Here is a 288358-nt window from a genome sequence, read left to right as displayed (position 1 = left end):
GTATTAACATTTTCCCTTTCTCAGCTGGGGGAGGGCCTCTAATCCTGGAATTAACTAGGTACATTAAAAAAATATTCAGATGGAGCTTCATGTGATATCTTCTGAAAGAAATTAATTCAAGGAATGTCAAAGTTTATGTAGAAAAGAAAGAACTGGAATATTCTCTTTCCACAAGAAATCATAGTGGCTTTCAGGGATCAAACAGTAGGCAAATCATTATCCTAGTGCTCCTGAAATGAAGCGTGCACTTTGAATCCATAAAGTGGGACTGACAATGTTTCTTTCACGGCATCAAGTACTGCCATGTGAATTTCACTATATATAATTTCACCCACATATGTCATATCAAACCACATTAGCAGACATTTAGAAGCACCAACACTGTACCAACCTCTGAGATTCAATAAGCTAGTGTAGTTGTATGGCACTGTTATATATAACAAATAAATATATGTGTTAAATATTTACTCACCTATCTCCCACCGTAGACTGAAAGCCCCCTAAAAGTAGGGGCTGTCTTTCATTTTCATATCCCTGGGCCACTGTTTAATCAAAACACAAAGAATGAATTTACCTGGCATACAAATATCTCACATCCCCCTAACTCTAGGAGAGAAAGCTCCCTCGGGGAAGATAACATCCAAATTGCGGTTTTAAGGAAGAATAAAAGGACATTCCAAGCAGAGAAAATGAAATGAGCAAAGGCATGGAAGGAGGAAATCATGATGTGATGATTAGAAGAATGTAAATTTGATGTTAAGACCAAAAATTTAGCTGGAGACATAGAGTGGCCCTATGCAAGTGATCCCAGACTGTCTTCCAGGCTTCAGTATCAGTTGGGGTTCCATCTAGAAACAGAAAACACCCCAGGTGTTTTAGTCGGGGAGGGATTTAACATAGGAAATTGGGAGTTTATAGGATTTTTGGAGCTGCTGGACTGTACCTCCAGGAACATCTGCTGATCTATATAGAACTAGCCACCAGGAAAGCTTGTATATCTGAGGCCCCTGAAGCTATGCCAGAATCAGGAAGCTGGAACTGCCTCTCACGCTCAACTGTGATTTCCTCCAAATGCCCAGGAAGCTGATGGTGGTCAGTGGAAAGCTTCTGCAGAAACACCCACCTATCCAGGCCCTTGTCCAAGAAGGGCAGGAAGATAGCACCTTCCACATATTGCACAAAATCACTCATTGGTAGCACCTAATTCAAACCCAGAGCTCTATCCATAAAGAATTCTCAGAAATGTAGTTTTCAGCTTTTTAACCTCTTCAACTAGAAGGAAGCTGGTGGTTTGAGTGATGGAAACCACAGTATTCAGAAAATCTATTACAGGATTAAAGCGCTGATGATAAAAATGATGGTTTGAGAAATTTTTCCAGGATGAATTAAACAGAGTCTGAAAACAGAGAAACCAACATAAACAAATGAAAAGACTTATTTTACAATGTGAACTAAATATTAATCAGAGATTTTATTGATGACAAAAATCTTTTTTAAAAGAATATCTTTCCTGCTTTGGAGTGTGCGTGTGTGTGTGTGTGTGTGTGTGTGTGTGTGTGTGTGTGTTTTAAGGAAATTGTTTTATGACTGATAAGGGCATTTATCAGTAGGGAACAATGAAATGCTGATAAGGAAAAAGCGTCCCTCAGCTCAGAAGGACTGCCTACTGTTGTCATCTTACGCTGTAGCTCACTGGATCCTGGAACCATCCACGGGATTTCTTGAATACATCTGGCACTTCAAATATCAGCTGCAGTTTTAGGTCAAGCGTTGGCTTAAATTTCTATGGGGTTTGTTCAGTGTGGTGTCTCGGGTTTGGGTATTGGCGAACTGTCATTGTAATTGTGCATCTAATTGGATGTGACTTCAGTATGTACCTTTCACTAAAATCTCCTGAGCAGCTTTTAGAATCCCTGATTAGTTTAGGAAAAGAAAAAAGTTTCTCCATTAAAAGAAAGAAATAAAAATGGCCACATGAGTCACGAGGCTTTCAAGATCTGTAGTTGTAAAAGAACGAAGTTTCCATCACTTCACAGCTACTTTCCAAGTAAGCTCCTCTCCAATGCACCATCGGGCAGTAGGGACACATGTATTCAGCCTGGACTGAATCCCAAAGCTGCTCTGTACCAGCTATTTAACTACTCCAAACCTCAGTTTCATCTTCTGTAAAATGAACATGACACTTATTTTATAAGATGGTTGAGGGGATTAATATGATATATAATTTCTGGCATATAGTACATAGTTTATACTATATACAGTTATAGTTTCAATAAATGTTAATGCACGCCTTCTCTCTCTCTCTCCTTTTCTACTTAACTATATGCTTAAAGAGCGTACCGTGTGTCCCCTTGTTCCTAGTACCTACATATATACCTGGCATATAGTAGGTTCTTGATAACTGGTTTTTGGATTAGTTAATGTTAGGATGGACAGGTGGGCTGTTCACAGCAGCCGCTTATACCATGAGCCACTGTTGGTTGATTGTCTGGGCTGTACCTATGTCTCTGTAATGTTGGGTAGTGAGCTTATAATGCAGGTTCCAGCCCATGCTAAGCACAGAAGTAACAGTCAAATTTACTCCTGACTAGAACTGAACAGGACCCTCCCCTTACTGCCTCGGGAGGCCTGACTTGCATTTGAGGCCCCAGGAGTAATTGTCCTTTCCAACGGGCTTATTTCACAGTCGATTATGCTGTGGCAGCCCCAGACATCCCATTTTAAACATGTATAACATGTCCTTGAAAAACCCAATTGCTTCAACAAGAAGCAGTCACTCAAAATATTAAATATCACTCCATCTTCAAAGCAACTTATATCATCCAGCCTCTCCTCTGGCAAGATCTCCTACTATCAAAAAATAAAAGAAAAAGAAAAAATACTAGGCTTTGAGATGCAATCAGACAATTGCCGAGCCATGGTAGCCATAGTGCTGGACATCATCAAAGAAACGTCACCTGGTGAAAGGCTCAGATGTAGCCATTTGGCCACGAATATCCAAACTAGTACTTTGTGCCAAATAAACACAGGGCTCCGATTCGCCACAACATGAAAGAACTTACATGTGCAGCTCCCATGGTCCTGGTGGGAGTCCCATGACTTATTCTCACCTCCCGGAGCCTCCAAGGGGTTATTTACCTTGGCTGCCTAAGCCACTGCTTGTATCATTAGTGACTGCAGAAAGTAGTGCCAAGTCCACTCCGCTGCTTCCAAGTCACTGTGAACCACAGAGACAGGGTGCTTTGGATAACTCCTGAGGAGCAGGCTGCTAGATGAGGTTTTATCTCCTCCCTGAGAAGTGAAATTATGCGAGCCTTTGATCTTACTTTATTTTCCTTCTCTGAAGTGAACTTTTTTGCTTGTGTAAAGTGCCAGACTAACAGGCCAGGAAAATGAAGGAGTATACTTGCCAATGAGAAAGGTCAAAGAGGAGGAACAACCTTGCTGTCAATGGTCAATTCTGCCTGCTCCCCACCCACCCTTGTCTAGGGAGTTTAGGAGAAAACAGTCCAAAAATCAGATGGTGTCTTGTCCCTGTTTCAGTCTAATCTGAAAGCTTGGCCAAACTTCCTTGCTCCCCCTCAATTTTCCTGTCTGTTGAGTGGGCAGAGTCACTCAGATTTTTATTCCTCTGAGAGATACTTGAAAACAAAGGTGCTTTCAGGCTTGAAGTACTTCTGAGTTTACCGGAGCGCAAGCAGGATGGTAACTCAGTCAGTGAGAACCGCATTTGCTTCTGGGCTAGGAGGAGTGTACACAAGGGAAACCATTCATCCACTGTGTTCATCAAGTTCCCACTCTGTTCCCCAGACTGTGGTTAGCTCTACATGGAGTAGACAGAGACATAGGAATGGAATCCTGTCCTCAATCAAGGATTGTCTCTGCAGTTTCTTGATTTTTCTGAAAGTGGAAATATAGATCTAACCAAAAAAATAAAACGTAGCCAATGATTTATTGAGAAGGAAAAAAGTTAAACCAGAACTGACTTAGCATAACTTAAAAACTGTGAAGTATTGTGGAGGTAGCAGTTGCACCAAGTAACTACCACCCATAGGGATGGGAAAACTAAGGGAACAGATTAGCATCATTAAAACAGAACAAAGACCCAATAAGGCTGAAACTCGACTCAGACTTTCGAAGAGGGAGTGCTGCGCGGCTAGAGCTGGTGTCTCTGAGGGTACGTGATGGGATTGGTCCTACAAGGGTCTGAAAAATTTCAACATGCTTTCAGCTGCTGGGGTGAAGAAGCATCCCCTGAGTGATACGGACAGGAACCGGAAGGTGAATAAAGCAAGCAGGAAAAAACAGGAAGTAGCAGGTCCCTTCACCCCTCCAGCCTTGCTCACAGTCTCCCTCTAGGGTCTCCTTTTGGCAAAACAACAGAGAGGAGAGAGCAAAGCAGAAATGTGGTTGCAGAGCCCCAGTGCCAGCATGACAAAGAGGAAAAGAGAAGGGTCAGTTTGGAGTGGGGAGACAATTCCTTAATAACTGGCCCTCGGAAATAACCAAGGAGAGAAAGAGATATGTACCATTTGGGGGGCGGTGCTATAAAGACAGAGGGTAGAGAATAAGACTCAGGAGAAGCAAAAAAGTGGAACAAGAGGTAATTGGTAAAAAATGTAAGCCTTTGGATTTCACAAGCAAAATCTGAAGAGAGAGTAAACAACACAGAATGTAGGATTAGGGCGAGGCCATTGGGGCGGGGACAGGTGGCAGTGAGACAGATAGATCTTAACATCAGAGGCATGAACTTTGATTTAAATACAAGTTCCATCAATTATTCAATGTAGGACACTGGGCAACTTGCTCAAACTCTTTGAGTTTCTTTGTCTACACCTGCAAAGTGGGGATGATAACACTATCTATGTCATAAGGTTATTGTGAAGGGCGAATGAGATAATTTTGCAAAAGAGCTTAATGGAGTGAATGGCATAAACCAAGGTCTCATTGTTTTGTTTTGTTAACATATTTCGAATCTATTTACATTTATTATCCTCTTTAGTGATGCTATGGAAGAAACTGTTATTTGTGTCCCAATATCTACTTTTCTTTCAGTATGATAATTTTTAGCTGGGCACATGGCTATGCAGAGTATTGAGTCCATCTCTCATGTGTCTTATATCTGTACCCAGTAGACTAAGTTCTGACCAACAGGATAATAAGTCAAGTGACAGAGCAATTTCCAGCTAGTGCCTTTAAAAGAACAGGGCACCCTCTCCTCTTCCCTTTCTCCCTTCTCCTGGCTGGAATGTAGACATCACGGGGAGCCATCTTCAACTTTATGGATGAAGGCAGCACCTTCGGGATGGCAGAGCAACAACATAAAAGGAACCCACATGACAACATAACACAGCCGTCACAGCAGGTGAGACTTTGTGTAAGAGAGAAATAAACTTCCACTGGGTTAAAATCACTGTAATTTGGAGTGAACTAGACCTGGTCCCTGTCTTCACGGGGCTTGCATTCTAAAAGGAAAGTGTAGCTGTTATAAAGTTATATCAGAGAAGATACTTTTAGTTTCAGCAAACAAAATAACCAGAAACTAAAATGTTGTGAAATAAAGGTTTGTTTCTCTCACATAAAAAAGAATTCGAGTGGTTCTGGAGTTCATTCAGTAGCTCAGCAATAACAGGACTCTGTGTCATCTTCTCTGTGATGCTCTTGCACCTGTCCTCATGGTGTAAAGATAGCGGCCACACCACCAACATCATATCCTCACACACAAAAATATGTAAAGCAAGAAAAATGGGGAAAGATGTACCCCTGTTTGTCTTTCTCTTCCATCAGGAGGGAAAGTCTTCGACAAGTGTCCTTATCAGGTTTGGTCTCAGGTCCCGTTGGTCAGGATTGGGACACATGCCAATGCCCCAGCAGCAAGGGAGGCCAGGCAAGCAAGGAACTGATACTTTAGGCTTTATAAGCTTTGGAAGGTGGGCTCCGCAGGAAAGGAAGAAGTAGGGTAGCAGTACTGTTAGGCATCAATCTTTATAGGAATGCTTCTTTGCTTTCTGTAATTTTCACGTGGGCAGGTTACTGCTGAAATTCTTCTCCAAATGTGCTTATTTATACCCTACCTTCTTGCTGAGCTGTCCCCTTGTATTGTAGAGGAAATAGAATAGGGTTAATTACTTAAAAAAAAAATTCTGTAACTATTTTTTCATTCAATTCTACCAAGCATCAGGCTCTGCATTGAATGCTTGATACACATTATATCATTTAATAAAGCATGCTTTCTGAAAATTGCTGGTCATCTGCGTGTTACCTTCCAAAGCACTGCATTTGAGTATGAATAAAAATAAAGCTGGATGATAGAAGGCACTGTGAATCAATTTTCAATATGCTCAAGAATCAACATTGCAGAAAACAGACATCTTATTACCTTGGCCAGACTACATAAAGTGTTGGCTTAGCTTTTAGCTATGGCTTCAAATCAATTCTGATAATGGTGACAGAAAACACAGTGAAAAACTAAAACATATCCGGAATTTTCCTGTCAAACATACCAACCACTCCTTGGGAAATGAGACATTGGTCAAGAATTTAGATTGACTTACCAGGGCCATTCTGGGACTTATCAAAGAGTCTCAAAGTTCTTCTAATTTGCTTAAATATTTGCTGCAGTTTTGCACTCTGCCAGTTACTTGCAATGCATAAATTGCTACACATTCTCCTGCAGATTGTGAGCTTGCCTTTAAATCTGCTGAGTTTAAGGAATTAATGCTTGGAGACTTTATTAAAACTGTCACTCTTACATCCCATCACCCTCAAACAAATGGTCAGATTGCAGATATGGTAGAAGCTACTGTACATGCGATGAAGAAGCTTGTAGAAAGAATTGTCCAATGAGACTAGACGGATTCCTCATCACGGAGCATGGCTCGAGGGTGGAGCCAGGTGTGTGGTTTAGCCAGCTGTGCAGAATCTCATGCCTTGGCTACATCTAGACTTCTATATGTATAGGCTCAACACAAACATAGCCTAGAATCATTGGTTCTCAAACCCGTGTAGTCATAATAATCACATTAAGGGGCATATTAAAAATATATATTCTTGTATCTTATCCCAAACTGTGTATTGTGTAGATCTGGGCTAAAGTCAATGAATCTGCATATTTGACATGAGTCCCAGGTGGTTCCTATGCAGGTAGACTAGACCACAGACCATAATTTGAGAAACATGATCTAGATGCTCCTTGGTTGGCATCTACTATTCCAAAGTTGAGTTATACAATTTTAGTCTTTGTAAATAATTATGAAGTTGGCCTAAAGTGGATTCCTTTAAAACTGAAATCACGTAGGCCAATGATTAGACATCAGAAAAATCAACATGGCATTACCATGCGGACCAGCATGAGGTTTGTATATGTGTGTACACACACACACACACACACACACCAGCCCAGTGACTGGCAGAATCAGAGCTATTAAAGCATCCGATCTCCATCACTTAGCAAATAAACTATCAAATCTATAAGAAATAGAATGTAAAGAACATGATAATTATTTTAAGACTACCACAAACTGCTATAATCAAGTCATCTGATAGTTTTATATCTATTGGTACAACAAAGATCAACTTGAGGTGTCCTCTTCCAGGATAACACTTATATTAATGTTAGGGAATAAGAGTAAAGATTTGATAGCCAAGAACTTAAGACACCTCAAATCTTACACTAACAAATATCCTTATCTCCCCATAAGGTTCCCAAGAGAGATCTATGCAAAATATAGAAGCAGGACATCTAGAATAAAAGAACCACTAAATTAATAGCAGCGCAAGAGCCTCCTACCATTTTACTCTGTTAGTGGCAGAATTGGAGCAAGTTTGTTTTTGTCTAGAAGGGCCTAAGATTCCCTCCCTCTTCCTGCAAATCTAACTTCTGAGGCAATTATACAAAGTCAAATCCGTGTGGAGGGGAATGGAAGACAGGCGCCAGGATACAGAGAAGAGAGAAAGAGTCAGTGAATGAGGAGTAAATACAGAGGGCGGGCCCTGGCCTGAGTCACCTACCACATCCTACGCTGAGAGAGACTGAAAAATAATTAACCATGGCTCTCTAGAACGGCAGGCTCTGCCTAGATCTGCTTATTATATGAAGAGATATCGCAAGGGAGAAGGAACTAAGCCATTCCCACCTGTAAGAACTGGAAGCCTGCCTGTAACAATGGTATGGCCCTAAGGAGCGCTTTCACCTGACCGATCATATTAACAACTGCTTCCTCGCAGCCAGAACAGAGGGATAGGGCAGGGGCAGCGGAAGGGGAGACCAAGTTCCTTCCAGCTGTGATTCACTCCATAATTGGTTCTGATGTCAAAATGGAATTGTCAATCTGTTTCTTCACTCCTGCCCACATTTCTAAATCTTAACCAACTTTTAGGATTCAGTTCAAACACGTTCTTCTGCCTGACACCTAGGCAGGCAATTCTTCCCCTGCAATCACATGGCTCACAGCCATACCATCCGATATTTGCCCGGTCACCTACTGACAGATCGTGAATGACTACACTTATGAGAAAGTAAGCTAACCCTTGTATGAATTCATAGAATAATCAGGAGAGATCTCAGAAATGCAGTCGTGCCTCATCTCAACTGGATTCTCTATTCCTCAAACACAGAACTTCTGTTTCAAATATTTTTGTAATCTTTGTATCACCTGTAATGTATAATCCAGAAATCCCCTCATTTACGAACAATTTACAAATTTTCATAGTAGCAAAGATTTTCGCTCAGGCAAAAGTGAAGCAATCTGCTGGCCATCAATAGATGGTTGGACACGGTCCCCTGAGATGTGGGGATCAAGTTTTTCATTAATTAATGGCATGTCTGAAGCAGTTATCATGTTCTCAACTTATTTTTGATAAAAAATGAAAATGCAAGCATATTTGGAGAAAATGTTTAAGAGGGTTTTAAAAATCAGAGCTGTCAAATAATCACAGTTCTTCTACAAAACTTGACAGAAATATGCTGAGAGATTGCTTGTCAGGTATCCTGGGAGTTCTGAACAAATAAGCTAATGAACAGCCTTTTGAATTTTGACTTGATCATAAGTTAAAGATGATTTTGGACTGGCATGTAGTAAGTGCTCAGTAAATTTATATCTGATTTTAATTTCTTTGACTTCAGAACTAAATTTTAACCTTCTCAAAGGCAAGAGCCTTATCAGCTGCTTCTTTTGGATTCCCCACAAAAGACGAAGCACAGCGCTAAACAGCATTGCCCACCATAGAAAGAGAACAAATTTTTAAAAATCATCATCCAGATAAGTCCATAGTACATACTTGTGTGTGAGATTCTACATGCTAACCCATATACTTTCACTCCAAGAAAGTATCCCAGGAAAAGAAGGGAAGGGAAAGAATATGGAGATTTTCAGACACTGTGTGCAGCAGAGTAGGTAAGTTCAGGTCAAACAGCTTGGTTTCTTCAGATGGAGGCACTCATTAAGTATTCAGCCTTGGGTAAGTTGCCTAGTCATTCTGTGCCTCAGTTTACTCTTCTGTAAAATGGAGGTGACAATAATAGCAGGACCTATCTCATACAGACACTCTGAAGCTTAAAAGAATTAGGGGTTGTCAAACTACCACCCACAGCTGAAATCTGGCTCATTACCTGTTTTTTTATAAATAAAGTTTTATTGGAACACACACACAAAAGAGTTAATGCATGTGAATGCTTAGAGCCTTCCTGCCCTCTAGCCAACACTCAGTGAATGCTAGCCATTGTTTTTGTGGTGTCAGGAGACCTAGATGGTAGTCCTAGCTCTGCTGCTACTGAGCCTTTTGATTCTGTTTCCTTGTCTAAGAAATGGAAATATTTAAACCAGATGACCTCTAGCACTAATTCTAACCCGAGTTTTTCATATTCATATTATTTATTCAGTAAAGAAAATGCATATGGTATTTGAAAGAAAAATATAGACAAAGAAAAAAGAAAGCAAGCAGAGTAAATTATTTGAAAGAAAGCATCCTGCCTCCCCCTCTCACACCCAAAGTAAAAAGCAGCTAAGAGAAGGAACAGGATACAAGAAGAGATAGTGACACTATAAAAAGAAAGGAGAGGCAATATTTCACTCAGGGCTCTATTGCTTTTATTAACTGGGAGACAAATTCACTAAGAACTTTTAATTCTTCAAATAACAGGCATCATAAACACCATTATCTGTTTGCTTGTGCCTGTAACATTTACTGTAATTCCTCAGATGAAAACCTCAGCTTCTAATATTACAGGACAAGGACGGAGTGAGGAAGGCTTAATGTAATTCAAGATATTCAAAGGTAAAAAGCTTCAAATGAAAATTATCACAATGAGCAAGAATAAAATTATTATAAAACTGTCACATTTCTAATATTTCCTATCACTTCTGACCATAAGCTCTGCAGCTATAAAAGCAATATCTTTTACTCCCCAGTGTGCAGTCGTGATGGTTCGCATTCTTCAAGGCTTATGATGTTAAAAATGCCTTTAATTATGTTCCAGATAGCTATTCGTAAGGCATTCTTAAACCTCTCCAAGGTCAGCATCTTCCTTCTCACTGATTCTCAGATCATCACTCTCTGATTCTAGCTTCACTGACACAATATTCATTTTATCCTGGGGAAAGACACAATTGCTGAATTGGTCACACTGGCATCCGGGACGGGAGCAAGACTGTCCCAGAAGGTGCCTTTGCTGGGCACTTGACGTCTGCATCGGTCTCCTCTGCCATTCTTTAGAGGTCAGCCAAAGAGAAAATTCAGACGGGTAGTTAATGCAATTCAAAAGTCTGAGCGCTGCAAACAGCCACCACCTTTTGAGGCCATTTGGAGACCCTGAGTATCAAGCAGATGGTAAGCGGCACAGCCCCTTATAGATTTGTGTTTCTGGCAACACCTTGTAATGGGGAGCAGGAATGCAATTTTGAGTTGCCCATTGCAGTGCTAAGTGGGCACCTTGAAAATTGAAAACCTAAGTCTACCCATAGTTTATCCTGAATTTAAACAATCGCTGGCTATCCTGCATACAGTAATAGACTTTGCTCCCAAACCATTCATTTAAATGCTCAGACGCTAAAACCCAAAAAAAGAATCAACTTCATGGATGGCTGGCCGTGTTAACAAGTAGCGACTGGGGTATATTTCAGGAGCACTGCCTCACCAAGATCTTGTTAAGGGTATGGTAATTTTGGAAATGTCCTTGTTTTCAGGGATTTTCTTTTCATTTACACACATACTCACCCTCACAGACCCATACATCTGTTTCCCCTATGTGAAAGTTCAGAAAGCCTGCGAAAAATAAGTAGAAAGGGAAGCCAAAGCCCAAAGCCATGCAGAAGAGAGACCAAGTACAGACTGGGATACGGAGTCCCTTCCAGGTGCCAGCCAGGTAATGGGGAGTGACTTCATTCTCTTTTAATAATTTTTAATAATAACTTTACTGTGGTTTTTCTGCTTATCGAGAGAAATCTATGCCTGTTATAGAACATTTGGAAAATACAGAGATGTCACGGAATAAGTTCTACTACTCAGGGACCATCACTGATAAGATTTTGATGTAAATTTTTACTGAGTTCTTTTTATAGGCATAATTGCATTGTCTATTTGTTTTATACCTCTTCATTTCTAACCTCTACCTAATCACAACCTTTAATGACTTTGCTTATTTATTTGTTTATTGTCTGGCACCACACCCCTGTCCCCAAATGCTCCTTCTGCCCTGGAAAGTACGCTTCCGAAAGGGAAAGTTGTGTCCTAGTCTTTCCTTTCACAGAACCTGGGACCTCTTGGGTACCCAATAGATTAGCGAATGCACCAATTCACTGAGATCCTATTGAGCATGTAACTTTAGGTCTCATATTTCTCTCCCAACACTGCAACAGTGTAATAAGCACATATCGTACGTCACTACACAATCCCTCCAATCTCTCCACTTATCCATTCCCGCAAGCCCTGATGCAGCTAGAGAATGCCTCCCACAGACCTTTGCTTCCAGCCTGAAGGCATTTCTCATTCCCCAGACAGGGAGACTCATGGGAACCCTATGCATAACCTGGAGGTGTGCCCATAAGCCATGCTTGACCAATGACAGCCAGGAGCCAGTGGATAAATCCTCTTTTCATCCCTGAGGAAGATGGTTCTGAGATATATGTCGTAAACCTCTCTGAAGATCCTGATGGGTTTGAGTTCATCAGCCATGGACAACATGAAAACACATCCTCATTTTGTTTCTCCCTGTTTCCCTCTCCTGTGTTCTGTAAGCCTGTTCCATGGAATCCCATCCTAAAGATCCTACTGGCACAAAGCCTTCATCTCAGATTCTGCTTCATAGGAAATCAGCCTAATAAAAATAGAATTTTTATACATTATTATAAATTATTGAAGACAAATTTAATGGCTGTATAGTATTCTACTAATATAAATGACTATAGCTAGGTAATACTTTTAATATTTCTGAATGTTTAGGTGGTTCGTTGCTTTTAATCTTACAAATAAAGCTACGTAGAACATCTTCACATATAAAGCTTTTTCCTCATTTAAGAAATGGAATTAGTGAGTCAAAGCTAAGAATCTTTTTTTTTTTTCAGTTTTAGATCATATTGGCCAATTTCTTTCTGGAAAAGACTGTACCATTTTATAGTCCCACTAACAATATATGAACTTGTTCTTTCATTGCAACATTGCCAACACTGGATACTATCTTTACTTGTATTTTTGATAATTTGGGAGTTGACTAGATTTTGTACTCTAATTTGCATTTCTTTTATTTATAGTATTTCCTCTTTTGGAAACTGTCTCTTATGGAAGAGCAATACTTTTCAGAATTTTGTGAAGCTCTGGGTTAGACATACCCTACAGCATAAGCCAAATCCCCCTACAAGATGGCCATTTGGGTAATGGCGTTGGAAAGCAATTCAGAGAGAAGATTTGAGTTGGAACAAGAGGGAACTCTCAAATTGAATAAATATGGTGCCTACTACATGCTGGGTGCATTAGAAAATATTGAAGATCCGAAGATGAAAAAGATAGAAAATGTCATCTTGGAGGTAATAGTCTAGTGATCATGCTGAGGAGGAAACTAAATGTCTGAAATAAAGTCATCCTAGAGGATGGTTTGACTGGAAACGGCAAAAACTAGTTCAAAATCCTCTCATTTTAGATTAAGACAAATAGATTGTTTGGACTGCATTTAGTTTGGCTATGAAAGAAAGTAAACAATGCTCATGGTTTAGAGCTAGACATTCTGGATTAAGCTCAAGTGATATCAAAGGGGGTAGATGGTAATGTGATACTATAATAAGAAAACCTGAGCATGAGAATCAGGCAACCCTGGTTTTAAAACTGAATTCTACCACTTCTAGTTTATGGCCTTGGGCAAGTTAGCTTCTCTGGATCTCTATTTCTTATCTGTGCAATGAAAATTATAATACCTTCCTGACAGAGTTGTTATGTGACTTCAAATAAGATCATGTATGGAATAGCCTAACAAATTCAATGGCACAAAGTTGAAAACCAATAAAAATCATAAAGAAGAAAAGTTAATGCTTTTTTAAAGTCAAAGGCAAAATTCCTCTGAGAATGAGAATTGTATTTTGTTACATAAAATAGATCAGTGTCACATTTCACTGTGAAAAGAGAGGCCTGAGACCAGAGTCTGAAAATGAAGGAAAGACTCTAGAAGATAGGAACTATGAAGAAGGTAAAAAGTAGTAACCAAAAAAAAGTCCTGATTAAAGAGAAACTGTTCCAACAACTTTTTTAAGAATGAAGGATATGAAACATGCACTTAAAAGTTGTTTGTTGCATGGTGACCAAAGTTAATGATACCTGAGGGCTTCCCTGGTGGCACAGTGGTTGAGAATCTGCCTGCCAATGCAGGGGACGCGGGTTCGAGCCCTGGTCTGGGAGGATCCCACATGCCACAGAGCAGCTGGGCCCGTGAGCCACAACTACTGAGTCTGCATGTCTGGAGCCTGTGCTCCGCAACGAGAGGCCGTGATAGTGAGAGGCCTGCGCACCGCGATGAAGAGTGGCCCCCACTCGCCGCAACTGGAGAAAGCCCTCGCACAGAAATGAAGACCCAACACAGCCAAATATAAATAAATAAAATTTTTTTTAAAAAATGATACCTGAAATTTGCTAAGAGTGTAATGAAATTTGCTGAGAGTCTTTTGTGTTCTCAACACTCAAACATGTAAAAGGTAACTATGTGAGGTGATGGACATGTTAATTAAAATGATTGTGGCATCATCGCACAATGTATATGTATATCAAATAATTACATCATTCACCTTAAATATATGAGTATTATCAATTATACCTCAACAGAGCTGGAAAAAAAAGTGACTTTTCTGCTCACCAAAATTGGGTGTTATCATCTTCAATTTTGACAATAAGATTTGTGAATTATTTTTATTTAATAATTGTTTTAAGCTGCATATTTTATTATTAGTGGGGTTGAAGACTTCCCCCACATTGAAATAGTAAAAATATTCTCTTGAAAAAAAAGTTATTTGCTGGGCAATGCTGAGATGTAACCCATCCTTCTATTTCTAGAACTACAAGAAAACAAATACCTCTGTGATGAATGTGTTAATTAATTTGATTGAGGTAATCTTTTCACAAGATACACATATATCAAGAATCACATTGTATACTTTAAGTATATTACAATTTTATTTGTCAATTATACCTCAATAAAGTTAGAGAACAAAAACAAAAACCTCCAAAAATCTTTGCTGTACACATAGTCTATTATCAAGTGTGTTAACTAATACACATATATGGGTTTAAGATTACTAGCAGCTCTTTTCCTTCCACAGTCAGGACCGGTTTGTTGAAAAAACGTGTTAGATATAGGAATTACAAAAAATGATGCATACCTACCTAAAATATTTTTATCTGCTAATTTTTGCATGTGAATCTAATAACTTCTACTCAAGTAAAATTCTCTCAGTTGGCTTCCCAGCCATCTTTCTTGCATAAACCATACCTATAATACAGCATTAATTTCCATTTTGGTTTTGCTAAAGTGGAACAAGAACTTAAAGACACTTGCAAAATAATCTGAGTACAGAATCCTTCTAGAGTCTTCTAAATTTTTCCAAATCTATTACTGTTATTTTTCCCAGTTTTAATTTAATGCTGTTTTTAAACAACTCATCTTTATGGAGACTTGCTATTATTATTCCATAATAGACAAAAGTTTTCTTACTCAATTATTTAATCAGTTAGGATAATATTTCTATAAATTAATTACTTATACTAAAACACATATGTAGTAAGGCAGTTTGGTAACAGACATCTCTAATTTTGCTAAGCATACAACCTGACTGGTAGAGGTGCATGTGCATGAGTGTAGTTCTAGAGGGTGGCCTATAATGACTTCTGTTTCTAGCAGTATGGCAAACTAGATCTTTCCGAACAACCTTCTTGACTGGCACAGCTAAATTGTTGGATAAAACATACATATTCAATCTTCTAAAAAGAACTGCTGAGTCAGCGTAAAAGGAAGTCCTTCACAGAGGTCAAAGAAAAAGTAGAAACAGGAACCTTGAAAGATAAAAGATACTAAAATCGAATTATATGTAGAGGTTTCTAGTAAACTCTGGAGTTCCTGAGCTCTGCTTTGATGCTGTAAAAGGTAAGGGGACTGGAGTGAAAATCTAGGATTTGCCCAAGGATGGGACCTGTGAAGACAAACTCCACTAGGCTCAGCTTCCAAGGACTGCTTATTCAAGGTAAAAAGAGACACAAGGAAAATTGCATTTATCAGTTCATTGCATTTATTGATTCTATGCTGAGTCGAGAGAGAAAAAATCTCATTTGAGAATTTGCTACCAATAGGCAATCATTATAGAAGTTTACAATCCAAATCCATGCTACCATCTGAATAATAATTTAAAAAATTCCAAACAAGTAGAGTGATCCTGTGTTAGTAATGCTACCAAATATCCTAAACAAACACAAATGTAGTTTGGAGGAATCCAACTACAGGCTTGGCCTCAATAAACTGTCATAAAGTGCCAAGGAAAATGAGCAGACCACAGCCAAAAATCACAAAACACAAAAGTGATAGCCAGAAGAAACAATGAGATGGCAAATCAGAACTGAAAGTCCTCAGTAACTGCAATATCAGATGCAGAGTATAAAATATACAAATTCAATATGTTTAAAGAAATAAAAGAGAAGCTTGAAAGTAAAACAGAGGAAAGAGACTCTAAAGAGCAACTAAATAGATTTGGAAAGACCTAAATTACACTCCTAGACATGAAAAATGAATTAATTAAAATTCAACATAGAATGGGTAAATTAAACAGCAAATTGGAGACAACAGACAAGAGTGCTAATGAGCTGAAAGACCCAAATAAATTATCTAGAATGCATCCCAGAGAGAAAACTGATTGGAAACAAAGAAGGGGGTAAGAGTCATAAAGAATAGAGGGAAAATGTCCAGGATAAGCCTAATTGGTGGTCCAGAAAGAGAAGGTATTAGTCAAAATAGGCTAGTCTATGACATAGCAACAAAGTAAGCCCCAAGTTTTAGTGGCTTAACAAAACTAGTGTATTTCTCACTCACTTAAAGTCCAGTATGAATCAGTCAACTGTTCAGGGAAATATTCTCCCCTGAAGAGCCCCAGAGATACTGTGGATCTTCCATCTCAATGAGTGGTCCCCACAGTTTCTGCCAAAGGAGAAGAGAAAGCTGGAGGGTCAAAGAATAATCAAAAATGATAAGGTGACTGCATAGCATTAGCTCCGCCTCTGTTTGCCCTTCAGTCATGAAACCATTCCATTCTTCCACCCACACATAGAACACACTCAATCCCAACCCAAAGTCCCATCTAGTTACTGCTCTCAGCTCAAAATCCAAAGATTTTAATAATCATATTAGTCTCTTCAAACACGGGCTCTCTTTTCATGAGATCTGTGAATTAAAAAGTCATCATTATGCTCCATCCTATCAAATCAACAATGATGAAAGGGAAAAAAATTGCAATAAATATTTCCATTCTGAAAGGAAATTAATGAAAGATACAATATAACATAAGATAATATAATATTTCACTAAAATCCACTGGGCAGGCATAGTGCATGCTCCTTATTCAAAGGAGATTTTCCTTGATTAAGCCCTAATTTTCCTATTTTAAAATCTTTTTCCATTGGTCTTATGCCCTGTGGTGTCACGCTGTAAATTATTCCTTTTTACTTACTATCATTTGCCACATCTAAAGTGGGCTTTGGGAGTCAATCACTCTTGTGGTCTGCACAGATTTCACAACTGATTTTCTGTTTATGAAAAGTTGGAACCCAAAAGTTGGTTTAAATTGTAAAAGTCATATGCTTTTTAAAAATCCAGGCTAATAGTTTCTTTGTCAATATAGGTTTTCTAAAAAATTAAGTTTCTGATCTATCTGCTTTCAGTCAGTTACACATGCCCATAATGATATCAGAAGTACCCTGAGAGATCATTTTCAGATATGATTTATTTCTTTGTTTCTTTGTCCCACATACCTCTCTCTCTCAATTTAATGGCAGATATTTTAAGGCTATTTGGAAGAATGAGTGAAGTGGCCAAACCTATAATGTGATGTCATCCTGGATCATTTTATCTGTTGATAGGTTTTTTTTTTCATCTTTATTGGATTATAATTGCCTTACAATGTTGTGTTAGTTTCTGCTGTACAACAAAGTGAATCAGCTATATGTGTACATATATCCTCTCCCTCTTGAACCTCCCTCCCATACACCCCATCCCACCCCTCTAGGTGGTCACAAAGTACCGAGCTGATCTCCCTGTGCTATGCGGCTGCTTCCCACTAGCTATCTATTTTGTTGAGCCCCTGAAGGCAGGAAAAAGAGAACACATACATGGAATATGTATTTATTCCTGTGAGACTCAATCACTAGACCTTCAATCGTAGAAGGAACCCAATGCAGTCAACTTGCCATCACTTGGCTATTGGTTTATTCAAAGAGTGGTGCTGTATCAGGGTCTCATCATTGATATCTATTATCAATCAATTGATCATTCAGCAGTGGCAACAGCACTATCAGCCTTGATGAGTGTAAGCCCATGTTGTTGAGGCCATTCATGGCCTCCATCTCTGTCACCATGGATATCTCATTCACGTGCCCATCACACCAGCAATGGGTGGCCAAGGACAGATGGTGGCCAATGACACAGCCAAGTCAGTACCTCTTTCATGGAAGATGCTCTCTTATGGACATTTACGTCTTATAAAGATTTTCACACTTAGCATCTATTCCTGTGTATTCACCTACATGCCTCTATGCCAGATCACCTTGTCACGAGACTTCTATTTTTTCTCCTTTCAGATGTCTGATCACCTGTTCAGGACATTCACATCTTCCCATGAATCCATATATATTTTATCCTGAGGTTGTCCCTCCTCTGGTCGCACAAAATGATAACCAGATGCACCACTTGTATATCTGCCAAACTTGAGTGGAATCAGCATCCCTTCCACCCACATTCCACTGGCCATAACTCCATCTCTTTCAACTCTAACTGAAAGACAGCTAGACAAGCTAATATTATTCTATGCCTGAATGTTCAAAGCTTTGCCTCTGCCACAGAGATAATAGAGAATACAGAAAAGGTAATGTTCAAAAATTGTTGAGAATTTTCCAGAACTATTTAAAGACACCAATATTCAGGTCTAGGTATTACAATAAATCCCAAGAAGATTAAATTAAAAGAAATAGACACCTTAATCATCATCATAATACTGAAGATCACCAAAAAAGAGAAGATCTTAAAAGACAAATTGCCCACAAAGAAATGGATATTAGACCAATTTATGACTTTTCAATAACAACAATGAAAGCCAGATAGTAATGGAATAATACTCTCGATGTTATGAGAAAAAAGTTTAACTATTGTTCAAGAAAAAGGGTAAAGACATATTCAGACAGATAATATATGAGAAGCTCAACCCAGCTTCTCCCTAGAGTAAAGTCTATGGGATGACTTTAAACGGAAGGAAAACAATCACAGAGTATCTGAGATAGAATGATAAGAAAAAAATAGGAAGTGTGGGTGAATTTAAATCAACATTGACTGTTCAAAATAACTATAAGAAATTTTAGTTGTTGTGGAAAATAAAGGAGAATTAAAATACATAATATTAAGACTTAAATTGGAAAGAGGGGTGATCAAGGTTAAAGTATTTAAGGTCCTTGAATATCTCGTAGGACAATGAAGTGGTGGTGATGGGTGGTGGTGGTTAAATAAACCTGTTAAAAGTGTCTGAGTAACAAAAAATAATACACTGAGCACATAACATCAACCATATAAAGGGAAAAAATAAAAGAAAATAAGACTTAGCCAAATAAGTATGCCACAGAAGACAGATATAGACATAGACACATCATATTATTTTACTTACAGATAGATAAAAATAAGAATGTATTTTCATGTGTACATATAAAATCATCAAGGAAATTTAGAGAGTAATTTAGAGAAAATTCAAGGCAGTGCTTACCATGTGGAGAGTTCAGGAGGGGGGAGAACAGTGAGAGGGTGCCATGAGGGAGGGGCATAAACGTTTCTATTTTTAAGCTAGAGGGTGGGCACTCAGGTATTTACCTTATTATTCTCTTTTAAAGGAATCATAAATGTTTTAAATACTCTTTTGCATGTGTGATATATTTCATCAAAAAAATATACTTAAAAAAAACGTGGACTGCTAACTGAGTATTCAAAGTGCCAGGAGTGTTAGTCGGTATGAATTGTCAGCACATATATTTTAGAGAAGGAACGGAGAGTGTCAATTAAAGCAATAAATCAATCCAGAAAAGCATTAATCCAGCAATTTGATTAAGTAGAGATCAGATAAGAGTGATTTCACTCTGGGTAAATACAACTATTTAAATGTGCTCTCCCAGGGGAGGAGAGAGGAGGAGAGAAAACCTAGTAGAACTCAGTGCTCTTGGTTTGGTTTCTTGGAGACTGCTCTGGATCTTGGATGTGGATTTAACTGACTGTGATGCTTGTTTCAGTAGGACTCTGTATGCGTTAACTGCATATTGTGTGCCTACTGAATTGCACTTCTTAATGGGCTGTATCTTTCTATAGTGCATTTCCTCCTCCATGAAAAGCACAGCAATAGGTTACTGTTCAACAAAAAACAATGATAGTTTATAAGGTTTGTGTTTCTTATAAAGTTGCTTGAATAGTGTCTGCTCAGCTCCCTGAAGAAACTGGGATGAAATAATAGTATACATTTTAATAAAATATGCAAGGAGTTTGAACACTAAAACTGCTGTTATCAGTATTACCATTATCAGTAGAGAAGTTGTATACCTAATTCTCCATACATTGTACTAAAAAATTAAAGCATTATATCTAATACAATGTCAAAGACAACATTAAGGCAAAAATTAACTACAGGAATGCACAAAAGTGAAAGAATGGAATTCCAAATGAACAGATTAGAGAGATGGTAGCATTAAGATGTCTTCAGTTTCTAGAATAAATACAGAGAGTTTTCGAATGTAGTGCTCTGAAAAAAAAAATCATTCATGGAAGTTCTACCTATAGTCATTTACATTTTCATAAATGATCTGTAGCATGACTAGTTGTTAAAACACAATATTGACTTTAGGGAGATAATGAATCAACAACCAAGAAATGCCCAAAAGTGAATTCATCCAAACTGTCATCATTAGCCAAACACTGTTTTGTTAGAAGTACAAAGACAAAACAATCAGGATTCCTGCCTAGTCAGGTGAGTGAAGCAAACAAGTCAAGAGACTCCATGCTCACGTAGTGAGTCCCTGGTTTCCTGTTCTCTCTTAGTAGGTGCTTATTGAAATGTTATTTAAATGATGGCTATGTGGTATGTTGGGTCAAAGTGCTTTCAGAATACCAAGGAGTTGGTGATGTTTGAGCTGAATCTTTAAGGAAGGACAGGGCATTTCCAAGAAGAGAAATATTCAGTTGGAAGAGATCAATGGAAAGAAAGATTGTTTATTTCCATTTAAAATGTAAGGTAATGCAGGGGTAAATGGACACGTAAGCCCTGAAAAGTTCAGAGGATGAGGATAGAGATGAGACTGGGAGGTAGAATGGGCCATATAATAAAAGACATCTATTCCAAACTAAAGAGCTTGTAGTTGCTCCTACAGAAAATGAGTCCTCAGAGGTTTTTCTGTAGGGGAGTATGTATGCAGGCTTGTTTCTATAAAGAGGAGATCTCCTGTAGCATAACAGTTGCTGGATTGGGAGAGGAATGCCATGTCTTAGGCCCTGTGTTAGTGGCCACACAAAGATAAAGAAGATGCTGTCACTGCCTTCCAGGTGGTGGACACCTAGTGAGGGAGGCAGGTAAAATCAGGAGACAGATAATAGCAAAGGCTAAGTGCTGTGATGAATTTATACACAGTGGTGCTTTGGAAGTACACAGGAGGACTACCTACCTCATGGTGGAGAAGTCAGGGAAGGCTTCTAGGAGGAAGTGTCAGCTGAACTGAGCCTAGAAAATCAGGCCATAAAGGCACATATGCTGTACTTTAACTCACTGCTCAAGTCACACCATAAGGTTAAGAGATCATAACTGATTCTTATCCAATCACATGTGTTTTGGGGAACATGGCAGGGTATAAATATAAAAGCAATTAATTTAATAAATCAATAAAATAATAAGAGCAGTATTTAATCTTATTAAGCACAAAGAATGTTTCATTGATCAATCATGCACAGAGAGTGTTTATCAAGGGCTAGGCACCAGAAAAGCTTCAGGGGAATTTTCAGAAGTACCAGAACTATGACCAATGGGATTCTCACAATGGGAGAGGACTTAGAATAGGTCATATTCCACTATGTTCCTTTGAATACTGAGGTTCCATTTCTGCCACCATTAAGAAGCTTATAACCTAATAGATGAAGCAGATTTTTTTCATGCCAGAAAAAATAAAGGTATAAAACAAGGCTTATAAAAATGTAAGAATGAGTGGTATGATACAAACAGAAACTTCCATGGGGATTATGAGAGATAAACTGAGAAATTCCAGACAGAGGGAATACTCTGAAAACAGTGCCTAGGAATAAGCAAAAACATGGCATTGTCTTTTTCCTTCCTTCCTTCCTTCCTTCCTTCCTTCCTAACTTCCCTTCCTCCTGCCCTTTCTTCTGCCCTCCCTCCATCTCTCTTTCTTCTTTTCTTTCTTTCCTTCTTCCATAGATATTTATTGAACCTAAAATTATTTTTAAAATCAAAAATGTATTCCCTTACTGCAGATTGCTTACAGTTCAGTGAAGGGACACCAAGAAAAGAGAACATAACTGGCCCTCCTTCCCCTCCTAAATCTAATTCCCTCTTCTGGAGTCAGAAATAGGGAGTTGATCAGGGAATACATCCCAAAAGAGGTGATGCCCAAACTAAATCACAAAGGAGCCCAGAAGGTAGGCAAGGCAGAAAAATAGCTCACGCCAAAGCAAAATACGGAGTGTGGCATATTCAAGGAAACACAAGGATTTAAACATAGCTGAAACTTGGGATGTGCTGGAGAGGGATGAGGAGTAGAATCTGAGGAGCAGTGCAGTGATGACTCACAGGACAGGAGACTGACCCAGCTGGTGGTTGAGGAACAGTAGGAGATAAAGTTGAATAGGTCAAATAAGGTCCTGCCAGCTAGAGGAGAGCAGATGGACGTCACGTAAAAAAGGTTTCTAATCGTTCTGCAGAACTGTGTTTGTTAAGCAGTTTTGCACACTTGAAAGCAATCTGGGTACATTTAGGCCTTACAACTATAGTTTGTGTTACCTGTAATTATTATTAATTAAGGCAGAGACTGGTGTATATGAAAGGAGTGTGGAAATCTGCAGGGTTCATTTTTGTATTTGTCAACTTTTATTTGAAAACAGCAGGTGAAATCCTGATTTGAGCAACATTTAGCCTCAAACTATCATGCAGATTGTCTTGGTATCTATATAATTGCAAAGTACTGCTTTGGTCAAAGCTCCTGAACACTTTTTGTTGCTAATTTTGGCAATAAACCTGTTAATTAGTTAATTGTAAAACGTTAGTGAATCAAGCAAAAAGAATCCATCTGTTTATAAAATTTCATCTCTTCTGGGCATAATATTTAAAAACAAGAGCTGGCTTGCACTGTATTGCCTACTAACTACAGACATTGTCTGTGAAATATTTGTATAGTCCCCACTTAGGGCTAAGTGGTGATATTTTAATGCAACCATTTGCCGTATTTGAAGGTAATTTTTAGGTACATGGCGCTGCATACAATTTGTTTCAGGGACTGGTGGAAACTGAAAAATTGGTGAGAGATATATGACTTTTTCCTCTATATCCCAAGCTGAACCTAGAAATAATTAGCCAGACAGGAAAAAAAATCAGAAGGGCATTTCACACAGAGACACACAGTAATAAAAGCAAGGAGAAAAACAGAAAAAAAAAAACAGAGGACAGCATAAATTCCTAAACAAAGAAAACTTGTAGTGCACCTAGGAGAAGGGCCAGAAAGAACACTGGTGGGCTAGGCAGGGACCAGACTGTAAAAAAATGTGTTTCCATAAAGAGGGATTTCTCTGCAACTGTACCATCAAGTTATGGGAATACATTGAAAATCCTCCATTTGAAGAGTCTAATGAAATATTTGTTTTTAGGAAACGTTGACAATCATCCCCTTGGAAAATTGGGGAGATTCCTAAGGTCCTCCTTTCCCCAGCTCCCAGGGGGAAGTGTAGTGAGAAGCTCAGGAAAACCCAGGCATCCAAGAATGAAGTAGGGAAAATGCCACCAGACTGGGAGCCAGAGACGTGGGTTCTAACCCTAGTAGCATACAGACCAGCGAGTGAGCAGTCATGTCATTTGGCTCCCCGGGTCTCTTCTTTTCTTGGTAAATGGGAAAGTTGCTTTGGGACACACTTTGTCTGGGTTTAGGAGGATGGGTTTACATAGTTGTATTCACAGTCACTTTCATGTATAGCTAAGTTATTGATAGCCACAGGGATGTAGGGATGGCTTTAAGGAACTTCTACCACCGGGAATTGGAGTTAACCTGCCTCCTGACATAAAGATGCAGGGAAAGGGGCCAAATCACAATATGAACTCAGGCTCCCATAACTGGAATTATGTAGGTTTGGGAAGAAACAAAGTTTGAAATATAAGATACCAGGAGCTAGTCCATTGTCCAAAATCATAAACAGAGGATGTAGATTTGACGGACACCTAATCATAATGGAAGTTACTGCTTTGGTTATCATCTGAATTTTTAGTTACAATTTACCTTTTGATATCAGAATGATTTCTATTGATTTTTTATTGCTGATCATCATAGGTTTTGTTTTGTATCCCATTAATTGTCTGAAGTTTCTTTTGAATCTTTAATAAATAAATTTAAAGATAACAAAGGAAGGTACCCTTCAGATATATCAACATCCAAACCACTTGTTTTGTTTCTTTAAACATTCAGAACATCTTAAATCTCTTTGTAAAATGCGATGAAAATGAAATATAGATTAGGCCTCTGGAGAGGAGCATCAGAGGATCTAAACCTCCCAAACATTTCACCTCTCATGTATGCTTTCCCTCTCTGTGGACTTTATTCTCTCTTGATGCAACTAGTCATTTCAACACTAAGGGAGACCCACCCACTAATAACTCCCATGCTCATATTTCTTCCTCCACCATAGATTACCTAGTTGTAAGTCAAAATTCCATTTATTATATTATTTTAAGGCCTATTTTGCTTTGCTATTCCACTTGGGGGTCCCAGTGAGCATCTGTTGTTAACGACTCTGATTTGCTCATGAAGTCTTCACTTAAATATTCAGCAAAGCTGATGAAGAGAACGTACCATGATATGATGAAGTATGTAGAGCCAAATTAGTGGAGTCACTTATGTCAGAGACAGAATGGAGATGGTCAGTGCAGGAGCATAATGGAACCTTAACCTAACCATACAGGAACTTACAACTCTTCTCAGAAATCAGCAGAGCAAGACAGCCACTCCCCAAATGCCATGTGTGTTCATGCTATCTCCAGACTTCCTTGTTCTCCCAACTCAAGAGTCCCTAATCCAATAGGGAAGAAGACCTCTAGGCAACCAATAATCTGAAAAAAAACCCCAAAACTAAATGACTTCTACGTTTACTGCACAAAAATCCCCTAGTCTGTGAGTAACTTGGAACTCATTGCTCCCATCGTCTTGAGTTTCCTGGCTCGCTGATGGAAGCTTTGCAATAAACTCATCTTTTTCCTTTGTTTTATTCAGTGTGCAGAGCTTGGTTTTTGACACGAAGAAAAGAGTCCTGAGTTGGGAGCCAGAAAACCTAGTCTCCAGTCTAGTCTTGAGAGCTGTGTGGCCTTTAATAATTTATTTAATTTCCTTTAGCCCCAGTGTCCTCAACTATAAAAACAGAAAGTTGGACCAGGTATCATTTTAGATTCCTTCCAGTTAAAACATTCTGGAATTTGATTTCCCAGGCTAATTTGGGGGGCATCCATTTGCTTCCAGCCCTGGTAAACAGAGGCCAGTGCTGTTACAACCTGACAGCTGGAGAGACAGACGAGGAATAAAAGTTTCCCTAAGTGTCCCTGTTCCTCCTTTTTTGTAAATAAATGAAAAGACTTCATTTTCCAGAGCAAATCCTGAGTCGCAAATGCCATTTTTTTCTTCATGGGGAAGTGAAAAAAATTAGCATTTAAAAATATGCAAGCAAGTAACATTTCGTTTGTTTCCCTAATGTCTGATTTAAAGATAAAGATCTTTTTTCAGCACTAAAAGCAAAACCACCTAATTCATCTGGCTTAGAGGATCGTTTACATATCCAATGGAACATTTATTTTATCTGACCAGAATTGAAGATGATGCAACATTCTTGGCTGAGATTAAAAATATATAAGGATGGAATATTGATGGCAATACGCAGGATAGAGAAGAACAGCCCAGATGATGCACTGTGGATGATAAGAATGAAATGGTTCTTAGCTAAAGTGAAATGATAACCTCAAAAGATACAGATTAATGACAGTAGTTTCTAAGATTGAAAAAGGAGAGGCAAGGATAAAAGAGGAATAAATTTAAGCATTTCAACAAAGGATGGAGAAATTTAAAGGATAATGTTAATTGAATTATGTGTTGTAACCAGATAATACTCTATTATACAAAGATGAAAGCCACAGTCGTATCAAACCATCTAGTGGAAAGACATCAACTGAATCTGCAAGGGTTATTTTTAAAGTGGCAGATTCTAATATGAATCCAAATTTCTGGGGTACAAGTTTAGTTTAAGCTTCTCAATTTATAATGGTGATAAGCTTAGTTTGATTGCTCAGGAACATATTTGGCAGATGTATGGCAACTTCAGGGTGACTGAACGCATTGTTACTTTTCGTCCAGAATTCATTGATTCATTTTATATACATTTATTGAGTTCTTCTATCTGTCCATAATCCCAAATGACTCAAAAGGCACTGTTTTTCAATTTTCATTCATTCAGCAAACCTCTACTAAGTACCATCTGTGTGAAAAGCATTGTGGTAAAGTTCAGAGGTTAGAATAAATTAACGTGTTTTTTGAGGACAAGAGCTGTATTACCTTTACCTTTCCATGCCTGCCAAGAGGGCCTGGCCTGATATAAGTAGTTGATAAATGTTAAATTGAACTAAACCTTTTAGGGAAGCAGATATACATAAAACTATAAGCTAAGAGAACCAAATATTATCTTACAATGTATAGAATCATGAACTAAAAAAGTTGGAGGAATATACGGAAGCAACCTAAGTGTCCATCAACAGACGAATGGATAAAGAAGCTGTGGTATATATATTCAATGGAATACTACTCAGCTACAAAAAAAATGAATGAAATTTTGCCACTTGCAGCAACATGGATGGACTTGGAGAATATTATGCTAAGTGACATAAGTCAGACAGATAAAGACTAACATTGTGTGATATCACTTGTGTGTAGAATCTAAAAAATACAACAAAATAGTAAATATAAAAAAAAAGCAGACTCATAGATATAGAGAACAAGCTAGTGGTTGCCAGTGGGGAGAGGGAAGGGGGGAGGAGCTATGTGAGGGTTGGGGATCAAGAAGTACAAACTATTAGGTATAAAATAAACTATGTTTATTTATAATAGCCAATATTTTATAAGAACTATAAATTGAATATAACCTATAAAGATTGTGTATCACTATATTGCATTCCTGTAACTTACGTAATATTGTGTATCAACTATACTTCAATAAAAAATAAAGAAAAAATTAAACATTAAATTTAAAAAATTGGAAGAGATCATATATGTCATTGAATCTTATGGAACAAATCTAGGTTTGTTCCATGAAATAAAAGTATTAGGTGTTATTAAAATTAAATGGGGTGGGAGATTCCTTGGTCAAATAATTTCAAAGGAAACAGAATCAAACAAGTTTCTTTACTTCCCAGAGACTTTGATGAGCTAAAATTTTGTATTTCTCTCAAAATCAGATAGAGCACATAGCATTTCCAACCTTATTCATCCAGGGGCTTTTTTATTGTGAAACTAATGTCTGACTTTGGTAAGGGCTCAACTGGTCCATTTTCCTTGCTTTACCCCCCAACCTCACCACTCTTAAACCAGTGAGAGACAATTTTGTAACTCTGCCTAAACAATTCAATAAATGATTCATCCAATTTTTTGAGCAAACGTTCCGTTATTGGTTAGCCTTAATCGTCGGAAATCTTTAGAATTTTGAGCTGAAATCTACCTCACAGTCTACTAGAGCACGTGTTAGCAAACAATGGTTGGAAGGAAAAATCTGCCCTGTGGCCTATTTTTGTATGGTCCTCAAGCTAAGAATATTTTTAAAATTTTTTAAAGACTAAAAAGAAGAATATGCAGTAGTGATCATATATGGCCCACCCAACCTAAAATATTTACAATCTTGACTTTTACAAAAGAGTCTACAGACCTGTGCTGTAAAAAAAATTGTCTCCAGAATTTTTGATCATGCCCTCTGTGGCAAGCAGTCTCTAAGGTAGTTTCCAAAAATCCCTACCTCCTTGTATTTAAGTCCTTGTATAATCCCCTCCCCTTGAGAATAAGCTAGATTTCGCAACTCACTTCTATTCTATTCTATTCTATTCTATTCTATTCTATTCTATTCTATTGAACAGACTTGTTTCTATTCTATTTCCCTGAATAGAATACGGCAAAATTGATGGAATGCCACTTTTAAGTTGTAAAAGACTTTGGCTTCTGACTTGGATACTATCTCTCCCTCTCTCATTCAACTGCTCTAAGGAAAGCCAGCTGCCATATTGCTTAGCTACTTTATAAAAAGGCACGGAAAGTAGAAAGGTCTCCAGCTAACAGCCAGAGAAGGACTAAGGCCTTCAGGCCAACGGTCTGAAAGGAACTGAATTTTACCAATAATCAGGTGAGTGAACTTAAAACAATCTCCTCTAGTTCAGCCTTCACATGTGACCACAGCCCTGGTCAACAGCTCTATTTCAAATTCATAAAGAGACCTTGAGCTAGAGGCAGCCAGCTAAATTACATCCAGATTCCTGACCCATAAAAACTGAGATAATAAATGTTTGCTCTTTTAAGATGTTATGTTCTGGGATGATTGTTATCCAGCAATAGATAACTAACATATACTCCCATTAGTAAAAATTTTCAGGGCATGTAGTCCCAATATATGTATATTTACCTATGAATTATAAACATCTCCTACTGCAAATTTTTACTTTAAATACTAGTAAGGCTTACATTTTTTCTTAATTTTTAGATAAAAATAAATATAGAAGGAGGTTTTAATAACTCGTTATGGGTATGGACCCTGTTGGATTGGTTTATCCATCCCTTGACATGCTCACTTTTCATGCCTACTTTGCAGAACACTGCGTAAAGTAACATAATAACACAAACACTCCCCAAAATTATAGACATAGAATTTTATTTGATCACTTTATCCTTTCAGTAGAATCAGTTCATTCTGTCTAAAATATTTTATTTGTTCAGAAATGTTAGCTCTTCATTCATGTTAATCAATGGACAACTCATCACAGATGTCACCTTGGAAACCTGTACTTCAGTTTGTAGGAAATTTTCAGACGTCTAAGAGAGTTTGTTCTGTCTTAAGGGTTACTTGGCCACTGAAGAGGAATGTTAACAGCTGTGGGAGAAGCAATTAGTGTCCATTCTATCCTGATTCACAATTCTGTAAAATGCCTGGTAGCATTTTCTCTGGTTTTACAAAATGGCGACCTTCTGTTTCAGAGTGCTGGGTAGACTGAGTTCTGTATACAGTTATCATCATGTGGATGCCCCATGTAGCTTCCAATTAGGAAACCAACACTAATTTCACTCCCCAACCAGACTGAAATATAAAAGAGACAGATAAGACCTTCATAGTGAGGTAGGAACAGAGATTTCAGGCAAGCAGAATTCATGAATATCAACTTTAGGAGCATTCAATTAAAAATGCAAAGGCAGAGTTCTCTGAAAAACTGGAAGGCTCTGGATGAAAGGAGAGAGATTAGTGAGAACCCTGTGATGAATGTACTGTTTTCATACAATGCCCTAATCAGGAGATGAGTGGTAGTTGTTATGAAGCAACGAGTTGGGAACAATGCCTTTCCCAGGGAAGTAGTCACTACAAAACAGGGCTGCAGTAGGAGAATACTGACTTGTACACATGAAAGAGAATAATTACTTTAAGATGTTGTGTTCGACATCTGGTGAGCTTCCTTGGTCCCAAACCAAAAATACTAGAAACTGGAAAGTAGTGGGTTATTTTTCCCTTGGCTTCCAAACTTCCTATTTTTCTCGCTACACGTTTCATATTATCCCAATTATCTAAGTTGGTGCATTAATATAGAAATACTATGATCTTCCATTTTCCCTAATTAAGACTATTAGGAAGACATTTTATGCTCTTATTTTTTTAATGAAACTCAATCTAAAGTCACTGTATCAGATCTTATTAGCTGCTACATTATAACATACAATATTTCATTGGGGGCAAAATGCCTAAATCAAAAATTAGATCCAAACTTCAAGAATGCAAACTATGATAGTAACATAGTCATGGTCTTTTGCATATATTTTATCCCGTATAAAATAAAACTTCCCCTGTGTTAAGTTTTAGTCACGCATGTACCCAGGAAAAACTGTGACATGGGAGACCTGGGAAGACATTTTACCATTCCATCTTTTCAATAATAGGGTGTCCAAATTAAAAGTCCCATGTATTTTAAGGAGGATGTGAGAGGTGAATAAAGAGTTGACCCACACTAGGTCATATTTTAAAAGAGTAAAATAGGAAACTTTCATTCAATTATTTCAGGAAGTATACTTAAGTGTTAACTGCATTGTGAGCATGAAATTAATCACAATGGGATGCGGTAACATACTGAAGAAAGATGTCTCCACTGCCCAGCATATAGTAGTTGCTCAATACAATATTTTTAAAATAAATGTATAAAGTCCTTATTCTTTTCCCTAAAGAAACATGCAATCTAGGTGAGATTAATAGACATTCTCTCATCTAACGTTCACCATACTTCTGTAAGGAAGGAAATATTTTTAAGCTAATTTTGTACTTGGGGAAACAGGGGTTCTGAAAAGCTAATTTGTCCAACCAAGTTCAGAGAGCTAGAAAGTGTGGAGCAAGGAATTCAACGCTGTCTGTCTCTGGAGTCCAGACTGTTAACTTGGACTTGCATCTTTCAGCCGCTGATGTTTCACTCTTATGAGAACTAAGAAGTACCCTCAATGATCTCCTGCTAGTAGTCCTTCAGTCCTGGCCTCTTTTTAGTATGATTTCTTCCCTCCTCTATTATTCTCCTTTAGAAATGTTATAGTAAGACTATTCAGCCTCCTACAGGAAATCTTCCACCCATAATTATTAAAACACAAGTAAACGTGTACCCCCAACACTTGAGGGAAAAACCATATTTCAAGTAAAACCTTCAGGACTGCCTGGCAGGCTGCTCTGCATGTGCCCAGGGCTCAGAACAACCACCACTAGGACAACTGATACTCAGGGATGTTTTCTTTGTCATTGCTGGACAGGAAAGACCTTTCTCAATGATTTTCTGTCACCACTTGAAAGTGATAAGTTCTATGAACAGTTTAAGGGCCAAATAAAGGATTTCTGGATACCCCATGGAGGGGATTCTCAATTTTGCTGTGCTCCCAGTACATCTCATAGGTATGCTTTGAGGACACGTTGATGTTCAAATTTTCACCAGGGCTCAGAGTCATCTATTTCTCCTGGAACAGCTCACACTGGTAGAGCTCAGCTAAGACTAGAGATAAAGAATCTTAGGAAGCTGACAATCAATATAATACAGGGCCTCAATTTTAGCTTATGGGGACAGAAAGCTTTTTCGTTTAAGGTCTAAATTTTTTAAGCCTTAATAAATTTGAATAATAGGAACTGTACAGTGGGGAAATACACCAGAAAATAAAAATGACACGTAGCGTTCCTCAACTAATAGGAATGAGTTGTTCATGCAGCCAAGATATCGTGTTGCCTGTTTTCTGGCTTTTTTGTCTGTTTGTTTCTTTTTTTACAGCAGTAAATCCTTAAACTATAGCATTCTTTGCTGACACTCTATTACTCTTGAAGTAGGTATAGCCCCTCTTGGCCAAAAGGCTTCATCCATCCACCCAGAATTGGAACCAACTGAGAAAAATGGCAGCTCTGATTCCCCCCCAAAAATGACAGAGTGCCAAAACACCATAGAATTGTTCTCACCCAGTTTTTCTGTAAAGTCTGATTTGTGGCCTATCAATAGTCTGCACTGTGTGCTTCATGTCACCAAGATTACTGGAGGTCAGAGATTTGGTCTCTCCTCCCTCTGGGAAGCCTTCCCCAGTTTTTGGGCATCTGCTCATCAGACACACTAGCTAGAGATGGATGATCATGATGAGATCTGAGAAAAAGTTTTAAATCTCAGAGGGTTTTTGTTCAGTTTACAAAATGCTTTCAGATATATAATTTGATTTGTAACATCCTTGTTATAAGAACATGCATTCTATAATGAAGGAAGAAACTTAGAGCAGTTCAATGGCAAGACTAAGATGATCAAGGCATTTAAACAGTAGCACTGGAAGCTCTACTTGCATCTTCTGATTCTTAGGCCAGTGCTCTTGCCACCTACCTTGCCACCGTTAATGTTAGTTGACTCACTGGAATATACTAAGGCCTCTCAAAGTGGTCAGCATCTGGCAACTCTTGAGAAATGCAAATTCTCAGGGCTTTCTCTAGACGTGCTGAATCAGAAATTCAGGAATGGGTACAGCAATCCATGTTTTAACAAGACCTGTAGGTGATACTAATGCCCACTCATGTTTGAGAACCACTGGCATTTGCTAAACATTGTAGCCCACATATTACTATGAGTGCCGTATAATTTTCCATCAAACTTCTTAAGGATCAAGCAATATGCTCGTACTTACAGTAATCAGAAAGTCATCCCAGGAAATAGTCCCTATATCAATAGTTTTTATATTAAGCCTCTAGAACACCTGAAAGCCACGAGGAGAAGAATGTTTAAAGCTTATCCACACAATGCAGGTGACATGGCCATTATTTGTAGCTTCCCTTCCCCTTATTCCCTACCATTTGGAGATAAAGAAAATTATTTTTATCTCTTGAGGTCAAGAACGTCCAACTATTCAATTTTGTCAAAGTAAAAAAATATTTATCCTAGCTACGCAAATTATTTTTCAAGGGTCTTCAATTCTTTCTCAGTCTGCCCAGAACTGTGTTTTTATCCAATTCATAGGCAGTCAGAAAGAGTGATTACTTCTCCCCACCCCTTGCCCACTTCAGGGGCACTGTAAACATAAACTCTTTCAAGGGCTTTATTCCACTGTAGTTTGAAATGTGCATGCCTTGGATTTCATCAAGAAAAAAGAAGGGAGGTTAGGCCCCCCTGTCACATGCTCCATAGGACTCTGTGCTTCTCCTTTACAGCCCTTATCACACTTCTAATTACTTGTTCAATGTCACTGTCTAATTACTTGTTCCCCACATGTTCTCAATTAAGACTTTTAGAGGCCCTAAGCTCTGACAGGATAATGGTGTCTACTCCAACACCATATGGATTTTGAAATTAAGAAAAAAAAATCAAAACTTTCAAATAAATTTAAGATGTCCAGCAAGGTTTTACTTCCCATCATGACTGCTTTGATGCTTTGCTCCAAATATCATATGCCAAACTTAATTTTTAAAAGAGTGCCAGAAGGCAGCTCCTTGGCTGGTGCCCTAAGCATGTGTTGGTCTTCCTTTGGAAAATCCCACACCATTTCCACATAAATTGTAAGTTTCATGAGGACCAAAGCTGTATCTGTCTTGGTCACAATGTAGTCCTACAATGCCTGAGGTAAAATAGGTTCTTAATAAATATCTGATGAAAGGATACAAGAATGAGTGAGTGAGCAAGTGGGTGAGTGAATGAGTGAGTAGGACAGAGCAGTAGGACGAGAATGAGGTAGAAAAAATAAAATGACAGGGAGAACAGGAGGAGGAAAGGAAAAGAGGGGGGTAAGGAGGCAGAAGAGAGAGAAAGAAGGCAGAAGAGAGGAAGGAAATAAAACCAGTTGGTTACTATCTTAATTCTGCTATAGTTTGCAGAAAAGGTGTACTGGTACTAGACACTCTAGTCCGTTGTTAGAGCTCAAAGAATTATCTGGTTCACTATTGCTTAATTCCAGAATAAATGTTGCCCTCATCCTTTTATAGAATTATGAACTGGGTATTTACTTGCATGGCACAATTTTCAAATACGCGACAGCCCGTTGCTCACACTGTCTTTGTCATGGAATTAAATTTGCAGCTGCCGTCCAATCAGTGAGGAGGGCCCACCGTGCAGATAGTGCTGTGATACATGAAGTTAGCTATTCAGCTGTTACAGTCCTTGGCACTTTTGATTTCTGTCACCCTAGAAAATGAACAGCATTTGTGCTGACAGCTTTTTTTTTTTTTCCCCAATTCATCCCTTACTAATGAAGCTATTCCAAACCGAGGTGTGCATTTAAATAAATTTTACAAGCCATATCAAAACAGCAATGTTAACAGTACTTGTTGCCAAAAAAACCCCCACGCAAATTACAGGGAACTTACACATGCAAAACATTTAGCCAAAATGGGGCTTTTAGATGACATCAACCTTCTAAGGTGTAAACACACGGCAATGATATTCAGACCTTGTTTTTCTCCTTTTTCTTGATAAGAACAAAAGTATGCTTTGGCACAGCGTTCAAACTCATCAGATAAGCACCCAAGAATGGCTGTGTTGCACAGTCTAAAGTTTAGTAGGGAAGGCCCATATGCTGTATAAATAAGCTCCTATATCTTTAGGTCCCCAGGTCCTAATGTGACAAGGATATTATTATCCACTAGTCAAAAAGCCTTTTATAGAGATAGTTTCCCCCTTAGCCCTGTTATTTTAATTTGTGCACAGATTTTAGCACAGGCAATTTCCCCATGCAAGGGCTTTTCACTAATAGAACTATACTATCTTAGCTCAGGATGGCCTTTGGTTTTTCAGTCCACTGGGTTCAAAAGATTATTTCCTTGTGCTGGAAAGTTTTCCACACCACCCAGGAGCCCACCATTATCTGCACGAAACACCCCAACCCGCTACATCCTCCAAGAAGCTACACAGCTGGGCCCAGCATGAAAATGACAAGCATTAGAAAACTTCAAGAGTTTATTTTCCTCTGGCTGGGCATCTTGGCTTCTGGACTCCCGTCAATGTCAACACAATGCATGCCTTTCAATAAAAAGTGATCTTAACAGGATTAAAGGTAATTTAGAGTCAATAAGAAGTTTGCCATCGGGCAGAATTATAATAGACAGTGTGATCAGAAGTAAGAGAATCTGGAAGGTTTTCAGAGCCCATTCTACTGTAAAAATGAAACACAGAGAAGAGAAAAAAAATTTATTCTCAGCCAAACCCTTTCACTAGTTCCATCTTCCATTCACAGTCTATTAAAATAGTAAGAACCGTGTATTATCATTTACGGGGAGGAAAAGAAGAGAGAGAGAAAAAAAAACAAGTGTGATTTCTACACCAGTCTTCTTTGTTGCCACGCAAGTGGTAAATCAAATGTTTTTGGTTCTGCCTGATGTGTGACCTGAACCCACAAGAGGCCCCTGGAGCCCAACACAGAATTATATTTGAAGCAGGACAGTTCCCAAATCATCATTCAGCAGCCAGCAGCTTTAGGAAGGCAATTTACTCTTCTGGAAGGCAGCCCTCCATCCCCTGGGCAGGATGGACCTGGTAAAGTAATGGAGGAATTGAGCACTGGATTGGAACTCTAGCCCAGGGAAGGATAACCCTCCTCTGCCAGAAGGATGAGCTTTTGCTTTCTTGGAGCTGCCAATGGATGCCCTTCACTGAATCACTGCTCTAGTACACATGGAAGGGATAAGGAAGCAAAGTAGGCATGTAGCAAGAGGTGACTGCCTGAAATTATTTCCCTAACTTTCGAGTCTGCACTAATATTAATAGAAAAAAATAATAATAGCTACCACTTAATGGACATTGTAATTGCCACTTAGTGGAGGGTGTCCTAAGTTATCTTATGTGTACCACCTCATTTAAATTCTCACTATAGTCCTATAAAGTAGGTAGTTTTATTTTAATTCTCACTTTACAGATGAGGGAAAGAAAAATCAGAGGTCGGATTTAGTCACTTGAGGGCGTGTGTTCCATAAACGCTAGGGCTGTGATCAAACCCTGGGTTAGCTGGTGTTATCCATGCGCTTAACACATCTGCTCAACTGGCAACTGGAAATGCAACAGTTTTATCGTGGGAATAATTTTGGTTTGGTCAGTGCCATTGCTGGGAAGAGTAACTAATTTATTAAAAGAGATTCAAAAACAAAACAGCCTGCATGAGTGCAGAAACAAAGAACATAATGTTTGGTATAAACAATGGAAGTCTTAGGAAAGAAAGAAGCTACACATCTACTACTTTGTGAAATGACTGGTCGTGAAATATAGATAATCAACTAAAGCTTCAGAGACACAGAAGATCTTATACTGAAATGTTGTGGTTTGGCTAAATCGTGTGTCGTTGAAAATAACTGGGAGCCAAAAGCCCCGGTGCCAGGCTTGATTCTGCCACAACTTTATCATTAAAAATATGAAGTAGCATTTTGATGTTTGGAAACAGACTGTCTGGTTGCAACACTGGCTCCACTACTTACTAGCTCTATGGTTCAGGCAAGTTACTTACCTTTTTTCTGCCTCAGTTTATTCATCTACAAAATGAGGATAACAGTTGTAGAATTTGCATCATAGTAAAGGATTAAAGGAGTTAATCTACATCTTAAGTTTCCATTGCAAATAAGAATTTGCCTAACATCCATTACATCACTGATTTAATACACATTTATAAGTTGCTTAGCTATGCCAGATATCATGCTCCGTACTAGAAATGTTAAGATAAGACCTCAAAGTTGTTTGCCATCGAGAAGGGCAAACAAAAAACATATGTGTGACAGAGATATAATAAATTGATGAGTATAGCCTAGTGGTAACAACTGGTTTATAAGTATCTAGAAAGTGTAACAAGTACTTAAAGAACAGTTGTTGCCATGATGTGTTTAAAGTATCACCTAGAAGGAGTGAAGTGTATACTTGTCAATTTCTGTCACTTGTATCACTGTTTCCTTACAGAGCCATCACTGGCTTATCTATGTCCATTACTCCAACACCCAGTGAATCATCTGACCACTGACATTTGTCTTTAAAAATATGTTCTAATAGGGCTTCCCTGGTGGCGCAGTGGTTGAGAGTCCACCTACCAATGCAGGGGACATGGGTTCGTGCCCCGGTCTGGGAGGATCCCGCATGCCACGGAGCAGCTGGGCCCGTAAGCTGTGGCGGCTGAGCCTGTGCATCCGGAGCCTGTGCTCCGCAGCGGGGGAGGCCACAACAGTGAGAGGGCCACGTACCGCAAAAAAAAAAAAAAAAAAAAAAAAGTTCTAATAATAAAAGAAAACAGAAGCTAAGGAAGAAAATTTAGGAACAAATTATAAAGAAGGAAAAAATTTTCATACCACAACCCAGAGAGAGAGATAAAAGGAAATATCAAGACATTAACAGTGGTTATTTCTTTCTTATCTTTTATCTCCATCATCTCCATATACGTTGCTTATATTTCTATAGCTAATATATACTCTGAATATATTAACTCTTCCCACGTACAATTTTAAAACTTTTGGCGGGGGTGGGGGTGTGAGGGAATAATTTCAGATTTACAGAAGAGTTGCAAAGAGAGTCCAGAGAATTTTATATTCTTCACCCAGCTTCCCCTAATGTTAACTTCTTACATAACCATGGAATATTCATCAAAACTAAGAAGTTAACAATGGTAAAGTACTATTAATTAAACTGAAGACTTTATTTGGATTTCTAGGGTTTTCCACTAATATCCTTTTTTTCTGTTCCAGGACTCAATCCAAGGGACCATGTTGCATTTCAGTTCCTGAGTACTTTTGATACATTAATTATATTTATACATTAACTGTTCATTTATGCACTTCCCACCTTAACCAGGGCCCTTAACACATCAACTGTATTCTTCTGCAAAGAAGCTTTCTATCTGGTTCCTACATCCCCAGTTCTGTGCCATCTTTCAATATGTTGCTTTTAAATCATCACCATCCTGTCCAGAAATCTTTAGCCTTGCTCTAAAAGGAAACCAGAAAGTCTTTAAAGAACATCAGAGACTCTCCACATTCTGGTCCCAACCTGCCCATCCTCTCCCCTAAGGAGAGCTGGAGTAGACCCTGCCTCCCACCTCCAACAAGCTTTATGCTTTCCACCTCTGTATTTTTACATGTAATATTTATATTATATTATTTTTATATTACGTTATTTTCCTTGCCCATGGAGTCATATCCGACCACGCCATCTAGCAGAGAGCTCTCTCTGCTCTTAGCATCTGGAAAATTCACCCAGCATCATTTATCATTTCATGTCCCTCTCCTAGTTCCCAAACCAGACCATGAGCTTCTTTTAGAGAGGAACTGTCTTGTCTGCAGTACCGCATCTCTACAATGTACTGCACAGTTTAGTTTAATAAATATGTACTGATTAGGCTGCTAGAAACCTTCACTTCTAATAATTATAAAAATAATGGCAACTGGCTTGCCATTCCAATATGTTGACTGGTTTCCAGTCCAATATGTAAGGAGCTTGCAAGTCATTGCTCCCATCCTAAGGACAAGAAGAAAGTCAAACAAACTGAAAATTAACAATTCTTCTTAGATCCATCAGACAATTAAGGTAACAGGGGAAAGTGTTGCCACAAAATATTGGAGAGACGGTGAATCACAAGTTCCCAGAGCAGAAAACTCTGCAGGAACCAGAGGGAGTGAACAAGTATGAAAGTTAAACATAATGGCTCACACTCATTGTGCCCAACCTCTCTGAACATGTGACATCGATCGGCTTGTTTAACTTTCACAACAGCCTTATGAGGAGCCCGTGTTACAGATAGGGAAACTGAGGCTCAGGGACACCCAGTAAGGTACTTAATGTCACTTGGCTAGTACACATCAGAGTCAGGATTTAAATGCGGGTGAATTGGCTCTTAATGATTACACTATATTGGCCTCGAAACAGGTACCAATACCATCACTCAGGCAAAATCACATAAGACAGTCGTGGGTCAGGTGACACTTAGAGACCCTGGGAAATCCTGGGACAATGAGCTCCATTTACTCTCCACAAGAGACACTCATTAACTCTCACCATTGGGAATCTAACCCAGTGCTTCCACCATCTCCCCATCTCACCTACTGCCACAGTCTATAAGGTTTCTTCTCCCTTCCTGCTGCTGTAAGCCATAATTCTAAAGCCCACCATAAAGTGTCTCCATGTCAAAATGTCTTCTGATTTCATTCTTTAAGGCTCATCATGCTTTGTGCTCTGTACTATATCCCTCCCAGGACAACTGGAGCCTAAAATATCATGATCAGTGATGAATATGTGTTCTCCAGGTAGGAGTATTGCTAGTAATTAAACAGTATTAATTCCATCAGTTTTGATTTATTCTGCTCTTTCAATAATGAAGCTCAATCTTCTATTTTCTTTCTGCCTTGCTCCAAGCAATAGAATTGATGTTTGGGGATTATCATATAAATCTACTTTTTGGTCAGCCAGTGCTGGGGAATTTTTTCAATATATTACAAATGTATTCATTACTCTCTCGTTCATAAAAATAATTAAAAACTACAGGCCGAATAAAAATTCCCAGACCACAAAACCCTGACTGGCACTCCACTGCCAAATACCAGCGTTGCCAGTGTCTTAGTTTACGGGTTTCTTAATGAGAAACTGTACTGCTCATTCAATAAAGGACTTAAGGGGACATGTCCTGGTGTTGTTTGCAGGAGTTATGAAAGTCCTATACATCAAACTGAAAAGGGACTACTATTACTTTCTGCATGTTTTTAGCAATTCAGAAATGACTTACCCTAAAATGAAAACTATCAAAAAAAATTCTTTGAAAGTGATCCCCAGGATGTTAACAACATGTGTTCACAATGCCATTTTTTTTAAAAAATCAAGGAAGGAAGGTAGAGAGAAATACAAGTAGATCCAATCCATCATTGTGATATCCAAGTTTCTTCTTAGATAAAACAGACATAAAACATGTGCTATACAAGCCTCAGATGACCTTCAAGACAACTAAGTACAGTGTATATGGATTTTTAAGTATAATTAACAACTCCTGTTTTTCCATTTAAAGAATACAAGTTCTGTTTCTTTGACAGGCAATAGCAAATCAATTCTGTTCTCAAATGCTAAAAAAAGCAATTAAAAATAAGATGAATTAAAATACTACAAGGGCTCATAGGGTTTTGGCTGGTGGACTTTTTTTTCCTCACCTTAACTTATGGCAATTTTGTGTTCTTTGTTTGGACACTTTTTACATTAATTAATTAATTTATTTTTTAACATCATTATTGGAGTATAATTGCTGTAAACTGTTGTGTTACTTTCAGCTCTATAAAAAAGTGAATCAGCTATATGTATACATATATCCCCATTTCCCCTCCCTCTTGCGTCTCCCTCCCACCCTCCTTATCCCACTACTCTAGGTGGTCACAAAGCACTGAGCTGATCTCCCTCTGCTATGCAGAGGCTACCCACTAGCTATCTATTTCACATTTGGTAGTGTATATATGTCCATGCCACTCTCTCACCACGTCCAGCTTACCCTTCCCACTCCCTGTGTCCTCAAATCCATTCTCTACATCTGCATCTTTATTACTGTCTTGCCCATACGTTCATCAGAACAATTTCTTTTTTTCTTTAGATTCCATATTTGTTAGCATATAGTATTTGTTTTTCTCTTTCTGACTTACTTCACTCTGTATGACAGACTACAGGTCCATCCACCCCACTACAAATAACTCCATTTCATTTGTTTTTATGCCTGAGTAATCCATTGTATACATGTGCCACATCTTCTTTACCCATTCATCTGTCGATGGACACTTGGGTTGCTTCCATGTCCTGGCTATTGTAAATAGTGCTGCAATGAATATTGTGGTACATGACTCTCTTTAAATTATGGTTTTCTCAGGGTATATGCCCAGTAGTGGGATTGCTGGGTCATATGTTAGTTCTACTTTAAGTTTTTTAAGGAACCTCCATACTGTTCTCCATAGTGGCTGTATCAATTTACATTCCCACCAACAGTGCAAGACGGTTTCCTATTCTCCACACCCTCTCCAGCATTTATTGTTTGTAGATTTTTTGATGATGGCCATTCTGACTGGTGTGAGGTGATACCCCATTTTAGTTTTGATTTGCATTTCCCTAATGATTACTGATGCTGAGCATTCTTTCATGTGTTCGCTGGCAATCTGTATATCTTCTTTGGAGAAATGTCTATTTAGGTCTTCTGCCCATTTTTGGACTGGGTTGTTTGTTTTTTTGATATTGAGCTGCATGAGCTGCTTGTATATTTTGGAGATTAATCGTTTGTCAGTTACTTCGTTTGCAGCTATTTTCTCCCATTACGAGGGTTGCCTTTTAATCTTGTTTATGGTTTCCTTTGCTGGGCAAAAGCTTTTAAGTTTCATTAAGTCCCATTTATTTATTTTTGTTTTTATTTCCATTTCTCTAGCAGGTGGGTCAAAAAGGATCTTGCTGTGATTTATGTCATAGAGTGTTCTGCCTATGTTTTCCTCTAAGAGTTTTATAGTGTCTGGTCTTACATTTAGGTCTTTAATCCATTTTGAGTTTATTTTTGTATATGGTGTTAGGGAGTGTTCTAATTTCATTCTTTTACATGTAGCTGTCCAGTTTTCCCAGCACCAATTATTGAAGAGGCTGTCTTTTCTCCACCGTATATTCTTGCCTCCTTTAACAAAGATAAGGTGACCATATGTGTGTGGGTTTATCTCTAGGATTTCTATCCTGTTCCATTGATCTATATTTCTGTTTTTGTGTCAGTACCATACTGTCTTGATTAGTGTAGGTTTGTAGTATAGTCTGAAATCAGGGCACCTGATTCTCCCAGCTTTATTTTTCTTTCTCAAGTTTGTTTTCGCCATTCGGGGTCTTTGGTGTATCCATACAAATTTTAAAACTTTTTGCTCTAGTTCTGTGAAAAATGCCATTGGTAGTTTGACACGGATTACACTGAATCTGTAGATTGCTTTGGGCAATAGAGTCATTTTCACAATGTTGATTTTTCCAATCCAAGAACATGGTATATCTCTCTATCTGTTTGTACCATCTTTAATTTCTTTCATTGATGTCTTACAGTTTCCTGCATATAGGTTTTTTGTCTCCTCAGGTAGGTTTATTCCTATGTATTTTCTTTTTGTTGCAATGGTAAATAGGATTGTTCCCTTCATTTCTCTTTCAGATTTTTCATCATTAGTGTATAGGACTGCAAGAGATTTCTGGGCATTAATTTTGTATCCTGCTACTCTACCAAATTCACTAATTAGCTCTAGTAGTTTTCTGGTAACATCTTTAGGATTCTGTATGTATAGTATCATGTCATCTGCAAATGGTGACAGTTTTACTGCTTTTCCAATTTTGATTCCTTTTAATTCTTTTTCTTCTCTGATTGCTGTGGCTAAAACTTCCAAAACTATGTTGAATAATAGTGGTGAGGGCGGGCAACCTTGTCTTGTTCCTGATCTTAGAGGAAATGTTTTCAATTTTTTACCATTGAGAATGATGTTGGCTGTGGGTTTTGTCATATTTGGCCTTTATTATGTTGAGGTAGGTTCCGTCTATGCCTAGTTTTGGAGTGTGTTTATCATAAGTAGGTGTTGAATTTTGTCGAACGCTTTTTCTGCATCTATTGAGATGATCATATGGGTTTTCTCCTTCAATTTGTTAATATGGTTTATCACATTGATTGATTTGCATATACTGAAGAATCCTTGCATTCCTGGAATAAACCCCACTTGATCATGTGTGTGATCCTTTTAATGTGCTGTTGGATTCTGTTTGCTAGTATCTTGTTCAGGACTTTTGCATCTCTATTCATCAGTGATATTGGCCTGTAGTTTTCTTTCTTTGTGGCATCTTTGTCTGTTGTTGGTATCAGGTTGATGAGTTTGGCTAATAGTTTACCAATTTTGTTTATCTTCTCAAAGAACCAGCTTTTAGTTTTATTGATCTTTGTTATCATTTTGTTCATTTCTTTTTCACTTATTTCTGATCTGATCTTTGTGATTTCTTTCCTTTTGCTAATTGGGGGGGGGGGTTGTTCCTCTTTCTCTAGTTGCTTTAGGTGTAAGATTAGTTTGTTTATTTGAGACTTTTCTTGTTTCTTAAGGTTGGATTGTATTTCTATAAACTTCCCTCTTAGAACTCCTTTTGCTGTATCCCATAGGTTTGGGGTCATCGTGTTTTCATTGTCATTTGTTTCTAGGTATTTTTTGATTTCCTCTCTGATTTCTCCAGTGATCTCTTGGTTATTTAGTAGTGTACTGTTTAGCGTCCATGTGTTTGTATTTTTTACAGTTTTTTTCCTTAATTGATATCTAGTCTCATAGCATTGTGGTTGGAAAAGATACTTGATATGATTTCAACTTCTTAAATTTACAAAGGCTTGATTTGTGACCCAAGATATAATCTATCCAGGAGAATGGTCCATGAGCACTTGAGAAGAAAATGTATTCTGTTGTTTTTGGATGGAATGTCCTATAAATATCAAATAAGTCCATCTTATTTAATGTGTTATTTAAAGCTTCTGTTTCCTTATTTTCATTTTGGATGATCTGTCCACTGGTGAAAGTGGATTGTTAAAGTCCCCTATATGATTTTGTTACTGTTGCTTTCCCTGTTTATGGCTGTTAGCATTTGCCTTATGTATTGAGGTGCTCCTATGTTGGGTGCAAAAATATTTATAATTGTTATATTTTCTTCCTGGATTGATCCCTTGATCATTATGTACTGTCCTTCTGTGTCTTTTGTAATAGTCTTTATTTTAAAGTCTATTTTGTCTGATATGAGAATTGCTACTCCAGCTTTCTTTTGATTTCCATTTGCATGGACTATCTTTTTCCATCCCCTCACTTTCAGTCTGTATGTGTCCCTAGGTCTGATGTGGGTCTCTTGTAGACACCATATGTACGGGTCTTGTTTTTGTATCCATTCAGGCAGTCTATGTCTTTTGGTTGGAGCATTTAATCCATTTACTTAAGGTAGTTACTTACGGTAATTATCGATATGTATGTTCCTATTACCATTTTCTTAATTGTTTTGAGTTTGTTATTGTAGGTCTTTTCCTTCTCTTGTGTTTCCTGTCTAGAGAAGTTCCTTTAGCATTTATTGTAAAGCTGGTTTGCTGGTGCTTAATTCTCTTAACTTTTACTTGTCCTTAAATATTTTAATTTCTCCATCAAATCTGAATTAGCTCCTTGCTGGGTAGAGTAATCTTGGTTGTAGTTTTTTCCCTTTCATCACTTTAAATATGTCCTGCCACTCCTTTCTGGCTTGCAGAGTTTCTGCTGAAAGATCAGCTGTTAACCTTATGGGGATTCCCTTCTATGTTATTTGTTCCTTTTCCCTTGCTGCTTTTAATATTTATTCTTTGTATTCAATTTTTGATAGTTTGATTAATATGTGTCTTGGTGTGTTTCTCCTTGGATTTATCCTTTATGGGACTCTCTGAACTTCCTGGACTTGATTATTTCCTTTCCCATGTTAGGGAAGCTTTTGACTATAATCTCTTCAAATATTTTCTCAGACCCTTTCTTTTTCTCTTCTTCTTCTGGGACCCCTATAATTTGAATGTTGGTGTGTTTAATGTTGTCCCAGAGGTCTCTGAGACTGTCCTCAATTCTTTTCATTCTTTTTTCTTTATTCTGCTCTGTGGTAGTTATTTCCACTATTTTATCTTCCAGGTCACTTTTCCAGTCTTCTGCCACAGTTATTCTGCTATTGAGTCCTTCTAGAGAATTTTAAATTTCATTTATTGTGTTCTTCATCATTGTTTGTTTGCTCTTTAGTTCTTTTAGGTCCTTGTTAAACATTTCTTGTATTTCTGAGATTTTGGATCATCTTTACTATCATTACTCAGAATTCTTTTTCAGGTAGACTGCCTATTTCCTCTTCATTTGTTTGTTCTGGTGGGTTTTTACCTTGCTCCTTCATCTGCTACATATTTCTCTGTCTTCTCATTTTGTTAAACTTACTGTGTTTGGGATCTCCTTTTTACATGCTAGCAGTTCATAGTTCCCGTTGTTTTTGGTGTCTGCCCCCAGTGGATAAGGTTGATTCAGTGACTTGTGTAGCCTTGCTGGTGGAGGGGACCAGTGCCTGTGTTCTGGTGGGTAGGTGCTGGATCTTGTCTTTGGGGTGGTCAGGACTGTGTCCAGTTTTGTGTTTTGGGGGTGTCTGTGAACTTAGTATGATTTTAGGCAGCCTCTCTGCTAATGGGTGGGGTCATGTCCCTGTCTTGCTAGTTGTTTGGCATGGGGCATCCAGCACTGGAGCTTGCTGTTGGTTGGGTGGATCTGGGTCTTAGCATTGAGATGGAGATCTCTGGCAGAGCTCCGCCAATTGATATTACTTTGTGCTGTGAGGTCTCTGGTGATCCAATGTCCTGAACTCAGCTCTCCCACCTCAGAAGCTCAGGCCTGACACCAGGCCAGAGCACCAAAACCCTGTCAGCCACATGGCTCAGAAGAAGAGCGAGAAAAAAAGACTGGAAAATAATAAATTAAAATTTATTTAAATAAAACAATTTTTAATTAATAATAACAAATAATAAAAGAGAGCAACCAAACCAATAAACAAATCCACCAGTGATAAGAAGCGCTAAAAGCTATACTAAGATAAACATAAAAATCAGAAACAAATCATTCACAGACAGCAAACCCTATTCTACAGTTGCTCCTAAAGTCCACCGCCTCAATTTTGGGATGATTCGTTGTCTGTTCAGGTATTCCACAGATGCAGGGTACATCAAGTTGATTGTGGGAATTTAATCCACTGCTCCTGAGGCTGCTGGGAGAAATTTCCCTTTCTCTTCTTTGTTCTTAGAGCTCCTGGGGTTTGGCTTTGGTTTTGGCCCCACCTCTGCATGTAGGTCACCCTTAGGCATCTGTTCCCCGCCCAGAAAATAGGGGGTTAAAGCAGCAGCTGATTAGGGGGCTCTTGCTCACTCATGCCCAGGGGAGGGAAGGGTACGGTAGTCCTAATTGGAATGCGGGGTGAGCCTGCAGCAGCAGAGACCAACATAACATTGCAACAGCCTGAGGCACGCCGTGTGTTCTCCGAGGGAAGTAGTCCCTGGATCACAGGACCCTGGCAGTGGCGGGCTACACCAGCTCCATTTGGTGGCGGGTGGTGGTGGGGTGTGGATAGTGACCTATGCTTGCACACAGGATTCTTGGTGGCTGCAGTAGCTGCATTAACGTTTCATGACTGTCTCTGGTGTCCAAGCTGATAGCTGTGGCTCACGCCCGTCTCTGGAGCTCATTTAGGCGGTGCTCTGCCTTCTGTGGGCAGACAGGGAAGGAATCCCCTCTCCTTGTGCGCCTTGAAACAACAGTCTCTTGCCTCTCAGGCAGGTCCAGACATTTTCCTGGACTCCCTCCAGGCTAGCTGTGGTGCACTAGCCCCCTTCAGGCTGTGTTCATGCAGCCAACCCCTGTCCTCTCCCTGAGATTCGTACTCCGAAGCCTGAGCCTCAGCTCTCAGCCCCCACCTGTCCCGGTGGGTGAGCAGACAAGCCTCTCAGGCTGGTGAGTGCTAGTTGGCACCAATGCTCTGTGCAGGAATCTCTCCGCTTTGCCCTCTTCACCCCTATTGCTGTGCTCTCTTCTGTGGCTCCAAAGCTTCCCCCTCCCACCCCCCGTCTCTGCCAGTGAAAGGTCTTCCTAGTGTGTGGAAACTTTTCCTTCTTCACAGCTCCCTCCCAGAGGTGCAGATTCTGTCCCTATTCTTTTGTCTCTGTTTTTCCTTTTCTTTTTCCGCTACCCAGGTATGTGGGTATTTTCTTGCCTTTTGGGAAGTCTGAGGTCTTCTGCCAGCGTTCAGTAGGTGTTCTGTAGGAGTTGTTCCACATGTAGATGTATTTCTGATGTATTTGTGGGGAGGAAGGTGATCTCCACGTCTTACTCCTCTGCCATCTTGAAGGTCCCCCACCTACGGCAATTTTAATTTACAGGGCTAATTAGAGAAGCACCTTTGGTTTGATCCATCTCTTGGGCTGGCCTTTCAAATGCAGCAGAGATCTGCGGAGGCCACAGCACTGTGAGGCAGCCAAGCCACTGATGCTAGATTGTTTGTTTCACTTGGTAGACCAGATGTGACAGATCATTTTATTTACAGCAAGAATATTAATTTTCTAGTTTTGGTAACAAAAATACAATGCTCATTTGTATTGTTGTAAAACTTGTAAATATGCACTGCAGGATAAGTAGTATTCAAAGCAACATCCTAATTAAAAGGAAAACTCAGTTGTTTTGCAAGATAATATAAGGAGGGCACATAAACTGTAAATAAGATGCATGGTAAAAATGAAAAAGACAGGCTGGATAGGAGAAGAATGAAAAAAGATTTGGAAATGTGCTTTTAAAATGAACACAAATTGTGAGATAATATTTCATTAAACAACGAAAATAACAGACGAGTGGCAAAGATGTAATAGAAATTCCTATGTATACCATTTTAATTTTAATATAATTTTCCCCAGTGCATCCACATTTATTGAACTACTATGACAGTTTCTTTCTCACCCTGTCCAAAGTTACTGAGAGAATGTACTTTGCTGTAAATAATTCCCTGATTATGAACATGAAAACAATCCAGAAACTGACCACAGTGTTTTTTAAAAATGGCAGAGCATCCGCTCGGGGCCAAAGCCTTAAGAGAATGGCAAAGTATGTTCCATTTCCTCAGGCAAGCAGAAGGAGAATATAGAAAACCACCTTCCCTATGTCTTCCTGCATAAAGTAACTCCACACACTTGTTTTTTTTTTACTTTTTAAAAAATGCAGAGAAGACTTCGATGACACCACAATCTACACTGTGCTGGCCATAACAGAGCTGATGCCAAGGAGGTGCCAGGTCCAGTAAACAAGCATTGATGTGACTTGAGGAAGATGCACATCAGTGCAGCCTCAGTTTCTCAGTCTGAAAAATGGGGTGATAATACTTACCTCTTCTCTTCAAGCCGGATACACACATGAAAGTTTAGTAAATGTTACTTAAATATGGATGTGAGGGCACAAAGTCCACATATGTGGAAGATGTGATGGAGTGAAGACAGGAAGTCCAGAGGGAGCCCTATATCTTACTGACACCCACTGAGGAAGCTGAGTAAAATGTCCAAGGCCAAACAACCTCACATACACCTCAGGCATTTCAACCACCGAGGTAAGAAATCCTCCCCTCCTTTGCTTACACTCATGTAAGTCAATTAACTCATGTATTTATTTATTGGCTGTCATCAATGTTCTGATGGATCCTTAATTTTTTATATATAAATTTATTTATTTATTCTTTTATTTAATTTTTGGCTGCATTGGGTCTTCGCTGCTGCACGCGGGTTTTCTCTAGTTGCTGAGAGCAGGGGCTACTCTTTGCTGCAGTGCGCGGGCTTCTCATTGCGGTGGCTTCTCTTACTATGGAGCACAGGCTCTAGCCACGTGGGCTTCAGTAGTTGTGGCAAACGGGCTTCAGTAGTTGTGGCTTGTGGGCTCTAGAACGCAGTCTCAGTAGTTGTGGGGCATGGGCTTAGTTGCTCCGCGGCATGTGGGATCTTCCTGGACCAGGGCTTGAACCCATGTCCCCTGCATTGGCAGGCAGATTCTTAACCACTGCGCCACCAGGGAAGCCCCAGATCCTTAATTTTAAAAAATATCCAAAAGTAGACACCATGCCCTACTCATTCTTTTGCTTTTAATCTGGTGTGGTTATAGAGTAGGAATCCAATTTCTGTTAAACATCAGTGCTCAAATACTCTTTTTTGCCATTCACATTCTGGTTTGTTTTATTACTTTCTTATTTTCCAAAAGTTTATCAGGCAAGAGAAAGACGTACTTGTTCATGCATAGGTAAACTATGTGCCAAATATATCAACCAATCCATTTTATTAACTAGGTTATCAGTTAATCCCTTTGGTGAACAGAATTCATAATGATACAGTGGGACTGACTTTTAATTTTGATTTTTATACTAGATTAAGTAGTAGAAAGTTATGGAACACATGCCAATGGACCTACAAAAGCAAAGAATAGCTTATGTAAATAGAAAAAAATAGGCTCATAAACAAGTATTTTTATAATAAGTGTTCTGCTGTTAGAGTTGCAAATCATGAGCACACTGTGTTTATAAATTTTGCATTACTTTTTCTAGAAAAATTCTAAGGATTTAAATCAAAGTTTCCAAGTCCATCTGATTTCTTAATATAAAAATCAATTGCAGTGGTTTTCTATTCTATTTTTTTAAAAAGCTTCATTGATCAAATACAAATAGAGTAAAAGTCATCATTAAATACATCCCCAGACATTATATATTCAGACTTCATGATCACGGATCAGCTGGTAGGACCTATTTATTACAAAGGCAACTTGAGGAGTCTGAAGGATCTACCAAAGCAGATTTCCTTTCCGAGAGCAGAGGCCCCTTCTCCAGGTGAAATTGCCCAGCCACCCTTCCTACAGAGGTCCCTCCAGGCCATTGTTTCAGATAATCTTAGCATACTCCTTGGCTGACATGTGAGGCACTTGGGGTCTTGCTGGATCTTCAAAATCAACGTGGAAGAGACCAAACCGGCTGCTGCACCCATGCCTCCACTCAAGTTATCCAGAAAAGACCAAGCACAATATATTTGAAGACTGACTTTATCAAGTTGGATAGCTAAAATTACAAAATCAAAAAATTACCATTTCCCCAAAGGTTTTATGAGAACACAAAATCATTGATGACCAGTGTGGATGGGTGTCTTTCTCCTGCAGATGATCACAGTGGGAACAGAAGAAGCCTTGTCTCAATCCCCTTTTTATTTTATTTTATTTTATTTTGCGGTATGCGGGCCTCTCACTGTTGTGGCCTCTCCCGTTGCGGAGCACAGGCTCCGGATGCGCAGGCTCAGCGGCCATGGCTCACTGGCCTAGCCGCTCCGCGGCATGTGGGATCTTCCCAGACCGGGGCACGAACCCGTGTCGCCTGCATCGGCAGGCGGACTCTCAACCACTGCGCCACCAGGGAAGCCCCTCAATCCCCTTTTTAAATTTCCTGTTTTAACCAAGCAAGGGCTTCATTCAAGAAGTTAATTTACATGCCTTTTTATTTGTTGCCCCCCCCCCCTTCTTTAGATTGAGGAGCTCTTTAATCTCTGAATTTCATCCAAGGTCCAAGAATATAATAGGCCCCAATTAATTTTTATTAAAATTGTAAATAAATGAATAAATAAATTATGACACTAAAAAAAGAAGTTAAATTACATAATTCTAAATATTTAGTTATTCATTCATTTTGACATTCATTTTTTCATTGTCTTTTACTCAGTACACATCTTTTCAACACCTACTATTCTTCAGACACGAAGAAACACACACACACAGAGTTTCTCCCTAATACCTTAGAAATGTATTCAGTAAAAATACTACCCAGATTCTAAATACAACTTCAAGATAATCTAGAAAGCCCATTGGTAAATTAGAAAAAAGTGATAGCAGCACAGCTGAGGAAGACCCAGTACTTACCTTGTGACCAAACTGAGGTATATCTTATAATTGTGGAAATAGAATCTCCAAAATGAAAAGGAGCAGCACAGGGTTCTGGCTGTGCCTTTATCCTAGACTGAGCAGGCACAGAAATGCCACAGCATCTTCTCTGCCCCACATCTAAACTCAGAGTAGTGCTTAAGCCCTAAGAGACAAAGCACTAGACCACCTCCCCTCCAAATGCACATATGCACAAACACAATATTCTATATAATTTCATCTGTGGATGCCCCAGACACCATCCGTGGACTCCATATTAAGACGCCAAAGTGTGGAGAATTCTTTAAGTAGTTTTACACTGATTTCTTTCTTTTAGTCAGGGAATTGAGCTCATTTTTTAATTAGCATTTTAAGTTTGGCAAAACCTTTAGGTTGTGTGAATCTTTGCATTGAGCATTTTCTTTTTTTAAAACCATAGCAAGTAAACCTTATCTATGGGATGTACTTAAATCTGTTTCATGGTGCAGAAATTAAATTCAAAGGCAAGTTTTCTTTATAAGGTAGACATAATCCTAAATAAGTTAGGTGAAAATGAACATTTATATAATAAATCAAATTTTAATTTTACTGGGGCTTTCTTTCAATGTAAATGACTCTTCTAGCTTCAGCAAACCAAGATCCACTTTTTAATTTTTTCTGTTATAACTCTGTATTTTTCAGGTCTCTCAAAACTATACCCATATACTATTACACGTGTTGATTGCCAAATCTTAGAATTTTTTTTAACTATGGATAGTCCATAGACAAATGGAAGTTTTTTTTTACTATGGATATTCTGTAGACAAATGGAATGTTTTTTATTAGTGTGGATATTCTATAGAAAAATGGAATTATTATTATTATTTTTTACTATGGATAGTCCATTGACAAAGGTTTTCTGACAGGTTAATTGATGCATAACCCCTCTACCTTTGTGCATGGAGGCATACAAAGTGCTTTACTTAGAGAATGCCCTGTGAATGGCCTCAAGGCAGGAATTAAACCAAACTGGATTGACTCTTTTTAAATAAAGTATTATTGGAAAATGAAATATATACCATTCAAGCACATCAAGCTTTACAAGAGTTAAACCACTTACTAGGTATGCCTTCTCCTCCCACTTGACCACCTTGTCACATGTCTCCTCCCCTCTCTTGTCAACCACAATCTGCAAAATACAAATATTTTTAAATAATCTTTTTAAATTTAATTTCTGGAAGGAATATATCTAAGAATGAAAATGACTAAAACCAAATACCAGGCCATAAAATGGCAATCTTTTTTGACTGCCTTATAATTCAATGTGGGGACACGTGAAAATCTGCATATCTTCTTTCTCATTTGCAGAACTACTTCTCAACAAGGCAGTCTGCCAGGTATAAAGCCAGACAGTTTCTGAAAACATGCACAGTGCCACCAATCATGTACAAAAAGATTGATTCATGTGCTAAACCAGGAGATAAAAACAATGCCCTGCCTGCTTGGAAGGGAGCAAAAAGGAAATCCTGACAATTTCACTGTTAACTGCCAGGAGTTCCGCAGCAGGTACTAAACGGCCTGAGTGACACTGGTGGATGTCTCTGCATTTTCATTGCAGGAACACTCAAGTAGAGAATTACCTGGTTAGGGCTGAAGAGCTAGCCTGCTGGAATCCTTCTGATGGTGCTACCACTGGTAAAAATTACAAAACCGTATCGGAACCTGCATGCTTCTCCTGTTCCTACCTCCTCAAGAACAGAAAGAGACCATCATCATATTTCTTGTCACCATGATTTATGGGGTCCCAAATCTTAGTAGGGAAAAAACATTTCTGTGAATTCACTCTCTTTCTTTAAGCAGAGTTGCAGGCAAAGTAAACCCAGACTGACAGGAACTGCAGATGGGTACAAAGTACATGGGGATGAATACGATACCCATACCGGGGTCAGAGTTTGGTTTTGGAATAAAAGGCCAGTAGGAAAGATCTCACAGTCAGCAGGTTGAATTTAAAGATGCAAGGAGAAAAATATCTAAGATTTGTTAATATATTATCGCCTTCAGCTGTTCTCATTATAAGAAATCTATGCCAGTGTTGTACTATACACACACACATACACACACACATACTTATGCATGTACACATACACTTACTGCCCTGTGTTGGCCAAACTGAAAAGGTTGAGGAAACAGTCCTTCACCAGACTGTTCTCACTGCTGACACCAACTTCAAGTTCAAGGGGTTCCCCAAACCATGCTCAGTTTCAATAATTTGCTAGAAGAACTCTCAGAACTCACAGAAACCTCTTATAGTCACAGTTATGGTGTATTACAGCAAAGGATACATAATAATATAAGCCAAAGGAAAAGACACATAGGTCAGAAATTGATATCTTCAAACATAAAGTTTACATTGTCTTTTTCCCTAGGAGTCAGGACAAGTTGTCCTCCTGGTGTTGACATGTGACAACACACACACAGTATCGCCAACCAGAGAAGGTCACCTGAGCTTCGGTGTCCAGTTTTTATAGGGACTTTGTTACATTGGCATGACTGATTGATTGCCCATGTGGATGTCTCAATCCCCAGGTCAAGTGACACCGTGTGACCCAGAGTCCCTCACTCAGTCACATGATTGGTCTTCCTAATGTGACTGGCACTCACCCTAAACAAGGACATTCATCAGGTTGTAATAGATTTTTTTCTCCCAGAAGCTAAGGGCAAAGGCCAATCCATGCTTTGGGCAAAACCAAACTCTTTACTACACACACACATATGAACACACATTTCAGAAACACCTTATTTCATGGTATTGGGCAAATTCCTCTCAATTTACTGACTTAACGAGGTATCGTGATTATGCCTCTGTCTATCATGTTAGAAAGGGCTAGAAATCGGGCACTCAGCATCAGTGGGATTTATTTCCACACAGTTTATAAACATAGATAATCTGTGTTTTCAAGATTGCCTAGAACGTATGTAAGACATCCATGAATGTGACATAACTATGAAGCTATAAAACATACCACTAATCCACAGACCCAAGCTGCCAGGACACGAAACAGTGGAAAGGTCCAGGACAGTGTAAAAGGCAGCACCTCACAAAAAAAAAAAAGAGAGAGAGAGAGATAAAGCACCAAGAATGGATAAGAAGAAAAATTATAGGCCCTTAAGTTATGACCCTGGGGGTGAGTTGGACACCAGGCAGGGCCTGGGAGTGACCTGACTGCGAGACTACTTTCCTCCTGAGACATCTCTGTGCTGCTCCTTTTAAAGGCATTTCGTGGTTGAGTAGAAACATGTTTTCATCAGACCATTTTAGGTTCAACTGTTTTGTGCCCAAGAGAATAAATCTAAACTTCTCATCCAGAGAAAGGCAACAGTCAGGCCTTCAAGTTCAGGTCACTGCAGATATTTACCAAGACAGTTCACTTATTCATTGAACAAATGTTCATTAACTGTCTCCTATGTGCTGGGTACTGTTCTGGCTCTGAGGTTACAGCATAAGAGCTGTGTGGCTGACAAGGTCTTGGTGCTCTGGCCTGGTATCAGGCCTGAGCCTCTGAGGTGGGAGAGCCAAGTTCCAGACTTTGTACCACCAGAGACCTCCGGGCCCCAAGTAATATCAATCAGCAAGAGCTCTGCCAGAGATCTTCGTCTCAGTGGTAAGACCCAGATCCACCCAACCAACAAGAAGCTCCAGTGCTGGACGCCCCATGCCGAACAACTAGCAAGACAGGAACACAATCCCACCCATTAGCAGAGAGACTGCCTAAAATCATACTAAGTTCAAAGACACCCCCAAAACACACCACTGGACATGGCCCTGCCCACCAGAAAGACAAGATCCAGGCCCCAACCACCAGAACACAGGCACCAGTCCTCTCCACCAGGAAGGCTACACAAGCCAGTGAACCAACTTCACCCACAGGGGGCAGACAAAAAAAAAAAAATGGGAACTACGAATGTGCAGCCTGGAAAAAGGAGACCCCAAACACAATAAGTTCAACAAAATGAGAAGACAAAGAAATATGTAGCAGATGAAGGAACAAAGTAAAAACCCACCACATCAAACAAACGAAGAGGAAATAGGCAGTCTACCTGAAAAAGAATTCAGAGTAATGATAGTAAAGATGATCCAAAATCTCAGAAACACAATGAAGAAAATAAAGAAACGGTTAACAAGGACCTAGAAGAACTAAAGAGCAAACAAACAATGATGAAGAACACAATTACTGAAATTAAAAATTCTCTAGAAGGACTCAATAGTAGAATATCTGAGGTAGTAGAATGGATAAGTGACCTGGAAGATAAAATAGTGGAAATAACTACCACAGAGCAGAATAAAGAAAAAAAAATGAAAAGAATTGAGGACAGTCCTGGAGACCTCTGGGACAACATTAAACACACCAACATTCAAATTATAAGGGTCCCATAAGAGGAAGAGAAAAAGAAAGGGTCTGAGAAAATATTTGAAGAGGTTACAGTCAAAAGCTTCCCTAACATGGGAAAGGAAATAGTCAATCAAGTCCAGGAAGTGCAGAGAGTCCCATAAAGGATAAATCCAAGGAGAAACATGCCAAAATATATATTAATCAAACTTTCAAAAATTGAATACAAAGAATAAATATTAAAAGCAGCAAGGGAAAAGCAACAAATAACATACAACGGAATCAGCATAAGGTTAACAGCTAATCTTTCAGCAGAAACTCTGCAAGCCAGAAAGGAGTGGCAGGACATATTTAAAGTGATAAAAGGGAATAACCTACCACCAAGATTACTCTACCCACCAAGGATCTCATTCAGATTTGGCAGAGAAACTAAAACCTTTACAGACAAGCAAAACTTAAGAGAATTAAGCACCACCAAACCAGCTTTACAATAAATGCTAAAGAAATTTCTCTAGGCAGGAAACACAAGAGAAGGAAAAGACCTACAATAACAAACCCAAAACAATTAAGAAATGGTAATAGGAAAATACATATAGATAGCTACCTTAAATGTAAATGCATTAAACGCTCCAACCAAAAGACATAGACTGGCCAAATGGTTACAAAAAAAGACCTGTACATATGCTGTCTACAGGAGACCCAATTCAGACCTAGGGACACATACAGACTGAAAGTGAGGGGATGGAAAAAGATATTCCATGTAAATGGAAATTAAAAGAAAGCTGGATTAGCAATCCTCATATCAGACAAGATAAATTTCAAAATAAAGACTATTACAAGAGACAAAGAGGACACTACATAATGATCAAGTGATCAATCCAAGAAGAAGATATAACAATTATAAATATTTTTGCACCCAACATAGGAGCACCTCAATACATAAGGCAAATGCTAACAGCCATGAAAGGGGAAATCGACAGTAACACAATAATAGTAGGGGATTTTAACACCCCATTTTCACTAATGGACAGATCATCCAAAATTAAAATAATTTTATTATTTTAATAAAATTATAATAAGATTTAAATGACACATTAAACAAGATGGACTTAATTGATATTTATAGGACATTCCATCCAAAAACAACAGAATACACATTCTTCTCAAGTGCTCATGGAATATTCTCCAGGATAGATCATATCCTGGGTCACAAATCAAACCTTGGTAAATTTAAGAAAATTGAAATTGTATCAAGTATTTTTTCTGACCACAATATGAGACGAGATATCAAATACAGGAAAACAGCTGTAAAAAATACAAACAGATGGGGACTAAACAATACACTACTAAATAACTAAGAAATCACTGAAGAAATCAAAGAGAAAATCAAAAAATACCTAGAAACAAATGAGAATGAAAACACAATGACCCAAAACCTATGGGATGCAGCAAAGGCAGTTCTAAGAGGGAAGTTTATAGCAATACAATCCTACCTCAAAAAACAAGCAAATCTCAAATAAACAACCTAACCTTACATCTTAAGCAATTAGAGAAAGAAGAACAAAAAAATCCCAAAGTTAGCAGAAGGAAAGAAGTCATAAAAATCAGATCAGGAATAAATGAAAAACAAATGAAGGAAACAAAAACAAAGATCAATAAAACTACAAGCTGGTTCTTTAAGAAGATAAACAAACTTGATAAACCATTAGCGAGACTCATAAAGAAAAAAAGGGAGAAGACTCAAATCAACAGAATTAGAAATGAAAAAGGAGAAGTAACAACTGACACTGCAGAAACACAAAGGATCATGAGAGACTACTACAAGCAATTATATGCCAATAAAATGGACAACCTGGAAGAAATGGACAAATTCGTAGAAAAGCACAACCTTCTGAAACTGAACCAGGAAGAAATAGAAAATATTAACAGACCAATCACTGAAAATGAAACTGTGATTAAGAATCTTTCAACAGGGCTTTCCTGGTGGCGCAGTGGTGGAGAATCCGCCTGCCGATGCAGGGGACACGGCTTCATGCCCCGGTCCGGGAGGATCCCACATGCTGTGGAGTGGCTGGGCCCATGAGCCATGGCTGCTGAGCCTGCGCGTCTGGAGCCTGTGCTCAGCAACGGGACAGGCCACAACAGTGAGAGGCCTGCGTAACGAAAAAAAAAAAATCTTCCAACAAACAAAAGCCCAGGACCAGATGGCTTAACAGGTGAATTCTGTCAAACATTTAGAGAAGAGCTAACACCTATCCTTCTCAAAGTCTTCCAAAATATAGTAGACAGAGGAACACTCCCAAACTCATTCTACAAGGCTACCATCACCCTGATACCAAAACCAGACAAAGATACCGTAAAAAAAAAAGTTACAGTCCAATATCACTGATGAACATACATGCAAAAATCCTGAACAAAATATGAGCAAACAGAATCCAACAGCACATTAAAACGATCACACACCATGATCTAGTGGTTTACGCCAGGAATGCAAGGATTCTTCAATACATGCAAATCAATATGATACAGCATATTAACAAATTGAAGGAGAAAAACCATATGATCATCTCAATAGATGCAGTAAAACCTTTTGACAAAATTCAACACCCATTTATGCTAAAAACTCTCCAGAAAGTGGGCAGAGAGGGAAACTACCTCACCATAATAAAGGCCATATATGACAAACCCACAGCCAACATCATTCTCAAAGGTGAAAAATTGAAAGCATTTCTACTAAGATCAGGAACAAGACAAGGTTTTACACTCTCACCACTATTATTCAACATTGTTTTGGAAGTTTTAGCCACAGCAATCAGAGAAGAAAAAGAAATAAAAGGAATTCAAATTGGAAAAGAAGAAGTAAAGCTGTCACTGTTTGCAGATGACGTGATACTATACACAGAGAATCCTAAAGATGCTACCAGAAAACTACTAGAGCTAATCAATGAAATTAGCAGAGTAGCAGGACACAAAACTAATGCACAGAAATCTCTTGCATTCCTATACACTAATGATGAAAAATCTGAAAGAGAAATTAAGGAAACAATCCCATTTACCATTGAAACAAAAAAGAATAAAATATCTAGGAATAAACCTACCTAAGGAGAAAAAAGACCTGTTTGCAGAAAACTATAAGACACTGATGAAAGAAATTAAAGATGATACAAACAGATGAAGAGGCATACAACGTTCTTGGATTGGAAGAATCAACATTGTGAAAATGACTATACTACCCAAAGAAATCTACAGATTCAATGCAATCCCTATCAAACTACCAATGGCAGTTTTCACAAAACTAGAACAAAACATTTCACAATTTGTGGAAACACAAAAGACCCCAAATAGCTAAAGCAATCTTGAGAAAGAAAAACAGAGCTGGAGGAATCAGGCACCCTGACTTCAGACTTTACTACAAAGCTACAGTAATCAAGACAGTATGGTGCTGGCACAAAAACAGAAATATAGATCAATGGAACAGGATAGAAAGCCCAGAGATAAACCCACACACATATGGTCACCTTATCTTTGTTAAAGGAGGCAAGAATATACAATGAAGAAAAGACAGACTCTTCAATAAGTGGTGCTGGGAAAACTGGACAGCTACATGTAAAAGAATGAAATTAAAACACTCCCTAACACCATATACAAAAATAAACTCAAAATGGATTAAAGACCTAAATGTAACACCAGACAGTATAAAACTCTCAGAGGAAAACATAGGCAGAACACTCTATGACATAAGTCACAGCAAGATCCTTTTTGACCCACCTCCTAGAGAAATGGAAATAAAAATAAACAAATGGGACCTAATGAAACTTAAAAGCTTTTGCCCAGCAAAGGAAACCATAAACAAGACCAAAAGACAACCCTCGTAATGGGAGAAAATATTTGCAAATGAAGCAACTGACAAACGATTAATCTCCAAAATATACAAGCAGCTCATGCAGCTCAATATCAATAAAACAAACAACCAATCCAATAGTGGGCAGAGGACCTAAGTAGACATTTCTCCAAAGAAGATACACAGATTGCCAACAGACACATGAAAGGATGCTCAGCATCACTAATCATTAGAGAAATGCAAATCAAAACTACAAGAGGTATCACCTCACACTGGTCAAAATGGCCATCATCAAAAAGTCTACAAAGAATAAATGCTGGAGAGGGTGTGGAGAATACGGTAACCTCCTGCACTGTTGGTGGGAATGTAAATTGATACAGCCACTATGGAGAACAGTATGTAGGTTCCTTAAAAAACTAAAAGTAGAACTACCATAGGATCCAGCAATCCCACTACTGGACATATACCCAAAGAAAACCATAATTCAAAAAGAGTCATGTACCACAATGTTCATTGCAGCACTATTTACAATAGCCAGGACACTGAAGCAACCTAAGTGTCCATCGACAGATGAATGGATAAAGAAGATGTGGCACATATATACAATGGAATATTACTCAGCCATAAAAAGAAACGAAATTGAGTTTTTTGTGGTGAGGTGGATGGACCTAGAATCTGTCATACAGAGTGAAGTAAGTCTGAAAGAGAAAAACAAATACCATACGCCAACATATATATATGGAATCTAAAAGAAAAAAAATGGTTCTGAAGAACCTAGGGGTAGGACAGAAATAAAGAGGCAGACGTAGAGAATGGACTTGAGGACATGGGGAGGGGGAAGGGTAAGCTGGACGAGGTGAGAGAGTGGCATGTACATATATACACTACCAAATGTAAAATAGATAGCTAGTGGGAAGCAGCTGCATAGCACAGGGAGATCAGCTCGGTGCTTTGTGATCACCTAGAGGGGTGGGATAGGGAGGGTGGGAGGGAGGGAGATGCAAGAGGGAGGGGACATGGGGATATATATATATACATATAGCTGATTCACTTTGTTATACAGCAGAAACTAACACAACCTTGCCAAGCAATTATACTCCAATAAAGATGTTAAAAAAAGGAAATTATAAGCCCCTAGATTTCTGTGTTCAGGTAATGGCAGATTACACTATTCAATCAAGTAATGAAAATAAGTAAACATGCTGACTAAAATTTTTTAAACATATTTTCAAAACAATGGAAAGCTGTTAATTTCATAGGGAATTAACAGGCCAAAGCAGGAAGTGGGAACTGAGATTCGTGGGCATGGCAGCTACTTTTGCCTGATGGAATTTTCCAGTCTTAGGAAATCAGAAACTTTTTCTATTTTCTGGGGTGAGAATAAGTGTCAAAGAAATCTACTATGAGACCCCACACTCAGAAAACTAAGATCCCAAAAGACTAAACCCTGAGTGTAAGTGTGAGCCAGAAGCAAACCAGTCACTGTAAAGTCTTAAGTCACATGGTGGTTCAGAAAATGTTAAGTCTGGATCTTGGATTGAGGTGACCCCAGACTAACAGTACCCAGATACTGGGAAGATACACATTCAAATTCTTTCTAAAGGGAGATACCTATATTCTAAACCTCAAATTATTATTACAAACATTTTAAAGTATAATCATCAGCACATGTATGACCATACAGACTGCTGGAAAATAATGACATAAAAAAAATCACCAGAATCAACAGACAAAAAGAAACAAACCCAGAATGATCTCAGTTATTAGAATTGTCAGACAGACTATAAGATAACCATGTTCATTATGTTTACATCATAGAGACCAACTTGGAATATCTTTTGAAAAAGAAACCTCTGCAAGATTGGGTTTGCACCCCAGGTCCAGCAGTCACTAGCTGAAGGGGCCTCTCATTTCTCCTGAGTACAGTGGAGACACTAATTCTTACTCCTAGGACTGTTGTAAAGACGAAACAGGATAGTGTGGACCCCAGCACAATACCTAGCCCATGGTGAGTTTCTGTTCCTTTCCTCTGGCCACCCCTTAGAAGAATATAGAAGCCAAAGTAAAAATACACTTTGATGTGCCCTCTCCCCCATCCCAAACATTTTGATAAAGTAGAAATTGGGTTTAATGAACATCTGCAACAGTGTAAAAGGGAAAAGGGAGTCACAGGGACAATATTCAGTCTGAGAAAGGTGACTGTAAAGACAAAGGGACAGCTACAGACTGTATAAATCTGAAGGCAGGGCTCTTTACATCAGTTGACAGACTCCTTTCTTTGCTCCAGGGTGACATCTCCAAGTCATTGCCTGGCTTCCTTCTTCCCTGAGCCCTGAGAAGCAGTTCTAAGACCCCCGTAAAGCACTGAGTTTCTGATGTCCAAGCTCTCAAACTCGTGTGATGTTAGTTGAGCAGGTGCATCCTGAGATTTACTTCTCGAGCAGCAAATCCTTTCCGAGATGTGGAAAAAACTAGGAGAGTGGGTCTGAGTCGAAACCTTAAATACTATGTGGCTAAGTCAATGTCATAACAAGTCCAAAAGACAGGATGCAAAACCACCTCCGATTCAAGGTTATTGAACTAGAATGGGAACAGGTCTCAGACAGACACCAGAGTTGGGGAGAGGTCTTGGGGAGTGTTCACAGAGGCTCATGGAGTATCTTCTATTTGCATTAATTTGTTGCTGCATATGGAAAAAAGCAAGACAATATAAAGACATGGAGCCAAAACAAATGTCAAAATGATTACCAGTCCACCAAGGAATTTTCTCAAAATGTTGACTCTGACCACCTAAACCAGTTAGATCTTGGGGCATGGCTTTAAAAAAGTTTGTTAGCCTCATCCCAAACCCACTAAAATCAGAGTCTCTTGGGTTGTGGGTTATGGGCTAAATTATGTCCCCCATAAATCCACATGTTGAAGTCCCAACCCCTAGTACCTCAGCACATGACCTTATTTGGACATAAAGTCTTTAAAGAGGTGATTAAGTTAAAATGAGGTCATTAGGGTGGGCCCTAATCCAATATGACTGGTGTCTTCATAAGAAGAGAGTCACTAGGGGTGCATGGGCACAGAGGAAAAACCAGTGAGGACACGGTGAGAAAGTGCTTGTCTGAAAGCCAGAGACCTCAGGAGAAGTCAAACCTGCTGATAACTCAATCTTGGACTTCCAGCTTCCAGAACTGTGAGAAAATGCCTTTCTGTTGTTCAAGCCACCCAGTCTACGGCACTGTGTTACGGCAGTGCTTAGCAAACTAATACAGGTTGAGAACTGAGAATTTCTATTTTCAATAAAATCCCTGAGTGATTTTTATACTTAATCAAGTTTGAGGCTGATAAGCCTAGGATAAATTCTGATGGTCAACTACGATTTTTTGAACACAGCTTGCAACCCCAGAGGCATCCCTCTGGAGGCTTATAAGTGTTAGAGAATCACCATCAGCCCCTTTCCTCAATAGTCATAGCTAGAGGAGCTCTGTGCAGAGACACAGCTATGTGCAGGCCAAGTCACAGCACCTTTCAGGCATGAGGACCACAAGACACTAAGGGAAAGATGCTGCATGCTCAGGAGTGTCAAAATGCCTTTTCATCCCACTGCTTAGTCGAAGCCCACCCTTATCCCAGTGGATCATGAGAAATCCTCTCAGTTCACCATGTGTAATGGCTTGATTGGAGGCTCCTCTAAAAGATTTGTCCATCCAAAACCGGTGAATGTGTCCTTATTTGGAAAAAGGGCCTTTGCAAATGTAAGTGAAGGAGCTCAAGATGAGATCATCCTGCATAATGGTGAGTCCTAAATCCAATGACAAGTGTCCTTACAAGATAAGAGAAGGGGAGAAGATATACAAGGAAGAAGGCAATGTGAGGACAAAGGTAGAGACTGGAGTGATCTGCCTACAAGCCAAGGAATGCCAAGGCAGCCACCAGAAGCTGGTAGGGGGGCATGGAACAGATTCTCCCTCGGAGCCTCCAAAGGGAACCAATCCTACTGATAAGCCTTCATTTCAGACTTCTGGTCTCCAGAACTCTGAGAGAGTCAATTTCTGCTGTTTAAGCCACCAAGTTTGTGTTAATTTGTTACAGTAGCCACAGGAAAGAGACCCACCAGATCCTTTGGTGTGGATGCCAACCGGGCTCCAAGTCCCAAACCACCCACCAGAATAGGCTGAGTGCTTATACAAATCTCTCTCAAGGCCTGCAAAGCTGGAGAGAGAAAGCCTTCCCGGGACACAGTTTGAAGTCGATTTTCTGGCCATTGCCCCACATACGAACTGAGAAATTGTGTCTCTCTGAGTCTGATGCAAGTGCACAAGAGCACTACAACTGGAGGACAGCTTCAGCTGTATAAGGGTTCCTAAAAGAGAACTGGCACGCCTGCTGTTTCCCCTTTCTTTCAAAAAAATAAAATAAAACAACATCAGGAAGATCTAAACATAGAAAATGCACAATAAGCCTACCCCCCTAACAACTCCAGGTGAATATCAGTGGCTGGACAGCATCTGCGAAAATGCCCAAATAATCCCAAAGCAGGAGGCCCCGCTGGCACATGGGAACACCCAGAAGCAAAAACTATGACTCTCTGAAAAGAGTCTTTGAAAAGCAAAGGCTAATGTATAAATATTTTATAGGAAAATGACAATTAACCAGAAATGAGCTGTAAAGTTTTCTTAATTATCTGCATCATTCCTATTACTTACATTAGATTGGGGGAAGGGGGGGTGGAAGCTGTAAATAGCAGATGAAAGATATCATATAAAATCGTATTTTTATTTAATTATAAAGCTGACTGGAGGATAGGTACACATTCATTGTCATCTTCTATAATTTCTACATCAATATTATTTTTATGGTTACTTCTGCTACAGTGGGAAGTTCTTATTAGAACCAAAGTTCTCAGCAAATAAATCTGTCTTCTACCAGAAAATCTTCCTTCCTTGCCCCATTCCCTCCTTTTCTCTCTCCTTCCTTCCTTTCTTTCCTTCCAAGATTTACTTTTTCCTTCTATAAAATGGGGGCAATAGCATCTTCTTCCTAGGATTGTTGGGGATATTATATAAATTAATACATATAAAGCTCTATGAATAATGCCTAGTTTATAGTAAACACTCAGTATACACTGCTTGTTGGTACTGTTGTTCTTGTTATTTCTCTCAGAGTCTGGAAGGGCAATGAATGAAATCTGTTTTTTCTCTTCCTCCCATCTGGCTCCAAACAGCTTTCAGAGGGTGTAGAGTCAGCACAAAGTGCGCAGTGCTGAGAACCAGAGAAATCAGGGCATCAAGGGAAAGTGCAGCATCTGGGGCAGGGTTTGTGCTCAGTCAGAAAGGGTCAGTTGTGGGTCATGAAAAATAAATTACTAAAGACAAGGATCTTAGGATGAGGCTGCCAGGAACACCAAGTGTTGCTGAAGCCTTCCTGCCCTGGGGCACTCGGAGCTGGGAATGGCATAACTTAAGGTTTCTGGGATCCTACATCCATCCTACACTTATTCAATAAATATATATTGTGCTAGGAATTGGGACTATAAGGGTGAGCAAAATAAGTGGCCTCTCCTTTTGAAGAGCTTAACAGCTTATACGGAAGACATATCTTAATCAAATTACCACCCTGTGAGCCTTTAATTACAATCCGTGAAAAACATTATGAAAAGAAAGACATGGGAACTGTGGGTAAGAACAGCATATTAGCTAACATTTACTGAGTACTCAGGTACCACTTTAAGGGTTTCATGTATGCATTAATTCATTTAATCTTTACAGTAAACCTGTGAGTTAGATGGATATTACCATTGTCTCCATTTTACAGAGAAGGGAAGGGATCACAGAGAGCAAATATCAGGTCAGTAGGAAGGTTGAGACTGGAACTCAGGCAGGATACCAGCAGAGCCTGCATGCCAAGCCAGGACACTATACTGAGTCATTTGTTTGTTTGTTTGTTTGTTTTGTTTACAACTCCAAGTTTTTTTTTAATTTTTAAAAATTTTTACACACTTTTTAAAGGTTACTTTCAACTCCAATTCTTTTTCAATTTTTAAAAAATTTTATACACTTTTTAAAGGTTACTTTCCATTTACAGTTATTACAAAATATTGGCTATATTCCCCATGTTGTACAATACATCCTTGTAGCCTGTCTTATACCCAATAATTTGTACCTCCCACTCTTCCACCCCTATATTGCCCCTCCCCCCCATTGGTAACCACAAGTTTGTTCTCTATATCTATGAGTCTGCTTCCTTTTTTGTTATATTCACTAGTTTGTTGTAATTTTTAGATTCCACATGTAAGTGACATCATACAAAATTTGTCTTTGTCTTATTTCACTTAGCATACGCCCTCCAAGTCTATCCATGTTGCTGCAAATGGCAAAATTTTGTTCTTTTTTATTGACTTAGTAGTATTCCCTTGTATATGTGTATATATGTATATATATATATATATATATATATACACACACACACACCCCACATCTTCTTTATCCATTCATCTGTTGATGGACACTTAGGTTGCTTCCATACTTTGGCAGTTCTTTGGAAATTGTAAATAATGCTTCTATGAACATTGGGGTGCATGTATCTTTTCAAATTAGTGTTTTTGTCTTTTTCGGATATATACCCAGGAGTAGAATTGCTGGGTCATATGGTAGCAAGACTGTGGAGAAAAGGGAACCCTTTTACACTGTTGGCGGGAATGTAAATTAGTGCAGCCACTGCAGAAAACAATACGGAGATTTCTCAGAAAACTAAAAATAGAACTACTATATTGAGTCTTGACAACATGTTGTAGTGGAAGATCTATCTAAGTCAGCAAGGGTTGGAGAACAGGGAAGATGGAACAGTCTCCTAGAGTGAACTAGAGCTCAGAGCTCAAGGATTAGTTGGAGTTATTGAATGCTACCAGCCAGGGTTCTTTCTTACTTGTAAGTAACAGAAGCTGACCTTGACAGATGAAGCAAAAAAGGTGTCAAGGTGGAAAACTTGGCTCAAACGAAGCTTTCAGAAATAGTGCCCAAAAGCATACCATGGAACTAGTGGGTGGAAGAAACTTCCTTAACTGCTAACGACCTAATGGGCATTAAGTCCCATAGTTCGTGTTGCTGTCAAAACCCAACTTTCTTGTAGCCACGCAGCCACAAGCATCTCAACTACTTCTGCACCAGAAACTAGACTTTATAACCACTGTCATTCTCAAGAGCTGGATGCCTCTGTTGCTATCCTCACCAGCACGTGATAGGTTCTGCCTTCTTCAAGCTCTTTACTTTCAGATTAAATTCTCACATGAGTCAGTCTGATTGGTGGAGACTAGATCACATGTGCATGCCCCTGCTCCAAAGAAACCTGGGGAATGTCATTCTCTACCTTGACTAGACACAGCTCTTAAGACTGGCTATTCCTCAAATGTAGCAAGTGTATTCAACAAGTGCTAAGCAGTCAGAAAACCTGACAGATGTCCACTTCACTAAATGAAAAAGAATAAGAAAATCCAAGAAAAATAAACAACATATGTCAAAGATCGGGCATGGGAAAGTTCACAGCACATTTAAGGAATTTAAAGAATATGATCAATGGATCATAAAGAATTATCAGGAACTCACTGAAATGGAGACTGGAATGGTGGTTACCAAGGGCTGGGGAGTGGGGGAAATAGGGAGACATTGCTCAAAGGGTACAAAGTTTCAGTTATAAAATGAATAAGTTTGCAGGATCCAACGTACAGTATGGTAATGTCAGTTAACAATACTGTCTTATGAGATTGAAAGCTGCTAAGAGAGTAGATCTTAAATGTTCTTGTCACAAAAAAGAAATAATAATTATGTAAGGTGATGGAGGGTTTAGCTGATGCTACGGTGGGAATTATATCACAATACATAAGTGTGTCAAATCAACATGTTGTATACCTTAAAGTTACACAATGTTGTATGTCACTGTATCTCAAAAAAGCTGTAGGGAAAAAATAATTAGAGAGAGAGAGAACATGCACTCCAGGAGGCAGGGACTGAGACATGCAGGGCCTTATAAAGATTTTCATCTTTATCTCAACAGCAATGAAAAGTCATGGAAGGAGTTAAGCAAGGGAGTGAGTTTAGCTAATTTGCATTTTTAGAAGAGAACTGTGACCTCTGTGGAGAATAGACTTGAGTGGAATCCAAGAGAGCATTTAGGAGTGATTGCAGTAAACCATGAGGGAGATGATAGGAGCTTGGTCTGGGTTGGCATAAGTGAAGACAAAGAATCAGATGGATTCAATAGATACTCAGATAAAATCAACAGGACTGAACAATTTATTGGAGATTAGGGGTGAAGGAGCTAAGGTGATACAGTTAGCACAATTTAATGGATAGTATTGTCAGTCTCTAAGTTAGGAAATATTGGGCATAGACAAGTTTTGGAGAAAAGGCAGGGAAGATAATGAATCAAGCTTCGGTTATGATGACATTAAGGTGCTTTTTTGACCTCTAAATGAAAAGTTCAACAGGTAGCTGGACAGACAAATTAAAGAGCTCAAAGTAGGTTCTGACATGGAAATGTAAATTTTGGAGTCATCATGTAAAGCTGGTAATTGAAATAATGGCTGTTGAATAGAATTTAGAGAATAAGAAACCAAGACTTGGTACAAGCCTCATGCTATGCCAACATTTAAAGATAAGCTGGAAAGAGAGATTGATGAGGAGGGCCAGAAATGCCCCATGTCCTTGACCTGATACAACCATAGGTGACACTCTCTGTGGATGTAATCTGACCAAAGTCACACAACTAAAAGGGGAGAATTTGGAAATGAATACTAAAACTGTCTGACTCCAAAGTCCATGATCCTTCTATAAGAATACCATGGAAACATTGCAAATCAAGAAAGATTGCACATCTAGGACTGTGGGTGACATGCAAGGGTCAAAGCCACTATGGGAATCACATGGCCAGAGCATAAAAAACATGTGGAGAGCATAAAGCTGGGGGTGACACCTGTAGCACTGACTCCTTAAGAGCAAAAGTCTAGTGCTTGTAGTGTAAGGAAAATTCTCAAGTCTCCTCCACCCCTTTTATAATCCTCTTATATCTCTCCAGGGAAAATTCAAGATCAAAACCAAAAAACTAGCACCATTGAGGAAGAGGATTATTCAGTAATTGGTCCAAGTTTTTCTGGGGTGAGAGTTTTTTGGGTTTTTTTTAATGTTGAGCCTTCTCTTAATTTATTTATTTTTATTTTTGGCTGTGTTGGGTCTTCGTTTCTGTGCGAGGGCTTTCTCTAGTTGTGGCAAGCGGGGGCCGCTCTTCATCGCAGTGTGCACGCCTCTCACTGTCGCGGCCTCTCTTGTTGTGGAGCACAGGCTCCAGACGCGCAGGCTCAGTAGTTGTGGCTCACAGGCCTAGTTGCTCCGCGGCATGTGGGATCTTCCCAGACCAGGGCTCGAACCCGTGTCCCCTGCATTAGCAGGCAGATTCTCAACCACTGCACCACCAGGGAAGCCCTGGGGTGAGAGTTTTAAAGGGGATCACCTTATGGAGTTATAGCCTGCACGAGTAGGGGTCTCTCCTTCATGCACCTTAAAGTCAGAGTGGTCAGATGGCACAGCTTCTTTCCCCCGGAGCACACTTGGCCAATGTTCAGATTTTGTTCAAAGTTTCTCTTTTTGCTACTTGAAAACAGAGCTTCTGGACTTGCTTAGGCCCAGGACAGAGGCAGGCTTGTTGGGTGGGGAGAGGGGGCAGGGAGCACTGGGGACGCACTCTCTCCTGCTGTCTGTTGCACTGCTTCCATTTCCAAGGGCATGGAACAGCGGTGTGTTCTTATTTTTATCCTATTAGAAGGATAAGTTCAGAGATGCTCAGACGAATTTAGGGGAAATTATGGCCTTTCCAGCCTATTGTAACACTGGGTTTTAGACTAACTCTAACCCACCTCTACTTAGGCAAAAACTATGTCATGTGGCTCAGCTTAGCTCATTAGACGTCTAAAAAGAATTGGGGCCACAACCTAATTTGGTTCATGGATCCTCTGGTCAAAGACTATATGATGACACCAAAATTTATATCTCTAGCTCTAGCATCTCTCTTACCTGCAAAATCTATATATAATTTATGACTCTACTTCTGCTCTTGTGATCTAAATGACATTTAAAATTTAACGGGTGTATTTGTACACTGATGTTCAAAGCAGCATTGTTCACAATAGTCAAATGATGGAAACAATGCAAATGTCCACCACTGGATGAATGGATAAACAAGATGTGGTATATACCTACAATGGAATATTATTCAATATTTTTAAAAACTAAAATTTTGATACATTCTACAACATGGATGAATGTTGAAGACAGGCTAAGTAAAACAAGCCAAACTTAGAAGACACATACTGTATGATTTCACTTATATAAAGCACTTAAAATGTCAAATTCACAAAGGCAAAAAGTAGAATAATAGTTACAAGGGATGGTGGGGAGGAGTGATGGGGAGTTTAATAGGTACAACGGGAATATGAAAAAGTTCTGGAGATAGATGGAGATCATGGTTGCACAACAAGGTGAACTGTAAATTTAATTTTAAAATAAATAAATAAAATTTAACGTATATAAAATAGAACTCTTGATGTATAACCCATTCCTCAAACCTGCCCCCACTCTATTTTCGAATCTCAAAAAATGGCATCACTCAGTTCTTCATACCAAATGCCTAGACGTCATGCCTGCTTCTCCCTTTTCCATATCCTCTTCTCCTGCCCATCTGTAACAGGCTCTCCCCCCACCCATCTCTTGATCCCTCTACACCACCGCAATAGCTTCCCGACTAGTCTTCCTGCCACAACTCTTGCAAACAATGTAGCCAGAAAGTATAAATCTTCGAAAAACCAATTTACCTTATGTCCTTTTCTAATTCCCCCACTTAATGGTTTCCTATTTCACTTAGTGCAAAATTTTAAATCCTCATCTGACCATTAAGGTCCTACATGATCAGGCTTCTGCACAGCTCTCCCCCGTCCTCTCCTTCCTGCTCTCCACTGGCCATTCTCTAGGCACACTGGGCTTCTTTCGCTTCCTAAAATGTACTGAGCTGTTTTCCATTTTACAGGCTTTACACAGACTTCCCTTCTGCTTGAATCACTCCTCTGTGTCTTTACCTCATGGCTGCTTATTTCCATTCAGGTCTTGATTCAAGTTTACCTCCATAAGAGGTCTTTTTTGATGCCTCTATTTATATTCCCAACTACCTCATTCTGTCTCATCCTGTACTCTTTTCTTTGTGGCCCTATTATTAAGTGAAATTGCCTTGTTCATGTACTTATTTTTTATTATTGATCCTACCTGGAAGACTGAAAATCCCATGAGAAAAAAAGGGACCTTGTCTGTCTATTCTTTTCAATATTCCTAACCCTGAGAATAGTACTTAACACATAGAAGATGCTAAATAAGTACTTGTTGAAGGAATGAAGGAGAAAGGGAAATGAGGAAGGGAAAAAGATATAGGAGGAAGAGAGAGGAAGGAAGGAAGAAAGGAAGAAAGAAAGGAAGGAAGGAAGGAAGGAAGGGAGGGATGGAGGGAGGGAGGAAGGAAGGAAGGAATGGAGGGAGGAAGGGAAAAAGGGAGGAAGGGAGTCATCTTAATATAACCTTAATAGGACTCTGGTCTCACTATTCCCATCTGGGTATCAGAATCATATTATCTTCAGGCTGAACAGCCAAGATGTCAATGCCCTTGATTCCAAGTCCCCATCCAGCACCTGAATCCCTGCTACTGCACTGCTGGATGTTCCTGTCCCACGGGAAACCAGCCTCCGCTTCCATTCCCAACCTGGCTATTCCAACTCTCTACCTATTCAGACCTAAGATTCCCCATCACTTTCCACTGGCCTCTCTTCTCTGACATTTCCCAAAAGCTTCTCTGCTGTCTCAGCTGCTGCTACCACACTTCACCTCTGATTACCAATATCTCTCAAGGAACCCTTTATTTGGCCCTTGGCTGTATTTCTGGGGTGGTCTTCTTGAGTGTTTTCCCCTTCTTGAGAATTATCACTGTAAGTGCTCAGTGCTCTTGGGCAATGTCACTACACTCTCCTGGACACAGACTAAGCTTGAGTGGTGGCTCCTTGGTCCCAGAAGCCCCTAGGGTATCATAGTAGAGCTTCAGAAGAAAACATCTCTCATCAAACGATCTTATCCCTAGGCCTGAGGTACACACTTCGGAATAGCTCTTATTTTTTAGATCATAAGAATGTTGATCTACTTGTATATAGAACTAGCCTATCTCTAATAACTACAGTGACCTAAGAACAGCCCTCAAAAAAAGTAGCTGGTTCCCCAGATAGAAATATCAGAGTCCTTAGGTGAAAGGCTAAGTTCTATATTCTAGGGCTCTAGAGGTGGAAAAATAGGCACCATGGGTAAATAAAAAATGGTATAGCTGCACGTGAGAGCAAAAGAAAAATGTGTAGTTTTGCTCTAAAACTAATTTAGGGCTCTAGACTTGTAATTTGTCCAACTGTATTCTGAATAAATGGACTAGTGTTAGTACTTCATTCTTAGTTTCTTCCTTTAATTCCTCCCTTATATCCACAAAATACTTTATACTACATAGCATCTACTATATACAAGTTATTGTTTTAGGCATAGTGATTCCCATTTGGGGGGGTGAGGTGGTATGGAACCTAATGCAGACCTTGCCCTCAAGATGAAACAGAAGAGCAAAGACCCCATACAGTTTCTCTGTTATGTGCATTCACTCAACACTGTTATCTTCCCTTTTGTAACACGAATAAGACATGGAATTAACTATTTGTTCAGTGTCTGTCCTCTTCTCCAGACTCTAAGCTCCATGAGGGCAGGAAGCACATGGATCTTATATTCCCAAAACTTAGCACAGTGGCTGGTGAAGGATAATTCACTTAAATCAGTGAATAACTACAAATAGATACAGAACACCAAACATAATGTTAGCAAGATGAGAGTAGAGAAAAGGTCATTCTCAAGAAGGCAAGATTATTTACTTGGCCCAGATGACAAAATTCAACTCCAAATTCACCTTGTCCAAATAAAGAGAAAGAAATATCTCCTTCCAATATGATCAACTCACTGCACATTTTAGTTGCTGGGATATTTTTCTGTGGTCACTTGTCTTCAGGACCATGTCTCTTGTCAGTTACTAGTATTTCCATACCTATACGATAAATGTTGAATAAATTACATTAAGTACCCCTTAAAAAGCCATTCTCAGAGGAGTTAAAGCCTCCTTTTGTTAATGACAAAGGGAGAGAAAGCAAGTGTTAGCATTCTCCACACCACAATAATACCACAAAAACACAAGTGCTTGCGTTCGGCGGCCACTGTAATTGCCCAGAGTCGAGGGATACAGGAAAGTGAGCAACAGAGGGTTGGGAAGAAAGAGCAGTGGCACGTCTTTAAAATGCTACCGTGTACGGTTTCATATTGCTGGCACCAAGTTCAAGCCCAGGTGGGTACACCTCACCCAGACTGCCTGTCCTGGCCTATCGTATAAGTCTCACTCGTCTGTTTTTTAAGGACAAAGAAGGACACTGCTTGGTGATGTGGCCACAAGCTGTTCGGGGAGGAGACTTTGCTCAGCACATTTCAGCTCCTGAGCAAGGCTGGGCTTGTTTCAGAGAGCCACATAAAATAAATAATCATGCAAAAGCACATTCGTTCTGATAGGCCTCTGACAGCTGCTCCGAGAGGTAGGTGCTTGCAAGCCCATCTTTCAACAATGAACTGACCCAAAGATCCAGGAAAGCTCCAGACAGGACCATATGGCCTGGAATAAAAGCATATTTCAAACTCTGTTTATTATGCATATCTTTCAAAGGTTCACTACTCTGTGATGAAACACTGCACCTGCAAGGCTTTAATAAGCTTCCTAAGCAAGTACAATTATAAAATCCAGGCACCTGAAGAGTTTGTCTTCTCTTACAGCCACCCATGCACTGCCCACCAATGACTTCTCTCATTCTTTTAATTAAATAGGTTTGCAGTATTTTTAAGCTGCAATCAATACTTATTCAGAAAATAAAACTTCTTATAGACCTCAGAGTGAGGGCCATGACATATATCTCTTCCTAAATTCTAGGGACTCCAACATTATTGCCTATCGAACCCTCCAGTCTGCCCGAAAATAAAAGCAGCAGTTTAATCATGCAGCCCCTCAAAGACAGGAGAGCATTTGACATGAATTGAGGTAGGGCTTCATTCATCAGCAATGGCCAGAGCAGAGGAGGCAGGAACAGTTTCCCTTCACAAGTGAGCCCTGTGACTCCACAACTGATCCAAATATTTGAAAAGTCAAATTTGTTCATTATTCACTCAACAAATATCCACGGAGCAGCTATTATGTGCCAGACTCCAGGCAGGGTGCGGTGATTCAGAGATGGATAGCATATAGTTTCTACCCTCAGGAGGTGATGGTCTCATTGGGAAGACAGGTCCAAAGAGAACTGGTTGGAGAATACGAAGAGACACTGGTGGCAGAAAGAGGAGGTGACTTAGCTCTCCTGGGAAGTTCACAAACAGCTTTCCAGAGGAACAGGCATTTGAATCAAAACTTGAAAGATAACTATGAGTTCACTAGCTACCAAGTAAGTGAAGATTGGAACTTTGTCCATGTGTCAATCTTAATGGCCTCTCCCAAGGCCACCAGCAAGGTGATAACAGTTTGAGGCCCAGAGTCCTGTTTCTATCTCTGCCTCTAATTAACCTATGCATGAATAAGACGTGTGTGTCTGAGATTGCTCATATGGTCTAATGATGGGTTTGGAATGGGTGATCTTTATAGGTCTATATGGCATTAGAATCTCTCTAGGGTTCTTTCCAAACTAAAAGTCTACATGAAACCAATAGTCTACCCCAAAATAGTACACAGTGAGACATTTTAGGATTTTAGGAATGGATTTTATGTAAGGCGCTTAGCCTAATCATTATGCAGTGTTAGAGTGATTGAGTCTTGACTGCTAAGATCATATCTTATTCCATTTGAACACATGGGGCCTAAGGATTTGTATCCCAGAAGGATTATATCATACAGACTTTAAAATAAAGAATGTAAAGCTAACGATGGTAGATGATATAAACATTTTGACTCTGGGATTACATGGTAGACCTGGAGTCATATGAAAAAAGTAACTAGCTTCCTAGAGGTATGATGATGCCATCAGTAACTGCAAGAAGATGAGCTTCTTTAACCAGTGGTTGTTGTTTGACAAGTGGATAGAGGGCAAAAAAGAGAGAAAGATGGAGGGAAGAAGGGAGAGAGGAGGGGAATAAAGGAGAGAGGAGGCAAAGAGGAAGAGAAGATGCAAGAGGAAAGGAGGGAAAGAGGGAAGGAGGAAGGACCAACAATTAACAGTGTCCCTAAACTGTTGTTATCTCCAGGCTCTCAGCAATGATTCACAAATATATAGCCAGGGCATTAGGTTTCAAGCCTTTTCAGACTCAAGGAGAAGAACAGAGGATTATCAAAGATGACACCTGATAGTGTCCAGGCACAAAGGAAAAGGAACAGCTATGATTTATTGCTAAAAACCATGCTGTTCACAACAATTCTTAAAGACTGATGCTATTCTGTCCATTATATGAACCCAGAAAATGAATTGCAGAGAAAGTAGACATGTGCAAGGTGATAAGAGAACAGGTAACAGAGAAAAGATTAAAACCCAGCTCTCTGCCTCCAAAATCCATGTTCTTCCCAAGATTCTCTCTTGTCCTCTTCTTGATTCATCTTCATGAACATTCACGCCCCTGCTTAGGAAGTAGAAAATAGCCATTTTTTTCTCTATTTTACTTCACGCTTTGAAAGACTGCTGATCACAGCCATGTAGATGACCATAGCAGACGAAGTATCAAAGGAATTCTGGACAGGTGCCTGACACTGAGCATGCGACTGGCTTAGGCCAGTCCAACCAATGTCTCTTCATTTGACCTCTCTGTCTCTCATATATCAGTTAAGCTTTTCTGGTTTTGAGTATTAAAAAAAAACAAAAATATTCCTAAGCGGCATCAGCAGAATCACAGAAAGTGTAGAGAATATGCATGGGAATAGAAACCCTTTTATTTTACTGTGAACTGTATGACAAAGAAAATTAGCAAACCAGGAGAGAATGGGGTCAACAGAGTTTTGTTTTTCTCTTGCTTATGCCAGAACCCTACAAGTCTTTGAACTCCATTGTTTTTCTTGATGATTTTTTTCTTTATTTGGATGATAATAAATCCACTCTTTTATGAGCTACTTCACTGAGGTCAAGAAAACCTACAGACCACCTCTCCCACCCAAACTTTCATTGACCACCTCCAAGAGCAACTTTCTTGAATGAAGGATGGGGTGAATTCACTTCCATTTGGAACTAATAAGATAGTAGCAATTCATGTTTACTGTGTGTTTACTGGATACCAAGCACCTTTTAAGAGTTTTATATGCATATTTAATTTGCTCTTTCCAACAGTACTGTAAGGTAGATACTCATTATTCCCCCTTTACAAGATGAGAAAAATGACTTAGGGATGCTGTGTCATTTGCCCAAGATCATGCATCTGACAATACATGTCAAAGATGATCTCCTTTGTAAATCTCTTGTAGAGTGGAGTGGATTTGCAACTTGGAGATGATTCTTGAAGGGTAACCTCATCATCTTATTCTCATTGAGCAAAATATTTATTCTTCCATTTAATCAACATTTATTGTTTTTTTTCCAAGCCACTGGGAATACAAAAACAACTTGGATGAGATCCTAATCCTCAAGCGTTCATCTTTCTTATAAGGAAGAGAGATACATAAAGGAGTAGTTGGGATACAAGCAATCAGCGCAAACACTGGGCATCATGGGGGCACAGAAGAGGAACTGTTAACTCAGGGCATCGGGGAAAAGGGATGTCAGAAAAGGCTCTTTAAAGTAGCTGATGCTAGAATGAATAATCTTGAAGGGCAAGTAAGAAGATAATGGGAAGGAAAAGGCCAGAAAGCACAAGAAAAAGACATGTTCTGGGGAACTATATCTAATTTGATGTGACACAAGGCATCGATAAAGGCAAAAGGGCAAGAGTGATCTTGGGGGAATGTGTAAAAAGTGTGTAAAAAGCCATGTCATGAGAGAGCTTGCTCACCATGCTAATAAATTGGAATTTTATGCTGAAGGCAATGAGAAACCACTAGGGAGTTTTAAGTAGGAAAATGGGAAGAATGAATTTGCACTTTAGGACAATCATTCTGGTAACAGACCAAAGAATGGAGTCTGGGAGGCCAGTTAGGAGGATGCTAAAACCCTGTATTTGAGGAAATTGCAGTGGATAGGAGGGAGGGGCCAGATACTAAAGATATTAAGAGAAGAATCAAATCTTACAGCCAACTCATTGAAAGGAAGGGTTTAATATGACTCCCAGTTTTATAGCTGTGTCAACTGGGTTAATGAGAAAGAGAATTCAAGAGAATAATCAGGTTTGGAGAATTTAAAATGGTAATGCACATGAGGCTTTACAGTATACAAATGAAATTGATAGATAATGTTTTATTATTTCTTTAAACAACCCTATGAGGCTGGTGTTATCCTCATCTCGGACAAGAGCCCTGAATAGAGAGATCAAGTGACTTGTCCAAGCTCCCACAAAATAGCAGAGGGAAGAATCAGAACTTGAACCCTTTCTAAATCTCATTTTCTTTCCACTACAAAATACATGTAATAATAGTAGTAAAATAATAATGACGATAGCAAGTGTGTGTTGAATACCCAGTCCCTCTTCTGAGAACTTCATATTTTTCAATTCATTTAATCCCCATGACAATTCTACCCAACAGGTATTATTGTTGGTCCATTTTATAGCTGAAGCAAATGAGGCACAAAGAGGTGCCAGCAATAAGTGGTATCCGTTGGGGCAAAGAATCTACCTGTTGCCATCTCCCCTATGGGGAGGGTCTAGTGCCACAGCAAACAGAACCACACTGCCGTAAGTCAGTGCCTTGACACATCTTTGTGTTCCTCAACTGAAGCCATGGTTCTTTCAAAGCCTGTGAACTAGGGAAAAGTCCAAACACAAGCCCTCATTGTTTTAACCCATATATGAAAGTTGACAGCCATTTCCCCCACTCTATCCTCAGTTTCTTGAGTTTACCAGCACAGATATCCAGGCCCTCCTTGCTGAGCTGTTGCCTTCTGAAAGCTAGAGCCAGGCACTGTGGATCCAGTTTGTGTTTTCAATGTGGAACCATTTTCCAGCAACTTTGGTGTGCAGGCCTGGGCTCTCCTGGAGTGGGATTAACAACCACAGGCTTGATTGCCCAATGCGACAGGCTATGGAAACAGCCCTCTGGAGAACACTGCTCACCAAAAGCCCGTTAGCTAATTACTCAGAACCCATTTAGTAAGTGAACTTTCTGTGGATTAATTGGAGTGCTGTGAAAGGAAACTTGCAGCGAGAAGCTAGTTCTCTGTAGCCAGATTCCTCCCTGGGTGCACCCGGAATCAGGTGTCCTGGAGAGGCAGATGGTGTAGTGGTGCAGCCACAAGCTCTCAGCCTGGGCTGCCTGGATTTAAGTCCCAGCTCTGGCCCAGCTGTGCAGACTTCAGCAAGTTATTCTGGCCTCAGTTTCCCCATCTGTAAAATGAGGATCATAGGACCTATTTCAGTGATTTGGAGCTCTCAAATGTGGTAATGTCCCTGTGCACAGCACATAAGAACAATTCAGTAAATGTTAGCTGGTTTTATTTACTGCCCTTGATTATCTGTGTGGAAAAACCCACCTTATTCCAAAGAATACAGTATTAAAAGTGAGAGGAGGGAGAATAAACTTACTCCAGTTTGATTACTCAGTTGTTGTTTTTTTTAAGTCTTTGGGAAGTGGGAGCACACCGTGTGGCTTGCAGGATCTTAGCTCCCTGACCAAGGATCAAACCTGGGCCCCCTGCAGTAGAAGCACAAAGTCCTAACCACTGGACCTCCAGGGAATTCCCTGATTACTCAGGTTTGAGTAAGTAAACTTACTAAGGGCATCTGTGATGTCTGCTACACCTCTCATTCGACAATTAAGATATAGTTTATTATTAGTTTGCATCACTGTGTTGCTAAGTGACTTTTCTTATACCTAAGCATTAATTATCTTATCAATCTGATTTTATGCTCCTTGAAGACAGGTTCCATGTACCTTCAGGTCCACCCATACCTTCTAAACACTCAACAGATATCTGTTTGCTGATTGATGTTCTTGAGTAAATTTCTGTCATTCCTGATGAAAATCAGCTAGAGTGAATATTGGTTTGTTTGCTTTATTACCAAGAATATTTAATTCTTTCAGATTGAAAGATTCCAATCAATTTAACCTCTATTCATGTTGTGCTGTCAAGTTAGATATACATATAATCAGACCCATAGAATGAAATGGTAATAAAGTAAGCCAAGGCAAGAACTTATACTTCTCCTGAGCCACAGGTAGTTTATTTTCTGAGGATATCATACGAAAGTTAAAGTAGATGAATGCAAAAGCCTTCGTGATCTTAATGCCACTGGAGTTGGTCAACAGTTTAGCCTAAGAAGTAGAAGAGTCTCTAAAAAGCAAATTGAGGAAATTCCCTGGTGGTCCAGTGGTTAGGACTCCACTCTCTCACTGCTGTGGGCGCGGGTTTGATCCCTGGTTGGAAGACTAAGATCCTGCAAGCTGCTCCGCGCGATCGAAAATTACAATAAAATAAAAAGCAAATTGAAGTTCTGCATGAATTAACTGTAATTGTCATTGAAGCTGTGCAAACCTGATCAAATAAGTTTATTGTCTGAAAAATCTGAAGTCTATTTTAGTATAGATGAAAACAGTATGTATCGTATTATTGAAACAACATTAACCCAGTAAACATTTTATGGGTTTGAGTACTTGATGATTACTTATTGAAAATTATAATTGTCAAGGTAAGTATTGAACATAATAACCTCATAATGTTGTAAAAGCCAATTACTGCTATTCAATCTCTTTTATGTTTTTAATTTAATCTCCTTAAAAGCATAAAAATAATATATTGATTTGTTTAAAGGAAAAATAAGAAAAAACATGTCACATCTTTTGATAAACATAGGTAGCTGCTGAATGGAAAAGTCAGAACTGGATACCTGCAGACCTGTCATTCAAACAGACGTAGGTAAAGAGTTAAATTATCAAGTTTCTATGGAAATAATTTTGTGCTTTAAAAAAGAGAAGAAACCCCTGAAATAGCTTCCTTTCTTCAGTGTGGTCATTTTCCTGATTCCACAAGCAGAAGCAAATACAATGTGACCTGCTAATTCCCAGCTGTGTAAAGATTTAAATCCATGTCTGAACACTGGACAATCAAATTATGTAGTAGTTCAGTAGCCAGAAATAAACCCAACACATAAATGCAGTTTATTTAACATTATTAACACAAATAAAATTTACACCTACAGTCCTGTGCATTAAAAATAACTTCTCTCACATCAAATAGCAGTATTTTGCTATACCAATCAAATTAAACCACCAGAAACATAGAGAAAGAAATCAATTCTGTAACAAACCTTTGAAAAGTATGGCATTCATCATGTTCAAGACAGGTTAATTCCCATTCTAAACAAACTTTCTCTTTCCAAGTTGGGGCCTTTGTTTTACATTCTTTTCTTTTCTTTGCTGGGAATGTGCACAATACAAACATTCTGTCAGTCTAGCCACAAAATCCTTTTTCTCCCAGCTACATGAATTAAAAGGAGAAAAAAAATAAAAACAACACACACACACACACACACACACAATATCCTACTAGACCCAGAAAAATTTAACTGTATTGATTTTAGGCAAAAGTGGGACTAAAATCCTATACCAAGAATGAGAGTTGAATTTTCTGGTGAGAAATGTTTATAGAAAAAGCTTTCCCCTTGTTTCTTGTCAACAGCTTCAGAAACTGTAAAATCACTTCAGCAAATCTATTTGGCTAAAGGGAAAGAAGCCATTTTTAATGGCCTTCAAAACCCTACACTCCACATAGCTCTACAGATAGAAACTGATAGCCCCAAGCAGAGCCCTACTCTGAACAATAACTGCATCATCCACACTACCTGAATCATCTTCCTAAATTAGCATCCTCTGCAGCCACCATTAGCTCACATTTGAAAGACAGAGTCAGGACCAGTCATCCAAATCATGGACGACAATAACCTCACCTGTAAGTCATGAGCGAAGTAACAATGGCTGCTCAAAAGTGCATACAGAAAGGAAAGAAAGGCATAAGGTGTACATTTTAGAACAGAAAGAGACCTTACTGATTACCTAGTCTGGTCTTGTAGCTTCCATTACATCAGAGTGTGGGAGTGAAAATATGGAATGCAAAAACTTTCCCCACTGGCGAAGAAGAAATGAACCTACAGTGCCAAATGCCCACAGGACTTCTCAGCATTTGTGCAGGTACCTAGTTATTCTTCACGAAAATGGAAACAGTCAAAACTATTGTGTCAAAATTAAGACAGAGAGTTGGCTTTTTAGCTGGGGATTTGAAATTTGCATTTAGTTAAAACCAGTAAGCTGAAACATCAAAGTAAGTTTCTTTGTTTTGTCTCAGTTTTACTTTATATATTTTAATTAATTCATCAGGCATTCACTTATTAAGTCAACAAATATTTACTGAGAGCTACCAAGTATCAGGTACTGCCCTGACTGAAGGGGTAGAAAAATGGACCTAGCAGAAAAAGTCCCTGGGAAAGGGCTGTCAATAAACAAGTACAGGCATGTATACATGAGCTGGTGATAGGTGATACAAAGAAAAAGAAATCAGGTAAGAGCTGAGACTGTCAGAAGATGCTATTTTATATAGAATGGTCAAGGAAATCCTCACTGATAAAATGATATTTGAGACAAGATTTACAAAAGAAAGGGAGCAAATCTGAGAGTATACAATATGAGCATTCCAGGCTAAGGAAACAGCAAGTTCAGGGCTCTCAGGTGAAAACATTTTTGACATGTACAAGGAACAAGAAGGCCAGACTAGATTTGAATGATCAGAGGAAGAGTGGTAGAGCAAGAGGGAAAGAGGAAATGAGGACCATCAGGTAGGGTCTTGGAGGCCACAGCAAGTAATTTGGATCTAATTCCAAGTGAGACAGAAAGTCATCAGATTGTTTTGAGCAAAGAAGTGACCACTAGGAAGCAAGGGCAGAGCAGTTTAAAGAACGCCTGTAAGCAGTGGCAGCCCCTTCCCCACAGAACTTGCTTCATTCAAGACCTCAGTTCATCACCCACCACCACAATCATTACCAACACTCCACCCAACCCAGTAGAACCAGGAAAGGAAAGAGGTCATCTTATTACAGGTCATAGAGCAGCAAACATCCTTTCTTCTGGGACCTCTCCATCATCCCCTTCTGTAATACTGATGGGATCCAGATGTCCTCCCCCACCCCTTCTAAGTCAGGGACTGGTGAGCATTCCTTTGCTCAGGACTAAAGGCAAGAGTAGGATGGCAGAGGTAAGATGGGCAATGGTTGGAGAGCATCCTGCATCTGCCACAGTTTACCAAGGCAAAGATATACAAAGTTCTTATGGGTCGACCAGATGCCAGAAGATAGAGGAATTTAAGCACTTCCAAAAGGGCTATTCGTTAAATGAGGGGACCCTGCAGCAAGAGTTCATGGGGTGAGTGGCCTGCCCATGGTCTCTACTGAAGCTGGCAGGAAGACATCAAGACTGGACCAGGTCTCCTGGGCCAGGTGACTGTGTAGGGCAAGTATGACAACAGCTCTCCCGTGAGCACCCATAAGAGGTATCTTGGGGAAACTGCCACAAAGAAGAGTGAAAACTAGTTGATAAAGGAAAGTAGACTAAAGGGCTCTAAGAAAGCCTAAAAAGCCCCTTACCTAAAACTGTTGCCATTTATGTGATAATAATGTAATTCTGGTGATAACTCATTGAGGAATTTGCAAACACATATGGTTTAAATTGTGAAAACACCCAGTGAAAATTTTCTACTTTAAAAATTCCATAACAAGAGACTGATTAAATAGAGCTTATACATATATTGTCCTTTTACAGAATTAAATTCAAAACAATTCAACACAGAAAAGTTTAATAGTTTTCTCATGAAGTCATATTCACTTGCTCTTGGATTTTCCAAAGTTTTGAAATTAGGCAAAAATATCACTTTCAAAAATTGACTATTTTTTTAATCATGTGTATGATTAACAAGAAATAGTCTGGTCTGTAAGTAGAGCATTAGAATGATGTGACCCTGCCTCTACCTTTTGAACTGTGATTCTATGGACAAGTCACTTCCTCTTGCAGAGATGATATCCTCTATTCAAGAGTTTGCGTATAGAAATACACAGTTCCTAATCTGTGCATTTACAGTCCTTTGGGGAGAGTTCCTCCTAATACTTCTTACCTCCCATCCTGTTTTTACTGCAAGGTGGCCTGGAATCCACTGTGAATGTCTCACAGGCATTGGTTAGTTTTGCCTACCTTGCATCTACCTCCCACCAACCACTAGCAAGAACACCTCAGTTTTTCTGGAAAAATCATACTCTCCATACTCAGTGCACATGTTTGGATGGGACTGGCTCCATCCCCTAGATCCAGGTCTGGACACAAGATTTATTTCTGGTCAATCAACCTTTATCCAAACTGAAGTCATAATGATGTTGGCCCAAAGATGAACTCCTGATTCAAGTTGAATAATCAGAGCTAAGCCAAGCATTGGTTAGAGAAATGGGAGGATGTCATTCTCTTCTATTTGATCTTTTTTTTCCTCCAAAAGGTTTTAATTAGAATAAGTTGATGTGTCTATTACAGGATATAATAGAATATGAAATTTATAATTAAAATATGATTTATATAGTATTTTCCTTTTTACTGATAGCTATGAAAATAAGGCAAAATCCAAAAATTACTTACATTTAGAATGCTGACACTGTTGTAGCAGGTATTAAAATTTTATAAATATTTCTACTATATACAACATTTCTACCTGCAGATGAGTATCCTAGACTAAGCTAGGTTAGTTCTTCTAGCCTACATATTTTTTTTAATATCTTTATTGGAGTATAATTGCTTTACAATGGTGTGTAAGTTTCTGCTTTATAACAGAGTGAATCAGCTATACATATACATATATCCCCATATCTCCTCCCTCTTGCATCTCCCTGCCGCCCTCCCTATCCCACCCCTCTAGGTGGTCACAAAGCTTACCGAGCTGATCTCCCTGTGCTATGTGGCTGCTTCCCACTAGCTATCTGTTTTACATTTGGTAGTGTATATATGTACATGCCACTCTCTCACTTCATCCGGCTTACCCTTCGCCCTCCCCGTGTCCTCAAGTCCATTCTCTAGGTCTGCATATTTATTCCTGTCCTGCCCCTAAGTTCTTCAGAACCTTTTTTTTTTTTTTTTTTAGAATCCATATATATCTGTCAGCATACAGTATTTGTTGTCCTCTTTCTGACTTACTTCACTCCGTATGACACACTCTAGGTCCATCCATCACAACAAATAACTCAATTTCATTTCTTTTTATCACTGAGTAATATTCCATTGTATATTTGTGCCACACCTTCTTTCTCCATTCATCTGTTGATGGACACTTAGGTTGCTTCCATATCCTGGCTATTGTAAATAGTGCTGCAGTGAACACTGTGGTACATGACTCTTTTTGAATTATGGTTTTCGCCAGGTATATGCCCAAGACTGGGATTGCTGGGTCATATGGCAGTTCTATTCTTAGTTTTTTAAGGAACCTCCATACCGTTCTCCATAGTAGCGGTATCAATTTACATTCCCACCAACAGTGCAGGAGTGTTCCTTTTCCTCCACACCCTCTCCAGAACTTATTGTTTGCAGGTTTTTTGATGACAGGCAATCTGACCAGTGTGAGGTGATACCTCATTTAGTTTTGATTTGCATTTCTCTAATGATTACTGATGTTGAGCATCCTTCCACGTGTTTGTTGGCAATCTGTATACCTTCTCTGGAGAAATGTCTATTTGGGTCTTCTGACCATTCTTGGACTGGGTTTTTTGTTTTTTGATATTGTGCTACATGAGCTGCTTGCATGTTTTGGAGATAAATCCTTTGTCAGTTGCTCCTTTTGCAAATATTTTCTCCCATTCTGACGGTTGTCTTTTTGACTTGTTTATGGTTTCCTTTGCTGGGCAAAAGATTTTAAGTTTCATTAGCTCCCATTTGTTTATTTTTGTTATTATTTCCATTTCTCTAGGAGTTGGCTCAAAAAGGATCTTGCTGTGATTTATGTCATAGAGTGTTCTGCCTATGTTTTCCTCTAAGAGTTTGATAGTGTCTGGTCTTACATTTACGTCTTTAATCCATTTTGAGTTTATTTTTGTGTATGGTGTTAGGGAGTGTTCTAATTTCATTCTTTTACATGTAGCTGTCCAGTTTTCCCAGCACCACTTATTGAAGAGGCTGTCTTTTCCCCATTGTGTATTCTAGCCTCCTTTATCAAACATAAGGTGACCATATGTGTGTGGGTTTATCTCTGGGCTTTCTATACTATTCCATTGATCTATATTTCTGTTTTTCTGCCAGTACCATACTGTCTTGATTACTGTAGCTTTCTAGTATAGTTTGAAGTCAGGGCACATGATTCCTCCAGCTCCGTTTTTTCTTTCACAAGTTTGCTTCAGTTATTCGGGATCTTTGTGTTTCCATACAAATTGTGAAATTTTTTGTTCTAGTTTTGTGAAACCTGCCATTGGTAGTTTGATAGGGATTGCATTGAATCTGTAGATTGCTTTGGGTAGTATAGTCATTTTCACAATGTTGATTTTTCCAATCCAAGAACATGGTACATCTCTCCATCTGTTTGTATTATTTTTAATTTATTTCATTGGTGTCTTAGAGTTTCCTACATACAGGTCTTTTCTCTCCTTAGGTAGGTGTATTCCTAGGTATTTTATTCTTTGTGCTGCAATGGTAAATGGGATTGTTTCCTTAATTTCTCTTTCAGATTTTTCATCAATAGTGTATAGGAATGCAAGAGATTTCTGTACATTAACTTTGTATCCTGCTACTTTACTGATTAGCTCTAGTAGTTTTCTGGTAGCATCTTTAAGATTCTCTGTGTATAGGACCATGTCATCTGCAAACAGTGACAGTTTTACTTCTTCTTTTCCAATTTGGATTCCTTTTATTTCTTCTTCTTCTCTGATTGCTGTGGCTAAAACTTCCAAAACTATGTTGAATAAGAGTGGTGAGAGTGGGCAACCTTGCCTTGTTCTGGATCTTAGTGGAAATGGTTTCATTTTTTCACCACGGAGAATGATGTTGGCTGTGGGTTTGTCAGATATGGCCTTCATTATGTTGAGGTAGGTTCCCTCTATGCCTACTTTCTGGAGAGTTTTTATCATAAATGGGTGCTGAATTTTGTCAAAAGCTTTTTCTGCATCTATTGAGATTATCATATGGTTTTCTCCTTCAATTTATTAATATGGTGTATCACATTGATTGATCTGCATATATTGAAGAATCCTTGCATTCCTGGGTTAAACCCCACTTGATCATGGTGTATGATCCTTTCAATGTGCTGTCAGATTCTGTTTGCTGGTATTTTGTGGAGGATTTTTGCATCTATGTTCATTAGTGATATTGGCTTATAGTTTTCTTTTTGTGTGACATCTTTGTCTGGTTTTTGTATCAGGGTGATGGTGGCCTTGTAGAATGAATTTGGGAGTATTCCTCCCTCTGCTATATTTTGGAAGAGTTGAGAAGGATAGGTGATAGCTCTTCTCTGAATGTTTGATAGAAGTCACCTGTGAATCCATCTGTTCCCGGGCTTTTGTTTATTGGAAGATTTTTAATCACAGTTTCAATTTCAGTGCTTGTGAAAGGTCTGTTCATATTTTCTATTTCTTCCTGGTTCATTCTTGAAAGGTTGTGCTTTTCTAAGAATTTGTCCATTTCTTCCAGGTTGTCCATTTTATTGTCATATAGTTGCTTGTAGTAATATCTCATGATCCTTGTATTTCTGCAGTGTCAGTTGTTACTTCTCCTTTTTCATTTCCAATTCTGTTGATTTGAGTCTTTTCCCTTTCTTTCTTGATGAGTCTGGCTAAAGGTTTATGAATTTTGTTTATCTTCTCAAAGAATCACCTTGTAGTTTTATTGATCTTTGCTATTGTTTCCTTCATTTCTTTTTCATTTACTTCTGATCTAATTTTTATGATATCTTTACTTCTGCTAACTTTGGGGGGTTTCTTGTTCTTCTTTCTCTGATTGCTTTAGGTGTAAGGTTAGATTATTTCTTTGAGATTTTTTTTGTTTCTTGAGATAGGATTGTACTGCTATAACTTTCCCTCTTGGAACTGCCTTTGCTGCATCCCATAGGTTTTGGGTCATTGTGTTTTCAGTCATTTGTTTCTAGGTATCTTTTGATATCCTCTTTGATTTCTTCAGTGATCTCTTGGTTATTTATTAGTGTACTCTTTAGCCTCCATGTGCTTGTATTTTTTACAGTCTTTTTCCTGTAACTGATATCTAGTCTCATAGTGTTGTGGTAGGAAAGGATACTTGATATGATTTCAATTTCTTAAATTAACCAAGGCTTGATTTATGACCCAAGATATGATCTATCCTTGAGAATGTACCATGAGCACTTCAGAAGAAAGTGAATTCTGTTGTTTTGGGATGGAATGTCCTATAAATATCAATTAAGTCCATCCTATTTAATGTATCATTTAATACTTGTGTTTCCTTATTTATTTTCATTTTGGATGATCTGTCCGTTGCTGAAAGTGGGGGGTTAAAGTCACCTACTATGATTGTGTTACTGTCAATTTCCCCTTTTATGGCTGTTAGCATTTGCCCTATGTATTGAGGTGCTCCTATGCTGGGTGCATAAATATTTATAATTATTATATCTTCTTCTTGGATTGATCCTTTGATCATTATGTAGTGTCCTTCTATGTCTCTTTTAATAGTCTTTATTTTAAAGTCTATTTTGTCTGATATGAGAATTGCTACTCCAGCTTTCTTTTCATTTCCATTTGCATGGAATATCTTTTCTCATCCCCTCACTTTCAGTCTGTATGTGTCCCTAGGTCTGAAGTGGGACTCTTGTATACAGAATATATATACAGGTCTTATTTTTGTATCCATTCAGCCAGTCTATGTCTTTTGGTTGGAGTATTTAATGCATTTACATTTAAGGTAGCTAGTGATATGTATGTTCCTATTACCATTTTCCTAATTGTTTTGTGTTTGTTATTATAGGTCTTTTCCTTCTCTTGTGTTTCCGCCTGGAGAAGTTTCTTTAGCATTTGTTGTAAAGCTGGTTTGGTGGTGCTAAATTCTCTTAGCTTTTGTTTGTCTGTAAAGGTTTTAATTTCTCCATCAAATCTGAATGAGATCCTTGTTGGGTAGAGTAACCTTGTTTGTAGTTTTTCCCTTTCATCACTTTAAATTAATGTCCTGCCAGTCCCTTCTGGCTTGCAGAGTTTCTGCTGGAAGATCAGCTGTTAACCTTATGGGGATTCCCTAATATGTTATTTGTTGCTTTTCTCTTGCTGCTTTTAATATTTTTTCTTTGTATTTAATATTTGATAGTTTGATTTTTATGTGTCTTGGTGTGTTTCTGCTTGGATTTATCCTGTATGGGGCTCTCTGCACTTCCTGGACTTGATTGACTATTTCCTTTCCCATATTATGGAAGTTTTCAACTATAATCTCTTCAAATATTTTCTCAGTCCCTTTCTTTTTCTCTTCTTCTTCTGGGACCCCTATAATTCGAATGTTTGTGCATTTAATGTTGTCCCAGAGGTCTCCGGGACTGTCCTCAATTCTTTTCATTTTTTTTTCTTTATTCTCCTCTGTGGTAGTTATTTACACTATTTTATCTTCCAGGTCACTAATCCGTTCTTCTGCTTCAGTTATTCTGCTATTGATTCCTTCTAGAGAATTTTTTATTTCAGTTATTGTGTTGTTCATCACTGTTTGTTTGCTCTTTAGTTCTTGTAGGTTCTTGTTAAACATTTCTTGTATTTTCTCCACTCTATTTCCCAGATTTTGAATCATCTTTACTATCATTACTCTGAATTCTTTTTCAGGTAGACTGCCTATTTCCTCTTCATTTATTTGGTCTTGTGGGTTTTTACTTTGCTCCTTCATCTGCTGCATATTTCTCTGTCTTCTCATTTTGCTTAACTTACTGTTTTGGGGTCTCCTTTTGCAGGATGCAGTTTCATAGTTCCCATTGTTTTTGGTGTCTGCCCCCAGTGGGTAAGGTTGGTTCAGTAGCTTGTGTAGGCTTCCTGGGACTGGTGCCTATGTTCTGGTGGATGAGGCTGGATCTTGTCTTTCTGGTGGACAGGAGAGCATCCATCCGGTGGTGTGTTTTGGGGTGTCTGTGAACTTATTATGATTTTAGGAAGTCTCTCTGCTAATGGGTGGGTTTGTGTTCCTGTCTCGCTAGTTGTTTGGCATGGGGTGTCTAGCACTGGAGCCTGCTGTTCGTTGAGTGGAGCTGGGTCTTAGCATTGAGATGGAGATCTCTGGGAGAGCTCTCACTGATTGATATTATATGGGACCAGGAGGTCTCTGGTGGTCCAATGTCCTGAACTCGGCTCTCCCACCTCAGAGGCTCAGGCCTGACACTGGCCAGAGCACCAAGACCCTGTCAGCCACACGGCTTCTGTCCTGTGTAACTTCTCAATGGCAATGGTTTTTCTGGTGATACAAAGAGGGCTGGTTTTCCTTGAACCTTCAGGCTTCAGTTTTGCCTTGGTCATAACATGCATGTAAAGAAAACACCCAAGTCCAAGGAAAGAATCAAAGCAGGAATCTTCCCTTTGATCTTTATTTTTTCTTTACTTTTTATTTTGTATCGGTGTATAGCCAATTAACAATGTTGCAATAATTTCAGGTGCACAGCAAAGGGACTCAACCATACATACACATGTATCCACTGACGCAAGCCTGTATCTGCTAGCACCCACCACAAGGAGAGAGACTGGTAGTTGAAGAAAATTCACCAGAAAAAAGTAGAACTAAGAGATGGAGAAGGTTAAGCCTCTAAGTCCAATTAATTTTAAAACCTATCCTTGGACATTTCAGCCACTTGAGCAAATAAACTCCCTTATTTCTATTAAGTTTTTTGTAACTGAAACCAGTTTCTGTTAAGTTATTTGTAACTGAAATAGAGGTATCTGATGGACATAGTCTATACGTTGAATTATTTATCCAGTCTAATTCAGTGATATACAAATATTTTTATAATATACGTAGATAATGAGCCAAATAAAATATAAATCAGCATAAAAATAATTTTCTACATTTTTAGTAGGATTTTCTCAACCAATAGATAGTAAAGGTACCATTAGAAAATTTTGCAGAGTCGTAGATGGACCTAGAGAATCATACAGAGTGAAGTAAGTCAGAAAGAGAAAAACAAATATTGTATAATATCGCTCATATGTGGAATCTAGAAAAAATGGTACAGATGACCTCATTTGCAAAGCAGAAATAGAGACACAGATATAGAGAACAAACTTATGGCTACCAAGTGGAGAAGGGGGGTGGAATGAATTGGGAGATTGGGATTGACATATATACACTACTATGTCTAGAATAGATAAATAATGAGAACCTACTGTATAGCACAGGGAACTCTACTCAATGCTCTGTGGTGACCTAAATGGGAAGGAAATCCAAAAAGGAGGGGATATATGTATACGTATGGCTGATTCACTTTTCTGTACAGCAGAAACTAACACAACATTGTAAAGCAACTATACTCCAATAAAAAGTAATTTAAAAAAGAAAAAGAAATAAAATTTTGGCCATCCCTTAGGTTCTAAAACTCTATGATGTTTAAAAGTCTTTGCGTTACATGCATCAAGGTATAAACTTGCTCATAAATGACATAGGGACATTAGTCCTCCGAGTTTAATCAATAAGCAGCTGTGTACATTTGCCCGGTATTGTGAAATGTGAAAACTTTGAGACAATGATGTTACGTTGTGGGTTTTGCTGATTAGGGTCATGGAAATAAGGTTGTGGATTCTGAGTAAGACCAAAAAAAATTTTAAATCCAGAAGATGCCTTTTGTTTTGATCTTTCTTTGTGTGCCGGTGGAGATTTCACTCTGGGTAATATAAATCACCAACATGCTAATTAAGCTGTGTTTCTCACTTTAAGGTCTTTTTGTGCTTCCCTCAAAGTGACAACATATGGAACATCATCATTTTCCTTAGATCTGAGATCACAAAGTGTCCACAAGCTATATACAGTTGTAGTGATACAATAGCCAGCAAAAAATAAGGCTTTAAATATCACCCACCACAAAACCTGGAATATAAAATGTGAAATTTGCAGAGGCATGACTAATGGGGTGATTTCTATTTTTCCAGCAACTGAACACCCAGTCCATGAACCGTGCACACATAATACTTAGAAAACAGTCTTAGAGAAAACTGACAGATATATGGGGTATTTTATCTTGCATTATGTGATTTGTAGAAGTAATCTCCAGTGGAAGCACTTCAAAGGAAGGCATTAAACAAGTATAAAATAACTAATCTACAAGTATTTATTAAGTGTTTGCTATGTAGCCAGCCAAATCCAAGGTGGCTGAGGAGGAAATAAGGGTGTGAAATCTAAGGACCCTGTTGAGAGTAACCTGCTAACTGTGTCCCCTCTTTCAGCCTCATCCTTCTAAACCACTATACATGTGGCTCCCAGGCTGATTGATTCAAAGCACAGTCTGACTCATTTCACTGTCCAGCTCAAGCATCTTCTGTGGCTACCCACTGCCTATTAAATACATTCTGGATATCTCAGGTTGGCACAAGATTAGATAGCCTAAACTTTTAGCCTTATCTCCCAGCATTCCCCTTCGGGTGACCTGACACAAATTAGCATTTTTATCTGAGAAGGAACTGGTTCTAGAATGGCTATGACAATGAAGACAACAATGATGATGGAGAAGAAAAGGAGGAGGAAGGAGACTGACATTCTTCGATTGGTTACCACATGCTGAGTATTAGCTGTTGCGCTAAGTATTTAATGTCCATAGTTTCATTATAACCCTATGAGGGGTGTACTACTTTCATGTCCATTTTTTTCTATTGAAGTGAGATTCACATAACACAAAATTAACCAGTGTAAAAATTTTTTATTACTTTTTATTGGAGTATAGTTGCTTTACAATGTTGTGTTAGCTTCTGCTGTACAGAAAAGTGAATCAGCCATACGTATACATATATCCCCTCCTTTTTGGATTTCCTTCCCATTTAGGTCACCACAGAGCATTGAGTAGAGTTCCCTGTGCTATACAGTAGGTTCTCATTATTTATCTATTCTAGACATAGTAGTGTATATATGTCAATCCCAATCTCCCAATTCATTCCACCCCCCTTCTCCACTTGGTAGCCATAAGTTTGTTCTCTATATCTGTGTCTCTATTTCTGCTTTGCAAATGAGGTCATCTGTACCATTTTTTCTAGATTCCACATATGAGCGATATTATACAATATTTGTTTTTCTCTTTCTGACTTACTTCACTCGTATGACAGTCTCTAGGTCCATCCACGTCTCTGCAAATGGCACAAAAATTAACCATTTTAAAGTGAAAAAGCATTTAGTACATTTACAATGTTGTACAACCACCACCTCTGTCTAGTCTCAAAATATTTTCATCACCCTAAAGGGAAGCTCCATATCCATTAAGCAGTTTCTCCCCCTCCGTCCCTCCTCCCAGCCCCTGGAAATCACCAATCTGCACTCTGTCTCTATGTCATCCCCACTTTAAAAATGAGGAAATTCAGTCTTAAAGAGGAGAACCTACTTGTCCAAATTCTCACTGGTAAGAATAGTAGAGCTGAGATTCTGTCCCCTGCCTTAAAACGATTAAGCTATGAGGCTTTTGAAACACATTTACTTGAAGAATAAACTTGCCATGAATACAGGGATTAGAGAGTGGTTGAATGGTGCACCATGGGGAACTAATAACTATAAAATAGACCAGGTCCCCCACCCACCCCTAAGACGCCACAGGCAATGGGCCAAAGAGACATCACCGGCAGCTCTCAGCACCATGAAGGCCCCCAGAGGTTCATTTCTAACAAGCATCTGCACCCATCATTTATGTATTATGCGATACATATTGAGCATCTACCATGAGCTCAGTGCATAAGTTTCAGCTATAAGCATAGTCTACTTTAAAACCTCCTAGAAGGGACAAGGTTCAAAACAAAATATCTGTAAGCCTGTACATGCCATCCTCCTTAAAATGCGCCATTGTTTTTCTCATGTTGGGATCCTAGTTCTTTTCTAGAATATAGTATGAACATTATAAAATATCTTATATAGCAGATGTAAATATCCCAGACTATAATATGATATGCATACTGCAATATTATATTTATATAATATTACATATTATGATAATTTAATCCAAATCTAGATATAATATTATTATACATAAGAAATCATACATATTAACTCAGTATAGTGTTGTAAGATATCTCACTTGACCCTGGTCTAGATGAACCACTACAACAGCTGTCTGACTTGTGCCCCTAATCGCAGCCTTGCTACCTGTATTAGAGCACTCCAGAGAAACAGATCCTATAGGATGGAGTGGTGGGGGTTGGGGGGGAGTTGGTTGTAGAGAGGCAGATTTTGAGGAACTGGCTCACTTTCTTGTGGGGACTGACAAGTACAAAGTCTTCAGGGCAGGCTAGAGCTGATGTTGCAGCTTGAGTCCAAAGGCAGTCTGGACACAGAATTCCTTCTTCTTCAGGGAACCTCAGCCTTTTTCTTTTAATTTCCTCAACTGATTGAATGAAGCCCATCCATACATTATAGAGGGTAATCTGCTTCACTCAAAGTTTACTGATTTAAATGTTAATAACTACTGAAAAAATACCTTCACTTCAACATCTAGACTGGTGTTTTATCAAACATCTGGCCACTACAGCCTAGCCAAGTTGACACATAAAATTAACCATCATATTAGTTATGAACTAGATTTTGAACCACATCCCCACCCCACCCCCCCAAATTCATATGTTGAAGCTTTAACTTCCAATGTGACTGTATTTGGAGAATGGGCTTTAAGGAGGTAATTAAGCTTAAATGAAGTCATAAGGGTGGGGCCCTGATCTAATCAAACTAGTGTCCTTATAAAAAGAGGAAGAGACAGCAGAAATCTCTCTCTTTCTTCCCCATCCACACAGAAGAAAGGTCATGTGAGGACACAGCAAGAAGGCAGCTATGTAAGCCAAGGTGAGAGGCCTGACCAGAAACCAACCTGTTGGCGCCTTGATCTTGGACTTCTAGCCTCCAGAAATGTAAGAAAATAAAATTCTATTGTTTCAGCCACCCAGTGGTATTTTACTATGGCAGCCCTAGCAGAGTAATACTCTACCCAAATCTCTCCCTGATAGAGTAGTCAGGGACCCACTGAGAACACACATTAAATTCTCTCCATCCTTTGCCCAGAACCTTACAAGTACTCCTATTTCCATCAAAGTATCAAAGAAGAAGTCAATGCCATTAAAGGTCTACCCTGTCCTACAGGATCTGTTCACAGAGGTTTCCTCTCTCCCTCAGTGACTTCTTTCCCCTCAGCCATGTCATTCCAGCCACGTTGGCCCCCTTGCTGTCCCTGGGCCATGCCAGGCCAGATCCCAGCTCAGAAATTCTATGCTGGATCTTCCCTCTGCATGGGAGCTTCTTCCCAAATGGAAGGACTGTTTCCACTCTCATCTCCAAGCCAACCCTCACAAGACCCCTACTCAATGAGATGTATGCTGCAACCAGCCCTTGACCTCCACCCCTACCCTCTGCTCCCAGGATCTCTGGTCCCCCTGCCCCTGCTTTACCTCATCAGTCCTCTCAGGAACCCCATGAAGTACATGCTATTATTACCCCCATTTTACAGATGAAGAAACTGAGGAACAGACGGTTTCATTACCATGCCTTTGCCCATGAATCCCCAAAGTCTGAAGAGACCAGAAGAGACCAGAATTTGAAGCCAGGCTGTCTTACTCTAATTCCAAACCCTTAATCACTCAATTAGACTGTCTCTAGCTGTTTGTGAGGAGAGAAGGAACTGCCATTTTTTCCCAGCTTTACTAAGATATAATTGACATAGAACATTGTGTAATTTTAAGATGTACAGTGTAATGATTTTATATATGTGTATATTATGATATGATGACCACAGAAAATGCTGCTTTCTGAATGAGCCATGCATTAGGCACAGCTCACAGCCCCACGCCAGTGCACACCCTTAGTACATTGTCTCATTTAACTGCCAAACAATTCTGGGAAGTCAGCATGGTTCCCTTCATACAAATGTGGGCGTGGCTTTTTAGGAGAGACTGGGTAACAGCAAATGAGAGAATTCCAATCTACTCTCCAAAATATTTATCTGCATGCTCCAAGGATCCGGGTTCTCTCCATCTGTCTATTCTGACATCCATGATATCTGCTTCGGTTTCAGGATTCTCTCAGTGCCCCCAAAGCTCCAGGCTCTCCTCTTGTGAATGTAACACAACAGCCAGAATTTCAGACTTCCCTTTCTCACACCACATGAGAAAGACCAAGCGTCTCCTTTAACTGCTCCAATGGAAGCGATAGGAACCACCTTTGTAGAAACGCCAACCAATATCTTCCTGCATCCCTTTAGCTCTGTTTGGGTAACATCCCTTTCCACGCTCCAGTCAAGAGTGTCTCGGGAAAAGGATTCTCTTACTGACTTGAACTAACTAGGGCTCGTCTCTGAAGCTAGGGTGGAACCATTCTTGCCAAAATTAGGGGGTTGAAATGGGGACCATTTCATTTGCTCAGGGGAAATGTGGGACAATGTCAGAAGAAGTAACATATGTCCACTGGGAAAGGGTAAGGTGTAAAACCATTTCAAGTTTTTAATACTTAAGCAGGATACTGGTGCTTTCACTGGTTGTCAGTACAAGCCTGGTACAAGGGAAGAAGAAGAGTGTGCGGGGGGGGGTAGTCTGTGTGGGAGTTTGGGGGGTTGTGGGATAAAGGGGGTGCATTTCATCTCCTACAACAGGAAATTGGTAGAGCAAGCAAATGCAAGAACCAGGTCAGACCGAGAGGACCCAGTGCCTTAGGTCAGCCGTGAGCATCAGAATTTACAAGGCAGAGCAAGAACAGGAAGGCAGAAAGGTGAAGGAAAGAGAAAGAGGTTTTGCCTACATGACAATTTTGCCTTCTCTGTGAGGCATGAGCTATCTATCGGACAGGCAGGCTACCAAACAAGAAGAGATCGACTCTGCAAAAACAAGCATACATTATAGAAATTCTCAGATGGGATGATCCTCCCGAGAATTCTGTTACATCCTAGCTAATTAGCCAAGTAGATAATTCATTTTACTCTTGAGAATCCAGTTTTCCCTGAGGGGGGAAAATATTCAAGGACTGCAAAAAGAGAGTCCGATATGACTATGTTGCTAAGTACCAAGCATTCGTCCTCCAGGGCTGGAGCCCAGCAAGGGCAAAGCAAAGCCAAATTTTCTGGCTTTGGCAGTAGCCACTCCCCTCATCCTTCCCATCACCCCCTCCCATCTCATTTTCCTGTCCCCTCCCCTAGCATTTAGGCCTGGAGATATCTCATGCCATGGGAATGCAGATCCTGGAGAGAATTCCTCTTGTTACTGCCAAAATATATAGTAGGGAGAAGCACACAGTATGATGTTGGCAGAACACAGGGGGAACAAAAAGCGTACCCAGTGCTCAGTGAGTTAGAAGAGCACCACTGGGTAAACATGGATGAGCAAAGACAGCTGCAGAAATTCTCTTGAGCAACACAGTTCCCCCTTGCCCCCATGCTGGAAGAGAACAGGGCTGATCAAAGCCATAATGAAGGTGTGGCTACATCTAAAGACAGAATGGAGCAAGAGAAAAGAGAAGTTTAGCCATAAAAACATAGGAAGTTGGGCAGAATTTATCAATATGTGTCCAGCACATCCAGGGATTGGTGCCCTGGGCAACAAGTACAATTTTTGTGCCCCTATGTAGGAATATTATTATAATAGAGGTGAATGCATTAGGCTAAAAGATGATGAGGCTGTTAGTCCCTGCCCTGGCATGACCATCTAGCTACATTTTAAACTCTTCCTATGTTTCACTTATAGCTTTTTTCCAGAAAGAGAATGTGTTAACTAATTGACACAAATACCTTATGTCCTCAACAGTTGTATTTCAAGTCATAAATTAATAAATCGACACTTTGGTTTATATATCGGTATCTTGCAAGTTGTTAGCTACAAGTCTATTCCATGAGAAACTGCTATACTCTGGAAATGCTGACACTTTAGTTTCTGAACAAGCAAAGCTGAAGAGCATGGCTATGGCCGTCCTCCAAAGGGCCTTGTTCAACTATCTGGCTGGATTCTGTGGGTCTCCTTCCTTTTGTTCATGCCTTTCAAGCTACAATAGCAATGCAGGGTCATCAGCAAGGTCGACTTCATCGCAAAGGATTAGCCTCTGCTCTAATTAGAAATATGAGACAGTTTTGTAGGTTGGTTTTTTGCGGCCACCTTATACAAAGCAGCCAAAAGGCAAAACACCCTACAGAATTTAAGAGCTGTAATGAGTTCTCATTTCACAAAGAATCTCAAAGAAATCAAATGACTTGTATATGGCCACACATTTTTGGCAAAAACAAAACTGAAGATTCTTGGTTTAAGTCTAGGGTTTTTTCCATTGCAGCACAACGGTCCCCAAAGACCATCAAGGTTATCACCATATCCACCAAAAACTGTGTTTCTACAACATCATTTGAATTCATAGTTATTCTTGTGTGAATTAAATTTGAAAATATAGCCAATCCCAGTCTATGTCCTCAGTGTAGAAATTTGATTGCATTTCAAAGGTGAAATACTCTGATTACTTTGTAACCAAATTATAACTGCTCTTATGTCCTCCATTTCCTTACTACAATGATCCTAAGATTTCATATAAAATTTCAACATAGATCAAGTGAAATCTCAATCTCAATACATTGTCAATTAAACGTGAGTTCTAATTCTTACATACCACACAGTAAGTTACTGATAAAGTCACAGACTGTCAAGTGTTATTTATTTTGTTATCAGGAGATAATACTATTTAGCTTCTTGAAGAACTCACATGCACCCTTCCACTGGGTGAAGAAAACAATGCCGCCCACGGTATTTTTCTTTTCGTCCTGGCTGATAGGTGACTCAGCAGTAAACATAATGCTCAATCACAGGAGCTTTGCTAGACCAATGTTTTGGTATATTCATGCCTTTCACTCTAAGCCAGCCATGCTGGGCTCAAGCCACATTCAGGCAGAGCTGCCCAAGAAGAAACTACATAGCGGTCATGAAAAGTGGAGAGTTTAGTGATGTGTCACCTATATTATAGGATGAGCTAACTAACTAAAAATTTAGCAAAATGAAAAGCCAGGGAATTAGAATAGTGTATCAGACTGGAGAGAGAAACTACAGACAATAAAATAGAAGTAAAACATATGGTGCCTAGAGATCATGAAATCTAGAAAAGAAAGGAACTGATCAGGGCAAAACTCCTGTGAATTCAGCACAAGTGCTCTGCCATCTTCCTTGTGATTATATTGATTGGTTTCCTAGCCCAGCTTAGATTCCTAAAGAGTTACCTTCCTTTAGCTTTTCACTTTTGTTACTAATCTAATTGTATATGTTAATTTTGTTTTAAGCCCTGTCTATTCCTATATGAAAGCAAGTAGCCAAAGTAAATTAGCTATTTTTAAAATCTCTGATGGGGCTTCCCTGGTGGCGCAGTGGTTGAGAGTCTGCCCACCGATGCAGGAAACATGGGTTTGTGCCCCGGTCCGGGAAGATCCCACAGGCCGCGGAGCGGCTGGGACTGTGAGCCATGGCCGCTGAGCCTGCGCGTCTGGAGCCTGTGCTCCGCAACGGAAGAGGCCACAACAGTGAGAGGCCCACGAACCGCAAAAAGACACAAAAAAACAAAATAAAATCTCTGATGATTGCAGGCGCTAACTGGTAATGCACAAACTATATGTGGATGGGTTAGCAACCATCTTTCTTTTAAAATATGACTCTGATCCTAACTCTGGGCAGTCACGTGTCTGGAGTGTTGAGAAATAGAAAGAAGGCAAGTGTGGCTGGAGTGGAATGAAGCAGAGAGAGTAATGGGAGATGAGGTCCAAGAGTCTGAATAAGAAGGGGACTGTGTAGGACCCTGTCAATCAGTTAAGCATTTTCACTATTACTCTGTGTGATGTGGAAAGCCATTGAGGAGCTCTAAGCAGAGTATTTATATGATCTGACTTACAGTTTAAAAGGATAATTCTGGCTTCTGTAAGATGGAGAAATGAGAAACCAGGTAAGAGCCTGGTCCATTAGTCCAGGCAAAGATGATGGTAGCTTAAACCTAGGTGTCTGCAGACTTACTGGTTGAGAGGGCACAAAAAAAAAGAGAGGAGACAAAAATGACTCCATGATTTTGAGCTCAAGTCATTGGAAGCTGGGAGTTGCCATTAAATGAGACGCCGTGTCAAGGCATCAGGCACACAGAGATGAACAAGACACAGTGGCTTTGAGAACCCACAGTCTAGATGAGGAGATGGACAAGAAAACACATGTCAGTAAAAGTAATTCCATTTCTTAAACACTAACTTTGTACCAGACACTGAACTAAATATTCTACAAATACGACATAATTCAGTCCTCATAATGACGTCATGTGGTTGATACAATTCACCCTATTTTATAGATGAGAAAACTGAAACTCAGCAGAGTAAAATGACTTGTCAAAGGTCTGAGAGCTGAAAGATAGAGAATTGGTTTGAACCCATATCTGCTTAACCTCAAACTTATGCTCTTAGGTACTGTGCTTGAGCCTAACTCTGGCTTGTCCTAATCTGAGGAAATGAGAGGTAGGCCCGTGAGGACAGAGAGCAGTTTACCCATGACAGAATGATTGCACGATAGCTTTTTTTTTTTTTTTTTTTGCGGTACGCGGGCCTCTCACTGTTGTGGCCTCTCCCGTTGCGGAGCACAGGCTCCGGACGCGCAGGCTCAGCGGCCATGGCTCACGGGCCCAGCCGCTCCGCGGCACGGGGGATCTTCCCGGACCGGGGCACGAACCCGCGTCCCCTGCATCGGCAGGCGGACTCTCAACCACCGCGCCACCAGGGAAGCCCTAGCACAATCGCTTTTAATCCATGAAACAAGAAGGATGGACTCGACGATTTCCATGGTTCCTCTCAGCTCTCAAAGCCTGTATTTTTAAAACATGATGCTTCTTTTCAGTCAAGTGAAAGTCATTTTTATTCCTTAAGATTGAACAGCATATAACACAGTTCTCTTATTTACACAAAGCTATTTCAAGCCGGGCTGAATTGAGCATCAAACCTTACAGTTTGCCCATTTTGAAGTAGAAAGACTATTAATGGTGAAAGAATAGCAGTAAACACAGAACGGTAAAGAACAAGGCACATCAAAAAATAAAGGCCTTGTCATAAAATAAGCAAGGGATATAAAAATGAGGTTTGGAAAATTGGAAAATTTTCCAGAAAACTGAAGGACTTTTACAACTTTTATACAGAGATCTTGACTGTGGACTAAAAAGTTCAGTAACAACTAAAAAAGCATCTTGCATGTTAACAGAAACTTTAATTTTCATAGTCTTTTTTGCTCCAAATCCTAGTTTGTAATATCACACCTTCAATGTATCACAATAGCAAAATCATATGAACATACTTTCACCCAGAAAGGGCGTAAATCATAAACAGCCGGAAAAAGATAATGCAATATATCTGTTTGCCTTCAGTATGAGATATGTCTGTGAGATTAAACTAAAGTGTGGCCTAGATTTAAGGAATCACAAAATTAACTTTGGGTTTAATCAGGATGTCACAAGCAGCATGTTTTTCTCCATCATCATCATCACTAAATTTATGACAGGCATCCATAATGTAGGTATCCCTGTAGCAGTAAGCAGCTAGGGGGATATGTCACTTGATTTGCTGACAGTGAAGGCAAATGAAGTTACAGTAAAATGATACCAAAGTGTCTGATTAGCATAAACAGAAAAGGAAAAGTTCTAAACTTTGGTTTTTAAACTATACTTCATGGAACTAGAGTGTCACATCCCACAGGGGAAACTCTCCCTCTCCTCCTCTCTCTCCCTCACTTTATCCTCTTTTGGACACTTTCATATGATGTCATTAATATAATTACATCTTAAAATCTCATTTTGAGCTTTAAAATATGTGTAAAACTGCATCTAAGACGATAAAGAATGGATTCAATGTTAAAAAAAATATAAAGAAAATTGAAGACTTTACCACATATTTTAAAATCATCACTCTCTACATACTTTCTGGAGACTGCTAGGGGAAATGACAATCAGCTATTATAATGGCTTGGTATTTTCTCTGGTATTTTCTTGAAACATATGCTGAACATGAAAACCACAATAGAATGTTTAGAGGACTTGAACAGCCTTACAGAAGAATTTCAGATAACTAATAAATAAATAAAACATTATCTTCTCTAAAATTAAATAAATGTAAATGAAAACAAGAGAGACATACATGCAAATGTAAACATCATTTCAAATTATCAAATTGTATGTTGTGTGTATGTGTGCATTTTAAAGACAATATCTACTATTGGTGAAGATGTGGCAAAATGGGTATCCTAATAAGTATTAAGAAAAAATTTAATTTCTGCAAATCAATCTGAAAATATATATTTAAACACTTTTAAAAGTTCATACTTTTTGACAGTAATTTTCCATCTAGAATTATATTTTAAGGACATAAACAGAAGCTGGATCAAAAAAATATTTTCCAATGATTTATCATGATTTTATATAAGCTGTCAGTATGAGCACCTAATTCTCCCAATTTCCATATTCCTATAAACATTCTAAAATACACAATAGGTAAAACCTGCATTAATTCTGGAAACCATACAGGATTTGCTCCATTTGCCAAAAAAAAAAATGTAAGTTTTCTGGCTTGTCTGCTGGCGAGAGAGGGCAAATGGCACCAGACTGAAGGAAGAACAGAGGGTAGATGGATGTGGACAAGAAGTAAATACAGAACACCCTTGTGGAAGATAACACCCCAGCAGGATGATCACAGCCTGAATTCCACCTAAATGAGGAGGAAAACAATTAGGCCCTTGAAAAGTTATTGCCTTTCATAAGAAAAGAACTACCCCTAAAAACTATAGAAAATGCTTTACTCTAAAAGAGACTTATTGCAAGAAAAGTACACATGTTTAAAACACATCTGTCCTTTTGTCTCAAAATTATATGAGGGTTTATTGTATCTATGAAACTAAAGTAAGTAGTCATGAGATCTGGAAAGAACACATGGAAAAACTAAATTACTGAAGAACACATGGAGAAAATAAATTACTGAATCAAAAATCACCAGGGTGGTGGAAATCAGATAACCAGGCATAGTCAAAAATTGAATTAGTATGGTGGAAGACACAACTGGAAATCTGCCCAAATTTCACCGAAGGGCAAGAAGATTTAACTATAAGGGAAAAAATAAAAGACATGGAGAACAGATTCAGAAATGCTGACACTCTATCTGTAAAAATTAGAATCTCAATTAGAGGCTATGGTACAGATAAGACAGACCTAACTCTCAAAGATACAATAGCATAAAATTTTTGAGAGCTTAAGAAAAACCTGAAACTTTTATTGCAAATGGCTTATTGGCAGGCTACATTAGTGAAAAGACAGGAATCATGGGTTACATACCTCAAGAAAAAACAGCTATTCTCATAAGCATCCATGCAGATGCATAATCATCTACAACGAAACACAAATCAATTTACAAACTTCGCTTCCACAACAGTAACATCCAGAAGAAAATGGATCAAACTTTTAATTTGAAAAAGAAAGAGCAGAAGGAGAGTTTTAGAAGCATACACATTGCTACTCGTGTGCAAGTGCAACGGAAATGCACTCTCAAACAGATGTCAGAAATGCTCTGAAAACATTACACCTGGATAAAACTCATTCCTGAGTAATTTTCAGAAAGATCCTACCACTTCACAATAGCTCAGCATAAATGAGAACACTGGTCTGAAGTATCTCTTAGAAACTAGGTCTTTTTCAATTCTCAGATCCACAGAGAGTCTATGTTCTATGCAAATGATGCTCCACAAATAATACCATGGAAATTTTTAGATTTCTCTTTAATATAAGGAGATCAAAGCCCCTAAATCAGTGATTCTTAGCATTATCTGCACATTAGAATCTCCGGGGAATCTGTAAAATCCCTAATGTCCAGGCCACACCCCCTGCATTTAAATTAGACTCTCTGTTTCTGCTGTGTATTGCAGCACTATTCACAATAGCCTAGAAATTGAAACAACCTAAGCGTCTGTCTACAAATGAATGGATAAAGAAGATGTGATATAGATATAGATCTCATATATATGTGCATATGTGTATATAATACACTATATATATAGAAAGAATATATATATACACACACTGTTATAGAAATATACATATATATTATACATATACATATAATATATATTATAATATTATTCAGCCATGAGAAAGAAGAAAATCCTGCCATTTGCAACAACATGGATGGACCTTGAAGGCATTATGCTAAGTGAAATAAGTCAGAGGGAGAAAGACAAATATTGTCAAGATCTCACTTATATGTGGAATCTAAAAAAAGCCTAACTCACAGAAACAGAAATAGAATGATAGTTGCCAGGGGCAGGGAGGGAGGGGATGGAAGTTTGGTCAAAGGGCACAAACTTCCAGTTATAAGATGAATAAGTCCTGGGGATTTAATGTACAGCGTGGTGACTATAGTTAATAACACTGTATTGTATATTTGAAAGTTGCTAGGACAGTAGATCTTAAATGTTCTCACCAAAACACAAAAAAAGGCAATTATATGAGGTGATTGAACTGTTAAGTAACTCTATTGTGGTAATCATTTTACGATATACATGTGTATCTAAACATCACCTTGTACACCTTAAAATTACACAATGTTATAAGTCAATTATATCTCAAAAAATGGGAAAAAAATAAAGTATAATCACTGGGGTGGGGGGGGGGAACCAGGTAGAACTCACTATTTTTGAAATCTCCCCAGGCTATTCCAGTGTGCAGCTGAGATTCAGAAGCAGTGCTCCAAATGTTTGCTCTGTATATAGCAAAAAATAGAGTAATAAAAAGTAATGTCAGAATATGCAAACTTCTATTTTAATATTTTTAATTTCCCAAATTTTTTACTTTTCCAGCTAAGATCCTTTAAAAATACTTGCATATCATCCTAAATGGAAACTTTAGGCCCCATTGGCTGATCATTCTTAGCCACTCCAAAGCAAAGGCTTGGGAAAGTTGTCTCCATCACACACTCCCTCTGTACTATATCCATTACTCACAGCACATTAATCTAAACTACACTGGGAAAACATAATTTTAAACTGGATTAATTTCAAGGTCAAAAAATGGAAAAGAGACACACACAAAGGGACACTCTCCAGTAGAGGAAATAACTAGGTCCCCAGATTATATGGCAAAGGAATATTTTTAAAGCCTTCCCAGGTATCTTGCATATTTACTAACACAGTAAGGTAAGCAAACATTAAAGATCTGAGGCTGTAATCTACTCAGTGTCAAAGTGGCTCCCAACGTTATAAGCAGCCTAAGGAAGTATGTTCATCTCTTAGGTCACTGTGATAGCATGTGGACCAGTCACTGCAGGAAATATGTTAATCAGATTCTAACACTCCTTTCTGAAGTGTGTGAAAGACAGAAAGGCCAGATCCATGCAACAGCCAAGGTCAAGTCTTTGGCACAGCACAGAGTATTCAGACCAAAATGTTAGGTTGTTAATGTGATATCCAAACATAAGCCCCCAAAACTGTTCCATCCAGACATTTATTTATTAATGTTCTCTAGTGCCCTGAAGGAGGTTTCCAAGTCAAACACGTTGTGATTGATTGAGGCAGACTTGACTTTAAAGAATTAAGTGTGCTTACTTATAATTCCATGAACTCTCTGCTTTATAATTCATGTTTTTACCATCAATGAGAATTCCTGAGATCCAATTCTAATGCAAAAATATCTATCCTGACAGAGTTTGATTAAATAAAACCAACACACGTCATCCTGAGCTCGGGATTCATATTAACTTTAAAGACCAGAAGAGATGTGAACCAAAGGAAAGAAACTCACTTTTCATATGCTATAATCGTCCATGTCATGAAAGAAAAAGTACTAGATCTTAATTTTTCCAAAAACTAAGAAGAAATAGTTATGTGAGTTGATAGAGGGTGCTAATTATTGCTACCCTGGCAACTGTAGTACAATATATAAATGTTTCAAATCAATGTGTTGTACACATTAAATTTACATGATGTTATATGCAACATAGATGTCAATTTTTTAAAAAGAAAAACCAGCAAAGTGAGAGCTTAAATTCAGGGACAATACTACGACTTGGCTATATGAAGTGGTTCTCCGAACCGTGATCTTCCCTGTTGGGCATAAGTTTAAGTATTACTGGTAGGTTGGTGGTGTTTTGAGACCTCATAACTTTGGACTGCTCTAATGTGGAATTTGTAAGAATGACATCAGGGCCTTGGCTAAAACTCCCTGAGATTCACAGAATTCAGGATTGGAAGGTGATCACATCTAGACAGCAGCTGTACCTTATATATTTCTGCATTCCCCACAGAAACAGGCACACCATGGGGACTCAATAAATATTAGGTGATTACACACACTTGTGGAATGACCATCCCACATGGGGCAGACATCCTCTGAACATCTTTGACAGATGGGCATCTGGCATCTGTTTTCATGCCATCTATTGACAGGTATCTAATGAACTCCTGAGGACATCCGTTCCCTTACTCAGTCCCACTAATTGTTAGAAAGCCCTGTCTTATGTTGAATCGAAACTTGCTTTCATGTAATGGGCCCCCGCTGGCCTGACCTCTGCCCTTTCCAACAGCACAAAATGAGTCTTTTTAGTCTTTTATGTGATAGCTCTTACACAATTTTAACAAAAATTAACAGGCCTCTCCCTATATGAGATTATCCTGGGCATTCTCTTCTGGGTATGATTTAGATTGTCAATATTAACATTAATGCTTAATGGTGCCATGGATAGAAGATAATATTCCAGATATAAACTGAGAGTGAGGCTATTACATCTTATAATCAGGAGAGTTGACACTGTGAATGAAAATTTTAAATGACTAAAACATGTATGTTTAGTATACATGGAGTATATTCAACAATTTCTATTAAGCTTCTAGATTGACTCCTACCAAGTTTCATTTCTAAACCAGGAATGTGATCATGTCATTTTATTGCCTAACATTCTTTGATGGTTCCCCCAACTTTCTTTCAATCAACAGAAATTTATTAACTTCCTATTAAGTGCCAGGAACTATTTTATGTCCTAGGTTGCCAGAAATGAGCAGGGAAGCCCTGTCCCTTCTCTCATCAAGCTTATAGTCTATGAAGACGTGTTAGGAAACTAGTAAACAACTAAGAAGTACAATTTCAGGTAAAGAAAACAGGTAAAAATTGATTGGAAATGGAGGCCAGATGCACAGGGAAAACCTCTGTGAGAAGGTGAAATTTAAGCCAAGACCTAGCTGATGAAAAGGAGCAAACCATCATAAAAGGAGGAGCAAGCGTGTTTTTGCTCACTCCTAATGAGATTTTTGTCATCTGCAAATTTTGTCATCCGCAAATTTGAAATGCATTCCCTCAACTCTTTACCCAAATCATTGGTTAAAATGTTGCATGGGGCAGGGTCAGGAAGTGAGGTGGATGGACCTAGAATCTGTCGTACAGAATGAAGTAAGTCAGAAAGAGAAAAACAAATACCGTTTGCTAACACATATATATGGAATTTTAAAAAGCGGTACTGATCAACCCAGTGGCAGGGCAGGAATAAAGATGCAGATGTAGAGAACGGACTTGAGGGCACAGGGTGGGAAGGGGAAGCTGGGATGAAGTGAGAAAGTGGCATTGACATACACACACTACCAAATGTAAAATGGAAGGCTAGTGGGAAGCTGCTGCATAGCACAAGGAGATCAGCTCGATGCTTTGTGACGACCTAGAGGGATGGGATAGGAAGTGTGGAAGGGAGGCTCAAGAGGGAGAGGTTATGGGGATATATGTATACGGATAGCTGATTCACTTTGTTGTACAGCAGAAACACAACACTGTAAAGCAGTTATACTCCAATAAAGTTGTGGGAAAAAAATATGTTCATACTATAGTGTAGTCTAATAAGCATGCAATAGTATTATGTCTGTAAAACAATGTACATGCATTTAATTTAAAAATACTTTATTGCTAAAAGAAAAAAAGAAGAAGAGAGAAGCTTTAGGCACCTCGAAGTTTCCTGTTAGACTGTTTTGTAGCAACATCTAATTACAAGGACTTTGTAAAGCGAATAATACGCTTTCAGGATATCCAAAGCTGGGCGGAATTCCTCCCCTACTAAACTCCCATCAATAATAGAGAACATCGTACTGCCTGTTGTGGGGTTGTTTCCCTCCCCAGGCAAAGCCACCTAGTGAGGACCAAAGGAACTTTAGATTAACGCATTTCAAGGTATTGATACTTGTAGCACCAGCCGCAGTGGGAGGTTCACAGCTTGGTACCTCAGCCTGATACACTTCAAACTTCCTTTCCCAGAGCAAAGGCAGATACGCCTTTCCTGCACAACTTGCCTGCCTTAGTAGCACACTGCTGAGTTAGCAGCTGAAGCCTGGTAAAAGCCTGCACTGTATATGTGTTTACACTGAAGAGGCTTGAGGGCAATATTCTAGAAAGGGGGAGATACACATAACACCGCCACACATTATCACTTGTCCCGGCCACCAGTCCTCTGTGACCTGGAAAAAGCGAAAGGCTCGGACATCTTCCTTGTGTTCTGCATTTGCAACACAGTGTCTCCAAAGAAGGTGCAATTTTCCCCAGTCCCCACCTTTAGCTAGAAAGACCTTGAGGAAATACAAAGCACAAATCTTCTATTTAGATTCCAGTTGTAAACTCTTAAGCACACTAACTCACCCAAACTCTACACATCCTACAGATGTTCACACCTATAGCGTCCCCTATATAAAGGACTGCTGCTTATGTTTACACACGTTGTACTTTGCACAACTCTAGAGAACATCCTTGACATAAAGCCATTGTAGATCTGTTTAGTCTTTGTGACCATTTTCCAGAAAACGTTTTGAGGAAAGGGAGCCTTATTCTAAATGGTACAAAGATACCATGTGGGCTAACCATGGGGCTGCTTCCTAAACTCCCATGTAGGAAATGTCTTTTAAACATATGAGCTACTCAAGGACATTCACTGCAGCACTGTTTGTAAAAGTGAAAAAAAAATCCATCATTTGGACCCCAAAGGTCTGTCAACAAGCAAATGGATACATAAATATTGTCTGGTTACACATCAGACTATCACAGGGCCATTTTAAAAAATGAATTCAAGCTAAAAGTATTGACATGGATAAATTTTAAACAATGTAATGTTGAAAACAGCTATGTCTACTGTGACACCATTTATATAAATACTAAGATGCACAAAACAATGTACAAATAGGTCCATGCATTTTGTAGCAAAATGTACGTCTAGTGCACAAGTTGATACCCATCATCTTCAGAAGCAGGGTTATCCCAGGTAAGGGATGGAAGACAGGAGATTTGGGAAGGGCACAAAGCGGTTTCACCTGGGTCAATCACATTTTATTTCTTTTTTTAGAGTAGAATATATGGGGCAAAATATTAACATTTGTTAAATCTGGGTCATAGTTATATGTATATTTGTGTTTTTTCTGTATATTTGAAATATTTATTTAAGTGAAAGAGAAAAGAAGTGAAGCCTCATTTCCGCAAAGGAGCTACTATTTTTTGTTGTTGTTTTTCCTGTTGTTTTGGGGTTTTTTCTGGGAGGGTGTCGAATTTTTATTTTATCTTATTTTTATACAGAAAGTTATTAGTTATCTATTTTATGCATATTAGTGTACATACGTCAATCCCAATCTCCCAATTCATTCCCCCCCCCCACCACCATCCCCACTGCTTTCCATGCTTGGTGTCCATACATTTGTTCTCGACATCTGTGTCTCTATTTCTGCCTTGCAAACCGGTTCATCTGTATCATTTTTCTAGATTCCACATATATGCATTAATATACAATATTTGTTTTCCTCTTTCTGAATTACTTCACTCTGTATGACAGTCTCTAGCTCCATCCACATCTCTACAAATGACCCAATTTCGTTCCCTTTTATGGCTGAGTAATATTGCACTGTATATATGTACCACAACTTCTTTATTCATTTGTCTGTCCATGGGCATTTAGGTTGCCTCCATGACCTGGCTATTGTAAACAGTGCTGCAATGAACACCGGGTGCATGTGTCTTTTTGAATTATGGTTTTCTCTGGGTATGCCCAAGAGTGAACTACTGGGTCATATGGTAATTCTATTTTTAGTTTTTTTTTAAAAAAACATCTTGATTAGAGTATGACTACTGTGTGTTAGTTTCTGTGTTAGTTTCTAATTGGTGTGTTACATTTTGCTTTATAACAAAGTGAATCAGTTATACATATATATATGTCCCCATATCTCTTCCCTCTTGCATCTCCCTCCCTCCCACGCTCCCTATCCCACCCTTCTAGGTAATCACAAAGCACTGAGCTGATCTCCCTGAGCTATGCGGCTGCTTCCCACTAGCTATCTATTTTACGTATGGTAGTGTACATAACTCCATGCCCCTCTCTCACTTTGTGCCAGCTTACACTTCCCCCTCCCGATATCCTCAAGTCCATTCTCTAGTAGGTCTGCATCTTTATTCCCATCTTGTCCCTAGGTTCTTCTGACCATTTATTTTATCTTTTTTTGGATTACATATATATGTGTTAGCATACAGTATTTGTTTTTCTCTTTCAGACTTACTTCACTCTGTATGACAGCCTCTAGGTCCATCAACCTCACTACAAATAACTCAGAGGCGTTCCTTTTTATGGCTGAGTAATATTCCATTGTATATATGTGCCACAACTTCTTTATCCATTCATCTGTTGATGGACAGTAGGTTGCTTCCACATCCTGGCTATTGTAAATAGAGCTGCAATGAACATTTTCTTACATGACTCTTTTGAATTAAGGTTTTCTCAGGGTATATGCCCAGTAGTGGGATTGCTGGGTCGTATGGTAGTTATTTACTTTTTTAAGGAACCTCCATACTATTCTCCATAGTGGCTATATCAATTTACATTCCCACCAACAGTGCAAGAGGGTTCCCTTTTCTCCACACCCTCTCCAGCATTCAGTGTTTGTAGATTTTTTGATGATGGCCATTCTGACCGGTGTGAGGTGATATCTCATTGTAGTTTTGATTTGCATTTCTCTAATGATTAATGATGTTGAGCATGCTTTCATGTGTTTGTTGGCAATCTGTGTATCTTCTTTGGAGAAATGTCTATTTAGGTCTTCTGCCCATTTTTGGATTGGGTTGTTTGTTTTTTTGATATTGAGCTGCATGAGTTGCTTGTACGTTTTGGAGATTAAACCTTTGTCAGTTGCTTCCTTTGCAAATATTTTCTCCCACTCTGATGGTTGTCTTTTCGTCTTGTTTATGGTTTCCTTTGCTGTGCAAAAGCTTTGAAGTTTCATTAGGTCCCATTTGTTTGTTTTTGTTTTTATTTCCATTTCTCTAGGAGGTGGGTCAGAAAGGATATTGCTGTGATTTATGTCCTAGAGTGTTCTGCCTAGGTTTTCCTCTAAGAGTTTGATGGTGTCTGGCCTTACATTTAGTTCTTTAATCCATTTTGAGTTTATTTTTGTGTATGGTGTTAGGGAGTGATCTAATCTCATACTTTTACATGTACCTGTCCAGTTTTCCCAGCACCACTTATTAAAGAGGCTGTCTTTTCTCCACTGGATATTCTTGTCTCCATTATCAAAGATAAGGTGACCATATATGCGTGGGTTTATCTCTGGGCTTTCTATCCTGTTCCATTGATCTATATTTCTGTTTTTCTGCCAGTACTATACTGTCTTGATTACTGTACCTTTGTACTATAGTCTGAAGACTGGGAGCCTGATTCCACCAGTTCCATTTTTCTTTCTCAAGATTGCTTTGGCTATTCGGGGTCTTTTGTGTTTCCATACAAATTGTGAAATTTTTTGTTCTAGTACTGTGAAAAACGCCGGTGGTAGTTTGTTAGAGACTCCATTGAATATGTAGATTGCTTTGGGTAGTAGAGTCATTTTCACATTGTTGATTCTTCCAATCAAAAAGCTTGGTGTATCTCTCCATCTATTTGTATCATCTTTAATTTCTTTCATCAGTGTCTTAAAATTTTCTGAATATAGGTCTTTTGTCTCCTTAGGTAGGTTTATTCCTAGATATTTTATTCTTTTTGTTGCAATGGTAAATGGGAGTGTTTTCTTAATTTCACTTTCAGATTTTTCATCATTAGTGTATAGGAATGCAAGAGATTTCTGTGCATTAATTTTGTCTCCTGGTACTTTACCAAATTCCTTAATTAGCTGTAGTAGTTTTCTGGTAGCATCTTTAGGATTCTCTATATATAGTATCATGTCATCTGCAAACAGTGACAGCTTTACTTCTTCTTTTCCAATTTGGATTCCTTTTATTTTTTTTCTTCTCTGATTGCTGTGGCTAAAACTTCCAAAACTCTGTTGAATAATAGTGGTGAGAGTGGGCAACCTTGTCTTATTCCTGGAAATGGTTTCAGTGTTTCACCATTGAGGACGATGTTTGGTGTGGGTTTGTCATATATGGCCTTTATTATGTTGAAGAAAGTTCCCTCTATGTCTACTTTCTGCAGGGTATTTATCATAAATGGTGTTGAATTTTGTCAAAAGCTTTCTCTGCATCTATTGAGATGATCATATGGTTTTTCTCCTTCAATTTGTTAATATGGTATATCACGTTGATTAATTTGAGTATATTGAAGAATCCTTGCATTCCCAGGATAAACCCCACTTGATCATGATGTATGATCCTTTTAATGTGCTGTTGGATTCTGTTTGCTAGTATTTTGTGGAGGATTTTTGCATCTATGTTCATCAGTGATAGTGGCCTGTAGGTTTCTTTCTTTGGGACATCTTTGTCCGGTTTTGGTATCAGAGTGATGGTGGCCTCGTAGAATGGGTTTGGGAGTGTTCCTTCCTCTGCTACATTTTGGAAGAGTTTGAGACGGATAGCTGTTAGCTCTTCTCCAAATGTTTGATAGAATTTGCCTGTGAAGCCATCTGGTCCTGGGTTTTTGTTTGTTGGAAGATTTTTAATCACAGTTTCAATTTCAGTGCTGGTGATGGGTCTGTTCATATTTTCTATTTCTTCCTGGTTCAGTCTCGGAAGGTTGTGCATTTCTAAGAATTTGTCCATTTCTTCCAGGTTGTCCGTTTTATTGGCATATGGTTTCTTGTAATCTCTCATGACCCTTTGTATTTCTGCAGTTTCAGTTGTTACTTCTCCTTTTTCATTTCTAATTCTATTGAGTCTTCTCCCTTTTTTTCTTGATAAGTCTGGCTAATGGTATATCAATTTTGTTTATCTTCTCAAAGAACCAGCTTTTAGTTTTACTGATCTTTGCTATCGATTCCTTCATTTCTTTTTCATTTATTTCTGATCTGATCTTTATGATTTCTTTCCTTCTGCTAAATTTGGGAGGTTTTTTGTTCTTCTTTCTCTAATTGCTTTAGGTGTAAGTTTAGATTATTTGAGATGTTTCTTGTTTCTTAAGGTAGGCTTGTAAAGCTATAAACTTCCCTCTTAGAACTGCTTTTGCTGCATCCCATAGGTTTGGGGTCGTTGTGTGTTCATTGTCATTTGTTACTAGGTATTTTTTAATTTCCTCTTTGATTTCTTCAGTGATCTCTTGGTTACTAAGTAGTGTGCTGTTTAGCCTTCATGTGTTTGTATTTCTTACGCATTTTTTCCTGTAATTGATATCTAGTCTCATAGCGTTGTGGTCAGAAAAGATACTTGATACAATTTCAATTTTCTTAAATTCACCAAGGCTTGATTTGTGACCCAAGATATGATCTACCCTGGAGAATGTTCCATGAGCACTTGAGAAGAATGTGTATTCTGTTGGTTTTGGATGGAATGCCCTTAAATATCAATTAAGTCCATCTTGTTTAATGTATAATTTAAAGCTTGTGTTTCCTTATTTATTTTCATTTTGGATGATCTGTTCATTGGTGAAAGTGGGTTGTTAAAGTCACCTACTATGATTGTGTTACTGTCAATTTCCATTTTATGGCTGTTAGTATTTGCCTTATGTATTGAGATGCTCCTATGTTGGGTGCATAAATATTTACAATTGGTATATCTTCTTCCTGGATTGATCCCTTGATCATTATGTAGTGTCCTGCTTTGTCTCTTGTAATAGTCTTTGTTTTAAAGTCTATTTTGTCTGATATGAGAATTCCTACTCCAGCTTTCTTTTGATTTCCTTTTGTGTGGAATATCTTTTTCTATCCCCTCACTTTCAGTCTGTATGTGTCCCTAGGTCTGAAGTGGGTTTCTTGTGGACAGCCTATATACGTGTCTTGATTTTTGTATCCATTCAGCCAGTCTATGTCTTTTGGTTGGAGCATTTAATGCATTTACATTTAAGGTAATTATCGATATGTATATTCCTATTACCATTTTCTTAATTGTTTTGGGTTTATTATTGTAGGTCTTTTCCATCTCTTGTGTTTCCTGTCTAGAGAAGTTCCTTTAGGGTTTGTTGTAAAGCTGGTTTGGTGGTGCTGAATTCTCTTAATTTTTGCTTGTCTGTACAGGTTTTAATTTCTCTGTTGAATCTGAACAAGATCATTGCTGGGTAGGGTAATTTAGTTGTAGGTTTTTCCCTTTCATCAGTTTAAATATGTCCTGTCACTCCCTTCTGGCTTGCAGAGTTTCTGCTGAAAGATCAGCTGTTAACCTTATAGGGATTCACTTGTGTGTTATTTGTTGTTTTTCCTTTGCTGCTTTTAATATTTTTTCTTTGTATTTAATTTTTGATAGTTTGATTAATATGTGTCTTGGCATGTTTCTCCTGGGATTTATCCTGTATGGGACTCTCTGTGCTTCCTGGACTTGATTAACTATTTCCTTTCCCATGTTAGGGAAATTTTCAACTATAATCTCTTCAAATATTTTCTCAGACCCTTTCTTTTTCTCTCCTTCTTCTGGGACCCCTATAATTCAAATGTTGGTGCATTTAATGTTGTCCCAGAGGTCTCTGAGACTGTCCTCAATTCTTTTTATTTTTTTTTCTTTATTCTGCTCTGCAGTAGTTATTTCTTCTATTTTATCTTCCAGGTCGCTTATCCGTTCTTCTGCCTCAGTTATTCTGCTATTGATCCCTTCTAGAGAATTTTTAGTTTCATTTATTGTGTTGTTCATCACTGTTTGTTTGCTCTTTAGTTCTTCTAGGTCCTTGTTAAACGTTTCTTGTATTTTCTCCATTCTTTTTCCAAGATTTTGGATCATCTTTACTATCATTATTCTGAATTCTTTTTCAGGTACACTGCGTATTTCCTCTTCATTTTTTAGGTCTGGTGGGTTTTTGCCTTGCTCCTTCATCTGCTGTGTGTTTCTCTGTCTTCTCATTTTGCTTAACTTACTGTGTTTGGGGTCTCCTTTTTGCAGGCTGCAGGTTTGTAGTTTCCGTTGTTTTGGTGTCTGTCCCCAGTGGCTAAGGTTGGTTTAGTGGGTTGTTTAGGCTTCCTGGTGGAGGGGAGTAGTGCCTGTGTTCTGGTGGATGAGGCTGGATCTTGTCTTTCTGGTGGGCAGGTCCACGTCTGGTGGTGTGTTTCGGGATGTCTGTGGCCTTATTATGGTTTTAGGCAGTCTCTCTGCTAATGGGTAGGGCTGTGTTCCTGTCTTGTTAGTTGTTTGGCATAGGGTGTCCTGCACTGTAGCTTGCTGGTCGTTGAGTGGAGCTGGGTTTTGGTGTTGAGATGGAGATCTCTGGGAGATTTTCGCCGTTTGATATTACATGGATCTAAGAGGTCTCTTGTGGACCAGGGTCCTGAACTTTGTTCTCCCACCTCAGTGGTACAGCCCTGATGCCTGACTGGAGCACCAAGAGCCTGTCTTCCACACAGCTCAGAATAAAAGGGAGAAAAAAAAGGAAGAAAGAAAGAAGAAGATAAAATAAAGTAAAATAAAATAAAGTCATTAAAATAAAAAAATAATAATTATTAACAAAAATATATTTTTAAGTTAAAAAAAAAAAAAGACAGAACCCTAGGACAAATGGTAAAGGCAAAGCTATACAGACAAAATCACACACAGAAGCATATGCATACACACTCACAAAAAGAGATAAAGGGAAAAAAATATATATATCGCTGCTACCAAAGTCCACCTCCTCAATTTGGGATGATTCGTTGTCTATTCAGTTATTCCACAGATGCAGGGTACATCAAGTTGACTGTGGAGATTTAAACCACCACTCCTGAGGCTGCTGGGAGAGATTTCCTTTTCTCTTTGTTCGCACAGCTCCCAGGGTTCAGCTTTGGATTTGGACCCACCTCTGCGTGTAGGTCGCCTGAGGGCATCTGTTCTTTGCTCAGACAGGACGGGGTAAAGGAGCAGCTGATTTGGGGGCTCTTGCTCACTCCGACCAGGGGGAGGGAGGGGTATGGATGCGGGGCGAGCCTGCGGTGGCAGAGGCCCGCATGACGTTGCACCAGCCTGAGGCGCGCTGTGGGTTCTCCTGGGGAAGTTGTCCCTGGATCACGGGACCCTGGCAGTGGCGGACCGCACAGGCTTCCGGTGGGCAGGTGCGGATAGTGACCTGTGCTCGCACACAGGCTTCTCTGTGGCTGCAGCAGCAGCTTTAGCGTCCCATGCTGTCTCTGGGGTCTGCGCTGACAACCGCGGCTCACACTAGTCTCTGGAGCTCCTTTAAGCAGTGCTCTTAATCCCCTCTCCTCACGCACCAGGAAGCAAAGAGGCAAGAAAAAGTCTCTTGCCTCTTCAGCAGCTCCAGACTTTTCCCGGACTCCCTCCCGGCTAGCCGTGGTGCACTAACCCCTTCAGGCTGTGTTCACGCCATCAGTCCTCTCCCTGCGATCCGACCGAAGCCCGAGCCTCAGCTCCCAGCCCCAGCCCGTCCTGCCGGGTGAGCAGACAAGCCTCTCAAGCTGGTGAGTGCTGGTTGGCACTGATCCTCTATGTGGGAACCTCTCCGCTTTGCCCTCTCCACCCCTGTTGCTGCGCTCTCCTCTGTGCCTCTGAAGCTTCCTCCCTGCCCACCCCCTGTCTCCACCAGTGAAGGAGCTTCCTAGTGTGTGGAAACCTTTCCTTCTTCTCAGCTCTCTCCCAGAGGTGCAGGTCCCGTCCCTATTCTTTTGTCTCTGTTTTTTATTTTGCCCTACCCAGGGACGTGGGGAGTTTCTTGCCTTTTGGGAGGTCTGAGGTCTTCTGCCAGCGTTCAGTAGGTGTTCTGTAGTTGTTCCACATGTAGATGTATTTCTGATGTATTTGTGGGGAGGAAGGTGATCTCCGTGCCTTAGTCTTCCGCCCTCTTGAAGCTCCAAGTCTATTTTTAGTTTTTTTAAGGAACCTCTATACTGTTCTCCATAGCGACTGTACCAATTTACATTCCCACCAACAGTGCAAGAGGGTTCCCTTTTATGCACACCCTCTCCAGCATTTGTTGTTTGTAGATTTTCTGATGATGCCCATCCTAGCTGGTGTGAGGTGATACCTCATTGTAGTTTTGATTGCATTGCTCTAATAAGTAGTGACGTTGAGCAGCTTTTCATGTGCCTCTTGGCCATATGTATCTCTTTGGAGAAATGTCTATTTAGGTCTTCTGCCCATTTTTGGAATGGGTTGTTTGTTTTTTTTAATATTGAGCTGCATGAGTTGTTTATATATTTTGGAGATTAATCCTTTGTTGATTCATTTGCAAGTATTTTCTCATATTGTGAGGGTTGTCTTTTCATCTTGGTTATAGGTCTCTTTGCTGTGCAAAAGGTTTTAAGTTTCATTAGGTCCCATTTGTTTATTTTTGTTTCATTCCATTACTCTAGGAGGTGGGTCAAAAAAGATCTCTTTGTGATTTATGTCAAAGAGTGTTCTTCCTATGTTTTCTCTAAGAGTTTTATAGTGTCTGGTCTTACATTTAAATCTTTAATTCATTTGGAGTTTATTTTTGTGTATGGTGTTAGGGACTGTTCTAATTTCATTCCTTTACAAGTGGCTTTCCAGTTTTCCCAGCACCACTTACTGAAGAGGCTGTCTTTTCTCCATTGTATATTCTTGCCTCCTATGTCATAGATTAGTTGAGCATAGGTGCGTGGATTTATCTCTGGGCTTTCTATCCTGTTCCATTGATCTATATTTCTGTTTTTGTGCCAGTACCATACTGTCTTGATTACTGTAGCTTTGTACTATAATCTGAAAGCAGGGACTCTGATTCTTCCACCTCCATTTTTTCCCCTCAAGATTGCTTTGGCTATTTGGGCTCCTTTGTGCCTGTAAAAAAATGCCATTGGTAATTTAATAGGGGTTGCATTCAATCTGCAGATTACTTTGGGTAGTATAGTCACTTTCAGAGTATTGATTCTTCCAATCCAAGAACATGGTATATCTCTCCATCTGTTTTTGTCATCTTTGATTTCTTTCATCAGTGTCTTATAGCTTTCTGAGTACAGGTCTTTTACCTCCTTAGGTAGGTTATTCCTGGGTATTTTATTCTTTTTGTTGCAGTGGTGAATGGGATTGTTTCCTTAATTTCTCTTTCTGATCTTTCATTGCTAGTGTATAGGAATGCAAGAGGTTTCTGTGCATTAATTTGGTATCCGGTAACTTTACCAAATTCATTGATTAACTCTAGTGGTTTTCTGGTGGCATCTTTAGGATTCCCTATGTATAGTATCATGTCATCTGCAAACAGTGACAGTTTTACTTCTTCCTTTCCAATTTGTATTAATTTTATTTCTTTTTCTTCTCTGATTACCGTGGCTAGGACTTCCAAAACTATGTTGAATAATAGTGGTAAGAGTGGACATCCTTGTCTTGTTCCTGATCTTAGAGAAAATGCTTTCAGTTTTTCACCATTGAGAATGATGTTTGCTGTGGGTTTGTCATATATGGCCTTTATTACGTTGAGATAGGTTACCTCTATGCCCACTTTCTGGAGAGTTGTTGTCATAAATCGGTGTTGAATTTTGTCAAAAGCTTTTTCTGCACCTATTGAGATTATCATATGGTTTGTATTCTTCAGTTTGTAAACATGGTGTAACACACTGATTGATTTGCATATATTGAAGAATCCTTGCATGCCTGGGATAAATCTCACTTGATCATAGTGTATGATGCTTTTAATGTGTTGTTGGATTCTGTTTGCTAGCATTTTGTTGAGGATTTTTGCATCTATATTCATCAGTGATATTGGCCTGTAGTTTTCTTTTTTTGTAATATCTCTGTCTGGTTTTGGTCTCAGGGTGATGGTGGCCTTGTAGAATGAGTTTGGGAGTGTTCCTTCCTCTGCAGTTTTTGGAAGAGAAGGATGGTTGTTAGCTCTTCTCTAAATGTTTGATAGAATTCACCTGTGAAGCCATCTGGTCCTGGAATTTTGTTTGTTGGAAGATTTTTCATCCCAGTTTCAATTCCATGACTTGTGATTTGTCATTTCATATTTTCTATTTCTTCCTGGTTCAGTCTTGGAAGGTTATACCTTTCTAAGAATTTGTCCATTTCTTCCAGGTTGTCCATTTTATTGGCATAGAGTTGCTTGTAGTAGTCTCTTTGGATTCTTTGTATTTTTTGTGGTATCCGTTGTAATTTCCTTTTCATTTCTAAAATTATTGATTTGAGTCCTCTCCCTCTTTTTCTTGATGAGTCTGGCTAATGGTATATCAATTTTGTTTATCTTCTCAAAGAACCAGCTTTTAGTTTTATTGATTTTGCTATTGTTTTCTGTGTTTCTATTTCATTTATTTCTGCTCTAATATCTATGATTTCCGTTCTTCTACTAATTTTGGGGTTTGTTTGTTCTTCTTTCTCTAGTTCCCTTAGGTGTAAGGTCAGATTGTTTATTTGGGATTTTTCTTGTTTCTTGAGGTAGGATTGTACTGCTATAAACTTCCTTTATAGAACTGCTTTTGCTGCATCCCATAGGTTTTGGATCATCCTGTTTTCATTGTCATTTGTCTCTAGGTATTTTCTGATTTCCTCTTTGATTTCTTCAGGGATCTCTTGGCTATTTAGTAACGTATTGTTAAGCCTCCATGTGTTTGTGCTGTTTACATTTTTGCCCTGTAATTGATTTCTAATCTCATAGCTTTGTGGTTGGAAAAGATGCTTGATACGATTTCAGTTTTCTTAAATTTACTGAGGCTTGACTTGTGACCCCAGATGTGATCTATCCTGGAGAATGTTTCATGCACACTTAAGAAGAAAGTGTAATCTGCTGTTTTCAGATGGAATGTCCTATAAATATCAATTAAATCTATCTGGTCTATGGTGTCATTTAAGGCTTGTATTTCCTTATTAATTTTCTGTCTGGATGATCTGTTCATTGGTGTAACTGAGGTGTTAAAGTCCCCCACTATTACTGTGTTACTGTTGATTTCCTTTTTTATAGCTGTTAGCATTTGCCTTATGTATTGAAGTGCAACTATGTTGGGTACATATATATTCATAATTGTTATATCTTCTTCTTGGTTATTATGTAGTGTCCTTCCTTGTCTCTTGTAACGTTTTTATTTTAAAGTCTATTTTATTTGATATGAGTATTGCTACTCCAGCTTTCTTTTTATTTCCATTTGCATGGAATATCTTTTTCCATCCCCTCATTTTCAGTCTGTATGTGTCCCTTGGTCCGAAGTTGGTCTCTTGTACACTGCACATATATAGGTCTTGTTTTGTATCCATTCAGTAAGCCTGTGTCTTTTGCTTGGAGCATTTAGTCCATTCACATATAAGGTAATTATTGATATGTATGTTCCTATTACCATTTTCTTAATTGTTTTGGGTTTGTTTTTGTAGCTCCTTTTCTTCTCTTGTGTTTTCCATTTAGAGAAGTTCCTTTAGCATTTGTTGTAGAGCTGGTTTGGTGGTGGTGAATTCTTTTAGCTTTTGCTTGTCTGTAAAGCTTTTGATTTCTCCATTGAATCTGAATGAGATTCTTGTCGGGTAATCTTGGTTGTAGGTTCTTCTCTTTCATCACTTTAAATATATCATGCCATTCTCTTCTGGCTTGTAGAGTTTCTGCTGAGAACCTTATGGGAGTTCCCTTGTATGTTGTCATTTTTCCCTTGTTGCTTTTAATAATTTTTCTTTGTCTTTAATTTTTGTCAATTTGATTACTATCTGTCTCAGCGTGTTTCTCCTTGGGTTTATCCTGCCTGGGACCCTCTGCACTTCCTGGACTTGGGTGGCTGTTTCCTTTCCCATGTTAGGGAAGTTTTCAACTATAATCTCTTCAAATATTTTCTTGGGTCCTTACTCTTGTCTCCTTCTGGTTCCCCTATAATGCGAATGTTGTTGCATTCAATGTTGTCCCAGAGGTCTCTTAGGCTGTCTTCATTTATTTTCATTCTTTTTTCTTTATTCTGTTCTGCAGCAGTGAATTCCACCATTCTGTCTTCCAGGTCACTTATCCATTCTTCTGCCTCAGTTATTCTGCTATTGATTCCTTCTAGTGTATTTTTCATTTCAGTCATTGTATTGTTCATCTCTGTTTGCTTGTTCTTTAATTCTTCTTGGTGTTTGTTCTTTAATTCTTCTAGGTCTTTGTTAAACATTTCTTGCATCTTCTTGATCTTTGCCTCCATTCTTTTCTGAGGTCCTGTATCATCTTCACTATCATTATTCTGAATTCTTTTTCTGGAAGGTTGCCTGTCTCCACTTCATTTAATTGTTTTTCAGGGGTTTTATGCTGTTCCTTCATCATGTACATAGTCCTCTGCCTTTTCATTTTGTCTGTCTTTCTGTGAATATGGTCTTCGTTCCACCAGCTGCAGGATTGTAGTTCTTCTTGCTTCTGCTGTCTGTGCTCTGGTGGGTAAGGCTATCTAAGAGGTTTGTGCAAGCATCCTGATGGGAGGGACTGGTGGTGGGTAGAGCTGGGTGTTGCTCTGGTGGGCAGAGCTCAGTAAAACTTTAATCCACTTGTCTGCTAATGGATGGGTCTGTGTTCCCTCCCTGTTGGTTGTCTGGCCTGAGGTGAGCCAGCACTGGAGGCTGCAGGGTCTTTTGTGGGGTAATGGCAGCTTCTGGGAGGGCTCATGCCAAGGAGTACTTCCCAGATCTCCTGCTGCCAGTGTCCTTGTCCCCACAGTGGGCCACAGCCACCCCCTGCCTCTACAGGAGACCCTCCAACACTAGCAGGTAGGTCTGGTTCAGTTTCCCATGGGGTCACTGCTCCTTCCCCTGTGTCCCGATGCGCACACTACTTTGTGTGTGCCCTCCAAGAGTGGCATCTCTGTTTCCCCCAGTCCTGTCAAAGTCCTGCAATCAAATCCTGCTAGCCTTCAAGGTCTGATTCTCTGGGAATTCCTCCACCCATTGCCAGACCCTCAGGTTGGGAAGCCTTATGTAGGGCTCAGAACCTTCACTCCAGTGGGTGGACTTCTGTGGTATAATTGTCCTCCAGTTTGTGAGTCACCCACCCAGTGGTTATGGGATTTGATTTTATTGTGATTGCGCCCCTCCTACCATCTCATTGCAGCTTCTCCTTTGTCTTTAGATGTGGGGTACCTTTTCTAGTGAGTTCCAGTGTCTTCCTATAGATGATTGCTAAGCAGGTAGCTGTGATTCCAGTGCTCTCGCAGGAGGGAGTGAGCACATGACCTTCTACTCCACCCTCTTTAACCAATCTACTACTATGTTTTTTCCCCTCTGATAATTAGTTCCCTATTAGTCAGTGGGTATCCAATTTTTCCTTTTTTAGCAACAGAGTCTTCTTTTCAAATGAAAATTTTTATGGATTTCTGATATATACAACCAATGAAAACTGATGTGCCCCAGAGCCCTAATTTCTCACTTTCTCTCGATACAATCTAACAGAGTCCCCAGAGATATCTCCATGGAACCCAAGGCTCCACAGCACACAGTCTCAATACTACTGCTGTAATGAATGATGAATCCCTTTGCCAGGAAGCTATGTGCCAGTTTTCAAGCTTTCTGTCCACATCTATTGTCAGAACATTTGTATTCTCCCTTTCCCTCCTGGTTCTGGCTTACTAGCTTGCATTTCTTTCCATCAGGAACCTGAATATATAATCAAATGGCCCATCTTCGATAACTGACAAAAATTAATACCTCTCAACAAGTTAAACTGGCATTTAACTGTTCTCCCTACCATTATTCTGAATAAGAGCGATTTAACAGTGTTTGTATTATTCAAAAAATATTTTTAAAACTAGAAATACAAAAAGAAGATGATTTTTCAAAGAAGCAGATCTCTCTTAAATAAAAGGAAAGCAATAAATGACTTAGATTGAATGCAATTACCCAAATTTATAAGAGAATCCAGCATTAGGAATATCAAGAGTTAAAACACAACTTAGACTTATTTGGGGAATCACTTCACAACATATATACGAATATTGAATTATATTGTACACTTGAAACTAATATAATGTTATATGTCAATTATATCTCAACAAAAAAAAATTTAAGTTAAAGAATAAGAAACTTCATATAAACTTTCCTCAATGACTGGCCAATACAAATATTCAATATGACATTTCTGGCATGTATTGATACAAAAAACCAGTGAAGAGATTTTAACTTCAATTTTATGAACATTCTTAAGTTTTAACATTTTATGTTAACATAAATTCATTTGTTCTGCCAAGGAGCTCTGATTCCATAACTAGGAAAATGTCACATTTTCTTAAAGAAGCCTCCTCAGTAAAAATTGACCATTTTTTTGTCAATCGTCAATTGATTGCAATTGACGATTCTAATATACCAAAGTTCAAAATTATGGTTCTCAGAAGATTCAGCATAGGCCTATAATGTAAGTATGGTTTGTCAAACATGAAACATGTTTGCAATAGTCAAACAAATATAGGTTTGTTGTGCCTAGAGAAACAGTGATAACATTACCATTGAGTTATTGGTTTTAATATATGTCTATATAAGGAGGAAAAAAAATCACTTTGGGGTGAAATTACACACAGTAGTAGTAATAGGTAGCTTACCTTATCAACTGATCTATGGTTACCTAGTGTGTTTAGTCTCAGAGACAGCACAGGGTTAGAGTGCTAACTATTGCTTTCTGGCTAGTCACCCAGGCTCCTGTCTTCACCTAGTACACACCCAGACATTGCCAAGGAAGACCCCGTATTTTGACAGGAGCCTCACAAATCCTGGCTTCGTACCAGGACCAACAGTCACCTGATCTTGGAAAGCAAAATTAACTCTTCACCAGCTACCTGTCCTTGCTCCCCATTTAAAGGAAACCATCACCCTCCTTCTGCAGCCACCACTGTATTCACTAAGTACTGGGAATGTCAGCTGGGATGTGACGGATATTACGGAAGAGAAGACTGTTGGTTGGAAGGGGGATTTCAGGGGAAGGCAGAGAGTTAAAGGAAGGCAGCATGAAGCCAGACAGAGAAGGACGGATGAATACTATGTCTTACGGTGATCAATTAAACTTACAAAATCAATCTGCTTGCCTGAAAATCCATCTTACTGAGATCACAAAGAAACTATACATCGATACATTTTTAAAGACTATTTCTAACACAAGTCAGTTGTTAAGCCATCTTTTAAAGCAGAATGTGACACTATGTGGGGGACCAGAAAAATGGGAGAAACGTGGATAATTCAAAGAAGAACCACAAAAATGATTTAAGTGAACAGTGAAGTTTTCATCTAGAAGGTTATGTAGCCTAAAAAGCCTGGTGAAAATGTCTAAAACACGATTGGATAAAACTAAAGGTTGATGAAACACCAAGATAGATTGGGTACTAATGTTGGTTGAGATGTCCATCTCTAGAAATCCATAGGAAAAGAACGGACAAGGATCAGGGCTAGAAGATTTAGTTACTCATCTGCACAAAATCAGACTGGATGACCAGTATTATGACCTTGTGATCAAAAATACGCAAAGGGCCTTGTGTAGACTCAGACTATTGTTTGAGAATATTTAATGGTTAATTCTAGAATTTCCACCAGGCAATAAAGTCAACACATTGACTCTGAGAATGGATATAAGGCTGTGTGAAGTGAACCCACACAGCAAATGCCCAGTTGATCCACAGGGCAGAGTTTGGGTTCCAGCAATACACAATAAACTCTTTATTAGTCAGATAGTCAGGAAATGGAGTGCTCCAGCTAATCAAATATTTTCTGTTAATTGTTACCACATGCAGAAGGATTACAAATTTTTAAAGAATGAGAATATTAAAATACACTTAACACTGAAACTAAACTGATTATAATTTAATCTTTCTCTAATTATTCAGAATGAATTTCAGGGTCATCAAGAGAAATATAAATTATCAGTGCTTGATGACTGTGCAGGAAGTCACAGTTTTTCTAAAATCCTGGATAATAGATGCTGGGTAACAAAGAATTCACTGCATTTTTTATCATTTGGGGGACTTATGTGCCAAGCATTTTCCTAGGATATGAAGTATATCATTAATCCCCACCAAAAATAACATTTCGCAGATGATGAACTGAGACTCATAAAGTTAGGATAACTTGTCCAAGGTTACAAAACAAGACAGGGTGTCAGAGCCAGATTTTGAGGGCAGAACTGTGTCTTTAAGGAATATGTTCTTTCACTATGTCAAACAAGCAAATTCTTGTTATATAAAAGTATTCATAAAATTTTCTGCCTGTCTGTATAAAACTTAGGCACAATCAGTGGGTCATACTCTTTGTTTTTGTTTTTTTTTCTTTTCTTTTCTTTTTTGCGGTACACGGGTCTCTCACTGTTGTGGCCTCTCCTGTTGCGGAGCACAGGCTCCGGACGCGCAGGCTCAGCAGCCATGACTCACGGGCCCAGCCGCTCCACAGCATGTGGTATCCTCCCGGACCGGGGCACGAACCCGTGTCCCCTGCATCAGCAGGCAGACTCTCAACCACTGCGCCACCAGGGAAGCCCCATACTCTTTGTTTTTCCAGACACGCTGAAGAATTTTTCTCAGCCATTCTTGAGATTGCTATCATGTATTCACGAGGGCAGCAAACTCTGGGCATGAAATATTTTTGCAAGTTTTTTTTTTTGTTTTTTTTTTTTTAATAAAAGGCCAACTGCTCATTCAAAGGATGAAGAATATAGCCTGAACATCTTCGGAAGAAAATATTTTAAGAGACTAAATTAGCACAGCCTCAGCCACATAACAAAATGATTTACCAATAAATGTATATACTTAATATACATTCATTTACTCATATTTTATTCAGTGATCTAATTTTTGTGTTAATACACTTATCTTTAACTATAAAATACATTGGGTTGGCCAAAAAGTTTGTTAGGTTTTTCCATAACATCTTACAAAAAAACACAAACGAGCTTTTTGGCCAACCCAATATTTGAATTGCCTCGTAAAAGAACATGGTCATTTAAAATTATTTAAGACTTTAGGCTGGACTTACATCTATAAAAGAAATGAATTCAACTTGTTAGGGGAGAAAAAAAGTTATTTCATAAACAGGTGTGGTACATTCCTTCTCCCATCATCTACTTTTTAGTCCCAAGCTCAGTCACAATTTCACCTGAGACATTTATGGCTTCTTGTTCACCTGTATTCACAAGCACCAATTAACATTCTTCAAGGCTCCAATGCCTCTTCTTCCTCCACACATAATGGTTTCACTTATCTCAAAGCAGACAGTGATTCCTATAATGGAATATCACAAACAAGGAGGGAAAGTGGCTAAACTTTAGAAAGGCATGGAATCATCTCCGGCCATGATACTGTTTCATTAGCTAATCTCATTCACACCATGAAGACGCTGCACTTCTGAGATGACCCTCATCAAAGAGACCGCCCTTCTTGCTTCATGTAGCATTTCCAGATAAGCCTTAAGAAGCCTTAAAAGGAACTATTTTCATCTCTAGCATCATGCTGATATTTTCATTGTATTGAAGAAAATGCTACCTAAACAGTAACTTGGGGTCAAAGGAGCCCTGATTAGAGTTATCTCTCTGCTCAAAAATTCAGAATAAAAAAACAGACTTCCCATATATGAAGTCTCTCCCCAGAATTATTGCGGGAAAGTAATTCTGAAATCTGATCCTCCCTTCTAATTCAGGATCTTGCCCAGAGACAAAAGTTTCATGCTCAAGTTAAATTTAAAGAAAGTTAAAATTACTGCACTGCCTAACTGAATTAAATTATGCATTTATGGCAAAGCTTGAAAATCATACTTAACTGTCTTAAAACTTGATAGATTAGGTGGTGCTTGCCATGATCCTGTTCTGAAAGGTGATTTCACTGCTCATGATTGTAACTGCCGTGGAGTTGTTCAATTGAGAATTTTCCTCTAATGCTTTGAACTGATTTGTTCATTCAATTTCCTCTCTGAGATTTTACACTCTCCACAGTAACTTTGTAAAACTTGAAGCTGAGGTGACCCTTCTGTTTCTGAACTCAAGGGATAACTTTCTCAGGGGAAGAAAAGTGAGGTTCATTTTCAATACAAATGAATAAAGGAGGAAACACCCAGATTGAAGGTCAAGAAAATGTTACCTGGAAACTGAATCAATATCAATAGAATCAGTTCATTGGAGAGCAAGGTCTAATTTTATGCCCAGATAAAAAAAGTGTTCACATTTCAAATTAAGTAGCTGGATGAGAAGAATGAAGAAAGTTCTTTTAAAAAGACTATTAATTATAATTCCTTAGACTTAATTTTTTTTTAAATAGCCTAAGAAATTACCAAGAGTTCTAATAAAATATGATCCTTGACATACCTGCCGAGAAAGAATATCTAGAGGGTCACATAATTCTTAAACTGGAAGGATCCCAAAAGAATAGCTAGTTTAAGCCTTTTATTCTTCAAATGAAGAAACTGAGGCACAGAGAGGTTAAGTGCATTTATAGAAAGGTTAAAAAACTTTAGCATAGATTTCAATTATTGTCACAACACACCCAAGTTTAATGTCAAAAGGGTACAATTAGCACTCATGCCTAATCTTGATGCATGTAAATTGTTCTCATAATAGTAAAAACAATCTACCATTTATTTAAATTCTTTTAAAAAGCAAAATGATGGTATAAATCTAATATTCATTGAAATTCTGGAGAGTAATTCAGTTTTCCTGCTAATGTAGATTCAATCTCCTAGTCACTCATTAAACATTTACTTAGCACTTACTGAATGCTGAGTATAGAACTAAAAACCCCAAAACTGTATCCTGGTTAGAATTTTGTCTGTAAAAAAATGGTGCATAAAATCTTACTACACACTGCTTTTGTCTGTGAATGCTTATACCTTTTAATAACTTCCATTTTCTCCTAAAAATGGTTTTTTCCCTTCCTTTCAAGGATTATAATGGGCATTGTCTTCAAAAACCAAAGTGTTTCCCAAGTTCCATCTATTCAGTTGGCTTATTCAACAAGTATTCAATTGTGACAGGGCTGCAGTTGTACGAGGGTCTCATGAATCAGTTTATGGCACCAATGTTTAATGTTTTATTCATAATATTGTTGATTTTCTTGTATACAGTGTCAGGCTCAATATTGAAAAAACAATATAGGGTGTAGTTAACCAGGAATTTACTCAATGACAAGCTTGGGAAAGCTGGCAGAAACAATATTTATGTCACTGTAGAGCAATTGTCCAGCATAAGTAATATCAAAGTTATAAATAGGTAAGATAAGACCACAGAGGGGAAGGCCATAGAACTGGTGAGATTAACACTGCTTAAGGTCTAATTAGCAACACTGCAAATCCAGACACTCATTTTCTTAGTGCACCCAGAGCTAATCTCCACTGATGAACTCACAAGACTTTGATTTATAAGACATAATGTCAATGTAATAATTTATAGTGGGGAATATCTTTTCCAAGATTTGGAAAACTCCAAAAGTTTCCTGAGTAGGAATGACTAACACCTGGCCATCCACTTCTCCCTCTTCTTTCCAAGAGCCCACAGCTGTCCAACAGAATCCATCTTAACACAGTTATCCAGGCAATCCCTGCCAATCACACTAAGAGAAATTCTACTAGCCTTGTTCCAAAGCAGGTTCTTAGATAACTGAGAGGCCAGGTGGTAATCAGGTTATTTTGGAGATCAGAAAATAAGAGCTTATGTAGACAGACAATTGAGGACAACTTCACCTGGGGAAAACCTGAGATGTTCACCTTCTCTCAATTCCAATAGCCCTCTCAACACCTGAATATTCCAGTATTGCTCTCTCCCCAAACAGGTGAAAAAAGTCATCAACTCTTCAAACTCCTGTTTCCATTTCCTTTGGATATATACCCAGAAGTGGATTTTGCTGTATCATATAGTAGTTCTATTTTTAATTTTTTCAGGAACCTCCATACTGTTTTCCATGGTGGCTGAATCAATTTACATTCCTACCAACAGTGTACAAGAGTTCTTTTATCCCCACATCCTTGCCAATCATTATCTCTAGTCTTCTTGATGATAGACAAGAGATATATGAACTCCTATGTTTATTGCAGCATTATTGACAATAACCAAGATATGGAAACAACCTAAGTGTCCATCAACAAATGATCAACAGATCTACAGATGAATGTATAATAATGAAGTTTTGATATATACATACACACACACACACACACACACACACACACACACACACACACACAAACACACAGTGGACTATTATTCTGCCATGAGAAGAAGGAAAAGTAATCCTGCCATTTGCAACAACATGGATGGAACTTGAGGGCATAACGCAAAGTGAAAAGTCAGACAGAAAAATACAAATATTGTATAAAATCACTTATATGTGGAATCTAAAAAAGCCAAACTTGTAAAAACAGAGAGTATAATGGTGGTTACCAGAGGCTGGGGGTGGAGGGAGACGTTGTTTAAGGGTGCAAACTATGAACTAATAGATAAATAGGTAAGTTCTGGAGAGCTAATGCACAGTATAGTGATTATAGTCAGCAATACTGTATTATAAACTGCAAAGTTGTAAGAGACTAGATCTTAATTTTTCCTACTGCCAAAAAAAAAAGGAAATAATAACTCTGTAACGTATTAGAGGTTTTAGCTAACACTAAGATGGTGATATTATAATATATATCATAATATATAGATGTATCAAATCAACATGTTGTACACCTTAAACTTATACAATGTTATATCTCAATTATACTTCATTTTAAAAAGCATTATCAAATCCTTATTTTTGCCCCTTTTTCAAGATTCTATTGAGTCTACTCTTTATACTGGAAAAATAGATTTTCTTCAGATAAATTATACTTTGATTATTTTACAGGTCTCTTTTACAGTTATAAAAATACAACTGCACTTCTGTTTGCTGCTACATCAACACAAAAAGTACTGGACAGATTGTTCTAAAAATGGAGTATGAGTTTGGAATCATCTAAATAAATTTTTTAAAGGCTGTATAGTAGTATTAAAATTCACTGGGTCTGATGTGGTGGAGAACCTTAAGTAATTATCCCCTCAAAACAGTTGGAACTGAATTAAAAAGAAGCCCAAGGGAATGTCCATCTGTGGGGGCAGAGCATATGTATTAGAATGCTATGGAAATATAAGATAAAGAATGGTTTCTGATCAGGAAGCACAAGGGCAGATGTGTGATTGAGCTGCTTGTCAAATGGGCAACTCCATGAAACCTGTTCCCAGGAAGCAGATGCACCAGGTTCTGTGTTTCTAAGAGGGTGTGCCTGATAAATGGTGTATGTTCCTGATCACATCAGTATGGGCCTCACCTGGATAAGTCTGGCGAAGTAGTTCAACAACAGCAGTGTGTGTGTGTGTGTGTGTGTGTGTGTGTGTTTGATTCTGAGCTTTGCCAAGCACCACACCAGTCACTTGGTCATAGAACACGTTCTCTCAAACCCCTAATCTGATCCCACTGTCATAGCCCTTCAGAAACGTGCAGGAAAATAAAAACCATAGAATATGAGAATTGTAAATGTTGACAGGATCTGGATAATGGGCACCGAACACTTCCCTTTGCAGTGGAGAACACTAAGGTCCAGATTATGTATTTTTGGCCAGAGTGATGATGTCCTTAAAGGTGTAAAGTAACTATATCAAATATGAGAATAATATCTAACATTTTAAGGTGCTCAGGACATACATACACATAAATTACTTTATTTTCACAACTGACTTTGGGTTAGGCAGGATGGCAATTAGCATCTGTCCCATTTAACAGGTGAGGAGGTTGACATTCAGAGTCCCAATGAGAACTTCCCCAAGTGCACACCACCAGAACCCAGGACTTAGTCTTCACTCTTCAGACCCTTCAGACTTTCTACTCTGCCACCCTTCATACGGGAGAATGGAAGACAAAGGTAAGTATGCTACTGAACTTTGGGGAGAAGTAGGGGAGAAGCAATAGGGGAAGGTCATCTGGCATATCTCTGCTTAAGGTTTACTCTGTAATCTTTGGCTGCCTGAGTTTATGTGTGGTCCAAGTATGTAGGTTGGTGGGATACAGATATATTGGAAATTGTTTTCTTTATGACTTTTCAAATGCTACAAGTCCGTACACTAGCACACACAAACAATTCTTGTGCACGGCCTTCGAATCTCATTCTTCCTTCTCTATTCCGATCTTGACTCCTCTTCGCTAGCTCCATCCAGTCCAGCCAGGAGCAACAGTATTAAGTGCATCCAACATTCCACCCCACACATTCCCAAAGCTGTGAATTCTCTGTGAGCTATGAGATGAACTGCTCCATAGGGCTAGGTTGACAAAGGTTTACTTTGAGAAGCAATAAAACAATAGACATGGAGTGATACTCTATATTCAAGTAACTGAGTCTCTATTCTGAGCTTGCAATGGATTTTTAATACGTTCATTTTTCCAAAAGGTCAATGAGTCAAACTTTGAGATCTTCCCCAATTCTTAGGACTTTTTTAATGCACATTTAGAAAAACACAGGTGCTTAACACATTTTGTCCAGTTAAATGGGCCTCTGTGGTCTGAAACTGGCATAGGCAGGTGGCTGCCAGGTCTGCACCACTTTTGGAAATGGATGTATTTCTCCTTTCCTGGTTCTCCATGGGAAGTGAGGGAGGGAGAATGCTGACAGACAACAGCAGGGTGATTCTGCGCTCAGCATCCTGTCTTGGTGGTATACCCAAGCTGCAAGATTTATAACCTTCTTGTTACAATGCATCAGCTTCAACACTTTCAGTGAAGTCTTCAATAAATTTGATGACATCTTGCTGAGGGGTTTTGTCATTAAAAGCCTAAAGCTGGTCATTAACAAATCTTCTCTGCAATCATCTACTACTGTGCTAACTCAGGCATGGATCTCACTGGAAAGTTGGGCTGGCTCAGAAACTTTCCAGAAGGCTGCATTTTTTTTCCTGTGTGGGGTATATTTCTTTAGGGAAAGAAAATACAGTTCCCAATCATTTCATCATTTATTTCTCATTATCCATTGACCATCTCTTCTCTGATAGACACAACCAAATTCAACAAACACGTGTAGTAAGCTACTACATGACAGAAACGGTACTCTGGGCTGAAGATATAACTATAAAAAAGACACAGCTCCAACTCTCAGAGGGCTCAGAGATGCCCCCCAAAATTAACCATCATTATGGAATCTTTCTTAATGTACCAGACTCTGTATGTAGGCTTGATATGCATTATCTTGTTCATTTTTCACCATGTTTTAGAAGATAGATGTTCTTATTATCCCCATTTTAAAAATTAGATGGCTGAAGTATTGTTTGCTTAAGACTTTTCCCCAAATTACTGAACTTGTAAGTGGAAGAACTAAATTTCAAACCCATGTCTTGCCTGACTTCAAGCTAGTCGATCTACCCCAAACAGGACTGGGCCAGGAAGAAGGCAAAGACCATGACATTCCAGTTGAGGAAAGATTGGGAACCAAGCCAAGAACAGGCATATATTCGGTAGGTGTGAGGAGCAGGTTGAACCCAACTGGAATCCCCTTTTAGGAGAGTTTAGGTCATGGGTCAAGTATCGCCCATTGAGAATAACTTCCCCTGATTTCTCACACTTTCTCACCTGCTCATCAACATTCAGATTATTGAGGTATCCCTTTGTGTGTGATTACATATGAACTTAAACTTGCCTGCTGGCTCCAGAGCAGCAAGGACTGGTGTAAATTTTATGTATATAATAAAGATTCATATCATGTGAGAAAAGCCTAACTCTTTGAAGATCACTGCTCCCTGAGCTTTTCCAAAACTTCCTGTGGCAGAACAATTCCAGGTACCCAGTTGATTGACAGTTGTTTCTGCTACAATGGTTTGATTTTTCACCTAATCTGGCAACCTCTCCAAAGGAATAACAAATGGAGGGAGGTCCTGGCTGCTTTGTCCTCCACAGGGTTCAATCATAAATAGCCAGAGGGCCAATGTTACAACACTCATTCAGAGGTTTCCCAAAAAGAATGATGGAGAAAATTGCAGACATGGGGGAATGTTCCGCCATAACTTAGAGACTTGAGGGAGGATGGAATTTTTTTTTAATGTCTTGGTATTCTATTTTTTAAATAATAAGGAAAATAACTTGGGGTGATAAATATGTTCTTAAAAATGCACATTTTGTAATAATAATAATTATACCATCTGTTGAGGGCCTACCATGTGCCAGACAATTGCTTGGGGTTTTTAACACAATAGCTTATTAAACAAAATCTTTTCAACAACTCTGCCAGGGAAAGTGTTATCCCATTTTTATTGCTGAACAAACTGAGAGTTTGGGAGTTTGAACCTTTTGCCCATCCTTGAATAACTGGAACTGGAATGCAAGCCTAGTTCTATGTTATTTACAGTGTTTTTGTCTCCACTGTGTTGCTTTTCTCTCATCTATATCTGCATTAATTAAAACACAATCTATTTAAAGGCATTTAAATAATGCAATGATTAAAAAGGTGTTAGCTGATTTTTTTTTCTTGAAATGACATTTTTCCTCTTTTTTTTTTTTTCTTTCCCAAAAGGAAACAGAAACATTAGCTTTCTTTTTACTGCTCAATTAATTGTTGTGGGATTTTACCTGAAGAGATTAGTAAGACTGCCATTGATCCAACTATGGTGTCATTATGTGCCTGTCTTGATGGGTGATGTTGGAGGGAGGGCTTTTTTCATGGGAATCACAAAGCCATAATCCATCTATGGACTCCCTGGGTTCTGGAGGGCTCCCACCTGCAGCGCTTCCCACAAATGTCTTCCTCGGTCTGTTATTATTTTTAATTGCACACAAGGTGCTTCTTACTAGTAAGGTTCTCACTAACCAAGATCATCAGCGCTACCTTGGAAGAGTCTCAGGAAATCGATCAGTAACTTCAGCTCTGTGCCTCTGACAACAGGCAGGATACAGGGTGTCTGAGTTTTGTCCAAGGTCGTAGGACCTGTCGGCTGTTGCAGAAGCAGCATGAAGCACTTTCAAAGAATCTGTGCAAGCCCAGGGCACCAAAGGTGAGGAAAAGTTTGGAGAAGTGTGGTGGGACAAGCAAGCACTCTGAGTCAGAAAGCCCAACACCAACAGTAGTAGTAATAATAATATACACATTCTGCCTTGTTCTAGTAAATACTACTTAGTAACTTTGTGATCTTGAGCAAATGACTTAGCTTCTTTGAAACTCAGTTTGCTCATCTGTAAATTAGGAGCAATGACCTCATCTCACTGTTTTGAAAATAAAATGAGATGATGGCATCAATTAAGACTTTCTTTGTTCCAAGTGATAGAAATCCAGTCAGAAGCAGATGAAGCAGAAAGAGCACTTAGTTGTAAGTAAAAGTAATGTTTCTCAAGAACACGCATGCAGCTGGCTCTGAAGAAAAAGTGGAATTAGAGGTGCAAGTGCCCTCCTGAATCTCTCCCCGTTTCTTGTCTCCATTTCCCTTGGGGCACCTGCAGCTCACCTTCTCACTACCCCTAAACTTTACATGGCAAGGCATAGCCACCAATGGCCTGCCAAGGTCAATCCAAGCTATGAGACAGACAAACTGATTGGTCCAAGTTTTAAATCCTAGGGCAGAACTGGGATTGGCCCAGCTCATGTCATGTGCCTATATCTAGACCAATCAATTATCTATTGACAAACAGCAGTATTTTATTCTACTTACATGGCCCTTGGTATGGTGAGTCTAAGGATGGGGGGAGGTGGGTATTTCATAGAAAAAAACAGATTCGTTACTAGAAAAGAGAGTTTCACTGCAGATGAAAAAATTGTTGTCCACTACAACAACATATGAAAAATAGCTATCACTATACCCAGTCCAGAATATACACTTAATATAGGGTTTTTGGTCAATGTGTACATTTCTGCACATTTTGAAAGGCTACATATTTTTTAAAAATCAAAATAAATACAATATTTTGTGTTAATTACAATGAATATAAATTATCTAATGTTAAGAATCAGAAGAGATTGTAGATGCTGTGAAAAATTAATGGTTTAAGTACGTGATACTTTTTACATCAATTCAAAAGTACAATAGAAATTCAACAAGTTCAAAAACAGGATTTTGTTCCTAACCCTATTATTTTCTCCTGTTGCTCACAAACCAAATCTTCTCACATTTTCTACTCTTGCCTTCAGTAACTTTTCTATCTTTAAGTTATCTTAGTTTGAGGGTCTTAAAGATCTAAGGGACTGTATAAAGTACTTGAAACAATTTCAGAGAGCAATGAAATGTCCTTATGTTAGCACTAAACAGAGCTGGGAATGAAGAAAGCCAATTTCAATTTTTTCTCTCTTTTCCCTAACATGCACAGAACAATCTTGGACAAGTCGTTTGTGTTCCCTATGGCATGCATAAATCTGATGATGGTAACTAGCCTACTTGTCTGGTGGGGTGAAGCTGGGAACATCAGTGTATTAACTATGAATAGGGTCATTTATAGGGAGAAGTGGGGAGAATCTCAGAAACCTAGAGATTTCCTTTTCTTATCAGATGGGGAATTCCCACACAGAGGATGAATCCGTTTTGTCTGTAACACAAAAGAATGATTTTGCTTGGGTCAATCTGTAGGAGTCCAATTGCCCTCTGTCAATAAACTCCAGGCCCAGGTGAGGAACTGAGTCAATATATTTTAGGTTTGGGAAAGAAACCACTTTATGTCACTTTCCAGAATTCCTTCTGGCTGATTCCAGTATGTTACTGATTTATTTCGGAAAGAATCATTCCAGGACCTCTCAAACAGAATGATGAGAAATAACTGTGCCTATCATGGTTAAAAAAAGGAAATTGAAAATCTAATTTTGCATTGAATTTTGTTGCTATGATATTATTCCTTTATAGGGAGGAGAAATTAAATTTACGAAGCAACAGTGTTCCAAGTGGTAGCTAAAAGGGAGAAATTAACTGGGGTAGAAATGTGTGCTACCAGTTAAAGATTATTCCTTCACATTTGTTTTCAAATATGAAAGGAATCCCATCAGGGAAAAGGAGATACCAGAATAATAATATTGTCTTGAAACAAAATTCACAGATTCTATATGACAATAAAAACTGTTTCTGCTGCTTGGTAACAGTTTAAATGAAACATGCATTGATAGAAGATGCATACCACTTTAAAGTTTATTGAACAAATACTTAATTTTGGTCCTTTAAGAATTCTGTCAATTCATTTCTTGGTAGTTAGGATATTAAAGTATGCAAATAAACATGCTCTAGTTGGTCACAGCTGATCTTTTTGTAATAACTAAGGTTCTCTCCCAACAGCCACCACTCCTTCTATTCATGTCACCTTCACCCAGGAGTCACAAAATGCTGAAGACAGTCGCTTTTTACTTGCTTAAATTTCAGCAGGTTGAAGCTAGACCAAAATCCTCACCTTCCTCCTTCCTAAATACTTTTTTTTTTCTCCCCTCTCTCTTAATTACATGGCTTTACACTGATTTACATGAATTTCAGCTTTCAAAATCATTGGTCTTTCCTGAATGCAAATAGGCACATGGGAAAATTATATTAAGCTTGCACAATTGATCTTTCATCATTTCAAATGGTACCTTTGAACAGTTCCTGAAACGTCTGTCTGAAATACTCCTAGCGTTGAGCATCATCAAAAGATGTCGGGTCACCCTGGGGAAACCCATTCTCTGTGATGTAAATTACAGGGTTATTATACATATCCTGGAACAAGAAAGCAGAAGTTTTATTCCAAACAGATGTTAAAAAAAAAAAAAAGCTCATTATATCAGGTGCATTCCCCTCTACCTTCTCTAAACTACAACCCCAAAACTAGTTTTCATCAAATTGCACTGACCCTATTAACTTAATGTTCTGCGTGCTGACCTTTTATAACTAACAATGGAAAAGAAAAACTGTGCAAATATCCATGAATGACTTTTGTTATAATGAGAAGACAGAAGTATCTTTCTTCCATCAGCATCTGCTGATTGTCATTTCTCCTTAACCCCTTGGTCCCTCCCAGCAGCTACAGCCTCTATCCCCCCACACAGCAGGGATCCTGAAAACTGATACCTTAAAATTTTTAATTTCAGCTACCTGGATGCCATCCAGTGTAACAGAGACCCAAAAAGGATCCAGCTATTTCAACCCTTATTATCCCTTTTAGTAATTCCAGTTGTGACCCCAGCCTGAAAAATATGTCCAAGCTACTGTAGCCACAACTGAATTTAATTTAATTTAGGATTTAATTTAATCCTAAGTTTAATAATAGCTTTGAAGCCCTTTATCAGCTAGTTAACCTCCATCGACTTAAATCCTAATCATCTCTTCCCAGGCCAACAAATGTATATGCTATTGCCTAAATCATTCTTTGTTCGGGTTCTTATACACACAGAAATATGCCCGTCTGCCCATCTTCCCATGTTTGAATACACATGGACGCAAACAAAAGGTGCATTTACCTTAATGTATTTCAGTAGTTTACGTATTCCCCACGGCACCACATAGACCCAATCCAAACTTGTACAAGATGGGTCTGGAAAAACTTCAACTTCTGCATCCTGGAGTAAACCCAGTTCTCCTTTCTTATTCTCCTGGTACCTGACTCAGCAAGTCGTACAATTCTGCACAGCAAAGAAATCAGCAGTGCCTTTGATCACTTTATTCTCTTCTGTAAATTCTGGAAGCCTGGACGATGGATAAACTTGCTTTTTACTCGTGAGGGCAACCTGCGACTTGACAACTTCAGGATAATCGCCGTCAATAAATATGGGCTTAGCAAAGAAATCCAATTGGAAAGCCATGGCTCTTTTAGCTGCTTCCTGGTCAGACACTGAGTTGGGATCTGCTGGTTCCACCCAGCCAGCAAAAATTGAGAGAGACACCATACCTTTCTGCTCTTATCAGAATAAGGATTCATAGCTGTGCCAGGATCTGGCATGAGCTTTAATCAAATTATGAGCTGCCTGATAAAACTTTAGTTCCAACGTAAGGCACACCAAGAGGAAATGCACCAAACTCATATGCCAGCAGGGCAAAAATATTAGGCTCATTTATAGTGATCCACTGCTTGACTCAATCCCCAAATGTACTGAAGCAAAACTGGCATATTTGTCGAAGGGTTCAACGATTGCCTCTGACAACCAACCTCCTTGGTCTTCCAAGGCCTGAGGCAAATCAAAGTGATAGAGGGTCACTATGGGCGTGTCCCCATTTGTTAACAAATCATCAATGATCTTGTTGTAATAGTCAATTCCTAGGAGAAAAATAAAAGCATAAGAAAAGTTATTTTTAGTACATTGACAGTAAATAAGGATTGGGAGAGGATCAGGAATGATAATATCCTAAATAACTTTAAACCAAAATAAGGTTCATTACTTTCTACCTATAATCAATTAAAGGCTGGGAGGAAACATGAAGAAGTCCAAGGAAGACTGGCTGATCAGAGAGGGAAATGTGATGGGGCAACACGATTGTGGAAGATGTATGTTTTGAAAGGGATTCACTTGGGCAAGTCGGTAGCACTTAACTTTGTGTTATTGGCATGCTTATTAATATTATTTTATTTGTAGGGGGAAGGATAAATTAGGAGTTTAGGATTAACATATACACACTACTATATATAAAACAGATAACCAACAAAGACCTACTGTGAAGCACAGAGAACTATACTCAATATTTTATCCTAACCTATAAGGGAAATTAATCTAAAAAAATAGATATATATGTATAACTGAATCACTTTGCTGTGTACCTAACAAAACACTGTAAATCTACTTCAATTAAAAATTATAAATTTATATGTTCATATTAAAAAAAAGAAATTATTTTATTTGCTTGTTTGTATGTAGATCAACTCCACTTGAATACAAGCCCCCTGATAATAAGGGCCTTATCTATCTAATTTATCTCTGGATCCCCCAAATCCTGGGACAATCCCAGAAATTTAGTAGAGATTCAATAAATAGTTGTTGAATGAATGAACAGATTTCAAAAGTATTCAATATAAGTAAAGAAATTGGACCCAATGGCTGCCTTAGTGCTTCTCCAGACCCATCAGTCTCACAAGTCTAGGAAGAGAGACCCACTGATCATGCACAAGGGCTCAGCATCGGTCCCAGAGTGTGGGTTACAAGGGCAGTGAGCCAGGGACGTGGCACATTAAGGAATGCTCAGTTGGGGAGTTTGCTCTAAATTTCTGACATAGTCCTTGGGAATACACAGCTACCCTTGGCTCTCAGCTGATTCTCCCAGCACTGCCTGTGTGAGAGAGAGAGTTTTTGGATGTGGCAGAGTTCAGAAGAATGTTATTAAGTTGGACATGTTCTGCCTTAAAAACCAATGCCAAGAAGATGTTGGGTCTAACCTAACAATGACTGTCAACTTGGAAGAGACTTTCTGAGGAAAGGCTGATATTAGTTCTTCATGTGATTGTATGTCTAAGAGTATGGAGGGAAACTAAGCAAAGAAAAGAGAAGCTGTCCTGTTTTGAGAGGTTGTGAATATAACTAAATTCATATGTAGAACTGTATTGCATTCAAAGTTTGCATAGAAGCAGGGTCCCTTTATCTCTCTTTTTTTTAACTTATTATCTACCAATTTTAAATATAATAATTTAGATTTTTGCATGTGTTTCACTCATTCAATCATTAATTTATTCATTCCTCAAATACATATTTATAGAGAAACTACTATATGCTGGACTTACAAACGTAAGATAAACATTGTCCTTGTCCAAAGAAAACTTAAATTTTAGTTGGGACTACAGACAAATTCATAAGCAATTATCATACAATGTTATTATTAAAAATAAAGTACAGAATGCTATTTAAACATATGATAAGGAGTCCTTATCCCAAACTGAGGGCATCTGGAAATACATTCTGAAAGCAATGCAGCATAATGGTTTAAAAAGTGAACTACAGTGACAGGCTACCTAAGTTCTATCCCAAGGCCTTCACCCACTAGTTTGGTGACCTCGGGCAAGTTACTTTATCTCTCTGAATTATCTTTCCTTGTCTGTGAAATGTGGACAATAACAGAAATGTATTTCAATAATTGTTGTGAGAATTTAATGAGTTGATAAACCGAATATGCTTAGAACAGTTCTTGGCATAGTTAGCTATCATCCTAATAATTATTATTGTCATGAGTGACATCTAAGCTGATTTTCAAAAGATGAAAATAAATGACCCACATAAGGCAAGGAGGAGTGATCCAGGAAGAGAAGAAAGGGAAACAAATGTGCAAAAGTCCAAAGGAGGAATGGAAATAAACAAAGCCCACCCAAATGTGAGCAGCTTACTTATTCCAAGCTTGTTGTAGCAAGGAGTCAGCCATTATCACCTGCATTTGGCAGATAATTAAAGGCTATCAGGGAAGCAGGAAAGCTTTATTATTAAAAAAAAAAAATGGGGGGAGGATTCAGGTACTTTTGATTGAAGGTTGTTGGCACCGGGAGGCTGGAGGTAGGCTAACTAGAACAAGGGCATCCCAGGCAATTGGTCTGGGAAGCATATTTGGCTTTTTCCGGTTGGTTCTAAGTTCAAAGTAGGGGACAGAGGAGCAAAAAATAGAGAAGCTGGCAGTTGTTGACCACATTCTGACTATTCTAGGCCAACTGCTGCAGTGGGTGTCGTTTGGCTTCCTGAGCTTCTCTTGTGGATCAGAGTTCTATTGTCATGTATGGCCTGGCTTTTGTTTGTTTGTGTATTCATTCTCTTCTGGGAACTGCAAGTTCACCATAAGGAGAGTGTATAGCTCAGCAGAAGAGCAATAAGAATAGTGAGAGGTAAGCAGGGTAAGTAGAAGCCAAATTATGCAAGGTCATGTGTTGTCTGCCTATCTGTCTGTAAAAGCGGGTAATTTTTAACAACAGCTCACTTATTTTGCAAGCATGAACATAATGTGAATCGTGCATAACAACTCCATACTTGGAAGCCCCTTTTGTATGCCATTACTCTCTGGGTGGACATAATAAGCTACCACCCCCACCCCAGCCCCACAAGATGTCCATGCAGTAATCCATAGAATATGTGAATATGTTACTTTACTTTTTATGTTACTGCAAAGGGACTTTGCAGATGTAATTCAGGTTAAGGATCTTAAGATGGGAAGATTTCTCTAGATTGTTCAAGTGGGCCCAATCTAGCTGCATGAGTCCTTAGAAGTGAAAGAGGATGGCAGAAGAGTGGATCGAAGAGATGCAGCAACAGAAGAAGAGGCACAAGAGATGGCAGCATGAGAGGGACTCAACCTACTATTACTGGCTTTGAAGATGGAAGAAGGGAGCTACCGGCCAAGAATGCAGGTAGCCTCTAGAAGCTGAAAATGATCCTCAGCTCACAGTCATCAAAGAAATGGAGACTTCAGTCCTACAACCACAAGAAACTGAATTCTACCAACAAACTAAATGAGCCAAGAAGCAGACTCTCCCTTAGATCTTTGAAAAAGAATTGCAGCGCTGTTAAGCACTGTGGTTTCATCCAGGAGAGACCTGTGTCAGACTTCTGACATACATAACTCTAAGGTGATAAGTTTGTATTGTTTTAAGCAAGTAAGCTTGTAATAATTTGTCGCAGCAGCCAAGGAAAACTAGTATACCCACCAAAGTTTATAAAGCTTTTCTTTCCTCTCTCACTAAAAAAGCACTCTGCCATCCCATCTCTGGGCCTCTGCAAGCCCACATTTCCTCACTTGTAAAATGGAATATCCAAAGATTTGTATGATGGGATCATCTTGGTACTGGACTGTGTTAAGGTTTTTATAGCCAACGTCTTCCATTGGCTTTGAATATAAAAATAATATCAGCTTTAATGTTTTGCATTCATACTATATGTACATAACATCACACATTTTGTTTAATCCCCGCACTAAGCACAAGAGGTGGGCATTTTTAGTTTCAATAAACATATGAAAAAACTGAGATTCAGAGAGTGAGTACCGGACATAAAGCGACAATGTTGTCAGATGGCACAGCCAACATTTGAAGCCAGTCTGTCTCACTACAAAGACTGAGCTCTTCCCACTACAACATTCCCCTTCTCACACAAATGTTTCAGATCCAGAAACATGGTGATACTGTTTCCCTAGCCTTAATAATCACCACTTTGGAGCTGATTCATAATATCAGGGTTTTTTATTTTTAATTTCTGGAATAATCAATGATTTATAAGCATCATTAGATACGGCACTATCATTAATGATGGCAATCAATGTAATTCAAACAACATGATGATCTGCAATTGAATTGAAGATAAAAGTTTTTAAGTAAAACTTTGTTTTACTCGTCAACATGGCAGAGCAACAAAGCATTGCATACTTAATATTTATCATCCCGGAACCGAGCACTTTACTTCTGGTTTGTACAGTTTATTCATTGTTGTAATGAAACTTTCCCATGAGGCAGTGGAGTGAGGCTTTTAAGAGCAGAGCTCTGGAGTCAGACAATTCAGTCAAGGGATTGTGGCCAAATCATGTGGCCTCCCTACACCCACGTTTCCTCATCTGTAACAGAGGAATATTAATAGTGCCACCTCAGGAGTGGTTAAGCTTTGAATGAGAACAATAGAGACTGCTTTAGCTTTATCAGACTCACACAATTCAGGGTAACTAATCCTATGCATAAACATGTATTTTTAAATGATCATCTGTTACTAATCTAGGGAGCATGAAACCCTGAGAGGTCATTTGGACCCTGTTCTGCATCTGGATATTTAGGGCCGGGTTATTTTCAGTATTAAAATCTCCACAGCCTTCTTTCGTAGTTACTATCATCGTCTCTGTTTTAATTAAACCCACTTCTTATTTGATCTTTGAAAATATGAAGCATATTTAAGTTAAAGGTCTTTTGGAAATAGGGAAAAGAAGCCCACTCACATTAACTCAAATGTAAAGGTGACATTAGAGGTAGAAGGCTGGTTAGTATGTGATGCAGTGGGCATTATTTGAAATGAGTGATGTCAGATACCCAATGACAGGAAAAAAATCACACTGGAACTTAAAGGAATTAAAGCTGGGAGCTGAGAAAATCTTGCCTCTCAGGAAAGACTGATGTCTCCCATCCCAACTTCCTGCTCAAAGAACCAGCTTCCTTTGTGCATCCAATTTGCTATGGTCTCAAAATGGCCATCCCATCTGCCAATGACACCTCATAACCTTAGTGCCTACCCCCACCAACTCAGCCTCTCAGCTCCTCAATTCCAAACATCCCTGAGAGAGGAAGGCAGTTGAGCAGGATTATCTTTTTTAATGAAGTTAAACAAATTATATGTCACAGGAAAATAAGTCTTTCCCTCATCCAGTCAGCTGCGGCCAAGAGCAGAGCAGGATTATGTAGAACAAAGAAATGGGGAAATTTGCTTAGAAGGGGATGTGGCTGAAACTTGCAAAGATGATGTCTCAGTCCATAAAATAACTACACTGGAACTCTCCTAGTCAAACTGTAAATGTCTTAACATAGAATTAATTTTGACCAAGTGCCCACCATGTGTCAAACACATAACTCTCTAGGTTCACTCCTTGCTAGACCCACACCACCCATTTCTTTCACTGACCTATCTTCTCTTGACAAACTGACTGTGTTAGTTTCCTATTGCTGCGGTAATAAATTACCACAAATGTAATGGCCTAAACCAACGCCGAGTTATTATCTTACAGTTCTGGGCATCAGATGTCCAAAATGGTTCTCACTGAGCTAAAATCAAGATGCCAGCAGAGCTGTATTCCTCCTGAAGGCTCTCAAGAAGAATCCATTTCCTTGCCTTTTCCAGCTTCTAGAGGCTCGTGGCCCCTTCTTCCATCATCAAAGCCAGCACTGAAACATCTTGTCTCCTGTCTGACCTCTGCTTCAGTGTTTATATCTTCTCTCTCTGGCTCTGATCCTCTTTCCTCCCTTTTTTAAGCATCTGTGTGATTACAGTGGTACCATCCAGATAATCCAGGATAATCTTCCCATCTAAAGATCCTTAACTTAATCACATCTGTAAAGTCCCTTTTACCATGTAAGATAATATATTCACAGTTTCTAAGAATTAAGACATGGACACTTTGAGGGGCCATTATTCAGCCTACCTCACTGCCCGACTTAGAGTAGGAGATTAATAAATGTTTGTTTAGTTATTTACTTAACTACCATTCCTGCTAACTGTGCTCATATTTTAAATCTTAAAGTGCAAAAGAAATTCTGCATAACCATTCCTTTTCCTTTTTATTTCCAATACTTGGGTCTTTTGCTAATCACCTGAAACTTACATTTGCAGCAGATATGAAAATGCACTTGAACAGTTGAGAAATATAGAAAAATGTGATTTCAGTTGCCAGCTCAATCTCTTCTTGTTAAACCTCAAAACCTTGACATTTGAAAGAGAAAGACTGTGTAACAGTGACATTTTGTAAAATATTCTTCCAGCTTGGGAACACAGGATTTTACTTACAAGTTTCTAAATGTCCTCTCATCAAGCTTTAAAATAGGGAGTCAAATACAAAAACAGGAGTTTCTTGGAAAAGATAGTGACAAGGGTTCTCTAATTCTTTACATGCTCTTTGAGAAAATGTTTAAACAGAGAAAACAAATGATGGCCTTTCTGATCTAAAACAGTTCCAATTGCTTCAACAGATCACTGCACAAGAATGAGCAACCACTTATTGAAATTCTGCCTACTGGAAGCACTTCCATCGCCCTTTTGTTCATAGAAAAGTCTGTAATGTTAATCAGCTATGGGCTTTACAAAAGCTCGTGCCAAACATGAAAAGCTTAGTGCTGGGAGCACGTGATCCCCACGTGAGAATTGCACAAGTGAATCCTTCACGTTGTCCAGGTGGCCCCAGTGACTCCAGACACCACCACCACTACCCTCTAGCTTTTCTGCTGCCCTGCTCTTGCATTCCTGATCTACAGTGAGCTCCATGAACTCCTGTGTATCTTAAGTTGGTGTTAAATAACTGGATATGTTGGCGTACAGGTCCACAATCCTTTATATGAAAATCTTGGCAGCCATGTGTTCAGAATTTGAGGATTTTTAGAAAAGAAACAGAGTCCATATTACGTATTAAGTTTAACACCCCCAGTGGGTGTGGGTCAGTATCCCTTAATATTTCTGCAGTAAACTAGATAAATAATCTCACCAAGCAAAATGAACTGAGATGATAAAAAACTTTCCCATCAACTCAGGTCAGCTTTTGCTGCTAAATCTGTTTTAGAAAGCTTACTAACTTACTAAACCTAAACTTACTAAAATGGATTCAATATTCAGAACCTTTTGGATTTTAGAACTTCACATAAGGGATTATGGACCTATATTACAAGTTTGTGGGGTTTTCTTTTTTAATTTTTATGTTGTTTACCATCCAAATGGAAGCTCAGTTAAAAACTCCAAACTGCTAGAATCATAGGCTAGAACAGTGGAAAGAGTTTTAGTAATTCAGTGCTTCCACCTCATGTTACCAACAAAGAAATTGTAGCACAAAGAATACTAGTGGTTTGGTAAGGTTGTAAATGTCTCTGGATCCTACTTTTTGACATCAGACAGACCTAGGTTGAACTCAGCTCTAACTAAATTTGTCATCTTGGCAAATTTATGCCCAGCCTTACACCCCAGATTACCATGATTCTCTCTATTTAGGGAGGGCCCTCTTTCACAGGGCTGTTCAGAGCATTAAATTTGCAAAAGCAGGTGCAGTGCTTGGCATAGTGAGTTGCACATACTACATGCTCAATAAAAGGCAACCATTACTGCCCTTAGAGTGATCTGTATGGTTATTATTGACCTAATTCAATTAAATTCAGTTAAGTGTTTACTGAATTCATCCCTGCAAGACACTGTTCTAGGCCACAGGGGTGAACAAGGCAGAATCATCTCCTTTTTATCCTGTAAAAAATTCCAGGGATTCTCTTATCTTCATTTTGAGTATGTAGACAGAGTCCCTGACACACAGTAGACACTTAATATATGTTTGTTGGGTTGAATTAAACTCAAAGTGCTCACAGTCTAGCAGGGGAATTAATAATGCCAAGAGCAAAGAGTGGAAGAAAGACCCTAAGAGTTTTTCAATGTGCTATGGGAATTTTTTTTTTAAGATTTCTTTTGTCTTGGAATAGGGAAAGACTCTAAAGAAGAGGAAACATTTGTGCTAGCCCTTAACAGTAGAATAAACATTCAGCGGATATAGTTGGGAGTTTTTGTAAAAGGCCAATCCAGGCAGGAGGAAGAGCTTAGGAAAATTTCTACAAAGGTGGAAAATCGCATAGCATGTTTAGTAAGTAATGGGTTATGTGCTTAGGGCCTTGCGTGGAGGAATTGCATGGACCACGTGCATGGGTGATTCAGCCTAGAATGCTTCAGAGGTGAATTAAGACTAAGTCAAAAACTGGAATGATATATGAAGGAGTTTAAATGACAAAAAAGAATTTTTTATCTTGCTTTGCTTTAGCAGGAGATGATGCAAGCCACCATGACTTGGGCCAAGCTTTCAGAAAATTGCTGTGGTGGTATTTTGTATGAAGGATTAAAGGACAAAGAAAGAGAGTGAAAGTAGGTATAACCATCAAGGGTATATCAAAAACATCTAAACCAGGGCAGGGACAGAGAAGAAGGCTAGAAGGGGAGAAGTTAAAAAGGCATAAGAAGAATGGATCATATTTGGCAACCAATTAGATGTAAGAAGCAAAGAAACGAGAAGATTCAGAGATTACGCTTAGTTTTTAATCCTTGAGGGTTATGATGGTGCCAGAGAAAAGAGAGGGTACAGATGATGGATTAGAATGGTGGGAAATTATGAGTTAACTTTTAAACTGAATAACAAATTACCTACTGTTCAAAGTCAAAAAATAAAACTGGCAGGTGATGCCAAGAAAGTAGACCTTCAACGAAGAGTGGTTAAAAAAAGAGGCTAATGTCTTTAGAATCAAGTCATGAACCTGCTAATCTTGTATTGTCCTTATCTGGGGGAGGCTACTTTAAGGCCATGTGCTACGGGTGAGTGCATAAATTGTGGTTCCATTTCACAATGCAGAGATTTCCCCACCTTACAGTGCAAGTGCACAAGTCCACCTAGGAACTGTTATCACAGGTTGTTCTTACTACGTAGGAAATCAGATAACTTACTCAAAAAGAACCCCTCAATATCTATGCCGGCCCTTTGGGCTGGAGGCGTAGCAAGGCAAGCAGGTGACTTCATGCACAACCTTGCAGTTGTGAGATGCTGAAAGTACATGCCTCTCAAATTTTCCACGTTAGGTCCCTCCTTGCCTCACCTAGTCCCAACCCTGGGAGTAATGTGAAATCTTTTCCAGAACAAAGGAGCCATAACGGTTCTTTATTAAGAAGTCTTTAAATTGTGATGCAGGGGTTACAAAGCTTTTCCTATAAAGGACCACATAGTAAACATTTCAGGCTTTGCATGCTGTACGGTCTTTGCCCCAACTATTCAATTCTACCATTACATTGGGAAAGCAACCAACTATACGTAATGAACGGGCACAGTTGTATTGCAATAAAACTTTATTTAAACAAAATAGGAATCAGGCCAAGTTTGGCCTCAGGTCATAGTCTGTCAACCCTGTTGTGTGGAAGGAGCTAGCCAGACCTTAGGCTTAAATTCCAGATCCACCAAAAAATACAAATTTACAAAATAACTGGATTTGAACATGCACCTCTGTAAAATGTGATACTTATATCTTCCTCATTGATTTGTGGGGTTTAGAGAAAATGTATGTAAAATGCCTTATAAATAAGGACAGTGGTCTTTTTCATTACAAGGCATAATATGAATAATAACTAACACTGAATGCTTTTACGCTATACCAGCTACTACTGTGTAAAGCACTTTAAAAGATTATTTCATTTAATCTTCCAACAACACTCTGAAGTAGGAGCTATTACAGTATCCCTTTCTACTCACGGGGAAACTGAGGCACCAAGCCATGCCCAGGAGATGCTTATACAGATAGTGTGACGTCGCTGGCACTTAATCCCAAGTAAACAGATTCCAGGGGCTCCGGTGCTAACCTCTGTGTTAGTTAATTAGCTCCACTAATTCAGCTTCAATTGAAATGCTCGGAATCTTCTCAAGTTCCGCAGGGCTCTTCATGACTCATCACAGCATAACACAACTGAAAATCGTTTATACACAACTTCTGGAAATTCACCTTCAGGTCAACAGTCAAATAACCTCTTGCATAAATAAAACACTTATTCCAACCCCCTTCCTGCCCATCTATTTCCACCCCTCCCAACAAAGATCTCCAGTTGAGGGAAGCCATAATAGTCCTGAGAAAGCTAATGCAAACCCATTTCAAAAAATTTATCCTATAATCACTCTAAAAACTTGCAATTTCAAAGCAACACTGCAGAATAGCATCCTGGATTAATTATGCCAGGCTGTAGCAATAACCTTGAATTAAAGCTGCAACCTTCTATTTTTAAGAAACACTTGCCTTTCTGGTTGATGAAACCTGTCGTCCCATCAGGTAACAGACGTGACCAGGAAAGAGAGAAGCAGTAATGAGTCAATCCAAGCTGTTTGATACATTTCAAATCTTCCTCCCACAGAGTGTAGCTGCCACAAGCTACATCGCCAGTCTGGTTCTTGAAAACTCCGTCTCTTCCCTGATGGGTGAATGTGTCCCAGACACAAGGGCCTTTTCCATCTGTATCCCAGCCTCCTGAGAAAAAGAAGAAAATGAAACAGTTACACTCTTGACATCAAGAGGCATATGTGGAATGTAAATATTTGTCACCCAAAGAACATCCCTCATTAACTCAATGTATCATATTGGTAACTTTAAAATATGCCTTTAAAATAACATGCATGAGTGGGTTATGTGTTCAGCTGTCCTTGATCCCTGAAGCTGACTGGTGGCAAATGAAAAATTGTTGCATAATGCTGTGGCATAGCAGGCTTTCACGGTTCATTATCTGAAGATCTCCCAGCTGGTAGACAGAGGCAGGGCTCAGCTTATGAGTGTCTGAATTGAAAACATCTCCTCCTTGTGAACATTTCTCCTGGCCATGACTGACATGCCTTGTCCTTGTTGTGCACAAAGCAGTCTCGGGACCTTATCTTTGACCCCTGACACCTGAACCCTATCCTCCTGTCATCTGACCATGGAGCCTGAGATGGTCTAGGCAACTATTGTGGAGAGGAGGTTAGTTTTTGCCACTGTTGGGATGATATTGGTATCCTACATTCATTCCTTCATACCTCCCTTAATTCAGCAAATGCAATGTGTCAGGCTCTGTGCTAAGCACAGTGGCTATCACGGTGAACTCTGCTGTGCTTCGGGTCCTTGGAGAACTTACACGCAATTATAAAACAGCTAATGTAAGGACCATTGCATGAAAGCCAGGGAGGGGCGTTTATCCAGATGTGGGCAGGAGTCCGAAGTCTCTTAGAGAAACGGCTTCTAGGCTGAAATCTAAAGGAAATGTTGACTCATCAAGGTGAATTTCTCAGAGGTGGGAGTGGGGGGAAAATTTAAAAAAAGAGGAGCCAGGGTCAGAATAAGCCCAGAGGTAAGAGAGAGTGTCACATATTAAAGGAACAGAAGGTAAAAAATTACATTAGATTTGAAATCCCTATTCACATAGAAATTTTGTTTAAAATGATAGTTAGAATCCATTTTATGGTACAAAGGGGTAATGTTAAAAATCTCATGACTCCCTAATTCTACTTCTAAGGGCATAGGTTAGAGGAACGCTCATGTATTTTCACAAAGAGATTATATGAGATTATTGAGGCAGAGTTTTCTGTAATAACAAAATCCTGGAAACAACCTATTTCCTATCAACAGTAGAACAGATCATTAATTTTGGGTACATCCATAGAGAGGAAACACTAATCAGCTATTAAAGTGAATGAATCAGAGCATAGATACCCCTCTTCTCTGGTCTGAATGTCTGTGTCCCCTCAAATCCAGAGGCTGAAATCCTAACACCCAATGTGATGGTATTAGGAAGTGCGGCCTTTGGGAGGTGCTTAAGTCATGAGAGTGGAGCCCTCCTGAATGAGATTAGTGCTCCTAAAAGGAGACCCCACCATGTTCCCTGCCCCGTGAGGATACAAGAAGTCTGTAATGTGGAAGAGGGCCCTCACCCGGCCATGCTGGCATCCTAATCCCCAACATCCAGCATCCAGAACTGTGAAGAATAAATGTTTGTTGCTTATAAAGCCCCTAGTTTATGGTATTTTGTTAGATCAGTCCAAATGGACTAAGACATCCTCAAAACTATAATATTAAACAACAACAACAAATCAAGATTCAGAAGAATGTATACAGGAATGAATACGGGGAGCACAGGAGATTTTTAAGGAAGTGAAACTACTAAAACTGTATATGGATTTTCCACTGTGCTGTGGGTCTGCTCCCCTAACCCTGACTTGTTCATGGGTGGACTGTATTCTGTATGATACTGTAATACTGGATACATGACATTATACATTTGTCAAAACCCATAAACTATGAACTTTATTTAATACTAATGTATCAATATTCGCCCATCGTTTGTAACCAACGTCCCACACTAATGCTAGATGTTAACAGTAGGGGAAATTGGAGGAATGGGATATATGAGAACTCTGTACTTTCTGCTCAATTTTTCTATAAATCTAAAATTGCTCTAAAATATAAAGGTTATTAATTTTAAAAAGAATATATGCAGTACTTTTATGTTTTATGCAAAATATGTAAAACAAATCATGGATTTTCTGAACATATACCTATGAGGTAAACATACAACAGCATGCCTGGGGATGATCAATTCAGGCTGGTGGCTGCCTTTGGGTAGAAAATGGAGGGAAACGGAAACAAGGAGGAGCCTGAGGGCCCTTTGCATCTCTTATGTTTCACTCCTTAAGCTGGCTAACAGGTATATGAGAGGCTGTTGATTACATTATCCACAATCCTTTTTATATACCTAAAATAGTTCGTAATGACTTTCATGTAAGAAAGGAAGTCACAGCTAGAGTAAATAGACTAAAGCAATTATAGAAAAGTTTGTTAGATCCTCATTTAGCATTTACTTACTCGTATTTTTTTTTTCTTTTTTTTTTTTTTCGGTACGCGGGTCTCTCACTGCTGTGGCCTCTCCCGTTGTGGAGCACAGGCTCCGGACACGCAGGCTCAGCGGCCATGGCTCACGGGCCTAGCCGCTCCGCGGCATGTGGGATCATCCCGTACCGGGGCACGAACCCGTATCCCCTGCATCAGCAGGCAGACTCTCAACCACTGAGCCACCAGGGAAGCCCAACTTACTCATATTTTTTGCACGATTCTAATAGGATTAGATGTAGTCTCCAGACCAACAAAAAGACAACCTGGGCTATAATTTATGGGAGAGAACCATGAGGAGACAGGAGAGGCTGCTAAAAGAAGGAGCGCTGACAAAAGCAAAAACGACAGTTGATATCAAGGTAGGGTACTAAAGATCTATACAAAGAAATCATGAATATTAAAAATTGTACTCTGGGGGCTTCCCTGGTGGTGCAGTGGTTGAGAGTCCACCTGCCGATGCAGGGGACGCGGGTTCGGGCCCTGGTCAGGGAGGATCCCACATGCCGCGGAGCGCCTGGGCCCGTGAGCCATGGCCGCTGAGCCTGCGCGTCTGGAGCCTGTGCTCTGCGACGGGAGCGGCCACAGCAGTGAGAGGCCCGTGTACCTCAAATAAATAAATAAATAAATAAATAAATAAATAAATAAATAGTACTCTGGAGCCATGTCAAATAGAGGCAAAAAGTTTTATACATCCCAATGGCTCTCAAGTTATGTCTGTATATAAGGTTTAGAGGTAGGAAGAAAAAGAATACTGGTGTTCAATCTTAGAATGAAATAGGTATGAATATTAAAATGCAATTTTGGCCAAGCATGGTGCTTATAGTTTGGGTTAATAGATTTACAATAAATGAAGAAGCTTAATCTCAGAGAGTTTAGGCATAGTGTATTGGTAAATATTAACAAGTGGCTGTATGTTAAAAATGTATGTACCTATATGTATATAAGTTTATTATAAATTTTACTGATATAAAGGACGTGTAATACACCATCTCCAAGCAATAATATGCAATGCTCTTTACTGTAAATTCCTTATAGCCAATTGATTCTCATATTATGCTTGTTTAGATTTTTGCCAAACTCTTATATCGGGAGCCAAACTGCAACGTACAATCTGACAAGTGTGAGTAGTCCTGTATCAGACTGTTGACTGATATCGTTGCTTAAATTAACAAGCACAATGAAAGGAAAATAACAAAGATGTACCAGAATTTCACTTGTTCATTAGTGACATGAGCAGCTTCTTTGCTGAATTGGATAATAGTTTTCAAACAGCGTAAGACTGTTTCCTTGAATTTTTTGTCCTACTCACAATGTAACAGTTACAGACATGACACACAATCATTTACTCTGTATTATTAATATTTTTTCTATAACTTTCCTAGGTCCAGACAACCAACAAAACAATCCATCAAATATTGACTTGTAGCACTTGCCAATATCTGTGGTATAAATACTTACACATGCCCAATTTCAAGCAACCAATGTGACAGCACTGAAGGCAGAGTTGCAAAAAGATGAGCAGTGGCACATCATTATATAGTATTTCTTCTACACAGATACAAGAGATCTAAACAGCTTCAAGGGCATAGCTAATAATAATCGTAGTAAAATATTGAGGAAGTAAGGATTTTGAGTATTTATTACCCCTTTTAATATAAATTATTTACTTATAAGTTTATGTAATTGAATTTTTAATGCCGGCTGTGTTTAAGAATCAGCTCATAAAATTGCTGAAAACTTAACAGTAGGCACTGGTGAGCCAGTACAAGCTGGCTTCGCCACATCACTGATTGTGACTTGCCTAAGATCACACTCTTAGTAAGACGTAGAACCAAGATGTGTCTCCGGATCTGTCTGATGTTGAAGTCCAAATCCTTCCATTGGACCACACTGCTTTTAGTAATAATGACTGACTAATGAAGGAAGAGTCAACTGATGCCTGTGCTACTCAATTTATGAAGCCTAAGAAATGCATAACATGACCTACACATTTTGGAAAACAGTCCATCTGAAGTGCTTAAAACAAGTTTTGACAATTTCAAGAGGTAAATGTCATTTAGCAGGAAAACGTACTTATGTAGAGTAGTAGTAGTATACATTCTAGATGTATACTAGATGAAGCATATGTAAACAACATTGTTTCTATGAGAACTAGAATATGAATTGCAAAGTAACGATTATAAGTGAAATTTTGATTTAAAAATATACAGTGGCCTTTAAAAAAATAAAAAATGTATATAGTGGCCAGTACTCATTAGTACTTGAATGTAAATTTTCCTGAATGAATGATATTAATAACTCATTTGCTCATTAGGGATCTTCTCAAGATGTAATTATGTCCACATATTAAAAGTTCATTGTTCTTTATGAGGAACAAGACTACCGTTTCCAGGCAGACTACATACCCTGAGCTATCCTTCAAACAACTACGATTGCCGGATGGAATATGGGAAATGTATTGTTAAATGTGCCATCGATCTGGCAGGATGTTAGGGAACCCAAAATCAAAGTGAGAGGTAATTCAGAAGCATAAGTGAGTAGCGATATAGGCTTTTGTCCTGAGAGCATCTGAGAAGCCCAGATGATGTGAGCTTGCATTTTAATGGCCTGTGGGACAAGGGAGAAAAGCTCACCAAAATGGGAAGCCTGTGGTAAGATGCTCACATAAGTCTGATGATGCAAGGACTTCACATACAGTGCCAGAATAAACAACAAGCTCTGCCTAAGAAAGAGACAACAAAGCAGCCAGCCTGTGGGAGAGAAATTACTCCTCGATATTTGTAACCACAACTCAGCTCTCAAACCATTAATCAAGTGTGAGAATGGAAAAAGATTTTAGCAGACATACGAGCTCTCACAGGATACTGGGAAAACTTTTTCTTCTCATTGGATATTACTGGAGGATAAATTTCTCCAAAACAATGATGTAAAACAAGAAAGAGAAAGATCCAGGATCCAGGAAATGAGGAATCTAGCAGAAGAAGTCTGTGGAATGATGTAGCTGTGCAGCAAACCCAAGGAGTAACCAGTCCATGGGAAACCAGCCTATTTCCCATAGCTATGGGAAATATTTCTTCAAGAATATTATGCTACTAGAATATTTAGTTTGATATTTTTCAAATTTTAAAAATTTACTAGAGAATTGTCAACATGCACAATAGTACAGTGAAGCCCCATGTACCCCTGGTTCAGCTTCAGCAGTTTCCAACTTTTGCCAACCTTGTTTCATCTTTATCCCACCCACGCTTCTTCATTTAATCTACACACATTTCAGTATACCCTCTACCTGACAAGAATATTTCTAATTGGGGTAAAATACACATCACACAAAGCTTACCACCTCAACCATGTTTAAGGGTACAGTTATGTGGCATTAAGTGCATTCACATTGTTGGGCGATCATCACCATTTATCTCCAGAACTCTTTTCATTGTGCAAAACTGAAACTTTGTAACAACTTAGCAATTATTCCCATTCTGATTGTGCATGGGGGTGGTGAAAGTGGGAAAGGAGAGGGAGAAAAAGTGGACAAATGGGTAAATCTTCATCTTTCACAGGGAGAAGTCAATAGATTATGCCTACAACAGGAAAAAAAACTCAAAAACTAGTAATATAAGCGTGATATTTAAGATATAGAAGTCAATGCCAAAAGGATTAACCAAAAGAATTAAAAGGGATTTCCTCTAGAGAGAGGAACATGGAAGAGAACAAGGGATTGGTGGTTTCTGAAAGTCTTGTTTTGACTCTTTAAATTATTTTGCTATATTAACTTTAGTTAGCATGAAGATGAACTTAAGAAATTATATTAAACATTAGAAAAGATGGCATAGAAAATAGACATTAAATATGTGGATAATCTAAACAAGCTATTAAAGTATAAAACAATAATAAAATGTCTGTTTTGTGAGAATTAAAAAGAATAATTAGATAGAACTAAAATGCTGGGCCCCCCCCCCAAAAAAAAAAAAAAAATATATATATATATAAAAGCACCAAGGTAAGAAATCAGAGTTAAAGTGTTCTCAGATTCATATACTGTCTAGAAGGGGACTAACGATATTGATTAACATTTTACTTTGTTATATTTTATACTCAGGTTAAAATTTCTAGCATAAGCACTTAAAGAAAAAAATGTAATTTCTTTTTAAAGACAAGTCCAACACATATATAGCAAGTCTGTGCCAGGCTCTGTTCTAAGCATTTTATATTGATGCTTTGCAACAATATTATGAGTAACTGCAACTATTATCCCCATTTTTGGGTAAGGAAACTGAGAAATGAAGAGGTTAAATTAATTTGCCTAGATCAGTTTGTACTAAAGCTGAGATTCTAACTCAGACAGTTGAATTCCAGAGCCCATGCTCTTAACCATTATGCTAAATGAGGAAAACTAAATACATTTAAAAGAGGGCAGGAAAACAATAAAAAGTAAACAAAGAAATAAGAAAAATAAAAGCATAAAATAAGATGGTATGACAAGATATACAATCACTTATAACAATATGTCAATGGGCTATACTCCCCAGATAGAAGACAGAGATTGTCAGACTATATATATTTTTTAAATTCAGTGATATACTGTTAACCAACACACCTAAGACATAAGAATATAAAAACATTGAAAGTCAAAATATAGAGAAAGATATCCACCCCCCAAAAAAGCAAAGGACTTCAAGGAGGGAAAAAAAAGCACTAGAGATAAGGTGGGTCACCACATAGTAACAATGCTGTTTTAAATATGTATGCATCTAAGAATCTGGTTTCAAAACATGTGAAGCAAAATTGACACAACTGAAATGTAAAGTTGACAAATCCACCTCCCTAACCCAAAATTGCACCTTGGGTTTTAATCAACCAAAGTTCTAGCAAACATTTAAAGAACAAAACCAATAAACTCTACTCTTTCATGAATTATTCCAAAAAATAAGAAAGAAAGAATTCCTCAACTCATTTCACATGGTTAGAATAACCTTGATACTAAAACCTCTCTCAGCAGCTGAAACAAGAGAGACTAAGTATAGCATTTATTAACAAACCTGACCTAATTGATATATATGACATTGCACAATAATGAATGCTACAATTGAAAAATATACATTGTTTTCATTCAAACAAAAACATCATGAAAGCTGAGCACAAATTGGTCCATAAATAAAGTCGCCATAAATTTCAAAAAGCTGGAGAAATACAGACGGCAATCTCTGACCAATAATGTTAGAATTCAATAACTAAAGAACATTAGCTTTTTCTTTCAAAAATCTGAAAAGGAACATCAGAATAGCTTAAAAGCAAAGACGGCATAATAGGGACTTCCCTGGTGGTCCAGTGGTTAAGACTTCACACTTCCACTGCAAGGGGCATGTATTCAATCCCTGGTCCAGGAACTAAGATCCCGCGTGCTGTGTGGCAAAGCCAAAAAAATTTTTTTCTTAAATGCTAGGGCATGCTAACACACGTATATGAAATCTAAAAAAAAGAAAAAGAAATGGTTCTGATGAACCTAGGGGCAGGACAGGAATAAAGACGCAGACATAGAGAATGGACTTGAGGACACGGGGAGGGGGAAAGGTAAGCTGGGACGAAGTGAGAGAGTAGCACTGACATATATACACTACCAAATGTGAAATAGATAGCTAGTGGGAAGCAGCTGCATAGCACAGGGAGATCAGCTCGGTGCTTTGTGACCACCTAGAGGGGTGGAATAGGAAGGGTGGGAGGGAGACGCAAGAGGGAGGGGACATGGGGATATATGTATACGTATAGCTGATTCACTTTGTTATACAGCATAAGCTAACACAACATTGTAAAGCAATTATACTCCAATAAAGATGTTAAAATAAATAAATAAAATGTAAACAAATGCTAGGGCTAAAATAATAAAAAATTAATTAATTAAAAAGTAAAGAAGGCATAATAGTGGTCAACAGAAAAAACTAAATCACAAACAATAGTAAAACATTGTGATATCTAGTTAATGCAAACAAGACTTATAGCTAAAAAATTATTAAAAGAGTTATAGCTAAAAGCCAAAAGAATATATAATGGAATTATAAAAAATAATCTGAAAAAGAGATAAAAAGAGGGGAAAGAGAATAAAGACAGATGAAACAAATAGATAACAAATAGCAAGATGGTAGATTTAAACCTAACCATATAAATAATATCACTGAAGATGAATGAATCTAAACAACCCAATTGAAAGGCAGAGATTATCAGATCGGTTAAAACACCAGACTCAGCTATATACTGCCTATAAGAAACCCACTTTAAATATAAAGACAAAAGAAGGTTAAAAGTGACAGGATTAAAAAGATATACCATGCTAACACTAATCAAAGAAAACTGGAGTAGCTATATTAATACCAGGGTAGATTTCAGAGCAAGAATATTACCAGGTATAAGGAAACCCATTTAATAATATTAAAAGGGGTCAATATATTCAGGGGATTTACAATCCTAAATGTTTATTCACCTAATAATGGAGATTAAGAATACATGAAGCAAATACTGATTGAACTGCAAAGACAGACAGATCCACATTTGTATTTGGATAGTTCAAGTAAAAAGACCAGTAAGATTATAAAAAAATGGACAAAAGATGTGAATAGTTCCTTCACAGAATGAGAAACACATGGCTAGTAAACATTTAAAAACACATAGGAGATCATTAAAAAACAAGGAAATGCAAATGAAAACCACAATGAGATACTATTCTACAACCACACAGTTGGCACAAATTTAAAAGTTGGGCAATATCAAGCATTAGAGAGATTGTTGCAAAGCAAGAATGTTTATACAATGCTGGTAGGAGAACAATACAGAAATACCTAGTAGAGTTGAAGAAGCACATATATCAAAACCCCATAATTCACATACCACCATATATCCTGTTTCTACAAATGTAGACCAGGAGACATATATAACCATGATTGCAAAGCAGCAACAAAAACCATCACTGGAAACAGCCCAAATTTCCTTTGTCAGGACAACAAATCAATGAATGAATGAATAAACTATGGAATAGTCATAATTCACATACCACCATATATCCTGTTTCTACAAATGTAGACCAGGAGACATATATAACCATGATTGCAAAGCAGCAACAAAAACCATCACTGGAAACAGCCCAAATTTCCTTTGTCAGGACAACAAATCAATGAATGAATGAATAAACTATGGAATAGTCATACAATGAAAGACTATACAGGGGTAAGAATGAATGAACCACATCTGTATCACCATGCATAAATTTCCCAAATATAATATTGAGAGGGAAGAAGCAAAAAATACACACAATGTATTTCCATTTATACAATGTCCAAAACATGTAAAGCTAAACAAGAAATTGTTCAGCTATATAGTCTCCCATGATAAAATCATAAAGAAAAGCAAGGAATGAATAAATGCAAAACTCATCTTAGTGGGTACCTCTGGGAAAAGGGGTAGGAGAAAGTACTGAAGAGGGGGTCCTAGAAATATGGTGAGTATGTGGATATCAGTTTTATTTTTGATTCTCTACACAGAAATTATAAATGTTTTTTGCTATTGTTTTTTGGGAAAAGTTTTCAATTAGCAATAATCCTGCCTGGGATAAACATCATTGGCTACGATACTGCCACTGCACAAAGCCTGCTATTGTTTTTTGAACAAACAAATCTTATAATACATTTCATTGTTCATAATAAGGGCCATTTACTGAGCCTTGGCTTTCTATCACTCCTATATCAAAAACTTACATCGGCCATCTCATTCTCCCCCCATGACAACCCTTAGAAGATGTACTACTATTACTAATAAGAACAGAAGTATAAAGATTGAGTAACTTTCCAATATCATATAGCTAATACCTGTGACTATCAAAACATGATACCCCAGTCCTACCCTTACTGACATCAACAGTTTAAACTCCTTCATTACTTACAACTTAGGTGAGTCTTAGACAAAATGAAATCTTTCTTTGTGAATTAATGTTTCGTTCCACCTCTACACATTTCCCAAATAATAACTGCAATATCTACCTTCCTTTGAGATCTCACAGTCTAGTTGATAACAGACAAAGTCTTAGACTACATTAAGATAAGAGCTATATTAAAATCATGTAAAAGCACTACGGGAGAACCAAGAAGCAAGCACTCACGAGTTACTTCCGTCATTGGGAGGCAGGTAGACTTGCCCACGAGAAAACATTTTAAGGCAGGTGCTGAAAGATGAGTAGGAGTTATAACAGTGGCTCTGATAAGGGAAAAGCAAACGTGTAATTCGGTGGCAATGGTGGGGGTGAATTGCAGAAAGAAGGCACTAGAAGCCCAAAGACCAGTTAGCAGGTTGTTGCAATATTTTTGGCAAAAATGACAAATTCCTGTATTTTGCTTTTTTAGTAATTTGGAAGAAAATAAAATTGTCTCTGAAATTCTTACCATATGAGGACATAGAAAGGATTCCCACAAAAAAATGTAAACTATTGACATTACCTACAAATCAAAATATCAAAAACTTCCAAGGCTGCAAAGGATTATGGAAAGAGCACAGGCTCTAAAGCTGGCATAGAGGAGTTTCAGCTCCATCTCTACTTGTCTTCTCTGTATATGAAGTGAGAGGATAATATCCACTTTGTAGGGTTCTCATAAAGATCAACTGAGCCAAAGCCAAAGTGTCTACAGGGCATGTGGCAGATAGTATGTGTCCAGCAAGTCTTAGTTTTCTAGTCTTCTAGACTCAATGCAATAAATACTAACTAAAAATTTACACAAAAAGTGACCATTTGCTCTTTTTTCTTCTTTCTGTGGCCAGCTCTTGATACCAGAGTACACATGTAGGAAGCACTGTAACTCACATTTGCAAACTTGCCTGTGATGAAGATTCAGTGTCTGGACCTGCATGATTGGGTCTGCGGGGTCCTCGGCTACCTGGTTTAGAATTCGTCATTACAAATGGTGTCATGTCGCTTTCACTTTTTCCATGACAATGCCGTTTGTGAGGACATAGATCTATACAGACCTCAGTCCTCTGCACAAAGGAAATCACGTCAAGCAAAAACGAAATAAGTGTCTGACGTGTGTGTGTGTGTATATATACTTTTCCTTCAAAACCCCAAAATGACATTACTTTACAACCTCTTCTCAAGAGCATTCTCTAACTCTTCACGATCACACTCTCCTCAGGGTACACACTGGACAAATAACACATGGTGTCGAGTCAACATTAAAAACATCTTTTGCCTCCTTTGCACTTTGAGCTCTGTCAAGGCAGGGTCCAGGTGTCACTCACTCATTTTTGTTTCTCCAGTAGCAAGAATGGCATATGGGAACAGCTTAGGAAAATGCTTTCTGTGTGGCATGCTTAACATAAAATAGGAATATTGATGTTTGCTATGTCATTGCTTCACAGAAATGTGGAAAAGCTGTCTCCGTGTTTGTAAGTGATTGCAAATTCTTTACTTGAAAGAGGAAATATAGGACTTCCCTGGTGGCACAGTGGTTAAGAATCCACCTGTCAGTGCAGGGGACATGGGTTCTAGCCCTAGTCCGGGAAGATCCCACATGCCGCAGAGCAACTAAGCCCGTGAGCCACAACTACTGGGCCTGTGCTCCAGAGCCTGCAAGCCACAACTACTGAGCCCACGTGCCACAACTACTGAAGTCCACGCTCATAGAGCCCGTGTTCCACAACAAGAGAAGCCACCACAATGAGAAGCTCACGCACGGCAACGAAGAGTAGCCCCCACTCGCCGCAACTACAGAACGCCTGCGCGCAGCAGCAAAGACCCGACGCAGCTGAAAATAAATTAATTTTTTTTAAAAAGAGGAGAGAGTTAAAAATTCAAGTAATTGCCATTCAAAAATTGTGACCTGATGTATTTTCAAATGAAAACATTTATATATTATTACAACTAACATTCATTAAGAATATTAGACGTAACTATTCCATGTGAAACTTTGAGGTTGTGGAGAGCAAAGATTCCCTGATCTAGAAACAGTGCCCTGTGCCTGAAGCTAATTCAGAAGGGATGAGGGCCCCAAAAGTGATAAGAAAAACCACCACACCAAGTAGAAACGCATTTCACTATCACAACACAGGAGGATGGAGGGTTCCAGAAGGATGTCTCCAAGAAAATAAAAACAAAAGAAACGGATGAAGTATGTGATACGTTTGAACATGTCAAGAAATAATTTACATTTCTGGCAGACAGTGACAGTGTCGGGGTGAATTAGTGAAAGAATCACAGAACAGGAAGCCAACAACAACAAAGTATTGACTCTCAGGCCAAAATAAAAACCGTACAAGAAAAGAAAGTCATAGGATGTTAGGCTCACTTGCACACAATATTTACATAAAACTGTGATGCAAAAACTAAATGATAATTTAAACAAAACTTGTTTAATTCCCAAATACTCACATTAGAAAATGGAGAAGAGAAAGTTTGCTTTGTGAGCAGATACTGAAAGTAGGCCTAAAAAAAAATCTAATGACATAATAGGAAGTCAATGTTATATTTTCAACTAGAACATCAAATAATAGCTGTATAGGCATGCTCTTTAGAAACATAAAGTAAATCCTAGTAAAAGTGAAAAGACTCAAAAGCATTGGCTTTGAGGAGAATAAATAAGAAGCAGAGAGGAGTGACATATTGTTGTTGGGTATTATAACTCTCACAGTACTATCTGAGTTTTTAAACTATGCACGTATGTTACTAAGATAAAACTAAAAGTTAAGTTAGAAAAATAAAGATAATAAAGAGAAGGAAAATGGTAGACCTAGGTCCCAAACTAGTCAGCACCTGTTTGCAGGTAGGAGGGCATGCCATGGAAGGAGGCATGTGGAAACATGCACGTGTGCTTTTGACTGTGCCAGTGACTGGGATGCTGCTGCTATTTAGTGACAGGGCCAATAAGAGGTCCTGCTAAGTACAGAACAGCCACACACACCAAGGAATGGCCAGAACAACTGCCAGTGGCACCTCCACTGGAAAACACTGCAGGAGATGGGAAAAAGACTAAAGAAACATACAATGAGAAGGGGAAACAGACAGAAGAGAGGGAGCACAAAGCAAAAGGAAACTATCACATTAGAAGATATAAAATAATAAAATGGCAGAAAAAAGTTGAACCATATTGGTAATCATAAAAATTATAAATCCATTAAACAGTCCTGTTTCACCAAAGGTAAAGATTAAGATGAAAAAAATATTTACACGTAAGTACTGATAAAAATAAAGTAGATTTAGTAATATTAATATGATATAAAAATGAATACAAGGAAAAAGCATCAAATAAAACAAAGAATAATAAGCTCATATTAATAAAGCTTATAGCCCACCAAAACTATAGAGTAATCATGAACTTTGTGCATCTAACAACAGAGTTTTGAAATATACAAGAAAAAATCTGCTACAAATGCTGGGATATATTGAAAACTTAATTAAGACAGTGAGAAATTCTCTCAGAAATTGAAAAAGAAAGAAAGAATTTGGTTAATATAGTTTATAAGCTTATTCTCTTATGGACAGAAGTCTATGTATGACTTTACACATATAGGTAAATATGTATGTGTGTGTATATATACATATGAAACACACACATGAATGAGAGAAACAAAGATTGGTAATCAGCAATAGAAAATTATTTTCAAACACGCTTGAAGTATTCACAAATATTAGAACTCATGCAGGCTACATTCTCTGACAATTAAACAAAAAAGAAGAAAAGAAGGAAGGAAGGGAGGAAGGGAGGAAGATTTTTAACAACCAAAGAATAAGCCAATCTATCCACTTGGATTTTATTTAAAATTCTAACTAAATCTTGGAGTAAACAGAAAATAAAACAGAATGGTTTTTGAGGAAAAATGTGTTATTAAAATTATCTTAAGAAACGGAAAAAACCTGAAAACAAACATCTTTAATGCAGCTAAATGCTTCTATAGAACAGACTTTTCCTCAACAGATGGGAGCTGAGGCTGAATAGAGAAAGTGATGGGCTGGGGGAGATATGCATTTGTGGTACTCAGATACTGCCCAGTACTCAGATACTGGGGAGGTCTCTGGAAGCCACAGATGTGTCCACGAGAAAAAGAATCATCGAAATATCTGTCAAAATCGGATGTTGTGAAGCCAACCTAAGAACTTTCCTTTTCATTACCTTGCCTTCAACCAGGTCAACCAGGTTTAACTAGGTCAGAAGCTTTGATGAACAATCGGAAATCAGAGAAGCAGGGAAAAAATGAAGATGAACACACCCCCTCCTCCAATAGAGCTAAGAAAGGAACTTAACCTTAAATCCGATTTGGAGTTTTAACTATTTCATAGATTAATTATTCTAAATACCAAAATGAGACTATGTGTTGCAACTGAAGTGGCCATATGTATCAGCCCGGGGTCCCAGCAGGAAACAGATGGCACTCAAACTGGGTAATTGAGGAGAGTTTTATACAGGGACATTTTACTATGGTGTGAGCAGGGTCTGAGGAAAGCAACAAGGATGGCGCAGAACCTCCGGGCCTGCAGCAGCAGGAAGTCAACAGCACCACAGAAGGTGCTGGGGCAGAAGGGGCTTCCAAAGCCTGCAGAGAGTAGTGGCTTGCTGAGGGCTGCCTGGCAGGAGAGGAGTTCTTTAGCAGAGCCAACCCACTGCAATCCAGTAGATGGGGGAACAGGCAGAATAAATACTTTGTCTTCTCCCTCCTCCTACCCAGACTCTACCATCTCCTGCTAATGCTTCCTGATGATCAAGTCCAAACTGAAGCCAAAGGACAATGCCATCCATATAGGTCTTCTCCCAGGGCCAAGAGCAGGGAAAGGTGGAGAGTGGATCCCAATGGACACATAGAAAATATCCAGTACAATAGATAAGCAACAAGGTCCTGCTGTAGAGCACAGGGAACTATATTCAATATCTTGTAGTAAACTGTAATGGAAAAGAATATGAAAAAGAAAGTATGTATATATATGTAGAACTGAATCACTTCACTGTACACCAGAAACTAACACAACACTGTAAATTAACTATACTTCAATTTAAAAAAGAATATATCCAGTACACAATAAGACTTAAGGCCACCAGACAAACAGAGCCTACCTGTGTTTTCTTCTAAAGAGAAGGGAAGACTACCCCCACTAGGTAAATGTAAAGGTACAGTGGGGAAAATTAGGAAGTTACTTTTATGAGCGTGCCCTGAGTGTTGTACTCGTGGACTGTACAAATATAATGTATAACAGAACATGATTATAAGTTAATTACTGACTTAATAATTCAGGGAAGTGATAAATTCTTCTAGGAATAAATAGTGAGAGGAAATTTAATCCTGGTTCTGGGACTTGACTTTCTGGGCTCCAACCCTGTACTTGTGTTTTTTGTTTTCTGATAATCATAATGTCTTCAGCTACAAAGACTCCTGACTCCCTCTTCATTTACTGTAGTCCTGTTTAACACTTGTCCTTTTTGTCTTAACTACTTTTGCCTCTACTATTCTACTGCAATTATTCTTTTATCTTTCAGTTAAGTCTCTTTGCATTCAGGCATTTATGCACAGAATTCCTCCATCTACTGAAAGACACTTTTCTCGCCTTTGAAAGAAAACCTCTCCTCTTCTTTTCATCCATCAGAGCATTGCATTCATCTAGGCTGGCTTCAGCCTCTGATTGTCACTATGCTAATCTGAGCCCCATTTGGGAGGACGGAATGGTATACTGGAAAAAGCATCATGATGATGATAATAGCTATTATGTATTAAGCCCTCAGCAGGGGGCAGGCACTTTGCTAAGCACTTTACATGTGTAGGGTAAAAAATTTTCCTTGACCCTCTAAGGGTCCCTGGCTGGGCCTGAAAATTAAACTGACAAAGACAGATTAACAAGAGAAAAGCATGCAAATTTATGTGATATAAGTTTTACATGACATGGGAGACTTCGCAAGGAAATGAAGACCAGACAAAATAGTTACACCTGAGTACTTTTATGCTGGGTTTGATGAAGAGTAGACAGTTGTGGAGGAATATGATAGGTCAAGGAGTATGTGCTAACTTGGGGGAAACTTAGCAAGGCCTGCTTATTCAGATTTTTCTCAATGTCCCTCTGTCTTCTGAGATAAGAATGCGCCTTTCCTCCAGGTATAGGGAGAACACCTCTCACATGAATGTTTTATGACCTGTTTCAGGGGCTGAGGATCAGAGAGACCTTCCTGTTTCTGCCACTTTCTCAAACTCCTTCAGTTTCCAAAGTGCCATGTTTTGGGAGAGCGAGAACTTGTCCTGAACCCCATCACATGCTTTCTGCCTTCTGATTCTACCGCTTTTCGCCATGAAGAATCTGAGGTTTCCTTGAGTTTAAGAAGATCACAGAGCTGGTAAGTAGTGAACCTAAAATTGTAAGCTGGTGTAACTGATCCAAGACTGTGCTCTGACTACGCTCAATGGTCTCTCAATTCATATTTTCTTTATGTTAATTTATCTCTACACCTCGCTACCTTTGTGACCTTAGAGAATTCACTCAACCTTTCTGTGCCTCAGTTTCCTTATCTGCAAAATGAGGATGATAATAAACCTGGGTTTTCCTCTTTGGCAGTGTTGTTGAGAAAATTTCTTGGATGTTTATGGGAGTTGAGGCATTTAAAACTGACTTGCTGGGAGGCAGTGTTTCATTGTTGTTGTTGATAAACAGTATTTGTACCTATGACTCCAGGCTACACTCTCTCCTAAGAAGAGATCTCAAAGTAAATAGTCCTTTTAGGAACCCACCTTGACTCCCTGCCCTCCTTGATGACTACAGGGCTGGTTCTCTTTTCTGGAGATGCATTTCAGCATCATCTAGCCTCTCAGTACCGTAAGAAGGACATTCATCCTGTTCCAGAACTTTGGGGCAGGGGGCAATGGCTCCTGGACAAAATGCACTATGAAAGCTCTTCCCCTAGAGGCAAGCATTTTTTTCCACCGGGCTTTTTTCTGTTTCCCTTTTAAAAATAATAATAATAAAGTTCTCTTATTACATAACTATGGGACAAGGGATCAAACAGTGCTTAAAATGCAAAAAGTGCCCTACATTCCAACTGCTGTTGCCCAGAAGAAACACCCTTTGCAAGACTTAAATAAACCCTTTAACTCTTACCTGCCTCTGATGCATGAAAATTACAAAGAGCACCATGCCTTTATCGGTTATTTCCCAGCGACATCATGTGATAAGCAAAATATCCCAACTCCTGGAATTCTGGCCTAATTCTAGAAACAAATCAACCCAAGAATTTTATAAACACTCATTTGATTTTCATTATTTTCTTATCAAACACAAATTACAGATTTTCATTGCCCAACATAACTAAGCAAAATAATGGGCTCCCTAAATATATTCCGAGAATTAGGCCTAGTAAATCAATTATGTCAGTTAAATTCAAATGTCTTATTTTAATTAATTCCATTTTGATATATGCTATTAAATACCTATTTAAACCTGGCACTCATGAAAATAGGCTAATGGCATCTTTTTTTTTTAATTTTTATTGAAATATAGTTGATTTATGATGTTGTGTAAGTTTCAGGTATACAGCAAAATGATTCGGTTATACATATATATAAATATATATATATATTCTTTTTCTTTTTTAAATTTTATTGGAGTATAATTGCTTTACAATGGTGTGTTAGTTTCTGCTTTACAACAAAGTGAATCAGCTATACATATACATATATCCCCATATCCCTTTCTTCTTGCATCTCCCTCCCTCCCACCCTCCCTATCCCACCCCTCTAGGTGGTCACAAAGCACAGAGCTGATCTCCCTGTGCTATGCGGCTGCTTCCCACTAGCTATCTATTTTACATTTGGTAGTGTATATATGTCAATGCGACTCTCTCACTTCGTCCCAGCTTACCCTTCCCACTCCACATGTCCTCAAGTCCATTCTCTATGTCTGCGTCTTTATTCCTGTCCTGCCCTAGCTTCTTCAGAAGCTTTTTTTTTTTTTAGATTCCATATATATATATTAGCATACGGTATTTGTTTTTCTCTTTCTGACTTACTTCACTCTGTATGACAGACTCTAGGTCCATCCTCCTCACTGCAAATAACTCAGTTTCACTTCTTTTTATGGTGGAGTAATATTCCATTCTATATATGTGCCACATCTTCTTTATCCATTCATCTGTCGATGGACACTTAGGTTGCTTCCACATCCTGGCGATTGTAAATAGTGCTGCAATGAACATTGTGGTACATGACTCTTTTTGAATTATGGTTTCCTCAGGATATATGCCCAATAGAGGGATGGCTGGATCATATGGTAGTTCTATATTTAGGTTTTTAAAGAACCTCCATACTATTCTCCATAGTGGCTGTATCAATCTACATTCCCACCAACAGTGCAAGAGGGTTCCCTTTTCTCCACACCCTCTCCAGCATTTACTGTTTGTAGATTTTTTGATGTTGGCCATTCTGACCAGTGTGAGGTGATACCCCATTGTAGTTTTGATTTGCATTTATCTAATAATTAGTGATGTTGAGCATCCTTTCTTGTGTTCGTTGGCAATCTGTATATCTTCTATGGAGAAATGTCTATTTAGGTCTTCTGCCCATTTTTTGATTGGGCTGTTTGTTTTTTTGATATTGAGCTGCATACGCTGCTTGTAAATTTTGGAGATTAATCCTTTGTCAGTTGATTCATTTGCAAATATTTTCTCCCAATCTGATGGTTGTCTTTTCGTCTTGTTTATAGTTTCCTTTGCTGCACAAAAGCTTTTAAGATTCATTAGGTGCAATTTGTTTACTTTTGTTTTTATTTCCATTTCTCTAGGACGTGGGTCAAAAAGGATCTTGCTGTGATTTATGTCACAGTGTTCTGCCTATGTTTACCTCTAAGAGTTTTATAGTGTCTGGTCTTACATTTAGGTCTTTAATCCATTTTGAGTTTATATTTGTGTATGGTGTTAAGGAGTGATCTAATTTCATTCTTTTACATGTAGCTGTCTAGTTTTCCCAGCACCACTTATTGAAGAGGCTGCCCTTTCTCCATTGTATATTCTTGCCTCCTTTATCAAAAATAAGGTCACCATATGTGTGTGGGTTTATCTCTGGGTTTTCTGTCCTGCTCCATTGACCTATACCTCTGTTTTTGTGCCAGTAACATACTGTCTTGATTACTGTAGCTTTGTAGTATAGTCTGAAGTCAGGGAGCCTGATTCCTCCAGCTCCATTTTTCTTTCTCAAGATTGCTTTGGCTATTTGGGGTCTTTTGTGCTTCCATACAAATTATGAAATTTTTTGTTCTAGTTCTGTGAAAAACGCCATTGGTAGTTTGATCAGGATTGCAATGAATCTGTAGATTGCTTTGGGTAGTATAATCATTTTCACAATGTTGATTCTTCCAATTGAAGAACATGGTATATCTCTCCATCTGTTTGTATCATCTTTAATTTCTTTCACCAGTGTCATAGTTTTCTGCATACACGACTTTTGTCTCCTTAGGTAGGTTTATTCCTTGGTATTTTATTCTTTTTGTTGCAATGGTAAATGGGATTGTTTCCTTAATTTCTCTTTCAGATTTTTCATCATTAGTGTATAGGAATGCAAGAGATTTCTGTGCATTAATTTTGTATCTCACTACTTTACCAAATTCACTGATTAGCTTGAGTACTTTTCTGGTAGCATCTTTAGGATATCCTATGTATAGTATCACATCATCTACAAACAATGACAGCTTGACTTCTTCTTTTCCAATTTGGATTCCTTTTATTTCTTGTTCTTTGACTGCTATGGCTAAAACTTCCAAAACTATGTTGAATAATAGTGGTGAGAGTGACAACCTTGTCTTGTTCCTGATCTTAGAGGAAATGGTTTCTGTTTTTCACCATTGAGAACAATGTAGGCTGTGGGTTTGTCATATATGGCCTTTATTATGTTGAGGTAAATTCCCTCTATGCCTACTTTCTGGAGGGTTTTTATCATAAATGGGTGTTGAATTTTGTTGAAAGCTTTTTCTGCATCTATTGAGATGACCATATGGTTTTTCTCCTTCAATATGTTAAAATGGTGTATCACATTGATTGATTTGCGGATATTGAAGAATCCTCGCATTCCTGTTCCACATGTAGATGTATTTCTGATGTATTTGTGGGGAGGAAGGTGATCTCCACGTCTCTTACTCCTCCACCATCTTGAAGGTCTCTCTTGGCATCCTTTTGTAACGAGTAAAAATATCACAAACTTCAGAGTCAGCTGGATCTTTTTTTGACCAAATCAGCAAGTATTTATGCATCATACAATGCTTCAGATAATGAGGCACGACTCTGGGCTTTCTTTCTTAGTTCCCATTTCCCAGGAGAAGAGAGAAGAGCTGGGGATAGGTAGACTTAGAGAGCTAGACCTGAAGAGAGGTGGGTCATATCCAGATATTAGCACCTATAGAATGTCAAACCCACAAGTTAATGGGCAAGAATTCCTTACAATCTGCCTAAGCAGGAATGTGGGTTTATTTTTTTGTCTCTAATTAAAAAAAAATTCTAGAACTCCTACATACTAGTTCACTCTGGACAACTGAACTTCTTTGAATCTCTGTCCTTATTTTTTTTTTTTTTTTTGGCTGAAAAACTACTGAAGGATTCATTTATTTTATTTACGTAAGAAATACTTTTATAAGGCTTAGTATGTGCCTGGCACTATTCTAATCATTCTACAAATATTAATTCATTTGATCCTAATAACAACCCCATGAAGCAAATAATATTATCATCTCTCTTTTACAGATGGAGAAATTGAAGCACAGAGAAATTAAGTATTCTGCCCAGGGTCACATAGCTCAAGATCTACAGAGCCAGATATCAAACCCAGGAGGTTGACTGCAGAGCTGGTCCTTTTAACCACGATACAAGCTGCAACTGCTCTGGGAGGCTGAGGAAATGGAACTCAGAAGGAAGGAGGAAATGCAAGAACCAGTGGTAAGAAACTGGTAAATGTCTCAGTTAATCCAAACTTGTGTTGGCTATTTACAACCTATAATAATAGTGATAAATCTGGGGTGAGTTAAAAACATGATGAAATTAAAACCATGTATTGATACAACAATAACATGTAACATGAGAGGAGGAGTAGAGTTAGTGTTCTGTTCTATCTTGTTAAGGAGGGGCTTAATTTAACAGTTATGCAAGTTAACATAAAGCAAAAGGAGATAAAACGTAAATACTAATCTTGTAGAGGAAAATAAAGGGAGAATAAAGAGAACATAATCCAATGGAAAGAACGAAATGAGAGAAAAAGAAACAAAACTCCCCAAATCCCAATCCAACAGATTTTTTCAAAAATTTTAGCAAGCTGATCCTACAATTTATATGAAAGAATAAAGGGTTTTAAATAGCTAGGACAGTTACTATAAAGCTAGATTACTCAAAAATGTGTTACTGGCACAGGGATATACAAATAATCTATTGAAAAGAATACCTGTCTGATAGCTTAGAACATGATAGAAGTTAAAATCCATGACTTTGTTCTAAAACATCAGCATAAAAAAATATCAAAACTGTAATGTTTGGTGAATCAAGCAAATTGCAAAAAGATAATATACAAGATGATGTTACCTATGTAAAAAGTTAAGATACCATGGACATACAGGTAATAAAAAACCCAAAAACATACAGAGGAACAACACATAGTAACTAAAGCATAATGGTTACCTCTGAGCAGAGTTGGGAGAATAGAGCATGAGGCTTTAGTTGTATCTGTTGCATTTTTTTTTTCCATACCAAAAAAAAAAAACAAAAACCTGAAGCTCTTATGGCAAAAAATTTAACATCTACTTAATCTCAGTTGAGAAAATAGCTGTTACATTTTCTGAACTTTTCTGTATGTCTGAAATATTTTGTACTTAAAATATTTTTTAAATCTAAAAACACAGAGAAAGAAAATAAAAGGGAAGAGACAGAGAGGAAAAAGAAGGAGGAAGAAGGAAAAGAAACTAATATAAAACCTCAGTGTTGTGAGAATTTTATTAATACCTTCATTCAGTGGTATTTGGGTGCCATCACAGTCCTCAGGGATACCATCCCCTTTCCCAACTTAGGCCAGGGGTGCCTGGACAGCTCAACTGGCAGTCCTCCTAAAGAGCCCCAAAGCCTTTCTAACCCCCAAATATTTGGCTGTTTAGCGGGGATGCAGAAAAACACGTTGCTCTTAGGTGAAGGACTCAGTGGAAATGTTGACCAACTTTCTCTGTTCCCTAACCAGATTTAGAGATGACACTGGGTCACTGACCTTTTCATAACCTCCACTGGTCCAGGTCTTCCCTTTTCATTGCCAGAACCCCAGGCTGTTCTCTAGTTAATTTATGCCTCCTGAAGGGGATCAAGCTTATTATTGCCTGCATATATGATCCTTCCTTCTATTGGAGGGACAATGGTCCCGCCTGACTTAGGCCACGTGGGGAAATGATGGGGCATAGAGTTGCCTTCCAAGGCCCCTCACAGCAGCTCTTCCACCTCTGGCCCCAACTGGCCCTGATGCCACTAGGGTCCATCTCTACCCACTACAGACCACACTCTGGTTAGCACAGATCTCCAAGGAGAGCCCTGTACTGGAGGTCGAGACATTTGCTGGAGACTTAGGAGAAGCCTTGGGGCTTCCCACCCCCATGAACCCCCCCAACTACCTCCCAGGCACTGTTCTTTTCCTTTTTCTTCTAACCATTCCCTACCGTTTCAGACTTGCTTTCCTCTCCTCTAACTCCCCTCTGTAAACCCTGACCCAGCCCCCTTTTTATTAAGCTATCTCTTCTATAGACACTTACCCTGAAGATGCCTCACCTGGGAATTTCTACAATCCATGGTGCAAAGCTCCCAGCAGCCTGATGATATGATGGGCAGGGAGATCAGTCAGCAGGCTTCCAGCCTAGAAGGGCACTTTGCCAGGTAAGGGGCGTCTCTCCCAAAAGGAAGACCTTGTTAATCCTTGGCCCTGGATAACTCATTGGTTCTGTCTAACATAAACCTCTTTGAGATGAAATATAAAACAAAAGAAGAGCTACTGCTACCAGACTCTGGTGGAGTCCACCTTATGCAGAGGTGGTCAGTTCAGAGCCTGACACATAACTTCATTAGGGTATACACAGGATTTTTTTTTCCCGAATAGATACACATTTTACTGTATGATTTTGACTAAAGTATTTTCACAGCTGATACAGTTTTGGGGGTGTGGATTCCTATGCTGAAGACATGTATTTTTAAATTTACTACACCGATTTAATAATTTGATCATTTATCTCTAAGTCCATTAGTATAATCATCAGGCTCACAGGATTTCTCTCCTGCAGTTATTAACTCATGACAAAACCCATGATCTGACTGTAAACACACGTTCTAAAAAGGCTTCAACATGTTGACCTTGAAGTCCTTACCCCACTAGCACACAAACAGGGGTTCTCTCCCACATGGATTCTCATTCAACAAATATTTACTAGGTGGCTACTCCTGCCAGGCACTGTGCTAGGAGCTGGGGACACAACGGCGAGCAAAGCACACACAGCTGCCCTCTCTTGGAGCTGCCATAATCGTGGTAGAAACAGGCTCTCCGGGGAAGGGGGAGATATGCACACACCTACACCTGCATGGTTTTCTCCCACGTGGAGTCAGACGGATGTGAAGGCCTGACTTGCTTCTCACACGCATAGGGTCTCTACCACGCATGGACTCTGATGTGCATGAAGGTTTGTGCTGTAACGGAAGCCCCAACCACAGACACTGAAAGCAATGGTTTCTCCCCTGCATAGACGCTCTGCAGAGAAGCTCTGTGTTCTAAAGAAACCCTTTACCACACTTGCACATTTGTAACATTGCTCTCCTGTGGGGACTTATGGAACTCAAGGTTAGTGCTCTTTCCAAAGCCCTTACTACACTTAGCACATATAAATGGGTTTTCTCCTGTATTAATTCTTAGATAAACTCGAAGATCTAAGCTCTAACTGAAGAAACCCTTATCACACACCCATCACGTTTGCAGTTTCATTCTCTGGAGAACGTGAAGATTCACTGTGATCGAAATCCTTCCCACACTCCTCACACCTACAGGTTTCTCTCCTGTGTGGACTTTCTGACGAGCACGGAAGCTTGTACTTTAAGGGTTTCACATTGAAATGGTTTCTCTTGTGTGGACCCTCTGATGCTCTTGGAGGTCTACGTTCTGTCTGGAGCTCTCACAACACTCCTCACATCTGTACGGTTTTGCTCCAGTGTGGACTCTCCAGTGGATGCGAAGGTTGGGGCTCTGATGGAAGCCCTTGCCACACTCCTCGCACTTAAAAGGTTTCTCTCCTGTGTGGACCCTCTGATGCACGCAAAGATTCGTGTTATAACTGAAGCCTTTGCCGCATGTATCGCACACAAAAGGTTTCTTTGTCGTGTGGACTCTCTGGTGGATGTGAAGGTCTGTGCTCTGACGGAAGCTCTTGCCACACTCGGCACAGTCGTAAAGTTTCTTTCCCACTAAGACCAGGTTGCCATAGATCTCCAGCATCACCTCTTTGTACAGGGCCCTTTGTGCGGGGTCCAGCTGCCCCCACTCCTCCTTGGTGAAGTCCACGGCCACATCCTTGAACGTAACAGGTTCCTGGGAACTGGTCATCTCTTCTTCCTCAGCAAGGTCAAGGAGTTAAGGGGGCAAAGCCGAGCCTTGCTGAGGAACGTCCACAGCCCCAGCAGCTCCAGAACCACTTCCTCCTCCAGACCCCGGTCTTGGCTAGTAGTTTTGGCAGGAAGCCTCAGGTCACAGGTGTATCCTCTCAAGATGGGGTCCAGCTGCCTGAGGAGTTGCGGTCTTCTTTCCTACCAGCATGGCTTGTTCCTGGCTCAAGCCGGGTCTCGGGTCTCTGGTCTTCCGGCCCGGGGCCAAGCCCGCTGGGGCTCTACTCTGTCCTTATTTTTTAAAAGGGAAAGATTATATAGGAAACGTGTTAAATGTCTGGCATGGTGGCAAGCAGTATTTGTTTTAAAAAGGCACATTATTATTGCTATTGCTGTTATTCCCGTCATTCCCATGATAGCAAGCTCTTTCTATGTGATTTTTATGTTTTCAAATATCTCATTAAACTTGCAAACGTATATTTAGATCCATGCAATATTTCCAAGTGCATTTAATGACAGGCTGTGTCATAAGGGAACTCTGCTGTGGTTTTTGTCTTTTAGAAAACTGCGGTTCAGAATCAATGTATCATAGAAATTAAAAGCCCAACCTGAGGTAAAATTGAGTCATAGTCCGTTGCCTTAGGCGAGCAGAACCATCCATCCTCCACAGACAGGTCAACACTTGGTACTGACGGGTCTTACTGAATCTTTACGTAATCTAAGTTTTGTTATACTGGAAATGGTTAATTAAAAGAGGTAGGGGAGTCTGAAATGTCACAGCAAGTTCCTCTTGGCCCACTGCCACGTTTCATGAATTCCTGTGCTGAACCCATTTGGATTAAGCAGTGACCCAATCCAAATAAATTGCTTCTGTGCCTCTTATCTCCTATTACCTATTTATGTCCCAATACATCTGCATTGCGTGGCTCAGTAAGATCCATTAAGTCCCTGGGCAGTGTTTACGGCTAATTTTTTTTTTCTTTAAGGCTCAGATTTATCACAATAAAGTGACAATACTGTGCAGACAGTGAGTCAAACCCTTTTTAAAAGAAAGGAAAGAAAAGAAGTATAAGATATGCAATTTCAGTCTGTGAATTCTCAGAGCAACTCTGTGGGTGAGAGACAATCGTTGCTTGTAGGTTTTAGGTAAAGATATAATTTACCTTTATTTGCAGACACAAAATTCTGAGAAAACGTTACTTGCATCAATTCCTCTGGCTTTAAAAATAGTTATGAAATTGAAATAGTTACCTGGAGGAAGACATTTCATTCAATGTCACAGGTCAGGCACACTGACTAACACCCCAGATACTACTGATGTACTTTCAAAATTTAAAATAATGTTTATACCATTTATTTATTCATTCATATATAGAGCACCCATCCTGGAGTATCTGGGACACTGAACAAGGTTTACATAAATCTGACTGCTTTTTCCTCTGGGCCATTTGGCTCAGTCTGGTAGACCATAAATATTCAATAATACTTTACAATGACAAAGCATCTTTTAGGCAAACATCTCTAAGCACATTATTCACCAATATTACAATCTCCTTTTTAACCTACTGGTAAAGTCACAGAAACTAATTGACTTTCTTCAAGGTCCCATCACAAATTGTTTATTTAATAGAGTCCAGGTGTCCTGAGTCTAGCTATAACTAAAGGGAGAAAAACACAAACACATTTTTTTTAGGTGCTTAAGCTGATGACCTACACTAAATATTTCTAAATTGAATCTATTAGGCAAAACGTCCTCCTTAAAGATGTTAAATGTTGTGACGCATCCAATTGAATTTTACAACTTTTCTTCCAATTTGCTCAAGGCCAGTTACCATTTTCAGAGCCCCAAGAATGACCTATTTTAATTGAATCCTGTTACAAACACTTCAACTTTCACTCTTTAATCAAATCAGTTTTCTAAATAGAAATTAAAGTTGAAGCAGAAAAATAAAACTTTTCATGGAAAGATCCAGGTGAAGTAATAACATAACTGTACCAAAATATTCAAGCAAAGTCAAAGCTTAGAATTACTGTGAGATTTGGGCAAGTCTAAAAGAGTTCAGGTTACCCAAGCAAAAGGAAATATTTTAAATTCTTTATTTTACCTCTTCTACCAAATGTTACAGTAATGCAGGTTAAATATAAAATATTAATAAAATACCCCCAAAATGGGAAGACTGTTTAAATCACTCAAAACTGTGACTGCCATAATAGCACGTTTTGAAAACCCGCAACTCCAAGGAGTGTAATTGACTGAGGGCCCCAGCTACTGAGCCCTGAAATCCATCACGTGTGCTGGAGTTGGCACTGAGGCCCACTTCCCAGGGTTGGTCCCTGCCAATGATGAGCATGGCAAGGTTATGACAATCCTGGACCTGGAAGATGTGGGACTCTTCTGACAGGAGACTTTGCATCAAGGACTCCCCAAAGACCTGGTGAAATTTCTTTGAACTTCACTTACGTCTAAATGCTTCACTCAAACTTCTTTCTTCCTTCCCTTACTCCTTCACTCATCAGACCTGCATCCCAGCCTCTCCTGGCTCCCACTCCAGTTTCTCTCATGGGTGTTTCCCCTAATAAATTTCTTGCATGTTCGATACCATCCTGGCCTCTGCTTCTTGGAGGACCCAGACTAACACATCATCTGATGGTGATGGTGATGGTGATGAATGATGATAAGGACTAACAATGATGATAAGGACTAACATTTAATGAGTTCTTTAAAAAATGTCAGGCCCTGGGCTTCCCTGGTGGCGCAGTGGTTGAGAGTCCGCCTGCCGATGCAGGGGACACGGGTTCGTGCCCCGGTCCGGGAAGATCCCACATGCCGCGGAGCGGCTGGGCCCGTGAGCCAAGGTCACTGAGCCTGCGTGTCCGGAGCCTGTGCTCCGCAACAGGAGAGGCCACAACAGTGAGAGGCCCGCGTACCGCCAAAAAAAAAAAAAAAGAAAAAAAAAAAGTCAGGCCCTGTGTTAAGAGATTGCCTGAATTATTTCATGTACTCTTCCCGATAACCTCCAAAAGGTAGATATTACTCACCTGAGGGAAGTAAGTCTTAAAAGGTTAAGTAACAAAAACAAGACTACATTGCTTGTGAAAGTCTAATTTGAATGCTTGTTTTTCCTAAGCCAGTGAAGTGTAGAAGCACTGGTGCCAGTAACTAGCACATTATATCACTTCTCTGTATTACTATTTTGCAGTACAATCTTCTAGTCCTTTTTCTGGATAGTTATTACACAGTTATAATTATACTCAAAATAATAAATGTAATAAGTTAAACTTTTTTTGTAAGAAATTGTATTTTTACTTGAACTTTCTGATTCCTCTAAAATTTTCAGTTAGTCTGCTTCACTTTGGTTACACAGACCTGATCCAATCATTCAAATACTGTTAGTTAACATATTCAAATATTTTCCATATCTGTACCACATATATGTAGCGCCACTATATCAACTCTGTGTAGTGGGGAATTTTTCCCAAGCCATTAAAACAAACAAAGGCCAAGCAAATGAGCCAAGGCCAAGTAGCTTAGACAATCAGAACTATAAAAACATCCAAAATAACAATACTCAGTCTCCAATTTTAGAATTTATTAACAGTATTAAATAGACCGCTTTAAATAACAAACTAATAGGCTTTTTCTAAACAAAACAATTGGTACAATAAAATGCACTTACAAGGATTTATATCCCATAAGCGTCTTTCTAAGAAAAGACTGCAGCTTGGAACTTGCAGCAGCTTGCTAATTCCAGAACAGAAATTTCCGATAGCAGCAAGTGTCATTTAGAATAATGTGAGCTTCCTTTGACTCATAAACAAATTGACTTTCCTCAAGGTCCCCCAGGAAACACTGGGTCAGTCTTCAGTCTTGGCAGATTTCAGCTGATACTGCAAAACAACTCCCTGAATACAGAGTATTCTAGAGTTTTCATGTGAAAGAATGATTGTAGTTGCTACAAATAGTTTCTACTATATGCCAGTTGGCAGTATAAAGGGGTGTTCCATCAGCAACCTTCCAAAAGAGTCTTCTTAAATAAACATGCATTCTAATAAGAAAAGCATACTTGCCTTGCAAATGGAACTTTAAGGCAAGTTATCAAGATTTCGCCCCCCAACTAGGTTGTCCTCCCAAAGACCCTCCTCCATGAAAGGAAAGCTACTACTGCCCTTCACTTCTCATCCCATCATTAAAGTTTCACTTCTACTGGAATTTGGATGGGGTCTGGGCTATAAGTGCAATGCAATGTCTATGATAACTTCCTCAGTTTTGTAGAAGTTGGAAAGACCCACTTTCTAACTTTCTCCAACCCAGCACAAACCTTTAGCTCTGACTCTTAAATGGGCAGAGCTAAAGAAACTGAATCCCTGAATGCTTTCTTTTTTTAAAAAATATATTTACTTATTTATTTATTTGTGGCTGCATTGGGTCTTCGTTGCTGCGCACGGGCTTTCTCTAGTTGAGGCTAGCAGGGGTTTCTCTTGTGGAGCACGGGCTCTAGGCATGCAGGCTTCAGCAGTTGTGGCACGCGGGCTCAGTGGTTGTGGCTCGTGGGCTCTAGACCGCAGGCTCAGTAGTTGTGGCACATGGGCTTAGTTGCTCCAAGGCATGTGGGATCTTCCCGGACCAGGGCTTGAACCCGTGTCCCCTGCATTGACAGGCGGATTCTTAACCACTGTGCCACCAGGGAAGTCCCCTCAATGTTTTCTTAGCCTCTTAAAATCTACCACCTCTGCAACTCCTTCCCATAATATTATAACTCAGAATGTTAACCCCCCATTCCTTGAAACAATGTACTGTCTTCACCACTGGGCTGGTTCCCTTTTGTTGCTGTGTTTCTTGTGGGTTTTATCACATTGTGTTCCCCTTCAGTCACTAATGAGTTTCATGACATTGATCATGTAATCCATCATCCAGCCTCTATAAAATAAAGGATGCACACCTATGTTTTAAAAACCATGTTCCCTGGAGAGGAGTCAGGAGTTGACAGGAGGGGAAGAAGCAGTAAAGAAGGGAACACTGGGTGGATAGGCACATGTTCTCCCACTCTTCTCTTCGACCAGAGATGCTCCATCTGTATCTGCTTTATTAAAGTCCTGAGCTAGAGTTTCCTTGAAAACCGAGTTCTGCTGCATTAAAAAAATGTTTTAACACCACTGGACTGGAAGTTTCCTCAAGTTCTCTCTAGTCATCCTCATATTCTGGAAGAATGTCACATTCTTATGGGCTCTTCTGAGTCTTTTAAATTCTTCTACAGCACATAATCCAGACTTTGCAATCTGCTCCTTTTCTGTTTCCCTCTATAACCCTATTTCAAGAATTCTCTTCCTTTATGATTTGAACTATCAGCTACACACTGATAACTAAGAACAAATCGAATCTGAAATGGAAGTATGAATCTCCAGTGACTTCCCAGGCATTTCCCTTTAAATACACTAAGGGACTCTCAAATCCAAATTGAACCTATTATATATCTTCCAGACAAATTCCAAACCTGCTCCTTCTCCAGTGTATTTTATTTCTATTCACAGCATCATCAGCCAGAAAGTTACCTAAACTGTTATCACAAGGGTCACTTTAGTCTTCCTCCTACTTCCTTCATGCCCTACATTGTACTTATGAACGTATGCTTTTGGTTGTCCCTCAGTGATGTCTCTTTCTGCTTTTTCTCCATTCTGTCCCCTCCATCCAAATTCAGGACTTCATCATCATCTACCTCATCTATTGCAATAGCCTAACAACTGTTCCTTTGATTCCACGCCTCCTTCCTTCAGTTCATCCTCCACACTGCAGTCAAAACTCTTCTAATATACAGACTTGATCATAATACTCCCTGTGCTTAAGAATATTTTGTAGGTCCCAAGAACCTAGAGCACATGATCCTAACATCAACTCCTTAGCCTGGTACTTTATGTGCATCAAGACATGGACCTATCTACCTCTCTGGCTTCAGGTCCTACCATTCACCCTGTTATCAGAAAACAGGGCCTGTGGCAGAATTTCTCAAGGCATGAGCCATGAACAACATTATCACACAGAGAACTCACTAAAAACTGTAAATTCCTGGGCCCCATCTGTAAATACCACTATTATATAACCTGGTACTAGGCCCCCAAAGCTACACTGTAACAAGAACTCCAGGTGATTCTAATACATTCTAAAGTATTAGAATTCTAAACCCCTTACCTACTTTGCTAAATGTGACTATATTATTCCCCAAATATAACATAAGCATTCATACTTCTGATCCTTGACTCAAAATGTTTTCTCTGCTAATATGCCCTTCCTATGTCTTTCCCTGAAAAACAAAACAAAACAAACTTTCCCTTAAAAGCTCAATTTAGATGGCATACCATCTTCCCCAGTTTTATTCTTGAATCCCCACTCTTCCCACCTATGCTCCAACATCATTTTGTTTCTTCTACTGCTAGAGTTGTCACATGATATCATAGTCATTTATATGATGCTCGATCTCACTAGAATGTTGGATTCAAATGATCATTCTATTTACCTTTTACACCTCCAGACTCTAGTACCCACAGCAAACAAATATCTAATTGGGAAGAACTACATAGTAATAATTCAAATAAATATCTATTCAATTTAACTTTAATTACTAATTCATGCCAGGGGACCCAGGTCTCCAGGTACAACATGGAGACAGAACTTTTCTGAATGTTCTTGCATAATTTCTCTCCAATTATTTCTTGGAGAAAAGAAATCTCTAACAAGAGAAAAGTCATCATCTAACAACAAGCCAACTGTATCATAGGTTTAGTATAGTTGTACCTGGTCTTTCTTTGAGCCACAGAGAGTGTATTGAGATGACCCTGGAGGATGTTTGGCCCAGCTATATAGTTTCTATGCTGAGAACTCTTCCATTTTCCCTTCATCAAATCAACTGGGCAACAAGAAAGTATTATGTGCCTACGTTTGCCAAGTTCTTGGCACTACAAAGAACCAGAGGATACACTAGAGCCCTTACCATCTCCATCCCCATGTCTTGTTCTTCACACAAGCACAATAAGCAATGGCCAAAGCCACTTTGTAATATTTCACCTTTCGAAAGAGCCTTAGTCTCTTAGCCTTAGTACACTCTGGTGCAGAGTGGCTGTCATGCATCCTTAACCTGCGCCTGCCACCTAGACCTGGATGATAATTTATAAGATATATGAAGGAATGGACCATCAAGAGAAAATGTTGCTCTTTCAAAGATCCCCAAGTATGCGTCTGTATGAAGGACTACAATGACTCCAAAGGAAGATTATTGTCTTTAAATAATGCACTCTTTTCCCCAAGTCTCAAAGCCTGTATTTAAATGATTATTCACGGGAGCTGTGGGAGACTTTAAGCCTTAGCTAGGCAATTCCCAACATAAAAATGGATAATGTTTCAAAAACCTTGTTTATGAGTCACCTGCCCAGAAACTCACCATTGCCTCTTACATTATGTTCCAAATTCCCAGGTCAACTCCCCAAACCTATTTATCTCATTGTACACCTGAAAGTCATTCAGTGACACCAATCCCTATTTACAACATTGTTCCTTTGAGAACATGTCCTCTAAATTCCCAGTCAAGTAACATGTAGATGCATTTCTCCCTGTATGCAGGGATGCACTGGGAAAAAGGAAAGGATGAAAATGAGAAGGAGGTGAGATTATATATTTCCAGAAATCAGAATCCTGTTAATCTTACACAAACATTCAAGAAATGCCCTTCTCCACATGGTTACTGCTCACTAGGGTCAAAGAATTATAGCCTCCACTTTCAAGAGAGAGATTTTCAGAATTTGAAGTAACTCCCACCCACTCCTTGCTACCTAGTTGAAACATAAACATGGTTATAAGAGAATGTGACATTGAATCTGGAACTGTCCAACCTCTTGCCTATATTTTCAATTTTTCCCCTACCTCCATTAAGTACATGCTGTGGTCAGTATACATTTTAAACTAGTGCATCCTAGGAAATACTCTCCTATTTTGAATCAATTTTAAACCAAATATATTTACTGTTACAAAATATAAAATAGGCTCTTTTAGATTAAAAAAGAAGAATATCTAGCTTGGTTTTTTTTTTCTATTATCAAAACATAAAGGATTTTTTAAATCTCATTTATTTTGTCAATTGGTTCTGCTTGGCACTCTTCAGCTTGGTCCATTCTCAATTATCCATGGTAAGGAAGGGGGATCAGTGGCCTGGATAATATAAAACAGCAGACAATTTTAAAAGCCCTTTTTTTGGCCCGGGCATACCTTACAATCAAACTCTGCTTATCCACACTAATGAAAGGAAGAGCAGGCACCTTGAGAAAGATCCAAAGCCAATACAGAACTGCTCAGCTGGTTTAGGGCACCTCAAGGCAGAGGCCCACATAGCAGAATCGAAGGAAAATAACAGGGGCCCAGCTGCTCCCTTGCCATCTGAAATACAAACACTTAGCTATAATATCCATCTTTTTTAAAACTTTTTTTTTTTTTTTTTTTTTTCGATATGCGGGCCTTTCACTGCTGTGGCCTCTCCAGTTGCAGAGCACAGTCATCCAGACGCACAGGCTCAGCGGCCATGGCTCACGGGCCCAGCCACTCCGCGGCATGCGGGATCCTCCCGGACCGGGGCACGAACCCGTGTCCCCTGCATCGGCAGGCGGACTCTCAAACACTGCGCCACCAGGGAAGCCCTATAATATCCATCTTAATACCATATCAATCCATATCAATACCTCTCATGATATTAGTCATCCTTAAAAGCATGGAGCTATGTCCAAATGCCCCCAGGTAAAAGACATATTATCCATGTTGTTCCAAATAGTTAATAAGAGAATAGATTGTTCATAGGTATTAAAAACTTCTTTGAGGGGTTTCCTTTGCCACACCCCACTTCCAGCCCCTTACTATCTCTACCGTGCTTACATAACACACTTAGAAGAGTAGCATAAAGGATGATGATGAAAGAGGCAGTATGCTGCAGTAGGAAGAGATCCAGCCTGAAAGTTAGGAAGCCTGGATCGGTGTCCTCTGTTGGTCTCTGCTCATGCCAGCAGTCAGGTATGCACTCAAGCAGAGGGAACAGTGCGTGCAACAGTACATGAAGGTCATGGCACATTTAAAGAATTATTTGTGCTTCATTTTGGTCAAAGAATAAGATACAAATGAAGAAGAAACAAGGGATAAAACTGGGGAAGTAGTCAGAGGTAAAATTACAAAAGGTTTTTTTTATGCCATGCAGGATGTTCAGAAATAATTCTGTAGAAGGTAAGAGGATAATAAAAAATTTTAAATAATTGAACACAGTGTGCCCAGTACAAATGTTCTAAGCATTCGATGTTCATAAACACATTTAATATTTACAACAACCCTGAGATAGACACCCTTACTGTTCCATTTTACAAATGATGAAAAAAGGTATGCAAAGCTTAGCTATCTCCCAAGGTCACACAACTGGTAAGCAGTGGAGTCGGGGTTCAAACCTAGTCTGTTTGATTTCAGAGCTCATGCTATCTCTCAAGAAATGGAATGGTGTGGTCGGAATTTTAAAAGACCATGCTGGAGCAGTGTGCCAAAGAGATTGGAGGAGAGGGGAGGGGAGGGAAGGAGAATTTAAGAGGCGGTGAGTTCTGGAACTAAAAGAAAGGAAGTAGTAATGGGGAAGAGGGGTGTAACCAAGAGGTATAGAGGAGACAGAACAAAAAATAATTGATTAAATAAAGGAGAGATTAAGAAGAAGGGTCTAGCATGAGTCCCATACTGTCTGGGACACTGTGTGATGACCTAATAATTATTGAAGAATCGCTTAAGCTTTGCACCAGTGAATTTACCTGGAAAGCAACCCCTACCAGATGGGCAGGCCCAGGAAGGAACAGCATAAATAATGCCTTTTTTTCAGTACAATGTTGGCACACATTCATCCAAATAAACAAATGTTCCATCCTAACTGATGAATTTAGTGGTGACAAAATAATTTATGTACAGATTTGTAGGACAATATATAGAACGCTACTTCAAACAAATGTTTGAAATGCAGCAAATTATCTCTTATTTTTCAAAGATACATATATTTACTCACATTTAGCTTTCTATGTAACATCCATGTGTACAGAAAGATAGAGAAGGAAGAAAGGGCACCAGAAGAGGAGAAAAGAGGCAGATGTGTTATAGCCTATCAGGATATTTGTAAGGGTATAACAGGAACCAAAACCATTTACAGAACGTACCTATTAGGATGAACAGAAGTGCATGAAAGTCTGTGAATGTATAGAAAAAGTACATACTCAAAATCTGAAAATACCTCTCTGGCTGATTTTTTATTTTGCTTTTTTTTTTTCTTGTTTGTATATTTTAAATATTCTACACTTATTTTTTAATACATCCATAGTACAAATAAAAATATTTTTCCTAAACATATGTGATAAGTATCCATTCTGTACCTAGAACTTGGCCTATAGAAAAGAATACACAAGCAGGCAGACTGTTATCAATAAATAATCCACAGGTACCAACAGTGATGGCAGCAGATACATTTCAGCACTGCCCACGAAGCCAGTGGAGGTACCCGGAAACTTGGTACATGGAGAATCTGTGTGTCCAGGATAAAGGGAGGTAAGAAATGATGAAAAGTGCAAATGGCTTAGAGCAGCTGACCCCAGAGGCAGGCACCTCGACATATGGCCTTTCTTGGTCATAGTACCCCTCCTCCGCTATGGCTTTCCTCACCCTGTCTCAATATTTCACTTTCTCTCGTTACATTGTCTAAAATGCCATCAATTCCATGTTATCTCATCCTCTTTCTAAAAAGCATAGGACTAGAAAATTTCCAGAGGTTGCATGTGTTAGTGATAGAGGAGGATAAGGGTAAGAAGAAGACAGGGAAATTCACTTGTTAACTTTGAATAAAACTGCATGGTTTATAAGGCACTTATAAACACATATTAATAAGCACTTCCAGTTCAAGATGGGGAGTACAGTGGACATACTTAATTCCTCTCCCTCTCACAACCCCATTGAAATGACAGTAAAAATTTTTTTAAAAATAAGTTCCACAACAGAGCTGAAAACAAAAAAGCCCCCAAAGAATATCACATTGACTAAAGTATTTCTGGCAAATGGAAAGAAACTAGGGCTGAATTGCCTGAGAAACTAAAGCAAAGGATTTGCAACATATACTCACACACTGAAGACGGCTGGTAAGGATTCAGAGGGGTTGCCCTAGAGAATCTGCAGGTCAGCCACTGCAGAGAGCACAGCAGGCTCAGAGCAGTCATCACAGTAATTAATTAAAGGATTATCTAATGTACTATTGGCCTGACTGGTTCCTCTCCCCGATAAACAGAGCAGTTAGTGCTGCCTTCACCCCAGGTGGAAGTTCCAAGAAATGATTAATAAAAGTGAGAGATGTGACGGGACAAGATAGCCCTTGCTATCAAGGGCACTGAGACAGTAAAGAAAAGTAGAATAAGCTCTAGAACTAAACGTGAACTTGAAGGGTAGTGTAGATGGGAAACAAAAGTCAAAAGCAAACAGACAGAGAAAGACAAATACTGTATGATCTCACTTACATATGGAATCTAAGAAAACAGAAAAACCGAATTCGTAGAAAAAGACATCAGGTTTGTGCCTTCCAGAGATGGGAGGTGGGGGAAGGGGGAATTGAATGAAGGTGGTCAGAAGGTTTAAACTTTTAGTTTATAAGATAAATAAGTACTGAGGATGTAATATTAAACATGATGACTACAGCGAAAGCTGTTGCATGCTATATTTGAAAGTTGCTGACAGAGTAGATCCTAACATTTTGCATCAAAAGTAAAAAACTGTTTTCTTTTTTTCTTTTTGTATCTAAAGGAGATAATGGATGTTAACTAAGCTTATTGTGGTAATCAACTGACAATATATATGTCAAGTCATTATGCTATACACTTTAAACTTATAAGGTGCTATATGTCAATTATATCTCAATTAAACTGAAGAAAAAGAAATAGACTTAACAAAAACACTTTTAAAAAGCAAGGGACTTCCCTGGTGGTCCAGTGGATAAGACTCCATGTTCCCAATGCAGAGGGCCTGAGTTCGATCCCTGGTCGGGCAACTAGATCCCACATGCATGCCACAACTAAGAGTTCACATGCCACAACTAAAGAGTCCGCATGCCACAACTGAGAAGCCCACATGCTGCAACTAAGAATCCACATGCCACAACTAAGATCCCTCGTGCCACAACTAAGACCAGGCACGAACTGGGAGATTGGGATTAACATATATACACTCACTATTGATACTAGGTATAAAATAGGTAACTAATGAGAACCTACTGTATAGCACAGGGAACTCTACTCAGTGCTCTGTGGTGACCTAAGTGCGAAGGAAATCCAAAAGAGAGGGGATATGTATATACATACTGCTGATTCACTTTACTGTGCAGTAGAAACTAACACAATATTGTAAAGCAACCAAACTCCAATAAAAATTTTAAAAGGGCTTCCCTGGTGGCACAGTGGTTGAGAGTCCACCTGCTGATGCAGGGGACACAGGTTCGTGCCCCGGTCCGGGAAGATCCCATATGCCGCGGAGCGGCTGGGCCCATGAGCCATGGCCGTTGAGCCTGCGCGTCCGGAGCCTGTGTTCCGCAACAAGAGAGGCCACAACAGTGAGAGGCCCGTGTACCTCAAAACAAAAAAAAACAAAAACAAAAACAAAAACAAAACAAAACAAAACAAATTTTTTTAAAAAGGAAAGAAATGCTAAGTAAAATGTTGGAAAAAATAAGTATAAATAAATAAATAATTTTTTTTAAACTACACAAGTGGTAGTCTCTCAAAGGTTGTTTAAAAAATTAATAAATAAAAAGCAAACAAAACATTCCTTCTTAAAGACCCCATTATCTGGCAATTATTGAGATCTAAATCTTGGCTCCCTTCCTTCATACACATAGTCCATTATGAGAAGCCTGTCAACAGGCCCCACCCACTTACACAGAACCCTGCTTCTTATAGGGTCAGCACTGTTTCAGTTCAACAGAGTTACTTAACTTCAAAGGAAGCCTAACTCAGTTACTACTATCAACATATTCTTTCATTCAAAAACATAAACGGGTATTCAAGGATCACCAGCCATTTGACAAAAACAGATAGCATAAAAGATATGGATCCAAATAAACAAATAATCCAAAGATTTCAAATTGATATAAAAAGAAAGAAAAAAAAGACTTAATTTTTTTAACTAGCATTCTTAAAAAGATTCGAGGGTGACTATATCCAAAAAATCAAATTGACTTCCTGGAAATTAGGCAATCAAAGAATAAGAATGTGTTCCTAAAACTTAAAAATATGATCGCCATAATTAAATATTCCATAGAGGGACTGAAAAATAGAATGAACAAAGCTAACATCCAAATTAATAATCTGGAAGAAAAAGTTGAGGAAATCACCTCAGATCCAAAGAAGTACAAAACATAAGAAAAAGCTCTCCAACACTTATCCAATGAAATTTCAAAAAAAGAGGTGAGCATTAGGAATTTTGCAGGTGAGAAATCTGAGGCTAGAAGAAATTAAGTGATTTGACTCTCTAGTAGTTCACAAATAGTGTCTGATATATTCCAGCTGTGTCCCACTCATAAGCCTAAAGCTAAAATTCAGTCAGTTCATGGAAGTGTGTCCCCAGTGGTTGATTACAGCTGGCACCCACTCTGATTAGTTAATGTGGGTGCCAGGCTAGTCAAATCAGTTGTTGACAGCTGGCTACTACTCTTAATGGTCAATGAAGATGCTGATGCTGGTCTGTTCCATACCAGTTGTTTAAGGCTGGCATCTACTCTCAGGTAAGGCAGGTGCCAGTCCAGTCTACACCTATTGTTTACAGTTAACATTGGATTGGCCAGTGTATCAGCTGATGAATATCTGAATATCATCCCTGCCAAAGCCCATACTCGTTCAATGATGACTACATAATTTCATGGTACATTCAAAAAAAGGGGCAACTTTGAGTTTTTGTGAATCTCAAATTTGAAACTGGGGGAAAGAAATAAGGGTCCTTTCTGTCATCTCAACTTTAATCTGTGAGAAATTTCATGAATAAAGTCTCACCTTTCTTCTTCCTTTTTCCTTACACATCAAGAAATAAATGACCATGCTTTTAAGCCTGCTCCCACTCCTTTCTTAGGTGGTCCACACAAAGGGCAGACCAATCTGGTGAGCTCCGTTCTAGAAAGCTACCAAAGGCAGCCAAGAGATTAAGTCCCAGACTGGAATGTTTCCTCCAAAGAGTTTAGTAGGAACTAGGAACCAAGACACACTGCCAAAATTGGTTGAGCAGAGAAAGCAAACAGGAAGTGATCTAAAGAAATATGGGGCTTGTGCTGACATCTATAGCAGGTAGATAAAAAGTGTCTCTAGCTCAGGTTTGAATGGACCAGTTCAGTTTTTAAAAGGTACAGGAAGAAACAGCCTGGATAGAATCACTACAAACCGTACCTAAAATGAAGGAATTCAGCTGCTTTGTTTATTCTCCCACTTTTGTAAGTGCAAAGGTAAGCCCAAGCTTCTCAACTATAGCATGCCATCTTTGACACACCAAGACAAACAAATGGCTAAAGTTTGAGGCCAGCCTCAATATCTGCCAACATAAAGTCAAAGTCCAAGTTAAATCAAAGCTCAGCATGCAGGGGTGATAATAGCATTCATAAAACTGAGGCCTTTGCCTCCTTAAAAACCACAAACTTAGGGTTCAAGATGGCAGAGTAGAAGGACATGCGTTCACTCCCTCTTGTAAGAGCACTGGAAACACAACTAACTGCTGAACAATCATTGACAGGAAGACACTGGAACTCACCAAAAAAGATGCTCCATATCCAGTGACAAGGGAGAAGCTGCAGTGAGACAGTAGGAGGGGCACAATCACAATAAAATCAAATCCCATGGCCGATGGACGTGTGACTCACAAACTGCAGGACAATTACACCACAGAGGTCCACCCACTGGAGTGAAAGTTCTGAGCCCCACGTCAGGCTGCCCAAGCTGGGGGTCCGGCAAAGTGAGGAGGAATTCCTAGAGAATCAGACTTTGAAGGCCCCCTTCAACAGGACAGGGGGAAGCGGAGACTCCACTCTTGGAGGGCACGCACAAAGTAGTGTGCACATCAGGACACAGGGGAGGGAGCGGTGAACCCATGAGAGACTGAACCAGACCTACCTGCTAGTGTTGAAGGGTCTCCTGCAGAGGCGGGGGGCAGCTGTGGCTCATGGTGGGGACAAGGACACTGGCAGCAGAAGTTCTGGGAAATACTCCTTGGTGTGGGCCTTCCCAGAGTCTGTCATTAGCCCCACCAAAGAGCTGGGTAGGCTCCAGTGCTGGGTCACCTCAGGCCAAACAACCAACAGGGAGGGAACCCAGTCCCACTCATCAGCAGACAAGCAGATTAAAGTTTTACTGAGTTCTGCCCAGAAGAGCACCACCCAGTTCTACCCACCACAATTCCCTCCCATCAGGAAGCTTGCACAAGCCTCTTAGATAGCCTCATCCACCAGAGCACAGACAGCAGAAGCAAGAAGAACTACAATCCTTCAGCCTGTGGGACGAAAACCACATTCACAGAAAGACAGACAAAATGAAAAGGCAGAGGACTACGTACCACATGAAGGAACAAGATAAAACCCCACAAAACCAACTAAATGAAGTAGAGATAGGCAACCTTCCAGAAAAAGAATTCAGAATAATGATAGTGAAGATGATCCAGGACCTCGGAAAAAGAATCAAGGCAAAGACTGAGAAAATGCAAGAAATGTTTAACAAAGACCTACAAGAATTAAAGAACAAAAAAACAGAGATGAACAATACAATGACTGAAATGAAAAATGCCCTTGAAGTAATCAATAGCAGAATTACTGAGGCAGAAGAACAGATAAGTGACCTGGAAGACAGAATGGTGGAATTCACAGCCGTGGAGCAGAATAAAGAAAAAAGAAGGACAAAGAAGGATTCTTTTTGGCTGGATTCCCCAGCCAAATCTAAAAGAAGGAAAACAAATGAAAACAGCCTAAGAGACCTCTGGGACAACATTAAATGCACCAACATTCGCATTATTGGGGGGGTCAAAGAAGTAGAAGAGAGAGAGAGAGGACACAAGAAAATATTTCAAGAGACAATAGTCAAAAACTTCCCTCACATGGGAAAGGAAATAGCCACCCAGGAAGCACAGAGTCCGAGGCAGGATAAACTCAAGGAGAAGCATACCGAGACAAATAGTAATCAAACTGACAAAAATTAAAGACAAAGAAAAATTATTAACAGCAAAAGGGGAAAAATGACAAATAACACACAAGGGAACTCCCATAAGGTTAACAGCTGATTTCTCAGCAGAAACTATAGAAGACAGAAGGGAGTGGCAGGACATATTTAAAGTGATGAAAGGGAAAAACCTACAACCAAGATTAATCTACCCTGCAAGAATCTCATTCAGATTTGACAGAGAAAAAAAAAGTTCTACAGACAAGCAAAAGCTAAGAGAATTCAGCACCACCAAACCAGCTCTACAATAAATGTTAAAGGAACTTCTCTAAGTGGGAAACACAAGAGAAGAAAAGGAACTACCAAAACAATTAAGAAAATGGTAATAGGAACATACATATTGATAATTACCTTAAATGTGAATGAATTAAATGCTCCAACCAAAAGACACAAGCTTGCTGAATGGATATAAAAACAAGATCCATATATATGCTGTCTACAAGGACCCACTTCAGACCTAGGGACACATTCAGACTGAAAGTGACAGGATGGAAAAATATATTCCATCCAAATGGAAATCAAAAGAAAGCTGGAGTAGCAACAGTCATATCGGGTAAAATAGACTTTAAAATTAAAAATGTTACAAGAGACAAGGAAAAACACTACATAATGATAAAGGGATCAATCTAAGAAGAAGATATAACAATTATAAATATATATGCACCTAAAATAGGAGCACCTCAATACATAGGGCCAATGCTAACAGCTATAAAACAGGAAATCGCCAGTAGCACAATAATAGTGGGGACTTTAACACCTCACTTACAACAATGGACAGATCATCCAGACAGAAAATTAATAAGGAAACACAAGCTTTAAATAACACAGTAGACCTGATAGATTTAATTGATATTTATAGGACATTCCATCCAAAAACAGCAGATTACACTTTCTCCTCAAGTGCACATGGAACATTCCCCAGGATAGATCGCATCTTGGGTCAAAAACCAAGCCTTGGTAAATTTAAGAAAATTGAAATCATATCAAGCATCTTTTCCAACCACAAGGCTATGAGATTAGAAACGAATTACAGGGGAAAAAACGTAAAAAACACAAACACATGGAGGCTAAACAATACCTTATTAAAAAACCAACAGATCACTGAAGAAATCAAAGAGGAAATACAAAAATACCTAGAAACAATTGACAATGAAAACATGACGACCCAAGAACCATGGGATGCCGCAAAACTAGTTCTAAGAGGGGAGTATATAACAATACAATCCTACCTCAAGATACAAGAAAAATCTCCAATAAACAACCTAACCATACATCTAAACCAATTAGAGAAAGAAGAACAAAAAAACCCCGAAGTTAGCAGAAGGAAAGAAATCATAAAGATCAGATGAGAAATAAATGAAAAAGAAATGAAGGAAATGAGAGCAAAGATCAATAAAACTAAAAGGTGGCTCTTTAGAAGATAAAGAAAATTGATAAACCATTAGCCAGACTCCTCAAGAAAAAAAGGGAGAGAACTCAAATCAACAGATATAGAAATGAAAAAGGAGAAGTAAAAACTGACAATTCAGAACCACAAAGGGTCAGGAGAGACTACTACAAGCAACTCTGTGCCAATGAAATGGACAACCTGGAAGAAATGTACGAATTCTTAGAAAAGCACAGCCTTCCAAGACTGAACAAGGAAGAAATAGAAAATATGAAAAGACGAGTCACAAGCACTGAAAGTGAAACTGTGATTAAAAATCTTCCAACAAATAAAAGCCCTGGGCCAAATGGATTCCCTGGCCAAATCTATCAAACATTTAGTGAAGAGCTAACACCATTCCTTCTCAAACTCTTCCAAAATAGAGCAGAGGGAGGAACACTCCCAAACTCATTCTACGAGGCCACCATCACTCTGATACCAAAACCAGAAAAAGATGTCACGAAAAAGGAAAACTACAGACCAATATCACTGATGAACATAGGTGCAAAAATCCTCAACAAAATACTAGCAAATAGAATCCAGCAGTACATAAAAAGGATCATACACCATGATCAAGTGGGGTTTATCCCAGGAATGCAAGGATTCTTCAATATACGCAAATCAATCATTGTGATACACCATATTAACAAATTCAAGGATAAAAACCATATGATAATCTCAATACACACAGAAAAAGCTTTTGACAAAATTCACCACCCATTTATGATAAAAACTCTCCAGGAAGTGGGCATAGAGGGAATTTACCTCAACATAAAAAGGCCATATATGACAAACCCACAGCCAACACCATTCTCAATGGTGAAAAACTGAAACCATTTCCACTAAGATCAGGAACAACACAGGGTTTCCCACTCTCACCAGTATTATTCAACATAGTTTTGTAAGTTTTGGCCACAGAAACAAGAGAAGAAAAAGAAATAAAAGGAATCACCAAATCGGAAAAGAGGTAAAACTGTGACTGTTTGCAGATGGCATGATAATCTACATAGAGAATCCTAAAGATGCTAGCAGAAAACTACTAAAGCTAATCAATGAATTTGGTAAAGTAGCAAGATACAAAGTTAAGGCACAGAAAACTCTTGCATTCCTATAAACTAATGATGAAAAATCTAAAACAGAAATTAAGGAAACACTCCATTTATCATTGCAAAAAAAGACTAAAATACCCAGGAATAAACCTACCTAAGGAGAAAAAAGACCTGTATGCAGAAACTATAAAACACTGATGAAAGAAATTAAAGATGAAACAAACAGATGGAGAGATACACCATGTTCCTGGGTTGGAAGAATCAACGTTGTGAAAATGACTATACTATCCAAAGCAATCTACAGATTCAATGCAATCCCTATCAAACTAACAATGGCATTTTTTCACAGAACTAGAACAAAAAATTTTACAATTTGTATGAAAACACAAAAGACCCCAAGTAGGCAAAGCAATATTGAGGAAGTAAAATGAAGTTGGAGGAACCAGGCTCCTAACTTCAGATTACACTACAGAGCTACAGTAACGGTACTGGCACAAAAACAGAAATATAGATCAGTGGAACAGAATAGAAACCCCAGAGAAAAACACATATGGTCACCATATCTTTGATAAAGGAGGCAAGAATATACAATGGAGAAAAGACAGCCTCTTCAATAAGTGGTGCTGGGAATACTGGTCAGCTACATGTAAAAGAATGAAATTAGAACACTCCGTAACACCATACATAAAAATAAACTCCAAATGGATTAAAGACCTAAATGTAAGGCAGACGCTATAAAACTGTTAGAGGAAAACATAGGCAGAACACTCTTTGACATAAATCACAGCAAGATCGTTTTTGACCCACCTCCTAGAGTAATGGAAATATCAACAAAAATAAACAGATGGGACCTAATGAAACTTAAAAGCTTTTGCATAGCAAAGGAAACTATAACCGAGATGAAAAGACAACCCCCAGAATGGGAGAAAATATTTGCAAACGAATCAAGGGACAAAATATTAATCTCCAAAATATATAAACAGTTCATGCAGCTCGATATTAAAGGAACAAACAACCCAATCAAAAAATGGGCAGAAGATCTAAACAGACATTTCTCCAAAGAAGACATACAGATGGCCAAGAGGCCAACATCACTACTGCTCAACATCACTACTTATTAGAGAAACACAAATCAAAACTACAATGAGGAATCACCTCACACAGGTTAGAATGGGCATCATCAGAAAATCTACAAACAATAAGTGCTGAGAGGGTGTGGAGCAAAGAGAACCCTCTTGCACTGTTGGTGGGAATGTAAATTGATACAGCCACTATAGAGAACAGTCTGAAGGTTCCTTAAAAAACTAAAAATAGAACTACCATATGACCCAGCAATCTCACTACTGGGCATATACCCTGAGAAAACCATAATTAAAAAAGGCACATACGGGGCTTCCCTGGTGGCGCAGTGGTTCAGAGTCTGCCTGCCAATGCAGGGGACACGGGTTTGTGCCCCGGTCCGGGAAGATCCCACATGCCGCGGAGCGGCTAGGCCCATGAGCCATGGCCACTGAGCCTGCGTGTCCAGAGCCTGTGCTCCGCAACGGGAGAGGCCACAACAGTGAGAGGCCTGCGTACCGCAAAAAAACAAAAACAAAAGGCACATACATCCCAATGTTCACTGCAGCTCTATTTACAATAGCCAGGTCATAGCAATCTAAGTGTCCATCAACAGACGAATGGATAAAGAAGAAGTGGTACATATATACAATGGAGTATTACTCAGCCATAAAAAGGAACGAAATTGGGTAATTTGTAGAGATGTGGATGGACCTAGAGACTGTCATACAGAATGAAGTAAGTCAGAAAGAGAAAAACAAATAACGTATATTATCGCATATATGTGGAATCTAGAAAAATGGTACAGATGAACCAGTTTGCAAGGCAGGAATAGAGACAAGATGTAGAGAACAAATGTATGGACACCAAGGGCGGGGAGGAATGAATTGGGACATTCGGATTGACATATATACACTAATATGTGTAAAATAGATAACTAATAAGAACCTGCTGCATAAAAAATAAATTAATTTAATTTAATTTAATTTAAAAAGTAAAAGACAAAGAAAACAAAGAAACCCACAAACTCAGATCACACCAGGAGGCCTTAACAGAGTAGTCTGGACTTTGCTGATGGTTCGTGGGATTTTGTAGAGCACATTCACCCCTTAAGAGATCCTCCGTGAAATCACTGGGAGGTACAAGCTCATAAGAGCTATAGAATCAGGTCCTAAATGTTATTTTCACGGCCCCTCCGTGGCCTACTGAGGAAGTAAACAAAATGCCACCGAGCTACCTGCTGTTTTGGGCCTCACATTCCCTGCAGCCAAAAGCATAGGCAGAGTCAGTTTCATAAAGGGTTAAAAATCATGGGAATTTTTCTGCACTTTAAAATATTGCATGAAACTCACTTCTGTACGAATAATGATCATCTGCATTTTCTTCCCTGCCTCTTCATCTAACAAATACATTTTTACAGGTTTTACAATATTCTTTACAGCTCACGTAAAACACATAATTTTCCTCCTGTTTATATCACTTGTTTATTATTTATTTATTAGATTTATACGGCGCTTTCCTCCAAAAGGCACTACACAGCCAACTCCGATGTAATAAACATTACATTAAACTCTTCTTAAAAACCACAGTCAGGGAAGTGGCCAGCATGAAGGCCCAAGAGACATGCACAGGAAGAACGAAGAGCCATGGGTCTGGTGAAATATGCAAGCAAGTAGTCAGTATATTAGGAGGCCCAGTGACCGGAAGGCCTGTCCTGCATTTTCTGGTCACTCTACCTGCAAAAGACCCTGAGAGTGCCTTTGATTAAAAGTGACAGAGCCCAAGTATCTCTATTTCTGTGTGGGAGTGGGCGTGGGTCTGTAGGGGAGTGGGGAGGGGGTGGAGTATTATAGCTATATCTCTGGGCTCCAGAGAGGATGTCTGAAAACAAAGATACCTACACAGACAATGTGTTTTGAAAATCTCTGGAGAAAGATACATAGTGGTGTTTTATAACAAATCACCGAGATAGATTTCTTCTGTATAAATACAATTCACGCTCAATCCTCAGTTCTGCTGAGTGTCCATGACTTCCAAAGGCTCTGTAGACGTTCAAAGGCCAGGGAAGCTCAAATGTGCAAAGATTCTCAAAATCGAAAAGCGACAAGGTGACTTCAGCTTTTAAATTCCGGGCCACATTGATTTGACAAAGCCACATGTTGACGTCCTGCATATGTGATCCTCGCAGTGGTGGAAGGGGTAGCTAAACAGTAACTCTCCCAGGCGCTGCTGGAAGATCAGGACAAGAATGAGCAAGAAGGGAGTATATTCTTACTTGTGGTGCAAAGAAGAAAGGACCATTCCCAGTAAATGGAGCAGATGATGTAGCTCTCCTATCAGTACAGACAGTGGGAGAGAATGCAGCCAGGAGAAAGAATAACATCATCATCCTTATTATTATTACTAGTAGTAGTAGCGGGAGTGTTGTTGTTATTGTTATTTCGTGGATATTATGACCCAGGCACTCTTGTGCTCGAGTCATATATGCTGACCTCTTTAATCCCCAGAACAAACCTACAGAGTGGGCATGACCGTTTTCCTAGTTTTACAAATAAGGAACCTGAGACTTAAATAAGTTATTTGCCCAAAGTCACTCAGCTAGTAAGTGCTTGAGCTAGGATTCAAACCCAGCACAAAAGGATAGGTAAGAAAACCAAGGAAACATATAAAAGGCATCTGTGCATTGACAAAAAGAGAAGGGAAGATCAATTTCCCTTCTGAAAGCTGTTGTTAGAGAGCTAGCAGCACAATAGCAGGTTCGGGACAACAAATAAAGACCTTGCGATAAGGCAGCAGCAAGCCCAGTGCAGACAGAAGAGGTACAGCAATGCGGAGACCCTGTGATGAGAGGAGCTCAGAAAGGACCAGTAATCTTATCCCCAGGGCTGAGTGAGCAGGATCTGGGAGCTGGGAACTGAAACCCACTGTGTTGTCTTGTATAACTGACTGTGTGCTTCAGCCAAGTTCACTGTGGAGTTCTAAAGTGATTCATTCTCAGTAGCCCATTTGTGACCCTCCCCCACCTAAATATAAATACGATGCATTCAGCACTTACTGAGCATCAAGCGTTTAACACACGTCATCTTATTTAAACCTCACAGCAGCACTATAGATACCATAATCACCCCCATCCTACCAACAAGGAGGCACAGAGAAGTTGAGTAAATTGCTCAAAGTCATACAGAGTTAGAAAAAGGTAGAGATGGACCCCCAGTCTAGCGAGTCTGGCTCCAGAACTCAGCTTCCTAGTCTCCATGCTGTGCACCTTCTAGAACCTGATTCTGTGCACTGCAACCCCCTCTCAGCTCTGTCTGACCTCTCTTCTGAGAAGGAAAGTAGCCAACGTCCTGTTTCTTGTTTTCACTACTAGAAGGCCAGCTTCATCAAGTCACCCACCCTGACCAAGTGAAAATTACCTGGGAACAAATGTAGAAGATACCATAGAGAAAAAAAGTGACGTGGAATCCCTATTAATCTGTACATCCCCAGACATTCTTTTGAAAGTGCTCTGTATCACAGAGCATATGTGTCATAACATACATAGTCCCCGTGGAAGATGTCTTCCACATGGCAGCTGTTGCAATTATCATAGCAGAGATTCCTCATTCTCATTTCTGGAGGTCTGGGAAATGGCAACTGAGGCTGGGAATCATAAGCATCATAAGCAGCATGGATTATGCCAGGATCAACCTGCACTCTGTCTAGAAAACCCTTCACCATCTTCAAATGGCTCCCTCCTTCTCGTCCTTAAAGTTTCAGATTAAATGACAGTAATTCACAGAGATCCTCCTAAATCAAAACCTGGTATCACCCTAGCACTCACCATAAGCAGTAATTATATCTTTTATTAATTTACTTAGGAAATTAATTAGGAAAAAGCTAATCTAATCTTCCTATTTTTCATAGGAAGAAACTAAGACTAGAGGAGGAGACCAGATTCACAAGCTCATGCCTGGCAGGATGGAGACCAGAACTCAGACCTCCAACTCCACTCTGGGTGCACTTTGCCATCTCACAGTTAATTCTCAGCCACCCAGGAAATGGGGGTGCCTTGAAATAGAACAGGGAACCTCTCCCAACTGAAGAACATCCTTCAGTGATGTCTCTTGGACTCCTTGAAGGTATTTAGTCAATATTTTTCTAACCAATAGGAGAAATTGTTATCATTTTTAGGGAGGTTATGGGAAATGTGTTCAAGAAACCAGTGATGAAAGCAGCTGGTCCAGTGTACACAGATGTCTCAGATGAGCTGGAACGGACCAAAATTACAGCCGCAGTGGGGTCTTCAGCCCCTCGTCACCACCACCCTTGTGCCTAAGGAAAGGGACATGGGAAGCAAGTGTCTTCTATGTGAAAAGGGATAGTTTCATTTATGCAGTTATGGGCTCTTCAGTCCTTTTGCTTCTCTTCTTTTTGCCCCCTCACCCAACCTTCTTCCCCAGACATACAGAATCCATGAGAAGTAAGCCATTCCAGCTCTGGAGAAGGGGAAGAAGCTTCTCCTACCTTCCACTTGATAAGCTGAGGTGACTGCCCCCCATCCAAATCCTGCAGGAAAATCCATGCTTTCAGAAGACGGCCGACCGCAACATTCAGGCAACAGAGCTGCACCCTTCAGGCAGGGGAGCCCAGCAGCTGTGCAAACATAAGTGAACTCTCACCCTGACCGAAGTCTCAGAATGCAAACGAGTATGCAAACAAGAAGGGAACCTGATTAAAGCATCCCACTTGACTGGCCACAGCCTTGATTTGAAACCAAGACACTTGGTTCAGGGGGACCATTTATACTGTTCTTCTCCAGACACTCCCCGATTTTTAACAGAGTTGGGCCAGCCTGGGGACAGACCAGGTCCCTGCTTTGGCAGGGTACCCATTCATCTAATCTTTTCCCTTTTAATGAAACACATGGACATTGTTTTAAAAGTCACATAATCCTACTAGAACTTTCCCTTGGCCAATTCCTCCCAATTCCTTATCCCCACTCCCTAGAGGCCACCATTTTCAAGTGTTTCTTCTGCTATTTATTCCCCTGTTGTCAAATAATAGGCTGAGATTGCTGCCTCTTAATTTGTTTTTCAATTTTAGATAATAACTATTGACTTCTCGATATAAGGGTGGAAGATCCTAGCATGTGTGCTCTCTCTCTCTCCCCTTCCTCCATCGACCCTATGTGGTTGGATTACCTCTTCTGTTTAAATAAATATTCGATATTTACATGAATTTGACTGCGTATGGCTCAAAGCTGAGCTGTGTAGTATACCATGCTTACAGGCAACTTTTCATTTTCTCCAGGGTTCAACTGTCTGGATTTTATATTTAAATTCCTCTATTCTTATCACTAATTTATCCCCAAGCAGTCTGACAGGACTATGAATCTATGTTTAAACACCTCTGTTTGCTTGCTCCACTCTGCACTGTTTGTTTCTTAGGCAGCCACAGAGCTATGTAGTCTTTAACTTCCCTCACCAGTCTCCTGGGCTTTCTCCCTCTTTTTTTCCTTTCCCTTTTTAGAGAAACAAATCCTTGAATAACTTTCTGATAAAATGGGCATGGGAGGCACGTTTTTTGAAACCTGTAGTTCTGCAATTAATTTTATTCTAATGTCACACTTGATATGTAGTTTGGCTACTATGGGATTTTATGGTAGAAATAATTTTCATTCAGAATTTTGAAAGCATCGGTTTACGGTTTTCTAGCTTCCAGTGTGGCAACTGAGAAGTCTGATGACAATCCAAGTCCTATTCTTTCATATGTCACCTGTTTTGTGCCCCAGCCCACCCTCCCTGCTCCCCAAGCTTCTGTTTCTGAAATTTCACAGTCACATGCTTGATGTGGAATTTCTCATCCACTGTGCCAGACACACTGCCTGTGGACCGTAGTCATGCAGGATGTTGACAATAGGGGAAGCTGGGAGAGGGATACACGGGAATACTCTGTACTATCTTTGCAACGTTTCTGTACATCTAAAATTGATCCAAAATTAAGTTTTTTTTTAATGCCTGTGAAAAGAGGAGTTAGGAAAAATCAAAGTGAGGAGAGTTACTGATTCAGTTCCCCTAAGGCAGCAGTAATTCATCCTACACTGTGTAATGACAGGAACACAAGATTGGAATGAGGTATAACTAGGTTGAAATCCTACCCTCTCCAGTTATCCTAATCCTAAGAAGAAAGAAGAGGTTAACTATCAAAGGAAATGAGGGAAGATATTTAAAGGGTATGTGTTTGGTGAAATAAACATTAAAAATACAGGGCGGAGGAGCTTCAAGATGGCGGAAGAGTAAGACGTGGAGATCACCTTCCTCCCCACAAATACATCAGCAATACATCTACATGTGGAACAACTCCTACAGAACACCTACTGAACGCTGGCAGAAGACCTCAGACCTCCCAAAAGGCAAGAAACTCCCCACGTCCCTGGGTAGGGCAAAAGAAAAAACAGAGATAAAAGAATAGGGACGCGACCTGTACCAGTGGGAGGGAGCTGTGAAGGAGGAAAGTTTCCACACACTAGGAAGACCCTTCACTGGTGGAGACTGCAGGTGGCAGAGGGGAGAAGTTTCAGAGTCACGGAGGAGAGCACAGCAACAGGGTGCAGAGGGCAAAGCGGAGAGATTCCCGCACAGAGGATCAGGGCCGACCAGCACTCACCAGCCGGAGAGGCCTCTCTGCTCACCCGCCAGGGTGGGCCGGGGCTGGGAGCTGAGGCTCAGGCTTCGGTCGGAGCGCAGGGAGCGGACTGGGGTTGGCGCGTGAACACAGCCTGAAGGGGTTAGTGCACCACGGCTAGCCGGGAGGGAGTCAGGGAAAAAGTCTGGAACTGCTGAAGAGGCAAGAGACTTTTTCTTACCTCTTTGTTTCCTGGCGCACGAGGAGAGGGGATTAAGAGCGCTGCTTAAAGGAGCTCCAGAGACGGGCGAGAGCCGCGGCTATCAGCGCGGACACCAGAGACGGGCATGAGACGCTAAGGCTGCTGCTGCTGCCGCTGCCACCAAGAAGTCTGTGTGCGAGCACAGGTCACTATCCACACCTCCCTTCAGGGGTGCCTGTGCAGCCCGCCACTGCCAGGGTCCCGGGATCCAGGGAGAACTTCCCCGGGACAACGCACAGCGCGCCTCAGGCGGCTGCAACGTCATGGCGGCTGCAACGTCATGGCGGCTGCAACGTCATGGCGGCGTCTGCTGCCGCAGGCCCGCCCCGCCCTCCATGCCCCGCCCCGCCGCCCTCCATGCTCCGCCCCGCCGCCCTCCATGCCCCGCCCCCCCGCCCTCCATGCCCCGCCCCCCGCCCCGGCCTGAGTGAGCCGGAGGCCCTGAATCAGCGGCTCCTTTAACCCCGTCCTGCCTGAGCGAAGAACAGACGCCCTCAGGCAACCTACACGCAGAGGCGGGGCCAAATCCCAAACTGAACCCCGGGAGCTGTGCGAACAAAGAAGAGAAAGGGAAATCTGTCCCAGCAGCCTCAGAAGCAGCAGATTAAATCTCCGCAATCAACTTGATGTACCCTGCGTCTGTGAAATTCCTGAATAGACAACGAATCATCCCAAATTGAGGAGGTGGACTTTGGGAGCAATGATATATATTTTTTCCCCCCTTTTTCTCTTTTTGTGAGTGTGTATGTGTATGTTTCTGTGTGTGATTTTGTCTGTATAGCTTTGTTTTTATATAAAGCTATACAGCTTTATATAAAGCTGTATATAAGCATATATACATAATATATATAAGCATATATATATGTATATATATATACACATATATGTATATGTATATGTATATACGTATATATATACATATATATGTATATATGTGTATATATACATATATATACATATATATGTATACATATACATATACATATATATAAATATATATATATTTTATATAAGCATATATAAAGCTGTATATATATATACAGCTGTATATAGCTGTATATCTTTGTTTTTACCATTTGTCCTAAGGTTCTGTCTGATTGTTTTCTTTGTTTGTTTATTACTTAAAAACAATTTTTTCTTAATAATTATTTTTTATTTTAATAACTTTATTTGATTTTACTTTATTTTACTTTATCTTCCTCTTTCTTTCTTTCTTTTTTCCTTCCTTTTCTTCTGAGCCGTATGGAGGACGGGCTGTTGGTGCTCCAGCCAGGCATCCGGGCTGTACCACTGAGGTGGGAGAGCAAAGTTCAGGACACTGGTCTGCAAGAGACCTCCCAGCTCCATGTAATATCAAACGGCAAAAATCTCCCAGAGATCTCCATCTCAAAGCCAAGACCCAGCTCCACTCAATGACCAGCAAGCTACAGTGCTGGACACCCCATGCCAAACAACTAGCAAGACAGGAACACAGCCCCATCCATAAGCACAGAGGCTGCCTAAAATCATAAGGCCACAGACACCCAAAAACACACCACCAAACGTGGACCTGCCCACCAGAAAGACAAGATCCAGCCTCATCCACCGGAACACAGGCACTAGTCCCCTCCACCAGGAAGCCTACACAACCCACTGAACCAAGCTTAGCCACTGGTGACAAACACCAAAAACAACAGGAACTACGAACCTGCAGCCTATGAAAAGGAGACCCCAAACACAGTAAGTTAAGCAAAATGAGAAGACAGAGAAACACACAGCAGATGAAGGAGAAAGGCAAAAACCCACCAGACCTAACAAATGAAGAGGAAATAGGCAGTCCACCTGAAAAAGAATTCAGAATAATGACAGTAAGAATGATCCAAAATCTTGGAAAAAGAATGGAGAAAATACAAGAAACATCTAACAAGGACCTAGAAGAACCAAAGAGCAAACAAACAGTGATGAACAACACAATAAATGAAATTAAAAATTCTCTAGAAGGGATCAATAGCAGAATAACTGAGGCAGAAGAATGGATAAGTGACCTGGAAGATAAAATAGTGGAAATAACTACTGCAGAGCAAAATAAAGAAAAAAGAATCAAAATAATTGAGGACAGTCTCAGAGACCTCTGGGACAACATTAAGCGCACCAACATTCAAATTATAGGGGTCCCAGAAGAAGAAGAGAAAAAGAAAGGGACTGAGAAAATATTTGAAGAGGTTATAATTGAAAATTTCCCTAATATGGGAAAGGAAATAGTTAATCAGGTCCAGGAAGCACAGAGAGTCCCTTACAGGATAAATCCAGGGAGAAACATGCCAAGACACATATTAATCAAACTATCAAAAAGTAAATACAAAGAACAAATACTAAAAGCAGCAAGGGAAAAACAACAAATAACACATCAGGGAATCCCCATAAGGTTAACAGCTGATCTTTCAGCAGAAACTCTGTAAGCCAGACGGGACTGGCAGGACATATTTAAAGTGATGAAGGAGAAAAACCTACAACCAAGATTACTCTACCCAGCAAGGATCTCATTCAGATTTGACAGAAAGATTAAAATCTTTACAGACAAGCAAAAGCTGAGAGAATTCAGCACCACCAAACCAGCTTTACAACAAATGCTAAAGGAACTTCTCTAGGCAGGAAACACAAGAGAAGGAAAAGACCTCCAATAACAAACCCAAAACAATTAAGAAAATGGTAATAGGAACATACAGATCAATAATTACCTTAAATGTAAATGGAATAAATGCTCCAAACAAGACATAGATTGGCTGAATGGATACAAAAACAAGACCAACATATATGCTGTCTACAAGAGACCCACTTCAGACCTAGGGACACATACAGACTGAAAGTGAGGGGATGGAAAAAGATACTCCATGCAAATGGAAATCAAAAAAAAGCTGGAGTAGCAATTTCATATCAGACAAAATAGACTTTAAAATAAAGACTCTTAGAAGAGACAAAGAAGGGCACTACATAATGATCAAGGGATCAATCCAGGAAGAAGATATAACAATTGTAAATGTTTATGCACCCAACTTAGGAGTACCTCAATACATAAGGCAAATGCTAACAGCCATAAAAGGGGAAATCGACAGTAACACAATCATAGTAGGGGACTTTAACACCCCAATGTCACCAATGGACAGATCATCCAAACTGAAAATAAATAAGGAAACACAAGCTTTAAATGATACATTAAACAAGATGGACTTAATTGATATTTATAGGACATTCCATCCAAAAGCAACAGAATACACATTCTTCGCAAGTGCTCATGGAACATTCTCCAGGATAGATCATATCTTGGGTCACAAATCAAGCATTGGTAAATTTAAGAAAACTGAAGTCATATCAAGTATCTTTTCTGACCACAACGCTATGAGTCTAGATATCAATTACAGGAAAAAATCTGTAAGAAATACAAACACATGGAGTCTAAACAACACACTGCTTAATAACCAAGAGATCACTGAAGAAATCAAAGAGGAAATCAAAAAACACCTAGAAACAAATGACAATGAAAACACGACCACCCAAAACATATGGGATGCAGCAAAAGCAGTTCTAAGAAGGAAGTTTATAGCAATACAATCCTACCTTAAGAGACAAGAAACATATCAAATAAACAACCTAACCTTACACCTAAAGCAATTAGAGAAAGAAGAACCAAAAAACCCCAAAGTTAGCAGAAGGAAAGAAATCATAAAGATCAGATCAGAAATAAATGAAAAAGAAATGAAGGAAATGATAACAAAGATCAATAAAACTAAAAACTAGTTCTTTGAGAAGATAAGCAAAATTGATAAACCATTAGCCAGACTTATCGAGAAAAAAAGGGAGAAGACTCAAATCAATAGAAATAGAAATGAAAAAGGAGAAGTAACAACTGACACTCCGGAAATAGAAAGGATCATGAGAGATTACTACAAGCAACTCTATGCCAATTAAATGGACAACCTGGAAGAAATGGACAAATTCTTAGAAATGCACAACCTCTGAGACTGAACCAGGAAGAAATAGAAAATATGAACAGACCAATCACAAGCACTGAAATTAAAACTGTGATAAAAAATCTTCCAACAAACAAAATCCCAGCACCAGATGGCTTCAGAGGCGAATTCTATCAAACATCTAGAGAATAACTAACACCTATCCTTCTCAAACTCTTCCAAAATATAACAGAGGGAGGAACACTCCCAAACACATTCTACGAGGCCACCATCACTCTGATACCAAAACCAGACAAAGATGTCCCAAAGAAAGAAAACTACAGGCCAATATCACTGATGAACATAGATGCAAAAGTCCTCCACAAAATACTAGCAAACAGAATCCAACAGCACATTAAAAGGATCATACACTATGATCAAGTGGGGTTTATCCCAGGAATGCAAGGATTCTTCAATATACGCAAATCAATCAACGTGATACACCATATTAACAAATTGAAGGAGAAAAACTATATGATCATCTCAATAGATGCAGAAAAAGCTTTCAACAAAATTCAACACCGATTTATGATAAAATCCCTTCAGAAAGTAGGCATAGAGGGAAATTTCCTCATCATAATAAAGGCCATATATGACAAACCCACAGCCAACATCATGCTCAATGGTGAAAAACTGAAACCATTTCCTCTAAGATCAGGAATAAGACAAGGTTGCACACTCTCACCACTATTATTCAACATAGTTTTGGAAGTTTTGGCCAGAGCAATCAGAGAAGAAAAAGAAATAACAGGAATCCAAATTGGAAAAAAACAAAGTAAAGCTGTCACTGTTTGCAGATGACATGATACTATACACAGAGAATCCTAAAGATGCTACCAGAAACCTACTAGAGCTAATCAATGAATTTGATAAAGTAGCAGGATACAAAATTAATGCACAGAAATCTCTTGCATTCCTATACACTAATGATGAAAAATCTGAAAGTGAAGTTAAGAAAACACTCCCATTTACCATTGCAACAAAAAGAATAAAATATCTAGGAATAAACCTACCTAAGGAGACAGAAGACCTGTGTGCAGAAAATTATGACACTGATTAAAGAAATTAAAGATGATACAAATAGGGCTTCCCTGATGGCGCAGTGGTTGAGAGTCAGCCTGCCGATGCAGGTGACGTGGGTTCGTGCCCTGGTCCGGGAAGATCCCACATGCCGCAGAGCAGCTGGACCCGTGAGCCATGGCCACTTAGCCTGCCCGTCTGGAGCCTGTGCTCCACAACGCGAGAGGCCACAGCAGTGAGAGGCCCACGTAACGCAAAAAAAAAAAAAAAAAAAAAAAAAGATTATACAAATAGATGGAGAGATATACCATGTTCTTGGATTGGAAGAATCAACATTGTGAAAGTGACTCTACAACCCAAAGCAATCTACAGATTCAGTGCAATCCCTGTCAGACTACCACTGGCATTTTTCACAGAACTAGAACAAAAAATTTCATAATCTGTATGGAAACACAAAAGACCCCGAATAGCCAAAGCAATCTTGACAAAGAAAAACGGAGCAGGAGAAGTCAGGCTACCTGACTTCAGACGATACTACAGTGCTACAGTAATCAAGACAGTATGGTACTGGCACAGAAACAGAAATATAGATCAGTGGAACAGGATAGAAAGCCCAGAGGTAAACCCATGCACATATGGTCACCTTATTTTTGATAAAGGTGGTAAGAATATACAGTGGAGAAAAGACAGCCTCTTCAATAAGTGGTGCTGGGAAAACTAGACAGCTACATGTAAAAGAATGAAATTAGAACACTCCCTAACACCATACACAAAAATAAACTCAAAATGGATTAAAGACCTAAATGTAAGGCCAGACACCAACAAACTCTTAGAGGAAAACATAGGCAGAACACTCTATGACATAAGTCACAGCAAGATCCTTTTTGACCCACCTCCTAGAGAAATGGAAATAAAAACAAAAATAAACAAATGGGACCTAATGAAATTTAAACTTTTGCACAGCAAAGGAAACCATAAACAAGACTAAAACACAACCCTCAGAATGGGAAAACATATTTGCAAATGAAGCAACTGACAAAGGATTAATCTCCAAAATTTACAAGCAGCTTATGCAGCTCAATATTAAAAAAACAAACAACCCAATCCAAAAATGGGCAGAAGACCTAAATAGAAATTTCTCCAAGGAAGGTATACAGATTGCCAACACACACATGAAAGAATGCTCACCATCATTAATCATTAGAGAAATGCAAATCAAAACTACAATGGAATATCATCTCACACTGCTCAGAATGGCCATCATCAAAAAATCTAGAAACAATAAATGCTGGAGAGGGTGTGGAGAAAAGGAAACCGTCTTGCACTGTTGGTGGGAATATAAATTGATACAGCCACTAGGAGAACAGTATGGACGTTCCTTAAAAAACTAAAAATAGAACTACCATACAACCCAGCAATCCCACTACTGGGCATATATCCTGAGAAAACCATAATTCAAAAGGAGCCATGTACCAAAATCTTCATTGCAGCTCTATTTACAATAGCCAGGACATGGAAGCAACCTAAGTGTCCCCCAACAGATGAATGGATAAAGAAGATGTGGCACATATATACAATGGAATATTACTCAGCCATAAAAAGGAACGAAACTGAGTTGTTTGTAGTGAGGTGGATGGACCTAGAGACTGTCATACAGAGTGAAGTAAGTCAGAAAGAGAAAAACAAATACCGTATGCCAACACATATATATGGAATCTAAAAAAAATAAATGGTCATGGAGAACCTAGGGGCAAGACGGGAACAAAGACGCAGACCTACTAGAGAATGGACTAGAGAACATGGGGAGGGGGAAGGGTAAGCTGGGACAAAGTGAGAGAGTGGCATGGTCATATATACACTACCAAATGTAAAATAGATAGCTAGTGGGAAGCAGCCGCATAGCACAGGGAGATCAGCTCGGTGCTTTGTGACTGCCTAGATGGGTGGAATAGGGAGGGTGGGAGGGAGAGAGATGGAAGAGGGAAGAGATATGGAGACTAATGTATAGGTATAACTGATTCACTTTGTTGTAAAGCAGAAACTAACACACCATTGTAAAGCAATTATACTCCAATAAAGATGTTTAAAAAAGTACAGGGCATGGTATTAAATTAAAGTCCTTATAGTCTTTCAGTTGTGAAGCAATCATATGTTGAATGAAAAATAAATAAATATTTTCATTATGGAACACTAGATGGCAGTATTGTAATTTTTTAGGTTTACAAATTGCTGGATGAAGTGTTATTAAAATTTAGTTATCCCACCAATGGCCATCTACACCATAACCCCTAGCTAACTGCTCTTCTAATGATTTTTCTCTAGAAAGAAAAACTATACTTTCTCAGTTCTCCACATTCTCTGAAATTATTAGACCACAAATGGCCGAATTTAATTTTTCTCAGCTCTGATGGAATTCTCCAGTCTAGCACTCTCAAGAATTTGGGTGTCAGGACCTCTTTACATTCTTAAAAAGAATTGAAACCCCTAAAGAGCTTTTTAAAAAGTAGGTTGTATTTATCACTATTTACTCTATTTGAAGTTAAAACTGAAATTTTAAGAATATTTACTTATGACTTCATTTAAAACAGCAATAAAAAGCATGTGAGCATAAATATTTTATGAAAAGTAATCATATAATCATAAACAAAGAATATTTAGTGAGTAGAGTGTTTTGCATTTTTGCAAATCTCTTTTATGCCTGGCTTAAGAGAAGACAGCTGGATGTTTATATCTACTTCTCATTCGATTCATTGCCTCTGGAGAACTCTACTGTACACTCATAGAGGAAAGAAAGATGAGAGTGAAAAAGGCAAATCTTGTCTTAGTATAAGTGTGGGCCTCCAAAAGGGTCTTGAGGGGCCCAAAGAAACCCTAGCTCTCCCAACACTCTCTCTAGTAGCTTCCGTTGCTGCCCACAATCTCTCTGTATTCTCACCTTACAGAGAGCTCATTCCACTAACACTCCTGCATTAAAGCCCTTCTGACTGTAAGACCTATGAATTCGCAGCCCCCATCTTGAGTAAGAAAAAAAAAATTATTTCTTTGTTTTCTTTATACAAAAAGAAGTCTGGGGCTTCCCTGGTGGCACAGTGGTTGAGAGTCCGCCTGCCAATGCAGGGGACACGGGTTCGTGCCCCGGTCCGGGAAGATCCCACGTGCCACGGAGCGGCTGGGCCCGAGAGCCATGGCCACTGAGCCTGCGCATCTGGAGCCTGTGCTCCGCAACGGGAGAGGCCACAACAGTGAGAGGCCCGCGTACCGCAAAAAAAAAAAAAAAAAAAAAAAAAGAAGACGAAGTCTGGTTTCATGGCCTCATCTAGCAAAACTGGCTGGTAATTTTATTTGTCACTGAGTCCCCTCCACTCCATTTTAGGGTCATACAAGATAATTAAGGTCTTGTGAAGAGCAAAATTTTTTTTAATGCCTAGTGGCCCCATTCTCTCACCTCCCAATTTTGGTCCCTACTGGTTAATACCAACATGTCCACTATCCAGTCTCCACGCCTGCCATTGTCCCTTCCAGTCCACTGACTCTCTGCTTTTGAGGCATGGGAATACTTTAAGGGTATAAATCTGAGCCCTTAGGTTCAACTCCCTTTCAAAACCACACAGTAATCCCTTTGAGATCCTGCCACCTTCCCAGGGTGCTGCCTCAGAACAGCACACCAAACCCTGCTATTCAGGACAGCCACCACATTCCAAGCTGGAGGGAAATGGATATGTTACTTGCATTATGGGTTTGGCTACTAGTGTGCTCTCTCTAGAAGTCCTGGAGTGCACAGAGACTATAAATGCAGTGCCCTCTGGGGTAAAAATATATCTCGCAGAAACTCTTTGTTAACTGCAATACAAGCTGTTACTCAATAGGGATTCAGCTCCATCTGTCAAGACTTTGACCCTCCCAATTTGAAATGCCAAGATTCAAAACTCCTGGCATTCACAATGTTCCTGTGTATCTGTATCAGGAGAAAAGTAAGGTTCTAAATAAGCATTTTTCTATCTGCAGCAAAGATGGCCATGGGTTAGCCAAATCCTGGTTCCTTTTCCATCTGGGCACACAATTAGACCACATGTGTCACCTCTTTTGCAGTTAATGGAATGTGGGCAGAAAGAATATGCACCATTTCCAAGCTAGATCACTGAAATCTGCCCACACAATCATCCGTGTTTTGTCCATATGTCATCATTGCCCTTCATCCACAGATCGGATTTAAAGGTGCCACTGGAGAACTCCGATGTCCTAGGAACTCCTTAGATAGAAGAGGCCTGGTTCCCTATATCAACGCGTAGAGCAGACCCCAGTACCTACCCCACAAGCAGCCCACTTTGCACTGTGGTGTGAATGAGAAATAAATGTTTACTTTGCTAAATCACTGAGATCGGGGACTGGCTGATAAATACACTCTCTGAATACCGAATAATGACTATGCTTTAAACCAAAAAAGCCAGAGGAAGAAGTTTGGTGACTTCCAAATACTCTTTTCCAGCAGGGGAGCCTCTTGGTGATATCCTATCACTAGAGGAAAAAGGAAGTGAAACAGGAAATGAAGGAGGGCCAGGTCGGGTGAGGCACACCAAAGGGCAATTCTACCCTCAGTTGTGTGTGCAGAGAATTATTCATCTTGATTTTCTACCTTTGCCAAGAAATATCTGCTCAAACCCTGACCTAAGGATGTATATTTTACAAAAGTGACCCCAAACAAGGCCCTGGACTCCTGAGACTCATCAAGCTACTTTTAATATTTCAGTATTTCTAATTGCAATTGTATATTTACTTCCTATCAGGTCTCCCAGGCTATCTAAAACATCCATTTTATTGCTTTAGGCTGAATTATGTAAACTCATTGTGGTAATAATACCAGTTTCTCATGCACGAAAATGCAACAGTGAGTTAGTTATAACAATGCTCTCAGTTTCTTAGCAGATAGAATCTGTCAAAACATGAAGTCCAGACAGTAAATCAGTTATAAAAGAAATCTTCGACTGTGAAGATTCTGACAACTGTGATGTATGTGTGGAAGCCAGCAGCTGAGGCCTTTCTTAATCTGGGCCATCTAGAATGCAGTCAACTCTCAGGATTCTCTTAGTAACCGAATCTGACTTTCCTTTGGGTATCTGCCTCTCCCCTCTGCAGACTCTGTGCTTCTGGACATGCTGACACTGCACCCCACCCAATAACCCACAAGCTCCAGGGATTAATTTAAGGCCATCTTCACATCTCATCTCATTAGTTACTGGGATTAGATCAGAGCTGGGCTTGAAACCCAATGAGACATGAGAAAATGTATGTTAGGGTTTCTGAGAAAGAAGCTTCTCACTCTTTCATAGAAACTGTCTAAAAAGTCATGCTCTTCCTGCTAATGTGGAAGGTTTGGGCAGCCATTTCATAAATATGAAGAGGACTAGCTTTAGGATCTGGAGGAAAGATGGAAGAAACCAAAACTTTGAGAACAAATAAATTCCTTTTATGGTTTAGGTCTATTTGGGTCAAGTTTCCTGCTACTTGCAACCAAAAGATTCGTATACAGTACCCATATATATTTGAGGTGTGTGTACCTGTATCTATAGATACATATATATGCATATGTGTCCATATCTATAATATATATTTGCACGTTTATGTCTATTTATCCACACATGTGGTTTTATGTAAATATGTATGAGTGATTATAGACCTAGGTACATGAAAGTGGATGTGTGTATACATACATGATTCATGTGTCTCTACAGATCATAAATCCCCTCCAAATAAAGAAACTTTAGTGGATATTTTTTTCTAGCTGTCTTGAATGTTGGTCCATATCACCAGCCCTGCAATCTGTGAGATAACTAATGGCAGACTCAAGTGGGATTCCATTACATCATTTGCATTTATTGATTGAAGGCCATACACACCATAAGATTTAGCATGAAAGCAACATAAAACAACAGCAGTGCATCACTCAACATTTCAAAAAGCCATACTGCTATATAATTAAGGATTTATTATTGAGTAATTTTCAGAACAAACAGAAAATGCTCTGCCCTTCAAGGTGCTGACAGGCCAGTACTAACAATGGCATACAAGTAATCACAAGAACCTCTCAATACTCTACTCAAAGCTCAACCGTTGAGTTTAGAGCACTAAGAACAAAAAGCACTCAGTAGAGGCAGAGCCCTTAGAAAGCCTTTTGGGAGCCTTCCAGCTCACGCTCACAGCTGTGGTATCAGATTCTAATAGCAGCGCTTCTCGGGACAATATTCATAGCGCAGCTGCCAGGGATTCTGTCTACCTCATCGACATGATTTAAATTCACCAGAATTGTTATCCCACCAACATGGATTTAGCCACTCAGATCATCCTCCTAAAAACACCCCTCCATCAAAACGATCTAAACTCCACGTACATTCCTATGAACTATTTGGAGACGTGTTAAACAAAACTGGAATTAGGATGAAGCAAGTGAGGGGCCCAGGATGCAGAATTCAAGGAGGTGTGTGCTCTCAGCTTTGGCCCAGGTGTTAAATACCAGAAAGAGAACATTCAGGTTCGAAGGTCTTGCTGCAGGTCACGAATGGGTTTTATTTCTAAACTGTTTGTGGCAATGCACAGGTGTGTCATATGCCTCAGGACTAAACTGTAGCTAATCCACCTAAATCCCGTGAGGGTTTGTGCGTTTGAGAGTGTCTTTGATTGTTCATCTTGCTTCGGGGATTGGTTTGGGACTTCAGAAGCATTTTCTTCCCACAGTGAAAAAAGCAATGCATTGGAGACCCGCAATCTGGAAAGGAAGCATCAAAGAGTGGAATTGAGCCAAATAAAATGGAAAATCAGATTGAAAGAGAACAATTTCGGTGATCATCAAATTATTTTAGATGAGCTACGTTGGAGAGCAAGCACAGCCTTTTGTGTGGCATGGGATGGACGGTCTAGAAGAACCTGCACAGACCTCTCTCTTAGATCCTCAATCCAAGACCACTGCACGGCCTAGATACCATCCTGAGCCTTTCTCTTGTCTTCCTCTCCTTCCTGCCACGTGCAGCCCACGTCCAAACACTGTTGACTCTAACTCATTGATATGTCTTACATATGTCAATTTCCCTTAATCCCTGCGGCCTCTTCTCTATGCAAAGGCAGTGGAAATCCTCTTAAGTCTGGAAACGTCCAAATGGACTCCCAACCAACAGATTCTACTGCAGCCTGAGCCATCTTTCTAAAATACACATTTGGGCTTCCCTGGTGGCGCAGTGGTTGAGAGTCCGCCTGCCGATGCAGGGGACATGGGTTCGTGCCCCGGTCCGGGAAGATCCCACATGCCGCGGAGCGGCTGGGCCCGTGAGCCATGGCCGCTGAGCCTGCGCGTCCGGAGCCTGTGCTCTGCAACGGGAGAGGCCACCACAGTGAGAGGCCCGCGTACCGCAAAATAAATAAATAAATAAATAAATAAAATACACATTGTTCGGAGATTGTCCTCTGCCCGGAAGTTCAAACTTGTTGATCTATACAAAGCCTGTGTGACCTGGTTGCCGCCTCCCTTCCCTGCACATTCACACCAGTGTTCCTCACATAAGCTCTTTTAGCCTTTTTCAGCTTTCCAAGTCTACCATGCTTCAAGCTCTTTCTCCACGCTCATTCTTGGCAAATGGTGCCTTCTCTGCTGGGAACTTTTTCTCATTTTATCTGGGCTAACTCTTACTCCTCTTTGATTGGCCAGCTGAAAGTTACTTTTTTAAGGACACGTTCCCCCAAACAAGCTAGGTCCCCCTGCCCCATGTTCCCTTGTACCTTGTGTACCTCTTATCATAACACTCATGGTATTTTATTAGCTGTCTGACTTCCCCATCGATTTATAACTTTTCTGAGAACAGGGGTTGCCTTAACCATGCAAGCTAAGATAATATACCAAAGCTCATTTGGTATATTTTGTCCCTAAATTCATTGATTCATTTACCAAATGAATAATAGTCAGCATTTACAATGAGTCAGCCACCATGCTAAACCCTATGAGGAAACAAGTGAACCAACCCAACAAGTCAGTCCCTGAACATACTGTCAGGGTTTGAATCATTTTCCAATCTACTAATTAAAGCGCCCCAACTTTGTTTTAAAAGCATCCCATTTTTACTCTGAGTTACTCAGGGAAGAATCAAAGAGTAAGTAGAGAGTTACCTGTAGTTTTCCTAAACGTATTATTGCCACCCCTTCCCACCCCTCAATTCCTTATAGATTCAGAGTAGAGAAAGGAGATGGTTAGGAAGGGAGAAAGAATATAACCAATACTACTTCTGCTCTGTTTGCCTGTGATCTCACCAAGGGAGAAAGGAACCCTCTGAGACCACTGGATGAAGTGGATTTAGGATTTAGGCTCAGGGAGCAGACAGTAAGGCTGTTCCTCAGAGAACTCCACCTGAAAAGTTGTCTGTGAAACTTCTGGGTCTTAGAGTAGCTTGCGCAAAGATCCACCCGGCCGTTGTGAAGTACTAACGGTGTGGGGCATCTCAGCCTCTGACCAGGAAGCCCTTCTCCCTGTCTTCCAGAAGGTAACACCATACTGGACCCACAGTCCTTCTATTTGGGATCCCCTTTCCTTGGACAACACCAGCCTTCAACTCATGTTTCTGTTCATAACATTTAGAGCTCAAATATACTTTGCTCACTTTAAGTGATTATAAAAGATTATTATTCTAGCCTCATTTCATGGGTGTTTTATGTTGTTGCATTCTTTGTTTTAAAAGATTTATTTATTTATTTTTGGCTGCGTCGGGTCTTAGTTGCAGCATGTGGGATCTTTGTTGAGGCATGCAGGATTTTTCGTTGCGGCGCTCAGGCTTCTCTCTAATCATGGCGTGTGGGCTTTCCCTCTCTAGTTTCCGCACACGAGCTCTAGGGCGCGTGGGCTCTAGTTTGAGGCACGCAAGCTCAGTAGTTGTGGTGCAAGAGCTTAGTTGCCCTGTGGCATGTAGGATCTTAGTTCCCTGACGAGGGATAGAACCCATGTCCCGTGCATTGGAAGGTGGATTCTTTACCACTGGACCACCAGGGAAGTCTCTGTTGTTGCATTCTGATTAAAGATTTCTTGCATTATAACCTTCATATATAATAATCAAAATGGATATAAAGAATGAGCAATTTATTAATATTACTCCTGAAATCAAGGTGAAGCCATTAAAATAGGCCAAGACAGTTAAGGTCAGTAAGAAGGAGCTTGTGACAAATGAGAATTTTTCCTGAGGACCTCTTTTTATAACATTCATTTCCTGTGCTTAGAGTTTCATGGAAGAGATAGATACTATGCACACAAACCAGCAAACAAACAAAAACACAGAAATCTATTTCTAACTATAATAAAACAGTTCTAGCTTCTGATCATGACAGAGTAGCTTGCGTCAGAATTATCCTTTTGCAAATTTCAGTCGCAAACTCTTAATACCAAATACAACTTTTTAAAGGCACTGAAGATGATGCAAGAGTGGGTAGCAACTGGGAAAGAGTCAAAACATGAAAGAAGGGAAGTGAACCAGAGTGCCATTCATTTTTCAAGATGTTTACCCTGAGGATACACTTAAGAGAATTCAAACAGAAAACCTCTGTCCTTCCTGTGTAGTGGGACAGAGAGAAAGGAGCTTGAGGGAGAAGAGGGGCTAGAAACTGAGGGAGGAAATCCAAAAATGGAGGGAGCTAAAACTTAATAAAGTTGCCATGTTTTCATTATATATTTTTTTGGTTACGTTTTACTTACAATACATGATGCTAGTTTTCCATACAGCACCATGATATAAGTTTTTCTTTATAACTACATTTTTAACTTAAAAAAAAAAAAGAAGATAAGTCCATGTAAAGTAAGTAGTAATGCAGGTATTACAAAGCTACAGAAAAAATGTTAAAGGTGGCATCCAAAGGCCCGAAATTTGTGTAGCTCTTAGGCCATTATTTTCATCCATTTTCAACCCATGCCCAGACAATAATTTTCCCTCTATCTGACATGTACTTTGACAATAAAGAAGATGTTGATTATCTTTCCCTTTGATGATTTTTATTGGGAAGGAAATTGGAATATTGAGTATTTAAAACTACAGGTGATCTCTCTTTTCTAAAACAGTGAGTAGCAGAGGCATGTGGGCTTGGGTGTCAACCCATGGGCCCCATGTGAGTACGGCACAGTGTTTGCTAGGTGTGTAAGCTTGGATGCACTTACCTCTCTGAGCACAGTTTTCCCATCTGTAAACTAGTGAGCATTCTTAGTTTAACCCTGTTGTGAGCATTAAATGAGACAATATATGCGAAGCAATAAGAAAAGTGCTAGGCCCGCAGCTGACACTCCATCAAAAACTGTCATGGGTAAGACATTGTTATGTATGCAAGGTAGAAGTCTGAATAGCATGTAATTCCACTCTTAGTTCACTTCTGTGAAATAACATAATTATAAAATGAAGAACCGATTAGGGGCTGCCTGGGGTTAGGGATAGATGCTGGCTATAAAGGGACAGCAGATAGATGGGACCCTTATGGTGATGGTAAAGTAGCTAATAATGGTGGTGGTTACTGCATAGAGTCACACGCACACATACACACAATGAGATATGTATCACTGGTGATAATGGAATTGTACAATATCAATTTCCTAGTTTTAATATTGTACTATAATGTCTTATGTAAGACATTAACATTGCAGGATGCTTGGTGAAGGGCGCACAAGACCTCCTTGTACATTTCTGTGCAACTGCCTATGGATCTACAACTATTTCAAAATAAAATGTTAAAAAAAAAAAAAGGTAGCAGTTTGCCATTCAGAGAGCTATAAAGACAGCCATAAACTGGGTTGGGCAGGGATTCTTTTAGATATAACAGCTAAAGGAAGCTAATTTCCTCAGTCCATTTAACTTGGCAGTAGGAGGGGGGCTGGTGGGAGGGGCCCATCTCCAGACTTAAAGAAAGTGTTAAAATGTACAATTATGAGGTATAGAGGAGCAATATTTTTCCACAGCTCACACAGGTAAATGAATGTCTTCTCTCATTAGCACAACCTCTCTGAAGTGGATTCCCCCACTTTTACAAGTACCTGCTCTAGTTTACACACATTTGGCCAAGGAATCGAGCCGGAACAGAAGTCACGTGGGCATATGGAAAAATGTCCCCTGCTAACTCGTTCCAATTAGCGTGAAGCTTTAGGTGCCCCCTCTTTTGCTGGACTTGTGGCCTTTTGCCATTTGTTATTCCAATCAAGTCCCAGCGTGGTCCAACAAACACTGTGAAAATAAATATCTCATTTGTCTAGGAAAAACTCACTGTTTTCCCTTACTCTCACACTCACAAGACTTCTGACATCAGATGTGAGGGTTTTCCCACACCCACCAAGCATCTGATGCCAGCTGGGTAACGGGCAATTTGACCCAGTCCTGACACAGTCTACCTAGAGTTGGCCTCAGACCCCACGAGTTACATGCTCAGTCCCACAGGCGGTCCACATTTCAGAGACCAGTCAAAAATCCCAGATAGTCACCTGTACTTCTGACCAACCAGCTATAAATTGGGGTTCCCACACCCGCCTTCTTGGGTTCTATAGCTTGTTAGAACAGCTCACAGACTCAGAGAGACAATACTTATGTTTATCAGTGTACTCTATAATAAAGGCTATGATCAAGGATAGAGATGATCCACCAGACGAAAAGATATATAGGGTGAGGTCTAGAAGGGTTCCGATTGCAGGACCTTTTGTCCCCGTGGAATTGGATGTGTCACCATCCCAGCTTGGACATGTTCACCAACCTGGAAGCTCTCCAAACACCATACTGTAGAGAGTTTTATGGAGGCTTCATCACACCGGCATGATCGATTATTATCTCCACTTCCAGGCCCTCTCCCCTCTCCGGGGGTTGGGGGATGCGTGTGTGTGAAAATTCCAAACTTTTAATCATGGCTTGGTCTTTCTCATGACCAGACCCCACCCAGGAGCCCGCCAAGAGTCACCCCGTTAGAATAGGAAACTACAAGGATTTTAGGAGCTCTGTGTCAGGAACTGGAGAGAAAGAAGCAAATATATAATCATATCAGTGATTTTTTTAAATTCACAACAGTATAATCAAAAAAACACTGAATTCTTGGGATCATTCATGTCTATATTCCAAGCAATATTTGCTACATTTGCTACAATTAAATGTCAGTCCAGCAATACAGTTTGAGAAGTTCTTTATATAGTTTTGTCATGGGTTGGCCTTATATTCTTTAGAGAGGCATTCAGAAATTATAAAAGTGAGAGAAGCAATAGGGAATATTAAGGCAGAGGTCTGGCTCCCTCCATTTTAGTGCATTTGGATATTACTTTTGTTAGGACAAAATACCAGCTTGTGTGGCCACATCCTTTTCTGGATCACTTTTTCCAGCTTGCAGCTTTTGTTTTATTTCTGCCTCTGTTATTTAGAAGCCTGGAGGCTTCCGCTTAAAATAAAAACTTTATTTTATGGCATAATGGCTAATACAAAAGACAAATATTTTGTCTGGGGTGTTTTTCTTTCCACAAACCAATGGATCCCTAAATCCGTAATTTTTTTTTGAATTGGATTGTCAATGATTGAATGGCAAACATTGTTAAATTCCCCCAAATTGCCTTTATTTCCCTACAATGTTCATTTATTCCATTTCGCCTATGGTCTGTTGAGCTATATCTACGCTATTTTTTTCTCATTCTGTCTTGTGGTTTTCTTTTCTCTCCCTCTCATGTATCTGAGCTTCCAATAACTCTAGTGACTGGAATTTTGTGGCAATAGAAAGAAGGAGGCTCCCCAAAGATCTTTTTTCCTTCATGGCAATCAACCAAACACCTCCCCACTAAGACTTTTAAAACTTCACTCATTTAAAAGGAACACAATTCTTTATTTTGCCTACTTTTTAATGCCTTAAGCAGAACTGTCAACTTTACCGGCCTGAAGGGAAAAAACATTTTTATTTTCAACATTTTCCACAAATATTCTACGTATGGCTTTTATAGTTAAAAACACATCATCTCCTCCAAGTGTAAATATTTTCTTGGGATGAGAAATCCAATAAAACCACAGGTCCCTGGCCTTTGTGGTTGCTATAAACAAGCTCTACTTTTGGAGCTTTCAGTCTCAAAATGTGACAGCCATGATTTTATTTTAAAGGTTACCTTTTGCATTTTTTTAAGTGTTTGCAAGATTTATTCATATGTGATTAAATGTTTCCACATCTCTGAAGTCACCTGCTAGGACCAGCCTCACTTTACATATGGGAAATCATTTATGGGAAGTGAACAATATTTCCTTTGTCTCCAGCCACAAGCTGGCTCAGCATCACCTTCGCAATTAACTAAGTTTCCAAAATTATTTTCCTGGTGTGCACTGTGATTCTTTTTTTCTCTCAGAACTAGAGAACAACACTGCCTTATCCCAAGTCCTGACTTTAGCTTTTGAGCGTCAACAGTGCTTTCACTCTTCTGAAAGATTTAACTGAGCCCCGGAGGAAGTGTGGTGTAGTATAAAGAATCTGTACATGTTGCAAAGGTTGCTTAAATTCTCCAGGTCTGTTTTCCTATGTGGATGTATGTGTCTCCTACCCCCCAGCCCCCTTTGGCTTCTTACTGATCTATTTCTTATGAAATCTTTTTCCAAAATGTAGTTATGTCTTGGTGTTGAAGTTATGATTCTGATGGACAATAGGTATACGCTATAACTATATCAGAAGGAGGAAAGCATTTTTCTTAAAATGAGACCACGTGAGGAGTTAGAGAAATTCTACCGACCATCACCAGATTCTGACTCGAACCACTAATATTCTTCAAAGCAAGTTGTGTAAGCATCCCTCCCCACCCCTTAGGAGAGAGAGAAAACAGAGCTACACAGGCCCACTGTTCGCTTTTGAGCACTTGCAACAAATGTTTTGAATGGCAACATAGATGCGCTGAGTAATAATGTCACAGCTGGCTGCCAATCGTTGGGGCCTAAATAAAGCAAACATTCCAGAGGCTCCAGTCTTTCTACTCCGTGGTCTTTCTCTGTCCACTTCCACACATCGTATTTTTTTAGGAATAAGAAATTCTGGTAGCACAGCTGTTCTTTGTGCCAGATGGCAGTTAACAACCCAGAGTCCCTTTCCAGACCTTTCTCCTCCCTTTCCACACAGTGGTGAAAGTGGTGAAGTGGAAGTGAGACCTTCATTCAGAATCATAAAGCAGAGAACTGAAAAGGCCCTATACATGGAGTTTGGACAGGAAGCCCCAGTTAGGATCATGGAGTCTTCTGAGTTGGAAATCATATTAAAGGTCATTTAGGTAGATGCAATCATTTATAAATGAACAAGATGACCAGAGACTTGCCTGGAAAAGCACTGTTATAAATCAGCAAAGCAAGAACTCGGGTCCAGGTGTTTCCATTCCAAGTCCTGTCTCATTCTAGCAGTTCCATTCCATTTGGAAATACAGTTTTATTACTATTCTAGAAAGCACAACTCATTTCTACCATAAAGCCCTTGTACTAGAAGAGCTTCTCCCAAAATTTCTTTAATTTTTTTTTTTTTTTTTTAGCTTTTTACAGGCATTTGTTTTTACTTGGTCTTTCCACTTTCTAAAAGGCATAGAGCTAACCATAACCCAAAGGATCATGAAAATTCCACTCCTGGCCAAAGTTTCTTCACTCCATGCATTTTTTTTTTTAATCATCTCCTCTACTCTTTCCCTCTCTCTCCCTTGTATAAAAGTAAAAATGGCAAAGGGAGAAACAAATCTGAAAATATGTGTTGATATATACCTGGCACTGGGTTTCACACACGGAATAAAGGAAACTCATGAGATCTCAGCACACCCAAAATGAAGTGGTAGCACCCTGACTGGAAAACGGGGAACCGGGTCTCCAAACCAGGAGGGAGATTTCAAGTGATCAGCACATTTTGGACAAATATCTCTTGCCAGGGTCAACATGCAACCAGAATTCTGGCACTCCATTTTGTTGGACCAACATTATGCTTAAAAAAAAATAATGCGTAAAAAATTTTTCCCATGAGTTAAATGATTCTATAAAGAGAAAAAAATAATCTATACTTGGGTAAATTTATGCAGATTAGAATAATACTTTTTTTTTTTTTCTTTGCGGTATGCGGGCCTCTCACTGTTGTGGCTTCTCCCGTTGCAGAGAACAGGCTCTGAACGCCAGGCTCAGCCGCCATGGCTCACGGGCCCAGCCGCTCCGCGGCATGTGGGATCTTCCCGGACCGTCCGGGACACGAACCCGTGTCCCCTGCATCGGCAGGCGGACTCTCAACCACTGCGCCACCAGGGAAGCCCCTAGAATAATACTTTTTTGAAGATAGCAAGATAGCTTGCCTTCGACAGGAGAGGGAAAAAGTCATGGTTCCCTCAGTCAGATCTGATTGGTTCTACTACTTGAGTTTCCCCCTTCAGCTTGGACTCATGTTCCAAAACACAGCCTGATTCTAGAAGCTGTACTACAAGGTAAGTTTTGGATACGAGAGTACAGTAGGTTTTCCAAGCCAAGAACTGACCATTTACCTTTCTCCTCGTTTCTCTCTCCACAAACACCTAACACAAGTGCAAGAAGTTCACAAATAAACTACGGATGTTTGGAGGAAGGAGGAGAGGTTGGAAAAACAGAGATATTCTTTCAATGACTATTGGCAATATGTATGGGACTTGGGTTCACAATGCCCAGACCTATGGCAACTTTAACCACTTCACTCTGTCTTAAAACTCTTCCCATTCTTCACAGTGAAATGAGGTATTTATGAGGAAGGGTAAAGAAAACCAACAGGTGTAGACCAGGCATCATCTTATACCTACTTTGCCAAGCAAACTTAGTTCCTCTTCACAACAATCCTGAAGACCAAGAAGTCTTACTCTCTTTCTAAAGATTAAGAAATGGAGGCTTATCAAGGTTTGGCAACTTGCCCAACTTGCTCAGTTCAAAGTTGAAGAAGAGTGGCATGCGGATTTCCTTGACAGTAAGACCTATTGGCTTTGCCCCAAATCATGACACTCAAAGCTAATCTTCAATGTGTGAAGAATGTGTGAAGATTTTAGCTCTTCACCCCTAGGCAAGAGGACAAGCCTCAGGCCCATACCTGTTCTTTCTGTGAACCTGAATTCTTAAAATATCAGTATTTTTCATTTTGGGAAAATCCAGGCTCTTCTAAGCAAATGGTGGCTGGGAAGGAGTAGGCTTAGCCCCTGGGGTGGGATTGTGAATTCATATTGATGGGTGAAAAAAAAGAGCCATGTGGAGTGGGGGGACTCTACCTGATTTCTAGTGTAGTAGTCACTGAGACAAAAGCCCAAGAAAGCCATCTATATACATATATACATCTATATATGTATATATATACACATATACACACACACATACACTTATATATGTATGTATATATTTATATATTTGACATTCAATATTATATTAGTTTCAGTTGTAAACATAGTGATCCAATACTTGTAGATATTGTGAAATGATTACCAAATAAGTCTACCTACCATCTGTCACCATACAAAGTGATTACAATATTATTGACTATATTCCTCATGCTGTACTTTATATCCCCACAACATTTATTTTATAATTGGAAGCTTGTACCTACCCCCTTTACCCATTTCACCCCACCCCCATTCCCTTCCCTCTGGCAGCTACCAATTTGTTTTCTGTATCTATGAGTCTGGGTTTTGTTTGTTTGTTTTGTTTTTTAGATTCCACATATAAGTAAAATCATGTGGTATTTGTCTTTCTCTGTCTGACTTATTTCACTGAGCATAATACCCTCAAGCTCCATCCATGTTGAAGTAAATGGCAAGATTTCAGTCTTTTTTATAACCTAGTAGTATTCTACTGTTTATAAATATCACATCTTCTTTATCCATTTACTCATCAATGGACACTTAGGTTGTTTCCATATTTTGACTACTGTAAATAATGCTGCAGTAAACATAGGAGTGCAAATATCTTTTCAAATTAGTGTTTTTATTTTCTTCAGATTGATACCCAGGAGAGGAATCACTGGATCGTATGGTAGACCTATTTTTAACTTTGTGAGGAACCTCCGTACTGTTTTCCATAGTGGCTGCACCAATTTACATGCCCACCAACAGTAATAAAAGAAACTGAAGAAGACACAAATAGATGATATTTGATGCTCATGGATTGGGAAAATTAACATCATTAAAATGTCCATATTACCCAAAGCAATCTACAGATTCAGTGCAATTTTTATCAAAATTCCAGTGACATTTTCCATCCTCCTTTTTTATTAGATATCAGCTGTTGCAAAGATCATTTCCTTTAGAGCTTCGGACTTCCTGGACTATTAACACCTTCATTTAAAAAAACTCTACCTCCCAGGGACTTCTCTGGTGGCGCAGTGGTTAAGAATCTACCTGCCTACATGTAAAAATATGAAATTAGAACACTCCCTAATACCATACACAAAAATAAACTCAAAATGGATTAAAGACCTAAATGTAAGGCCAGACCCTATCAAACTCTTAGAGGAAAACATAGGCAGAACACTCTATGACATACATCACAGCAAGATCCTTTTTGACCCACCTCCTAGAGAAATGGAAATAAAAACAAAAATAAACAAATGGGACCTAATGAAACTTAAAAGCTTTTGCACAGCAAAGGAAACCATAAACAAGACCAAAAGACAACCCTCAGAATGGGAGAAAATATTTGCAAATGAAGCAACTGACAAAGGATTAATCTCCAAAATTTACAAGCAGCTCATGCAGCTCAATATCAAAAAAACAAACAACCCAATCCAAAAATTGGCAGAAGACCTAAATAGACATTTCTCCAAAGAAGATATACAGACTGCCAACAAACACATGAAAGAATGCTCAACATCATTAATCATTAGAGAAATGCAAATCAAAACTACAATGAGATATCATCTCACACCGGTCAGAATGGCTATCATCAAAAAATCTAGATAAATGCTGGAGAGGGTGTGGAGAAAAGGGAACACTCTTGCACTGTTGGTGGGAATGTAAACTGATATAGTCGCTATGGAGAACAGTATGGAGGTTCCTTAAAAAACTAAAAATAGAACTACCACATGACCCAGCAATTCCACTACTGGGCATATACCCTGAGAAAACCATAATTCAAAAAGAGTCATGTACCAAAATGTTCATTGCAGCTCTATTTACAATAGCCAGGACATGGAAGCAACCTAAGTGTCCATCAATAGATGAATGGTTAAAGAAGATGTGGCACATATATACAATGGAATATTACTCAGCCATAAAAAGAAATGAAATTGAGTTATTTGTAGTGAGGTGGATGGACCTAGAGTCTGTCATACAGAGTGAAGTAAATTAGAAAGAGAAAAACAAATACCATATGCTAACACATATATATGGAATCTAAGAAAAAAAAAGGTCATGAAGAACCTAGGGGCAAGACAGGAATAAAGATGCAGACCTACTAGAGAATGGACTTGAGAATATGGGGAGGGGGAAGGGCAAGCTGGGACAAAGTGAGAGAGTGGCATGGACATATATACACTACCAAACATAAAATAGATAGCTAGTGGGAAGCAGCCGCATAGCACAGGGAGATCAGCTCGGTGCTTTGTGACCACCTAGAGGGGTGGGATAGGGAGGGTGGGAGGGAGGGAGACGCAAGAGGGAAGAGATATGGGGACATATGTATATGTATAACTGATTCACTTTGTTATAAAGCAGAAAATAACACACCACTGTAAAGCAATTGCACTCCAATAAAAATGTTAAATAAAATAAAATAAAATAAAAGAGACAGCAATCATTTGCCAAAAAAGAAGAAACCACCTGCCAATGCAAGGGACACGGGTTCAATCCCTGGTCCAGGAAGGTCCCACATGCCACGGAGTGACTAAACCCGTGCACCACAACTACTGAGCCTGCATGCTGCGACTACTGAAGCCTGCGCACCTAGAGCCCGTGTTCCGCAACAAGAGAAGCCACCACAATGAGAAGCCCAAGCACCACAACAAAGAGTAGCCCCCGCTCGCCACAACTAGAGAAAGCCCACGCACAGCAACGAAGACCCAATGCAGCCAAAAAAATTATTATTTTTATTACTCAGCCACAAAAAGGAACAAAATTGGGTCATTTGTAGAGATGTGGATGGACCTAGAGACTGTCATACAAAGTGAAGTAAGCCAGAAAGGGAAAAACAAATACTGCATATTAACAAATATTTATGGAATCTAGAAAAATGGTACAGATGAACTGGTTTGCAAGGCAGAAATAGAGACACAGATGTAAAGAACAAACATATGGACACCAAGGGGGAAAGGCAGGGTGGGATGAATTGGGAGATTGGGACTAACATGTATACACTAATATGTATAAAATAGATAAATAATGAGAACCTGCTGTATAGCACAGGGAACTCTGCTTCACTTCGATGAACAGTAGAAACTAACACAACATTGTAAAACAAATATACGCCAATAAAAATAAATAAATAGGGCTTCCCTGGTGGCACAGTGGTTGAGAATCTGCCTGCCAATGCAGGGGACATGGGTTCGAGCCCTGGTCTGGGAAGATCCCACATGCCGCAGAGCAACTGGGCCCGTGAGCCACAACTACTGAGCCTGCGCTTCTGGAGCCTGTGCTCCGCGGTAGTGAGAGGCCCGCGCACCGCGATGAAGAGTGACCCCTGCTTGCAGCAGCTAGAGAACGCCCTCGCACAGAAATGAAGACCCAACACAGCCATAAATAAATAAATAAATAAATTTAAATCGTATGGGCTTCTAAGACAACCTCTGCTTAAAATAAATAAATAAATATAAATAAAATCTCCTAAAAAAATAATAAATAAATAAAAATAAAAAACTCTACCTCCCAGAGACTGCTTCCTATGTATAACAAAGGCTTGCAGTCTCTTTCCAAAGGCAGATTTTAAGCTCATTGAGTACTTGGGCCCTGTCCACACTGACTTGACATCTACAAAGAACCTGAACTTGCACGTTGATAGTTCTCTTGAATAAGGCAGGCAAGTAGGGGAGGGAGGATTAGAAGGAAAGAGACAAGTTTTGGCTAACAAAAAAGAAAAGAGGGCTTCCCTGGTGGCACAGTGGTTGAGAGTCCGCCTGCCGATGCAGGGGACACGGGTTCGTGCCCCGGTCCGGGAAGATCCCGCATGCCGCGGAGCGGTTGGGCCCGTGAGCCATGGTCGCTGAGCCTGCGCGTCCGGACCTGTGCTCCGCAACGGGAGAGGCCACAACAATGAGAAGCCCGCGTACCGCAGGAAAAAAGAAAAAAAGAAGAAGAAGAAGAAAAAAAAAGAAAAGGGGGAAAAAAGCTACTGCTTTTCCAAGCTTTCTAAGCTCTGCCACACATTTTCAAATTCATTTTCCATGAATCATCTTGGTTATTCTCTTTCTCATCTTGATGCCTCCTTTTATCTTTTTAAAACCGTAAATTAGATAGACGATTACTCAGATGTGGCTCAAATTATTCCATCAGCAAAATTTAATTTTCTATTAGTAGACAAGCCCAGACCCTAAGATCTCATGATTTGTGACCTGTTCATGATTATATAAGTCACTCTGGGAAAATAGTTCAACAAGCTGGATCTGATGCCCGTGGCAGGTATCACATCAGTGGGTGGATGTACCTATTGATATTGATATAATGATGTAAAGAGAAAGCAGATAAAGAGAGAATATTGGATGCTTTTATCTACAATCAGAAAGTTTCTTAGAGATTATTTCTGCTTTCTTTATTTTATAAAGAATGAATTTAAGACACTTGCTACCAACCACTAAGACAAATCGGAATAGATCCTGTAAAGCATTGCCTTCTTCTCACTCTCACCAGTGCACAACTCTAGGTTGGCTAGAAGGTACTCATAAAGGGATCAAAATGCTACAAAAAGCATCTCAACAGCCCCTGGAAAACGTATAAATCTGAACTGTTACTTTCAAATAAATCACTGTATAGATTTATATTATGATTATTATTGTGAAGTATTGTTATATATATCCTGTCAAGCCCGGAAATAATTCTGTTGTCTTTAAAATGTTGCTGATTTTGCATTTATATTAACCAAACCCTCAAAAAACTCTTGCTCTTGGAAAAATAGTAAGGCACAGTGATACAATACACACAGAAGCCCTACTCCATGAGTTCAAACCCAGACTCTGTCACTTAATAGCTTCAAGTACTTGGGGCAAACTATAGAATGGAAAAGTTACCTACTTTGCATAGTTGTTACGATTAATTTATCTCATTCACAGAGAACATTTATCATTGTGCCTGATATATAAAATAATCATTAATATTAGCTTTTATCATTTATGCTGAAATAGACATTGCAGACTTTTATCAATTTCTTTGTGGGAAGAACAAGATGATCTAAAGAAGAAAAGAAAGAAATGTAAAATGCCAATGCCTACCATGACAATACTCAGAAGATAGGGAACTTGGAGTCAGAAGATCTGAATGCACTCTGTAAGAACAGGGTGAGTTTCGGAACATCTCCTAAAATCTCTGTTTTTCAAGGTTCCTCATCTGCCTGCATCCAAAATTGCTTAAGGATCAAATGAATCCTTAGCTGAAACAGGTCATAAACTAAAACGGGTGATACAAAATTCAGTTCGGTTATTTGTCTTAGTGTTAATTTTTACAAAGTTATTCCAACAATGGCTTTTATTAAAGGGTGTTATAAATTAATTCTATATCAACTTCCAACATCTTAAAGCACAGTTGTGTTCATGTCTCTCCTCTGGTGATTTCTACAAGTAAAATAAAATTCCTGTGCCCATAGTCAAGGCTTTCCCGGATCTGGAAAAGTATCCTTCTCAGTCTTATTTCCCCAAGTCTGGTCAAACTGAGTGATTAGTCATGATTTCTGCTCACAGACTAAATATTTATTTATTCCCTTTCTAATGTTATTCCTGACATGTGGAATGCTTTTTCCTCTCCATCTCCATCTGTCCAATTCTTACTCATCCTCCAAGGCTCAAATGTCACTCCTATGAGATCTTATCTAATTCTCCTAGAGTCAACATTACTTTCTTAGCTTCTCTGAACTATGCCAGTGCTTTATTTATGATGTCGTGGGAAATCAAAGCTACTGCATGTCAACAGCTGTAGCAAATGACAGGCTCTTCCCCAAATCAGCTCTGGTTTTCTCTCCTGGGAGAGTTTGCACATGCTGACTCTACAATCTGAGATGCCCTCCATCCTCTCATTCACTTACTGGGCTTCTAATCCTGCAAACCTTAGTCCAAGAGCTACTTTGTCAGCCAGGACTCCCCCAGGAAGGGTTGAGTAAACCCTTCCTATCATCTCATAGCACCAAAGACTCCGAGCCCTTCAAAAAGCAGTAGAAGGTAGTTTGTTTGTTTGTTTGTTTGTTTGCGGTACAAGGGCCTCTCACTGTTGTGGCCTCTCCCCTTGCGGAGCACAGGCTCCGGACGCGCAGACTCAGCGGCCATGGCTCACGGGCTCAGCCGCTCCGCGGCATGTGGGATCTTCCCGGACCGGGGCACGAACCCGCGTCCCCTGCATCGGCAGGCGGACTCTCAACCACTGCGCCACCAGGGAAGCCCTAGAAGGTAGTTTTTGACACTTGAAAACCCTGTGTTTGAATCCTAGCTCACTCACTTATTACTCTGATAATTTTAATTGTCAGTTAAACCTACTCTAAAGTCATTTCCTCCACCAAAAATAGAGCAAGAGATTGAAACAGAGAATATTAATGTTCAGAAGCGACTACTACAATAACTTACAAAGTCATGAGAATTTGCAGCATTGTGAATAAAGCACATGCACATTTAAAGAATAAATAAATCATACATATTTTCACATAACTCTGTGTTAGTTCCTATCATACATCACAATTGCTTTTTTATTGGTGTTCCTTCTGTATCATGAGCCCCCGGAAGGTAGCTATCATGGAGCATAAGTGTCTTAGAGCCTGACAAACACACACCTGGGTTTAAATATCAGCTCTGTTACTTATGAGCTGTGCGTCACAGAGCAAGATGCCTCATCTCTTTATGCCTCAATTTTACTACCTGTAATATGCAGGTAATACTACCTATGTGGGAAGGCTGTTACAAGGATCCAATGAGTATAAATAAGAAGCTTGGGGAAAAAAGTATAGGACATAGAGACTTCTCAACATATGCAGTTATTATTTCTTTGTTACAAATAAATATAGTATATAGTAGCTAAATATAGAACATAGAAGATGCTAAATAAACATTTCTTAAATGAAGAAATGAGTAGTCTGTAAAATACTCTACAGATATTAATAATTATTCTATTGACCTGATGAGATTACTTCAGCTGCAAGAGCCTTTTCTCAGCCTTGCTTGGGCAGGAAATTTGATTCCATCATTCACTCCAGTCCCTGTGAACTGAGCTCCAGAATGCAGATAAAAGAGATTCCATCTTTTTTTTTTTTTTTTTGCTGTACGCGGGCCTCTCACTGTTGTGGCCTCTCCCATTGCGGAGCACAGGCTCCGGACGTGCAGGCTCAGCGGCCATGGCTCACGGACCCAGCCGCTCCGCGGCATGTGGGATCCTCCCGGACCGGGGCACGAACCTGTGTCCCCTGCATCGGCAGGCGGACTCTCAACCACTGCGCCACCAGGGAAGCCCCGAGATTCTATCTTTTTTCAAAATGTGCTGAAAAATGTAACTGGACCAATAGTCAAAATTTCTTTGTATGCAATGAAATAATCTATCAAATTCTCTATCAGCAATCTCCCTATGAGTCAAAACAAAAAATATTGCCTCATATATTCTTGTGGATATTTTTCCCCCTAAAAACCCTTCTCAGTCTCTACAGTCAACCAAGATATTTGTTGAGGGTCTCAAGTTTGGCATTTGTAAAGCAAGACTTTTTTACCTAACTCTTTTCTAAGAGTCCTTCTGGGACTTCAAAGTGTTCAGCACCTTGCTGGGTTCCATGGAGAGACGACAAAGTATGAGGCATGTTCCTTTCCTTCAAAGAGTACATAATATTCAGAACTATATTTTTAAATTAAATAGGAAATAAAGAGGAGCTGCTCATTAGAATTAGAGTCCATTGGTTCTCAGTTTAAGCCTGAAAACATGGCATATTCTTACTCTGAGCCACTGTTTTTCATTATTCCCCAGTATTCTATGTGTTACAATATCACATATTCAATTTCAACACCAAGTTTTATAGGAAAGACATTTTCAATGGGGTCATCTCCTGACTGCATCTTGCTTATGGTCCTGACAGCTAACAGAGGGTGTCACCTTCTGACATGTTTCACTTTCTGTAGGTTCTAAGGTCTTTCCCAGTCCACATTATCTTGGACACTTGTCTCTTCACTCACTTCAAATATTGCTGCATTAAACGTAACAGTGAGTTTTAGTGTTAACAAGCAAATGAAGCACCATATTATTATTTTTGACTCTCGCTAGAAGAGCTTTTAGGACACAATTTAGTTTTGAATTTTTGAACTGTAAATTACCTATTTCATAAAATGTATGCTACTGAGTGCCTTCCTGAAAATGTTCTTAAATAACTGATTCTTTGTAACTATTTCATTTTCATTATTTTTCACTTATATAATATTAATTTTATACTATTTAAACGATGTGTATATTCATCCTACCTCCCCTAAAAACAGCCAACATTTTTAAGTGCTTAATATGTATCAGACACCACTCTCTATCATTTAATCCTCACACAACAACCATATAAGAAAGGTGTTATTATTATTAACTCCATCCCACAGCTGAGGAAACATAGGTTTGTTAAGGATCCATAATTTGCCCTAGGACCTATAGCCAGGAAGTAGAAGAGCAAGATTGGAACTCGGCTCCTCTGACTCCAAATCCTTAATCTTTCATTACTATATCTTGGCAGCTTTCCTACCAGGTTGAATATTTCTTTAGAACAGAAACAATAAATTGCTCTGATTTCTTTATCTCTTTCTAATGCCTAGTACAGAACCCCTTGCCTAACAGCTAATAAATTCAGAAGAAGAAGGAGAAGGAGGGGAAGAGAAAGAGGAGGAGGTGGAGGAAGAAGAAGAAGAAGAAGAAGAAGGAGGAGGAGGAGGAGGAGGAGGAGGGGGAGGGGGAAGGGGAGGAGGAGGAGGAGAAGGAGAAGGAGAAGGAGAAGGAGGAGAAGAAGAAGAAGAAGAAGGAGAAGGAGAAGGAGAAGGAGAAGGAGAAGGAGAAGGAGAAGGAGAAGGAGAAGGAGAAGAAGAAGAAGAAGAAGAAGAAGAAGAAGAAATGGTGGTGGGAGGGAGGGGGAGGGAGACATGGATTCCAAGAATCATATAGTGACATAATATGGTTTCTTCTTTCTTGAAGGCATCCCTCTGCTTCTCTCAAAACCTTGGGGTCCAGCCAACAGTGCCCACTCACTGAATGGGGGATGAGCATGGGAGGTGGATGGGCAACACCTTTCTAATTTTCTGCATAGATGCCTTAGTTACTATTAAGAGATTGTCAAAGGGAAGTAATTTCAAAGAAGAGAAGCTAGCCTGATTAAGAAGTTCGATCAAGATTGACTTTTGAAATAAACTCAAAATGATTAAAGACCTAAATGTAAGGCCAGACACTACAAAACTCTTAGAGGAAAACATAGGCAGAACACTCTATGACAATAATCACAGTAAGATCCGTTTTGACCCACCTCCTAGAGAAATGGAAATAAAAACAATAATAAACAAATGGGACCTAATGAAACTTAAAAGCTTTTGCACAGCAAAGGAAACCATAAACAAGACCAAAAGACAACCCTCAGAATGGGAGAAAATATTTGCAAATGAAGCAACTGACAAAGGATTAATCTCCAAAATTGACAAGCAGCTCATGCAGCTCAGTAGCAAAAAAACAAACAACCCAATCCAAAAATGGGCAGAAGACCTAAATAGACATTTCTCCAAAGAAGATATACAGATTGCCAAGAAACACATGAAAGGATGCTCAACATCACTAATCATTAGATAAATGCAAATCAAATACTACAGTGAGGTATCACCTCACACCCACACTCTGACCATGGGTCAGAATGGCCATCATCAAAAAATCTACAAACAGTAAATGCTGGAGAGAATGTGGAGAAAAGGGAACCCTCTTGCACTGTTGGTGGGAATGTAAATTGCTACAGCCACTATGGAGAACAGTATGGAAGTTCCTTAAAAAACTAAAACTAGAACTACCATACGACCCAGCAATTCCACTACTGGGCATATACCCTGAGAAAACCATAATTCAAAAAGAGTCATGTACCACAATATTCATTGCAGCTCTATTTACAATAGCCAGAACATGGAAGCAACCTAACTGTCCATCGACAGATGAATGGATAAAGAAGATGTAGCACATATATATAATGGAATATTACTCAGCCATAAAAAGAAACAAAATTGAGTTATTTGTAGTGAGGTGAATGGACCTAGAGTCTGTCATACAGAGTGAAATAAGTCAGAAAGAGAAAAACAAATGCCGTATGTTAACACATATATATGGAATCTAAAAAAAAAAAATGCTTCTGGTGAACGTGGGGGCAGGACAGGAATAAAGACACAGATGTAGAGAATGGACTTAAGTACACGGGGAGGGGGAAGTGTAAGCTGGGACAAAGTGAGAGAGTGGCATGGATGTATATACACTACCAAATGTAAAATAGAAAGCTAGTGGGAAGCAGCCACATAGCACAGGGAGATCAGCTGGGTGCTTTGTGCCCACCTAGAGGAGTGGGATAGGGAGGGTGGGAGGGAGACACAAGAGGGAGGAGATATGAGGATATATGTATATGTATAGCTGATTCACTTTGTTATAAAGCAGAAACTAACACAGCACTGTAAAGCAATTATACTCCAATAAAGATGTTAAAAAATATATATAGGGGGCTTCCCTGGTGGTGCAGTGGTTGAGAGTCCGCCTGCCGATGCAGGGGACACGGGTTCATGCCCCAGTCCGGGAAGATCCCACATGCCGCGGAGCGGCTGGGCCTGTGAGCCATGGCTGCTGAGCCTGCGCATCCAGAGCCTGTGCTCCGCAACGGGAGAGGCCACGGCAGTGAGAGGCCCATGTACCGCAAAAAATAAAGTAAAAAAAATAAATTAAATAAATATATATATTGACTTTTGAGAAAAATTAAAAGCTCAGAGGAAAAAGAAAAGATTAAGGTTGGGAGCAGTTAAAGGGAACCCTCAGAAACCAGAATGGCAGAGGGCTGCTGCCCATTGGCACAGAGCACAGAGCCTTTACACTAACATCACCTTTAATCATAACAAACACAACACAAGTGTGCACTGTCATCCTGCCCAAGGCCAAGCACGCCCATATCAGCTCCGATTCTAATACATTTGGAGCCTCTTCAGAGCCTGGAGGTCCTCATTTGAATCACACAGGCTCCCTGCTTACCTCGTCTCTTGATGGCCCACTCAGGACTTGGAGCCTAATTGTAGCATCTAGTCCATTCCTCTGATCCTGTGAAATAATTTTTTCTCTCCTTAGAGATTTGCTGAGAACAAAGTAGACAGTCTAACCACCTCTCACTTAAACAAGAGATTTATTACTCTTAACCTACCATATGTCAAACTCCTGGATGGCGGGGTCCTTGGCCAACTGTCCTGATTCCTCTAAACACACTTTTCCTCCTGCCAGCGCTGCCCAGTAGCTGATGGTCTGATTTCTGGCCTCAGGAGTGTAGCCAAGAAAGGACGTCAATGACTGATCCCCTGGGGGGATCTCAGAGACAGGTCCTCTGTGGACAACTGACATATCGGTCCAAACTCCTTGACCTCTGCAAATTCTACCTGTTTTCATGTCTGGGTTTTATATCTTTGGCAGCATTTGAAAACTGTCACTCAAAATGGACTGTGGCTATTCATTTTTGGTCAGTCCAAATGTAATCTAAATGTGCTTTTAACATTAACAAGTAAGAATAAAGCTGTCAGGTTGGTCACTAGCAGAGCTGCAGCCAGTAGGAAATGCCTAGAAAATTCTACTACAATTAAAACACTGGGCATCCCTGGGAGGGACAGAGACTAGAAAATTGGAATTGGCAGGAAACTAGAGGGTCCCTTTCAGGTTTTTTCTTCCTGATTTTCCTCAGAGTAAAAAGCAAAGTCCTGAGTTTCAAAATCCCACCCTTTTACAGAAAAAGGGATAATGATATTTCCACCCTAGGAGTTTATACTGACACATGGAAAGGTTTTGTGTTACATTACATGTGTGCTCAATGTTTATGGAATTTTCACCTGATGAGGAAGAGAAATAATGGTTTCCTCCATTTACTCTGAGGAATGTGAAACTCAAAGTGACAACAGTTTGCAACTTGTCACTTACCACCACAACTCAGGTAATAATATTGTACTTTTAGAAACCCCGAAAAGTATGTATGCGTGAGGAATGAGGGTCAGGCCAGAAATACACAACATGTCTTCGAATTAGACCTTAGAATAACATTATGTTCTAATGTTACATCTGCCTTTCTGAGCTCAGTAAACCCCCCAATAATTCTACCTTAACACTTGTCAGTTTCTTTTGAATGCGTGTCTACGTGCATGTGTGTGTGGGTTTTAGTCAACTTAAAATAACTTTTTTTCTTATTTCTAAAATAAATGAAAAATTATTGTAGATACATGAGAAAGAATAGAGAAACAAAAATAAGAAGAGAAAATCCCACTCCCGGAGGTAGTTAACATTTAACATCTTGGAATACATTCTGTCCCTTAGTGTGTTATGTTTTGTTCATTTAAACATAAGAAGCCCATTTCGTTACATCTTTCTTCACAGTATCCTTCCATAAAACACAAAGTGACTTTTTTAAAACCCACTTCTAATATCTACAGAGTAGATCCGAGGGAGCAAAAAAGATGGGACCCAGTATCCATTTGTATTTGCATGTGTGTAGAGAGTCAAAGAGAACATTTAAAACTAAAGGGGACTTAAAATTAAATATGGTGAAGTGAATACTTATTTACTTTGTGCTCAATGCATGCTTCTTTTCAATATCCTATGAAATAACAATGTAAGGATAAACTCACAAGGTCAAAAGGAATGGAAAAAGAGATAGTAGCAACAAAGTTTAAGAAGATAGAAAGCAAATGGACAAGTTGTAACAGACTTAACAAAACAAGAGACGTGGAAGCCAGCCCAGAAGCAAGCTGATTTAGTCCTTGGAATTCCAAAATCTAAAAGTGACATCACAGGTAGGGCTGAAAACTGGAGAGTTTATTGAAAGGTTTTCTAATAAGAAGCAAGAGCAAACAGTGTGCAGTACCCAGCTCTCTACTTGCCCCTGTTCACTCCCACCACCACACACACACACACAAAGCCCTGTTTACCAATTTTCATGGTGTAAATACTCCCATGATGGGTAATTTCAAGCTACTAATCTAATGTTACCGAGCTCAGACTTGGGAAGGGATGAGCACACCACCTCTAGAGAGCTGATTCACGCTGGCTCCAGCACACCTCTGGTTAGACCCAATTAAGCAGCAGAGGATTTATCCTTCTTTTTCTGCAGCTATTCTATGAAAACATTCCAGAGACACATAGCACTCGGAGAACTGAGGCTTTATTAGGGAGGAGGCACGGCACTGAAAAGGAGGGCTACATGGAAATGCATTTATGGTACAGCCCCTTTTTCCTCTTGGCTGGAGATTGGAGAATCCTTTATGAGCAAACTGAAACCCAAGAAGAAAGATCAATAGACAGGGAATTTGTGGAGTTTCTCAATGAAACAGAGCGGCCACATCACACCAAAGTGAAGCCTATAACTGGAAAGCTCCACCCTTGCTCCAGAGCTTCCAGTCAGTGTTTCAGTGCATCACTTCTAAAAATGAACAGAAGCAACCTAAGTGTCCATCGACAGATGAATGGATAAAGAAGATGTGGCACATATACACAATGGAATATTACTCAGCCATAAAAAGAAATGAAATTGAGTTATTTGTAGCGAGGTGGATGGAGCTAGAATCTGTCATACAGAGTGAAGTAAGTCAGAAAGAGAAAAACAAATACTGTATGCTAACACAAACATATATATGGAATCTAAAAAAATATATTAAAAAAAAAGTTTCTGAAGAACCTAGGGGCAGGACAGGAATAAAGATACAGATGTAGAGAATGGACTTGAGGACACAGGGAAGGGGAAGGGTAAGCTGGGACAAAGTGAGAGAGTGGCATGGACTTATATATACTACCAAATGTAAAATAGATAGCTAATGGGAAGAAGCTGCATAGCACAGGGAGATCAGCTAGGTGCTTTGTGACCACCTAGAGGGGTGGGATAGGGAGGGTGGGAGGGAGGTGCAAGAGGGAGGAGATATGGGGATATATGTGTATGTATAGCTGATTCACTTTGTTATAAAGCAGAAACTAACACACCATTGTAAAGCAATTATACTCCAATAAAGATGTTAAAAAATTTAAAAATAAAATAAAATAAATATAAATTTAAAAAAACAGAGGAATGGATAAAGAAAATGTGGTACATCTATACATGGAATATTACTCAGCTGTAAGAAGGAATGAAATTGAGTTATTTGTAGTGAGGTGGATGGACTTAGAGACTGTCATACAGAGTGAAGTAAGTCTGAAAGAGAAAAACAAATACTGTATGTATGCTAACACATATATGTGGAATCTAAAAAAAAAAAAGGTCATGAAGAACCTAGGGGCAAGATGGGAATAAAGACGCAGACCTATTAGAGAATGGACTAGAGGACACGGGGAGGCGGAAGGGTAAACTGGGACGAAGTGAGAGAGTGGCATGGACATATATACACTACCAAATGTAAAATAGATAGCTAGTGGGAAGCAGCTGCATAGCACAGGGAGATCAGCTCAATGCTTTTTGACCACCTAGAGGGGTGGGATAGGGAGGGTGGGAGGGAGGGAGACGCAAGAGGGAAGAGATATGGGGACATATGTATATGTATAACTGATTCACTTTGTTATAAAGCAGAAACTTACACACCATTGTAAAGCAATTATACTCCAATAAAAATGTTAAAAAAAGAAAAAACATAACTTTAAAATCTGAAAAAACAAATGAATGGAAAATCATACTGGCATTGGTAGCATTAATATTGCTATTATTAATATTATGGTAAGTGAAATAAGTCAGACAGAGAAGATAAATGCGGTATGATATTGCTTATATGTGGAATCTAAAATACAACAAACTTATATGTGAATATAACAAGAAGGAAACAGACTCACAGATATAAAGAACAAACTAGTGGTCACCAGTAGGGAGAGGGAAGAGTGTAGGGGCGATAGAGGGGTAGGGATGTAAGAAATAAAATCTATTATGTATAAAATAAGCTACAAGGATATATTGTACAACACAGGGAATATAGCCAAAATTTTGTAATAACTATAAATGGAGTATAACATTTAAAAATTGTGAATCACTACATGGTACATCTGTAACTTATATAATATTGTACATCAACTATATTTCAATGAAAAATATTGCTATTATGAAACTACTGGGTATAATAGGGGATAACACACAAGTGTACTGTGGGATATTCAGCCATCCTCTGTGTCCTTGAGAACTAGAATTCCTAATGTAGGAGAAAGGAGATTAAATGTAATATAGAAGAAGTTGAACCCTCGCATTAATGGTCAAGAGATCTGGGGGCAAAGATTTCAGGGCAAATCAATGGAGAAAGGACAGTGCCAAGACAACTGGATACTCATATGCCAACAATATAAACTTTGGTTCATATTCACACTATATATAAAAATTAATTCAAAATCGATCATGGACATAAATGTCAGAGTCAAAACTACAAAACTTCTAGAGAAATCATAGAAGGTAATCTTTGAGATTTTGGACTAGACATATATTTCTTAGATATGACACCAAAAGTAGAATCTATAAAATAAAGAATTGATAAACTGGATATTTTTCACAAATTTCACCAAAATTAAAACATTTTGGTCTTCAAAATATGCAGCTAGATAATGAAAAGGGAGCGCACAGACTGGGATAGAATATCCATAACACATAACTGACAAAGGGCTTTTATTCAGGATGTAAAACGGATTCTTGAAACTCAATAAGGTGCCAAGTAACCCAACTAAAAAAAAATAGACAAAAGATTTGAATAGACACAAAGAAAACTATACACATGATTGATAAACACATGAAAAGATGTTCAACATCAGCAGTCATCAGGGAAAGAGAAATTAAAACTACATGAACGACTACTACATAGCAACTAGAATGGCTATAATAAAAAAAGACTGTACCAAATATTAGCCGGAATATGAAAAAAACTGGATCTCCTGTGCTTTGCTGGTGGAAAAATAGTCTGGAAACTCTGGGAACCAACGTGGCTGTGTTTTAAAAAGTTAAACATAGACTTACCATACAACCCAGTAATTCCATCCCTAGGTACGTACTTGAGAGAAATGAAAACTTTCGTCCACCCAAAGATGTAAATGACCATAGTAGCATTACTCATAATAGCCCAGAACTGGAAACAATCCAAATATCTATCAACTGGTAAATAAACAAACAAAATGTGGTATAGCCACACAATGGAACACTAGTCACTAACAAAAAGGAATGGATTACTTTTACTTACTACTACATGAATGATCTTCAAAAACATTATGCTTAGTGAAATGTCAGACACAAATGACTTAGAATATTGTATGATGTCGATCGAACTTCCAGAAAAGCAAATTCATAGAGACAGAAAGCAGGTCAATGGCTCCCTGGGACTGAATTGGACAGTGCAAATAGATTCAGGGGAACTCTTTGTGTTGCTGAACATGTTCAAAAGTGAGATTGTGTTGATGGTTGCACAACTCTGTAAATTTATTAAAAATTATTGAATTGTAGTTATAATGGGTGAATTTTATGGTATGTAAATTGTACTTTGATAAAGCTGTTAAAACATAAAGAGAGAGATAAAAAAAGCATATTAGGGCTTCCCTGGTGGCGCAGTGGTTGAGAGTCCTCCTGCCGATGCAGGGGACACGGGTTCGTGCCCCGGTCCGGGTGGATCCCACATGCCGCGGAGCGGCTGGGCCCGTGAGCCATGGCTGCTGAGCCTGCGTGTCCGGAGCCTGTGCTGCACAACAGGAGAGGCCACAATAGTGAGAGGCCCGCGTGCCACACACACACAAAAAACATATTAAATAAGTGAGCAAGAACGAACTGTGATACCTAGCATGAAGTTTTTAGAGATGAATCTATAAAGAAATATAAAGAAGTGATTATTATTCCACTTTTTCATTTTACATTTAATTTCACTAAAATTCCCTTAGTGTTCATATCCCACTGGGTAAAAAAGACATCATACTAACTGATGGCCCAAATTTTCTAAATTTAGAACTATCTGTTCCTATTGGATTCTCTGATTTCTGCAAAGTCTTCCATAATTAACTCAAAGCCCATGTAAGTATTTCACTGAACTCATAAACTGAACTCTCAAACCGAATTATTGGGTTGGCCAAAAAGTTCGTTTGGGTTTTCCATAAGATGTTACAGAAAAACCCAAATGAACTTTTTGGCCAACACAGTACCTCATGGTATCAACAATATTCTTCCTCTCATTGTCCACCTCCCTTGTTAATATCCATGTACAAGCTATAAAATAAATTATGAGACATGGAAGCAACCTACGTGTTTATCAACAGATGAATGGATAAAAAAAGATGTGATATATATAAACAATGGAATATTATTCAGCCATAAAAAAGAATGAAATATTGCCATTTGCAGCAACATGGATGGACCTAGAGATTATCATACTAAGTGAAGCAAGTCAGACAAAGAAAGACAAATATTATATGATATCACTAAAAAATCTAAAAAAAATAATACAAATGAACTTATTTATAAAACATAAACAGACTCACAGACATAGAAAACAAACTTATGATTACCAAAGGGGAAAGGGCGGGGAGAGGGATAAATTAGGAGTATGAGGTTAACAAATACACACTATTACATATAAAATAGATGAACAACAAGGATTTACTGTATGGCACAGGGAACTGTATTCAAAACCTAGTAATAACCTACAATGGAAAAGAATCTGAATATATATATATATATATAATATATATATATAAAAAACTGAATCACTTTGTTGTTCACCTGAAACCAACACAAAATTATAAATCAACTATACTTCAATTTTTAAAAGTTATGTCATTTTAGTGATTCTACACCTTAGATAATTGCTCTTAAAGTCACATTTAAAACTGATATTGTACACTATAAAGATGAATGGCAAAATCTATGCTAATCATTTAAAATTTCGATTTTTCTTCACTTAGGAAGACATGAAATATGGAAAATAAAAAACACCATGAAGGTTTAAGAGAAAGCCTGTGGAAGAAAGGAAAAAAACTTCCTATTTTATCACCTTTAACATTTTTTTCCAGCTTTTTCAAACAGACCTTGTATTTTCATTTGCACTTGACCCCCACAAATTATGGACCTGGCCCTGACCTGAAGGTACCATTTTGATTCAGACGATGGTGCTCTGGTATGACAAGAGAGAGCAGATACTGGTAACCTGGGAGGCTGCCCCAATATCAGGATTTTTACCAAAGACCCTGGGACTTGTGCACAGTTCTACTCCTTATATTTGCAGAGTGAAGGACAAGAGTAAAATTGGAGGACCACATATGACATGGCTGAATATTAGAAGTTGTAAGAAACGTTAACAAAGTCTTAAAGAAAATAAAACATGTTCTGCCCTCTCACCTTGAAAAAAATATTCCTTTGTAACTACTGGAAGGCGAGTCTAAGACTTAAAATTCTGTTCGGTAGGGATTGTTGACCCTGGCTCCCAGTTCCCAGCTGTGGTGTGATCCCATTTTCTTTCCACCCCTAGCTTCATCCCAGACCCAGAGGGTTTCATGCTAGTGTGTGTAGACTCCACAGCCCACACATTCAAGCTCTGTCTACACCTCACAGCCACCCTTTGCTTCCCTTTCCCTTAATCCTAAACACTGAGAGACTGAATATACCAACAGATAATGGCCAGACCAGGTATAAAAATAGAACTCTGACCCACACCCTTCAGCAACCTGCCCAGGAGATCAATCCCCTTATCTACAATAAACAGCCCAGGAAGCCAGCCAGCTGTAAGTCAGACTTGCAGAAAGTCAGATTGTTATCTCCAGTGACAATCCAGGAAGCTAAAATAAAAATCTGTAATGGTCAGCCCCAAGTGGTCAGGATTCGAATAATAACTGACAGCTTCCCTACTTTTTCCCCTGCTTCCAACCTAGGACCAGGCAGAGAGAGCCCAATATGCAGGGTGGAGGGCAGTGGACGGATACATCAAGGCTAGTCCAACTTGAAAGGATCCTTGGGGAAGGCAAGCCATGGTAATAAGATATTGAGGATGGGGGATAAGAAATTTGATCAGTTATCAAAGGTGGAGGACTTTTGCTAAACTGACCCAGGAGAATTCTTGCTAAAACGGGACTAAGCAGGCCCAGGACAGATTCCCCAGGTCAGAGTCAAGTCAAAAGAGGACTCAGAGGAACCTGACTCAACTTTGGTCAAGGAAAAAGTCTTTGTTAAGTAGACTACACTCTATACACTTTATTTTTTTAATTTCTATTTATTTTTGACATATAAAAAGTATATATATATATATATTTACAGTATACGATGTGATGTTTGGTATAGGTATACATTGTGAAATAATTACCACAGTCAAACTAATTAATAGATCCATCACCTCCCGTAGTTACCATTGTGTGTGTGTGCAGGGGGTGAGGGGTGAACACCTGAAACCTACTCTTAGCAAATTCAAGTATACTATGCATTATTATTAACTCTATAATCACCATGCTGTACATTAGGTCTCCAGAACTTATTTAACTTATAACTGAAAGTTTGTAGCCTTTGACCAACATCCCCACCCCCCATTTCCTTCACCTCCCACCCAGCCTCTGATAACCACTGTTCTACTCTCTGTTACTGTGAGTTCAACATTTTTTTGATTCCACATATAAGTGAAATCGTGCAATATTTTTCTTTCTGTGCCTGACTTGCTTTAGTTAGCATAATGCCTTAATAATAATACCAAAATACACATGATATTTTCTTTATCCATTCATCTGTGGATGGACACTTAGATTGTTTCTGTTTCTTGTCTACCATGAATGATGCTGCAACGAACATGGGAGGACAAGTATCTTTTTGTGATTTTATTTCCTTTGGATATACACCCAGAAATGGGATTGCTGGATCATATGGTAGTCTTATTTTTAATTTTCTACAGGACCTCCATACTAATTTCCATTGGCTGTACCAATTTACATCCCCACTAGCAATGCGCAAGGATTCCCTTTCCTTCACGTCCAGACCAACAGTTGTTATCTTTTGACTTTTTGTTAATAGCCATCCTAACAAGTATGAGGTGATGTCTCAGTATGCTTCTGATTTGCGTGTCCCTTGTTGACCTAAAAGAAATAGACCACCAGGTATTTCTCCAGCAAAGATGGGTTTATTCAAGATCAGCAGAGAATGGCAATTCGAGGTCTGCAACAATGGCAAGCCATATGCAAGTTCCCACATGGCAAGGGAAGGAGAACACTTTATAGAAAGGAAAAGGAAGTTGGGAGTCTATAGCATACTATACTCTATTTACTATTACTATTATAGTAAATAGAGTTCATTGCTTTTTAGCGTCTGAGTTCTTGCCAGGAAAGAAGAGGAGAATTTCTTTTTCCTATTGGGCTCTACTTCTTCCTATTGCAGGTCTTCTAACTCTATTTAACTGAAGTTTCTGTTTATTAATATTTTACTCCCTGACGATTAGTCATGTTGAGCATCTTTTCATATACCTAATGGCCATTTGTCATGTCATCTGCAAACAGACAATTTTACTGGTAGTGCAGGTCAGTGGCTAGAATCAGGGCCAGATCTGGGCTCAGAAGCAGCTTTGGGGCAAGATCTGAGCTCATGCACAGTGGTGAGTACCCATGACAGGAGTCAGGGCCGATAGCATGCCAGTCTCTGGCTGCAGGCATGTGGCAGTGAAGGCTTGTGTCAGGAGTCAGGACCAGAGTCTGATTCATGAGCCGTTGTGGGGATCTGAGCTGCTGATGTGCACTTGTGTGGCTGTAGGGTTAGCCACGGGCACACGAGTGGCAGTGAGGGTTGGCTGTGGGGACCTGGATTGTCATCGTGCACACACACAGCTACAGAGCGGAGGCTGGCTGCCTGCAGCAGAGTGAATACCAGGACCCAGAGCCCAGGGCATTTCTGGCAGCGCTGGCTGTGGGGGGCGGGGGGGCTCTGGCAGGAGGTGGGGAAAGGGAGGGACTCAGGTAGCTGAAGTCCACAAATGCAAAAAGCCATGCAGCCCTTGGGGATGAAATCTGCAGGGGATCCACAGTGGCTTTGCTGGTCATTGCTCTCCTCAGTGGCGTAAAGCTGCTGGAGTCCTCTGTGGAGCAGTTCCCTGGAGTCCATGATGGAGTCCTCAGGGATGAAATTTACAGAGGATCCACAAGGGCTATTGAGGTCCTCAGTGGTGAAGGTTGCTGGAGTCCTCTGCAGGGCAGTCCACTGGGAGCTGCAGTCTCTCAAACCCTGTGACTGATACTGGTAACCTCTGACCTTCTTCCTTGATCCTAACCATCTCTAGATGTCTCACTCTGCCAGTCTTTGAGGAAGGTGAAACAAAAGTGCGTCCTTCAGGCAGTGCCCAAAACACTGGGGAAGGTGGGAGCTCATCCTGATGAGGGGAAGTCTCCTGGTCCAGGAAGTTCCCTCTTGGCACTGGACAGTGCCATCTGGGGGATGGGATGATGCAGGCAAAATGAAACTGTTCTTCCTACCCTTTTTGTGTGGCTATTCCCAGGTTTTTTGCTCCATTGTGACACTGAAGTTTCTTCAGTGGACTCCAGAGGTCTCCTAGAGCTCTTTCATTCATGGGTAGCTGTCTAATTATTGTTCTTTGTGGGAAGAGAGAGGCTGGGGTCTCATACTCCACCATCTTGGTGACATCATTTGACAACACTGTTTTCTCACCTTCTGTTCTGCATTAGGTTGTGGGCCTACCCAGGAGGCCTATTGCTGCTAAAGTCATCCCTTGTCCCCTCACTTCCATAGTTGGGGGAAGGAACAGAGCTTGCAGGCTGGGTGACCAGAGTTTGAATCTGGGCTCCACTACCTATAGCTGTAAGATCTTTTGCAAATCATCTGACCTTGTTTAAATCACGTATTCTTGGTTTTTTTTTTTTAATTTAAGAACATTTTTATTGAAGTATAGATGATTTGCAATATTGTGTTAGTTTTAGGTGTGCAGTAAAGTGATTCAGGTATATATATCTATTATTTTTTTCAGGTTATTTTCCACTATATGTTATTACAAAATATCGAATATTGTTCCCCGTGTTATACAGTAAATTCTTTTTTTTAATTTAATTTAATTTATTTTTTTTATACAGCAGGTTCTTATTAGTCATCCATTTTATACACATCAGTGTATACATGTCAATCCCAATCGCCCAATTCATCACACCACCACCACCACCCCTCCCATGTATTATTTATACCACCTCCTCATGTATAAAATGGGAATGATAATATCTGATTGGAATGATTGATATTTATATTAGAGATGGCTTATAGTTGGTGTTCTATAAATATTTACCACTACCCCTCCTGCTGCTACTGCTACTTTTGTGGTTATTTTCTATCCTTTTATTCAACACTCTATCAGTTCTATCTTATTTGGTTTGATGCTCAGTTCCTGTCACAATTTTGCTAAACAAGTGTATCAAATTGTGTATTTATGTAGCTAAGAGAGAATTTTCAAGCACACACACACACACAACATGTCAGAAAACAGTCTTGCCTCGACAGGAAGAAGGATAATGATACCCAATGGGTATTTTCCATTTCTAATTTCAGTTACTCTATGGTCCTGCAATTATTATAGCCATCTAATCAACTCAAAGTAGTTATGCACAATTCCAAACATATTATGAAGTAATAAGGCCTTTATTTTTCATTGTGCCCTGAATGCTTGTATCATTAAAGATGTAAAAACAGAATTTAATTTGTGCCCACAGAATGGAAAGTCAAAGGAATGAAAGAGAAGATAAGGTCTAGTTTTTTTTCCTTTTTAGCTCTGAAATATATAAAGTTTTTAAAATGTGTGAAGTTTTTAAAATGTGCATCCAGTTTTTAAAATGTGTGAATAGCTTCACAGCTGCCAGATCATAGAGGGGACTCACCTTAAACAAGCCAATATTGGAGGATTTTATCCTTGAGTCCATAGAGAACGCCTGTAAGTACGATCCGAAGTCTCTGATGAAATGCAAATGATCAAGTGTCCTGGAAAAACTAAACACATCGGTACCAAGATCACTGGGACATATCCTGATTGTCTCACAGCCTAGCAAACGTGTCTCACTCCAGTTTTCTAAGTCTAGACTGTGTGTATAAACTGCAAAAATTAATTCCGGAAGCATATTAATGAAAAGCAAGTAGGAGCACAGGTTTTTACAAAGTAGTTATGATATAACTCCTGCAGCATATCATTAAATGAAACAATGAATGCCACCCTGTTCTGTAATCTATACCATAGTGAATTAGGCAGAGTCACCATTATCTCTAATGATGAAACCCACTAAAATTCTCATAATGAGAACAGAATGAAGTTATGCATCTTACCCAACATCTTCAATATACAGGCTAGTTCAGTGACTGCCAGTGTATGCTCTACAGAGAAAACCAAACAAAGCAATGCATACTCCTTAAAATGAAAAGGACAGAAAATCTCACAATTAATTTGGGAACGATTTTAACAATTCTTTTCTGAATTCTAGGCTGAAATATGGTGAGACCAAGCTCTGTCTCCAAAAATTAACAAAACCATAAGTTAGTTTAAATTCTAGACGTATTATAGCCCACTGTTTGCCTGGCAACATGCTCTAATTTTAATCAGCACAACACAAAAATTTATTCTGTGTCCTCTCAGATCTCTTTTTATATTTCTATTTAAATTTTCCTGGAGAACACTGAGCATAGCTAAACGTGCATCATTCTCTAGGCAAAACCACGTATGAAAGTGGATTCCAAATTTTGTCCTTTCCGTTTTACCCTGTATGGACATACATTAAAATTCTGATTAACTTTGTGAGGGACTGTCATGAATAAAATAAAAAATTAGAAGTGTTTAAATCCAACTAGTTGGAGCTGATATTTCAAGATCCAGGTAGGAAACACGTTGTATTTTTCTCCCCAGCTCTTTAGTCGTACACAGCTTCTATTCTTTTAGAAGTTAGAAGAATGTTGAGCTTAAACATCAAAGACAGATTATTCTTAAAAAGGAACATTTATCAGAAAAAAGTATTAATTGGTTGCTAGAAAGAACTATAAGAATAAAAGAATCTAGGGTGAAATGAGAGATTAAAGCTAGAAAACATCGCTAATGAGGAATGGAATCTCCTTTTATGCACGTTGGAGCTTGCATACATGTGTTCTTTTCTCCCAAATATCTGAGATGCTTAGATGAGCAACAACATGCCATTAGCTTTGCCCAGCGAGTTTTCCCTTTGCCTCTTCTGGTTTGTGATATGAGGCATGTTCCCACCTTATTCTCCTGTCAAAGGGTTGTAATTCTGCTCTGTGTTGCAAACTGCCCACACAACCACTCCTGCTCTGATGACTGTAAGTTGGGGATACAGAGGAAGTACACCCCTACCTGTGATCAGGGCTAAGATGCAGTAAAGAGAAGCAAAAAGCAAGAAGGCTACTTCTTGTCCACCCAGAGACCACAGTATCCTGGTAGAATTAGGGAGCTGTTTCAGCAGGGTTTCCGAGGCCCAATCCAAGATATTCGAATTCTCAGCACCCAAGTCAGAGTGAGGGTGGGGGAGGTGTGTGCAGACTGGCCGGGCGACAACATGTTGGAAGTTCTCAGGAAAGCGGAGCAGAAAGATGTGTCGGGGAATTCCCTGGCGGCCCAGTGGTTAGGACTCCGTGCTCTCACTGCAGAGGGCCCAGGTTCAATCTCTGGTCAGGGAACTAAGATCCCACAAGCTGCACGACACAGCCAAAAAAAAAAAAGAAACGAAAGGAAAAGAAAAGAAAAAGAAAGATGGGTGTCCGCAATCCTTCCTGCTTGTTAATTTCTGAATCTTTGCCTAAGAAAACCCCAGAAAGGGATTAGGGATCAAAGAACCAGACATAATAGGAGGGAAATAGGTGACTTCCTTTACTGTTCCCTTCCTTCTCCAAACTTCAGATCACCTTCTTTCCTCTCTGCTCTCTTCAGCTCCCATCAAAACACGCACATGCACACACACACACACACATGCACACACACACACTCACACACACACACACACACACACACACACACAAACTGATAGCGTTTCAGGTATACAAAATTATTCAATAGAGTCTCACCTTGCCAACTCATCCTTCCACTTTGCAGCCCTCTCCTCATCTAATCTAGAGCTTTCATGCCCCAAAGGTCTTAGCCTGCAGATCAACGATAATAATGATAGCTAATATTTATTATGTGTCAGGCATGATTCTTAGGGCCCTTTCACCTTTTAAGTCATACATCACCTAACAACCCTGAGATGTACATACTATTATCATCCCCATTTCAGAGCTGAGAAAACTGAGGCTTAGAGTTTTGAAGCAGCTTGCCAATGATCAGGCAGCTTATATGTTTGGGACGAAGGTTTGAACCTTGATCTTCTGACTCCGGAGTTCGCACTTTTAATCACTACTTAAACTATCAATGTTCCTACCCCTTTTCTCCTCATCAAAACTTAATGTCCTATCAGCATTATCGTGAATGAAACTAAAGCTCCTGGAGAGCGGATGCCTACATTAGGCGCTCTATTATTATCAGTTGTCCCTTTCTATTCACAATGGTAAATTTTAACATGAACCAGCCCAGATATGTTGTTCAACTGCTAACTGTGCACCTGAAAATAACAGTGCCCTAAATCTCTAAGGAATGAAAAAGATACAGAGACTTTCAGGCATCCTCGGAGATGGAAGAAACCTTAAAATAGTCCTAGTTATGGGTTTCCATGGAGGGGTGCACACAACAGCCAGACAAGTGATAGCAAAGGGTGCGGAGCTGGATTTTCCTGGGGCCCATTAGAGAGGAGTGCCTTTGCCATGGTGGAAGCTTGATTCAGGGACTTTGCTCAGTCACAACAGGGTGCTAGCTAGGAAGTTTATTCATGAACATAAATCAGTATCTGGACTCAAGTGATTTGTCAGACTGCTAGACAAGTAAAGAGCCAATTACAGACAGTATAATTAAGTCCCCCCCAAACAAATGCCACTTCTTATAAGCTCTATGCCCATGTCTCAGCATTGATGTCAATGTTACATATATTAAAATAAAAACTAAAGATGCTTGTTTGGAATAGCCAAGTAAAGAGAAGAGAGAGCAGTTTTTAGAACAGGAGTAAGAATTGTTCAAATGTCTTGAGACAGGAGAAATGATGACCTGTGTAGAAATGCGAAAAAATGCAATGAGGTTGGTGTGAAAGCAAGTAGAATGGTTCACGGATTTTGTTGTTTTTGTTGTTTTAATCCTTATCTCTTTATTTTCATAACTCATACCTTCTGACCTCAGATGTCAATATAAAAGAAGCCCAAAGGCTTCAAAGGACCTGTGGCCATGTCTCCAGGAGGTGATTTACATGAAACTTTTTTGACTAAAGAAGGACATGCCAGAGGACTTGGCTCATGTGCTCAGAATAAAAGGTGCTAGAGAGGACAGAACAAGGTCTCCCTCAGATTACTCAGGCTTGAGCTTTCTGGGAGGACAGCTCCAGAGGAAACTAAGAAATTATTTATTAAAAGGACTCAGGTGTGGGGTCCCCAAACATACTGCAGGTCTTTGTAAAGAAACGATACTCCAGGTACCAGAGCTGAAATACCTTGGCTGCCTGTATATGGGATATCCAGATGGAACTACCACAGCAAGAAAGACCCTTCCTTCTTCCTCTGCTGTATTCTGGCCAAGCAAATTATATGTGGCCCTTTATTAGTATGAAAAACACATTATCAGCAAGAATAGGGTTTAGAGACGCTCCAACAGCAGGATGAGTCTCTTTTGTGAATTGTCAATAAATAAGGGAGCCGGTTCAGGCTTAGACCTGGACAAAAGGGATGGCTGACCTGACTCTCTGCTTTCAAGGGCCCTTCACAGCATAAACTCACCCTTACAACAATGCCTAAAAGAACGCATGGGTCAAGTGGAATGTAAAAGTTCTCTTTATTATAAAATGTCATTAAGATGAAAAGACAAGTCAGAGACTGGGAGAAAATCTGAACAATACCTGTATCAGACAAAGGCCTGGTGTACAAAAAATGTATTAAGATTTCCTACAGATTATTATTGAATAAAAGACAACTAACTCAATTGTTGTTGTTTTTTAATTTTTTTGGCCGCACGGCACGAGGGATCATAGTTGCCCGACTAGGGATTGAACCCGCACCCACTGCACTGGAAGCTCGGAGTCTTAACCTCTGGACCACCAGGGAAGTCCCTAAGTCAGTTGTTCTTAAGTGGGCCAAAAACCTAAACAAACACATCACAAAAGAAGACATACAAATGGCCAGTTAGCACATGATAAAGTACTCAATGTCATTTATCATCAAGGAAATAAACATTAAAACCAAAATAAAGGGCTTCCCTGGTGGCACAGTGGTTGAGAGTCCGCCTGCCGATGCAGGGGACACGGGTTCGTGCCCCGGTCCGGGAAGATCCCACATGCCGCGGAGCGGCTGAGCCCGTGAGCCATGGCCGCTGAGTCTGCGCGTCCGGAGCCTGTGCTCCGCAAGGGGAGAGGCCACAACAGTGAGAGGCCCTCGTACCACAAAATAAATTAATTAATTAAAAAAACAAAATAAAATACTGATTTACACTCAAGAGAATGGCCAAATAAAACAGATAAAAATTCCAAATGTCAGCAAAGATGAGGAACAATTGGAACTCTCATCCAAAATGATATCACTTTGGGAAACAGTTTGGAAGTTTCTTATAAAGTTAAACATACTCCTACCCTACGACCAAATAATTCCACTCCTAGGTATTTATCATAGAAAAGTGAAATCACATGTCCATACAATGAATAGTATAGGAATGTTTACAGCAGCTTTATTCACAATAACCCCAAACTTGAAACAACCAGATGTTTACTAACAAGAGAAAGGTTAAATAAATACAATAAATATATGTTAAATATATATTTTTTCAGCAATTAAAACAACTACAAGCTACACAAAATAAAATGATTTAACCTCACAAATATTACATCGAGCAAAAAAAGCCAGACACAAAATAGCACACACCATATGATTTCATTTTTATGAAGCACTAAAAGAGAGAAAACGAATCAACAGCATTAGAAGTTGGAACAGTGGTTGCCTCTGGTTTTTCTAAGGATTGACTAGAAAAGAGACAGAAAAGACATTCTGTGGTGGTGGAATGTTCAATATCTTGAATGAGATGGTGGTTAAATAAGTGTACACATTTGTCAAAAGTCATCTAATTTTACACCTAAACCTTACATTTTATTATACTAAGATGTGCACAATAAAAAATGAGTTTTGGATTAAAAAAATATTAACTTTAAGAAAAAAATTATCCAAATTTTACTTCATTTAAAACAATAAGTGTCTCTGTCATTCAGGTACTGGTGCTCAGCACTGACAAGGTGCAACACATACCTAGGAGGAAAAACTCTACCTCAACCCTCTTAGGTCTGCGTATGAGGACTGCAAATTAAACTGACAAAAGATAGATTAAGAGGAAAAATTTTTTTCATGTACACACAGAAGCCAACAAAAGAAGTAGCTGTTTCATTATATGACTGAAGTTTTTTAGAGGCTTATATACTTAACTTAGTAAGAGAAAGTTACTTTAGACCATTACTGCCAAGAGAACACAAATTATGTATAATTTTGATTACAATAATATAATTAGTGAAATGCAGACGAGAAAAATACATTTTATAAGATAAATATATTTTACAAATTATATGTCATTATTTATTCTTAAATCTTTGATCCATCAACAGAACGTCCAGCCACTTGCAAAAATAATAAAATCAGTCAACTTTAATAGTTTGCCAATTTTCAGTCATCTGAAATTCCTAGTTTTACATACATTTTTTTCCCTTTTGTCATCATGAAGGCCCATTTTTCCAAGGTAGGAAATACTATGTATTTTATTTAATGATTTGTTATTTGATTTATATCTTTCAAATAACTAGACAATGGTATTTTGGTCTCCATTTTTACTCATGCCCAGGGCTCTGTGCATGTAAGGAGAGAAAAGATAAATGTTCCCATATGCCTGGAGCCCAGAAACCTGTCCTCTACTGCAAGAATCACTTGGTGCAACAACCTCATGTTTGCTTTAACAGGATAGGTCTTGCTCTCTTTGATGACTCTAGACAGGAGATAATACCTCTTGGTTCTTCCTACCGTCTTCTGTCTCCCATGGGTAACGGTTGACTAGTGCTAACATATATTGAGGGAAGAAGGAAATGGGGCTGGGAAAAAGGGGACTTTTTTTTCACTTTATGGCTTTCTGTATTCCCCAAAGCAAGTCAACAAATCATTATATATAAAGGAAAAGAATTACTTACAGAGTCAGTGAACTTCCACAGCCTTGCCAGCCCACAGTGGAGATAACATTTTCCACCATTATGCAGAGCATTTCAGTTCCACAACGCTTTTCCTATGCATAGAAATTAGGACCTTTACAATAACTTCCACTCTACCCTTGCTCACCATTCTTAATTCTAGAAGGCTTCAAGAGAATCTTGGAATATTGTTTTCTTCTGTCTTAATCTAGATCAAATTCTAACTACTAATGTTCTTTGTGAACAGGGGAGAAAAGGCACAGAACAAAGACTTACTTTCTCAATTTTAGGTGTAACTCTTTATGAATTTTCTCCAATTTTGCAGAACTGTATAATCTGACAGAATGAGGAACGGTTTTCTCTCTCTTGCTGTGTACATGCCTACTCCACTGTGCCCACACTTTCATGCTGATGGCTTAATAGTATTGTTTTACACCGGCAAGGACATCACTTCTTGAGAGGCAGAACGTTGCCCAGAACAGAGTGATGTCAGAAGATGCTGGATTTACTGTGAAGCTAAGCAAGCTTGCTTCAGAAGCTTCTGCTCTGTAGTTAGACGCATTATCCATTGCGCCACTGGCCCCCCTAGGAGGCTTGCTTCAGAAGTTCTCACTTGCACACGTACATTCCAAAGCCCTAGAAGAGGCCCTAGCAACATGTTCTCATGGTCATGTGCTTTCATGAAATTTGCAAAAGTGGGGTCCCACCTCTCTAATTTGACTTCTCCCGTTGCACATACACTTGTTAACACAAAATAATGTTGAAATGGCTATGGGCATTTTTTTTTAATCTAGCTAAGGGAAAGCTGACTTGGAATCCTTTTCATTTGTATTTAGGGAGATATAATTACATGATTTGCAATCATCTACAATCAAGCTGTTGCTAACTTTCCAGTGAAGAAATTCTCCTTTCACCCACTGTGCAAACTCACCCAGCATGACAGTACAAAGGTCAGAGTAAGAGACTGCGTGAAGGAATGATGGTGTAATCATTTGCGATGGTTTTTTTCTCATTCACGATAAGTAGTTACTTACATATCTAATTTTTACATGTATGAATTTGTATTCTTTATCCTAAAGCAGATCTCCAAAATTATATTAGGTTCTGGCCCCATAAAACCCAGATATGTCCCTAATAGAGATTCAGTAAATGTTTAGTGTTTAATTTTATTAAAAAATTAAAAATTTAAGGGGGTAAATTAAATTCCTGAATCTTTAAATACCACTTCAGGATATCAGAAAACGTTGGGGAAAAGCATATACTTCTGAGTCAGATAGAAATGAGTTTATATCCTTCCTCTTAGTAATTTAAACTTGATCAAGTTATTTAATTTTCTTGGACCTCATTTTCCCCATCTGTAATATGAGGATAATAATACTTACTTTACAGAATTACTCTGAGGATGAAATGAAATGAGATTCATCTAGCTCTGAATCACAGAGCCTGCAAAAGGGATCTAGAAAAGTGTTAGAGGCATGTAGGTGTAGGGGTTGAGCACACAGACTCTGAAGTCAGATTGCCTAATTTAAATCCTAGTTCTCCAGCTAGTTACCTATATAATCTGGGACAAAGTGCTTTACCTTTCTGTGCCTCTGTGTCCTCATCATTAAAATGGGAATAAAAATGGTACCTATATTATAAGGTAGTTATGAAGATTAAATGAGGTAATATTTCTAAAGCACTCAGAATGGTGCCTTTGGCACAAGGTATGCTATATATTAAATTATCAACTATTTATTTATTGAAAATCTTTATTCCTCTAAACCAGAACTGTTCTATTGGGTACACGCTATAGCAGAATAACCATAACATTATCTCTGAAAATGGGGGAAGTTTGTTCTAATTAAATCTACGTTTCTTTGTTCAGGGTTTTTTTTTTTTTTTTTTTTTTTTTTTTTTTTTTTTTTTTTTTTTTCATTTATTTTATTTATTTATTTTTTTTTCTTTTAACATCTTTATTGGAGTATAATTGCTTTACAATGGTATGTTAGTTTCAGCTTCACAACAAAATGAATCAGTTATATATATACATATATTCCCATATCTCTTCCCGCTTGCGTCTCCCTCCCTCCCACCCTCCCTATCCCACCCCTCCAGGCGGTCACAAAGCACCGAGCTGATCTCCCTGTGCTATGCGGCTGCTTCCCACTACCTATCTACCTTACGTTTGGTAGTGTATATATGTCCATGCCTCTTTATCGCTTTGTCACCGTTTACACTTCCCCCTCCCCATAGCCTCAAGTCCATTCTCTAGTAAGTCTGTGTCTTTATTCCTGTTCAGGGTTCTTGTAGTTACAGATTTATAGACAATTTAAAAAAAAAAAGTTTTGAATCAATGGCGTCACGTTCTGCCTTGTTATTATACATAAAGACCCCAATTATACTACTTGGTTACTGCCTTCAGAAGTATTTTTATTAACAGTTAGACTAAAAGAGTTCCAACAAAAAAACTATTGTTTTCTCTGGGATCCAAGAAAGTTTAATTAAAATACCAACATGATCAAGCAGGCTAAGAATGTTTCCTCATTATTCGAATTAAGAGTCAGTAAGATTTGATTAATATTATTCTGACTGCACTGGGTTCTGGCAGATCTGTATATTCTCATTTAGTTATTCAACTCTCATATATCCTATTAATTATCTCTCTCTTTCTCTCTGCCTTTCTCTTATTCAATATAACACTTTTTTTTCAAATGGCCTCAAGAGCTTTTTCCTTAAAATAGTAAGAATTATTTTAGGTGCTACAGCTAATTTTAGTCATAACTTTAAATACCATTTTGAGTTCATTCATATCTCAGGTTCTTCATATAAAAGAAATATGTGAGTTTTAAAAAAATGGAATTTTCTTAGTCTTGATATAATTTACCGTGTAACTCAGTGTCTACCTGAAAATTAAAATGATAATTTATATTCCCCAGACTCAGAGAATTAGGGAAACATTGAACTGTGCTGATTTCTTTTTTAAATTCAGTTGGAATTGTTTAGTAATGCTTCGTTTGTATGCAGAAAGCACAACACATATTAAAATGGGTACACACTTCTGTGTTGGTTTCAAGGAAATGAAGGTGAGCCAGTTTATTGTCAAAGCTTATATGTTCAGTACCCACCCCAAAATTACATAAATGAGGTGCCATGTTTGAAATATTCACTAGATAGGAGTCTAAAACCCAAAGTTATGACTCCCAAAGAAAGGATAACTCATTCTTTTATAGACTTACAATATTAAATTCTTGACTACATATATAATTCTGAATAGGTATATGAAATGGTTTTCTATGGAGAAAATGCCTAGTTAGTACTCTTTTTCAGCCTGGTAATTATGCTGGTATTTTTAAATATGTTATGGTACCCAGAGGTTTTGGAAATGGTAATATGTTTTATCAAAATATGAATAAATGTGAGCTAGAATTATGCTGCAATTTCTGGGGAAACCATAATTCTGAATTGAATGGCTTTTTTTGTGTTTTTAAACCTCACCTGCATAAACATGAATATAAAATGTGAGTTTTAAATGAAGGGCATCTATAATTATATTCTGGTTCTTTTGTGTACTTAGTTTCCTGTCTCTGTGTGCTTATGTACATACACAAGTTTTTGGTTCTTGTTCTATGGAGCAAGAACCCCCCTAAACTACAATGATATTGAGAGATAATATATTAAACACAACTGCATAAAAGTGTCGCTGCTTTTTGTACTTGAGTTAGTTTCTTTTTTTAATTTTATAATTCTTTGTTTCCTTATTTAAGAACGAGAAAGAGAACACAAAATATACGTACTCTTCCCCACGTGCCCACTACATTCACTGGAAGCTACTGCACCTGGACCTTTTCACCCTCCGGGTATGGATTTATGTCCTCAGAAGGTAGCATTCTTCACACGGATTTTATACACAAAATGCTTTCCAATTCCATTTATACAGGCTGCATTAGGTAGAGAATGGAAAGAATTATTATGATTTTAATTATTATAATTTCACATGATAAAAAAGCCTTTAACTCTCCAGTTCTTTATTGATGACATAAAGAAAGGAACTCTAAGTGATGAAGTGTCTTTTTTAAGAAATGAAGAATTAAAGGTCTTGAATGACAGTGGCAAGGAAAATTCTTCCTTGAGGAGAATCACATGCAGCATTCTGATTCTCTCTTTGATGGCAAAAGGAAAAATACAGTATGATATGGTAACGCTGTGATCATTTTGCGGCAAAATGGATGCGAGCCAGTCACTAACTGTGTTAAATCCTAATTCCCCTTACTGTGCTGTTTGTTCTTACTTCATGTTTCAGGTTTAAAGTAAAACGAAGAAAATTTTTTTTTCCGTGTTGATGACAGTCCTCGGTGGAAAAATTCACATAAAATATTTAGCTAATGCCTGATGTATAGTGAGTGCTTAACAAATGATAATTCCTATTTCAAAATCAGGTTTTAAAAAATAACCTCTTTACCATCTCTCACCGCAGATGTCCTTTCTCTTGAAAACTTATACCTTACTACCATGCTTACAATGTACAACAGCATTATCTTAATAAAATATTTATTATCATTTTCCCATAATTCCTTTTAATTTTCTACTCATTTGCTTTTAAATTTGTAATTTTAAGAGGCACTCTTTTCTTTCCATTCCAAAATCGTATGTTCAGATTTTTATTTATTCACTAAATGTGTTTTGAAACAAAGTTCCTCTCCTCTAAATATGAAATATTTTCATCGTGTGCACAATTTTTTTGTTTAAGGAATCTCTTTGTATTTTATTTTACCAGCAACTGTTGCGTCTACAAACTGCAGAAGCATGTAAACCAGCATTTTTCCTTAACTGTGAATTCATGAGAACATAAGAAGGTTATGTAATTTAATTTTCTTTATAGGTTCCTCAATTTTGTTTCTAAGAAATTAAAAACTCCCACAACCCCAGCCTCCTGAACAATCAACAATTAAGTTAAAACTCAGATTTAATAAACATTTTGGAATGAAATTATGTTTAAACTTGAAAGTTAGTTGGAATTACAAAAGTGAGTAGGAAAAATGCTAAGTAACAATTTGTACACTTCCCAACTCTGCGTTGTCCACAAGAAACCCACTTTAAAATATAGAGATGCATACAGATTAAAAGTAAAAGGATGGAGAAAAATATACCATGAAAGTAACAATTTGTTCTGGTTGAACTTAAGTGCTTCCCTTTGGGATGGTGCTTAATTTTAACTACATAAATTGCATTCAGGATGCATGAGCTCCTTTATCTAATCATAGGCTGCCAAAAATCTGTTTAGAAATTCACCTGGGTTAATATGCATATTATTGTTCCTCAGTTTGGAAAATGAAGCTTTGGACAGAATCCATGATCTGTGTGTGTTGGTTTGCCTGAGCAATTGTTTTCCAAATGCATATTAATTGTATTTTTGTTATTTTCAGCTCTAATCTCTCTAGGTCCTTGTGCCCTGAGCCCTTGGATAAAGATAGCTGTTATGGGGATCTGAGAAATGGATTCCAAGTGTAACTGTGGAATTCTTGGAGACCATGACCTTCCTGAGCGCATGCTCTTCCGTCCAGTGAGGGACACTAGGCAGCAATCACCGAAGGCCTTCTAAATGCCTCTTCATAATCCATAGTGAATCCCAACCCCCACTAACCCCCCAAATGCCTAAAAATTAGTGGTCAAACTTGGGAAGAGCTGTATACTACAACCCCAGTGGAGAGCCAACTTTTTTTAAAATTAATTTTTATTGGAATATAGTTATTTACAATGTTGTGTTAGTTTCAGGTGTACAACAAGTTATACATATATCCACTCTTTTTAAGATTCTTTTCCCATATAGGTCATTACAGAGTTTTGAGCAGAATTCCCTGTGCTATACAGTAGGTTCTTACTAGTTATCCATTTTACCTATAGTAGTAAGTATATGTCAATCCCAATCTCCCAATTTATCCCTCTCCCCCTTCACCCCTGGTAACCGTAAGTTTGTTTTCTACATCTGTGACCCTATTTCCATTTTGTAAATAGGTTCAACTTTTATATTACTGATCATAGTAAGGCTCGGAGAAGGCATGAAAAGTCTGTCCAACTTTGTTTAACCCAAAGTTTCCCAAATTTTTTTCAGGCATAGTATAGTTTTTATTGAATTATGATTAACATACAATATTATATTAGTTTCAGGTGTACAACATAGTGAATTGATATTTTTATACATTGTGAAATGATCACCACAAAAAGTCTAGTTACCATCTGTCACCATACAAAGTTGTTACGGTGTTATTGACTGTATTCCCTAAGTGTACATTACATCCCTCAGACTTATTGGTTGGGTCTTTGTTGATGTGCACGGGCATTCTCTAGTTGTGGCGAGCGGGGGCTACTCTTCTTTGTGGTGCACAGGCTTCTCATTGCAGTGGCTTCTCTTGTTGTGGAGCATGGGCTCTAGGTGCACGGGCTTCAGTAGTTGTGGCATGTGGGCTCAGTAGTTATGGCTTGCAGGCTCTAGAGCACAGCCCCAGTACCTGTGTCACACGGGCTTAGCTGCTCTGCTGCACGTGGGATCTTCCCAAACCAGGGCTCGAACCCATGTCCCCTGCATTGGCAGGTTGATTCTTAACCACTGCACCACCAGGGGAGTCCATGACTTATTTTATAGCTGGAAGTTTATACCTCATAATCCCCTTCACCTATTTCGTCTGCCCACCCCCATTCCAGACCCTCTGCTGACCACCAGTTTGTTCTCTGTATCTGACTCTGTTTCTGTTTTGTTTTGTTTGTTCCTTTGTTCTGTTGTTTAGTTTCCATATATAAGTGAAATTGTATGGTATTTCTTTTTCTGTTTCTGACTTATTTCACTCAGCATAATACCCTCCAGGTTCATCCATGTTGCTGCAAATGGCAAAATTCCATTCTTTTTTATGGTTGAGTAATATTCCATTATATGTATGAGACATATATATAGATATATATGTGAGATATTCATATAGGTTGCTTCCATAGCTTGGCTATTATAAATAGGGTTGCAATGAACATAGGGTTACATATTTCTTTTCAAATTAGTGTTTTCACTTTTTTCAGATAAATACCTAGAAGTTGAATTGCTGGATCATATGGTAGTTCTACTTTTAGTTTTTTTGAGGAAACTCCATACTGTTTTCCAAATTTACTTGAGCATGAAATCCTTTAAACAAAACAGCTATAAAGACTTTCCCCTTTTTACTTTTATCTGTTTTCTGAGTTTTCTGCAATGAAAAACTATTACTAGAAAGGAAAGCAACAAATGTATGGAAAGTGAAACAAAGTTGTTTAAGTTGCCACACTAGCACAATACAGTGCCTGTGAGCTGTCACTGAGATCCTGACTTTCCTCACATTTTTCCCACATATAAAGCACAGCCAAAATCACGTTCTCTGACTCAGGTTATTGTTTAGAGTGGCATTTCTCAAAGCATACGCTATAGACTATTAGTTCCCAGAGATGTTAATGAATGTTCCAAAAAAAAAGTTTCAAAGTCAAAAAAACTTGGATTCTACGAAGTTGTAATTGGACTTCTCAGAACCTTTCACATTCTAATGCCTATTGTACATTTCCAAAAGAGATGAATTTGCTGTGTTTCACCAAATTTATTTGACCATAGGTCTTCTTTTTTGTTAGAAATATCTTGAGGGGTATTTTTCTACCAAATACACTTTGGAGAATACTGGTTTCAAATTTTAGCTCAGCTAGTGCTTGGAGACACAGAGAGGGTGGGGATTAAAATGTTTTTCAGCATTTGACCTAAGACCCTGGCGGAGCTCTGAGAATTGTTGGGGAAAATTTGCAAATGCAGGGACTTTGGTTTTATATGTCAAGGAAAGATATTTCATGATGATGACAATGAATTTTATATACATAACCAAAATATATTTCTCTAACTGAATGAAAGAATGTGTGTGTGTGTGTGTGTGTGTGTGTCTGTGTGTGTGTGTGTGTGTTTTCCTTTCATTTGGTCAACCAGTTCTGTGCCAATTCTATACCAAAACAGAAGTACTGTAGTACTAAGGATACAAAGACAGTTGAGTCAATGACCTTTAAGGGTTTGTAGTCTCTTTGGTGAGGCAGCCATACAAATAAAACCAGTATGATGATAACCGTAGGGACAAAGCTATGTCTAGGCAGCCACGGGAGCAGAAGAAAGAGACCCAGAGGTCTCTTCCCACCACTGCCCCCACCTGAAGATTATAAAGCATGGAATTGCATTCTATAAATTTATCTTCTTTTTGTACCTCTGACAACAATGGCAATCTCTTCAAAATTTGAATTGAAAACTCTGTTTACCCAGTGGTAATAAAATAGTGTCATTAAGATAATAAATGTGACCTCCTGGGCTTTATACAGAACAAGAAATTATCACTAACAAAGACAGAAAAATAGTATTGGTTCCGAGAATGAGGTGGGCCTATCATTCAGATCATCCATGTTGAAGAAATACTGAAAATCTTCTCTTTTTGCTGACTGCAATCTGCCGCTGAATTGAACCTTTGAACCATTGAATCATTAATTTTAAAAAATCGCATTTTGCCAGCCAATTACTCAGCTTTCTGTGACATGATCAATGATGTTAAAGGTTTTCAGCTCGTTGTATTAATCAATTAAGCACAGAATATAAACAAAAAACAACTGTCAGCTGATCTGGGTCCATTGCTGATGAACTGCTGTTTAAAACAATTAATAATGAAGTAATGCTGGAAAACTAAGGGCAAAGGCCTAATTGATTTTTCCAAAGTAAGAACATTCTAAATGCTCAATTAGTTAATAATTTGCCTACTAATTGATTTCTTCAAGGTGTCTGACTAGCAAAATTGAGAAAGATTCTATAATCACTATCCTTCTACAAAAAGCTTGTTTCTAGGCATCTAGGAAGGTTAGAAGATCAGTTTAGACTCCCATTAATAGTGTAGGAAACTTTCTCCAAGGATGAAAAAGCAACTATCAAAAACAAAGAAATCATCAACTAATAAAAGTCTGGGGAGCCTTCTATGAAATGAACCAATTTCATGAAGAACATTAATAAATTAAATAGGGAAAAATAATGAAATAATGCAAATATCTATTAGAAATAACAGACATTATGCATTTGCATAAATGCAAAAGGAGAAGTTTGAAACTGAGAGACGTGATTAAAATGCTTTTAATTGCAGGTAATGAACTAAATAAAGAGAAATTAACATATGAGCATACTAAGAATTCTTCTAATTATTTTTTATTCTCTAATTGTATCTTTTCACTGTACAGGGTAGGTTACAAGACTTTCTGGTAATGGAACCTTATGAACAGTATGTAGATGGTATAATAGAGATTATAGGTATTAAAAACAATCCAAAAGCATCCTGGGGGTAGATTACAATGCTAATAGTATGAATAGTAATACCTAACATTTATTAAATATTTACTATGGGTTAGCCATTTTCTAAGCCTTTTGCATAGACTGGCTAATTTAATCATTGTAAATTCCTATGAGAAATTGTCTTTCCAGAGGGCAGAATTTGAAGACAGGCAGTCTAGTCTCAGGAGCCACACCCTTCATGTCCCATATTTTATGAAACCACGTACTATTTTAACAACTGATGTAGATTTTCTTGTTTAAGCTCCAAACAACCCTACCTGTTAGGGACTATTTTATCTATATTTTACCCACTTAGAAAGTCTGGTTAAGTAATTTGCTCAAGGAGGCCAATATATAGTATCTTAGGAAATTACAAGACTAATAGCAGAACACATGGTCTTTGAGCACCAGTGTGGACAAACACACCAAGCTGGTGACCTTAGATTTTTAACTGAGGGGTTTGATTCAAATTCCTTACTGTTCTTCCCTCTGTCACTCCTCCCACAACTTTAATACAACCATCTGACTCGACTTCTTTTTCCAGGGTAGTGTGAAAATATTTTTAACAAGTACAAATTATGTGTAAAAATTATAAAGTAGAAAGATATTTGCACAAGTATGAATATACAGGTTTATGTGTACAAATATTCTAACTTCATTACTGTTAATTGCCTTATATGATAGCCATAAAAAACATTAGCTTAAAATATCAAACATACGTTGGTTGTTGAACTAATGGCCAGAAAACAATTCCATCCTTAAAACCCTCTGTCAAGGCAGGGATGCAGAGGACCAGGAAGCTGGAGGAAGGAGGCAAATGGGAGTCCACCCTGACTACAGGGGCAGGAGCTGGGACCCAGAGTCCAGACTTTGGTCTCCAGCTTCACAGAAACACATGGTGAGCCGTAGCTCCGTGAGGTAACACCAGATGATCACCAGCTGGCCCCAAATAAAGGTTGCAAGTCTTTTCCTCCAGCACTTCCTATCCTTTGGTTTATCCTGTACGTAAATAGAGATGCAAATAGAATGAAGCCGTAAACACATTTTAAAGAATCAGGAGCATCCAAATTTCTTCTTGGTTTGATCCTGAACAACCCTGTGTTAGAACTGCCTGTTATGTATAAAAGATAAGAATTCTTTTTTTTCTTTTATTTTTAAATTTTTATTGAAATATATTTGATTTACAATGTTGTGTTAGTTTCAGGTGTACAGCAAAGTAATTCAGATATATGTGTATATGTATATATTCTCTTTCAAATTCTTTTCCGTTATAAGTTATTACAAGATATTGAGTATAGTTCCCTGTCTCATACAGTAGGTCCTTGTTGGTTATTTTATATATAGTAGTGAGTATCTGTTAATCACAAATTCCTAATTTATCCCTCCACCCCCACTTCCCCTTTGGTAACCATAAGTTTGTTTTCTACGGCTGAGAGTCTATTTCTGTTTTGTAAATAAAGTCATTAGTACCATTCTTTTAGATTCCACATATAAGCCATATCATATGATATTTGACTTTCTCTGTCTGACTTACTTCACTTAGTATGATAATCTCTAGGTCCACCCACGTTGCTGCAGATGGCATTATTTCATTCTTTTTTATGGCTGAGTAATATTCCATTGTCTGTATATATATATATATATATATATATATATATATATATATATATATATATATATCACATCATCTTTATCCATTCATCTGTCAGTGGACACTTAGGTTGCTTCAAGATAAGAATCCTTAATTAGGGATTTAAGATTCTAACCCAAGATCCTTTCTTTCCTTATTTTGAAATTGGACATCAGCTTTCATACTGCTTTGTGGAGTTCTGAGGATTAATCAGATAACTTATCCAGTGTGTGTGGACATAGGCTAGCACGCATGTTAGTCAACCTCCCTCCGCCTCCACACCCACACCCATCAGCTCTCCTTCCCACTTCCTTCCTCACTGCACTGAAGAAACAAGAGCTGTGTCCAAGTGTTGGATTAGTCAGCCTTCCAGCCTCCAGTCCCAGTCAGCCAGTTCAAATCCCCCAAGCTGCACACTTTCTCACCATCTCTGCTCCTCCCTGTATGTGGCTGTCTGTGGGTCTTCCTGGCCTTAGTGAAAACCTAGGGTTCATTTTCCTTTTTCCCTTTGACCCTGCCCCTGCTCAGTCAACCATATGCATTGTCTGAGGGTGGGAATTACCTGGAATATAGGGAACTAAGAGTTATCCTGCCTTTGGAGTTCCAGAATTCACTCCTGAACCTCATAGTTTAAACAATACACTTGAAATTACATTCTTTTAATTTATGAGTGCCAGGATTTTTTCTTCTCTCTCTCTCTCTCAAAATACCTGCAAAAATTGGGTTTTACATATGGAAAGTTGCACTCCAAAGAAACTGAGTCATAAACTATATGTCTAACACTAGATTGGAAAATAGGTAGTGGAGGAACCAGAATCCAATCTGGATAAGTAGATGAGGGTGTCCTTCTGAGAGAAGAAAATAATGTCAACTGCTGGTCTCTGAGGAAGTGAGGCAAGCAAGGCTGGGGAGGTAGAAAGGAAGCATGATAGAAAGCACAGGTGGGTTTAGGGAGAACCCCAGGACAAAGGGACCTCAGCCTGTGCAGCACACTTTGGTGGTGACACAAAGACGTCACCACCACAACCAGTGGCAGCACCAGTGTGCGACTGCATCGGACGCAGCATTGGAAACAGTGGCAGGCTGTTTCTGGGCAGACAGGACCTGAGTCAACCCACTGAGATTTCTTCAGCTCTGGGGAGCATGAAAAAGCATCCAGAAGTGTCTCATGTTCTTGAGAGGATAAGAGAAGTGTGTGGGAAGGGACAGCAAATGGAAGGGAACTTTCATCAGGACAGGACAGATCTTGAATGAGTGCATTAACCTGATACTAGCAACAATGAGGAGGAACTACATGAAGTTTTCTTCATCAAGTGTGACCATTCAGGATAACATTTACACATAGTTATCTCTTTCTTTAAAAGTGTATTTTTTTAATGCCTGCATTTGTGCTCTATAAACTATTATGCCCTCCCTACAGGGGAATCAGTTGTTTTGGAGAGATGTCTAAGCCTTTCTAGATTCGCTAAAATGGATTGGAAGTTTCATCATAATGAATTGGAAAATGGGTATGTTGACTAAGAGTAATATCAGCTTGAATAATTTTAATATGCCACAGACAAAAGTATTTTGTAGAGTACACTCATGTTTAGAGCAGCATTATTCTCAACAGCCAAAAGGTGAAGACAACCCAAGAGTCCACAGATAGATAAACAAAATGTAGTATATATACATGCAATAGAATATTATTCACCCTTTAAAATATGGAATTTTTGGCACATGCTACATGGATGAACCCTGAGGACACTATGCTGAAAGAAATAATCCAGTCACAAAAGGACAAATACTGTATGACTCCATTTCTATGAGGAGTCTAGAATAGTCAGATTCATAGAGATGGCAGAATGGTAGTTGTCAGGACCCGCAGGAAAGGGGAATGAGGAATTATTGTTTAATAGATACAGAATTCCAGTTTTGCAAGATGACAGGAGTTCTGTGGATGGATCATGGTGATGGTAGCCCAGCAAAGTGAATGCACTTAATGTCACTGAGCAGTGCATTTAAAAATAGTTAAGATAATAAATTTTGTATTATATGTATTTTACTACAATTAAAACTTTTTTTAAGATTAAGACAAAAAAAAAAAACACATCTTGTAGAAAGACAAGAACTTCTGATTGTCTGTATCCACACAGCTCCTTCACAGAAATCTTTAAAATATATGCTCCTCCCTACAAGGAATTTATGTGACTACCCAGGGCTTTATAACTGCCAATTTCACATAGAAGTCTCCTGAATTCAAATCCAATGCTCTCCTATTAACTCTAATAAATGTACACTTGAGTATATGTGAGCAAATAACATATACACAGTCACACAAATACAAGTATAGTGTGTGTGGTTTTTATTAGGAGACAAAGTAATAAATGCATTTTGCTGAGCATTTTCATGTTACCTTGGATTTGCGAATTTCAAACCAATATATTTTTAAACAAAAAGTATTTTCAAAGTGTCTTTGAGGTCCAATAATTTTAAGTGTACTTACAGACTTTGTTCTTTGAAATGGTAAATCAGGTTTACTAAGTACTAAAATACTAAATGGTTAATTTCATTGTTTCTAACTCTAAACCAACAAAACTTTATCCTTGCCTGCTCCATTAAAAGTGTATATGACGGCTTCCCTGGTGGCGCAGTGGTTGAGAGTCCGCCTGCCGATGCAGGGGACACAGGTTTGTGCCCCGGTCCAGGAAGATCCCACATGTCCTGGTGCGGCTGGGCCCGTGAGCCATGGCCGCTGAGCCTGCGCGTCTGCAACCTGTGCTCCGCAGCGGGAGAGGCCACAACAGTGAGAGGCCCGCGTACTGCAAAAAAAAAAAAAAAAAAGTGTATCTGAATTTCATGTACTGCCATTTTTATTGAAGTCCAATAAAAAATCTACTTATTGCATGTATTTGAAATACAAAATACATAGCTGTCTTAAAATTGAGAATTATTTTAATGTTCATACAATATTTAGACATCATTAAAAACAACTTACAAGTTCTAACAGACTAAAAGCTTACATTTAAAATGGTAAAAAGAACAAATATACATCTGTGATTGTATGTTTAAAAGCTTATTTTATTACAGTTTATATTTATCTCAAGTTTTATTTTGCTGTAGATTTTAAAAGAAATAGAACTTTTAGTTTCACACCATTATACTTGGAAGGGAAGAAGCATTTTATGATAAAGAGCATTGACATGGGAATTGGACGTCCAAGCTCTTCTGCTCTGCCTTCTTGAACAATTTCACCTCCTTTGAGCTCATTTTTCTCCACAATAAAATAAAGAAGTGAGAGTAATTGGACTTGAATATCTTTCCATCTTTTATATTCTAAGACCTCATGCTCTTGAGAATCTAATGGGCATGTCAGCAGACTGGGCTGCATCTAAGCACTCATTGCAAGGTAGACCCATGCTCTTTCTTTCAACCAAGTTGGACTAAACCAGTTCAACTCATTAATTAATGATGATAAGAATAGTAGCAAGTAAGATTTATTGAGCACTCACTGTGTGCCAGGCACTGACTATCGTAGATTGATTCCAAGAACAGCCCCAATTTCCCAGTCCCACCGCATATCCATGCTCGCTGTGACATGACTTCGCAGCTCTTCTTGTCACAAGGTGGAACCAATCTCCTCCGCCTCTGAATCTGGGTTTGGTTTGTGACATGCTTTGTCCCACAGAACGCGACAGACGTCATTCTGTGCTAGCTCTGGGAACTCTGCCGCCACCAGAACAAGCCCAGGTTAGCTGCCAGGAGATGAATGAACACGTGATGCAGAGAGTTCTCCTAGTCAACACTCCAGACATGTGAGAGAGCCCAGCCAAGATCAGCACATTTCCTAACACACCTACAGCTCGCCACAGACACAGAAGTGAGACCCCAGGCGCCCAGCTCAACAGAACCACCATGCCGAAATAATAAAGGGATATTGCTTTAAGCCACCAAATTTTGGTTTGGTCTGGTACACAGCATCATTGTGACAGTAGATAATTAATCCGCTCTAAGCACATATGGTTTTCTCCTTTACTCCTCACAACAGCCTTATACAAGAGCGATAAGGAAGTTGAGGCATAGAGAGTTTAATTTGCCCCAAATCACAAAACTACTATACTTTACATATTATAAGAGATCACCAATTGCAAGAGGCACCATTATTTTATATTCCACTGAGAAAGGTAGAGTGCAATTTAAAATAAGACACGTCCTAATTTCTGAGATGTCAAAACATAAGGAAGAATTTCATGGTTTCCTGTTTCAGTGGTTGCCAGGGGTTAGAGAGGAATGAACAGATGAAGTACAGAGGAGTTTAGGGCAGTGAAATTATTCTATAAAATGTACAGCACCGGGCTTCCCTGGTGGCGCGGTGGTTGAGAGTCCGCCTGCCGATGCAGGGGACGCGGGTTCGTGCCCCGGTCCGGGAAGATCCCACATGCCGCGGAGCGGCTGGGCCCGTGAGCCATGGCCACTGAGCCTGCGCGTCCGGAGCCTGTGCTCCGCAACGGGAGAGGCCACAACAGTGAGAGGCCCGCGTACCGCAAAAATAAATAAATAAATAATAAAAAACATGAAAAACACAAAATGCATCTTAGAATTGATGAAATGAGGGAGTGATGGGGCCAGGTCTTTGGGCTGGCCATTTTACTTATTTGAAATAATTTAAGGTACTTGAGTGTTCAACTGCTAGTTTGCGAATGGTAGTTTGCGAATCTTGCAGCTCTCTAGAGTGGCAGATGATGTGTAAGGAACCTGCTCCTCTTAAAAATCCTTCGTTAGTGTTCTGGGATTTAAATTTTTTCTCTGCCCAGTTCTACGAACTGTGTTATTATCCCTTATGCTCCAACCAGGACTTCTCTTCTTTGCTGTCTACTTCATTGCCTGCATTATTTCATTAACATTTCCTCCGTCTAAATCCCTCTCTGGTTGGTCTTCTAAAAATTTCTCCCATTTATCTATGTCTCTTAGAAGAAATTAGATGCTCACTTACTAAATATAGTATTAATGAGACCTAATCACTAGTGCTGAATTAGATTAATTACCTTGCTTGTTTGGAATGTGACATTCATCAATCAACTAATAGTCCACATATGTGTGATTGCCCCACTGTATTTCCTAAGACAGATTAGTCTGACGGTGGTTTTCAGAGGTAGAGAGACCAAAATCAAATATTGCTTCTTTCTGCCACTCACTATTTATATAACCTTGAACAAGGTACTTAACATCTTAAGATCCAGTGTCTCCATATAAAAATGTATATAAACACACTTCAGCCTGTATCATTCAGGTTTTGTTCAAAGAAGCAGAATTACTAGAGGGAGATAGAGATAGAGTTGGAGACAGAGATACAGATACAGATATAGGTATATAGATAGATGATTTATTCCAGAGATTTTATCTTATACAGTTGAAGGAGCTGATTAGACCATCTAAGTGAGGCTGTTCCTTCTGTGTCTGTTGCTATAGCCCAAAGTCAGCAAGTTCAGCAGTCTAGAAGAGGAGATAAGCATGAAATCAGGAAATAAGTACATATAAGAACCTTTGAGGCTGAGAGGAATCCACAAGACGTTCTGGAACCAACACTGGTCTTTCACTGTCTCCACACCTCCAGCATCAATGATGAGGTTATCCTGCTGGATAAGCTGCTTCCTTCATCACTTTTTTTAAAGCCCCCTAATATTCCACTGGTTGGGGCAAATTCTGGAAAACAAGATACAAAAAGACCAAAAAGGGCTTCCCTGGTGGCTCAGTGGTTGAGAGTCCGCCTGCCGATGCAGGGGACGTGGGTTTGTGCCCCGGTACGGGAAGATCCCACATGCCGTGGAGCGGCTGGGCCCGTGAGCCATGGCCACTGAGCCTGCGCGTCTGGAGCCTGTGCTCCACAACAGGAGAGGCCACAACAGTGAGAGGCCTGCATACAGCAAAAAAAAAAAAAAAAAAAAAGACCAACTGCCACTTCTGAAGAGCCAGGAGCAAAAACAGCAGGGTATCAGGAGCAAAAGCAGGGTACTGCCGCATGCCTCCTGCACTCAACACCACCAAAGGGGTGGGCAGACCACCTAAGCCACCCCTGCAGCCCAACGTCTTGACCCACCCCTACCTTCACCCCATATAAGGGACCAGCTCACCCCTGCTTGGGAAGTGAGCAAGGGAACCTGTTATTTGTTTTCACTCCCCCCTGCTGCAGCAGGGGCCCCAAATAAAGCCTTGTCTGAATTTCTTGTCTGGCCTCTTATCAATTTCTATTGATTAAGGAAGGCCAAGAACCCTGGTTGGTATCATAACCAATCCACTTACACTACCCACAGTCTTCAATTTTGCCTATTGCACTCATAGTGTGAGTAGATTGTTGTTATTGTTGTTGTTGCTGTTTTGGGAGAAGCTGGGTTTTACCTTAGGTTGACTGTGAACAAAACAGAGAGAGGACAAATGTAGAGGAAGAAGTAACTGTGAGAGTATATGCTATCCAGGAATTCAAAGAAATCTAGACTAAGGAAGTAGAGTTTTGCACATGGATTTGAGGTTGAGTTTAAGTTAGATTTATCTAGTCCTCAACGAGCTGGGAGAATCCAGCTGACTTCTGGATTACACTTTATTTGTTTGTTTTAAAATTACCTTTATGAAGTGGTGGCAAATAGCCGTTGCTTTGTAAACATCTTCCCCATGTAGCCTCCCAATTAAAACATAAGAACACTTTCCAGGAATACATACACACAAACATGCACACACCTTGAAAACATTATGGAAAAATTACCAAATGGTAACAATGATTATGTGAAAAGACTGGAGATAGTCACTCTCAACTTTTATACATTTCTGTATTGTTTGAAGTTTCCATAACAATTATGTACGCTATTGTAGTTGGAAAAAAATAAGGATTTATAAAATCTTTACGTAAAAGAAGACTTACAACTGCCTTACAAAATTGACAGTTACACCAACATAGTGAGAGATTTTAAGACATCTCTCTCAATGACTGATTATAAAGAGGATCGGGATATGCCACCCCAAAATATGACACTTTGACTTAAGAATTATTTTGTTCTGAAGGCATTTGAGTTTCTTCAGTCTCTTGTATGCCTAAAAGAGCTTCCCAGAAGAGCTCAATTGTCATAAATCCCCTTCCCAGAGTAACTCTTAGCCTTCTCTTCTTGAAGAGAGAGTGGCAAGCACACCCAGACAGACATGTTATAAAACTATCATATTTTTCTATCCATTCTCCTAAGGGCCTATTTATCCTGCCAAAAAGTCATTTGCCTTTCCATAAGTTTTCTCCCCCTCCTTTTCCCCTACTAAGTTAGGTACATAGACCCCAAATTCTAGTCACCCTTTGAAGTTATTCATCTCTGAAAGCTCCCAAGTGTATGTACAATGCACATGCTAATAAACTTTTGTCTCTTTTTCTCTTGTTGATCTGTATTTTGTTAGTCTAATTTACAGAGCCCCGGCCAATGAAACTAAGATGGGTAGAAGGAAAAGACTGTTTCCTCCCCAACAATGCCTAAAGTAGGCAAAACAAAACAGAACAAAACAAAAAACTGCATGAATAGAGGACATTTAAACAACACAATTAGCAAGCTTGATCTAATGGGTACATGTAAAACATTGCACTTAACAATTGGAGAAGACATGAAATGCTTATACAAATCTACATGTACCAAATTATAAAGCAAATATCAAATATTTTTTAATAATCAGTACCAGTCAAACCACATTAGTTGACCAGAATGTAATTAAGATAAAATGCACAAGAACAAAAAGAAATCAAAATGGAAATGAATAAACATTTTAAAATACTACTACCAACTATCAGAAGTTGAGGTATATAGCTAAAGTGGTTTTTAGATGGAAATTTATAGCCCCAAATGTATGTATATTAGAAAAACAAGGAACTTGAAAATTAGGTTTTAAGCATTCAAAATAAGAAAGTAAAGAAAGAACTATAATAAACCCAAAAGGATTTTTTAAAAAAAGAAAATATCAAACATAGGAAAAGAAATTAATACACTAGAAAACAAATATGTAGTAGTAACATTCAACTCAGCCAAAAGTAAATTATATGAAAAGATTAATAAAAATCACAAAACACTGGAAAGATTGCTCAGGAAAATGAGAAAGGACAGGGCTTCCCTGGTGGCGCAGTGGTTGACAGTCCACCTGCTGATGCAGGGGATACAGGTTCGTGCCCCGGTCCAGGAAGATCCCACATGCCATGGAGCGGCTGGACCCGTGAGCCATGGCCGCTGGGCCTGCGCGTCTGGAGCCTGTGCTCCGCAACGGGAGAGGCCACAACAGTGAGAGGCCCACGTACCACAAAAAAAAAAAAAAGAAAAAAAAGAAAGGACAAATAAATAACTTTAGAAATTTAAAACAACCACAGATGCATTATGGATGAAAACACCATGAGGTTTTAAAAACTCTTAACCAACAAATTTTAAAACTTAAGTGAGAAGACAAACTTTTAGAAAATATTGAATTACCAGAGCTGACTGAAAAAGAAATAGAAAACCTAAATGATCCTAAAACCAATAAATAAAATCACTCATTTAAGATCTGTCCACAAAGAAACTCTATGTCAGTTTTACAGTAATCATCTACCTAATTTTTATTTCAATCTTACACAAATTCTATGAAAGAATTGAAGAAGTAGGAACAATTCTCAAATCATTTTGTGAGGCTAAATACTTGACACAAATACTAGGCAAGGATGGTTCAAGTAAAGTAAATTATAGACAAATCTGACATATGAACACATATGCAAAAACCCCAAACCAAACAATGGCAAACCAAATGCAGCAATGAATAAAAAAAGACATCATGACCAAGGTGGGTTTCTGGCTGAACTTCAGAAAATCTTGTCATGAACTCTTTCTGGTAATATGGCAGGTTGGGCAGTCAGGTAAGTAATAAGGGTCACTAACTGACGCTTCCTCTGAAACCAACTGAAAATCCAAGATAACAGGCTTTTAAAATCATCTTCTAAGCATTAAACGGCTAGATGGAAAGTAAGTAACACATCGACCAAAAACTAAAAAGAGGTGGACACCCAGAGAGCAATGGAACTTGAGCCAGCCTTACATGGGAGAGCATTCACTGAATCCTAGAAAATGAATTCTTCATTTGTCACAGCCTTACAGGTATAGGAAACTAGGCCCAGGACCACCCAAAGTAAGGAAAATAATAGGAAATACTCTCTCCCAAAGCTGGAGTCCCAAATCCTCAAAATAAGGATAAACTAGAAGTAAAACTTTCATTCCATATCCTCAGGGATCTACAAGGAAACTTACCTGTCAGAAGTGTGCCACTTTAGCAGAGAATTTTGTTTAAAACCAACCTGGGAAAGGGACGACATGGTGTTAGATAGAAGGGACTTCATGGTGATTTCCATAACCAAAGGCTAGGAGGGAAATCTGGAAGTTGAAGAAAAATGTTATGTGAGCCAGAGATAACAAGAGAAGGAGTTGGAAAGGGAGAGTTTGAGCGGTGAAATCTACAAGCAAGAGGGAAGTGTGATGGCAATAGAGGGAAGATGGAAAACAGGGGATATTAACTATTGTTGTAGACAAGTGCTATAAAAAAGAAAACCACAGACTCAGAATTTGAATACAAGATGTGGCTACTTATAAAAATTACATTACTGGAAGGCAGAAGAGGTCTCATCACCCTATGGCTGAAGACTACCACGTGCCTATAGCTCAATGCATAAAAAAGGTTTCCACTTATGTCTGAAGACCCCCTCGAACATTGCCTTGTGGTCAGCAGGGAAAGGAAAGGTCTCTTGCCAGTCAGACAGGGAAGATGAAACACTTTGACGTTCAGCAGGGGAGAAAAAGATGGACTTTGAGAGGTGTTTACAGTATTCATCTGGTAAATATTTAGGCTTTCTAGGGATTATAGTATTTGTGCAGAGATGTATAAACTCAAGGATTTCTTTGATAACTGAGATGTTGTTTTTAACTTTTAGAACATGTGGCAAGAACTTCTGTTGATTGTGGAGGGGGTGAGTTCCACATCAAATGCCCCTCTCGGGATAAACAAACCTGCCAGTTTTTACTTGGACATTTATCAGGCTATAAATCTGCCTTTCCAAAGCTTGTAATTGTTCATTATCTCTAAATTCCCCTTGAGGGTGGTGAACACAGTAGAGCCAGGGAAGGAAGGCCTTCCTACTGGCGGCCACAAAATAACCAAGTGGATTTCTAGTTCACAGCAGTGGTCCTGAGGTTATTTGCCCATCATCTCCCAAATCGTTGAGAATTTGTTGTGGACTCCCCTCAGCCAGAGACAAATGCCCCAAGATGTTTGCCTTTTCCCATTTGAAGTCTGAGGCCGACAAAAAGTGGTAAAAACTCAGAGTCCTTTTCTGGACTTTCCAAATTTAAGTGGTATCTGTGATTTAAAGAAACCCACCTCGTTTTTTGTGGTCATTCTGACATAGCAAAGATTTCAAGTTCACAGTTCTCTGGTTTACAGTGTTGGAGAGATTTGCGAGATGTGTGGATACGTAAGGGTTATTCCAAGAACGGTTCAGCCTTGGGCGTGGTCAGGAGAATTTCACAGGGCACAGTCCACCCAGGCACAAGGTACTTTTAGTCCAGAATTCCTTTGCACAGATCCAGTCTCCAACTGGAAAGACCGTGTTGCTGTGGAACACGATTGACCTGGTAGCACACATACAAGCAGAACAGGATTACAGTCAGAACAAGGCTTTGTAAATGACACTTCCACGATCTCCACTTCAGAGAAAAACAGTCAGAATGTGAGCTGGAACCTTTATGCATCATTCCCGATGATTTCAGTGACCTGAGTTCACCAGAGGGCAGAATTGCAGCTCACATCTCCATCCTGATCACTAGAAGTTCGCAGGCCACTTTCACCCACATTCACTGAGAAGTTACTTGGTCTTTCCTTAACATGACAGTTTCCTTTCTCTACTTTGTCAGAGCACTGAGGGTAGGGGAAAATTATGTTGATAATTGATGTATTTAGGATTTCACATACATATGGAAATCGTATCCTATAAGATGAGAACCTCGATCTAAGTCTACAATCCCCAGCAAGAAACCTACTTCTAAAGCAAGTTATTTCTTTTCATTATTACTGAAGCATAGTTGATTTACAATGTTGTGTTAGTTTCAGGTATACAGAAAAGTGAATCAGTTATACATATACATATAGTCACTCTTTTTTAGATTCTTTTCCCACATAGGCCATTACAGAGTACTGAGTAGAGTTTTCTGTGGTATACAGTAGGTCCTTATTAGTTATCTACGTTATATATAGTAGTGTGTATATGTCAATCCCAATCTCCCAATTTACCCCTCCCCCCTTTCACCCCTGGTAACCATAGTTTGTTTTCTACATTTGTGACTCTATTTTTATTTTGTCAATAAGTTCATTTCTACCATTTTTTAGGTTCCATGTGTAAGTGATATTATATGATATTTGTCTTTTTCTGTTTGACTTACTTCATTCAGTATGATGATCTCTAGGTCCATCCATGTTGTAGAGCAAGTTATTTTATTTTATTTTTGAATTTTAGAATTGTATTTTTTTTTATACAGCAGGTTCTTATTCGATACCCATTTTATACCTATTAGTGTATATATGTCAATCCCAATCTCCCAAGTTTTTTTTTTTTTTTTTTTTTTTTTTTTTTTTTTGCTGTACGCGGGCCTCTCACTGTTGTGGTCTCTCCTGTTGCCGAGCACAGGCTCCGGACGCGCAGGATCAGCGGCCATGGCTCACGGGCCCAGCCACTCCGCGGCATGTGGGATCTTCCCGGACCGGGGCACGAACCCGCGTCCCCTGCATCGGCAGGCGGACTCTCAACCACTGCGCCACCAGGGAAGCCCTATTTTTGATATTAATATTATTTGGAAAGTTTTGGTCCCTCCAAAGAGCATGTATAGAACAAGCAGGACATGGTTGTAACTCCCAGGATAGAAAAATCATAGTCATTTTCTAAGTAAGTAAGGGACCTCCCCCCCACCCACCCAATGGGATGCTTTGTTGCACCTGTACTGGCTTCCTTGTTTTATCGGTATTATAAGAGGCAAAAATGGGGCAGAGCACACAATGAGGTAGGACTCTGAGAAGACAGAGCAGTCTGTTGTTTTTGTTATTCTATTATGCCCAAGTGTGTCCCTTAGTGGAATAACTGGACGAGAACAGGAGTGGGGAATAAGACCTTGGGAAGCTTCTCTGGGTATAGCCAGAGCTTGTGAACAGGGAGGACTAAGTAACCTGTTGCGTGTAGGTAGCCTTTTAAGACTCAGGGTTCCAATTTGTAGGTTAGGCAGTTAGGTGTCAAGGAAGACACTATGGGTGACAATGTAGAGGGATGATATTCTGTGATAGAACATTTTCACCTGGATCACCTCAAGCTTCCCCCTTTTAAATACTACACTGGCTCATTCAAGAAGTAGAAACTTCTGGGCTTCCCTGGTAGCGAAACTTCCTGAGTATTAAATAATTCTTATTAATTAAATTTTAAAAGCTTATAAAGTGAACCTAATATCTTAGATGAGATATTACTGTACATGATTATTTCTTAAAATCATAAAACTGTAGTATTTAAATAGCCGTTTCAAATTAGTTAAAAGATTGTCACTCCATTAGGCCAAATTCTCCCATTTTTTATTAGCATGTGCAATATCAGATAGGCACAGCTTCTGTCTCAACATGAAAATACTAATCCTAAAAGTCTGATTTTCTTAAACATTTCTGCACTTAATTCCAAATTTTCTCAAGTTGAAAAAACATTATTTCACTAAGGAAAACAGTGATCATACCCCACCACTGACATTACTAAAAGAGATTTAAGCTAGAAGGATGTTATTTGCTACTCTGACGTGATTTGCTGAATACAATTTTTGTTTGCTACATCAGTGATTTCATAACTCTAAGATGATCAGTTAGCTCACTCTCTGGGATTCAAGTTATGTACAAGACCTAATTCTTCAGTCTACCAACAGTTCCTTCACACGAGTTGGTAAACTTCAAAGTAAGTAAATGTCTTTCTCCTTCTAACCTTATAGACTGCACTTGATGCGATCCTGAGAAGCAGAACTTTAAATCCTTTAGATCTGATGGCTCTTGCATTTTTTTCATTCTTAGAACCATAAAACTCTTTAAAATACTAATATATATATATATAACATATATTACATAATTATGTATTATGTATTACTAATATAAATGTATACATACACAATTTAATTTGAATATTTCACGTCTGCTTTAAGGTCACAACTTATGATATCATTCTACTCATCTTCCCTTTGAGTCAGAAAATACATTTACCAGAAGCCATTACATTTTTTGTCCCTATCCTCTTTAACAATATAATAAATTAGTCAACAATGGCAACATGATTGCATAATACGCCTCGACATTTCGTTAGCTTTTCTCCTTTGTACAAAATTACATATTAACATTTTTTTCAGATTTAATGTGTGTCAATTGACCACAGCCATTATCCTCCTTTTGATGCTCAAATTGTCTCAAGTACACTTTAAATTGGTTCCTGCGGTCTTCTGATATAACAGCATTAATCTTCGAAGGCTTCCTAGCTTTCTGGCACAACTAAATGCTCCAGTCTCTCACAAAACCTTCCAGTGCAGACATGGAATCAACCTTTTTTTCCAAGAGGCCCCATGCTCCTTGGCACTAGAGCACATCACAAAATGACCTTGCTCCTGGGCCATGTCAGTACACAGGACTAAAAATGACATATTTCCCCCACAGAACAGCATGAGTTCTTTTTTTCATCTTTATGGAGGTAAAACTGACAAATAGAGATTGTATATAATTAGGTGTACAACTTAATGTTTTGAGATCTGTATACATTGTGAAACACTCACCACAACCAAGCCAATTAAAATATTCATCACCTCACCATTACTTTATCTTTCTTTCTCTCTCTCACTTTCTCTCTCTCTCTCTTTTTTTTTTTTTTTTTTTTGGTGTGGTGAGTATGTGAAACATCTACCTGTTAGGAAACTTCAAGTTCACAATGCAGTACTGTTAACTGTATCTATAACTGTTCTCACCATGCTGTAAACATTAGACTTCCAGAATTTATTCATCCTGAAATAATGAAAATTTGTAACCATTGACCAACTTCTCCCCATTTTCCCTTTCACCTACCTCCCAGCCACCACCATTCTACTTTCTGCTTCCATGAAACTGACTATGTTAGGTGTCACATATAACTCTGATTATGCAAGTACCTGTCTTTCTGTGTTGGGCTCATTTCAGTTAGTGTAATGTTCTCCAGGTTCATCCATGTTGATGCAGTTGTCAGGATTTCCTTCTGTTTTAAGGCTGAATAATATTCCGTTGTATATAGATAGACATACACTGATATATAGATATCTGCACTCCTATGTTCATTGCCTCATGACTCACAATAGCCAAGATATAGAAACAACCTAAATGTCCACTGATAGGTGAATGCATAAAGAAAATGAATAGTTTAAATAGTAATGGTGTGGTTGGCAGTCCACCTGCCGATGCAGGGGACACAGGTTCGTCCCCTGGTCCGGGAAGATCCCACATTCCGCGCAGCAGCTGGGCCCATGAGCCATGGCCACTGAGTCTGCGCCCCCAGAGCCTGTGCTCCGCAACAGGAGAGGCCACAACAGTGAGAGGCCCGCATACCACCAAAAAAAAAAAAAAAAAATTCATGTTGGTTAAAACAATAATTTCTTTTAATTGGCTTTATGTGGGTAGTATAATGTCAATTGTTTAGAAAACCTTTACAGCCTATCATTTCCACGTAAATTAGGTGAACCATTTCACAAACTGAATATATTTTCCAGGTAAAAGAAGCAACAATGCCATGGTATGACAATGGAAATTGGTGATCGAGTACATCGATTCTCCAAGAGAAGGAAGGAAAATACTAAGGAGATATTTCTTCTGAGAATCTGTTAACAGAAGCAGACCTCAAATGGATTTGGGATTACAATTCAAAACTACCTGCATGTTCCAAAAAAGCTAAGAAATTAAAGTGGTCTGAAACTGGGAACATTCCCAGGTACCTAATAAAAATACAAGCCAGTCTCCTCTAAAGAATGGATTCCTGTCACGATCTACTTTGAATTTCTACAGATAAGGAGAGTAGTGGGCTTGGAGCTGACTTATGCCAGCTTGCAGGAGCCAAGTGTGTGCATTTCTTCCCAAATCTGCATTCAGCAGCACCAAGTTGATAGTTTGAAATTAGCTAGGCTGGGAGTATTCATACCACAGAAATTGGCAAATGAGATTTTCATTTCAGAGATTTTTACTTTTCATCTCTAAATTTTTCATTTTTATTTTATTTTTTGCTTGATTTCTGAATTTTATTTTTTTATACAGCAAGTTCTTATTAGTTATCTATTTTATACATATTAATGTATATATTTCAATCCCAATCTCTCAATTCCTCACACCACCACCACCAGGACCCCCCTCCCCGCTTTCCCCCTTTGTTGTCCATACATTTGTTCCCTACATCTGTGTAAATTTTTCATTTTTAAATCTTTTACTTCTTTTCTCATGTTGATGTTTTCCTTTAAATACTTGAACTTAATCACATTAGTGTTTTAATGTTGTCTGCTAACTCCATCCTGTCATATCTGCTTTTATTGCTGTTGACTGACTTTTTGACTCTTTATGAATTACATTTTCTTGCTTCTTGGAATGTCTAGGGATTTTTTATTGTATACTGGACCTTTTGAATGTTACATTTTTGAGTGGGCGAACTCTGTTGTCTTCTTTGACAAGAGTTGTGCTCCATTTTGGCCTTTCAATGCTTGTTTTTAAGCTCTGATAGGAGAATTCTATGTTAATTTATAGACTGGGGAAAGCCTTTGGTGAATGGCAATTTTCCTTAGAGTCTCTCCCTACTACACTGATCAAACTTTTTTGTGTGTGTCCATAGGATTTGTGCTTTTACAATAACTCCCACCTTTACTTGAGTTTATTTGTGGACATTTGTGTTCCTTACAACAAAGAAGGAAAGGGAACAAGAAGAGGAAGAGGAGAAGGAAAAGAAGGAGAGAAAAAATAGTGAACGCTTGCATGGGGCTTACTATGTGCCAGGCATTACTCTGATCTCTCTCTCTATAATAACATTCATATTCTTAAACAACTCCACATGAGATAGATATTACCATTGCATTTACTTTTCAGAACATGAAGGAGCAGCATAGACAGGTTAAGTAACTTGCCTAAATTCACATAGTTAGTAAGAACTGAAGTGGTAATTTTAACCCAGGCAATAAGTCATCTGGAGTCTATGTTTCTAATCACATTATGGTCACATTCTGCAAATATCCTGGTATTCATTTGCTAAGGCTGCCATAACAAAACATTACAGACCAGGTGGCTTAAACAACAGAAGTTTATTCCTCACCATTCTGAGGGAGGCTAGAAGTTCAAGAACAAAGTGTCAGCAGATTTGATTTCTTCTGAGACCTCTCCTTGCCTTGCAGATGGCCATCTCCTTACTATGTTCTCACATAGCTTTTATTCTGTGCCCATGTATACCTGGTGTCTCTCTTCTTATAGAGAGAGCAGTCATATTGAATTAGGGCCCCATTCTTTTGAACTCATTTGACCTTTATTATCTCTTTAAAGTCTCTATCTCCAAATATAGTCACATTGAAGGTTACAGATTTATGGACACAACACAGTCCATAACAGTCCCTAAATCTTCAGATGGAAATCGAACCTTAGAAAGCCATGTTCATGATGCCAGAGTAAATCACTTTGGTAAAACAAATGCACCTGGCTCTCCTGTGGACTTGATGGTTTATTGCAACCAGATTACAACTAGTTATACTAATCATTGTTTTAATTTGTTCTTTGTTTCCAAATTGTTTATGTTTTGTGTCCCCCTACTGCCCTATGACTAGGTCAATGTTACTAGCGGTACTACTTACCTCCTATTTTATAAGACTGTTGTCTCTTACAGCACCCAGTGTGTAACCAAAATTGATGATGGCTAAACATCTTGAGGAAATAGATCACATTTATGACTTTTATAGAATAATTGTAACAGTGTGATTCTAGGTATGAGAAGAAGCAACGAGAGAAAATATCTCCTGGATCATAATTGACTAGTAACACAGAGGATCCAGAGAATCCTTAATTATCAGAAGGGCCTAATCCAGAAACTAGCGCCTGGAGTGGGGATGTCAACAAGAATTTTCGCCTGATCTGGGAAGAGCCTCCCTGCACCCTGGCAAAACTTGGTCATGAAATATCTCCCAAACATTGGTCAAATTTTGGACCAAGAGGAGGAACTGAGAAATAAAATATTGCCTGCCATATCAGTAAACAAATGATGTCACAGTCATCAGTGATTGCAGCCCTCCAATGGTGAGCTGGTGAGCCCTGAGGGAACTCAGGAAGGAAACAAAGAATACCTGCCATCTGGCAACCATCAGACTGCAGCCACTCCCAACGGTGAGCCCTGAGGAAACTCAGGATGTGAAAACACAGGATACTGGCCCCAGATAGCTGAGGTATATATCAAAGGAATTATTTCAGTGAGCCCAGACTCTTGCAACTTCCCCTACAAAGAAAAGCACTAAATTCCTAAACTTGTGATATCTAGTTTTCTTTTATTAACAGGAATCTTTTGGTCCTACTACCTGCCCTTTGTTGCAAAACTCCTGTATATCCTAGATCACCCCCCTTGCCTCCTCGGAGCAGTTTCCTCAGGGTTACTTGAGATGCTGCTTCCTGGGCTTGAAGTCCTCAGTATGTCTGTCGAATAAAACATAACTCTCAAAAAAAAAGCAGAAATTAATAGAAAACACACACAAGTACCCTAATTCAGATGTCAATGTTAGAGTAGCTGATTTTAGTCATATAAAATGTAAGACAATAAGCATGCAATATGTATGCACTAATAACTTAAAAGTGGATTGGGGATCCTTCAGAACCTATAACCTAGAAAAGCATCCTTGCTCTATTTACATCAACATGTTTTTGTGAAAATAAAAAATAATTAGCTAATACACATCTAACATTATGTCTTCCTTCATCCTCCATTCTTGAGCAAGAAGCACTAATTTCTAAGTGGACACTCTTCCATGCCTACAAGAAGGAAAAAAAAAAAAAAGAAAGAAAAATTAATTTCATGGTCTACAAGATTTATTGCACTGAAAATCTGAGTCAAATTGTAAGCTTAAAAAATTATAATAAGGTTTATAACCCTATTATTATCCTGAGTTATTGCCCTGAAGCCTCAGATTTTATTTTCTAAAAATCTGAGAAGTATGGGGAATATCTTCAGGAACAATCTTACTTTGTTTATAATTTTTAAATATATGTATTGTACATATCCTAACTTTACCCATTGATTTGTAAATTAGTCATTAATACATTCCAAAATGTGCATGCCCTAAGGGCTGACCTTAACAGTCTGATCCTTGTGAACCTCTGAGTATGTCATTGTCAATAGAGATTTTCTTTTAAATAAATGTATGATTTTCTATTATGAACAAGTAATGCCAGTGCCCAAAAATGACAAGAAAAAAAAAAACAACACCACACAAACCTCAGTGCATCTATTTAAAGCAAAGCTTGGGAATATATTATTTCAAAGTCATTTCAAGTAAATACAATTCTAAAATTAAGTAAATTTACATAGTCTAACACATTTTCCCTTCTTAAAAGAGTTATACAAAGAAATTGACTCTTTGGAAAATGTCATGCTTTGGACAATCATTTAAATTAATGTTCCATAAATCACAATTAATCTTATTTAGCATATTAGTTCATATAATTAGGTTACATACACATGACTGAAACAATAAAATGTTCTGAGTTATATAATTGTTCATAATTAGAATATTAAGCTATTGTCCTAGTTTTTAAATTCCCAAACAAATTGTCTCATCATTATTTGGTATTTACTTAGCTTATGCTTTTATTGCTAAACTTGGATTTCTACTTTGCAAGCTCAAATATAATTTGTTTAACGGGGTGAAGAAGATAAAACATTTAGGTAAATGTCAGTGTAGCTGAATATGTAAATCTTGGAAATAGATGCAAAAGATTTGACTCCTTTCTGACAGCACCCTAAAATCTAAAAAAGAAAAAATATATATATCATTTTAAAAGCCTTACCCGTGCAGAACACAGACTTTAATAATAGAGTTTTCTTTGAATCCAACTTTAAAATCTATGGTAATTCTATACCATTTGTCTCTGACAGTCATATCACCAGGGAAGAATTAATATATCAGAGTTGCTGTCTCTTCCTCTTCTTTCTCTCCTCTATCTGCTGCTATTATTCCTTCTCCTTCTCTCCTGCTTTTCCACTTTCTTTTCATCCTTTTCTTTCCTAATGCCAAAAAAGCTTATTTAATTAAGCCACAGCTACTATGCCTGACCTCCTAGAATTCCATAATTAAAGTCTTTACCTTCATAAAAATAATGGGTTTTAGAATATATGATAGTTTTAATCTAGAATGTTTCTAGCATCAAACAAGAAAATTCAAATAACAAGAATTAGTCATATTTCAACTTTATTCCATGAATAAGAATTAACTACTGAAAATATGGAGATGTCACTTTCAAATTTATTATTTTAGACCTATTTTAAGGCTCTACATGAAAGCTTTAGAAAACAATTTTATTCACTTCTCAGAAGGTAGTTGTTATGGATTCAATTGTGTCCCCCCCCAAATTTATATGTTGAAGTTCTAATGCACAGATCCTCAGAATGTAACCTTATTTGAAGATGGGGTCTTTACAGAGGTGATCAAGTAAAATGAAGGCATTAGGATGAGCCCTATTCTAATATAACTGGTGTCCTTATAAAAAGGGGTAATTTGGAGACAGACACCACACACACAAGGAACCCCTATGAACATCAACACGAAGATCAGAGTGATGTACCTATAAGCTAAAGAACCCTGATTGACAAGCAAACCACCAGAAGCTAGAGGACAGATATGGAACAGATTCTTCCTCGAAGCCTGCAGAAGGAACAAACCCTGCCAATACCTTGATCTCAATATTCTAGCCTCCAGAACTGTGAGACAATAAATTTCTGTTATTTAAGCCTTGGTTTGCGGTATTTTGTTATGATAGCCCTAGAAAACTATAATACAATATCTAACTTTTATGTTATTTCCACTTGTTAACTTTGGGACTTCTAATTTTGATCATATTTTTATTTGGGTTGAAGACTCATTGATACCAGGGATGAAAAAATCAGAATGAGAGCAGAAGTAGGAAAGTGAATCTTTATTCACAGTTGGATTATCAAAGTATATCCTACCTTCAGACTGGAAAACCTCAACAATCAATGCATTATAGAACAAGTTCTACCACATTATTACAGTAATTGATATTCCTGATATGTTTCAGCATTTTAGTGTCAAAAAACACAGGCTCAGAATTTTGAAACAAGACTTGCCCCAGGATGCAAGTTTGATGTAACATCTAAAAAATTAGTTAATGTAATACAGCATATCAATAGAATAAAGGGCAAAAGCCACATGATCATCTCCATAGACCTAGAAAAGTCATTTGACAAAAACCAACAATTTCTCATAATAAGAACAATCAACAAACTAGGAATAGGAGGTAACTTCCTTAACTAAATAATGGGCACCTACTATAAAATCACAACTAACATCATACTTAATGGTGGAAGATTAAATGATCACACTCACAATTCCCATTTTCAAAACTTATTATAAAACAATAGTGATCAAGAAGATGTAGGGCTTCCCTGGTGGCGCAGTGGTTGAGAGTCCGCCTGCCGATGCAGGGGACACGGGTTCGTGCCCTGGTCCAGGAAGATCCCACATGCCGCGGAGCGGCTGGGCCTGTGAGCCATGGCCGCTGAGCCTGCGCGTCCGGAGCCTGTGCTCCGCAACGGGAGAGGCCACAACAGTGAGAGGCCCGCATACCGCAAAAAAAAAAAAAAAAGTGTGATACTGTCACAGTAGACGTACATGTTCTTGGAATTGAATAGAAAGTCAAAATAAATAAACACCTATATTTATGGTCAATTGATTTTTAACAAGGGTGCCAAGACAATTCAATGGGCAATGAATTGGATACCCATATATAAGTGAATGAAGTTGGAACCCTTCCTCACACCATACACAAAAATTAATTCAAAATGGAGCACAGTCCTAAATGTAAGAGCTAAAACTATAAAAGTCTTAGAATGTAATGTAGGAGTAAATCTTCATGAGCTTGGGTTAGGAAAAGCCTTCTTAGATATGACATCAAAATCATAAGCAATGAAAAAAGAAATAAATTAGACTGTGTTCTCTGGAGAAACAGAACCAACAGGATGTATATACATATAGAAAGAGATTTCTATACATATATAGAAAGAGAAAGGAATTGGCTCATGCAATTATGAAGACTGAGAAATCCCAAGATCTACAGTCAGCAAACTGGACAGCCGGGAGAAGAGGTGATTTAAGTTCAAGTCCAGCAGCTTGTAGGTCTGAGACCCCAGAACAATGATGTCTCAGTTTGAGTCCAAAGACAGGGAAAGATGAATGTGCCAGCACAAATGGTCAGGCAAGAAGAGTTCTTCTTACTGAAAGGAGGGTCAGCCTTTTTGTTCTATTTAGGCCTTCAGCTGAATAGATGTGGCCCACTCACAGTAGAGAGGGTAATCTGCTTTGCTCAGTCTACTAATGCTAATGTTAATGTCGTCCAAAAATACTCTCACAGATACACCAAAATAATGTTTGACCAAATATCTGGGCAACCCCTCCACCATGGCCCAGTTAAGTTGATACAGTATTAACCATCACACAAACTTTATTAAAATTGTAAAATTTTGTGCTGTGTTAAATTAAGAAAGTGAAAGATAACCCTACAAAATGAGAGGAAATATTTACAAATCATATATCTGATAAAGGACTTACATGCAGTAAAGGACTCTAATAATGCAGTAATAAAAACCTAAATTAAAAATGGGCAAATGATCTGAACAGATATTTTTCCAAATATGATATACAAGTGGCCAGTTAGCACATGAAAAGATAATCAACATCATTGGCCATTAGGAAAAATGCAAATCAAAACCACAATGAGATATTTTATATCCACTAGGAGGGCTATAATAAAAAAAGAAAGACAATAACAAGAGTTGGAGAGGAGGTGAAGAATTTGGAACCTGCATACATTGCTGATGGGAATTCAAAATGTGGCAGTTTGGCCTTCCTCAAAACTTAAACAAAGAGTTATACCATCTGACCCAGAAATTCTATTCCTAAATATATCCATACAAAAACTGTACACAAATGTTTATGGCAGCATTATTCATAAGAGCAAAAAAAAGGAAACAATGCAAATTTACATCAACTGATGAATGGATAAATGAAATAAATGTATCTATACAACAGAATACTATTCAGCAATAAAAATAGAACACTGACTCATGCTACAACACAGAGGAATCTTGAAAACATATTAAGTGAAAGGAATCAGTCTCAAAGACACATATTGCATGATACCATTTATATGAGGTGTTAGAATAGGAAAATCTATAGACAGAAAGTAGAGATGGAGGTGGGTTGGGAGGGAATGGGGAGTGATTGCTATTGGGCAAGGGATTTCTTTTGGGGAAGATGAAAATGTTCCAAAGTTGATTCTGGTGATGGTTTCACAACTCTGTGAGCATACTAAAAACCATTTAATTTTGCACATTAAATGAATGAATTGTATGATTTGTGAATTATATCTCAATAAAGCTGTTAAAAATTAAAGTAAAATAAAGTAAACTTTTAAGACAAATGCAACTGACTTGTTCCATTTCCAAGAACTGCATTGCAGAAAAGAAGGAAAGCGCTCATCCAGGACCATCTCCCAGCTTTTAACACACTAAAATTATAAACTTTTTTTACACTTGAGTATGTCCAAGACCCTCTTCAGGATTTGTCTTGTGATCTGCAAGAGAGAGGGTCCCTAAGACACGCTGATGCTTATCGGGAGAGGGGAAAGTTAATCATATCCTCAAAAATTAACAGACTTCAAAAGGACTATTTTAACAGATTTGAAAGAAGTCACAGGATTTTTCCAGGGGAGAAAAATATTAAGAATCTCTTTGGGGGCTTCCCTGGTGGCGCAGTGGTTGAGAGTCCGCCTGCCGATGCAGGGGACACGGGTTCGTGCCCTGGTCCGGGAAGATCCCACATGCCGCGGAGCGGCTGGGCCCGTGAGCCATGGCCGCTGAGCCTGCGCGTCCGGAGGCTGAGAGTTCTGATAACCCTGTCAGTCTCCACTCTGGAAGTGTATAAACCTGCATATTTTACCACATATTCTTTTTTTCCTATAAGTTATTTACCTGTAAATATGTCTTTCCAAGGACTGTCATTTCTCACTATCATTTTAAATGTAACTTGAGGAAACTGGGTGTGGTCAGATGCAGTAGGAGGGAAGGTTTCTGTATGGAACAGCAAACTACAAATGCAAGCAAGGTAAAGACAAGTTATGAAGTCTCCAGTGGTTTTCTAGTTCATAAAGTAGTTCTGAGGTTAATGGTGCTGCATCAAAAGGCAGGTCTTTGAAATTTGGGGTAACCACATGGCATCCTCTTTTTCTCCTAGGTTAGAGCTGTGTGCAACAAAGAAGTGAAAACTTTGGGAATTCCCTTCCCATATTGCCCTGAGGCCTGGGCAGTAAGGACTCTTGCCCTACTTCTCATAGCTTAGATGGCTCTAAATCACAAAACACTCTAACCCCCTAAAACAATGAAAGAGAACTTGGGCTCCTGCATCACTTAGGACCAGAGTCTTACTGCTGCTAAATGCTAAACAGTCCCTCTTGTGAATAACACTGTTCAGGGTCCAGGGAAACACTTTTCCATTCCTCTTCCTTTGTGTCCTTGCTGGTAGGGATAGGGATGAAAATTTGTGTTGTAAAACTGCTGATGTTGAAGACAGACAATGCTTCAGTGTGCAGGAAGGATTTCCACTCAGGGAGTCAAAATAACCTATCAGATCCTTGCTTTCAGCGTGAATGGCATAAATAACTCCCATAACAAAGTACCATTTCCAATCAGTGTTCCAATATGTGCTTCAGGAAGTACTTAGGAATTAATTAGCATAGTATTTGCAACATTGGACATGACAGCTGATGGACATTTTGTAATAGTAATTAAAATTTTGAGTAATTGCTCTCAAAATCGCATTATGTAATTTGAGACACAAACGTGTGAAGCTTGACAACCTTTACAATAGCAATTTGATGGACAGTGAACACAAGGAATGTGAAGTTTTATTTTTGTAAGTGTATTTAATATGACAATTATATTTTCAAAAATGAATATATTTCAACTTTAATAATTTTGAGTTCAAATGTTGATGCTTATTATTATTTGTATTTTGGTTTTAAATAATCTAGACTGAAAAGGTCCAGGGTCCCAAAATGTTAGGGGCAAGATTATTCTGTCCGAAACTTTGGAGATTGTAGAAGTTATTTTTTATTTGCACCCTGTTTTGGTGGTGGTTGTAATATAATTTGCCTCATTTTCTATGGCTTTCTTGCTTATTACACAGAGCAAACTTTCAACGAGATTGATGTGTGCAGAAACATGGTCTGCTACACCACCCAGTTCTGAGGGTTCATAGGGCCTGGCCGGCCCAGGGCAAGGCAGGTGTATCTCTGGAATTTCTTTACATAGACATTGGCTGCAGAGATGTGTGACTATGGAGTCCAGTATTGCCCCACCTACTCTCATGCTGAAAACGAACTTGAAATGGTAATGCATATCTGACGGGGGCCACAACCTGTCCATCGGGCATTGGAAGGAAACAGTGGGAATATGTACTGAGGCCCATCTGGTGATAATCTTATATGTTCTGAGCCACATAGTCCTTTGAATTACATCTCCCATGTTCACCATGTTAGTTGGAAGTACTTCAGGCCTCCTACAGCCTGTTTTGTTGCAAAGTTACTTTATTTGTTTCTTATGGTTGCTATCATAAATTTGCAACAAACAATGGCTTACAGCAGGAATTTATTCTCTCACAGTTCTGGAGGCCAGCAGTCAGAAATCAGTTTCACTGGACCAAAACCAAAGTGTCTGCAGGGCCCTCCTCCCTCCAAAAGCTAGAGGGGAGAATCTGTTCTTGCCTCTTTTCAATTTCTGGTACCTGCCAGTACGCCTTGTCTTGAATCACCCGACTCCAATTTTCAAGGCCAGCATCTTCAATTCCCTCTCTGCTCTGTCCTCACACAGCTTTCTCCTCTGTGTGCAGTAAAATCTGCCTCTGCCTCCCTCTTCCAAGGATACATGTAATTGCATTTAGGGTGCACCTATAAAATCCAGGATTCTTTCCCCACCTCAACATTCTTCATATAGTCACATCTGCAAAGACTTTGCCATATACAGTAACATTTATGGGTTCCAGGAATCAGGACCTGCTATCTTTGGGGGAACCATTTTTTAACCAATGACAGTTATTTCTTAATATCATCGTATTTCAATTCTACTTTTTCAGAGTTCTTGGGATGGTATGAGGTACAGCATTTAAACGATCTTTTAGGCCTATGTACATAGTTATAGGAAACTTGCCCTTAAAATGAGAATCTTGGTTTTAGACTATGTTAGGAGAAACTCTCCAGCAAGTATTCTTGGAGCTTTTCCCCTAGAGTAAGGCATTTGCCTTTTGACAGGAAAAAGCTTGGGGCCATGCAGAGAACAGGCACATGATAACTAGGACATGGGAGTATCCGATCTACCTGGATATGTCAGCCAAGTCAATCTGCAGGTAGATAAGGAATCCTACCTTCCCAATGACTTCTGCATGCATGATACTTGGTCTGGCTTCTCTGAATTACATGCAGCAAAAGTGGGGTAGCATGCACAGTGAGAAGCTGCTATATCAGAAAAGCCAGGCCTGGACCAATCATTTTCTCCTTCTTCTATTGTCTTACTTCTGCCTGTGGGTGCCACTGACTTGAATGCTTGGACTAGGACATGAATGAAGGTTTGGGAGGCCATGGAAAAACTATGTGCGAATAGCCAGAGGTCTGAAAGGTAGAGGAAGCTGTCCTCAGACATCCAGAAAGCATTTTACATATCAGCGTCTGTTTTACAGGCTGTTCAGTGTCAGTCTGTTTGGGCTGCTCAAACAAAAATATTATAGGCTGGGGGCTTTAGACAACATTTATTTCTCACAATTCTCTAGGCAGTGAAGTCCAAGATCAAGGCACCTGAGCATCTGCTCTTTAAAAACTGCAATTGCCTAATTTAAGGGAAAAGAATTCAATTCTAAAAGCTCTTCTAAACCCAATGAACTAAATTTTTAAATACAATAAACCTAAGTTCTCTTAGCTGTTTCATTGCTGAGAATTATCTGTAAGATTTCACCTAAAAATTATGTCTAAATCTAGTTCTTAAATACACATTTCAAATTATAGTTAAAGTGTTTTGACTATAATAGGCCACTACTACACATTACAGTGTATGAAATTTCAAATATACACAGCTATTTTCTTAATGAAAAATATTAACACATTGCTCTGATTCTTTTTTTTTTTTTGCGGTACGCGGGCCTCTCACTGTTGTGGCCTCTCCAGCTGCAGAGCACAGGCTCCGGACGCGCAGGCTCAGCGGCCATGGCTCACGGGCCCAGCCGCTCCGCGGCATGTGGGATCTTCCCGGACCGGGGCACGAACCCGTGTCCCCTGCATCGGCAGGCGGACTCTCAACCACTGCACCACCAGGGAAGCCCTGCTCTGATTCTCTTATATGCTTTATACTTACTTTTAAATCTTTCCAGCCTTAAAATTTCAAATTTTAAGGTTGAGAGCAACCATCCTAGTTAATTGATGTTGTTTCTAACATGACTTGGTGCTCTTTTCCGTGGGCTATATATATTTTTTCATTTTATAATGTATAACATTTCTTAACTATGTTAATACCTCATGTTCTGGATTATCATACCAAAGTTTGCAGTATATAAATCCGATGATCCTTCAAATTAGTACTATCTTGACCCAGTAACCGTGCAGTAGTTTTAAAATATGTCCATAAATCCTTTGATTTTCCTTCCTTTAAAATTTGAAGCTTAATTCCCTTCCTCTTGAGTAATGCTGGACTTAGTGACTCACTTCTAACAAATAGAACATGATGGAAGTGATATTGTGTGACTCCCAAGACCAGGTCGTAAAAGGCATGTGGCTTTCTACCTTCTCTGTCTTGGATCATTCTCTCTGGGGTATTTTAACTGACATGCTGAGATGACACTCAAGCTACAGAGGGGTTCACATGGCAGGAGCTTAGGCCTCCCACCATCAGCTAGCAAAGGATGAGGCATCCAGCCAAGAGCTCCTTGAGAAAGCTGTTATGGAAGTGGATCCTCCAGCCTGTCAGATATGGAGATGACTGCAGATCTGGCTGACATCTCTCCCGCAATCTCATAAGACTCTGAGCCAGAACTACCCGGCTAAGGTGGGAGATAACAAACGTTTATCATCTTTAGCCCTAAGATTTTGGGTAATTTGTTATGCAACAATAAATAACTAATATAACCTGAAAAAAATCTTCAAATTTTCCTGGTGGAGACTCAAGGATATACCTTGCATCTTAGAATTGCATATGATTAACAGAGGCTAATTCATGTAAATATGGAGTGTTGAGACTTTGCCCAGGATATTGTTTGCCTCAAGTTCAAGATGTAAGAATTAATTTATATACATGTGTAATTTAATATTATATATTTATATATTATATACATATATATTACTTGTATTATATACATATATATGTATTTTTATTTCAATTACAAATAAACCAAATGTAGAACTCAGAAGCCACAAAGAGATATACATAATAAAAATAGATATATTACATATAATAATAGATATATACAAATACCTATTATTTTAATGTTATATACATTCAAATTTGCCAATTAAGAGTGTTACAAAAGAATACATCAAAATAAACTACAATTAAACTTGTAAAATCTGGAAATTATATGAGATATTATACTATTATACCACACTGTTGGCCTGTACTATGTCCCATCAAAATTCATAAGTTGAAGCCTTAACCCCCAGTTCCTCAGAATGTGACTGTATTTAGAGACAGTGCCTTTAAAGAGGTAATGAATGTTAAAGGAGGTCATATAGGTGGGCCTTAATCCAATCTAAATGATGTTCCTATCAGAAGAAGAAATTTAGACACACACAAGAGACACCAGGGATATGTGTGCACAGAAGAAAGGCCATATGAGGACACGATGAGAAGGCATTTGCCTGCAAGCCAAGGAGAAGAGCCTCAGGAAAAAAACCACCCAGCTAACACCTTGATCTTGGACTTCCAGCCTCTAGAACTGTGAGAAAATAAGTATCTGTTGTTGAAGCCACCCAACCTGTGGTATTTTGTTATGGCATTCAGAGCAAATGAATATACCTATCCAAGAAAGTTCAAGGGAAACTTCTCTATGCATTTTTTCCAGGTTACCTGGGTCCTGCTCAGAACTTTTATATAAAGTATTAACTTTAGGGCAAAATTTTTAAACGTTGCATGAAACCAAATACACAGTGCCCCAAATTCACAACATCACATTTTGTAGTAACTGTACTTACCACTATAGAACCAATAAATTTCCCAATTTTTTAAATCAGATTTT

General features: G+C 39.0%; 2 pseudogenes; both read right to left on the bottom strand.

Annotated features, from left to right (window-relative positions):
• Nucleotides 1-49138: 49138 nt before the first annotated feature.
• Nucleotides 49139-195900, bottom strand: LOC101326621 (cytosolic beta-glucosidase-like; annotated as a pseudogene).
• On the bottom strand, nucleotides 156467-156583 carry LOC117312497 (U4 spliceosomal RNA; annotated as a pseudogene).
• Nucleotides 195901-288358: the final 92458 nt, after the last annotated feature.

Source organism: Tursiops truncatus, chromosome 5 (genome assembly GCF_011762595.2).
Source record: "Tursiops truncatus isolate mTurTru1 chromosome 5, mTurTru1.mat.Y, whole genome shotgun sequence".
Lineage (NCBI taxonomy): Eukaryota > Metazoa > Chordata > Mammalia > Artiodactyla > Delphinidae > Tursiops > Tursiops truncatus.
The sequence above is the reverse complement of the archived record's forward strand: the minus strand, read 5'-3'. Positions and strand labels throughout refer to the sequence as shown.